Here is a 288,358-nt window from a genome sequence, read left to right as displayed (position 1 = left end):
GAGAGGAGAGTGTATTAATAGGGAGTGTAGAGACATGTATGATCTGAGAGAACCGGATGAAACACTGGCAATGTTGTGATTTTTAATACATGGATTGTGGTTTGAGAAAGGCTCCATAGAAAGCATGTTCCATAGATCTATGCCAGAAGAGGTCTTGGGTAATGCACATTTTAAAATCACCTGACATTTTAAATGCACATGACATTTTTAAACAATATGCTAACATGGATATACACAATACATACTGTAAAGAAATCTTCTTGTTCTTCCAGGCCTCTACATAAAATTGATTCTATATATATATAATGCTTATTACTCAGAGACACATTTTCAGAGACAAAAAAAACATTTACAAATTTGCACATATACATGCCTTTAAACTTGAATGTACAACAGAATATTTCCTTGCAGTTGTTTTACAATACAACTGCAATTACTTTAGAACTGACATATTTGTGGACAGTCATCAAAACCATATTTGCTGCCACAAGAAAAGAGATACGCTTGGCCGGGCCCAGATGTCTCATACTATATATATCTTCCCTTCTGCTGTCCACACCTTTTTGTTGCAAAAGACAAACATTTTTATGTTTCCTTTACTGTCCTTGTCTTTATCACAACTCTAAACACAACACACATCCCAGGTCACCTTCAGGCGCCAATCATTCCTATTGTTTTTGCTCAAGTTCTCAGAAAGGATAAAGTAAGTGCAATTACAGCCTAAACAATTCCAACAGCAATCCTCCACAAATCTCCATGGGCTCTCAGAGGAGCCAAGTGTTCTAAAATAACATGGAGAAATCTGCAGTGCATACACCTTAATAGCGGCTTTTGAATAGCTCGTTTTTACGTAATTCTGTGAAATTCTAAGCAGAACTCTGCAGTGAATAACTCTTACTTTCACCATTCTCTGAATGACTATTTCTCCCCTTTTTACAGGGGGAGTAGGTGGTAGGCATCCTGCTAGTGTTTCCATACAATTAACTACCAGTTTGGATTTCTAAGAGGCCCCACAAGCCTCCCAGAGTGGTAGGTTTATTCTTTATTTTCATACCCTTCATATGGCCCTTAAAACCATAATGAAAGCATGTTTTGAATTATCTACATGTTAGGCAAACCTACGTAGATTTGGCAGTTGTTGTAAAGCAAATATTATGTTAAAAAACAAATAGCACTTCAAGAATACAAAGATCCAACACGTATGTTGGAATATACTGCTGGGATATACTGTGTATAATATTACAATTTATTCCAAAAAATGCCTCAGAATCTTTGAAATCTAATGTTGAGGAAGACATTGCTAGTCAGATGTTCAATATATTTATGATAAATATGCCATGATTCATATAGCTATAAAACAATTGCAATATGCAGGTATATTTGTAAGGATATAGAACATCACACACAGCATCTGCTTAATAACTGCTACATCAGCCACAGTCATATAACAAACGTACTAAGATACTGAATACAAATAGTTCCTGTATTATGTTTTATACCTAAGAACATGAAAAATATTTTATCATGGTAAATTGTGGTTTTACCATTCATATGTGTGTCTGGAACATGCTGTTTTGTGATATTGTCATGCACACTGCATAAGATTGCAGTTATACTGTAAAGAAAAGAGAGAATGTATAAAAAATATATATTTCCTAGCCTACTGGCAAATAGTTTTTTCTTGTTTTAAGTATAAATCTAATAAAATCTAGTGAGGTTTAATTCTTAAAACATGAAAAAAAACTTGTCACAGGGGTAAGAACAATAAACTTATTTCAAGTTATTTTCTCTAAAAAGAAGTCTTAATATCTTACACAATTTTCATAATTTGAAAGAGGTTTAGATGTTTATTTACTGTAAATCCAGAAAACAATACTGACTAAGAAAGTTACTTCTTTCTTTTTGCAGTGAAAGCCTGTTTGTCTTGTGTTTGTGGAACAGGTATATAGTTTGTAATATATTGTTCAGGGATTCGGGCGGTAATTACAGCTCTGAATTCTGTTCAATAATGGAGAGCCAAGGCAATTTTCTCCTTAAGAGTCCAACACCACTATGTATTTAAATGCACAGACAGAAACTAAAAATAATCTGGGCCAGGAATAAATTTTTGTCAAATTCTGAACCTTCTTTGCTTTCCTCGCTTGGTATTAAATAACACATAGTTAGATCCATTTAAAAAATAAATAAAAGAGGGGAAAATTTTTCTCTTGTGTAAGATAAAGGAGAACAGTTCTTTGTTTTCCAGAATTCTGCAATTATGCTTTCTTCATGAATATAAATATATAATGTACAGCAAGATGAGAGATGGGTTTTATGACACTGTTCCCCTCTAAAGCATTATTGGTCTCCCTATGTGAACAAAGCCAGATCAGTATCATTGAATCTCATTTTTCAAAGACTGCATCTCTATGAATGATGAGATACATGGTGACCTGGACCATACACATGCCCGCTAAACCCCTCCCTGAGATATGCAGTAGCTTGCGAAATTTGACACTATTGTCTGAAAAACTTGGCAATTTTTTACATCTGAAAGTTAATATATAGCCACCTTCTGTGGCCTATAGAAGTTCACTCTGCCAAAGGTCAAGCCATGTACAAGAGACAAAGAAAAACTGCTGGCCAAATGGAAAATAATCTGCGACATATTTCTCATTGATATGTTTATGGTGCATCTGTTAAATTGGTTTAAGAAGTTTGAGAATTGTAGAGTGGCATACACAAACATATTTTCTGTATTATTATGCTGACCATAATTCATCTGCTGTGCTCTTTTAGTTAGAAACACTTAACTTTTAAAGCACCAACATAATGCAAGGTGTATAGTCAAATTGCATATGGTTTTGTTTTAATTTATTGTGTAATTACATTTTCAGTTTACTAGATAAGTTCTATTACTATTCGAGTTCTATTCAGAGAATGGCATTTATGTGTCCATGCGATATATGTTCTTGATAAGACTCTTCACATTGTAACTTACAAAACCATACTATATATAAAGTAGCTTGAGAAACAAAAATATATTAACCTGTACTGAGCAATTTTTGATCCTAACATTTTCCATTATATATTCAATTTTTACAGAGAAATAAATCAGTGTGCTAAATTCTGTGGCAGTTTTTTTCCCCAACTTTATTTAATGTAATGACTGGGTAAATTTTAATTTCACTTGCATAAAATTTCTTACCCCTCAGGCAAGCCGTTAATGAAAATGTATTGAGAAAATACCACCTGGTTATTCGAGAAAATTCTTATGTCTTTTCAAAGTAATCACAGAGAGATATATCACCTACCATAGTTACCATGACAACATATTACTTTTGTGTTTTGATTATTCAGGGCAACCAGTTCAAACACCAGATTTACAAACCATGAGCATGACACCCCACCATAACAACCTTTACAAATATCCTCATCCATTCACAAACATGTCATGCAGTCACTTGAATTTAAATGTAACTTGCAATGCAAAATAGTTTGATATTGGTAGTTTTTTCCTTGGAATATTTGTATTTCCTACACAGAGGGGTTCAACGTGCAGCCTAACAGGAATTAGAGATATGTGTGTACTGCTGAGCTTCAAAAGTGTTATTAGGTGTAATTGGAGATGCACATTTGCTTGAGGCCATGACCTTTGTTGTATAGTCGGTGAGGTATAAAATTACAATAGGTCCAAACAGTCTTTTCCTCGATCCATCATCCAATCAACATCGTCATAACAATACAACAAGGAGAATCTAAATCCTAAAATTGATGGATCTATGATAATCAAATAAGCCTACAGAGATTTCACTACTGCGTTTCATAGCAACAAGCTGACACTGAGCAGAATCTCTGTCCTTCAAAACAACAAGCCTTTAAAACTCCCCAGTAATTGAATGGTTCATTTTAAAGATGAGGTTTGATTCATGAACATGGAAACAAAGTGGTGGACAAAAACTATAATACATAGTTTCATGATTGAAATGTATTCATCTCACCATAATGGCATATTCTAACAGAGCTTCATGCCTCAACCTACAGTAAGAATAGAAGAATACACTGGCGATATATGAGTGACTGAAGACCCTTCACTCAAAAACTCATCAAATGGGTCTGAGCTATTCAAACATCAGTTAAATTAGCAGTTCTCGTTGACTGACTGCCAGCTCAAACATTCACAAATATGCAGCAAACAGAACATCGCCACATACATGAGTGCAAATGATGGATAAAACTGCATAGGTATTTTTGTGGTGTATTTGAGAAACAATGAATCATTTCATGAATTCCAATAAAACTCAATACTTCAAAATATGTACAGTATTAATAACCAATATATTAATAAAATATACTTAAACAGCTGAAGTCCAATTGTATGAGACTACCACTGACAATGTTTCTATTTGCCATTTTTCTCATTTAAAAAAAATACATAATTACAAATTACACTCACTGAGAACTTCATTAGAAACACTATGGTCCTAATCAAGGTTCGACGTGTTGTTCATTCTGAGATGCTATTCTGCTCATTACAATTTTACAGAGTGGATATCTGAGTTACCGTAGCCTTTCTGTCAGTTTGAACCAGTCTGACCATTCTCCGTTAACCTCTCTCATCAACAAGGCATTTATGTCCGCAGAACTGTCACTCACTGGATGTTTTTTGCTTTTGGCACCATTTCAAGTGAACTATAGAGACTGCTGTGCGTGAAAATCCCAGGAGATCAGCAGTTACAGAAATACTGAAACCAGCTTGTCACATTTTTCCCCCATTGAGATGTTTGATTTGAACATTAACTGAAGCTCCTGATCCATATCTGCATGATTTTATGCATTGCACTGCTGCCACGTGAAAGGCTGATTTGATATTCTCATGAATAAGAATGTGTGCAAGTGCTCCTAATAAAGTGGCCAGTGAGTGTATATTATCAACATAACAATTTGAGTGAAAAGTTGAATTGAAAAAAGTACAAATTTTTCTCAATTTCTGAGTATTTAGGATATGAGCTGGCATGGGCTGCACAAGTTTGTGTTAAACCTGATGATCCAAGTTATTCCAGTTATGATTTGGGTGTTAGGAGTTAACATAGTCAATCTCATACATTTGCTTATTTAAGTAGTAACCTAGAAATAGTAGAGAATCTGAATTTTTTGGTATTTATTTTACATCATTATATTTCTTTAATTCAAATTTTTCAAAATTCTTAAACTTTGTTTATTTCAGATTTCAATTAGATTTAAGTCCCATATTTTCAATGTGGTTTCAGACTTGCATCCCACTGTGTAGCCTGTTAGATGCATGTTTGGATGTACTGTATTTAACTTAAGTTGAATGAAATGTACATGGAAATCCATTAAACCAGCATTTCCACTTTGGTTCACTCATGAGTCATGTCTTACAAGCAATGCAAAAAAAACAAAAAAACAGCCAAAACCCACAGTTCCTGCATCCATTAAACCCATCTAACATCTGTAGATTATTATTTCTCAATGGCACAGCAAGTTTGAAGAAAGAAGTGGACATATCTAAAGGGCATTAAAACTGGAAGTCAAGAATGTCAAAGAAGCCCCAACAGTGAGTAAAAGGGAATCAGTGAGGAAGCGATTTGATGATAAAGTGAAAAGGTTTTTGAGTGAGAGAGTATTAAAGATATTGGAGTGCAGCGAGGCAGCTCTGCTCTCACCTCAGCTGTCATCAGCTGTCCCATCAGACGGGCCTAAGACCTCAACACCATTCGTATTCTAAATTACTCTTGCTCTCTCCTCCGGATCCCTCATTTCTCTTTCCGCCTGTCAATCAGCATGGGCCAGCTTACGTTCCTTACTGCCGTTCTAAAGCAAGAAAAGGTCTAGCAAGACACATAGGAAAAGTTCAATCAGAACATCCTCAGCTCTGTGCTCTGAGGGAATTAAGGGAGGTAAGTAACTTAAAGTTCAACTGTCTTCCTGACAACCCAGTGGCACATATGTCTGGGATTTTCTTTTTTTCTTCTTCTTAAAAATACACAAACACTGTGTACTAACCAGGCACAATGTGATAAGATTCCAGCGACAGGCAATTTGTCTGGTCTGCCAACAATGAACATGAAACTATACTGCAATAACACACAATCACACCCCATTAAAACATTGCTGCAAAATTACACACAATCACAGCCCAATCAGAATATATTTAATGTTACACAATGTGATAAAGCAACAAGCCATCTCTTTTGAACTACACTGAAAAAAGTGGTAACTGTGATTGTTACCTACTATCAGGGTGTAACCCGTACAAGAAGAGACAGTCACAATGTAAGTCAAAACTGCGTTTTATTGCAGGCAGGCAAAAGTACAGCAAGGAAAATCCAGATGAAGAATGGTCAGGGTGAGCGATAGGTCAAAAGCCGGGGAATCAAGATATAAACAAGGGGCAAATCCAATGAGAGAGGTCGAGGAAAGCGTGGGGTCAAAGCCGGGGTAATCAGAAAGAGAACAACGAGTAACACTAAACAGGGGAGCTAGGGGAACACAAGAGCTGGCAAGCTAAGGGGTAAACTAGAGGAGTTCAGAACTAGACGAGACTAGCGGGGGTCAAAGACACGGGAAACTAAATACAATAACCAACGGGTGTGAAACGAATGTGCTGTGATATAAATAGGGGAACTAACGAGTGGTGCAGGTGTAACGAATAAAGGGGTGATAAGACGAGTACAGGTGAAGCTAATGATCTAGTGATTGGGACGAGTGCGGGTGAAACTAATACTGGTGATAGGAGAGCGGGCATGCGAGCCCGAGGAGGGAGACCTGCTAACGAGCATGAGAGCTCGTAGGAGCAAAACGAGCGTGCGAGCTCGAGGGAGCAAAACGAGCGTGCGAGTTCGAGGGAGCAAAACGATCGTGCGAGCTCGAGGGAGCAAAACGAGCGTGCGAGCTCGAGGGGGCGGAACGAGCGTGCGAGCTCGAGGGGGCGGAACGAGGGAGCGGGGTTCGTGACACAGGGTTGGGGAGTAACGGAATATATGTAACAGCATTACATATTTAAAATACAAAATATAAGTAACTATTCCACCACAATTACAATTTAAACAATTGGTAATTAGAATATAGTTAGAGTCAAAAAGTATTTTGATTACTGAAGAGAATACTTTGCATTTTATTGTAATTTGTTTCATTTGATATTTAGTCCTTTCAGATGGAAAAATGTATACATATATATTATGCGATCCAAAGGGCATTTGAACAGCGGCAAAACACTTTGTTATGATGCGTTATGTTCATTCGAGCAGACAGAGAAGTAAGTTTGACATAAGTTTGAAGCAGATTAAATAAAAATAAACCTTGTGTAAATTGTCAGCTTTACGCTAAACTAAAATTGTATTTCTAGCCATTTTACATGAACATGTTACCAGGCATGATCATATTTGTTTATCAATAAAATTCACTTTGGATCATAACTTCTTTTTTCTAGTAAAACCTCTGATATTAGGGCAAAACTCATATTCTTGATAATAATTTTTGAATTGTTTTCCTGTTAAAAAATACTTAAAACAAGATCAGATTTATTTTGTGTTTACAACACTGCATAATACATTTTGATGAGAATGAGAATGTATTTTTAACATGTGTATTTTGTCTAACTGTACTAGCACAGTATTTATAGTCAAAACAAGTGAAAAAATCTCAAAGTAATCCAACATATTTAGAATACGTAACTGAATGAAAAACGGATTTACCTAATCTAATGGAATATGTTACAAATGACATTTTACTGCATGTATTCAGTAATCTGTAGTGGAATACATTTCAAAAGTAACCCTCGCATCCCTGCCTACAGGATCGTTTTCTACTTGATCTAACCAATACTGTATACATTATATTTGTTGGAGTAACCTAATTTGCCAGGTAAATTTAGTCAGATTAACAATTAATTTTATTTAATTTTGAATGACCACTGAATTGATTAAAAACCAGTAAATGTAGATGTTATCACATAATTGTATACATTTTAAAGCAAAATATCTTCTAAGCTTTATAAAAGCTATATCTTAATTTTTGTCCTATTCAGCAATGACAAAATGTTTTTTATTAATTGGTTTCTATATCTAAGGCATTCCACTGGTAGCCCCACCCATTTTAAAATCTCATTGGTCTAAAATGCTGCTCTTCGTTACTGAACAGTACTTTAAACATGAAATAAGATAGCAATAACGTTACAATTTTACATTCAGTGTGGACAAACAAAATGCTTGTTGCTGAAATCTTCTCTCTTCGTGACTGGTTAGGGCACTGTGTACACCAAGAGGTGAGTAATGTTTCTGTATTCAGTGCTAATTTTACCCCCCACCCAGCTCATCTAATGACTGGTGCAACCATTTATCTCAATATTCACATGGTGGCATGAGGGAAGACTGAAGGGGCTAGGCTTACAGGGTTCATTCATGTGTGACTGACATGCACAGCAGACCCCTGATCCCATTGTGGGCCAGGCTGCAGACGCCTGCAAAGTCCATTAGAGAAAGGGGTGTGCATTGAAATGCTGGGAGAGTATCACACAAGGATGAATGGACATGGTGGCCCTCTTGTTTTTGTTTCTGTAACTTCTACTGTGTATGCCACTCTGTATGGTTTAAGACAAAGAACACACTGTTTTGGTCTTCTTCCGTAACTGCTGAAAGACTTTGATTACTTCCATCCCCGTCCCAGATAACTCTGTTCACACTATACATTTCAGTGCATATGTTACTGTGTAATAACTTATTGGTAAGTACCAATAATAGTAATTAGGGGTGTCGATTTTAAGCATTAATTCAGTTAGATTAATTCTATAAAAAAATAACGCATTCAAATAATTAATGCAATTAATCATGTCCCCGGACCGCGCAATAAGGAATATTCCTTTCATATAAGCAATTCAAGATTGGAGTACCACTTGTTTTCTCCAGGGGGCAGTAAGCGAAACTCACTGTATAGGCAACTTGCAGCTCATACTGACAGAGAACAAACCACACTTACGGAGAGCAGACATCACAAGATAAGAACACGTTCTAGCTTTCAAACACAGCTCGATAGTGGGCAAATCCATATGTTGGTATCTTAAGACATGTTTTAACTTGACACAGCAAACTAATAACTGTATTTTTATGATGCAACGCAATGAGATGCTCAAAAAGCGTCCGTCTGATGCAGGTGTACATTGACGCGCGTGTGTCTACCCATTATTAACCTTTCTCCACACAACCCTTTTTGAGAGACATTTTTGTCAAGATTCCTCTTCTGGAGACCGGCATATGGCTGTACCATACTGGCTGTCTGTGATGTGCCCTGCTATTGAAACACTGGTTATTATTGCCTCCAGGGAGCTCTTAAAGTAGCAGCAGTAAACACATCTCCATGCTCTATTAATCTTCTGGTATGATTGCTTGTGTTTGTGCAAAACCTGAATGCACATGAACACAATATGTCCATGTAACTATAAAGATGTGCTGTTTTAACTATTTAGATAAAGTCTTGATAAGGGGAGCACAAACTTTTTATTTATTTATTTGGTAATTTTATTTTAATGACACAGTGTGATATATGCAGTCCTGGTGTTGTGCTGTAAGTTATGTTTAATTGAGGTACAGTATACAAGAAAGTCATATGCTCTGTTCAAAAATCCATTGCTAAAAGCTCAGTGAAAAATGGCGAGTCAAGATAAATATTAATTATAAATATGCTTATATTTATTTTTTGCATTAATACTGAAAAGTAGTGATACAAAATTTTGTAATTAGTTTAAACATTATAATAAAGGTGTTAAGATTAATTCATGCATAAGGTATCATGAATTAACATCGAACAATATATTTTTACAGCTTTTATTCATCTTTGTTAATGATAAAAAAAAAATATTGTTAGCTTATGTTATCTGTTACGGTACATAAGCAGGAAGAAGGACCCAAGTGCAGGAATGAGTGAAAAACAGAACCATGCGCTCAAACACAAAACAGACACAAACACGTTAACAGGCAACAGAAAGGAGAGTGTTGTCAGACAGAGGTCGTGACATTAACATATAGAACTTTAGATTTTTTAAATGTATTACTGTATGTTGAAATTAACATTAATAAAGATCTGTATTTCTGTAAAAGATTGTACAGTATGACAAATTGATAGGATATTGGTCATGGCGGAATAGATCTGCCACGTTGCTGCAACTGCTGCAGAGCAAGTGCTGAGACTTGCTATTGCTGTAAAATACGCAGACATACTGAGTTAAGCATGTGGACATCCTGTTGCTGTTGCACAATTAGACCAAACGCAATACATGCTGCATCGAATATGTCTATAATATATGAATGCGAATATATATGAATATCATATATTGGACATGCTGCTGCACAAATAGTGCTGACACACAAACAAACACCATATAGCATATCAAGACACGTTTAGCTGGGGTGGAGGTGGGTTTCAGAGAAAAACTTTTGCAATGTGCTGAAGTGAAACCTTCTTATCTGCAAAACTGAGCAATTTAAATGTTAGACAATGAGAGAGAAGTGTTGTTTGGCTACCCGATTACATTTCAAAGGGCTAATCAGCTTACACCAAGCGAGTGGATTGGTTTAACATGTCACATGTGTGTGAGCTAATTTGCTAACAGATAACAAGTTTAAAGAACCTATAAGCTTGCGCCACATAGAGTTTTATGGCTGATCTTTTTTCATTCATACAACATGGTTATACCTGAACTTGACATGATGCTACTGAATGTTATGGTACCCTGACATCGACCCCATTCTGAAGAGTTACTGACAAGCACCAACTACCATTGGACATCTTGGCATCAAACATGTCTACCTTTTCCTGTGATGCTACTGATAGTACAGTGCACAATAAATATCACAGGAAAAACACCAGTTCTGGCGCCATGGAAAAGCAGGACGAAATCACATTAATAATCAATGATGAGCACAAATCAGAGGCTGCATTTTTCCTCTAGGAATACATTTTTACTCCACTGACAGGTTTAGGGATTGGGTTATGGCTTATGGTTAATCAAATATGCATTCTTGTTCACTGTTTTAATTTATTTACAACTAAAAATGACTTGCTACTTTGTGGGTATTTCATCCGCAAGCGTTCAACAACACGTTCAACTTTAGTCACGGTGGGCTGTGATTCAAAGTTTAGTAAGCACAGACTGACTTCAGCTGAAGAACTTTCAACCAATGTTGGCACACATGCCCTGGGTTGCTGACCCCCAGGGGTGGACTAGCCATCGAGAGAACTGAGCCAAATGGGCCACGATAAGCTGAAATGGGCCACTGCGTTATGCAGAACGGGCCACAAAACGGCGCAGTGATATGCCAAAGGGGGCAGCGTATGCAGAAAAGGACAGCGACACCCCATCAGACACCAGGTCCTTAATTAACTGAAATGAAGAGACATGTAATATCTATTTATTTACTTTAAGACCTCATCCATATCAAGACTTTTGAAACTGTCTAATAGCTTATGTAGCAACTTGTTTCTAACATGATGTCTTGAGAGTGAAAATATGAGGGGACACTTGATAATTCTATGTGTTACTTACACAAAGAGTTGGCCCAATCTTACAGATCTATGGAATTAATTTGATTTAGTCTGTAAGCAGCTAGAGTATATGTAATTAGCATATGTTGACACATTCCTGACCCTGGAAGCATGTATGATCTTTTCCGAGACTTTCATGTCTATTCTGTGTGTAGAAAGGGATATTTGTTCAGAACATTACCCACATCATCTGTATTGCTATGGTACATTTAACTTTTAACTTTTAAGCATGAGTCACCTCAGGCATCTCTCTCTCTCTCTCTCTCCCTTGCTTTCTTTTTGTAATGAAAGTTTATTTTCACTCTTTCAATGAAGCTAAACACTTTTGCATTGTCATTGCAATCTTCATGTCTGGTCAAGTCTAACCATCAGATGAAGGATACCTTTTCATGTGTGATAGTATTACCTCACTGTTTGAAACTGCCAGAAGAAAGCTGAGGAGATTATGCTCTTTTTTTTTTTTTTGGTTGGGAAGAGAGCAAGCATGCAAATCATGCTAAACCCTATGTCTCCTCCAGTGCAGACAGTCTTCTCTGATTACTGTAGGACCCAGCTAGTGTCTAGTCATTTTGAACAGTTGAATGGTGGATGGTTAATAAAAAAGAAAGACCTTGAATGAGGCAACATGGAGACCTAGCACAAAGCAACAGAGCCTGGAACAAAAAAAAAAAAAAAGAAAAGAAAAGAAACATAAAAATAATCGATACGACTCGTACGCTATATTCCAAGTGTTCTGAAGCTATACCATAGCTTTGTGTGAGGAACATATCAAGATTTAGATATAATTCACTAATAATCTTCACCTCCAGTGAGTTGTTAACTTGAAAACCACTGTGGACTAGATCATTATATTTTATTCAATGTACTGGTTGATGTGGTTCACAAATTGAACTGAATGATTTGTTCATGTATAATGACTTTAGGGGATTAAGGGGAATTTAATGATACTTTTAGGGGAGTTGTTACGTTTTCTTTTTGGTTTATCATTTTTGGACCTTAAGCCTTGTTCACTATGAACTTATATTATATGAAAAGACTTAAGTAAGAATTACCTTATTCTCTAATTCTCCTAACCCTGTGCCACCGAAGAAAGAAAGTTGGGGGCTGGGGAAGCTCAGTGAGTAAAGACGCTGACTACCACCCCTAAAGACACACGTTCAAATCCAGGGCATGCTGAGTGACTCCAGCCAGGTCTCCTAAGCAACCAATTTGGCCCAGTTGCTAGGGAGGGTAGAGTCACATGGGGTAACCTCCCCGCTTTCGGTGGGACGCGTAGTGAATTGTGCGTGGATGCCGCGGAGAATAGCTTGAAGCCTCCACACACACTATGTCTCCGCGGTAACGCGCTCAACAAGCCACGTGATAAGATGCACGGATTGATGGTCTCAGACACGGAGGCAACTGAGATTTGTCCTCTGTCACCCGGAATGAGGCGAGTCACTGTGCCACCACCAGGACTTAGAGCTTATTGGGAATTTGGCATTCCAAAATGGGGAGAAAAACTATAAAAGAAAGAAAGAAAGAAAGAAAGAAAGAAAGAAAAGAAAGTAATTCTTTCAGGTCAGGAAGGTCATGAGGGTGAGTAATAATGACAGAATTTTCATTTTTGGGTACATTTTTTCTATAAATTTACCATATCAAATGATAGTTTATGTCAAAATGCTTAACCACTGTCCCATGGCTATGGAGCTCTGAGTGTGGCTGAGCATATGAGCCTGTTTTAGCAACAAAGCAGACTAAATAATGGCATCGGTTGTTGTGACGCATGAAAAGGAGCTGGAACTGATGCTCTTCGGCTGGCACTGGATCCTATGGCAGAATGTTTCACTCTCTCAGAAAAAAAGAAGAGGTCTTCAATAGAACCATGTTGTAAATAACACTCAAGTGAGTTTCAAAACTCACTTTCTTCAGATATCTTCGAATTTTGTAGAAAGGAAAACAACTTAATTAAGTGTGGGGGAGTCCACTGCTTTACCTGTCCTTTTTAAGAGCTATTTTGCCACTTGTCCAAGGAAACACAACAATGAAAAGTGCTGTGGAAGTTGTTTTCCCTCATCATTTTGTATTTAATTGGCTGCCAAGCATACTTGACTGTGGAAAGATGAAGCTGGCTCTCCATGGACACTGTGTTCAATTCAGGGGAGCTGGGGCCAAATGAGTTTTGTTTGTGCCAAAGCCCAGTGGGGCGCAGAAGGACAGCTTGGTGGTGTGTATTCAGTGCGTGTTCAGTGGTTGTAGATAGCCGTTAAGTGTCATACAAACTCAGCTCACAGCCCTCTTTAGATTTATTATAAGAGCCAAGATGGGCATGTCATCAAAGAAAGGACATTTCATTGTGGACATTCAGTCTAATATTTTATTAGGAGGCCAATAATGTTGTTCCAAGACCAAAAACAACACAAACCAAGTACACAATCTATTTGAGTTTTAGATTTTTTTGTTTTATGAAGTTTATTATATTTTTGAGCTTAAAGGATTGCCCCAAAAAAAATAAAAAAATAATCTCTCATTATTTACTTACCATCATGTCGTTTTAAACCTGTATTCCATTGAAGAAAGTAAGAATGGGTTTGAACTGACATGAGGTTGAGTATATGATGACATTTCATTTTTGGGTGACCTTTCTTTAACTTCTTACATTGTTTTGACATTTGGTCAAATTGCACTCTGTAGACTATGTCTGCCTTGATCCATGGTGTTTATCGGCTTTCTGGACTGCTGTCTGTATTACTGACATAAAGTACCATGCAAAAGTTTTAGGCACTTGAGAAAAAATGTAGCATAGTAAGGATGTCTTCAAAAACTAATGCCATAAATAGTTTTCATTTATCAATTAACATCATACAAAGTCCAGTAAACATAAAAAAAGCTAAATTAATATTTGATGTGACCAACTTTGCCTTCAAAACAGCACCAATTATCCTATGTACACCTCAGTGGGGATTTCTTTAAGACTGCAAGGGAAGCTCAGCTTCCCCTATAATGTCAAAAAAATAATGGTCAAATATGTACTATTGTGTAAACAATTTATTGACTAAAAATGCGTTAGAACACGTTCATCTCGAAGACGAGTTCGTTCAGAATCAGCTACATTACATATAACAGGTCGGCTGACTCGATTTACTTCTCATACATTCCCTTAGCGTCAGTGCATTTCCCTGTTGAAGCCGAGCGTCCATTGACTTCAATGGGGCTGCTCTGAACAGTTTTTTTCAGTGCTCCGATAATAGACGTCATTGGATAAATGCTGCGATTATGTCCCATTGATGTGTCCCATTATGTCCCGGACGCTCAGCGTCTCTGGGGGTGAATGAGGAGTGGGCTGGCCCGGACTCCGGGCTTCCGCGTGATGACTGGAGGATCTGTCGAAAGACTGCATCTCCTTTTGATTGACAGCGAATCTGTACTATAAGAAGTCACTGAAGCTATTTCAGCTCAGTCCCATCATGGATTTCTCAAGTGTAGTCGAAAGACAAACTGCTGCAACCTATTTCTTTATATTTGTTTGGCGAAATTGCTAGTCAATTTGCATAATACATTTCACACAATTATACACCACATTCCTTGTTTCAGTTTTACCAAGTTTAATATATTTTGTTTTAGAGCGTTCGTTCGTCCGTTCGTTCATTCATTCATTCATACAGTAGGCTAGGCTAGCGTCGTATGGGTGAAACTGCGCACGATGGCAGACGGTGCTAATATTGTCGACCTGATTTTGGCGAAGCCATTTGAAAGTCTTCCTTATGAGGAAAAAATTAGAATTAAACAGCAGGGCAGATCAACACCTAAGATTGATTTAGTGCAAAAAATAGGGTAAATAAGTTTTTAATGTAGGCCCGAAAATGAGCTTCCCCTCTTTGAAAGGCCAGCAGCCGCCACTGGTACACCTGGACATAGTTTTATTTGGTTGTTGGCAGATAGGATGTTCAAAGCTTATTAGAGGATTCACCACAGTTCTTCTATCTATTTAGGCTGTCTCAACTGCGTCCGTTTTTTCATAAAATCCCATACTGACTCGATGTTCAGTGGGGGGATCTGTGGGGGTCATGCCATTTGTTGCAGGACTCCCTGCTCTTCTATTCTATTCTATTTGCAAAATGAATGTTCAGGAGTCTAAAATGTATATTTCATAATGACACACTAAAGCTGAAGATATAAATAACTATTTTAAGACAAAATTCTTTTTAAATATCTTATGTGTCTAAGACTTTTGCACAGTACTGTATGTTGACTTAACAATGCTGCACTTGCGGTGGGCTACCTCATTACCTTATTTGCATCCATAAGTCATCTTCTGCTCAGGAGTCTCCTGTCACTTTTTGGCTTTTAAAGGCAATTATATTCTTGATCCTGCCAACTATGACTATCCCATTAGGATCAGCTTACAGAAAAAAGCACTTGGCACACCCAGGGAAAAGGTCTGGACATTTATTCTGTTTATTTAACAGAAACCATGGAGCCAAAACATCAATCCAATACACTACAGAAGTCTATCCTTAAATCAGAGGTTGCCATTAGGGCTGCTCAGATCATCTAGTGTTGTGCAAACAAATGCTAACTATTAAACATTTTATTTTGGCTAGTTATTTCTAGAACAAATTAATTTACCCAGATCACAGAACATTGTGATTTGTAAACTTTTAGAAGCCTAACAATATGCACAGAACTCCTCCACCATTTCACATTTCAAATGAGAGGTGACATACTACCATTCCCCTGTCTCAACAACTTAGTTACAAAACTATATGCTCCGCTGTGCCAATCATGCTTTTTCTGGTTCAGCGAAACCTATCATTATATGCTTGAATCACTGATTTCCATGGAAACTTCTGTCTAATGCATCACTTGACATGTGATAATACAGTATAATGGTAGTCATTTCTCATACACCCAATTTGTACTTTATATTGACATGATAGAAAGCATGTGTTAGATGAAAGGTGCAATATCCATTATTAGTAAGTTGATATGCTCTGTTATTATAAATTTATAAAGCCAGTTATTTATTTATTCATTCTTATAAGAAGTGTGTGCAAATTTGGGCAGGTGTATCGGGTTACAAGCTTTGCCGCAGGAACAATTAGGATGCATTATTTTCTTACAGTGCTCGTGGGGTTGATTGTATGCATTAGATGAACAGAATACCTTATAAAATCATTAAAAATACAACATGCATAAATACCAATGAGTACATAAAGATCAATGTGAATATATGCTCAGGAAAATGAAAAAGAAGAAATATAAAACCCATTAGCACAACAGTATAGGGCTTGCAAACACAATGAACACTGCAAACATGATAGCATAATTATACCCACTGCTCTCCTGGCATCAGTTCTTCTCCCCATCTGTGGAGTATAACCTGCATACTTGCCAAGGAAATTGAGGAGCAATACTGCTATCAAATACCTCAGAAAGCCTCTCTTGGCAAGCTACTCTCCTCAGCGTCTCTCTCTCTTTTTCTCTTAATGCATTGTTTTGCTTTGGACATCCATGATACTCATGGGTTTTCTTTGTGAATTTTAGCCAATATATGCATTTTGGTGGCTCGGGCATCTGAAATCAGAACAAATTTAAAATTGCTGGCTAATGCCAAACGTATATTTTCTAAAATTGTTATTCATACCAGCACTAACGCTGTTCAGCTTTGCCAGTCAGAGATCACTAGACATACTGTAATATTAAAGAGGTGTGTGAACTTGCAAAAACTATGTCAGATACTGTTATAAGCTCCGGCCCCCTCCCTGCTTTTTGTGGTGATGAGGTTTATAGTAGAACGTGTCACTGAATGGCTGGATGTCTGAGTGGGATCTGGAGAATAGCATAGGATTTATTGACAATTGGAGTTTTTTGGGTAGACCTGATCTGCTAAAGAGAGATGGACTACATCCCTCCAGGGAAGGTGTCGCTGTCCTCTCTTTGGCTCAATTTGGCTCAATAGTGATAGTATTTGACTAATTGGCGCTCAGGTCAGGAAGCAGAAAAACTGGCTATTCTGTACGTCTGCTAGCTGCCTTGAGACATCACACAGGTCACATAAACTACAACACATAGAGACTGTATCACCTAGATATCAGAGACAGTGTCTGATAAGACTTAAAAATAACAAGAAATATTATGATACACATCATCTAAAGGTAGGTATACTGTTCTCAATATAGTTTTAGTGTTTTGACAGTCAGATAAACTCCCTTCCCTCACACAACTCAGAAGACAAGAAGTTTGTGAATCAGGCTTAATGGTCTTGGGTATGGAGTGAAACTACAAATAAACAATGAACATATTTCAATAATAATGCTAATAATGTCCAGGAATGAACAACAATTACAGCATCCACATTAATTAGTTATTCTGATGTTGCTTGCAAATAAACATTACTCAATCTACAACATGCTATCGTTCAGGTACAATTATTCTTTCAACCACTAAAGATAGCTTCACTAATAATCTTCCAGATCTATCACATATTAGCTCTCAGTAAGCATCTCAGTAAGCCACAAAGTCCAGAAGAACTTGATGTAATAACAGAAGAATTTTATACAGTTTCTCTAGCACTCTTGATAGTATCACCCCCTCCAATTAAAGAAAAATAAAGAAAGAAGCCCCACACCATGGTACAATGATCACACTCATGCTCTCAAGAGAGCAGCATGGAAAATGGAGCACAATTGGAAGAATACAAAATTAGAGGTATTTTGTGCTGCATGGAAGGATAGTGTATGTAGCTACAAACAGGCACTAAAAGCTACCAGGTCAGCATATTTGAGCAAACTCATAGTAAATAAACACAACAATTAAGTGTTTATTTAGCTCTGTGGCTATATTGGTTATGAGTAAAGCCTCAACTGAACCAGATATTAAATTGCAGCATAATAGTAATGACTTAATGAATGTATTTACTGATAAAATTTAAATAATCAGAAATATAATTGGAATTATGCAATCATCTGTCACAGAACCTCCAAAAACTGTGTCTCATAATTTTCCTCACGAGCAGCTTAAATCCTTCGCTGTCATAGGTCATGAAGAGCTAGCAAAACTTATTGAAACATCAAAATCAACATTAATATTAGATCCAATACCAACCAAGCTCTTAAAAGAGGTATTCCCAGTAATCTCAGAATCTCTTCTTAATATTATTAACTCCTCGCTATCCTTAGGACATGTCCCAAGAAATTTTAAAATGGCAGTTATCAAACCATGTATTAAGAAGTCACAGCTTGATCCTGAAGAATTATAGGCCAATTTCAAATCTCCCATTTATGTCAAAAATACTAGAAATGTTAGTGTCCTCCCATCTATGTTCATTTCTACAGAGAAATAGTATATATGAACAATTTCAGTCAGGATTGAGGCCCCACCACAGTACAGAGACTGAATAACAGTAAATGGCTTGCTCCTATCATCTCATGGATGCATTTCTCTTCTAGAGCTTTTAGATCTTAGTGCTGCGTTCAGCACAATAGATCATGACATTCTCTTGAATAGGCTTGAGAATTATGTTGGCATTTGTGGACTTGCATTAGAATGGTTTAAGTCCTATTTAGCAGACTAGTACAAAATGTAAATGAGGAATTATCAAATCAAACAAAAGTTAAATATGGAGTGAAATAGGGATCAGATTTAGGGCCTCTGCTATTCTCCTTATATATGCTTCCCCTGGGAGATTATATCAGGAATCGTGGAATAATTTTCCACTGTTATGCCTACGATACCCAACTTTATATCTTTATGAAACGTGATGAAATTTTCAACCCCCAAACTGTGTGTTTCAATGAAATCAAAGATTGGATGGCCAGAAATTTCCTTCAACTCTATTCCGACAAAACAGAGGTACTAATTATTGGACCAAAAACCTCTAAAATCAAGCCGTTAAATATAATTTGACTCTTGATGGATGTACTGTTAATTAGGTGTTATATTTGATGCCAATCTGTCCTTTGAAAATCTAATTTCCAATGTTTGTAGAATAGCAAACATTGGAAATAGTTCTTCCACCTTAGAAATATTGCTATGTTATGACACATGCTGTTGCTGATGCTGAAAAACTAAGGAATGCGTTCATGATCTCAAGACTAGATTATTGTAATGCATTAATGGGAGGACGTCCAGCAAGTTCAATAAATAAACTTCAATTGGTTCAATATGCAGCAGCCAGATTGCTGACTAGAACCCAAAAAATATGATCATATTAGCCCCATTTTATCATTGTTACTTTGGCTACATATTCAATTTCGTATTGATTTTACAATTTTGTTAACCACGTACAAAGCCTTGTATGGTCTAGCTCTGCAGTACTTAAGTGACCTTCTACCACGCTATATTCAATCATGTTCATTACGATCGCAAAATTCTGGCCCGTTAATATTTCCTAGAATATCAAAATGTACAAAAGGAGGTAGATCCTTTTCCCAATTGGCTCCTAAACTATGGAACAGTCCCACTAACACTATTCGGGATGCAGACACACTCACTGAGTTTAAGTCTAGACTAAAGACTAATCTATTTAGCCAGGCATACACCTAGTTTATCCATCAACTCACAATTAGGCTGCTTTAGTTAAGTCTGCCGGAACCAGATACATTTATCTTGATCTATAACACTGCAAAAAATGTAATGGCATCTACGCTAATATTATTCTATTTGTATCCCTGTCTAATCCTCGGGATTCCTATGCCGAATCACCAGGACCAGCTAGATCCAGTTCTGTCGGACTCCATTGCCATGTGTCTCTGAGTGATGATGACTAAATGCAGCTGGTTCCAACCAGACATCACTTCAGTCTATTATGATGGACTTCAGAGGATGAACTGATGCCAACTCTAACCATAAGAAATGGTATAATTTATATGCCACTGCCTGAAACTTGGACATAGGATAGACCTCACCGAAATGGCCGATTAAACTGCGATACACCTCACTCATTTCTACCTGCATCACCTTGGTCTAATGATATACTACAATCCTGAAATCGAATACATAGATTATCAATTAATTACCAACAAAAGCCTTCATCAGCCAACTAACAAAGGACAATGCATCTATGTAAACTTCTACAGGTAATTCAGGATGGACTTCAAAGACAAAGTCATTAATCGTACAGTTCATTCAAAATCTTTATTTAAAACTCTGGCTCTAAACACTTACTTAGTTTACTCATTTTAAATCATGACTTTCACTGCAAATAAATAAGTAATATTGGCATTATATTCATGCTGTTAGCCAGAGGGGAACTGTCCTGACGTACACCAACCCCCCTTTCCCTGGGGGAGGGCGTGCTTTACGTCTAGTCTGCCGGCAGGTCATCCCCATCTACCTGGACAAGGGAGGGGACAAGGGGAGGGAAACAGAAATAATTAAAATGGGGGGGTACTTCCTGTCACAGTGTAGTACCCCCCAAAAAACACTGTAAAATGTAAAAGCGGGAAAAGGCCAACGCAGAGCGACAGTGCGGTTGGCTAGGAGCCCATTCTCCCCTCGCGGTCGGCGGCCATCGTCCTCTTTCAGGCGGCTGGGCTCCTCGTCCCCCGGCAGATGGCTGCGGCTGCTCCATTGGGGTGGACGGTAGTGGCGAGAACTCTACTACGGCGTATCCCTCCTCCTTCCCGGGTTTCGGCACCAGTGTAAAGTGATCAATGGAAAGGAGGAGGCGAGAACCGGCTTTTCAATATAAATAATAGTTTAATGATAAACTTAAAAGAACACACAAACACACACACACACGACGGACATGTCCGTTAAAGATCTCTCTCTCCCGCACGATCCCCTGCAGCTGACCTTTATCCCGGAGGCATAATTAGCCTAATACGGGACTGGGTGTGTAGGATCATGACTCGGCCCCGCCCTCCGCGGTAGTGGAACAATCTGGGTGAGATTTTACAGGGGCAGAAGAGGACCTCTTCGCCTCTATGAACAGCGCAATGTCTCCTCTACTTCTCCCTGAGTCACCCAGCCCCCCTTGGTCTGGACGCGATGGCACATACATGGCCCGGAATGCGTCTGTATGCGTTTCCCCCCGGTTTCTGTGCTCCTGGGAGTCTTGGCCAGAGTTTGTCAACAAGGGTCGCCTTGGGCGATTCCGAACATGCTCCCCTTGGTTCTCTCCGCCCATATTCATTAGATTTTAATAGTTTGGATGTTCTTGCCACTCCGGGCTCTTATGTCCTTGAGTCGACATCTCAAGCTCATGTCTGAGGCCTCTCACGCTCTTGTGAGCACACTACACAACCGTAGGGGGTCCGGACAGCCAAAGTGCGGCTGCGTGGGTACTCTCGTTCCCAAAGCGCTTCCAGCGCAGCATCAGAAGTGTAGCTTTTTGTAAAGGGAACGTCTCGGGTTACTTAAATGTAACCTTTGTTCCCTGATAAAAGCGGAATGAGATGCTGCGCTTCCCTGCCGCACTGGGATTACATTTAACCAGAGACGCTTTCCTTCCTTAACTTATAAAAGTTTACTTTTCAGAGGCTGTAAGAAGACACACTCATATGTATACTCCCTAATCATTTTATTAGGAACATCTGTACACCTACGTATTCATGTGATTATCTAATCAGCCAATCATGTGGCAGCAGTGTAATGCATAAAATCATGCAGATATGGGTCAGGAGCTTCAATTAATGAAAAAAAAATATTTCAGTGATTTCAACTTTGGCATGATTGTTGGTGCCAGACGGGCTGGTTTGAGTATTTCTGTAACTGCTGATCTCCTGGTATTTTCACACACAACAGTCTCTAGAGCAGGTATGGGCAGCTTTGAAAGGAGTGAGGGACAACGGATTACAAATCAGCATTCTAACAATGTTCACCCCTTTACTCACTTTCCTCAATATTGTGGGTAATCCATTCACAACTAATACAATGTTCTTTTAAAGATTTTGTTACCTATATTACATTTTTTAATTAACAATGTTTCTACAAATGAATAGAATTATTTTGTAACTTGTGTTTTTACTAAAACATGCTGTTCACATGTAAAAATGAATGTTCAATTGACAAGCAATATACTTCAGACTTACATTTCAAGAAATGTTATCTCATTTGCATTGTCTACATTTGCAACAGACAAACACTCAAATGAACAGACAACTTTTTCAACCCCACATCATAAAACGAAATATTATCATCAATAACAATACTGGACACAAGAACAGAACATTTCAGCGCATTAATACAAAACATTTGTTAATGCTTTAGAATACAACCCGCAATTTACAGCATAAGTACACCAAATTTACAGCGCACCTTTTTGTAATAATAGTGTACATATAAATGACTTACCTCTAGGTATAAGGGAACAATAAGTTTATGGAATAAAGGGGTAACAACCTGGAAAATTTAAAATAATTTATACTGTAAATATTTTATAACTAAGGGGTAACAATTCTAATATTACATGGTATGTATGACCTACTATGCTAAACAACAATCTTACGTTTGCGAGCAATTTATAAAGAACATACACTGCGTAATGTTTTGTAGTAATACATATACTGTATATAGGCCTCAGTATTTTTTTTTTAACAACAGGGTTAAAGTCTGGAAAAAAGTAGCCTGGTCTGATGAATCTCAATTTCAAAAGGCACACAGATGGTCAGAATTTGGCACCAACAGCATACATCCATGGACACAACCTGCCTTGTGTCAACAGTCAAGGCTGCTGGTGGTGGTGTAATTGTGTGGGGAATATTTTCTTGGCACACTTTGGGCCTTTTAACAACAATCAATCATCACGTTAATGCCACAGACCATTTGAGTATTGTTGCTGACCATGTGCATCCCTTCATGATCACAATTTACCCATCTTCTGTTGGCTACTTCCAGCACGATAATGCACCATGTCCCAAAGCAAAAGTCATCTCTAACTAATTTCATAAACATGACAATAAGATCAGTGTTATGGCGTTCTCAGTCACCAATTCTGAATCCAATAGAACACTTTTGGGATGTTGTGTCAACATGTACCAGAATCTCAAAGGAATGTTTCCAAAATCTTGTGGAATCCATGCCATGACAGCAAAGAGTATAGTGCTCCTAATATAGTGCTCAGTGTGTGTAGATTGTCAATTGTGACAGCTCAGAGGCTTGTTCAATATTTGCCAGGCTATTTGCAATTTGCTGTCTGTTAATCTTCAGATATATAGTTTATCATACCCTGTATATTACAGCTAAATCATTGCATATAGGCAACTTCCTAACTTTCGTTCCTATTAGCAACTGTGAAAGGGCTGCACTTTTCAAATAGCAAAGTAAATTTTATGGAGGATTTGTGATCTTAGGGTTTATGAATTTTGGTGAATCATACTTGTATTTACATATATTTGATTATTTGCTTTTTAACGGTGAGAAAAACACAAAGCAATAACCACAAAATTACTATTTTAGCAGATGCTTTTAAAAAACAATTATTTCTCAAAGGATGTACAGAAGATAATTAAGATCATTCCAACTTCATTTAATTACCAAGGTTTAAAAAAAGCTAATCTCTGATTACTTACAAAAAGAACTATGCCAGAAATCACTTCATATTCATAAAAAATAAATAAAAAAAATACATTTGGAAATAAATGTTTGGAAAAAAAATGTCCATTTAATCTAGTTATTATACATGTTTTTCTCTTACTTTAAAGCTACTGGAAGGTTGTACTCCCTCAAACTGATTAAAAAGTGCAGTTCTCTGATTTCTGCCATGCAAACTTCAGATTTGAAGAATGGCAAGTTATCTGCTTTTCCATGCTATTCCTGAACATCACCACATCCTGATCATCATGATGACATGCACAAATCACCAAAATGAACAAGCAATTATGCTGAACTTCAAAGAAAGTGTTTTCTAGTTTGTGGTTGAACGGATCTCCAATACATCGGAAAACATAATGAGATATATCAGGCCACACTATTTGGAGTTTTGAATGGACCCAACACAGAAAAAAAGCCACAAAATAATTCCTCTTGTTGGGTGGTTAGAATAGTGCAAGATGTATCCATTGCATCATACAGCAACACTCTATCCATAATTCTAGTGTAAAGACAACTTTGAGCCAGTAGACATTTGAACTGATTCAACAAGTAACCACACCACTAATATAGGGTTAGTAATCACAAGCAGCCCATTTTTACATGTAAAGTCCTTGAAGCTTTTGAGCTGTCTAAAAACCTTCATCTCCCTCCTCACCCCTTAATTCCATGTCCAGACAGACGTACAGATTTTAGCTCAGAGAATGACACTGCTCATCTTTGCCCATTTGAGTCCAGATAAAGTGTGCAGTGGGTATATCTAACCAATGAAAGTATCATTGATTTGTTTCGAAAAACTTTTGAGGAAAAGATATTTCCAGCTGACATTTATAGAATTTAGTCTTTTTAATCAGTGAAATGAAGGATGTTGGTGATGTACATTGGGTCCAACAGTCTTTTTGCTTTACAAGTTTTTGTAAAACCTGATCCATATAATCCCAGTATGAATGTTCAGAAAAGCATCTGGGGCCGGATTCACAAAACGTTCTTAAGAAGAAATTTCTAAGTTAAGAATATTTTGTATTCCTGAAAAAATCTTCTTAAGTTATCATTTTTAATTACATAGTTTTTAAAATTACACAGTTATGATTGTTTTACTACAAACTTTGAGACTTTATATTATATTTGACTCTCCAGTGCTGGAACAGGGCTAAGTGTGGATGTAGGTCTGACTATGCAAGACTGTAATTTGAAGTAATCACTTTTCTTTGCATGATACATTGACTGCATTTTTACAATAGCCTATGTTGGCGTTAGCTAGCTAGCCAGCTTTATCAATAGCTGTTAGGTAAATTTGGTGGATTATGACAGTTTATAAAATAGACTGTACATTATAAATATGTTGACACAATTCAGTATTGATGTGATTCCATCACAACTGTAATTTTGATATATCGATGCGCTAGTGTTTTATAATAATAGAATGTATATATTTTCGGAATAACCAAGTAACGTTACACTAACGTATGGGTCTTTTTGCATTATCTTGAACATTGTCTTCATTTCATGTGTTATTGTTGTGTAGCTAAAATTACACAGATTTATCCTTATGACACTATCTTTTACATGCTTTGCAGTTATGTAAAGTTACCTGTCCAATAATAAGAACGCCACTTCAGGGTCGGATTTGATCCCCAAAACCGAACAAAGGTCTCGTCAGGAATCAAATGCCCTGCCGATGTTCACTCTAGTTTTCTCTTGACCATGATCACGTTCCCACTTAGCCAGATGGGATTCAGTAGATACTCTGAGTTTGTGTGGGTGTCGGTGTTGTGCTGGGAGCCAGACGTTTGCTGGATTCCATCTCTAAGATAATTTTACCTAGTGTTGCAGACTGTCTGTTGACGCTGTTGAATAGCAAAAGCACTGAGGCAAGGCTGGCATAAATCTAACTTTTTGTAACATAAGTTAACAAGGTCAATAACACAAATTTGCTTATTTGATTAGTGGCCTAATAATAGTGCAAAAACTTAAAAACAATTTCTAGTTAATTTTTCAAGATACCATTTCATTGTGGTTGCAACAGCCCTCTGTTTCAGCACAGTTGAGCTTGATCAGCAGCAGAGTGAGGGAAAAGGGGGAGTAAACACAACAACTGTCTGATCCAGTCACTCGGCCTTATTTTAATAATGCTGTTAACAGCATCAAAGATTCTCACAATAGCTCAGAACAGAAAGCACGACTCGCGTCAAAAATACTATCAACTCTCTCAACTGACTGAAGGTGTTTGAGAGTTTGAAGCGCTGGTCACGTGCATGGCAATTACTTGCTTGTCAAAGAGTAAAGGCCATGCCATCTCATGAATAATATCGAGAACACCTATAGCATAGATTTGCTGAAATTCAATGGAAAGTCTAAATCATGTAGAGTACATCACAACCTGTGACGTTAATTCCATGTTCATCTCAAACCCGGAAGACGAAAAAAGTCTGAAAAATCCCTAAATGAACAATTTTCCTCTTGAAATAAAAAATAACAAATGCAGATATATTACCTGTAAACACCTAAAAAATATATGTTGTGTTTCATGACCCTTTAAGGTTACTCACATTTGAAAGAAATTCTGTTTATTTTCAAATTTAAATTAGATTTTGAATTCCAGATTGCCCCAGGCTATTGGACCCCACTTTGAGTAAACACCATGAAGTTTATATCAGTCTTTCTGTCATTTAAAGTCAGCATTATAAACAAAGCACAGTGAGAGCTTTCAAAATATTCCCTCTGAGATGTTGCATGCATTACTGATCTGATGGCTTTTTAATCTTATTTTCCAGGTCAAGAGGGGGGAGAAACAAGCAGATTCCTGGCCAAATCCAACAAGACACATCCATGAGGAAAGAGCAGTGGTTAATTTAAGATGGGTAGGGATCAAAACATCTTATTGACTTTTTATTTCAGCCTGGTTAAATTTCACCAAATTAATAAATAAATGAAATTAAAACTAAATAAGTATTTGATAAAGCCTCTTTTTACTTTGTAGAGAGAATTATATAAATATAGAGCATGACAATTGTACATAGTTAAGATGCAGTATTGTTCATCTATGGACCGAAAGAGAACTCCTAAAATTGACCCACACACTAAAAGACCACCCATAAAAGCACTAATTTCTGATTGTAACTCTCTAAAAAAGCATTTGCCATTCCCATCACCCACCCCCAAAATGCAATGCAGCAAGTATTCAAAACACCTTCACACAGAGTACAGTGATACAATTCACCTTTCAATGAATGAAGTTCATCAGTGCTCTTCTTCAATTGTCAGTATGTTGCTGCTGATCTGCTGGTGGTTCCCCTGAGAACTGAGACATATGTCAGTGGGGACACCTTCTTGAGTTAAAGCCCAGTCCCCTCAACAGCTTTAGGGCCACAGGATCAGATGCATGCCCCAAAATAGAGTTCAAACCCTCCACATTTTGCCAAATGCATTTGTGTGTTTTCTATTATATGTGAAATGTCATTATAGATCTCAATGGGAAAGGCATTGCCTTGTATCCTTACACTGAAACACAAGAGGTGTGACATAACCAATGAGAATAGCTATATTGAGGCAGGAATCAATCAGAATGGTTAATGCACAAAGATTAAGAATGCAGTAAATTGTGGTGAATTCCGCCTTAGTCTGGATGAGGAGTTTAAACAAATCCAAGGGACTTATGGTATCTTACCAATGGTTTATTTTAGGGGTTGTGGGGGGAGGATGCAGAGCCTTCATTCTCAAGACACCAAGCCATCTGTTTAGTCGTTTTTTGGTGGGTCCATATCTAGACCAAAGAGTTTGATTGACAGGTCTGTAACACAATCCCACTTGTTCAACTTGTGAGGCCCACATATCCACTTGTAAATTTCATCAAGATATAGTATCTCAGTCAGGCCTGGCTCAGCAAAGCAAGGGAAAATCATCAAGGGTATCTCTGAATTTTAACAATTTACGGAAATGAATGTCTGCAGAATTTAGGGCATATGGGTACAAGAATGTAAAGTGAATTAGTCTGCTCACATCAGATTTTTCTGGATATGCATTTCATTAATTTACTATTTCACATCATATCCTGTTAAGAGTTACATGGATAACCTGGATTTGGCCTATGTTTTATTCCCCAATTAGATTTTGGCAATGCAGTAGGGGCAATATTATATATACCATTCTCAGCAATTTACATGGAAATTATTTCTCAACTAGTGAACATCTAATAAAAGTTATCCTTTCCCACATTTCCTCAATGAACTCCATTAAGGTATGTGTTCTTTCTCTCTCACAATCAATTTCTTTCTCTTTTCCTGTCTGTTCAGGTCATCAACTCACAGATTGGTTGTGCTGTACTAAATGACAAATTATGGCCTGGTTAACCCCGCAAGTCAAAGGAACTAATGGAATTATCTTGTACAGAAAAAAAACATCTGGTTGATATAGTAGCAACTTGGCTCATCATAATCATAAGACTTACATTAAAGGAGTTTTAATAGACAATTTTATTAAAAAAAGATATACCTTTGTAAAAGTATTATCCATACAAAATGTCTGATATTTACAACAAGACGTTCTGTAGGAAAGTTTTTAAATACCAGTGTTTTGCTCTTTGGGTTTGTGTCCTGCTTTGGATTCAGATCAGGCCTATGTTATTTAGAGGGCAAACATTTTACAATTTGCCACAACAGATGGCTATTTGTAAAAATAAATAACCGGTTGCATTCCATACACATGTTCAGAGGCAGATCCAGGAGGAACTGGCCAAATTGTCTAGTCTTGTAGTCCTTTCCTGAAACTTCTGTTTGAGATCATCCAGAATAACATGATAGATAGTCTGCTCCCTTCATTACACATTACTCTCACATGGACTTCATTTCCCATATTGATTTGTACTTTGCAAAGCATCTTTTTAAAGACAAAGCGGGGCACATATTTTAAGTTTTTCAAAACATGCACTATGAATTATGGCAGATGGCAGGCTTTGGTTTACTCTTTGAGTAATTTTATTAGAAACCTTATATACAGAAACCTTTCTGAAACAAAAGGCTATCTGGAGATCAAAGCTTTTTGAAAGCATAAGGCAAAATGTTCACCATTTGTCAAATCACGGCAAGGCATTTTGTGCAGTTAAGGAAAAACACTTCTTACAATCAGGAACATCACAAAATATTCATTAGCACCCCTAAATAAATCAATATATCAGTCAATATATATTCTCTGTGATTTTAAATTTTTCGGCCAACCGTTCCATCACATCTTAAACTTCTTGCTGGGCCGGCATTAGGACCTGGGGGAGGCTGCTACTATAGAGGAATTGAGTTTGCAAGGAATGAATGTAATTTTCTTATAAAGGGTGCAGTGATTGCTATGGTGATGATGTGCAGGTGAGGCTGATCAAAACTCTGGTGATTGAGATCAAGGTGGTGCATGGGAATTTGTGTACAGGGTGGCCATATTTGAATGCTGCTGTGACTACTGGGAATCTGAGATCATGACAGGTGGAAGACGTGCAATGGGTTTAACTGGAAAATCTTAACTATTGATCACTTGGCTGATGTCAATTTTTGGAATTATTGAGTGATTTTTGCACCTGAGAAAACAACAAACAAATTAAAACTGATTGACCACTTATTAAGCCTTGAGTTATTGTAAATATGAGTTTAATAACAATACATGTGAAAACACAACAGACAAGAATGAGGGAAAGAAGCTGGAGGCTGACAGGGCTGAGGGAGCATGTCTGATGAAGTTTATTGATTTAAAAAAAAGGTGAGTAAATGTTTAAGCTTTCAGTTAAATTTATACAGCATATGACAGCATATGTCTTACTTTTGTTAGGCATAGATAAATGATGTTCATGATATCTTAAAGGGTCATGCAGAAAGAGAGGCTTCTGTGCAAGGCAGAGATCAACTTGCGAGCTGTGTGAGAGAGAGCAAGCATGCCCAGAGAAAGAGGGACAAGAAACAGATCCAGAGAGGGAGGGACAACAAATAGATCCAGAGAAAGAAATTAATCAAGCCGCTGCAGCAACTCCTTCCAGAAATGAGAGCGATTTAGGTGACAAAGACACTGGGCCCAGACATGTGAAGCTGAATAACTACCCACATGAAAGTTTTGGTACACAGAATACATTTTTTTATCTAATGGTATAATATGACCTGCATGTCTTCTCATTTCCCTAATTTCTCTCTCTCTTTCTCTCTCTCTCAATTAAATTTTTTTCAATTTAAAAGTACTTTATTGGCATGATTGTGTTTACATACAATATTGCCAAAGCATTGATACACAAAACAGATAATGACAAGACAAATAATAATAATAAAATAGTAACATATAAAAATAAAGATATAATTAAAATAACGTGCCGGGTAATGAATCAAATAAAATAAAAACTATAATAGCAATATACACAATACAATAAAATAAGCATTTAACAGGACATTATGAACATAAGAAAATAAAAGTACTGTGACTGAAGTACATTAAGGCAGTGACTGGTTTCTGAGGGTGTGCATCTCAAAAATGAATTTTGTTGCAACTGATGCATGATGCTCCTCCCCCAGTAACACCAGCATCTGATCTGTTTCTGCCAAACTGGAAAACTGTGGCATGAGGTTTGGGAGTTTGAGGAGGTATTTCTCTCTCACCTCTGTAAATTTCTCACAGTGAAGGAGAAAGTGTGTCTCTGTCTCAACCTCACCCGTGTCACAGTGAGCACAGACTCCTTCTTCCTTTGTAAGCCATGTTTGTCTGTGTCAGCCTTTTTCTATGGCCAGACTGTGATCACTGAGTCTGTTTTTGGTGAGGATCCATCTCTTTTTTGGATCTCTTACATTGTGGAGATATTCTGCCAGATGATATGTTCTGTTTAGGGCCCGATAACATTCCAATTTTATGATTTGGTTTAGTTCAGCAATGCTGGTCTGAAACTGGTGTTTGTTAGTGGGTTTGTGAGTTTCAGAGCCAGCTGACAAAGGCTTCTCTCTCTCTCGCTCAAAATAAAATCCAAAAATTATTTTGGCTACATAGTACAGCCATTTTTGTGCCTTTTGTTGGTGTTGGATGGATGGGGACATACTTGAATTTCTTTATTTGAATAGAATATAAGTCATATTAGATCAGTGTCTAACACAAACAATGAGACAGGTATACATTTAGCCAACCTTGACCAAAAATATTATTTCATTATTTAGATTTCATAACAGTTGTTACTCTAAAAATACATGATGAAAATAAATTTTTGGGGGATTTAAAAAAAAGCTATATGTCAGCCTTGGGCAAAGGTAACGTCACACTCTTCAATCTCTTATGCTTTTATTACCAGCAATTACATGTTGGTAATATTCCATTATTTACAGGTATTCATTTTCCAGCCCCCTCTATCAGCATTATAATCATGTCTATCTATTTACTCAAAGCTTTGCCAGCCTATCTCTACTCTGAGTAGTAACATGGAATTCTAATAAACTGCTATCACTGAACCACAGGGGAAGTATCTTATCTGAAGGGGCCCAGCTTGTATTACCATTAAGGGTTATTTCTTCCACCCTGTGAAAAAAGACCAGATTTCTCTTTCTGTTTACATGAGTCCATCTAAAACTCATAAAGCAATGTAAGCCATTTATCTCTTCCTTTCTGAGATTTTATATTTGGTTGCCAAGGGAACAGAGGACATATGCTCTAAGTCTAGAGGGATGAGATGTCTGTAGGATTCTGCTGAAGCTGGCAAACACACATGTGCACATAGTCCTTTGGTTTATTTATGTCAATAAGACCACATTTTGCACCTGTATAGAGGTGAGACCACCACAAACTGGTGATGAAATCAGGTCAAATTGTTTTGAATAGAAGCCTGTGTTCTATATTTTTGGACAGAGTGTCAGTGCAATATGGAAAAATCGGGAGTGACAGCTGCAATGAGCAAGGGCTATCTCGAAAACTCATGAAAATAAATGAGCAACTGAAATGTGTTTATCTGCAGACTAGGGCAAGACTAAACTGATTGAGGATCATTAAAACCTGAGAGCCAGAGAGAGACAGAGAGAGATTCGCACTGTCGTCCACTGGGAATCATAAATGACCTCTCTCGCCTTTGATTGTGCCATTGTCATCCCAAAATGAAGGGAAATTCAATCTTGTTCCATTTCAGCTTTTCATTGAGAAATTTTATGAAATTAATGTGGAACAGTGGGCCAGGTCTATTTCGAAATTAGCTGTAACATTTCCTGTCACTAAATAGTTTTTATTGTCTTGGATTTAGGCCACTCTTCAGAGCAAGATTTAGTTTCTGATTAATGCAGAGTAAAACATTGGCTGGATCTCATGCTAACAGTGCTTATTTAATAGAGGTTTATTATCAGAGTTCTATTGTTCATGCTGCTCACAGAGTTTTTAATCACTTTTCCAGCTGAGGCCATGTTTAATTTAGATCTCCGCTAATATATTTAGGGGAGAATGTTACTGAATACGACCTTCCCGCTAACACAGTTTTATAATCACTGGCTCATGGTATGAACAGGTTGTTGAACTTAAATAACATTGTCAAAATAAAGAACAAAACATGCAAGACACTCAATCTCTAATGGCATACAAAATTACTTTATTGTGCAACAAAAGACTAACCTTCATCAGGCTACTGGTGTGTGAAAAATATACACCAGTATCATTTGAGTGATCCCCAAATGGCAGAGCCAGTAAACTTCAATCATTAATTGCTGCATTTTGAATGTTTGTTGCCAAATAAATAATTTTGTATACCACTGGAGATTGAGAGTAGCCTCACTTGGCAATGGGCACCTCTCTTCTCTTGTGATAATCTTTTTGATTATTAATGAAATAATTTTCTAAGCCAAGGTAGCAGTCTTTCAATTGGCTTCTTATTTATTTATTTTTTATATTGTTTTAGAATAAATATACTTATTACATCCTTAAAATAGACCTGTTTTATTGGTGGTTTGGTTTCTAATACTAAGACTTTATAACTAAATCTGTATATGTTAACTAATTAATGCAAACTATAAACTAATGCATTATGCAATAAGACAGACTAATGGTGAACAATTGTATTTTCAGTAATTATCATTAACCAAGATAATAATATAAATCTGTGTCAAATATTTTGTTGATTGTTAGTTCATAATCATTTATCTAACAAATTTAAACAAATAGAACCTTGTTGTAAATTGTTACCCTATATTTGAATGTGTTATTTATACTGTAATTCTATGATAAGGTCGAAATGAGTATTTATATCTATGTATATGTGTATTTTATTGTTAAGGGATATTTTAATAGTAGAGTTCCAATGAAATGTTGAGGGAGTTTCTCACTGTTGCTTTGTTGCTATGACATCTGCTCTACAATAACAATTCCATCTGTGTATTTTCCTTCCCTTAATCTTTCACCAAGTAAAACACAGTAGCAACACAGAGACTTTCTGGAGCTTTGAGAACTGAAAGGATATGGGTAAAAAAAAAAAAAAAGAATCACAGAAATAGATGAATGAACCTTATGTGTATGACTATCAGATTCACATGGACAGCTGGACAAACTCAGTGGGTTGGAACATAAATGCTATTATTTTTACAAACAGTTCTTAACATGAGCATCTGTAAAACCTCAGGAAGCACATCAGCAAATATCATCATAATTCAAGGAGCACCATCTGTTATGTTGAGCAAAAAAAAAAAAAAAGAATGATCTTGCATACTTTGGCAGTACTAGTTATGTTGCCAAAAGTAGACTCCACAGAAATCTAATGGTTATACACTCATTTTTTGGTAACTTCTGTCCTAAAGCATGAAATACATGAAACACATAAAATTACATTACATTTACTACATGACATCACACACAGCCACTTAAACTTGAACTTGAACTCAGTTTGTTCATTTGCTCTTCAAATCACTGATATGCAAATGTATTTATGATTGTTAAGGATATCTATGAGATATTGAGTACATCTTATTTGATGATTCATTCTGGTTCCTTTTCTAGTGCTTGAGTGGCAGAAAAATTACTAGAGCATATCTCAGTTACTCTCAGATGAATTATAATTCAAGCAGTCAGGGCTGTACATTATGCCTGTATGTAGCTGACTGTACATTATCCAACTTATTACATGAGTGCATATCAAATAAATAATTAATGGACATGCAATATTGAAAAAAATATAATATGGATTGTATAAGCTACAATTATTTTAACCTTCTGAGACCCTGCGTCCACATAAATTGACATTACGATTTGCTTCGCTATAGGCTATGCAAAATGATATCTAATTTAAACTGACTGATCTCAGTTCAGGAGATTCTCTTCCTCCGGCGGGCCGATGAAGTGGTCCGCGTGGGTTCTTGGAAGGCGACTGGCGCGGGGGTTTGCTCGCTGACAGGTGGGGCTGGCATGGCAGGGAGCGCCAGGGACGACTGGAGAGTCTCCACTGTGGGTGGTGAGGTAGGGTCCTCCTTGGAAATGCCCACAGTAAACGGAGAGCCGCACAACAGTAGGGTCGCCTCCAGGGGCGCAACTACCCAGTGTTAGAGGGGTATGCAGCAACATTTATCGTACATGCTTCCTTATATTTTTCAGTTTTCAGCTCAGCAACCTCGGTTTTGCATATTCTAAGCTAGCTAGCTACATATTCTGGCTGCTACATTCCCAGTCTTAGCAAACGCTAGCTAGTCTGTTAACATGAATATTTGCGAGCTTCCAAGCACAGACGTCACACTTTAAATCCTACCTGTTGCCTTTCACCATCCACTTATTAAGCTGCTGTCGCATCCCTTCACATGCAATCTCCTTTTCCCTCTTTCGTTTTCTGTTTTTAGCCCCGACAGCTTTTTTGCTTTATCCATCTTTGAGTTTTAACGACAACTCACTCCTGCTGCTCACTCAGCGCTCGCGTCGTGATATTACCCTTCTGTCAAAATAAATTCTATGATAGAATCTTATGAGGTCGCCGGCCCCTACTCTAGCCTGTTAGTCCTCTAAAATTTATATAACTTTTATATACATTTTATATAAATTTATAAAACTTATATAAATTAGAATTTAATATAAATATAAATAGTCGCCTCCAGGAGGTCGCGGAGGGTCCAGGTTATCCCGGAAGAAAACCACCAAGGCAGAGTCCGGGAAGTCGGAGAGGCTTGCCAGAGCAAGGAAGTCTTGGATGTGGTCTTCTAGGGGACGGTCCCCCTGTCGCAAACAGAGCAGCCGGTAGTTTGCCCGCAAAACTGCTGGATCCATTGTGGGTCGTTCATTCTGTTATGATTTGAGTGAAGCAGGAGAAGGCAGACGGGTGTTTAGGATCCACACGCAGATTTATTTGGGACTACACAAGGTAAACAAACTCAGGAACAAAAGAAAGGGTCCACGATGGGAAAAAGAAACTAAAACATGAGGTGACATACAAGGGTGAACAGGGAGCGAACATCCATGAAGGGCGGGGATAACCTCGAACGAACAGACAACAGGCAAACATAAACAGCAGGGTTATCCCGAACGAACCAGGGTTATCCTCGAGTGGACCAGCGAACTGCAGGTAACAAGAACGGAGAACACATGAGAGCTTTAGTAAGGTAAGGACGAACATGCAACGTCAACGAACGACAAAGGAAAGGGGAAAACAAGCGGGTTTAAATAGACAGACATGGTGATAACAAAATAACAAACAGGTGCGGACAATAACACAGAGACGGTGGTGATGAGTGAAACAGAAAACACGGTACAGATGTAACCCTGTCAATTTTTGCCCCAACAAAGTCCTGAAATTACCTTTAATGCAAACACTTAAAACTAGAGTAAAGTGCAATATCTAGTTCGCCACTAGGTGGCAGTGCACAATGAAACGTTCTTCTTCGGCTGTTTTTTTGCATTCGCCTTGTCTAAATAAACCCTGGAAAAATGGGAGCAGAGCAGAAGTAAATATTAAGATTGAAATTGATTTAGAAAATGAAATATATCCTCGAGGTTGAACTACATTGAAAATTAGATGACACCTGTTGAAAAACAAAGTTATCTCGTGGATTACAGTGGCTTAAAAAACCAGTCTGGCTATGTACAATAGCAGTGGATGTTACCCCACAGCTGGATTCCTCTCTGTTCGCCCTGGTTCCTGGTTCCCCGGTCCACTGCCTCAACTAACAGCGCTGCAACGGTTCCATTGAGTTTGTTGATATGGACTCTAAGTATTGAAGGGGTGGTTGGACAGTTAAAATATTTGAGTGCACTCAAGGGTAACTAATTTTTCTTTGAAAGATTTTCCCTTTTGTTTTTGTTTCATGAGATCTCAAAAGTTGTGGCTGATTTGTTAGCGTCAATGGTACTAATGCTGTGTGAACTGAACTGAATATTGAATTTTTGAATAAGGAAATAAGAAAAATAATTTGAATAAGAACTACATTTAAACTCTGATCCATTGTTCTGTACTTCCTTTGGAGTGGAATCTATGAGTCTTTTGACCATATGATTAGTACATAACCAACCTCCTCATCGAATCTAGATTTAGATAACTCCGACAATAGGTTCTTAGCCTGCCTATAAACAGAACTACCAACGGAGTGTTACAGTCGTGGCGAGCCAGCCAGGAGGTTGGTACAGTGTGTAAAATAGACTCCACCCTAAGCTGAAGTACACTAACGCATTTACTGCAAAATGGATCTTTGCAATCAGTTTAATGTGCATGGGCCTAGTTGTCTATATGTCACAGGCATAGACGAAGCCTATTCTGATGATGACATTACAGGGTTCTTTAAAGTTAACGGGGACATTAAGAAAGTAGTCAGGATTCCCAATGACCCAGAACAACCCCGAGGCCGTGCACTCATTGAATACACAGCAGAGCGAACAATATCCAGACTCGACCCAGTACAACTAGGTAGCCTGCCCTGCCCCAATGATCCAGCAGTTACCTGGTGTGTCAAGACAGTCCGTGAGCTATGCCAGGAAGAACTAGGACGAGAACTCGCTCAGAAATGTTTAGCTGAGTTGAGCTCTCTTGCTGAAATTAGTAAAGCTGGCTTTTGGGAAGCACTTCAAAGTGAACTGCAGAGTGCCCAGCCCCAGATAGAATTCGCCCCTCCGCAAAGCCCAAATACTCAGCTACAGCCCTCTGAAAATCCTGTTGCTGTTTCCACAAATGGTAGCAGTGCAGATGGTGAAATGCAAATCAACAAGGATATTGCTAATCCATTTGATTCAGTCACCCGCAGCATCCCAACTACTGTTACAAGGAGTCCATTTCTTGATGAAGGCACAGTTAACCCACCTCATGTCCAAAAAGTTATTGTTGAACATTTAATTTGCAGTGACTCCACACCGTCTAGCTACAGTCAAAGCAGGATCCATACATTCTCGGGGCGGCTGCCAAAACCAAATGGAGAAGTTGATTATGATTCCTGGCGTACTCAGGTAGACCTACTTCTTAAGGACGTGTCTGTCTCTGATTCACAGAAAGTAAGGAGAATATTGGAAAGCCTCCTCAGCCCAGCAGCGGACATTGTTAAGCCACTAGGGACGAGTGCAACCCCTCAAGCTTACCTCACCCAGCTTGAGTCAGCATTTGGAGTGGTCGAAGATGGAGAGGAGCTATTTGCTACCTTCCTGGGCTCTAACCAAAACTCAGGTGAAAAACCCTCTGTCTATTTGGGCCGTCTCCAGACTCTCCTCACCAAAGCCGTGACCAGAGGGGGAGTTTCATCTGTAGAGTCTGACAAGTACTTACTCCGGCAGTTCTGTAGGGGATGCTGGGACCAGAGTCTGATCATTGGCCTGCAGCTCGAACACAGGAAACCCAATCCCCCCTCATTCCCAGAATTGTTGTTGCTTTTGAGAACGGAGGAGGATAGGAGAGCAGCAAAGATGGATCGCATGAGAAAGCACCTTGGAAGCACGAAAGCTGCTGTACATGTTCATTCAGTTATGAGCATGCCAGTATTCGAACCTGAAGCTGCCCCCATTACAACAAAGAAACACGAGACAGATTCTAAACTAGAAAAGGAAGTTGCAGAGTTGAGGATACAGGTTGCAAAGCTAATACAGCAAGGAAAGAAAGGAGAAAGGCATGAGGGAGTGCAGAGCCGTCCAGCCCAAATTGAACCGCCTGCTAAGACTGAAAGTTTACTCGCGCAAGTTTCCAATAGAGACTCAAACCCCCTATCTACGACACCACCTAAGCCCTGGTTCTGTTTTAAATGTGGGGCTGATGGCCACATCGCTGCAAAGTGCACTTTTGAACCCAATCCGGGCCTTGTCCGGAAAAAGAATGCAGAGCTCAAAGAAAAACGAAGCAAATTCTGGGCCAAGCAGGCAGCCAACAAAACATCTTTAAACTTCTAGAGGCTCCTGCCTTGGGGCGACCAGGAGCTGAGGATAAAGAATGTCCCATAGCAATGACCCACAATGAGTGCTCTTCTGAAAGCAGTAGTTCTTCTGGCTGCAAATTGCCGCCTGGACTTGTGGGACCTCGTTGCATTTCAAACATCTCTGTTGGAGACATGAAATGTGATGCCATTCTCGACACTGGATCCCAAGTAACAACAATTTCAGAGACTTTTCATTCTAAATACATGTCAAGCTTACCTGTTCAGTCGATACACAATCTTCTCGAGGTTGAAGGGGCTGGAGGTCAAGCAGTGCCTTACCTGGGGTACGTGGAAGTACACTTAACCTTCCCTGAGAATGTTACTGGAATAGAAGAGCACATGTCTGTTTTAGCACTCATTGTCCCTGAAAACCAGTTCAATAGCAAGGTTCCTGTCTTAATTGGCACAAATGTCTTGCTTGAGTTGTACCAACGTGGAATAAGCCATGACAAATCCAAGTTTCTCAGAAGATCAGACAGTTTTGCAGTACTACTCCAACATGTGGCCAGAGTACGCGAAAGTGAAGCTAAAGCTTGTCTAGTGAAATTGCATGGAGAAAAGCCCATTACTATTCCGGCAAGACACAAAATGTATCTTTTTGGGGATGTTAGAGTCGGGAAAGCTAATTCCAATATGACTTTTGTCGTTGAACCCCCTGAATCTTCCTTCCTGCCGGGTGGGTTGTTCATTCAGTGTGCACTAATAAACATAAACACAAGAGCTTCAAACAAGATCCCTGTAGTCCTCAGCAACACCACAGATCACACTGTCACCCTACCTCCAAAGTGTGTCATTGGTGAAGTGTCTGCAGTTCAAAGTGTAATGCCCATGACCTCCTCTGCACAAGTCGATTCACAAACATCAAATGGCAAACATTCATTCAATCTGGATGACTCCCCAATGCCAAAGGAGTGGAAAACACGCATTCGAGATAAACTAAACTCCATCCCTGAGGTTTTTGCGCTTGATGAGCTGTCATTTGGCCATACCATCGCCGTGAAACATACCATCCGTCTGCAGGACGAGACGCCCTTCAAAGAAAGATCCAGGCCGATACACCCCAACGATCGAGAAGCTGTCAGACAACACCTTAGAGAGCTTCTGGATGCTGGTATAATAAGGGAATCCGAGAGTCCCTTTGCATCCCCAGTGGTTGTCGTGAAAAAGAAAAACGGAAAGATCAGACTATGCATCGACTATAGGAAGCTTAACAGCCGCACTATTAAGGATGCTTATGCTCTTCCAAACATCGAGGAGACGTTTTCTGCCCTGAGTGGAGCAAGGTGGTTCTCGGTGATGGATTTAAAGTCTGGTTATTACCAGGTGGAAATGGTGGAAGAAGATAAACACAAAACTGCGTTCACATGTCCATTAGGTTTCTACGAATTCAATCGTATGCCACAAGGTGTCACCAACGCACCTAGCACCTTTCAACGCCTTATGGAAAAGTGTGTTGGTGATCTACATCTGAGCGAGGTTTTGGTGTTTTTAGACGACATCATTGTATTCTCCCAGACTCTAGAAGAGCACGAGGCAAGGCTCCTGAAGGTGCTTCATCGTCTCAAAAGCTATGGTCTAAAACTATCCCCAGAGAAGTGTCAGTTTTTCAAGTCCTCCGTGAAATACCTGGGCCATATTGTTGACGTTCAAGGAGTTCACACAGACCCAGATAAAGTGTCAGCTCTGAAAGATTGGCCCCGCCCTGGAAACAGAGAAGAACTGAAACGCTTCCTCGGATTTTCAGGGTATTATAGAAGATTTGTGGAGGGCTACTCAAAAATCGCCAGGCCTCTCAACGCTCTCACCGCTGGGTATTATACACCTAAAAAGAGGGGTAAAGTTTATAAAACACTGAGACCCAACACTGGTATAAGCCCCAGAGCACCCTTTGGTTCAGGATGGACGCCTGAGTGTGAGTCCTCTTTCAGAACACTGGTTGAAAAGTTGACATCGGCCCCTGTACTCGCTTTCGCAAATCCTAAGCTTCCGTATGTGCTACATACAGATGCTTGCTGTGAGGGGTTAGGAGCAGCTCTTTATCAAGCTCAAGATGGAAAGCTTAGAGTAATAGCCTATGCCAGCAGAGGCTTATCCAAGAGCGAGAAGAACTACCCTACTCACAAGCTAGAATTTCTAGCATTAAAGTGGGCAGTTTGTGAGAAATTCTGTGATTACCTGTATGGTACAGACTTTTCAGTCCTAACAGATAACAACCCACTTACCTATGTCCTTTCATCCGCAAAGCTCGACGCAGCCGGACACCGCTGGCTAGCGGCCCTATCAACCTTCAGATTCAACATCAAATATCGAGCTGGACGTGCTAATGGTGATGCGGACGGACTGTCAAGGAGACCTCAATCAGCTCCTCAAGAGGATCATGAGTATCTGCAGGAAAAAGAACGGATCAACTCAATGACAAAACGCCTTATAGAGGGGAGATTCCATCTCATGCAGTCTCAGCTGTATGTCAACGCCATTCAGTAACCATGCACTTACCTGTCCTTGCTGAGTCCCTTGTTGTTGACGCCTCCTCCTTACCTGATCTATTCACTGATACTGGACAAGACACTGTACCTGGCATGACAAAAGAAGACTGGCATGAAGCACAAAGAAATGATCCATCAATTGGGAAAGTCATCACCTTGGTCAAAAAAAGACAAAAGCCCCACTTCAAATCTGTAAAAGCTGAGTCACCTGAAGTCAAGTTGCTCCTTCGGGAGTGGGATAAGCTTGAGCTCATTGATGATGTCCTTTACAGGAAGTGTTTTGACAGAGGAAACAAAATTCATCAGCTCGTCTTACCCGAGGAATTCAGAGAAAGAGCTCTCAAAGGCTTTCATGATGAGGTTGGTCACCTAGGGCCAGAGCGTGTGTTCAATCTTGCTCGTGCCAGATGTTATTGGCCTAAAATGAAAGAATCAGTTGAGAGGAAGTGTCACACATGCGAACGTTGTTTCAGAAGAAAAACTCCGCCACAAATAGCAGCACCCATGGTGAATATTAAAACAACTTACCCGCTAGAGCTTGTTTGCATGGACTATTTGTCCCTTGAACCCGATAACCGTGACATCAGAAACATACTAGTCATCACTGACCATTTCACCCCTTCGCAGTAGCTGTGCCAACAAAAGACCAAAAGGCCAGAACTGTTGCTAAAGCTCTCTGGGAAAACTTCCTGGTCTACTATGGGTTCCCTAGTCGCCTTCATAGTGATCAGCGACGCGACTTTGAATCCCACACAATCAAGGAGCTGTGTTCACTGATAGGGGCCGAGAAAGTGCGCACCACCCCATACCATCCTCAGGGGAATCCTGTAGAGCGCTTTAACAGGACCCTTATCAGTATGCTCGGTACCATTGATGAGAAAGACAAACATCACTGGCGAGACTTTGTGAAGCCTGTCGTACATGCGTACAACTGTACCAGGAATGATGCAACAGGTTACTCACCGTATGAGCTGATGTTCGGCAGGCAGCCGACTCTGCCAGTTGACCTCATACTTGGCCTGAAACCCCCAACTGAGACTCATACAACTCACTCAGAATATGTCCAAAACTTGCGCCAGAGACTCAAGGAAAGCTATGCACTAGCTGCAGAGAACTCCAAAAAGTCTGGAGAAAGAAATAAGCACAGATTTGATGCCAAAGTGAAAACTGCTGAATTAGAAGAAGGGGACCGTGTCTTGGTGAAGAATGTCAACATCCGTGGCAAACACAAGTTAGCCGATAAATGGGAAAGGCCCATCCACATTGTTGTGAAACGGATTGACGGTGGTCCTGTGTATGTAGTCAAGCCAGAAACAGGAACCGGGCCTCGGTGTACACTTCACAGGGACTTACTTTTACCATGTGGATTTCTGCCAGTTGAGACTACTCCTGATTCAGTGCCACACCAAAGCAAACAAACTCAAATGCGCTTGAGGAGTAGACAAAACCAAGAGATGGAATGTGAATATTCGGACAGAGAAGAAGAGGATGATGGCTACTATGTGAATGAACCTCCACAGTTTACCACATGGGGACCCTATGTGCAAGAGTTCGAAGTTATCCCTGTCAGTAGCTCTCAGTCTTCTCTGAACCCCATGGCTCCTGAGTTCAAATCGCCAGAGCCCCCACCAATTCCTGATCACTCAGTTGCACCTCTTGACACAAATACCGCTGTCCATCAGTACCCAACCCAAAGTGACCATGTCATTATAGATATTCCAGGAAATGAAGTATTGCAAAGCACAGTGGTCACAGACCCAACACCAGCTCACGACACGGACAATGCTCAGAACAGGTTCCCTGTAACCCCTAAAAGGCACTTAGAAGTTACTTGTGGGGAAGAACAAGGTGAGCCCAGGCGTTCACACAGAGAAAGACATCCCCACCCAAGTTCACCTATGAAGAGCTAGGGAAACCCCTAATCCTTGCCCTTAGTCAGTTTTTTGGGAAACTCCAAAACATTATTCCTGACCGTCAGACACCTTGTCAGATTTAACACACATGCAGGGACTCATGTGTTTTAGAGGGGGAGGGTGTAACCCTGTCAATTTTTGCCCCAACAAAGTCCTGAAATTACCTTTAATGCAAACACTTAAAACTAGAGTAAAGTGCAATATCTAGTTCGCCACTAGGTGGCAGTGCACAATGAAACGTTCTTCTTCGGCTGTTTTTTTGCATTCGCCTTGTCTAAATAAACCCTGGAAAAATGGGAGCAGAGCAGAAGTAAATATTAAGATTGAAATTGATTTAGAAAATGAAATATATCCTCGAGGTTGAACTACATTGAAAATTAGATGACACCTGTTGAAAAACAAAGTTATCTCAGTGGATTACAGTGGCTTAAAAACCAGTCTGGCTATGTACAATAGCAGTGGATGTTACCCCACAGCTGGATTCCTCTCTGTTCAGCCCTGGTTCCTGGTTCCCCGGTCCACTGCCTCAACTAACAGCTGCAACGGTTCCATTGAGTTTGTTGATATGGACTCTAAGTATTGAAGGGGTGGTTGGACAGTTAAAATATTTGAGTGCACTCAAGGGTAACTAATTTTTCTTTGAAAGATTTTCCCTTTTGTTTTTGTTTCATGAGATCTCAAAAGTTGTGGCTGATTTGTTAGCGTCAATGGTACTAATGCTGTGTGAACTGAACTGAATATTGAATTTTTGAATAAGGAAATAAGAAAAATAATTTGAATAAGAACTACATTTAAACTCTGATCCATTGTTCTGTACTTCCTTTGGAGTGGAATCTATGAGTCTTTTGACCATATGATTAGTACATAACCAACCTCCTCATCGAATCTAGATTTAGATAACTCCGACAATAGGTTCTTAGCCTGCCTATAAACAGAACTACCAACGGAGTGTTACACAGACAACAAGGGATCGTGACACGGAACATGATAAGTGAAAACGGAAAACACGGGACGGACGACAAGGGATCGTAACACTAACACAACTATTTAGAAAATTGGTTGCAATGGACAATTGTCAAATATACAATTTACCCGGTCATTCTGCAAAAACTTCACAATTGGCCACATCAGAATCAAGTCTTCTACATAACCAAGTCTACGTAACCTGTATATTTGGGTATATCTGTTGAGTTTGATGGCTTTTTGACAAATGCTGCTGAATGACTAGGAAGATGTTTATACAGTTTAAGCAATGTGATTTCTTTCACTTAGAGCCGAAAGAGTATCTAGAAAGAAAGCTTAAATATTTCATTGCTATCTTATTGCATCCTTCTTAGACTTGGACTCCTGCTTTGAGGTCATCTGGTTGCCTCATTAGCAGCAGAACAGCTTACACTGCTGTAGAGAATACACTATGTACTTCATCCAATAAACTCGGAGCACAAGGCCTGGAGGAAGTACCCCTTCCCTGAGGAAACCCTTTCTAGAGATCATGCGGAACAAAATGCTCTCGCTCTCCAAAAATAAATGCCTAAAACATTTTCCATATATGCTTTGTGGATGCGTAGCCAATAAATAAATGGTCTGTCTAAGTAGAAAAACATTTAACACCATGGTTCCACATGGACTTCTATTTATTGGAGTGAAGCAACAAACAGATTTAAAATGTTGGGCAAATTTTACATATCTGTGTTAATGTTATCATGTAATTACTGAAGTCCTGAGTTACACTAACGATCAATATGTACTTTTATATAATTATTTTTTAGAGTATTTTGCAATTACATAGTGCTATTCTTGAGGGTATTTACTGTCGTAACCTCTGTTCCCAGATGGAGGGAACGAGACGTTGTGACGATGTAGTGACACTAGGGGTCTCTCTTGAGAGCTTTGGTTTCCCCTTATCTTTGAGAAAAGGCCAATGAGAATTGGTTAACAGAATTTGCATGCCCCTCCCCCAGACATATGGGTATAAAAGGAGGGAAGCGTGCATCTGTTCAGACAGGTTTTGTGCTGAGGAGCCAAGAGTAAGATCCCGGCCATTTCAGCGGCTTAGTACAGTTTTGTGGCAAGAGGGAAATGTCTCATTCACAGTAACACAGTAACCAAGACATTCTCTTCCTGTCACTCACTCGACGATGTGTGGATGTAGTGACACTAGGGGTCCCTATCTAAAAATGCCACACCATTGCATGTGTTACGTGGACTGCTGATACAGGTGCAAGCAAGCTGCTGCATGCGAAAATAGCAGGTGCATTAGACTACACGTAACCTTCCCCAACGCCCCAAGAGACATCATATAGTTCCCCACATCCCTGAGGGAGGGATGCGTCACATGCGCTTACCAGCCACACATGGAAGTGGCGCGGTGGTAGGTCCTGCCTCGATGGGAGGAGCTCTACAAACACAGCGACCTTGGGGCAGAGGGAGCTCTGCCAAAGGGAGATGCGAGTCCGCCGACTGGGGGACCGTATTGAGGAAAATACACCACAGGAGACATTGGAATAATCAGAAACTGCGGAACACCTACTGTATTCCAGTGCAGGCAAGTTGGTGCCAGCGGTGGGTCTGGCTGTGAACTTCCTCTGCTGAATTTGGAGCCAGAGGGCTAGGGAGGAAGGACATCCAGGTTCTGTGACTTGTGGACTCGACTGGGGGAGTAGAGCGCACATCTTGACTTCAGGGCAGGGGAAAGGTGCTATGCGTAAGCAATACACCCGGCCAGCTGATGTCACCATATTACCGAATTCTACGTTTTCGGACCTGTCAAAACACGAAACGAGACCGGTTCAACCTGGAGAATGTAAAATCTCACAATGGTATGGGTGTTGCCCAGCCCACCGGTCTGCAGATTACTTGTAGATAGGAGTTATTGGCCAGTTCACACGAGGATGCCACACTCCTTGTAGAGGGTGCTCAAACCCACAAGGGGACGGGTACAGCCTGGGTCTGGTAGGCCAATGCTATGGCGTCCATGATCCAGTGGGCAAGCCTCTGTTTGGAGACAGCGTTCCCTTTCCGCTGTCCACCAAAGCAGACAAAGAGCTGCTCAAAGTGTCTAAAGCTCTGCGTGTGATCCAAATAGGTGCGCAAAGCACGCAACAGACACAGCAACGCTAAGGCTGGGTCTGCCTCCTCCCAGGGCAGCGTTCACTACCTAATCCCTGACTGGGGTCGTAGGAACCTTGGGCACGTAGTTGGGCATGTCTGGGTCTCAGGATAACGTGAGTGACGGAGAGCGCTTGTAGGTCCCCAACCCTCTTGATGGAAGTGAGCACAATCAGGAGGGGCATCTTCAAGGAAAGGGCCTTTAGTTCAACTGACACTAGCAGCTCAAATGGGGCTCTCCGAAGGTCTGAGAGATCCCATGAGGGGAACAGGCATGGCCCAGGAGGGTTCAGCCTCTGGGTGCCTCTAAGGAACCTTATGATCAGGTTGTGCTTCCCTAATGACTTACCGTCCACTGCATTGTGGTGAGCCGCTATAGCAGCTACATAAACCTTCAAGGTGGAAGGGGTTAGCCGCTCCTGCTTGGTAGAGGGAGTTCTGGCTTGAGCAATCATGTCTATGACGGCTGGTGGTAGACCATTTATATCTTCCACATCCTGTCCTAGGGCCAGACTTTAATGTTCCAGAGGTCTGGGCGTGGATTCCAGAGTGTGCCCCGTCCCTGAGAAGTAGGGTCCTTCCTCAGGGGAATTTTCCAGGGAGGTGCTGTCACGAGGAGCGTTAGATCCGAGAGCCAAGTCCGAGTGGGCCAGTGGGAGCCATGAGAATGACTTGTTCCTCATACTCCCTGGCCTTGCACAGGACTTGTACAAGTAGGCTCACTGGGGGAAATTAGTATTTGTGCAGCCCCCGGGGCCAGCTGTGTGCAAGCGCGTCTGTGCAGACGGGGGCTTCTTTCAGAGATTACCAGAGCGGGCAGTGGGTGGAAACTTGATTGCAAACAGATCAACCTGTGCTCTGCCGAACCAAGTCCAAATCAGCTCCACTCTCCGTTGAGCATTATCTGACATGACAATGTGTCCGCTGTGGTGTTTAGGTTGCCTGGAATATGAGTGGCATGCAGCAAACCCAGCCACTGCTGACTCCAAAGAGATGGCGTGCGAGTTGCAACATGCGACGAGAGCGAACGCTACCCTGGCATTTTATATATGGTAGTGTTGCTGTCTTGTCTGAGCGAATCAACACGTGCTTGCCGTGGATCAACAGCAGAAATCTGCGCAGGGCAAGAAATACAGCCAGCAACTCTAGGCAGTTGATGTGCCAACCCAGCCGGGGCCCTATCCAGGAGCCAGCGGCTGCCCATTGCACACGGCTCCCCAGCCCGACTTGGAGACGTCCGTAGTAACTATGACGCTTCTGAACACGTGCTGTAGGGGGACTCCTGCCCGTATAAATCAGATGTCTGTCCAAGGGCTGAATAAGTGACAGCAGGAAGGGGTGAGGTTCACATGGTATGTGCTATGGTGCCGTGCCCATCTCAGGACTCGATGCTGAAGCAGTCTCATATGCATCGACCGTCGCTGAGGATGCTATATGCCCCAGGAGCCTCTGAAATTGTTTCAGTGGAACCGCTGTGCCCGGTCTGAATGAGCTCAGGCAGTTCAGCACCGACTTCTGAGGCGTGCTGTCATTGAAATTGTCTGAACCGGGGAGAACTTGCTCTTTTCCCAGTTATCCCGAAGCCCTAAACGGCTGAGGTGCGTGAGCACCAGGTCCCTGTGCACACAGAGCAACTGTCAAGAGTGCGCTAAGATTAGCTAGTTGTTGCGGTGGTTGAGAATGCGGATGCCCACTTCCCTTAACGGGGAAGATGGAGTGCAGAGACGTTTTCGCCCTGCACCGAGGTAATGCAGGTGCTGCTGAACCGGGGCGGGAGCCTGGTGAACTGAATCACGTAGCCGAGTCAGATAGTCCTGGCCAGCCACCATGATGGGCTGGAAAGCGTAAGCAATGCATCCAAAATCCGGGCGAGGGGCACTAAAGGGACGATCACATATGATGTACCCTGGAGGTGGGGCCTCGCGGCGGGGGGAGCAGGCGACATCATGTCTGAGGAGGAGGTTCTGTAGTGACAACTTCTAGACACGTGACCATCTGCCGGCCTGTGGCGCGAGTGTGGTGTAGTTTGGCATGCGAAGGCAGAGGGTTGGCGTTCATGGGAGCCCGACTGCAAGTGCTCATGAGAACGGCGGTTGTGGGCACCGGCAAAGTGACCCAGGGAGTGAGGAAACTGCTTCCTTTGTGACAACGTGGGTACCGCAGCCCGTTTCAGTGTGCAACCAATGGAAAGGAAAGGAAACAAAAGATTCTCTACCCGGCCCTCCACCGGGGAATGGAGTGGATCAGTTAGGCGTCGGCCTCAGACTGGGCTGGCACACCCGTAGTCACTAGCTCTGTCTAGACTTCAGCATCTGCCAAAATGCTCTGATGCAGCGCTGAAACTCACATCCAGCTCGGGGGCTCCGAAAGAGACATCAGACTGGCCGTAAGGCGAGCCGGTCTCATCTCGGAACCTGATGGGGACAAACGAGCATGTTGGGGAATGGGTGGTCCACGGGGATTTACCTGGTGAAACCGCACCCATTAAATTCCCAAAATCGCCTCCAGCGCCAGCCACTCTGGCTCTATACCTGCGGTTAGAAGGTGCGACGTGGTGGGCGGCTAGTGTAGCTTTCCCCCGGAAGGAGAGCCGTGACCGCAATGTTGCCATGGTCATGTTCTCGCATTAAGAACATGAGCCATCCACAAATGCTGCCTCTGTGTGATCTCTGCCCAGACACAAGAAGCAGTGCCCGTGGCCGTCAGAAGTGGAGAGGTAATGACCACATCCAGGAATGACACAAAGACGGCATCTTGAAAAAGACGCATCTTTAAAAAGACATTCAACGTCAATGTGTTTTTCTCTTTTAGATAAATATATACTATTTTAGAGGGCTAACGAAGTGCTCAGCGGCATAGTCTGCACTGGTGCGCAGAAGAAGCGAAAAGCCGCTGATATGTGCCATATACCCAACAGCGTATGCTCTTTAGAGGTGAGTGGAACACACCCGCTTGGCTCAGAAGAAAAAATCTGTATTAATAGGTGATGTCTAACATGGGCAGTGTAATGTGTTACTAAACTTTCATCATTGTCATAAGATATGTTTGGTCAATTTAACAGAACTACTCTGGTGACATACGTAGGTGCACTAAGAATGGACATCTGAGAAGGGTTTTGGAAAAATATGTACTGTGAAACTGCTAAATAACCTCTCAAGAGGGAGAGCTACAGACCTTTAAACCACTTTGTCTGAAGAATTTCTCTCAACGGGGCCTATAATTCCTATTTAAACATTTTAATACATTTCAGATCCAATAAATGTCCTACTACGTAACTTGAATGATAATTTTCTCTGATGCAAGCCAGTGAACGGAACACTTCAATCCATCTTGCTTTGTGTTTGCTGCCTAAGTGTGACAAGAGCTTGTGGTATGAAATGAATCAGGATAGTTGGGCACAATAGAGCCACTGTGCTCTCTCTAGTACTGTGTACATGTGGAAATTGGAGCTCCCAAGAGATCAGCCACTCTACTTTCAGCTCCTGATTGCCCTTTATGATCCTCCGGAGTGTGTGGCTAACCTCACGCTTCACAAAGATCTTATCGTCTTCTGACTCTGGCCCCTAGTTAGTCACCTTGGAGAGGTTGGGGCACTTCACAAATGGCTATCAATTACCACAAACACCCTCTACCTTCTGAACTTAGGTTATCTGTATGTCAACTATCATAATTAGTGTTTGGAAGTCTGACTCATTGTCAGGTATCTGTATTTCAGACATATGCTGTTTGTAAAAATCTGGAAATATCCATCGTCGTCGTCATCGTCGGCAACCGTCCGTCTCGGGAGACGATTTTTGTTAAAGGACTTGAGTTTTTTAGTGAAAATAATAAAAACAAAATTGTTACATTACTTAAGCTGTAAATTTGTCTAAATTGTCTTTTTTTGCAGTTGGTCAACTTTTAAAGGTGGGGGTACTTCTGGTTATGTTTTTTTAATGCAATTCTTCTGTGTGGTGTTTGCAAAACAGCAACAACAACAAAAAAGAAAGAAAAAAAAGAAGAAAAAAAAAGAAAAGAAAAAAGGGGGAGTGAAACAGAAATATCTACATGCCATTTATACATTTCCACAGATCTAAAAACGAAATGCTTTATAATGATTATAATGTTTTCAATCACATTATATTTAAAACAGAAAGTTTCAAGAGCCAAGGCTTTTTGACATACAATTTTTCATTATACAAAACATACAATGTCTTATCACCAACCTTTATCTTTTGATTACCAAACTTTTTTTTTATGTCTGGCTCTTCAGGACCAAGTTAATTTATGGTCAATTTGTCTTGAATTTGCAATAGAAACGACTCACTGTTTCACACGTTCATCGATAGTACCATGTTCACAATCTGTCACACTGCTGGCATGCACTTGTACTAAAGTTAGTTTTGGTTTGGCACCATGCTTATGGGCAGATTAATTTCTGCCCCAATGGGTCTCAAGGAGGACTCATTGCAGTACTATATTTGACCACAGATTACCATTGGAAAAATTAGGGTCGCTGTGGAGTTCGGGAGGGAAGCAGAGTCTCTGCCCCACATGCTTGAATGAATATCTATATCAAACACAGTGCAACAGAGCTTTCAACTCCTTTACTACATAAAAATAGGATAAAAATGTATAATAGGCCTGCTTTAAAATACATATGTCAGCATTTTTGGCAGTTTATAGTATGGATCTATGTTTTCAAGTGGATGAATATTTAGGTGGGGCTCAGCCCTACCTGCCCATATAGACGATTCAGCAATTCTGTCAGTCTCAAGCTCAACATGTGTAAGTGTTATGGTTGCATATTAAACAAATCATAAGTTTGACTTAATGCCTGAGAATTCATAACTCAAAAACTTGGCAGGAGAGGTCCCTTAATTATGTGAGGAAATTTCAAACTGCATTTTGAAAAGCTGTGTTGTTGTTTGATAAAAGTCCTCAATCAATGAAGCAAAAAATATGTGTATTCTGTGGAGTTTCATTTTGTGCAAGGTTTATAAATCTGCTGGGATTTTAAATGTAACTGTTTAGTGCAAGCTGTTAGTAGTGATATAGCTTATGACCTGCAGCCAGAGATAACATTGCACAAACAGAAATTAAAACAATTTACTTGGGTTTTGTTACACAGCAGGGGTTCTGGTTACATAAATTGTCAACAAAGATAATTACGCCTTGAACCACATCTGCTTCAGATAAATATTTGCAGCTTCTGCTATCACCAGGCTTACTGTGCTTGGAGGATATTTCTGATAAACGGGAGATGTTATGACTCTTGTACTGCCATGGTACTTGTTATAGATAATGGAAAAGGAAGTGAATTTAAGTGCTTAACTCCTCTAAGATGTTGGCCTTCAAAACAGATCAAACCAGATGGCGTTTCTTATACTTCCCAGGTGGAGGAATTATTGGTGCCTCTGTCTATGCATATGTACAAAGTACAATAATTTAGTCTACACTTCAAACCCAGAAACAACCAACTAAAGGAGTAGTTCACCTAAAAATTATAATTCTTTTATCATTTACTCACCATTATGCCATCTTAAAGTAAAGAATTTCTTTCTTCTGCGGAACACAAACAAAAATATTTGATGGAGATATAATGTGAAAATGTCCATACAATACGAGTCAATTAGGACCACAGGTTTGAGACATCAACAGTCTCCTTGGCGAGATCATGATTTGAAGATCAATTACACTTCCTCACGCTTGATGCATGCATGGAGCCTTGAACAGCATGTCTGAACTACATATCGGTTCATACTCTACTAGGACAAAAGTAGTGAACTTGAGGGGAATCTGACTTCATACATATACTTAAAGTGATCTTGAGATCAGTTTGTTAAAAGCAATCTCAAAAATGTTTAAGAAAAGTGAATTTTGTTCTTAAAAAATAAAGCTCTAGAATATTTGCTTGCAGATGCCACTACTTTGATATTTTGTTATCTAATGCAATGTCATTAATAAATTTTTGTGAGGCCAATATATATAAGATACTTTATATACAATTGTGTATGATTCCCTCCAAATAGTTACCAATACGGTGCTTTAGCTGCTTTAAAGGCACCATGTAAGGGCGGCATCCTAGAGTAATTTGTCTGAATTGTAATAACTGTGATGCGTGATCATCAAGTTTAAACTCTTTTCCCAGGCATTTGGTGTCTTGGTTGAGATAAGGAACTCCGGGAGCCTGTTCACATTAACGCACTGAAGTAAACGTCTATAATTAGGCAGAAATACTTGAAGTGAAAATCATCTCTAAACACACAGCTGGACCTCTCTGAAGTATTCTCACTCCAGGCGCGACTCCTGCGTGAGCGTGTTGCAGAGCCAGCAAGAATAGAGGCCGGATTGAGGCGTTTCTGCGTAATTATGTATTGAACCAGCCACGGGGAATGACCTAGTTTTATTGTAATTGCCAGCAACGCTGTGCGTGTCCATGGCTGACATCTCTTCCCTGTCATCCCACATCTCCAACAGCTCAACAAAGACTCTATATAATTGTTTGTTCTGGGTTGGAGGAGTTTCCAAATGTGGACACTCATGACGAATAAGTGACAAAGAACCAAATGATAAGTAAGCAAGCAGAGGTCAGACTAATGCACTGGTCGCGTGTCTGGATAGCTTCATGGCTAAGATCATAATTAAAGCTCTCCTCCAGCATCACTGAAGAGTTTGGACAAAAAATTAAATGCATGGATCGAGTATCCTGGATAGAGTGGGAGAGACCAAAGCCATTGATTGAGTGAACACTGATTTTTAATGAAAGTCATACAGACAGATGAATGATATCAGTGTGCAGAAGAGTCAATCAGAGACCACATACAGTGCACGGCATATGGCCAGATTCAGACTCAACATTCAGATTTAAGGATTGAATTCAAATAGTACTGGTAGAGCTAGAAGGGTAGTAAAACACCATGTGATGACCACAGTTCTGACCAAAATCAGAATCCATGATATATTTGCATACAAGTTTACCAATTCATTCATATTGGTAAGCAAATATGTCAGATCTATTAAATACAGTAGACTTTATGAAAAGTACATTTGTATGGTATATTAATATTATCATAATCAATATTAACAGCAATATTATTGCTGTTTTTCTTTGCCTGGAAAAACAGCAATCTTTGCCTGGAAAAACAGCAATCTTCAACCTCAAGACAATAATTTTTTCACAATCTGTTCATACACTCCTTCCTTCTATACAACAACATTGTACATAATCACTTTAGTGCTTAAAAGACTGTAAACTGTAAAAAATAAGAAAATACTGTATATGCCATTACATGCCTCAGAGTCGGAAATTAATACAAGATTATAATGACTGTCTTACATAGAATCCTATTAGACATGGGTCAATACACTGAAAAGTAGAGTCAGGTTTTCTTTCCTTCCTCTCCCCCTCTCTCTCTCTCTCTCTCACTCTCTCTTTCTCTGATATTAAACTGATGGGATTAACATATCACTGTCATTGTTCAGCAGATCATACCGCCCTGTGCTCTATCAGTCATGGCATTAAGCCTTTACAGTAATATGAGGAGGAACAGTATTCAGTATATAGAGACATTACCTCCCATTAAACAGTGACAGTAAAGAACATAAAATGTATACATTTCTTGCATTGAATAACTAGATAACAACTCAACAGGTTGCTACCGAATGTTCCAGTACCCTGAAATCAACCCTATTCTGCAGAGTATCTGACAAGCGCCATATCCCATCAGACATTATTGCATCAATTAAAATGTGTTTACCTTTTCCTGTGGTGCTACTGATAGTGTACTACTCAAGCAGTTTTAGAGATTAAGGTTCTGTTCCCATGGAAACCAGGAAGTATTTGCCTTAGCAAAGATGAACGTGATTTTCCCTATGAGACATTTTTACTACACTGACGATTAGGTTTAGGGTTATGGTTACGACATATGGTTACAAAATGTGCATTTCTGTTCACATGTGCCCATACGTTCAAAAAAACTTTCAGCTTCAGTCACTGGGGGCAGCGATTTAAATTTCAGCCTATTTTCGCCAACCTTCATTCGGTGAATTCAAGGTGAGTTCAGACTGACTGATGGACAGGTTTTGCAAAGATCATCTTTAGATTTTGCTTCTATCATTGACTTGAATTCATATTGAGATCCAGAATATTCTTCTACATCTTGCAAAGATGCTGAGGAGATTCTGTCATTGAACCTGAATGTGAGCTGTAAAACTGCGTTAGAGAATTAAAGGAATTTTCCTGGTTCAATACAAGTTAAGCTCAGTCAACAGCATTTGTGGCATAATGATGATAACCACAAAAAATTATTTTGACTCATTCATCCTTTTCTTTAAAAAAGCAAAAATCAAGGTTACAGTGAGGCACTTACAATGGAAGTGAATTGGGCCAGTTTTAGGAGGGTTTAACCCTTTCATATGGTTAATAACTAGGCCCTGCAGAGTAGCGTCTCACATATGTGTTCTGCAACAGCCAGTTACGTTACAAGCTGCCAGATTCAAATCGGCTTTCATGTCAGTTTGCACTCGTCAAGCATCTATTATTTATATTCGCTCAAACTGTTACACATGCAGTCTTTTAAACCACAGAATACGTTTAATTTATATACATACACTGATGGCAAAAAGTTTGGAATAATATACAGATTTTGCTGTTTTGGAATCCCGTGTTGGGAGGCAACGGTCGTAACCATGACGCACCTGAGGACCGGTACTAGGGGAACCTGGGTGGGTGTCTGGCGAACTGAATCACGTAGCCGAGTCGGATGGTCCGGGTCAGCCACCGCGACAGGTTGGAGAGCACAAGCCTCGCGTCCAAGCTCCGGGCAAGGGGGAACAAGGGGACAATCTCATCAGATGTACCAGCGAGTGGGGCCTCGCGGCGGGGCGGAGCCAGGGAGGCCACATTGACGGGCTTGAGCCCTGTATCGGTGCTGAATCGAGAGACATCGAAGCACTTACCTGACCCCTGATACTCACCAGTGGATTGGTTGAGGTGGGGGGAGGAGGTGTTTCATCCCCACGGTCCGTCAAAACTATCCGGGGTTGAGCGTGTTTGTGCCACAGCTTGGTGCACAGGGGCGGGGAAACCGCCGCCGGGGCACTGAACCTGCCAAAAAGGAATGGTGGACAGTGATTGTAATGACAGACGTACACACCGGTTATGTGACCCAGGGAATAAGGAAACCGCTCTTTTGTTAAAGTTTTGGGTACCACAGCTACTTGAGCGTGTGGTGAAGTTAAATGAGAAAGCCGGGGGATGGAGTGGTCTGTTCACCAGCTCCGGAACAGAGAGTCTCCAGGTCCCTGGTTCGGCCATCTCCGGGGTGCCGAGTGACGTCCGCTTCCTGCAGGGGGCTCGACGCCAGCGCAGGGCCATGGGGGCAGGCCACAGCAAATCTTGTGAAGCCTCCGCAGGGGGATGCCCTTGGCGATGAGCAGACGGGGTGTGGAGTCTTGAGCAGGATGGTCTCTGTCTGCTGCTTCACTGTCGAGGACTGCTGGGCAAAGTCCACGATGGTGTCGCCGAATAGGCCGGCCTGGGAAATGGGGTCATTAAGGAACCATGCCTCTTGGTTGAGCCAATGGCGGTGCTCCTGGACCAAAAAGGTGGACATCGCCTGTCAGAGAGACCGCGCCATGACTTTCGTCACCCGGAGGGCGGGGCAGCCGAAAGATCGGGACCGGGCAGTAAAAGGTGCCATCCACAATCTTGTCAAATCCTCATGCACATCCGGAAAGAAAGGAACTGGGGAGAGGCGTTGCTGTGAGTGGTGCCGTGAGCCCAGATACCAGTCATCGAGCCGCGAGGGTTCAGGGGAGAGCATAGGTTCCACTCTAGCCCAACGATCGCGGCTGCCCGGAAAAGCACGTCTGTCATTTCCGCATCAGCGCATGACTGGGTGACCACACCCGAATCGCCCACAGTGCTCGCCGCGCTGGCCTCATACTGTGGGCAGGAGGACAAAGCCAGGGAGCCGCTGGGGTGGCTCGCTTTCTTACGAAAGCGAGCCGCGACCGCAGTGTTGCCATGTTCATGTCCTCGCAATGAGGACATGACGCATCCACGAAAGATGTCTCGGCATGGGCAGTGCCCAGGCATGAAAGACATTGATCGTGGCCGTCTGAAAGTGAGAGATTTCAACCGCATCCAGGAATAACACACAATCGGAAGGGCATCTTTAAAAAGACGTTCCTTTTAGAATATACTCTTTTAGAAAGGAAAATACTCTTTTAGAATACACAATGATCTGCCGATGATCCACGCACCCATGCAGAGAGGGGAGAAAGCCGCTGTAATGCGTCGTAAGGATCCAGCAGAGGTGAATGGAAGCCTTGGGAATTCAGCTCACTTATTTCTCAATTAAATAGCGACCGCTCGGCTCTGAAAAGAAAATCTAAATGAGCGGTATGCATGCCCCATCCTTTATACCGTATGTCTGGGGGAGTGGAATGCAAATACCACTTGACAATAGTGTCATTACATCGACACAAATTCGAGTGACTGACAGCTATGGAACCCATTTGTTCACATGTTTACTATAACATACAGTATTTTTTCATGAAAAGAACTCACCAATAAAAATAAAATAATTAAAAAAATACTTGTCTACACTCTGCCTCCTCTACTGGCTGTGCAGTGTTACATGCTAAATTAACTCACTCCAGGGGGCACTGCAGAGGAATTTAGCCCCAACTCATAAAAAGGTTAAAGACTGAAATGTGAAGCTTATTATTTTATAAAAGCAATTATATTAATTCTTCTGTGTAAACTCATGCATCATTTGAGCTGCAATATTGTTTAAATTGTAATTTTTACAGTCATTTTAGGGTTTGGTGACATAACATCGTCATGGCAGTGAAGATATAAAATTGGCTATAACTTTACACAGAAAAGGTTAGTAAGTGATTTTATCACACTGAAGTCATGTTAACACACATATTGTTATGTCTTGTGGCTTTATTTTTGAAACAGTAAATATTCCAACATTTAAGGGTTTTTAAAGAAAAGGAGGGGCAAGTCAAATTAATTTTTTGTAATAATCAACATAATGTCGGAAATGCTGTTGATTGAGTTTAACTTGAATTGAACTCAGAATATTTCTTTAAGTATCTAAACTGTTACATAACTGGCCATGAGGGCAGACATTAAACGTTGATGCTTGAGTTGCAGACATGGTGCACGCACACATGAACAGGTGCGAATGAAGTAGAGAGTGTGGAGCCTTGTCATCTGAACTGCAGCAGGAGGCCAGTTGATTTATACTCAGCTAGTCTTTCTGTTCTAATCACAGGAGCATAGCACGAGTAGACTGCTTTCCCAATTACCAACAACAGAATACTGCAGGAAAGACCACGTCTGTCTCCTTCCTTTTTCTCAATCTAGCTGGCTTTTTCTGACTTGTGTTTCCCCTTACTCATGGTCTATGGAAATTGTCTATTCATTCATTTATTCATTCATAAGTCCCAATGTTAATAGAAAACAGCAAAAAAAAGAAAGTGTTTCCAGAAATGGAATCCACAACCTCAGGAAAAACTGACTCATTGAAACCACCAGCATGCATTACTGTCTAAATGAAATCATTGGATACTTTGGAGCCAAATCAGGTTTAAATAAAATGGCGGATGGACAATGGAACTCTGTTCCAGGCAGCTAGGCTCCCATCTGTAGCCTTTGTTTTGAGGTCAGGGCTTCCCCAATGACATCACTGCTCAGCTGATTTCAAGCACCAGTTCCTCATTATTTTAAGACAGACATAAAGGCCTCCTCACACTGGCTCTCTATTCACATTTGACAGACAGACTTGAGACTGAATTTCAGTTTGGGTCACAAAAGGACTAAAGCAAAGGGAAGTCTGTTTCCGAATTTGAATTATAAAAATGTTTCCGGTGTAACATTTTAATTGTGCATTTATTATATTAGAATGATAGTAACAGTTAGCCTCACTTCATTATTACCTCAATTGTGACCTTTTTTTTGAAAAAAATTAGAAAACATTGATTTATGAGGCCTTATTCAACCTAAATTGGAAATTATATTTCAGATCCTTAATAATATCCCAAGCCCATGCCAATGTCCTGTGTTCAGTGTGCCAGTCTAGTGTTAACATTTATGGGCAGTTTATGGGATTTTGGAACAATGGGAAGGGGAACAATAACGTAACCCAACTTGTGTGTTCACGCTCCAGATTTGAGAGCTTTTAAAAGCCCCAGCCCGGAGCCATGATGTGAACTCTAAAATAAAGAGACAGAAAGAGTGTAGACAGAGAGGAGAGAGAGAGAGAGAGAGAGAGAGAGAGAGAGAGAGAGAGAGAGAGAGAGAATAAAAGAAGAGTAAATGTTGTATGGGAATGTTTCGTTTTGTAGAGAAAGAACACTTTGAAAGATAATCAATACTAATGGTGTGGATTGCCGCTGACAACACAAACACATGGTAGACATATGATCTAATGATGTCTAAAGTAGATTCTCAGCACTGAACCAAAAGATTGCTCCACAGACCACAGACTTTGATTTTGTCCTCAAGTAACAAAGCGTTCGAAATGTTGAAATACTGAGATCACACAATCTAAAAGTTACTACTTGCTTTCTCTTCGTTGTGAGTGCACTTTTAAATAAAATGTTTGTTTCTGTCAGACTATATTTTGAATTTTTTTCAATAAATGTGTTATGAGTTAATTCTTGCTCATATTTGCTTTGAGATTTTCCAAAGATAACAAATACGTATTGTCACAATGCAACCAATATGCACTGAATCGGCTTTCTAAAGAAGAGAGAAAACATGTGATCCATCTTATTTAAGGGTGAATGTTGAAAATTACCTCTTAGATAATTCTTCTTCAAAAAGGCAATTGCTTCTGTATGATTGACAAAAATATTGGGCATTGTTAAACTTGAATGTGATTTGCATTATAGTTGCTGTAGCTCAGGGTGAGAACAGTAAACAGCATCTGGAAATGATCAGGTTTCAAGAAGATAAATGTCTGAGTAAATGGACAATATTTTCACAGGCTTAACTTTTAAAGCAACGGTATCCCGGACGCATGGCAGACAGATGGAAAATTGCGTAGAAACAGTATTTCTCATGTTATCAGACCCAACGAAAACTATGCAATAATGGTGTTGGGATTGGGTTTTATTGCAAACATATGATTTGGTCAATTCCGTCAGCATATATTGTGAATCTGTTTTTGGATTTTTAACCGGTACAATTCATTTGATATACAGTAAGCAGAGCAACCCAAAGCTGGACTATGACTGTATCATTCTAGTTAACTGAGAAGTTTAAACCAGATCAACTGATTCATTGACAAGATATGACTCATTGCAACATCTCTCATGAACATTCCTACAAAATGTATCCATGTTTGGAAGAAAAAAAAAGGTGAATTCTTTCCTCAACCTGTAGAAAATTGTCATTTTTATTTGTATAGTGCTTTTCACAACACATTTAATTTCAAAGCAGCTTTACAGGAAATCATGGTTTAACCAAAAAAATGTATTAATAAATAAAAAATGTAACTGTAATATCTATAAATATACTGTAATATCTATTGTCTTAGTGATCATTGTGTATTTTTATTAATATTTTATTAATACATTTTTATAATAATTGTATTTAGAACCCCTGTGAGAAAGCTGAAGGCAACTATGGCAAGAAGCACAAAACTCCATAAGATGTTGGTTAATGGAGAAAAATAACCTTGGGAGAAACCAGACTCACTGTGGAGACCAGTTCTCCTCTGGCTAAACAACATGAATATAATGGCAAGTTATTTGTTAGTTATTTGTGTGCAGTGCAGGTCATTGTTTAAAATTTGAAATTAAGTAAGCGTTAAGTTCCAGTGTTTAAAAAAAAAAAAAGAAACGTTTTTCATGAACTTTAATATTATTGACTAATGTCTTTGAAGTTCATCCTGTATAAACTGCAGAAATTCACATAGATGCATTGTCCTTTGTTAGTTGGCTGATAAAGGCTTTTTTTTTGGCAATTAAATGATAGTCTATGTTTTCCATTTCAAGAGTGTAGTCCATTAATAGACAAAGTTGATGCAGGCAGAGATCAACGAGGTGCATCGCAGTTAAACCGGCAGGTCATTTTGGAAGTATCCAATGTCTTACAGTTGGAGTTGGCATCAGTTCATCCTCTGAAGTCAAAAGACTGAAGTGAAGTCTGACTAGAACCAGCTGTAGTTTTTCATCATCACTCAGAGACACATAGCAGTGGAGTCCGACACCAGGAATAGAGCTGGATCTGGCCAGCTCTGGTTGAGACATGGAAACAAATAGAATAATATTAGCATAGATGCCATTAAATTTTATGCAGAGTTATAGATCATGATAGATGTTTCTGGTTACAGCAGACCAAACTAAAGCAGCCTAATTGTGAGTTGATTGATATGTTAGGTGTATGGCTGGCTAAATAGATGAATCTTTACTCTAGTGTCTGCATCTCGAACAGAGCGAGGAGTTAATAATATTAAGAAGAGATGTCTTTAGATTAAAGAAGAAGACAAAATACATCCCTATGCAGTTCTGTGGATTCCAGAAGACATTTGGGAATTGAACAGGAGAAATGGAGATCTATGACCCTGCACACTGTTTATCTTTCCACTCGGGGTCATTCTTACCTAAAACGGGGCACTTGCAACCACAGGTCAGTGCGCATGGCACCAATAAAAGTTCAACAAGGTGTCTACAGACATTAGGTTGGGGTTTGTGAACAAGTGAGCCAGACATGTCTGAGTTTTAAAACTGTGCAGAGACAAGAGAGAGGGACCTGAAGGAGTGAAGGACTTAATTAGCATAACCTCCAGTTTAATGTGGAAGTAGTGAAAAACTGAATATAAACATATTCTTTAATTGTAATTGTATTCAATAAAGAGGTCATTTCAGAGAGTGCATTCATAGAAACATTTAATCTTGTTTTCCCTCTGAGTTCATGACCTCCTGTGGCTTTCCAGAATGTCTGCAGACACTGCAAATATTAGGTAAATCCTTGCAACCATATGTATGTTTATACAAAGCAGTGTACCATATTACTGGGTTTTATTGAGACTTTTAGCCATACATCAACATCTCTCCTAACATACTCAAGTGTCATCTTGTCACCATTTAATTCATTATGTATTTGCTTTCAAAAACACATTCATAGTCATTTTGGATTTAAAGGGATAGTTCACCCAAAGATGAAAATCCTGTCATCCTTTACTCACCCTTGTGTCATTCCAATTCCTAACTGTATGACTTTTGATTTTGGTGGAACACAAAAAAAAGATATTTAGCCGAATGTCCCAAGCTGACAATTTGATGTGAAATGATGACATTTTGGTGAACTATCCCTTAACATTTGTTTTGTTTTATTTATCTATCACCTTGATTATAGCATCTCGTGGTTTCAGATTCAGGGTGAGGAAAAATATTGGAGGAAAACTGATTCACACAAAAACTGTTTCCTCACAAAAGTCCTGCAAGGCTTAAACATGGAGGGAAATTGATTTGAGCTCTCCACCATAAAAACTATTTCTCTTTAGTGTAACTGAAACACAATTTTGTGCCTGAGTCTTCACAGCTTTGGGCCCGTGAAATCCCCAATCTATTACTGCATTCAGCAATAGGGCAAAATTAGTTCACCATGTTGCAGAAGTGTCCAGTCCTCCACTCAACATCTCCCTCTCTCTCTTTCCTCAGAATCACAGAGGGACCACTTATGCTGTCCAGTCCTTTTCTCAACATCCTTTGTTATATAATGCAATGCTGCTATTTAAATGCCTCTACTGCAGCCTCATGGTAATCAAAGAGCTCACTATCTAAAGGGTTATCTATACTCAGAGGCTTATTCATATATTTGCTTTTAGCTTCTGGCTTTTGGAGATTTGTGGTCTTAAATCATACCATTCGCCTCATTAGCCAATGTCCCCATTCCTTCCTTATACCTCCTGAGGGCTGACAGACTCCATGAATCCTATACTTTGCTCTGTTTTTATATTCTTAAAGTCTCTCCATTTCTATAAGAAAGACATCCTTTATATTTTCAAATGACCCACTTTTGTGCACCTTGTGTTGTGTTTTTCGTGTCCCTCTCAATTTCCTCAGTAGCTGTTGGATCCATGGCACAGTGGGTGGTGTACAGGCCGTCAGCATGTAGAGGAGTGTTGCACTCACAGGGATTCAGGTTTGGGCCAGCCATTCCCTGATTCAACCTTTCTGTCTATTCCTCCTCACAATCATGTACATTCTGCAGCTGAACCAGCATGGTTTTTCCTACAGTAACCATATCCATATTAAAACTGTAATGTAGGATGTGGGAAGCAGGAAAAGGCAGACGAGTGGTTAGGATCCAAATGCGGTTTTAATGACAAGTGAAGAAATAAACAAACACAGGTACAAATAAAAAGTCCACGATGGGAAAATCAAACTAAACACTAAACAGGGTCCAGGAGTACAAAACATCAAGGGCAAACATGAATCAACAACAGGAACCATTTAAACAACATATAACCATACAACGAACGACAAAGGAAAAGGAAAACAACAGGGTTTAAATACACAGACACAATGAAGACTAAACGAGACACAGGTGAGAAAAATGATGAGTGCAGGAAGTAAGGGAGGCTGGGAATTGTGGGAATTGTAGTTTACTTAGACAAGGACTGGTGAAAACACGGGCCGGACCAAAAGGGAAGTGACATGGAGTGTGAAGTGCTGAGTGAAACAGAAAACACGGGGCAGACAACCAGGGATCGTGACAAAAACCATAGTAATAATACAGGAAATCAAATACTATGGTAAAAATCCTAATTTTGTGGTAATTTTGGTTTTATTACAAATACCATGGTAAAGCCATAGTAACCATGAGATTAGCCATTTCTTAGTTACTACAATATTATTATAGTAAAAACAGGATTTCCGCCAAAAACTGTGGTTACTACAGTCTACAAAAATCAAACCATGGAACAGTCAGTGTTACATATAGTAAAGTTATGGTTTTACTACAATAACCATAATTTACCTATGGTAGTTGTATAGTAAAACCATAATAACCACAAAATTGTGATTTATATTACCATAGTAAAAAATGGTAACCATAGTACTACCATTTTGTTTTCCTGCATTATCACTATGGTTTCACAGTGAATATCATGGTTAATATATGGTTACTGTAGTAAAACCAAGGTCAATTTATCGTGAAGTAACGCAAAACTATTGCGAGGGCACGTAAAACTATTGCGAAGGAATGCAAAACTTATTGTAAGGAAATGCAAACTATTGCAAGGGCAAGCAAAACTTATTGCGAAGGAACACAAACTATTGCGAGATCAAGCAAAACGTCTCGGGTTACATGTGTAACCCTTGTTCCCTGAAAAAAGCGGAACGAGATGCTATGGGGCACAATCCTAGTTGTGATCGAGCTGTGAATATGTGTGTGTAACACGTCAATGGACATTGATCGGAATTTATAGCCTCGGCTGATGTAATCATTAGATGCACCTGAGGCCAGGCTATAAATGGATGCGTCACCAGGTGTCGTCAGATACTTCTTTTGAAGAGCAGTCCTGGGACGTCCCAGTGCGTCAAAGAAGCGCAGCATCTCGTTCCGCTTTTTTCAGGGAACAAGGTTACACATGTAACCCGAGACGTTCCCTCTACAAAAAGCTTCACTATGATGCTGCGCTGCTAAGCGCTATGGGGAACGCAATACCCACGCCGCCACACTGGGGGCTGTCCAGACCCCTACGGTTGTGCAGTGTACTCACAAAAACGCGAAAGGTCTCAGACATGAGCTTGAGATGTCAACTCAAGGGCATAAAAGCCCGGAGTAGCATAAACATCTAAACCATTACATTTTGATAAATGTGTGCGGAGAGGACCAGCCTGCCGCATCACAAACTTGTTCAGACATGAGCTGAGATGTCGACTCAAGGGCATAAGAGCCTGGAGTGCAGAACATCCTAACTATAAAAGTCCAATGAATGTGTGCGATGAGAACCCTATCGCAACACAAACTTGTCATAAAAACTGATGAATGTGAGCGGAGAGGAGCAGCCAGCCGCATCACAAACTTGTTCAGACATGAGCTGAGATGTCGACTCAAGGGCATAAGAGCCCGGAGTGGCAGAACATCCAAACTATAAAAATCTAATGAATGTGTGCGGAGAGGACAACCTGCCGCATCACAAACTTGCTGCAGAGGGAGACCTCTAGCCAAGGTTTTAGAGGAGGAGAGCCCTCTAATAGAGTGCGCCCTAAAACCTACTGGCGAAGCTTGACCGCGCGCCTCGTAGGCCCGGGCAATAATGAGGATGCCTCTTAGAGGGCACCCCACCCACCAAGCCGTGGCAAACCTCAGTGGCCACATAGAACCTGGCAGTGGTGAGGCAAGTGCCCGCTGACAGTTCTTTCTACAGAAAATCCAGAACTGAAGCAAACTAGCAGTTAGCTGGTTCTGTAATATGAACTTTAGTAGAAGGAAATGCATGCAGGCGCATTTGTGCTATGTATGCATTAACACGATCAGCCCCTGGTGAACATTGCCAAGACTCTCGGGAGCAGAGAAACCGGGGAAAGAAACGCATAGAGACGCATTCTGGGTCATGTATGTGTCTTAACGTCCAGACACAAGGGGGCTGGGTGATTTCAGGGAGAAGTAGAGGAGACATTGCACTAGTCATAGAGGCGAAGAGGTCCTCTTCTGCCCTAAGATCTCACCCAAACTTGTTCCAAGTGGAAAAAGCCTGGCATTTAAAAAGGTCTCGATAACCTCAGGAGAAAGCCCTGTGTCCCTCAGTTGGTACCCTTAGGGGCCAAACATGAAAGATTCCACAATTCGGGGCAGGGATGAAATATTGCCCTGTGCCTGAGATAGAAGATCCTTCCTGTTCGGAATCGCCCAAGGCGAGCCGTCGAGGGAAGAAATTAGCTCCGAGAACCAAGCCCTATTCGGCCAGCGTGGTGCTATCAGTAAGAGGCAAAAGCCCTTGCTGGCGAACTCTGGGCAACTACTACCTTAGGGTGGAGTTCTTAACTCCCCCGTTGGTATTTTCTGTCTGGACAGTAAATCTGGTCCCACATACGGGCATCCAGGGATATAACTGACCTGAGTGACAGGAGCTTGCCCTGGGCCCTAAGGAGAATCCGATGCATCAGAAATAAAGCTGACAAGAACGTGGGTCTCCTTGATGATTTATGTAAGAGGCTACCGCTGTATTGTCCACCTGCACCAAGACATGGCAGTCTCAGGAGGAGGTATTTCAGGGCCAGAAATACAGCCATCAACCCGAGACAGTGACTGTGACAACCGAGCTGACGACCCTCCTATCCCCTTAAGCTGGACGACCACTTAAGGCTGCTACCCCGCCCGTCAGGGAGGCGTCTGTCGTTAGCAGACAACAAGACGTGACAACAAGACGCACCTAGAGTGGGACCCAAGGCAGAAAACCGAGGTCTGAACCACATAGAAAGGGAATGTAACCCTTATTAGCCTAGGGGTTTTGGCCCTTGGAAGAAATCCCCTGGCTTTGGGCCACAACAAAAACGGTCTCATGAGCAGGAGGTCCAGAGGGATCACCGAGGACGCGGTTGCCCTGAGACCTGGAAATCATTGATACTGATAACAGTGCAACCTTGACCTAGCCTGACTTTGCTCAGGGTGATCTTAATGGACTCAATCCTAGCGGGAGACAGTTGTGCCCGCATTGTGATTGAACTCAATACGATACCCCGATAGACAGTGTTCTGAGTGGGAGAGAGGACACTTTTCTTGGCGTTGAGCCTCAAACCCAGAGAAACAGATGAGCTAAGACGATGTCCCTGTGCTGAACTGCCAGTTCCTGGAACTGCGCTAGGATCAGCCAGTCGTCTACATAATTCAGAATGCAGATGCCCCGGAGTCGCAAGGAGCCAGCGCTACATCATGCATTTTGAATGTGTGGGTAAAAAGGGCTAGGCCGAGTGAAAGAACCTGACACTGGAAGACTTCGCCCCCGGAAGCGAACCTCAGGTTCCATGTTGTGGCAGAACTTCTAAATGAAGCCAAACGAGTTCTAGGGCTTGAGACACGACCGTCTTGATAGGCATCATCTAACCAGTTCAAGCTTTAAGATCTAAGCCAGACGCCACCCCTCACCCTCCATGGGAAACAGGAAGTATTTAGTGTGATAACCTAACTCTCTCTTTGGAAGGGGAAAACATACCATGGCCCCTTTAACCAGGAGATTTTTACATAAAAAAGAAATCCGGTTTACGGTAGTGAGAACACGCCGTTGAAACACGGAAAAGTGGCGAGTGAATTAAATCCTGACGCCCTTATAAGACCCACAGAAAAGAATATATCTGGCAGAAATTTCCATGCTGCCAGGATCTCTGAGATGGTATTAGATTTTAACACTTCCTGTTGAGGGGTTGTCGAGTGTTTCGCGTACTGAATAAAATGCAGGAACATTGAAAACACCCAATTTTGACGGAAGCCTCTGCCACCCGAAACACCAAGAGGTGGCGGGAATGGAGGGGCTTCGAAGGGGTACCGGGAGGGGTGAAGTGAAGCACGCGCCCCATCCCGAGGGGAGCTACCCCCTAATCTAGGCGCAAGACCATCAGGGTTTTCTCTTACTAGATATTATAGTCCTGAGGTCTTGCTTTGGGGGCTGGCGAGGGCGGCGAGACTGTCCCCAATCCCTGGGAGGAGGAGCACGACTCACCATGCTTTGCTTTTGAGCCTCCCTTCAAACAGGACCGAGGCGGGTCTGAGGCTTGCTCATCAAGCGCAGAACCCACACTCAGGTCATCCAGGAGGTCAGCCTGGTACGCCTGTAAAACAGCATAGTGTGCAGTTCAGCACCAGCCTGACCTGCTGCTTGACAAGCCCTTCCCACTAAAGTGGAGTAAAGGTTCACTGCACACTGCCTAAAAAATTCTAACTCCTAACAGAGGAAAGAAAGTTTTGACAGGGTTTGTGAGACACACAGCCACAGAATCGCTGTGAAAAAAGAGGATCTGATAACACCTGGTGACGCATCCATTTAAAGCCTGGCCTCAGGTGCATCTAATGATTACATCAGCCGAGGCTATAAATTCCGGTCAATGTTCATTGACGTGTTACACACACATATTCACAGCTCGGTCACAACTAGGATTGTTCCCCATAGCGCTTAGCAGCGCAGCATCATAGTGAAGCTTTTTGTAAAGGGAACTTATTGTGATTAAGGCACTTAAAATGGAAGTGAATGGGGCCAGACCATATACACTAAATAAAATACACCACTTTATACCAAGGGTACTCATTTAAAGTTTCAAGATGTCCGGTCTCTACATTTCCTTACAAGCAAAGTTCTGGATAATAATATGTTGCTTACATAGTGTCATATGGCTATGAAATTATATAATATATCTATTTTGAATAGTTTTTATAACTTGCCATATTGTTTGGGACATAGAATAGGAGGCCTTTTGATGGATAAAAAATAGTGGATGGGGGTTCAGGGGTGTCCCCTGAGAGAAAATGTATAAAAAAAATTAAGTTTGAATGGACCATTTTTATATCCTTAAAGTGAGAATCTTCAAACAAACAAACAATGTACATAACAACAATGAAGTATAAAATACTGTTAGCTTAATTGAAGGATAAATAGGCTTCCCTTGCCATGTTTAAATCTCTGAATACTTCAAATTGGAACGAATATCTGTCTGTTTATTATGAAAGGCTAAAATGCTGATTAATGAAGCTAAATTTACACAGAAAAAAACATTATAGTCAAAAGGTGGCACTTAACTTGTCCTGACACAACCCTGGCTAAGCTGAACTGTCTGAATCACACATCAGACAGTTGAAGATAGCTTCACTCCATTTTTGTTTTCTGCAGTGTGCTTAAGCGAAAGATGCCAGTATCTGTAGTGGTGTCAGTAGCGAAAGATGACAGTATCTGTAGCAGTGTCAGTAACGAAAGATGACAGTATCTGTAGCCGTGTCTCCGCCACTGTTGTTAAATAACCACGCCTTCAACTACCAACAGTTCAGGCTTTATGCGGCACCTCTATAGCGGGGCAACGTGTGCAGAACGGGAATAAGCATGTAATGCCACATGCGCATCATTCCCGCTCTGCACACCTATACACCTATGCTTACACAATCGTTTAGCAAGGTGTCAGATAACTAGCACAACAATCTTTATCTAAGTCTGGATTGAATTGTCCTTCAGTCCGGATCCGGACCGGAGTCCGCCTGTTGAGTACCCCTGCTTTATACATGTTAACATGATTTTAGTCTTACTAACATTATTTGTGTAAAGGTATACAACAACGAAATCCCAGTAGTAAATATAACTTTACACTAAAGACTAGTAGGGTGAAGATGGATGAAGACTAGTAAACCAGTTTAGGCTGATTTAATATCTATTTTTCAGAAGTGGAGGAAAGGCAAAATGGAGGAAAGGCAAAATGTCCTGCTGTTCTTTGACAAGAACAGCTAGACCTGCTGGAAATAAAACCCATCTTAAGCTCAGATTTGCCAAAGCTAGTCTTCAGCTGGTCTAGCTGTTTTCTACACTGACAGGCTGACAAATGTCCTAAAACCACTTAAAACCCTTGTTAAAACCAGAAAACCAGCTAAGACCATCAAAAATAAAATGGTGAAAACACCCCATTGAAAAAACTGTATAAACCAGTCTAAAAGCATCCTTACACAGCCGAGTAAAGACTACTCTGTGCCTGCTCAAAATTCTGTTTTAAGATGCAATACTGCATAAAAGCCAAAATATATGATGCCTACCTATCTGACCCACCACAGCCCCAGGTATCTAAGGCAGTTCTGATGGTGCTTTGGCTCTTTTTAAATTAAATGCAGCATCAGAGCAGCCTTAAACTTTGCTGTTGTTATGGTAGAGCTTTAATTAATATAATATATAGATTCATTTTTAAAAATGTAATTTAAATTTTCATTAATTTTCTATTTCTGCATTCATAATTTTATATTTTAAAAAAAATTCTCATATAATTATTTATGCAAATGTAATTGCTGTGTAAATGCCTGCATGCCACCTCTTAGCATCATTAAACAGTCTGTGAAAAAACACATTTTCTTGGTATATATGCCACTTCAGATAAAGCTTTGTGTCACTTTTTAAAGATGGCTTAATTTCGTTTGCTGGTCTTAGCTATTTTTAGATGGTCTAGCTGGTCTCCCAGGCTGATCAAACTGGTCTAGCCAATCCCCAACTGACCAGATGACAAATGCCTAAAACCCTTTTAAAACCACCAAAACCAGACCAGCCTGACTAGGTTGGGAGAACAGCTAACTAGTTTAGACTGGTTTATTTATTTTTTTAGTGGAGAAAAAAAAAGTCCTGTAAACCCTGCTGAAAACAAAACTTCTTAAACCAGTCTAAGCTGATTTAAGATGGTCTAGCTGGTCCCCCATGGTGGCTACAGTATGTTGGTCTTCAACTGGTTTAGTTGTTTTACAAACTGACCAGCTGGTAAGTGTCCCAAACCCCTTTAAACACATGCAAACCAGACCAGTCTGACCAGGCTAGGAGATGAGCTAAGACTAGACTTTAGGCTGGTTTAAGCTTCTTTTTTCCAGAAAGGAAGTCTATGGCAAAATGCCAATAAATACACTTTTATTATGTTCTGCAATAGCGGAGGTATGTGAGAAGTTCACTCTTCCACCAAGAAAAGCATGTTACATGATGTTTTGACTCATAGAACATGATGAACACTCTGCTAAATCACAGTCAACAGGCGGCGATATGCGACAAAGTGCTAACATCTGTGAGACCGTCTGCTCCAAGATGAACATAATGCAGACATACAATAAACCCCTGCTTATACACTTCATAATGAGAGCCATATTGAGTTACCACTTTTCGTATGATTTTCCCTTTTCAAATAGGCTTTTGCCGTTGTCAAGGGAAACTCTTAATTTAACACCAAGCCTCTCCACGTCAGCAATGCTCGATCAGCGAGAACGCAAGACTCTCTAACAAAAACAGTAGCCTTTGACAAGAAAAATACAGCCCTTTCAAGAGGCCCTCCTGTCTCACAGTAGCCGTGCTCATGAAAGGAAAATAATGTCTGGTGATCCAGGGGGATGTGAGACAGAGCCTCCTCTACATCTAACCACACAAACCTTTGGTTAAAAAAATTATGAGAATGGATTAATTGTTGAGTACAAGGGCATCTATCAGAGTTGATAGATGAGCCTGAAGAACTACTTAAAGGGCCAAGGACATCAAACTTTCAATCTTCATGCAAGTCTTTTTTTTTTTTTCTTCACTTACAATCACATTTAAGATTAAAATTGTAGTAAATGGCTATGGCAATAATCAAAATTACTTTTAAAATCCTTGGAGTATTGATGAGTCTGAAGTAAATTGTTTAAAGATAATGTGAGGTCTGCCCTACCGAATTTGCTTGAGGTTTCATAACATCAACAATACATCAGTTATCTTTGTCCATGATGAAACTAGTCTGGAGTTGTGCTTTGCTCTCTAAAATCAATGTTTTTATTAGTTTGTGACATTAACTAATACAAAATGGTCCAAGGTTCTGTTATGTATGATGTGTTCTCATCCTTAGACATTTTCAAGTATAACTAGATTTTGTTGGACAAATTCTTTATAAAACAACTATGGCTATGTTCCTACTGTGCATTCTGAGCACCTAGTGTTCCAGAACATTTCAGGTTCACTTCAATAAATCATTCTAAATGCCAAACATTTTCAGGTTTCAGTTGGCTTCAAACTTTTCAAAAAGTCATATTGAATGCGTACAATGTAGAGCAGCTTTGAAACAGCCTTTGTGTTTTACCAAAAGGTGTGCAATTCATAGTTTTAAATGAGAACCCCAATTTGCAAAATTGGCAATGGTAAAAGTCAGAGCCATTGTTAAAAAAAAATAGCATCTGGAAAAAGCATACAGTAAATGTATTGTACATGTTGTCTCAGGAACAAACAGATCTCAACAAAGACTTTTGTAAGACCACAGTGGAATAAAAATCAAGCATAACACTAAAGGAGAACCTGACCACCATCAGTAGACAATCAAAGCAATACTTTTTATTGAGATGAGTTTCAGTGAGCTTTGTGAGCAGCAAATACTGAAAGACAGCAAATTATATGTCTGATAGCCTCATAATTCACCCTTTCCTGCCACAAAAGTATGCTAGTTTTCTTGCCATGCTTTAACTCTTAAAATTGACAAATGGTTCCCTTCCTCTAAGGAATTTATTTTAATCTGCCTGAGTTTCTAGTGCCAATAGCACATTTAGCCACAAACAGATGGGGGTAAAAAGTACAAAATGAGTAGTCGCTCCCACATGTCACCATATATGGATATAAGGATCACCATAAATTATACAAATGTTATAGTTTGACAGCCTTCTGTTCACTCAAGGAACAACTGGTTTTACAGGATTCCTTCTACAGAAGATAAATTAAAGACTATCTTTAGAGCATGTTCAGTCTATGATCTGCACACATGCATTGAAAATGTTGATAAATCTCAATGAGGGGAAATGCTGCACTGCTCTGTTTGGATTTAAATGGCATCATTAGTGGCTTTTGAGAGTTATGTATATGCTGGAATATGTCATGGGAGAAAATATTCTGGAGGTTTTGCCATAAGTCTACTGTTTGATATCAGTGAATTGTTCAATGGAAACATTTTGCAACCAACCCGCAGCATGACGGTAAGTGTATTTGGTATAAAGCAAAAGGGACTCTTACTTCCAAAGGCCATTGGAACAGAAACTGGTCATCCTCACTGGCGCAGATGAAACCCACTCAATACCTCACAAACCCAAAGAGATCTATGATTGTGGTCTGTGATTGTCTTCAAATCACAATTAACTTTATTTCAGAATGCTAAATGTATTTACAGTATAGTGTTAATTTAAAACATGTTTGTTAACCAAGACAAAGCTTAGCCATAATGAAAGCATGCAAACTGCACTTGAAATCTGAATTAAATATTCAGAAGTAAAATATAATAATGTGAATCCACCAGAAACTCCAGCACTATTAGTAGATTTTTCGGTCTCACCGCTTGCTCTAATTTACTGTAGGCTTTACAATCCCCCACGCAAGCCTATTGCTCAGCTCCCACAGAAAATGTATTGTACTGTTGAACATTCTCAAAACCTTTTTAAAAAGTGGCATACTGTATTGTATCAAGAACTCTGATCTACTTCAATGAATATCATATTACTACTATGGTTCATGCATTGTCAAGACATATTCATGTCAGCTCAGTGAGTATTGACACTGACTACCACCCCAGGAGTCGCGAGTTGAAATCCAGCGTGTGCTGAGTGACTCCAGCCAGGTCTCCTAAGCAACCAAATTGGCCCGGTTGCTAAGGAGGGTTGAGTCAAAATGGGTAACCTCCTCATGATCGTGATGAGTGGTTCTCACTCTCAATTGGGCACGTGGTAAATTGTGCTTGATCGAGCCACATTATAAAATGTTCAGATTAACTGTCTCAGAAGCGGAGGCAACTGAGACTTGTCCTCCACCACCCGGATTGAGGTGAGAAACCGCACCACCACGATTGGGGAGAAAGGGGGAGGAGAAAAAAAGACGTGTTAACATCATGCTACTTTTTCTAGTAATGTTTTGATACTCTTTAAGGTGGAAATAAGCAGAACAGAACAGAGTTCTTCAAAAGCTGCAAATGTTGCTGTTGTTTTAAATAAAGCTGTTTCTGCTATTGGTGGCCTCTTTCTCTTTTCAACTTTTTTGTTGCCATATTTATGAGTTTTGGTTATGTAAGCTGACCAAAAAACAAACCAAAACCAAGTGTCAGGTCAAGAATTGAACCCCGGACTCCATTCACTTTAAACAAAAACACTGCCACTGTGTTCATTTGTGGAGACAAGAAGGAAATGGGACTTCACCACAAACAGGTAATCTTTTATTTCCTTTACTCAAAAACATTCATTTAAATGGAACACAGTCAGGGCATGTGTGTGCGAGTTCCCTCTCTCTCAGACTCTAGCATGGTTCCTCCTAATATCAATCTCCTCATTGCTCACTGCAGGTTTAAGACATATTGTGCTCAAGTGTGTGCACACTTACAGCTTATTTCTCTCCAGATGAATGCTCCAACAAGCCCCCCATCTCCACACACTGGTCTTTACAGTCAAAACTGGAACACTAGATCATTTTCTATTTATCACTTAATCAATTGTGTTGTCTATGTAGTATAATACTATGTAGTATTTTTTTAATTATTTCACCTTTCATGCATTTGTGCAGTCTTTGTTGCACTTTTTGCCTCTTGTCCAATTAGAATGTGGCAGAGGAAGAAGATAAATGACCTAGACAACCTTAGGGCCACTTTTTACAGACATGTCCAAATCCAGCATTCTGCTGAGCTGTCATAAGTTGCTCTCTCTCTCCTGGGAGCAACTGCAAGGTTCAAATCTTCAGAATTTCTTTTTTTTACCTTGAATCTGGGGTGTGTACCCTTAATGAGGCCCACTGCTGACCTCTGAGCTTTTATTTGTCATGCCGAGTTAACAAAGTTTTTTGGTGACAGTTTAAAAGCAAGACATTAAAACCAGGAGTTGGTTAGTCCTACTCATTATGGTTTGGGCAATTCATCAATATGTTTTTCTTGGGCTGTGAAACGTTCACATTTTTTTTACTAAATAATCACACTGTTTTCTATGATTAATGGTTAAAAAAAAAATTACAACATATATTTATTTATACTTTGAAAGAACTTTGCAAGAAATTGGTTAGTCATCATTTATTTGAATTATTTATACATAACAGTTAGTTCCGGTCCTAGAATTTCATTGGACAAGAGACGTTCCATGAGCACTGATGGTCTCACACCATCAGCACTCGGAGGCTTCACTGTGTGTATCACTCTGCTTATGTTTGTGCGGTTCTAAAGTATAAGAGCAGTGCATATGTGTTAAGAGCTACTGTGTGTATTTGTTTGTTTTACATTACATATGTTAGCCAGCAGGTGGTGGCAAAAGATCATTTTTGTGTGTATTATGAGCAGAGGTGTATAGTAACGAAGTACAAATACTTTGTTACTGTACTAAAGTACAGTTTAAAAAAATTTCTACTTTATTGAGTATAAACATTTCTTTGGACTTTTACTTTCACTTTACTACATTTTGAAGAGAAAATTTATACTTTTACTCTGAAAAATAGCAGCTGTATGTGTAAAAATGCATGCTGATCGGCGATAGTGAAGTGTGATTCGTTAAAAGAATCAAAAGAGTCTAATCTTTTAAATTTTATTCCTTTAAACTGAACAAAAAGATTCAAAAAGAGGTCTGAATGATTCGTTTTGCGAATCACGAAACTGAATCATAATCACAAGCGAAGCGCGCGCCAAATTTCATGTTCTGTCGTCTGTCTCCTCTGGGGAAGACAAGAAACTGATTATGTAAGTAAATAATTTTTTTAACTAATTAATTTGATAAGTTTAGGATTAAACATTATGAAAGATGTGAAATAATTAAGTTGTGTGAACAGTCTCCCACCTTTCCAGGAGACCTGTTCATATAAAAGTCAATCACATGTGTTTACATTTTACATTTAAATAAGGTATGATGTGTATGAATAATTACCAGCACTCATGAAAATGTCCAACAATATTTATTTTGATATTTGCTCATGAATATGTCTATAAATATTTATTTTGATATGTTTATGAAGATGTGTATGGTCTTTGCCTAAGCAAAACTAGTTTTCTGGTGGTTGCTAAAGTGTAAATTTGATTTGTATCACATTTATGCTACATTATATGGTTACTAGGGTTTTCTGCATGGTTGCTAGAGCATCCTATGCAGTTGTCAAGGTGATCTATGCTGTGTGTTTGGCACATTGCTACATTATGTGGTTGCCAGGTTGTTACTATGCTGTTGTAAAGTTGTTTTAACTGTGTTTCAGCACATTGCTCTGCAGTTTTCAGGGTGTTCTAGTTGGTTGTCAGGTTGTTTCTATGCTATTGTAAAGTTGTTTTAACTGTGTTTCAGCACATTGCTATGCAGTTGCTGGGGTGTTCTGGGTTGTTGCTTATTGGCCCAAATGAACAGAGCCCACCCCCACAAGTCTCTGTTCTGGTAACTAATATGACTCAACTCCTCCCCTCAATGTTTCAATTTTTATGGACTGTGGTGTTCATTTACACTCATCCCATAAATATTATCATTCAGATTTGACTTTAATGCACAATTATAGGGATAGTTCGTTAAACTTTCTTACCCTCATTCGATCCATTTGAATTTAATTTTGTTTATGCGGAACAAAAACAGAAGTGGGTGTGATGGAGTGATGGTGGCGTAGTGGGCTAAAGCACATAACTGCTAATCAGAAGGTCGTTGGTTCGATCCCCACTACCACCACCATTGTGTCCTTGAGAAAGGCACTTAACTCCAGGTTTCTCCGGGGGAATTGTCCCTGTAATAAGTGTCTGCCAAATGCATAAATGTAAATGTAAAAAAGATTTTCAGAAGAATATCACTGTTATGTAGGTTAATTCAATGTAAGTGAATGGTGGCCAGAACTTTGAAGCTCACAAAAGCACATAAATGCAGCATAAGAGTAATCCATAAGACTCCAGTGGTTTCGAACAAAGATCCAATTGGTTTTGGGTGAGATCAGATCAAAATATAACTCCTTTTTCGACTATAAATCTTTACATTAGCAGTCTCCTTGGCGATTAGGATTTCAAGCTTGATTACACTTCCTATAGCGTATATTCAGTGAAAATGAGTTACAATTTGTTCTTGTTTGTACAGTTTGTTCTCACACAAAATCAACTGAATCGCTTCAGATGACATGGATTTAACCAATGTAGCAGTATGGATAACTTTATGTTCCCTTAATGTGCTTTTAGTAGCTTGAAATGTCTGACCACCATTCACTTGCATTGAATTGACCTATAGAACTGAAATATTCTTCTAAAAGTCTTTGTATGTATTCTGCAGATGAAAGAAAGTCAAACACATTTGGGATGGCATGAGGGCGAGTAAATGATGAGCACCACCAATCGAATAAGTTGCTATGAGTTTAATGAAATGTTCTGTAATTTATGCAATTTACATGTACTTTTGATACTTTGTAAATTTGATATCAGTTACTTTAATACTTTTACTTGAGTTATTTTCTCATGAGCTATTTTTACTTTTACTCAAGTATGACAAATGGATACTTTATACAACACTGATTATGAGCCAGTTAGTTGATGTGAAGTGAATCCGCATCAGTCAGTGTTTACATACAACAGCACTCCGTGATCGCTTGTATTACTACTACACAACTAAAGCTAGGAAATAGCTTTAAATGGCTTTAAACGAACAACTTCAGCATTAAGGCTCATCACAGCTGAGAGACACAACAGAATGATCAATTACAAAAACTCAAGGCACATACCTCTTATTAGAGTTTCCACATTGGAGAGGAAGTGCTGTTTAAAATGGCGAAGGAGATGAAAGACTTTTGTGCATCGGCTACCGCGAGTAATATCCCCACTTGGATGGCTATTTTTCCACTGAGAAAGCTGATCTTCACAGAGCTGACAGTATATCTGCTTGGGAATGGCATCAAGTGATCACACAGCTCCATCTCTCTTTCTCTCTCTCTCTCTCTCACACACACACACATATCCATCCTTGTTTATCCAATAACTTGTTAGAAACATCACAAGCCCTGATACTTCTGAAGTGACATTTTTGAATTACAAACGAAGGCATGGACGCATCATTAGGTTTGAACCAGCAACGGCAGATTCTGATCCGTCGCATAAGAATGTAGTAACAGTGAGTGTGCGTTATCAGGCGATGCGAAGAGATACAGCAGCTTGATCTTATCTCTCCCATACCTGGCTCACTGCTTATTGGTGAAGTCTCTATTCTCCATACAGTAAATACACTCCTGTCTTTATTGTTGCCAGGACATGTGCCACACGTAACAAATAAGCACATACTGCTCCACAAAATCAGTTTCTGTGTTAGAATGTGCAGCACAGTCAAGTCTGTACCTCCTTGAAATGTATACATGCCCATTTTAGCCACAGAAAGTGAAGCTTCAGGAAGTGAAAAAAAAAAAACTTTTTATTTAAAACATTTTAAACAGTCAACTATTAATCACAGAAATTAATGCATTAAATTTCCCAGCCATGGTTTTAACACTATACTACAAATTATAGCTATGCAAATTAAAGTTTTCATAATCACTCATAATAGATTCATATTCATAATAATTGTCATGCCATGCACTTAATTTACATATCGTCCTCCTCATAGAATTTTAGCATAGGTGATTAATTACATTTATTATATTACATAACTGAAAAGACAAGTGAGCTGCCTATCAAGGCAGCATTTTGAGGCATCATAGTAGTACAACACAAAGACCAAAGGTAGCCTACAACATTATGTTCTGAAATACCTAGTTTTGGCAGTATCGCATGTATCCTTCACAGGTAAGGCAATCCCAGAATACGAGGAGCTCAGTGGAAGAATTCATGCAAAACGGTTGATAGAATCAAGAGAAATGTTGATTATAAATATTAATTTATTTCATTATATTGAATTCTATAATTTCATTAAAAATGTTAAACTTTGCACAATTTTTGTGTGTGATATTCTTTTATTTCATTGTATATTCTATAATTTCATTAAATATTTCATTAAAAATAAAAAATAAAACAATTGTGTGTGATGTGTTTTTATGCATAGAGTTGTGTGCTGTTAGCTTAGCAATAGGCTACATATTTATTTTTTTTAATAAATAGTGAGTCAAGGCTCTCCAGCACTTTGGGCACTGGATGCTATTTGTGTGGCGTGCATAGTTGCTGCCTGTATAGAGTGTCCCATATAAGCTACTTATGAGGTTTCACGACATTAAGGATTAAGGATGTAGCTTTAGAAACTAGTTCTCTATGTAGTTGACAGGAAGGCAACTCACTAAGTTCTGGAACAGGGCCATTGTCCTGTAGAGATCAAGTTTACTAATAATTTCTACACAAGTAATTTACCAAAATGGGCAAGGGACTGGAACAGCCAGAACAGCCAATACAGGTACAATTTGATTGGCCAACATAATAAGGCTGGTTCCACACAAGTGCAAAAACAGACTTCAAACTAAATGTTTTCATTCCAATGAAAACTGATGCATACAGGGAGGAATGGCCTTATACAGATTCATACTGGGCATATCAAGCAGGGTAATTAAGGAATTTTAAAGTCTTATCAAATCTTACTACAATCTACTATAAGGTAGAGCAGCAGACTTGAAGCAGACATGGAAGTGAAATCAGCCAAAAGGAATGCTTCAAATTTGGAGGTCTACCACATCAAAAGATCTCCCATGGTTTAGTGGAGAAACCACTGCTTTTCTTTAAAGACAGCCTCCTACATTTTTAGGATGCTGACGCAAAACTCACCATTAAACCATAATGTCTCCAGTTGAACAGGAACCCCTTTGACAATAATGTCTTCCCATTTTAAAATTTTGTCACCAAATAATACTTTCAAGTTCCAGGAATATTTGATTTAATATTATGGTTCTTGGTATCAATTAGTCGCATACTGTAACTGCACATATAACAACTCAAAACTTTTTGTCTGCCTTGAACATAATTATATATCTGACAGAGTGCTGTTGCCTATGCAGATGAATGACAAGAAAGTCCATGATTACAGAACACACATTTTCCATCTAATGTACAAAAGCTGCTGGTCACAGACATATTAAACCTCCATGAAGGAAAAGGCTTAAAAAACCTCTCACTCTCAGCATGACTCCTTCAGAACTGAGCCCATTCTCTCAGCAGGTAGATCCATTCAGTCCAGTCCCCTTCCCCAACACACAACTCAAACTTTCCCCAGTGTGAGCTGTAAACCAGTCATGCTTACCACCAAACTCCTGCCTCAGTGATGCAAGAGCACTGTATGCCTACGTCATCGTGGAGGCAGACAGAGGAGAGGTTCGAAATAAACTTTAGAACTGTTCTACTGCCTAGACAAATTGCATATTGACCTGATTCTCCAACTAGTAATCAAATCAAATGAGGGTTTTGTTGACAAGTAACTTTGTTGTAAGCCATTCTTTATTTCTTGTAATTACAATAAACAATATTAACAGGTTAGTTCACCAGATAAATCATTATCTATACAGTACCAGAGACAGGCCATTTGTAGATTTCAACCATCCCCATTCAAGTAGATAGTTGTTTACATAGAAAAATAGCTGCCCAAGAGCTTTTCAAACATGGCCGCCAGTGGACTGACTTGCTAGATAGACTTTGACACTACCCAGTTGTTCCACACCTGTAGCCTACTGCATGACTTTTTAAATTTGAAAGATTATGGAACCTATTACATGTCTGGGTTTGGAATGCGGAAGTTAATTATAGTTAGGTAAACCTCTAGTTTTCTACTGCAGTAAATGGGAGACCAAAGAATGTTTTTTGCATTTTTATTTGATCAAATATATTATTTTTCCACAACTTTCAAAAAATTTAGAAAACAAAATTGAAAACAGTGGACAGCATCAGTCAGAACAGAGAAAGATGCCACAGTTACTGTACTCCTCACAGTGTTGGGTTAATTACTCAAAAAGCAATCAACTACAAATTACTTATTACTTCACTAAAATTATTTAGTCATCACCAAAACGGCAACATATTTATATATTCTACATTCATATTATTTTGAAAACCTGTGTAACCCAAGTAATGTACTTAAAGTAATCTTAATTGAAAGTTGGTAACTGTAATCTGATTACAATAATTTTTAATTTAATATTTTACACTACTTTTAGACCTAAAAAGTAATTAGATTGCCGTAATTAATTACTTTGTAATTAGATTACACCCAAAACTGCTCCCTCAGCAGCTATTATTGAAACTCCAATACAGTAGTTTTGACTAGTTTTTAAAGCTGCACTTAATCTTACTTGTACTAAGTAAATAGGGCAAAAGAAGCATGGATACCTATATATCTTAATGCATAATATCCTAATGGGACTAATTTGGTTAAAAATCAGTTTGGGGGGCCTGGGTAGCTCAGAGGTAAAGACACTGGCTACCTGAGTTCGAATCCCAGGGCTTGATGAGTGACTCCAGACTGGTCTCCTAAACAACCAAATTGGCCTGGTTGCTAGGGAAGGTAGAGTCACACGGGTTAACCTCCACGTGATCGCTATAATGTGGTTCGCTCTCGGTGGGGCACATGAGTTGTGCGTAGATGCTGCAGTGGATGGCATGGGCTTCCACACGCGCTATGTCTCCGTGGTAATGCGCTCAAAGAGCCACTTGATAAGATGCGTGGATTGACTTCTCAGATGCGGAGGCATCCGAGATTCATCCTCCATCACCCGGATTGAGGCAAGTCACTATGCCATCATGAGGCCTTAGAGCAAAAATTGGGAATTGGACATTCCAAATTGGGAGAAAAAGAGGAGAACCCATAAACATATACAATATATAAAAATATATGTTTGGCATGTAATATGCTGAATCTACATATATCTCACTACAATAGAAATTACTAAACAGATTAAACACAGTGTACCTTGTGTCTGAGCTGAATTGTCCAATCCACAGCCCCTGACAAGCCAGCAATGTTGGACAGATTTGTGTCTTTCAGGGCCATAATTTTCTGTCTGCTGACTACACACAGAGAGGACTACACCCTCATAGAGTCTACATTTGCCCAGGGGAAAAGCCATAGACAAAAAGACAGCCTTACTCAAGACTGCCTGTGGGAAGGTCTCTGCCATTGCCCCTCAACCAACAAAAGCATACAATGACCAAGGGCTGTGAAGTTCCAAAAAGGAACCATGCAAGTAATCTATATGACTTGTGCACTATAATCCAAGTCTTCTAAAGTCATAATCTCTGTTGTGGTTCACAAAAGAAATGTTCAAATTGGACCACATGAAGGTGAGTATATAATGACACAATTTATTTACCTGAATGAACTACTTTTTTAAGATCACCTATGATTTTCTATTAGATTTTCAACTGGGTTCTAACTAACTGAATACATTTAAGTTTAATGGGGTCAGTCGTGGGTTGTAATGCCTGTGGCTATTTTTTTAAATCGGGAATTGGGAAATTGGGAAAATGGAGGTTGTCCAATTTACTAAATCATATTATTTGCGATCTACATAACAATTTTTTCTCTTCTAAACTTCAACTTCAATTAATATAATTCTCTAAAATTTGCACTCTACTACAGTAGATTCTATTATGTAGGGTGAATGTGAACCAATCAAGTAGCCTATGTTCAACAAAATGGGAAAGGGAGTTTGGGCAGGGAATTCGTAGTTCCAAGCACTTTTCATCGGATTTGATGCAGAGAGTACACATGTTAAAATTTATGTTAAAGTGTTATTTTATGGCTTTAAGTTTGGGTACACACCATAGGTGGAAATCGCGTGGGGGTCAGGACTTGTCCCCCCTAAAATATCATTAAAATATGTGTATTGTAAATAATATAATGATATATTCTTAAAATAATTGTTTAAGAAATAAAATAATACAAATGCAAACAGGGCAACAACAAAAAAAACCTTGGTGTCCCCTTCAAAAATTGCTCTTGAGAATTGATATGTTTAATGTCCCCCCAACATTTTGATGAAATTTTCACCCCTGGTACACACAACATGCTGTATGTTGTTTAATCAAGAAGCAATTACTACTTAGCATTAAGCATTCTAATGTATGCTTTTGCTATATAAACATTAGCTTACTAGCATAACTTTACAACAGAAATCAGCTATGTGACAAAAATATAATGTAAAAATAAGGAAATGAATTATCTTAGGGGCAGATATAAAATTATTTTGAGGTTACTTAGTTGGGTCATTTAAAAATAAATGTAATCCATTATGTTGAAATTACCTGAACAAATTGTTTAGCTCACTAATTCTTTGTCAGAATACACAAGTGGGAAAAATATGTTGATGTATTTTATTTATTAATTCATGTGGAATATATGTACATGATTAAATCATGTATATACTAAGCATTTTTTTTTCTTTTTTGTGTGTGTGTGTTTATTGATATTTTTCACTGCAAAATGTTCAAAGACTCCATTTTGTCACTGAACATCAAAAGCTTGACTACTTTTTCCAGAGATTATATGACCATGAGAATTTTCAGTTGAATACATTTAAACCAGATTAAATAAACCACTTTCAGATGTGCCTCCTCTTAACATCAAGTTATGTGGGATAAGACTGGCTAAAAGTGCCATTGCTCATACGTCATCCTCTCCACCTCTCAGTTCTCAGTCCAAGGGGGAAACCCTGACCTGAACAGACTGAACTCAGGAACCCTTCACTGGACTCTGTGAAAGCCATCAGCAGAGGAAGCCATTATACAGTTGAAGTCAGAAGTTTACATACGCTTAGGTTAAAGTAATTTTAAAAAAAATATTAACCAATCCACAGATTTCATATTAGCAAACTATAGTTTTGGCAAGTCGTTAAGGACATCTACTTTGTGCATGACACAAGTAATTATTCCAACAATTGATTACGGACAGATTTTTTCACTTTTAATTGACTATAGCACAATTCCAGTGGGTCAGAATACCAGGTTTACTTTACATATACCAAGTGCCTTTAAGCAGCTTGGAAAATTCCAGAAAATTATGTCAAGCCTTTAGGCAATTAGCTTCTGTTAGGCTAATTGGAGTCAATTAGAGGTGTTCCTGTGGATGTATTTTAAGGCCTACCTTCAAACTCAGTGCCTTTATGCTTGACATCATCGGAAAATCTAAATAAATCAATAAGACCTCAGAACAAATGTGTGGACCTCCATAGGTCCGGTTCATCCTTGGGAGCAATTTCCAAATGCCTTAAGGCATCAGGTTCATCTGTACAAACAATAGTACTCAAGTTTAAACACCATGGGACCATGCAGCCATCATACCGCTCAGGAAGGAGATGTATTCTGTCTCCTAGAGATGAATGTAGTTTGGTGCAAAAAGTGTAAATCAATCCCAGGACAACAGCAAAGGACCTTGTGAAGATGCTGGAGGAAGCAAGTAGACAAGAATCTATATCCACAGTAAAATGAGTCCTATATTTATATAATCTGAAAGGCTGCTCAGCAAGGAAGATGCCACTGCTCCAAAACTGCCATAAAAAAGTCAGACTACAGTTTGCAAGTGCACATGGGGACAAAGATCTTTCTTTTTGGAGAAATGTCCTCTGGTCTGATGAAACAAAAATTTTACTGTTTTGCCAAAATGACCATTGTTATGTTTGGAGGAAAAAGGGTGAGGCTTTCAAGCCGAAGAACACCATCCCAACCGTGAAGCATGGGGGTGGCAGCATCATGTTGTGGAGGTGCTTTGCTGTAGGAGGGACTGATGCACTTCACAAAATAGATGCAATAGAAGCATCATGAGGAAGGAAAATGATGTGGATATATTGAAGCAACATATCAAGACATCAGCCAGGAAGTTAAAGCTCAGTCACAAAAGCCTCTGCCAAATGGAAAATGACCTCAAGCTTACCTCCAAAAAAGATGGAAAAATGGCTTAAGGACAACAAGTCAAGGTATTTAAGTGACCATCACAAAGTCCTGATATCAATACAATAGACAATTTGTGGGCAGAACTGAAAAATTGTGAGCAAGAAGGCCTACAAACCTGACTCAGTTACACCAGTTCAGTCTGGAGGAAAGGGCCAAAATACCAGCAACTTATTGTGAGAAGCTTGTAGAAGGCTACACAAAATGTTGACCCAAGTTAAACAATTTAAAGGCAATGCTACCAAATACTAACAAAGTGTATGTAAATTTCTGGCCCACAGGGAATGTGATGAAAGAAATAAAAGCTTAGATAAATCATTCTCTACTATTATTATGACATTTCACATTCTTAAAATATAGTGATCCCAACTGACTGAAGACAGAGAATATTTTCTACGATTAAATGTCAGGAATTTTGAAAAACTGAGTTTAAATGTATTTGGCTAAGGTGTACGTAAACTTCTGAATTCAACTGTATTAAACCACCATAACCTGCTTGCAATTCCTGTAATAGAGAGCAAGAACAGCATATCAGAGGCTCTCTCTACACAAACCTTGTATTGACTCATTAGTCTGCACAAAGTAATGACATGTTTTAACAAGAAACAATTTTATGTTTAACATCTTTCTAATTTGGGTGATTAGCAAATTAAATATGTGTCTTCTACTTAGTACACCCCCATTAATTGCGCATTAGCACCTCCAAGTGGTTATTTGTGATATAGAGCAAATAATACATAATAAGAGAACAAAAAGACTTTTATTTCATTGAGGGTTAAATTGCAACACAGAATGAATTACACAGAGGTTCCTTCCTTGGCACATCTACTACCACAATTTGCAGAAGAAACCACAGTGCCATCACAATAACTCTTTCTCTCTGTAAAACAGAATCAGGAAGATCAGTAGCACTGACACCATGAGAAAACCATACAAAGTTGCATACAAATTTTGATTATTAAAGGAACTTCTATGAAAAGCAAACCCGGATATAAAAATTATACAAATATTAGTCAGCTGAAAAAGAAAAAAAAAAAAATCAACCCTAGCTTCTGTAAAGTATGCAACTGTATGCAAAAACGTAAAAAATATCACATTTATATTGTAGTGTGTGTTTATCCAAAGATACGACTATGGTAAGAGTGAAATAACTTATTACAAATAAAGGGGCTCTCACCCATATAAGATCAAGCATTTCCCTTTCACCTCATGAGCCCAGATAATAGTGAATGCAAAAAGTAGATTTCACACTCAAAAACAGGAAGGGCACTTGTATAATTGCACAAGCTAAAATGTGTGCACTACAACAATGTTACAATTACTCAAAAAATAAAATGTGATTAAAAAAAACTTCAAAGAATAATTTTTATATGATTTTCAATACAACACCCTTGTCACATGCAATGTTTAGCTAAAGCTATGTATAGAGAACATTTGTATAGAAGCAGTTATGCTACAGAGGCACGTCACATCTGTAGAACAATTCACAAATACGTTGAAATCTCTTTGGGGCAAAAAGCAAGCTGGGAAATCTTCAACGGAGAGATTTATTAATGTAGACAGGTTCTTGAGAGAGAGAAAAACCTGAAAGATCTTTCAAAATCTCATTCCTTCAGAAGATGCTGCCAAAGTGGAGAACTTACCAAAGCCCAAAATGAGCCCAAACACATTTTGAAACCATCCCATCAGGAAATAGTACGTATATTATCAATATAAATCTATTATATATACTTATGATTCATATGTATTATATTGACAGCTACACCAGTCATAAAAACTGTGTACACTGTTTAGGTTATCTATTTATACTTAAATAAACAATAGGCCTATACCACACTCACATTTATTACTGTCATATACTGCATCTCAATCAACAGATAAAAAAGGTAAAGCAAATGCAAATAAAATGTTGGTCTAAAAGGTAAACCAATAATTGACAATATGCTTTTTTCTTCTCTACCAAAACATCTCATGCACAGAGATGTTTTGATATCTGTGGGAACTGGTTTGAAAATAGGCTGGGTCCAGGTGCTTTGTTAGCATGAAGTCATCTTAAAAAGTGTCTCCGACTCCATTTCAGGAAATAATCAGACCGGAAAGCTCACATGGAAGACATACCATGTATAAGTATACTAAAAGCCCTTATGTAGAAGTTATGCATTGTATATGTTTAAGTAATGCCTTCTCTGGTTGCAAATAAACAAAATCTTCTCATTAAACAATCTTATGGACATTGATGTATCGAACTGTCTATTAAGGACTGAGGCTACTTTAAAATGGCATTGGCAATCACATTCCTCATTTTCTAGCACATTTACAGAATGGAAATCCCATGGTCTTTCTGGGATAAAGATGACAGGAATCACTGACTAGGCGTTCCCAAACACCTGTTTGGTTTATACTGATCAACACAATCCAAAGCAAGTCATATAGTTTAAATGGCATCCGTAACGTTTGCCCAAAGCAGCACAATATCAACAGAACACCCAAAACACAGGAAAACATCAAAATGCTAATCAACATCAGCTTTTCCACATCACAATAAAGCACACGGGGTTATCTGTCCTACTTACACTACCTTTATGCTAAAGGCTGCAACTTTTGTTTGTGTACTGTATAACCACATCGGCTGATGAGGCATTAGAGGTTTAAAAGAACTGGATGATTTTAACACCAGCATGATTTTGTTGTTTTCTTTGACAGCGATTTACAATGAAACTAGCATCCGCCCGCTTCTCAGGCTCAGTATATAAACCTGGTCTGTTGCTAACTTGAATGTATCTTCCACAGATCCAACATGCAAACTAATACATCAAAAAACACCAAAATGGAAATGAAGGCCAAAAACACGTCACCTTCACACAACTCCTGTACTCGCGAGCAGCTATCAAAACCAAAATTCTGCGCTTTGGACTTCAGGGAATTCAAGCAATGTCCACCACTACAGAGAACCAATGAGAACTGGACTTTTGAAACATTTGATTGCACACGATGCTAATAGGGAATGTCCGAAGACTATTGATGCGCATACTTAGATTATGAAAGAAGTTAACTATGTTGTTGTGTCAACATCATTCGTTAAGTGTGACTCCATGTTCGTCTATGCACAAAACATTCACTTACGAGTAGGTCTAACACTAAGAAAAGAAAAAGTACCCAAACAGTGACCGTAACACAAGCCCTGCGCTTGCAAATGGAATGGTGTCTGTCTTGTGAGGAAAGTCTTCCCAATCTCTTTAAAAGGCAAGGTGCCACATTAATGGCACAGGCAATTAGTTAAGTTACAATCACAGCTGACAGCTATCCCACTACGAGAGAGGGAGAGTTCCCAAAGGGCAACTATATTACAGTAGAACTGCACAAACTCTGGGAACACTTTTGGTACATAATGCAGAGTAGCATAAAGCCCATAGCAGTATTGCACTGGGTCCTGGAGTCTCTTTAGGCTCATACAAGCACAGAAAGGAGCTCGAACTGAAGGAACAGGGCTTAGGAAAAAGTACTGCATGGGAACCACTAAAGGCTGGAGAAAGGAGCATTGCAAAGCAGCGACATTGTACACCTTAAAGGCCTGTGAGGTCAACGATGGTCTTGATGAAGATAGTGTCATCTCGGATGTAGGAGTTTTTGGAGTCTAGTTTGGAAAGAGGGCAGAAGAGTGGGCAGCCACTGGCAATGTTCATGTCACTGACAGGCCTCTGGAAGGAGGAAGAGGAGATGTCCGGCCGGAAGGCATCAATAATGTGTTCTCTGTTGTTCTGATCAAGCAACATCAGAGTGACCTATGGACCAATAGAGGTTTTGGTTTAAATGGGTATGAATAGATCCCATAAAAGAAACCAATCATTCACGACTGCATAAAAAAATGTCACCACAAATTAGCAAGAATACATATTTCAATGAAATGTTGAGGCCTGTCAGAATTTCAGGGAAGAAAAAGGACCAGGTACAATAGAATAATAACGTTACAGATAAAGACATTCTCACCCATGTAAAATCATGCATTTCCAATTCAACTCTTGAGTGAATGAATATGAGCCCAGACAGATTGAATGTAAACAGTAGATTTCACACTCAAGAGAAGGACACGAGATTCATTGAAAAGTACATTTAGGAACCACACTAAAAAAAATAATAATTTAAATAGTAAGAACACAAAATTCAATGAAATGAAAAAGCCTGAAAGGATTTTGGGAAATAAAATAGCCAGATACACAAGGTTAAATGTCACTTGGATTTGTTGATCAGACTAACCTTCTGGTTAAAAGGCCACTTGATCAAGGCATCACTGTGTCCCCTCATCACCACGAAGAACAGAGACAAGTGAGTACCACGACCCGTCCCATCCCCATTCAGATAGATGCGCAAACACATCTTGTATCCATATTTGCTTGTGTAAAATGCTGTAAAACACAACATGGTGCATCAGAATGAGATGTCATACTTCATGATAGACATATCAAAGATTTTTAAGCAACATAAAAAGAAGCAATTCCTCAGAGTAGCTATTAATCGAATAAAAACTACAGCTGAGCGAAACACATACACTGCAATGCAAACACCAGCGGAGGACTTTGCACAGGTCAGCGCCATCTATACATGTCATTACATCTTCAAAGTGTGGGAGAAGTTGCCATACATTCTTACAGGTATGCATGTTTGCCTGTGTGTTTTGATGCAGTTTAAGAAAACGGAAATTTGAGATGGGAGACCAGTAGAGCACTGTTGCATAAAATATACTTCATGAGCATTAGGGCTGAGACAGTTGCCATGACAACCGCTCCAGTGTGGTGGTGGAGTGCCACCTGCGGTAGTGTGTACGTCACATGCCACATTAATGTTTCTGCTTGAGTGGACACTATGACAGGTATAAAGTACAACGTTTTATATACAAGTGTAATAATAATAACAGTTGCAACAGAAATTAGTATTTATATCATATAGCAGGATATTTTTTTCATTTATAAGATTTTGTTCATACACAAATTACGTAATCATAATCAAACTATGTACATGGTGTTGTCCTTTAGCTTGGCAGGTTTGAGCACAGCAAAATCCAGTTAATTCTGGGATTTTAATTAATTTTGGGTTCAGCGATGGATCTTGTAAGAAAACCAAATGTTATCAACGATGTGGGAACATTTGGGATTTGTGTTGAATGAGAGAGGTGAACCAATAAATCTGGACGAAGCCATATATCGGCTTTGTGAAGAAAAAAAAAAAGTGTTAAATGTTAAACACTTCAAATATCAAGAGCAATCTCCAGGCAAGTCACCCAGCCTGATGTCTTTAAGTGCCTGTGCATGCAAACGCCCAGCTGGTTGAGGTTGGTGTTGCAGAGGCCTTCTGCAAAATGGCCAAATAAGAAAGAGACAGCGATAAATGAAAGATGCTAATGAGAAATGTGCCAACATTTTTGGTGGTTGAGAATTCGCCACTCCGCACTGTGAGGAAACATGCCTTCACAAAAATACTCCACTCATTCGATAAACAGTATGAATTGCCAAGCAAAAAATATTTTTCAAACGCTGTCATTCTCCAGCTATTCAAGGAAACTAAGCAGATCATCATCACAGAACAGCACAACTGACATGTGTTCCAGCATTAACATGACTCCATAACATATGAGTCTGACCTAGCATTTCATAAATAAAGACTGGAAGCTGAAGAGCAGGTGCCTGGAGACTGTTTTTGCATTCGCCCACAGTTGGCAGAAAAATACAAACTTTGTGAAACAAGAGTTTGCAAGAGGCCCTAAACCTACCGACGCACAGTTTAATACTGGTGAGTTGAAAGAATTATGGGAAGCACGTTTCCATTGTCAATTCCATTTAGAGGTGGACGAAATAGGCAAAAATGTATATATCGGCCGAGTGATAATCTTGAATTTGACACAGGCCCCATAATGAGCATCATCCATAAATATTTTTTTAACCTAGGATTACAAACTTCTTTTTACATTTTCTTAGAACTGAATGCATTAATGCATTAAATAACATTTTGTGATTAATATTAATAATATTGCTTAAATATTTTATTCGATTCACAACCCTAATAAAAACACAATATGAAACTACACAAAATACCAACAAAGTACCAGAAGAAAACATTGCTGGCGCCCGTCCAGCTACAGCATCCTGTCTCTTTTTGGAGAAGTCGGAAATCTTCCAGACAAAGACACCATCGTAGGTGGCAGCAGACATCTCCCTCATCTTTGACTCCATCTCCACGATGGAGAGATCCCTTAGGCCTACTGTCCTCTCCAACTGCCGTACCTGCACAAGGATCCATGCACAGTAAGATCTAGTCCTGAAAGAAACTACATCAGTAGACTAAGACATACAGTTGAAGTCAGAAGTTTACACATCTTAGCCAAATACCTTTAAACTCAGTTTTTCACAATTCTGAAAATTAATAGTAGAAAACATACCCTGTCTTAAGTCAGTTATGATCACTACTTTATTTTAAGAACGTGAAATGTCAGAATAATAGTAGAGAATGATTTATTTCAGCTTTTATTTATTTTGTCACATTAGCAGTGGGTCAGAAGTTTGCATACCCTTTGTTAGTATTTAGAAGCATTGCCTTTAAATGTGTCAAACGTTTTGGGTAGCCTTCATCAAGCTTCTCACAATAATTTGCTGGAATTTTGCCACATTCTTCCAGACAGAACTGGTGTAACTGAGTCAGGATTGTAAGCCTCCTTGCCCACAAATTTTCTATCAGATTAAGGTCAGGGCTTTGTGATGGCCACTCCAATACCTTGACTTTGTTGTCCTTAAGCCATTTTGCCACAACTTTGGAGGTATGCTTGTGGTCATTGTCCATTTGGAAGACCCCTTTGTGACTGAGCTTTAATTCCTGGCTGATGTCTTGAGATGTTGCTTAAATATATCCACATAATTTCCCTTCCTCGTGATGCCATCTATTTTGTGAAGCGCACCAGTCCCTCCTGCAGCAAAGCACCCCCACAACATGACGGTTGAAATGGTGTTCTTCGGCTTGCAAACCTCACCCTTTTCCCTCCAAACATTACAATGGTCATTATGGCCAAAAGGTTAGACCAGAGGACATTTCTCCAAAAAGTAAAATATTTGTCCCCATGTGCACTTGCAAACTGTAGTCTGGCTTTTTTGAGGTGGTTCTGGAGCAGTGGTTCTTCCTTGCTGAGCAGCCTTTCCGGTTATGTCGATATAGGACTCATTTTACTGTGGATATAGATACTTGTCTACTTGTTTCTCCAGCATCTTCATAAGGTCCTTTGCTGTTGTTCTGGGATTGATTTGCACCTTCGCACCAAACTACATTCATCTCTAGGAGACAGAATGCATCTCCTTCCTGAGTGGTATGATGGCAGCGTTGTCCCATGGTGTTTATACTTGCATTCTATTGTTTGTACAGATGAGCGTGGTACCTTCATGCATTTGGAAATTGCTCCCAAGGATGAACCAGACTTGTGGAGGAGCACAATTTTTTTCTGAGGTCTTGGCTGATTTCTTTTGATTTTCCCATGATGTCAAGCAATGATGCACTGAGTTTGAAGATAGGCCTTAAAATACATCCACAGGTACACCTCTAATTGACTCCAATTAGCCTAACAGAAGCTAATTGCCTAAAGGCTTGACATCATTTTCAGGAATTTTCCAAGATGCTTAAAGGCACAGTTAACTTAGTATATATAATCTTCTGACCCACTGGAATTGTGAAACAATCTGTCTGTAAAACAATTGTTGGGAAAATTACTCATGTCATGCACAAAGTAGATGTCTTCAACGACTTGGCAAAACTATAGTTTGCAAACATGATCTGTGGAGTGGTTTAAAAAAAAAAAGAGTTTTAATGACTTCAACCAAAGTTTATGTGAACTTCTGACTTCAACTGTATTTGCCTGGCCTCACATTAAACACTTTACCTTGTTGTTTAGTATCTCAATCTTGTCCTGGTCAAGACGGTGCTGGCGGTTATAGGCCTCCATGGTGGTGGCAGAGCGCTCCATCTCACGGTTGAGCACGCAGACGATGTTCTCAAAGGTGCTTACCTTCAGCTCCAGCTCCTGACAGCGACGGCTGAGCTCCACCACTTTGGTCTTCTCGCTGTGTAGCTGCAGCTCCAAGGCTGCCCCAATGGCAGTAGGAAGGGGGGTGAAAGACGTACCAAGTGTTGGAGCTGGTGGTGGAGGCAACAGTGCGCAGGCCCCCTGCACAGAAGCCCCCGCTCCATTCAGCTGGCCCATCTTCAGCTCCAGCTCCTGCAGAGACTGATGCAATTCATGGATTTTGTGGCTAGCCAACTCCAGATTCTGAGGCTGTAGACTCTCCAAGTTCACCTTGATGCCCATGATGAAATGTAGTAGGAGGTTTAAGTGCTCGTAGGAACAGGCTTGCTCATGGTCATGGATCTTCTCCTTTTCCACCTACAGGTAATCAAGGGCCCTGATGCTTAAGATTTTTGTGGAACTCAAATTAGCAAAGATGGAGGCATAAAAGTGACTAAATACAAATCCATTTAAGGAGTTTACCCACCGTCATATCACAGCCTATAACATGAAATCTGCAGGGCGTTCTGAATTTGGAACATACTTTAATGTGATCCACATACTGTAGAAGAGGAAAGAAAAGACTTGAGCTTGAGAAAAAACATCAATTTAAAAATCTTCAACATAAAAACTTAAAACCCTACCCAGGATTCTACATGTAAACATATTGTGCATACAGTATGTAAATAGTTTATAGCGCTGGGTAAAAATATAGATTTTCTGCTGCATCTACATTTTCTCAATATTCTTCATTCTTAAATCCTATGGTTGACCTTTCACTCTATGTGGCAACTCTCTATAATGCAAGTAAATCACTTGCATGTGCAAGGAAATATCACACTGTGCAAGGAAATCTCACACTGTGCAAGGAAATCTCACACTGTGCAAGGAAATCTCACACTGTGCGACGAAAAACATCTATGTTTAGCCACTGGCTAGTAAATGTTCAGATTTCACACACCAGTAATTTAGTATAGTGGAGAAGTTATTAGCACTGAGGTCCTTTCACTGCATGTTGAGGGTAAAATAACTCGTTCTGTGTGCAAAAATGGATCCAAGGATCCATCCTTTATTAAATGTAATACCCTTTCTGTTTTTTACAGTTAAAAACAACAACAAAAGAAATGTTTCATTCTAATCACACAAGGATGTGCTAAAGAATTTGCGCACATCTTCTCTTGTTATGTGCGCTTACTGGCCGATGCCACTTACCATAAAGGGAGAGAACTGATTAAGCATGTGTTCGACATATCAATACAAATACTAGTAAAATAGTACAAATTATGCAAGCACCAATAAAAATTTAACAAAAAAATCAATACAGCATAATATGTAATTTTAAGACATTCATTGATGGAATAGACTGAATTAACTAATGATACATTATAAATTGAAAATTTTTTATTTTCGAATTGTACCTAGATGGGTTGCCTAGAATATTCCTTTATAATTAAGAGCATTAGCTGAGAGAGAATTTCTTTTATATGCAAGCAAAATGGACATTGTACCCATATTGATCAATATTGAGTCGAATCGAACCAAGATCGGAATCAAACTGAATCGAGAGCTTGTGAATTGGAATCAAATCAGGAAATCTGTATCAATACACAGCCTAATAGTTTAAATGATGTTTACTCACTTTCTCTCTGGGGATTTTTTTCTTGGCACAGCCTTCACAAATCATTGGATATTTAGGGCATATCTCATCATGGGCCTAAGAAAAACAAATGACAGTACATGGCTTTTAGTTGTCACTCCACATCATTATAAAGTTCCAATGGTTAGTGTTCTAATATTAATATAATTAATGGTTGGTGTTCTAATATAGAATATGAAATTGCAATATGACCTTGTGTGAATATTAAACCACAAAGGGCTGTGATTTAAGTAAATAAATAAATAGACTGCTTGTGCTGCTCCCTTCAGATTTAATGTGCGAAACTCTGTCCCGTCTGTATTGTGTTAGTGCATATTATAGTGATTTCACAATGGTCCTGTGCTCCACAATACTCAGAGTAACAAATGTGCTCAGAGTTCCAGATTCACTTTAATTTCTATTGCTTAATTTCAAATATTAATGTACAAGTGTATATAAAAATACAAATATCCACCTAAAGGAACTGGGTATTTGTGGACTGAGGAGGAGATGTCAAAATGAGGAGCATGTTATACAGCTTTTGTGAACTAAGAAACATACAGAAATCTTTTGCTGTTTTCCACCAAAATAAAAGTTTGACGGTTAGGACACTTTGGTTTAACTGAATCGCATAGCAATGCACTGTGCAGGTTAAGATTTTATTACAGAAATGTATTACTATCGTATAGAAATAATAATAACAATCAATTTAACATTATAATATTACAAATATATAATATTTAAGTTGACAGTGTTCCAAAAAATAATGATGATGAATAGTGGGCTGAGACCTTACCACAAAGTGGACAAATATGAAGAAGAATGTGTGTTTTATTTATTTATTTTTTTTTTTTTAAATTGTGGCTGAAGCGGAAAAAAGGTCTGAGTTTGGTTCTTTTTAAGAGGACTCAAGTGTGAAGCCTCAAAGAGTAGCCTTTGTCTTTTTATTCACAGCAGAGTGTGGGCAAAACATTACCTAATTTAAGTCAAAAGGAATCACTTACTAGTTTTTTGTTTACCATATAGCAACTGTAAACATTTTCAAAATGATTGCAATATGACTTTTTGTTTAAAACGTGCAGCATTAACAGTGTTTTCAAGTCATGTCGGAATTAACATATTTCTAAGTTGAACACAAATGAATGCCACTTCAAAGACGTAATTATAAGTGGGAAATTCTGGATTTAATTTTGAGTGGGAAATTCTGGATTTTCTTGGGATACTTTTTTTACAACCTTTGTATTTACGATCTCCGACCTCGTAAGTACAAACTTCCCAGGAGGACTTGAATGACCGACAATATAGAATAAAATATTGATTCCATACTTAATTATTTTAACTGCATAGCAGTTTAAGATTTAGGAACTCAGCAATTCATTGATTATTTAAAAAAATACAAAAAAAGTCTTACCTTAATATTTTTAAAATGAAAAGGCTCCTTGCAGTATTTACAATTCAGAGTCCTTTCTGGGCATTCTCTTTCATTGTGTCGCTCAAGTTCGTTGGCTCTCAGAAGCTCTTTACATGATGGGCAGGGAAGGATTCTAAAGTCACACTTTCCCTCATGGTTTGCCTTTAAGAAATGAACGCCAGGTCAGATGGTGCAAGATTACTTTACCAATCAGTATTTAAGACTTCTGATATGTAAAATGCTGAACACACAATACACACTACCTCATATTCTTTGATGGTGCCTGTCCAACTACATTCTTCATTGATGCAAACTGCTTCAAGAGCTTCAACTTCTCTTTTGGCAGCATTATCAGGAAAAGCCTAAGAGATTGCAGATAGTCAAAGTTGAGATCTCCTTTCATGCATCTCATTACTAGCAGTGACAAATGGGTTTGCAATCAACATATAAGGTAGCCTAAAATCTGGGAAGCCAAAATAAATATTTTAATTTATTATAAGAAACTTACACACTGCATGCTTTTGATTTGCTAAAATCAAACACACTCAAAAAGCTATAATACACATTTTGTGAACACTTGACCCTTACAAGAATTTACCAAGGAACCCATGGTTTCCACTAGAATAGTTAATTCTTTATTTCAGTATTAGCTACCACCATCATGAAAAATATCCGAAAGATTAAAAAAAAAATACTCTGCTTGAACGAGATCCCAGTTTAAAGGAATAGTTCACCTACAACTGTAAATTCTCTCATCATTTACTCAACCTCATGCCATCCCATTCTTCTGCAGAACACTAATGAAGATTTTTAGAAGAATATTTCAGCTCTGTTGGTCCATACACTGCAAGTGAATGGTGTTCAGAAATCTGAAGGTCGAAAAAGCAGCATAAAGGTAATCCATAAGACTCCAGTGGTTAAATCCATATCTTCAGAAGCAGAGAGAGGTGTGGTTGAGAAACAGATAAATAATTAAGTCCTTTTTTACTATAAATCACCACTTTCACTTTCAGTTGTGAAAGTGAAACTAAAAGGCACCACATGACTTCCAGATGTGAAAGTAGATATTTTAGTAAAAAATTGCATATCTTTTTCTAATCCACACCTATCATATCACTTCTGAAGATATTGATTCATCAACTGGAGTTTTATGGATTATTTTTATGCTGCTTTAATCAGCTTTTGGACCTTTTTAGCTTTCTGGCCACCATGCACTTGAATTGAAAGGAGCTGAGATATTCTTCTAAAAATCTTCAGTAGTGTTCTGCAGAAGAAAGATCTGGGATAGCATGAGGGTGAGTAAATGATTAGAGAATTTACATTTTTGGGTAAGCTATCCCTTCAAAATATTGTGGTTTACAGTATTAACTATAATTTCTGTTGCTCCTGGATTTTCGGCAGAAATTATGGATACCGTGGTGAATTGTGAAAGGGTAACCACTAGCAGTGAAACATTTTTAAGGCGGTTTTCCCAGAATTTAGATCTTACTGAATATTAGAAAACCACATAACTTACACAGCCCTGTTTCAAAATTGATGTTGGTTCTTCAAATATGTCCTCTTTTATACAGGCACTGCATTTCTGTGGTTCGGAGCTAAGATGGGAAAATGGAAAATGGTTTCGGACATTTCACAAAAGCACAAGACATTTCGCTGACAAAACAAAGGCAAACCACACATACAACAAGAGTTGATTTTAACAATAGCTGCAACCTGTCTGGCTACAGTGAAATGTACAGCTCGTTCAGCAAACCAAAAGAACCTGACAGCCTCTGTTTATTTATATTCCCTCTTATGGACCAACGCTTACTGCTCGTTTACTCATAAAATATCAAATATACCATAAAAATGGCACGGAAGGCCTGAAAGGTCGTATTCGTCTTTTGTAGTGTCGTATCAGGTGGGCCATCTGGACTGAATGTCGCTTACCTCACTGCTTTATTAAAACAATATGAACAGAAACGATGTCCGCACTGCGCCTGAAACGGTCTCCTAAGGATTTTCTGACAGATATTGCACAGATGCTTGTCCTCCAGCTTGTTGGCGAGTATTTTCTTGGGGAAGCCAGGTTTGTTGCCTTCTAATGAAGATGGTGGTGAGGGATCCTGTGCAGCCATTATTCCCGAGCGCGCATGTGACTGACCAGGCTCCAGACAAGAGACGGGGATCTTACTACACATTTCACTGAAAAGGTTGTAAACAGAGGATTACGATGTGACACTTAAAAGCGAGGATTAATTTAAGCTGTGTAATTTAATACATCTAAATTCACGAAAGGTTTCATATTCATGCAGACGTGACAACCACAAGCAAATACAACCTTCGTCGCAATAAAGTTTTACATTTAGTGTTATTGGTACGTAAAAACAAAAAATCCATAAAAATAATTCGTATTATATTTTTTAATTGACATATGTCCTACCATACTATGGTCCAACGAACATTATAAAAGCTGCTGTGCTGTAAATCATTGTATTAAATGTATTCAGCGTTATTGTCGTGCGTAGTCATAAGTGTAATAAACATATTTTATTTTTATTCATGGTATTGCTCAGAAATGTGAATAACGGCAGGCGTCGTGCTCCCCAACTGATCATGTATATAGTGGCGTCCACTAGGGGGCGAAAAATGATAAAATATTTGAAGCTAGAAACTGCACAGTACTGCAAAAGGATAGAATAAAAGTCATCTCGTTAAGTAAATCATACATATCAATACGTTTTCTTATGGTTTTTCCAATGTAAAAATAAGGCAAAATATCTCTTTTTTTTTTTTTTTTTTACTTTACAAATAGATTTGAATTTAAATTGTTGTTCAGTTGTTTCTTTTAAGGTTTATATAGTTAACAGTTCTCTAATACTGGGTAGAAAAATACACTGTCAACTTAATACAAAGTAAATAATTTCCAAATAAAATGTTAAGTGTTTATTTTGGCTTTAGTACATTATTTAACTGCCAATTAATATTTTTTTTCTTACTCTGTATATATATATATATATATATATATATATATATATATATATATGTATGAGTCTACGTGGAAAATAAACAGCTGCCTTCATATTTTAGGGGGTAGCAATGTGGTCCCTCGCAAGATTGGCATATTTGGGGGTCCTTGGCATCAAAGAATTGGAAAACTCCTGAGTTTCTCCACCTGACTTTGATTTGACGGAGAACTATCAAAATATATATGTTAATAATATTTCAAAACAAAATTGCTCCACGGCTTCTTATTTTCTTTTTCTTTTTTTAAGAAATAATAATAAATGTGTTTTTAATTATTTTGTCGAGTGTCTTTTATTTTGAAATTAATAGCAATGTTATCGCCATCACCATCTGTCAGTGATGCTGTTTTCACGAATACCAACGCTTGTTGACACTGTCACGAAACGAAATGAAATCTGAACTGATAATTGCGCTTGTTGAAACTAAACTATCTCAGGCTAGGAGTATTTTATTCGTTGTTTTTGTGTATGTGTGTGTGGATTTACAGAGGTTACTGACTCGAGTCTCATGACTCAATAGTGAGCTTTATAGCTGACCAGAAATGGAATTTACACTTGGCAGTGCATCCGGCAACTAGACATTTAAACCAAGCTAGGATAGCTTTTAAAAAAAATAAAAACAAATTCTGCCTATCCTCATAGTGTGTATCCAGAATAAGGTTTTATATCTTCATATCCTTAAATAATTCCGCGATATTTGCTGTTGGACCGATAACAAGGTCCTTGTGAATTGTTCAATTCTCTGCCGAAACTGCTTGCATCAAGTGGTCTCTAATGAGCTTCGGCTAAAATAAGGTAAGTGTGCAATGCTAGTTTCGTCTTCTTCCAGCAGTAACATGTAAGTTTTCGTTATCAAACGATATTTTAACGATCTTGAGCCAGGAAATGTTTAATTGAGCAAGTGATTATGCTGTACGTGTAGCTAATACGTTGTACTTAATGAGATTTTCTTTTGTTCAGAGTATGGCTGAGGAAAATACACAGTTCTGCAGTAATTGGTAAGTTAGTTAAAGTCCTAAGATAAGGTATGTGGTTTTGGCTAAATTGACAACAATTTGCTTTCGTTTAGGTGTGCTTTCTGTCCCTCCCATAAACTACTCTTCATGTAATTAAGTGTCCTCCCTTACTTCTTATCATAACTAATAATTGCTAATTTAAGCTGACGTTTTATCCAAAGCAGTTTCCAATTCATATATTTTGGAACCATGAATATATATTGGAAGCAACCGAGGGTGACTTTTCTTGCTCAACATTGAGGGATTCAAACCTATAACCTGTCAACCAACTAACCATGCTATCCTGTCTGTCTCTCCAGCAAGCATGACATTCCAGAGGCCAACTTTACAACACATGAGATTCACTGTCAGCGGAACATTGCTCTATGTGATGTGTGCCAGGAGCCCTTTCCACGCTCCGAACTTGTGCAGCACAATGAGCTGGATCATGCAGAGGTACGATCCAGCCATGATTTACTGTCCAATCAACGATGAATAGATGATAATATCCCTATTAATATCTTACTGTATATAAAGCAGAGCATTGCAGATATTTCAGAAAATCTCACTGGAGCAATTCTCATTCTCACCAGGTTGATAAAATTAGATAGTAAATAGATATATTTTTGTTTATAGGAACAATGCAAGTGTGGGTTAAAAATAGAGAAACGGTTCATGGACACTCACCAGGTACTATTGTGCAACACAAACAATTTTCAAATTGATGTTTTCATGTAATTGATTAGTTTTATTTATTTCTTTAGTGACTCTTGCTTCCAGTGGGTTAATTTGCTGCAAAATCCTAAAGTTTTCACAATGTGAAACCTTTTAAAGGAATATTCTGGGTTTAATACAAGATAAGATCAATCAACAGCATTTGTGGCATAATGTTGGTTGCCACAAAAAATGATTTCGACTTGTCCTTAAAAAAAAAAAACTGAAAACTGAAAGTGAGGCACTTACAATGGAAGTTAATGGGACCTATTTTTTGAGGGTTGAATATAATTTGTTAATAATTATAATTTTATAAAAGCATTTACATTATTCTGTTAAAACTCGTGTATTTGAGCTGTAAATTGTTTAAATTGTAATTTTTGTTGACAATACATAGTCATGGCAATGAAGTTGTAAAATTGTCTATAACTTTACACTGAAAAGGTTAATAAGGGTTTTTATGACACTAAAATCATGTTAACATGCATATTGTTTATACTGTGGTTAATAGTTTGAAATAGTGAGTATTTTAAAGTTTACTGATTGGCATTTACTTCCATTGTAAGAGTCACTGGAACCCAGATTTTTTTTTATTAAGAAAAAAATTAATATTTGTTGTAAGGAATATATCACCACAAATGCTGTCCATTTTTCTGAACTTTATTGAACCTGGAATATTCCTTTAATTGTTTTTATTACCATCTAATCCATATTCCTGTTACCCCTCTCAGAGGTCAGAGTGCAGTCACCGACTTGTCCCATGTAAATTCTGTGATCTGGAGCTGGCCTTCTGTCAAGCTAAAGAGCACGAGGAATACTGTGGGACCCGCACTGAGCCCTGCACGGTCTGCAAGTGTAACGTAATGCTGAGAGAGCAAAATGTCCATCCAGCCCTGTGCGGTAGCCTCATGCCCCCTCAAGAGAGGCACAGTGGTAGGGCAGTCTCACAGTCTCCTGGAGCTTGGTTTGAGACTCACTCCATTCATAACCTGTTGAGGGCCCAGGAGAGAAGCCAAAATAATAACAACATAGGGGCAGCAGACCGCAGGGGCCCACCACGACCCTTGGAGGACAGACTACATAATAGCACCAAAACAGTGAGGGCAGGAACCAGGACAAACACACAAACAAGGAACAATGAATTTGCATACTGTATGTATCAGTCTGAATGTTTAAGTACTTACTTTAGAAACAGTGCTGTTCAAATATGTTAACATTTTAAAACAAAGAAACATTCTGACATAAATTAATTCAAAATATTTAAGACACTGCTCAATTTCTAGATCACTAATCAAATAAGCAAATTTGACCACTTAAACTCCTTTGTGTAACAAAATAGATTTCCTTGCTTCCAATAAGGCACACAAGATGCTTTTTGGAATATTCTCAAATCAATGCTGGGATAACATGGAGCATCAGGTTTTGCATAAACTTGTGTTGTCCATGCCAGTTCAATTGAGTGCTATCAATAAAGCAAATGGGGGACATGCCAAATTCTGAAATTCATGTTGATTTTTCAATTTAAACTTTGAACTCATATTGTTATTCTGATTAATATAATTTTGTAATTAAATTAATATTCTGGGTTCAATACATGTTAAGCCCAGGGGCGGATTATGACAAGCAATGACCCCAGGCCAATTTTCTTTTGCCTTAAATTTCCCCCTTAAATTCATCAATTGAAGTCTCTTTTAATACTTGTTCTGTTATTTACAGTCAGATGAATTAAAACAGCACAGATGTGGTAAAGAAACCGCTCAACCAAAACTGGTTTACAGAACACCCACTGTTCTTAAAGAGACAGTACCATTTTAACGTTTGTTATACATAATGTAAACTCTATGTAAATACTTCGAATTATGCATATATTTAAAGGGGCCATACTAAATTATGAAATGTTTTAACTTCATCAAACACTTTTGAAATTTATGAATTTAACAAATACAGTACAACAAATACTCCTACAGTATCTATGCAAGTGTTTGGTGAAATTCAGCAAAGAGTTCAGGCAGTTCTGGCTTGCACTGTGATATATTTTCTAACTCATTATGCTACGGCATCATTTTAGCCTTTTTAAGTGTCAAATAATCCCATAGACTACATAACATTGACAGAATATTTAAAAGAGCTAATAGTCTGTTTTTAAATGTTCGTAATTTCAAACTTCAGTTGTTAAAACTTACACACAAGCCCTTTAAAGTTGCCGTAAGCGATCTTAAACTTTCATGTGACGGAGCCATTGAATTAGCCACGCCCTCTCATTCCAAACCCCGCCCTCCAAATATCATTTTGAGACCAAAACTGAACAAAATATTTTGTTCAAATAAAAGCATTGTTTGTTCCTTCCTGTGGCACAATAGCGCCCTCAACTGACAAACATTATGAATCATAGCATTAATGATCCACTTCAAATGAGAATGAGCAAAATGATTGACAGGTGAAAAGAATCAATTTCCACAGTATTTTGGCACATTCAGCACAACAAAAAAGTAACCTTCTACTCTACTTGTTTCCTCAGTGCTGGATCAGGAAGGAGAGCTGGGGAACTACAACAACAGCCTGCTGTGGTCTCTGGGCCAGCTGCCAGACGATGACTCCTCCAGTCTGGACTACATGCTGGCCCTCAGTCTGCAAAGTGAAGGTGACTTGGAGGACCAGGGGGGTCAGGAGGGTGTGTGGACTGATGTGTGGGACTATCACCCAGAAAGGATATCAGCCCATAGCAATCTTACTACCCAGCTGCCCAACAACACTAACATCAACTGCACTGCAGCTCCCCCTAAATACAATACAATCCCAGGCCACAGCCCATCATCAAATAGCATACTACCTTGCGAGTTCTGTGAAGAGCTCTTTCCAGAGGAAGACCTCATCTTACACCAGGTAAGTGCTGAGGCCTCAATTATCCCATCCTGTTACACTCCCTCTTGGCTTGATATTTAAGCCAGGTCCCTTGTGTTTAGATAACTCTAGTAAGTATGAAGTTGCATCAGCCTCTTAAGTTGCCTCTTTTGAGTTCTTTTGCATGTTTTTGTTGAACGAGTACAACATAAGTCAAGGCTGTTGTCATTTCAGCACGGATGTTTAATCTTTCACTCTTTTCCTTCTTGTTAGATCTCTATTGTTTCACTATCTGGTCTTTATTTTCCATGGGAACCTCCTCAAATTTCAGCCCTCTAGTTTCTCCCACAGGCTAAAGCCTGATTAGACTCTTCTCTTTCTTAGACCATAGAGAAGTATTTATTTATCTGGGTCAGTTGTTTTGAATTTTTTTGCCCTTATTGACCACCATAATGTAAATATTCTGTTTTCTGTATATCTTTTAGACCGGCTGCAGCCCGGCCTCTGCTATCGCTTCCTTCAGTAAACAGGCTCCCTCTTTTCACTATGAAGACATCATAGCACCAGTGGCTGATCATGTCATTCCTCCGCACACACACAGTCCACCCACCCTGCCCGACTCTCCACTCAGTTCATTATTCAGTCCTGTTGAAGTGCTCATTCCTTGTGAGTTTTGTGGCATTGCCTTGGAAGAAGATGTGCTCTTTCACCATCAGGTATTGAATGTCTATGAGGTGTAATGTTTTGAGATGATGATTCTAGTCATTATATTAAAAGAGTGGGTGATAAGTTGTGTGAAAACAATTTACATATTTTCATTGCTCTGTAAGGAGAATGTTTATATAAATGTTAGCTTATTTTAGATGCCCACGAACAAAAGGAACTCAAATATGTTGTCATATTATTATCATTAATTGTGATGTTCATAATCTCATTGGTTTTGAACTCATGTAGTTTTAGTGGATATCGCATTTTTCCATCGTTTTATCACACTGTTTTACAGGTAGAATGAATGAGAGATCAGGCACTGACAGAACAATCCTCCACAACATCTGACATGCCTCCAGAAATTTTACGCAACCAGCAGAGAACAGAAAGCTGCTGAGCAAATGCTGCGTTAACTTTCATTCACCAAAACTGCATCTTGTTTCATCTTGGCAAATTAATAAACGCATTTTACTCTCCGTTCCCGTCAGAGAGCATTCTCTCTTTCTTAGCAGTGTATAGTAAACTGACACGCAGATCTCGCATTCAGCATGGCTTATGAAACATTGCCTTTGGAAATAAACAAATAAAGGCATCATTGGAGGTTATGAAGGTGCATATAAATGGAGGTTTACATGTAGACAAGAAACACTGTGTCACGATCTTGTTAAAGTAAGAAGCAGATTTTATTACAGTCCCTTCAATACAACACACAGCAACAAGTGAATGATTCACTTACTCTTTTACTATAAATGCTGAAGTTAGAAAATTATCTGACATAAGGCCATCCTTTTGCTGTACATGTTGTGGTTGTGTGATAAACTTATATCACTAAATTCTGGTATTATTATCCTTCTATTTATTTACATTGCAGTCAATAACAGCAGAACTTTTACACGTTCACCTGAAATGCAGCCGCTGCTTATTTCTGCATTGCAAAAAAATATGGATAATCAGTCTTTACAGGCATCGGAAGGGAGAAACGTCAGTGTATGGAGGTTAATGGACCGATTCTTTCAATTAAAAGATAAAAAGACGATTAGTTCACAAACGAAACATCGCTAATCTGGGTTCTAGTGAGCCACTAACAATTGAAGTGAATGGGGCCAATCCATTAACATTAAAATATTCACTATTTCAAAAGTATAGCCACAAGACATAAACAATATGCATGTTTACATTATTTTAGTGTGATAACCTTTTCGGTTTAAAAGATATAGCCAATTTTACTACTTCATTGCTATGCAATGTCAACAAATCCTAAAATTATAATTTAAACAACTTTACTGCTCAAATAACACATAACTTTTAAAAGAAGAATTAATGTGTGCTTTCATAAAATTATAAGCTTATTATTTATGCCTTTTAAACCCTCCAAAAATTGGCCCCATTCACTTCCGTTGTAAGTGCCTCACTGTAACCTCAATTTTTGCTTTTTTAAAGGAAATTAAATCATCATGCAACAAATGCTGTCGATTGAGCGTCGCTTGTATTGAACCTGGAATATTCCTTGAATAATATTGTCCTACTGTATAGGATAAGTGTGCCCTCCACCCCCAGACAGCATATTCAATAGATGGAGTGTCTCCACGGAAACCAAACCACACAGCCAAAGAAGCACATGAGAGGAGCTCTCCTGAGAGACAGAGGAAGGTGAGACTTCAAGGTGAGATGCCAAAATAGATAAACACAATCTCAGTTACATTGTTAATCATCTTTGTAATCTGCTTATTCATTTGACTTCTTGTTGCCTTTAAAAAATGTATATGTGTTTAGCTTTTGTTGATTTAAGGGAAATAATTCACCTACAAATTAAAATTCTGTCATCATTTACTCCCCCTAATGTTGTTCCAAACCTGTTTGAAAGTAATACAGGTTTGGTACAACATTAGGGTGATGAAATTATTATAGAATTGTCATTTTGGGTAACAATCCCTTTAACTGTAACTACCCATACCTGTACATCTTTTTGCAGCTGACCCAGGTGAGGAGCTCCTGCAGCAGACAGCTCAGGGGTGGCGGAGAGGCACATCGGGTTTGGACCAATGGAAGCCCTCAATGTACGGATATACCAAGAATACTAATGCTGAGCAGCAGGTAAAGAGCAAGAACCAAAGGCACAGAGCAGTCGAGGTTAATACCTATCCAGCACCACTCAATGAAAGCCTCAAGCCCCTTTCTACAGCCACGTCAGGGTATGCTCAGAGCTCTATAGGGGTGATGAACAAAACTTATGATTACTTTTGTGTTTATTGAATAATTTACCCTTTTTTGGCTGCTTCAGATATGGTATGAAGCCTGTATATCTGACATAAACCCTTTTTGAAGATATCTTTCTGAAGTAATTACATGTAGTTACAGTTCAAGCCAGATGTTTACATACACCATAGCCAAATACATTTAAACTGACATTTAATCGTAGAAAGCATTCCCTTCATATCCACTCCAATACCTTGACTTTGTTGTCCTTAAGCCATTTTGCCAACTTTGGAGGTATGCTTGGCCATATGGTGGCCGACTTCCTGGCTGATGTCTTGAATGTTGCTTTAATATATCCACATCATTCCCCTTTTTCATGACGCCATCAATTTTATGAAGCACACCAGTCCCTCCTGCAGCAAAGCACCCCCACGCTCCATGGTTGGGATTGAGTTCAACTTGGTATATGTAAACTTCTGACCCACTGGAATTGTGATATAGTAAATTAAAAGTGAAACAATCTGTCTATAAACAATTTTTGGAAATTACTTTAACATAAGTGTATGTAAACTTCTGACTTCAGCTGTATATGGTAGCTATGGATCTAGTTACGCTCTGCTGTAAAATATTTAATTACCAAAGTACTATTCTTGGTTAGAGCTTGTGTGGTGTACAACTCTGATTTGTTAGCTGATCCTCTTTATGTATTCAAATTGATTCTTAAAAATCAGTTTTGATTGGAAAAGTCATGGAATTTCATTGGTTAAAAAGTGTGGGACCCTGAACATATTTGTTTCCCCCATGACAGACCTCCCTACAGTGGAATGCTAGAAGGTCAAGGGAGTGAGAAAAACACAGAGACACCAAAGGTATATACATACTTTATTAAAGGATCATGAATTTAATTAATTTAATGTTTTAAAATGTTTAGAAGATGTTGTGTAGCCTTAAAGGAATATTCTAGGTTAAATAAAAGCTAAGCTCAATCGACTGCATTTGTGGCATAATCAAGTCAAGTGGTTTTTATTGTCGTTCAACCATCTACAGTTAGTACAGTACACAGCGAAACGAGACAACGTTCCTCCAGAACCATGGTGCTACATAAAACAACATAGGACAAACACATGAGACTACACAGACTAAATAAAATTTCTACATAAATTGCACGTGCAAACGTGTGCAAACAGTACGGGACAGTACAATAAATTACTAAAAGGAACAGGACAATAGGCACAGAAAGAGACCAGTACACATTTGTAATCAGAGTTGTGCAAAAAGATGACACTTTCTAAAGTGCTAAATGTAAACATAATATGAAATAGTGTTCTATGGACATAGCAGTTATTGAGGTAGCAGCCAGGTATAAAGTGACAATGAATTAAAGTGCAACTGGACATGTGCAAAAGTTGGATGGTGTACACGTGTGTATGTATGTCAGTCCATTTTCTTGAGGAATCTGATGGCTTGGGGGAAGAAGCTGTTACACAGTCTAGCTGTGAGGACCCGAATTCTTCGGTACCTCTTGCCAGACGACAGGATTGTGAAGAGTTTGTGTGAGGGATGTGTAGGGTCATCCACAATGCTGGTTGGTTTGCGGATGCAGCGTTTTGTGTAAATGTCTTTGATGGTGGGAAGAGAGACCCCGATGATCTTTTCAGCTGTTCTCACTATCCTCTGTAGGGCTTTGCGGTCCGAAACGGTGCAAGTCCCAAACCAGGCAGTGATGCAGCTGCTCAGGATGCTCTCAATAGTCCCTCTATAGAATGTTGTGAGGGTGGGGGGTGGGAGATGTGCTTTTCTTAGCTTTTGAAGAAAGTAGAGACACTGCTGGGATTTCTTGGTGATAGAGCTGGTGCTGAGGGACCAGGTGAGGTTCTCCACCGTGAACACCAAGGAATTTTGTGCTTTTGACGATCTCCACAGAGGAGCCGTTGATTTTCAGCTGAGAGTGGTCACTCTGTGCTCTCCTAAAGTCAACAACATTCTCTTTTGTTTTGTCCACATTCAGTTTAGTCTCTACACCAGTCCTTTAGCCGCTGCACCTCCTCGCTGTATGCTGACTCGTCGTTCTTGCTGATGAGACCCACCACGGTTGTGTCATCGACGAAAAATAATGTTGATTACCACAGAGAAAAAATATTTCAACTTATCCTTTAAAATAAATAAATAAATATTAATAAAATAAAGGTTACAGTGAGGCACTTACAATGGAAGAGAATGGGGCCAATTATTTGAGGGTTTAAAGACAGAAATGTGAAGCTTAAGTTTTTATAAAAGTACTTACATTAATTCTAATGTTAACTTCTGTATTCAAAATGTCAGCTGTTAAGTTGTTAAACTTGTCATTTTTACAGTCAGTTTAGGGTTTGTTGCAATTACATTATCATGGCAACGAACTTGTAAAATTGGCTATAACTTTACACAGAAAATATTAGTAAGCGATTTTTACCAAACTAAAATCATGTTAACAGGCATTGTTTGCATCTTGCCTCTATACTTTTGAGACAGTGAGTATTTTAACAAACACAAATTGGCCCCATTCACTTCCATTGTAAATGCCTCATTGTAACCCAGGTTTTTTTTTTTTTTTTAAGAAAATGAGGGGCAGACAAAATGAATTTTTGTGGTAATCAATATAATGACACAAATGTTGTCGATTGAGCTTAACTTTTATTTTCCTTAAATATTCCTTAAAGTGAAACCTCCATAGTACATATTATATGATGTTACCAGATATTTTAATCCTTGTTTAAAAAATGTTAATCCTTTTTTTTTTTGCAGGTGCCTAAAAAACATAATGTTGAAAAAGAAGAGTAAAACAAATCAAAGAACTTTTGTTACTCAAACAAATGACCTGTTTATTACTATTGATGGGGCATTATGTTTGTGTCTGTTTTAAACATGTCTTTGTCCAGGTGAATTAAAAATGATTTGGCTTGTACATGTACAAGCTGATTGCACTAGTTTTTTTTATTTTTCTATTTTTTATGGTGTCTGTCTGTGATTGAAAATCTTTGTTTTAAGATACTTATTATTTCCTTCCATAGACATACTTGGAGAAATGTCTGAAAACTACACTTTGAAAAATGCTTGTATGAAAATTATAAATTCCTATTTGATCCTGATTGTGAAATAATTTTACAGTGCACAGTTACAAAACATATTGTAGTGCTAAAACAAGACATGCACGGTTCAAATTTGTGAATATTTGAGAAACATTTAACTGTATTATTGTAAGGCTGTCTCTAATGTGGTGCATTGTTGTCGCATAAATATATTCTTCAATCGGTTATTTTATGTAACAATCACATGTCTTTTCAATAAAAAAGATTTAACTGGGGCTGAAGGCTCTCTTAACCCAGCCTACACAATGATGCCTGTCCATTTCAACAATCAGTAGATCAATAAGAGTACATCTTTATCACTCCTTTGTTGACATGCAGCCTGTACTACTCAACACCAGAAAACAAGCCATGCAGGGGTTCTTAACCCAGTGGTGTCAACATCATTTCATGCAGGTCGTGAGTTACAAAAAAAAAACTTTTTTGCTTGTGTCTGTACAATTACATTGCAAAAGAGCTTCTATTAATTGTACTGAATTATGTCCATTAGTTAATATTTAAAGTATTTCCAGCAATTCAGCATAAAAGTTAATCAGTGTAAATATTATTTTCTGGTTTAAACTTAGGAAATTAGACTTGTAACAATTAAGTCCAGTTTGGGAAGAGATGGAGCAGCTGTCAATACCGATGATAAATTTGTGCATTCACATAAGGAATTCCATTGCGTAAAATGTTATAAATGCATACTGTTCATCTGTTAGCAGAACTTGGAGAATGGAAAATTGGATGCAGTAATAAGAAACAAGTTTTTATATTATTATTTGTCAATGATGCCTTAACTTGAATTTTGCTTCTCTGTGTGGTGTCATAATGTTGCCAAATAATGTTTTTTTTGTAATGTTTCCTCCGGGAACTTTAAAAGGGATAATGGAAATGAACATATGTGGATTTGTGCTTTGGTAATAGTTCACACAGTCATCAATGGAAATCAAGAAACTTCAACATAGTCTCCTGTCTGCGATAAACTCCCATCATTGTCAAGTATGAACAAAGATTTAGCTTTTTCCCTGTACAAGAGGCTTGCGGAAATGCCTGAGTATCAGTCCAAGAACATATTTTCTCTCTATTAAGTGTGTTCATGGCTCTCTCAGCGCTGTCTTTAGGAAAAGTAATTTAACCCAAGCAGGACCCATGAAGCTCAATTCCATTTGGATGAGACCACTGTTCCAGTACAAATGATGATGCATCAGTTAGATTACTCTGTCTTGACTACAATTACTTTTTCTCCATGTTCCTGGCTGTCCTAAACCATGGACCTAGAATTAAAGGAATGGTTCACCCAAAAATGAAAATTTGCTGATAATGTACTTACCATCAGGCCGTCCAAGGTGTATCCGAGTTTCTTTCTTCATCAAAACAGAATTTTAGATTTTTAGGATTTCATTTCAGGCCTTCTCTTTTAAACAATGCAAATTAATGTACTCCATTTTTTGACGGTCCACAATGCATATTTATGGTACATCAAAATAATCCACACAACCACACAAGTTCTTCTGAACCCAAACGATTGATTATTTTTAGAAACAAAACAATACTTATATACTTTTAAACTATAAATGTTCACTTCTCTACATCTCTGTGATGTGCACTCGTGAGAGGGATGACGTAAAATCGTTGGTAAAGTCACACGCCAAGCACAGTTCACAAACCAAAACAATGTAATAATAATTTCCAAATAATAATAATAAATTAAAAACATTACTGCAGTAAATAACCATCCTTTATTTCGGAGCAATGCCATTGCGTTATCTTGTGCTTTTACTTTAGCAGAAATATATAGGTGCCTGTCAGGAATTCAAGCCACACAAGTTGTAGTTAGTGAAACCAAGTGCGAGAGCAATTACGGAGATTCACAGGATTTACACAGTGAGATCAATGGTGCAGGTGATATCTCACAGAATAGAAGCTTCACAAACTAAAGAAGAGATATCTGGTGAAACAGCAGGTTAAGCACTAAACAGATATCGACAAAGATCAAGAGCAAATACAGACAGGTAAAAAAAAAAAAAACACTGCGAGTCCTTTGTGTGAGACGTGACAGAGAAATGGCATGAAGGTGAGTTATTTATACAGGCAGTGATAAGAGAGTCATTTGAGTGCAGGTGCAGTGAATTAGAAATATGAGGAGCGGATCGCCGAGAGAGGTGTAGCGCCCAAGGGAGGCGTGACAATGACAAATTTTTCACACATACCCGAGCTCGCTGGAAAAACAGCAGGCACAGCCAATAAATTCTGATAATGACCCTTTCTTTCTTTCGATGGTCTGAAATCCATTGAAAATGGGGTAAAATGTTCACTGCACACCTTCCAATATTAGAGAGAATGTAGGGGTGTACTGACATCCAGGTTCAGCACAAGCCAGAGCTTCAATCGCTCATGATCATGTTTAAGCAATCGATGAAAAGTTCATATTTTCCCAGCATGCATTTTCTTTGGGGTTTCTGAAGGTTGAAGCATCCAGGATACACACACCAAACGACCATTTTGAACAATACACTTATACAAATACAAATTTACAGCAAAGGCAATTCAACTTTTGTACAGCGCTGCAAACAATTTTGTAAACAATGACGAACTTCCTTCCTCCTCCTCCATGTTATGTGCGACATTTTCACCGAGCTTATGTCATCCCTCTCATGAGCATGCATCACAGAGATGTACAGAAGTGAATATTTGTAGTTTAAAAGTATATAAGTATTGTTTTGTTTCTAAAAATAATCAATCATTTGGGTTCAGAAGAACTTTATTTGTCGACTGGATTCATGTGAATTATTTTGATGTACCCTAAATATGCATTTTGGACCCTCAAAAAATGGAGTACATTCACTTACATTGTTTAAAAAGGATGAGGCTTGAAATGAAATTCAAAAAATTTTAAGTTCTGTTTTGATGAAGAAAGAAACTCATCTTGGATGGCCTGAGGGTGAGTAAATTATTAGTACATTTTCATTTTTGGGTGAACTATTCCTTTAACTATTCCCTCACTGAACATGGAAAAGTGGAGAGTATGGAGCTGTCAAGTAAATGTTAAAAACAAATGTTTATGTTTTTTTAACCACCACGCAATTGCGTTGAGCCCTGGACGTCGAAAGGGCCCCTACCCCGTGAAGATATCAACGCAAAAACCGCTTGAGGTGACATGTTGTTCTGTGTACACTGGCGAACATGCCATTGTCAGCGCTCTTAGAGTGGTGCACGTTAGAAGCTGCCGGGTTCAGGTCATATATTTTATTTATTTATAGATATAGATATAGATAGGCCTTCCGTGCTTGTCTCACTCACACGCACGATACGCGCGAACGTATGAATTAGGGGCCGTTCACAGCAAACGTGTTTTTGTGGTCTGCTTTTTCATTGTTTTCCTATGTAAACGCTCAGGACGAACGTCCTAGACTGCTGCACCTCGGTGTTTCTTCAGTATGTCACGCAGTGACCGGCACATTTTTAGACACTGTTTCAAGTTAATAAGAACTTCAGGTTTCTAAAACGTATGTCGAGACACCTGCGTTCTGTTTCATTCGTTGCGCTGCGTCAGAACTGTTCGCTTTAGTTCAGGCGTCACATAGATTTATCGTACTGAACCAGTTCAGGTTGCAATGAAGTAACTGTTACGATGCTTAACGGTATTCTAAATTGTTCTTCATCAAGCAAAGTTTCAGCGCTTGATAAGCGGCAATGTTTTTTCCCCTTCTGCTCTAGTCTGCTGAGGGGCCGCCGTGACTTGTGTGTTTCTGTTTACCCTGCTTGTTACTGTAATGAATGTTTACTACAATGCTTACATAAATTATTGCAACAAACCTTTGCAACATGGTGAACAATACACTGCAGCGTAAAGCAAGTAAAGAAAGTAAAGCAAATAAGACAGGATATTATTGTAATAATAATAATATCATACTGAATCATAGGCCTACATGTTATAGCCTAATGATAATCTGGACAACAATAAATAATTAATGGGTTATAATATTAATAAATACCAACTAAATTCCAAAATGTTACTGGGTGTAGGTTTTGCACATCCTGTTTTTTGCATTTCTTGCATTGTTTTGAACATGTTTAATGCACAACAATAACGCTTTGTCGGCATTAAGGGAAATTTAGTCCCTACATATAAACTGATTTTTTTATGTAATTGTTTCATGGGATCAAGGTGGATTCATGAGAGGCTCGAGGGGCGGAGCTGATGGGGCTGAGGACCAAGGTGGAGTTGTAGGGATTGAGGTTCCCTGTGGAGCAGAGAAGGGCCTGTACCGTGAGATTGATGTGAATCCCTCACACAATTGTTTGTTGTTTGTTCTTGATTATCGGTGCTTTGAGATCAATAATCCGTGTAACACAGAGGATAAAAACGGGAGCATGCTGAAAAATGCACACAGTTTAATCGCGATAAAAAAATAGAAAGCGGATGCACGTGGAAAATGCATGCAGTTGAATCGCGATAACAAAATAATGCGGTGTTTAAACCCGATGCGCGCTATAAAATGGCAGATGTTAAGGATTAAAGGCTGAAACAGATATACAAGCGATGCTAAAAATAACTAGCAGGCTACAAACACAGACTCGAGCGAAGTGCCAGCAGCAACAGGTAAAATGCACGCAGCTGAAACAGTAGAAAAGAGGAAAAAACCTGAAACATGCGGTAACATGTCAAAGGATAAAACAATGAACGTATGAAAATAAGAATAAGCAATGCTAAGAAGCCTACAAACACTAAGTTTTGACTGTTCTTTCATGGTCTTTATTATGGACCAAAAAATGGCTGAGTATAATTTATTTCAAGCATAATATCATATATGAAGTCATATTCAAAGACAGTGCATCTGGAAAGTATTCACAGCGCTTCACTTTTTACACATTTTGTTATGTTACAGCCTTATTCCAAAATTGATTAATTTCCTCAATTCTACAAACAATACCCCATAATGACAACGTGAAAGAAGTTTGTTTGAAATCTTTGCAAGTTTATTAAAAATAAAAAAGAAAGAAATCACAAGTACATAAGTATTTACAGCCTTTGCTCAATAGTTTGTTGAAGCACCTTTGGCACCAAGCTTGGTATGCCTATTTTTGGGCAGTTTCTCCCATTCTTCTTTGCAGGACCTCTCAAGCTCCATCAGGTTGGATGGAAGCGTCAGTGCACAGCCATTGTCAGATCTCGCCAGAGATGTTCAGTCGATTTCAAGTCTGGGCTCTGGCTGGGACGCTCAAGGACATTCATTAAGTTGTCCTGTAACCACTCATTTGTTATCTTTGCTGTGTGCTTAGGGTTGTTGTCCTGTTGGAAGATGAACCTTCGCCCCAGTCTGAGGTCCAGTGCGCTAGGGAGCAGGTTTTCATCAAGGATGTCTCTTTACATTGCTGCATTCATCTTTCCCTCAATCCTGACTAGTCTCCCAGTTCCTGCAGCTGAAAAACATACCCACAGCATGATTCTGCCACCACCATGCTTCACTGTAGGGATGGTATTGGCCAGGTGATGAGGTTTCCTCCAGAGAATTTTGTTTCTCATGGTCTGAGAGTCCTTCAGGTGCCTTTTGGAAAACTCCAGGCGTGCTGTCATTTGCCTTTTACTGAGGAGTGGCTTCCGTCTGGCCGCTCTACCATACAGGCCTGATTGGTGGAGTGTTGCAGAGATGGTTATTCTACGGCAGGGGTGCCCACACATTTTTGCATGATGATCTACTTTTAAATGGCCAACTCAATAAGATCTACCAACTAAAAAAAACACAGTTTCATTTTTTTTTTAAATGCTTGTTGGGACTACTGTATGTATCCCTACATGGAATTAATCTTGTAATTAATAAAAAAATATATATATGTAATAATGTTCAATGTTGATATCATTCAGTTTTAAAACTAAACCCAAAACACCTACAGCACAATATATTACAATAATCAGGGCATTTACCTTATTCTGATGATTTGCGCTGAATGGAATCAGACAGAATGGTGTCTGAAACACTGCTAGCTTCACAATTTCACGCTCTGTTCTCAGAAGCCCTTGGAAGGCCCGAACCTAGTTGTCATGGCAACTGAATAATCAAAAATCTCGCTTGGTCAAAATGTACTCGCTCAAGTGCAAGTCAGAAACTAAAAGAAGATATATATATATATATATATATATATATATATATATATATATATAATTTTTTTTTAATTAAAATTTAACGAAAGCATATTTAAATTTCTTGCGATCGACAGGTAGATCGCGATCGACGTATTGGGCACCCCTGTTCTATGGGAAGGTTCTCCACAGAGAAATGCTGGACCTCTGTCAGAGTGACTATCGGGTTCTTGGTCACCTCCCTGACTAAGGCCCTTCTCCCCCAATCGCTCAGTTTGGCCAGGCTGCCAACTCTGGGAAGAGTCCTGGTGGTTCCAAACTTCTTCCATTTATGGTTAATGGAGGCCACTGTGCTCATTGGGACCTTCAATGCTGCAGACATTTTTCTGTACCCTTCCCCAGTTCTAAGTTGGTACTCAAACAAAAAATTATTTACGATACCAGAATTTCTGGAGGTACCTGGGTACCGAGTACCGGGTCTACCTGGTACCCATGCAGAATCGGGAACTTTCGAACGCTCACAACAAGAAAAAAGATGACGACAAGCAAAGTAGCTGCTGCTGCGGAGTCTCAACTGAATCTTGTCGAAAAGAAAAGTGGAAAAAGCCAAGTTTGGAAATTCATAGGTTAGGGAAACATCATAGATCAGCAAAAACCTATTTGTAAACGCTGCTTTCGCAATTTTCTGCCGAAAGGAGGAAACGCATCAAACTTAATAAATCACATGAAAGATAGACACCCGGATTTATTCAAGCAACTAAAGCAGGTGAATTTAAAAGCATATTATCATTTGCATTAGGGCTGAAACGTTTAGTCGACATTATCGACACTGTCGAAAATACAAAATTGATGAGAAAAATGTTCGTTGTTGAATAGTCGTTTGATCTCATTTAACGTAACATGAAATCACAATAAACTGTAGCGATGACTCGTGAGAGCAGCACTGCAGTTCACACCTGACGGAGGAGAAGAATTACACAGATCGGTCCAGATGCACTCTAAACTTTCGCAGTTTATTTTATGTAGATCCCAAAGTATTAGGGAATTATAAAAAAAAAGTACATTCAGAAGCACTCTCGTTGTGGAATAAGGGGAGGTGGAGCTCTTTAAAGGAAACATCCCGGCGTTACATCTTAAATGCAGTTATATTTAATGTGTTATAGCTTTATTAAAGTTCAAATAATACAGAAGCAGCTCATGTTAATAACTATCTGTGCCTCTTCTATAAGTTGCGCGAATGTCCCGATCTAAGGTGGAGAGATTGAAACTGCACCCGGCTGAGAGAGACTCTGCCTCGGGGACGCTCATCCCTCGAGCACTGATGCTTAATGCAGCTAGATTAGAACTTATTCATAATATCTATATATATATATATATATATATATATATATATATATATATATATATATATATATATATATATATATATATATGTCCATGTGCATTTCTTATCATGAATACAAATAGTAAAATGCAGCTTTATTAATAAGAGAGCACTTTGCACATTAGTTTGGAAATTGTTTTTATTCATTCTATTGTATGCTTGTTTATTTATTTTTTTTTTTTAGTGCTTGGTAAAAATGTAAATTAAAAGTTGCAAAAGTTGAAGCAATATACTTATATAAGTGTTCAAAAATACTTCTAAGCATACAATGTTCAGTTTTGTTATAATTAAAAAATAATATATTTAAATGAAAGTGTTGCTCAATGGCATATTTTTGTTCTTAGTTCTGCTGCTAATGTTTTGTTAACTTTGTTATTAAAAGAGTGTTGTGTAGTAACCTGTTTTTGTGTTTTGCTTTGGTACCGAAAATGGTATCGAGTATCGTGAAATTTCACTGGTATTGGTAACGACTACTGAAATTTTGGTACCGTGACAACAGTACCTAGTGCTAGAATGAATTGAGGTTATGATAAAAACTGTTATGTCTTAAAAAAAATACTGCTTATGCAGTTTTAGGCCCTGAATGTCATCGATACCCAGGCTGAATGTGATGTTTTCTCTGTCAGAACAAAAATATTGAGATAAACCAAGCTTACACGCAGTCTATCTTAATCCTTTCCTATACTTAGTTCATTAGATGAGACAACATACTATATAGCAGGGGTCGGTAACCTTTTTGAAATGGAGTGCCAATTTTTAATTTCTAGGTCAATGGCTGTATAATAATAATAATAATAATAATATTATCTGTTTATTATGGGCAAAATAATTTTCAGCACCTGTCTAGATTCAAACTCCCTGTATATCAGATAGTAATAAAAAAATAGGTTTGGTGAATTAACACAGGCAACATTATGAGTCAAAAGAAGCATTTGACTCTTGACAAAAATAGCCTCAATATTCAGGGAGTAATAACTAGGCAGGATAATTTTAACCTACCTAATTTTAACTCCCTTGTTCTTCTGGCTGGATGCTCAAAAAGTAATAAAAATAGGATTGGTGCATTGATTAATGGAACACTAAATGTCCCATAAAGCATTTGTTTGTACTGAAACAGACAGTTTTATTATTCAGGGGGAGTCATTTTTACCCACCTGCCTGGATTCTGCCTCCCTCAATCTTCTGTCTGGATTGTCAGATTGTAATAAAAATAGGTTTGGTATATTAACGCAAGCAACGCTTCGTGTCCCATATTGTATTTTATTATTTTGACATAGTCTTATTATTCACGAGGGCAATAACTGGGCGGAGTCCTTTTGAACCACATGTATAGATTATACCTCCCTCAATCTTCTAGCTGGATGATCAGATAGTCATTAAAAATAGGTTTCCCTCATTCTTCTGTCTAGATGCTCAGAAGGTCATGAAAATAGGTTTGGTGGATTAATAAATGCAACAGTATATGTTCCATAAAGCATGTGTTTGTACTGAAATACTCTTATTTTTCAGGGAGCTAATAAATGGGCAGAGTCATTTTTAACCACCTGCCTGGATTCTACCTCCATTCTTCTGTATGGTCAGATTGTCATAAAAATAGGTTTGGTATATTAACTTAAGCAACGCTTCATGCCCCATACTGTATTTTATTATTTTTACTGGGCGCAGTTATATTTTCCCACCTGCCTGGATTCTACCTCCCTCATTCTTCTGTCTGGGTGCTTACATAGTTTTCAAAATAGGTTTGGTGGATTCAAAAATGCTACAATGTATGTCTTATAGAGTTTTTGACTCTTTTGACATTGTCTTATTATACAGGGGGGTAATAACTGGGAGAGGTCTTATTTGCTCACCTGCCAAGATTCAGTCTCCCTCCATGTTCTGTCTAGATGCTCAGAAAGTCATGAAAATAGGTTTGGTGGATTAATAAATGCAATGGTATAGGTTCCATAAAGCAGGTGTTTGTACTGAAATAGACAGTCTTATTTTTCAGGGAGCTAATAACTGGGAAAAGAGTCATTTTAACCCACCTGTCTGGATTCTACCTCCATCACTCTTCTGGCTGGATGCTCAAATAGTCATAAAAATAGGTTTGGTTTATTAATAAATGCAACAATGTCACATAAAGCACTTCATTGTACTGAAGTAGACAGTCTTGTTATTCAGGGGGGTAATACATGGACAGTCATTTTTAACCACCTGCCTGGAATCTACCTCCTTCATTCTTCTGTCTGGATGCTCAGATTGTTATAAAAATTGCTTTGATATATTAAAACAAGCAACACTACATGTCCCATACTGCATTTGATTATTTTTACTGGGCGGAGTTATATTTTCCCACATGCCTGGATTCTACCTCCCTCATTTTTCTGTCTGGTTGCTTACATAGTTTTCAAAATTAGTTAATTATCATTATCGTATTGCCAGGTTATAGTAACCAGTAGCCACAATTGTTTACATTATCATAAATATTTAACATGTATGTGAGTCTTCATAGACTGTAAGAGAGATAACACAATCTATGACTTTGTGTAGAGGAGGTTCTTTAGAGAGATCAAAGAGGTCGTAATAGTCCCTCTCAAAGAAGTGTTGTCTAGAACGTTTATCATGGTAAACACACTTAAATATATAATCGCAGATAGTTATTCTGAATAATGCTTTTTTTTTTTTGTATAAAAAACATGTCTCACCAGTGCAAACTCAACCAAACTAATCTACCAAAATCACACAATCACATTGTGACTCACAATTCATCATTTTCTCAAATACATATCCAGTATAAAAAAGGCACACAATTTTTCAACTATTAATATTTTTAATGATTAAAAAAATTAAAAGGTTTTGCTGACATCACTAAGGAGAATGTTTGCCAAATCTTTAACGATGCCAGGATGTAACAAGATAGTTGAAGTTGTAAATATATCAAATGTGATGTGTTGTAAATATATTTTTATGTGCTAAATCTATAATCTTTGCTTAATAAAATCAGTTATATTTCAATGTTACAATAAAGATGATTTTCATATGTTAAGAGCATTTTAGCGACACAAGGAATGCAATATGTCAAGGTGGTCAAGTGATTCACTGCCTTGCCCAAAACAACAAGATGGCACATCTAGCTGTGTCTTTGTATGGGAAACACAATTTAGAATAGTTGTGGTGTATATGGTCTGCTGATGTCTAATATACTGTATGTTTGGATTTCTCTATATGATCAAATTGCTTATTTTCTTCTTTTTTAGTTTGCTGAATCAGTACTCAGAGAGGAGCCAAGTGTTTTCTTAAATACGGCAAAGGGAGTGGAAGAATTAAGGAACAAAATAGCTGGAACTCTTCTCCATAACAGTGGTATGTTTAATGTAATTGCAAAGTCTTTTCAAAAACTTTGATTTTCCAGTATGTTTAGATTTGTTTAGCAGAACTTCACCTGTGCCATTTGGATTTAAAAGGGTGCACAATTTATTTTACAATGCATAGTGTACATTGATAGAATTAGTGCATTCATGTTATCCTTCTCACTTTAATTGATTCAGCCGTGCCATGGCTATAGGGAGGAAAGTGGTGATAATAACTGGCTAATAGGGGTGGGCAATATGACCACAATCTTATATCATGATATATATCACTGTATATTTTTCAAAAAAATTGATTTATATATTAAATAACCTTATTGTAATTATTGTTATTTAACTGCTGTCAGTTCTCACACACCTTACAGTCGAGCTGATCCCACAAAAGCTCAATGGGGTTAAGATCCATAACACTTGTTTACAATTTTTCGTTGTCCAATGTCTGTGTTTCTTTGCCCACTCTAACAATTTATTTTGGTTTTCTGTTTCAAAAGTGGCTTTTTCTTTGCTATTCTTCCCATAAGGCCTGCACCCCTGAGTCTTCTCTTTACTGTTGTACATGAAACTGGTGTTGAGCAGGTAGATTTCAATGAAGCTGTCAGCTGAGGACATGTGAGGCATCTATTTCTCAAACTAGAGACTCTGCTGTACTTATTCTCTTGTTTAGTTATACATCTGGCCTTCCACATCTCTTTCTGTCCTTGTTAGAGCCAGTTGTCCTTAGTCTTTGAAGACCATAGTGTACACTTTTGTATGAAATCTTCTGTTTTTTGTCAATTTCAAGCAATGTATAGCTGTCATTCCACAAAGCAATGATTGACTGGTGAGTGTCTAGAGACAGCAGTTTCTTTTTTTGCCATTTTTGACCTAATATTGATCATAAGACATGCCAGTCTATTGCACACTGTGACAACTCAAAAACAAACACAAAGACAATGTTAAGCTTCATTTAACTAACCAAATAGCTTTCAGCTGTGTTTGATATAATAGCAAGTGATTTTCAAGAACCAAATGAGCAATTTAGCATGATTACTCAAGGATAAGGTGTTGGAGTGATGGCTGCTGGAAATGGGGCCTGTCTAGATTTAATTACATTACATTTATTCCTTTGGCAGACGCTTTTATCCAAAGCGAATACAAAAAATACAAAAGAGGAATACATTATATCAAAATACATTTGATCAAAAATGACTTTTTTCAAATAGTGATGGTGCTGTTTTTTACATCACTAATGTCCTGACTTTACTGTGTGATCATTTAAATGCCCCTTTGGTTAATGTAAAGTACCAATTTCCTTCCGAAACAGCAAAATCTGTACATTATTCCAAACTTTTGGATACCAGTATATATGTTATCTTTGAAATACTTGTTGTTTGAAGCATTACACATTGAATATCATATGTATTTTAAAATTAAGGTCCTCCCTACTGATTTATTACACTTTTTAGTCTCTTTAACTTGAATTTCTTTCGTCACACCTAGACTAAAAATTTGAAAACGTCTCTGAAAACATTCCCCTTCTGTCACTCACTCGACGTTGTGTCGATTGTAGTGACACAAGTGGTCCCTATTCAATAGCGCCACCTACACTGAACCGTGTTACGTGATCTGCTGATGCTGGTGCAGCAAGCTATAGCATGCCAAGAAGCATGAGCATCAGACTGTATGTAATCCTCCCCAACACCCCACTAAGACATCATATAGTTTTTATTAGATTCCTGGCATCCGACCAAGGATTCTCTTGGGTAGTGGGAACAAGCGACCTGTCAAGCATGGGAGCAGGCCGTGCCAGCCGCAGCCTTTTCTCCCTCTATGTTTCCCCTCATATAGTGTTAGATGTTAGATTTACCGATATAACACGCATCGGGGAAGGCGTTCTTTTCCAACTCCTATTCTTTCAGGGGGAAAAGACCCCGCAGAGAACACATCCTGCCCAAACTGGGGGGGAGCTTAACTAATAAACTAACGTTTTTTTTTTGTTTTTGCATCAAGCTAAATGCATCCTTCCAGAATGAATACACCAAATTACATTGAAATAAAACAAGTGTTCAGCTGTTTCTATCTCTGACATTTGACAGAGATTTCAGTCCCCAACAATAAATGTTATTCTTAAAAATTATTTAGTTGGATAAATATGATTCATAAGTACACCTCTTTACATTAAGGGGCAACAGGAAATTAACAGAAATTGGTTCTAATTTCACTCACTTCTTTCTTCTCCAAATTATGAAAAATGTTAGATCTCTTTACAGGACCTGGAAAACATTGTTGTTGTAAACCATCTCTCAAAAATCTGTTAGAAAATGTATAAAGTTTACTTCCCCTTCTGTCGCTCTCTCCACGTTGTGTCGGAGAAGCGACACTAGGGGTCTCTCTTGAGCGCCGATATTCACCTCTGATCTATTGAAAAGGGCCAATGGGAGTTGGCAGTCAGTATTTGCATACCCCGCCCCCGGACATACGGGTATTTAAGCGGGGCAAATACGGGAGTTCATTCAGAAAATTTCTTCGGAGCCGATGGTCTGTCTGCAGTTGCTGCGAGTTTACACACCACTATAAAACATTCCTGTTTCCTCTGACGATCTGCATGCTGTTGGATCTTGACGGCGCACAACAGCGGCTTTCTCCTTCACTTTGCACGGCGTGCATTGTTGCCCCTGAGCGCTTCGACAGCACAGACACACATACACACTGTGTATATTAAAAGAGTTATTTTCCTTAAAAGAGTAAATTTCTCTAAAAAGAGCAAACACAGCGGCGTTGAACGTCCTTTTCAGGACGCGTCTTTCTGAAGATGCCTTTCTGCCCCTGTGTAGTTTTTGGAGGCGGTGATTTCTCCCCACCTCTGACGGTCATAAAAACCGCCTGGTGTACCTGGGTTGCGAAACACACAGGCAGCGTTTTTATGAATGGTCTATGTTTTCAGTACGAAAACATAGCCATGACAGCATTGCGGTCGTAGGCTTTCTCTTGTAGTGAGAGAGAGCAGCTTCAGCCGCCCAGCGCTCGCCTCCTTCCCACGGGATTGAGGCAGGCGCCGCTGGCGATGAAAACGATCTGGGGTCAATGACGGGCTGCATTTCGCCAGGTGAACCCCTTGAAACCCCCGCCTCCCGGCACGCTTGCTGTTTTCCGTCCGGGCTCGGGATGAGCATGCTCTCCAATGGGTTATGTTTTCAGCCTGAGAACATAGCTGCAGCAGCGTTGCGATCTCTGCTTTCTTGTGAGGAAGAAAGCCACTTCAGCCGCCCTCCGCTCCTCGCCTCCTTCCTACGGGATTGACGCAGGCGCCGCGAGCGATGAAGATGATCCCGGGATAATGGCGGGCTGCGTTTCACCGGTAAAAACCGCTTGAAACCCCCCCCCCCTGCACGCTTGCTTGCTCCCCTCACGAGCTCGGGATAAGCGCGGTCCGCCTAACGGCCGAATGGACTGGATCTGGTCATAGTACAAGAGGTAGACAAAGCACGCTTTCTCAAAACTCTCCAGTCTCCCAGATCCATTCGGCGACACCACCTGACGACTCCACCCAGCAGTCCTCAGTGGTGAAGAAACAGACGGAGGCCAGGTCACACGTCCTGCCCCGCCGCAAACCTGCTGCCAGGGGCCATGCCCTGTCTGCTCGCCGAGGGCGTCCTCCTGCGGCTTTCAAGGAAGAAAGGAAGTGGTGCTCCGCCTCAACGAACGAGAGCAGGCCTAGCTCTCAGCCCCGCGTTGAGCTCCCCGCAGAAAGGGGATGCCCCCTCGTCTCACGGACCCCCTCGAGGACCCGGAAGGCTCCCAGGCGCTCCTGAGACGACCGACCCAGAGCTCCGTTAGCTCCGGAGGTGGTAAGACCTCTCCGTTCCCCGGTGGAGGGCCGGGAGGAGAATCCTTTGTTTTTACATTTTCCACATTCTCAATAATAGAGCTATTTCCTTTGCCTCTGGGTCACCTGGCCCGCAAATGCCGTTCTCACGGCAATCTGCTTTCAGATTACGACAGTCCCGGTACACCGGACGCGGCGATCCCGCCTTCCGCCTGCCCAGGACTGTCCCCCAGCCGGCCGGTTCAGACAAGTCCAGAGGACGCCAGCATCAGACCTCCTCCTCAGTCACGAACCCGCCCCCTGCCGGGTGCGCGGAGCAAGGTAAGTGCTTTGAGTCTATTCTCAGCACCTCAGCCTCAGGCCGCAACGAAGCCGCCCGACGCTGCATTACCTGTTCCGCCCCGCTGCGAGGCCCCGCCGGGTACGTCCAAAATACTCGTCCCTTTGGTGCCCCTAGCGTAGAGCAGGGAAGCGTGGCTTTCGCTTCCCAACGCATCACGCTGGCTGCACCGGACCATTCGACTCGGTTACGCAATTCAGTTTGCTCGGCTCCCGCCCCCCTTCAGGGGCGTCCGCGGAAATCACGACCCTCTTAGCCAAGGGCGCGGTAGAGCCCGTCCCTCCAACCGAAATGAGGAAGGGTTTCTACAGCCCTTACTTCATTGTACCCAAGAAAGGCGGCGGCTTACGACCAATCCTGGACTTGCGAGTTTTCAATCGGGCCTTGTTAAAACTCCCGTTCAAAATGCTCACGCAGAGAAATATTCTGGCTGGCGTTCAGCATCTAGATTGGTTCGCAGCGGTAGACCTGAAGGACGCGTACTTCCATGTCTCAATTCTGCCACGACACCGACCCTTCTTACGGTTCGCGTTCGACGGCCAGGTGTTCCAGTACAAAGTCCTCCCCTTCAGCCTGTCTCTGTCCCCTCGCGTTTTTACGAAAGTCGCAGAGGCGGCCCTTGCCCCGCTAAGAGTAGCCGGCATTCGCATTTCTCAACTACCTCGACGACTGGATCATCCTAGCACACTCTCGAGAGTTACTATGCACACACAGAGAACAGGTGCTCTGGCACCTCAGCCGTTTGGGGCTTCAGGTCAACTGGGAAAAGAGCAAGCTCACTCCGGTTCAGAGCATCTCTTTTCTCGGGTTGGAGTTAGACTCAGTCTCAATGACAGCACGTCTCACGAGCGAGCGTGCTCAGTCGGTGCTGGACTGCCTCGCTTCCCTCAAGCCAGGCACAGTGGTCCCTCTAAAACTTTTCCAGAGGCTCCTGGGGCATATGGCGTCCTCCGCGGCGGTCGCGCCACTGGGGTTGATGCATGTGAGACCACTCCAGCACTGGCTCCAGACTCGAGTCCCGAGACAAGCATGGCACCACGGCACGCATCGGGTAAGGATCACCCCCGCCTGCCTCAAAACACTCCGACCCTGGACAGACCTCTGCTTTCTACGGGCAGGAGTGCCCCTGCAGCAGGTGTCCCGACGCGTCCTGGTCACAACCGACGCCTCCCGGTCCGGGCAGCGGGCACGCAGCAGCGGGCCGTTGGAAAGGGGCCCCGCTGCGTTGGCACATCAATTGCCTGGAGTTGTTGACCGTCCTTCTTTCTCTCAGGAAGTTCCTCCCGTTAGTTCGGGACAAACATGTCCTCGTGAGATCGGACAGCACCACAGTGCATAAATCGCCAAGGCGGCGTACGCGCCCACCACATGTCACAACTCGCCCGCCGTCTCCTCCTATGGAGCCAGCAGCGACTCAAGTCGCTGCGCGCCACTCACATCCCCTGCAAGCTCAACGTCGTAGCGGACGCGCTATCACGACAACGCCTGCCCGGCGGGGAGTGGAGGCTTCACCCCCAGTCGGTCCAGCTGATTTGGGAACGGTTCGGCAAGGCCCAGGTAGACCTGTTTGCCTCCCAGGAAACCTCCCACTGCCCGCTCTGGTACGCCCTAACAGAGGCTCCCTCGGGACAGACGTGCTGGCACGCAGCTGGCCCTCGGGGCTGCGCAAGTACGCATTTCCCCCAGTGAGCCTTCTTGCACCGGTGCTGTGCAAGGTCAGGGAGGACGAGGAGCAAGTCACGTTAGTGGCCCCCTACTGGCCCACTCGGACTTGGTTCTCGGAACTCAGGCTTCTCGCGACAGCTCCTCCCTGGCGAATTCCCCTGAGAAAGGACCTCCTCTCTCAGGGACGGGGCACGCTCTGGCACCCACGCCCAGACCTCTGGAACCTCCACGTCTGGTCCCTGGACGGGATGTGGAAGAGCTAGCCGGCTTACCGGCGACTGTTGTGAATACAATCAACCAAGCCAGTGCCCCTTCTACCAGGCACCTTCACACCCTAAAGTGGCGCTTGTTCGCAGATTGGTGTTCTTCCCAAACTGAAGACCTGCAGAGATGCGCTATCAAGTCAGTGCTCCTGTTCCTACAGGAGAGGCTGGACAGGAGGCTGTCCCCGTCCACCCTCAAGGTTTATGTTGCCGCCATTGCCGCCCACCACGATCCTGTAGACGGCAAGTCTTTGGGCAAGCACAACCTGATCCTCAGGTTCCTGAGAGGCGCCCGGAGGTTGAATCCCTCCCGGCCAGGCCTAGTTCCCTCCTGGGATCTCTCGGTAGTCTTGGGGACTCCAGAGACCTCCCTTCGAGCCGCTTGAATCAATTGGACTCAGGGCCCTCTCTCTAAGACGGCCCTGCTGATCGCTGCCGCCTCCATCAAGAGGGTCGGGGACCTGCAAGCATTCTCTGTCAGCGACACTTGCCTGGAGTTCGGTCCGGCAGATACGTCTGTGATCCTAAGACCGTGACCGGGCTATGTGCCCAAGGTTCCTACCACACCATTCTGAGATCAGGTAGTGAACCTGCAAGCGCTGCCCCAGGAGGAGGCAGACCCAGCCCTTTTGTTGCTGTGTCCAGTGCGCGCCCTGCGCATTTACCTGGACCGCACACAGAGCACCAGACGCTCTGAGCAGCTCTTTGTCTGCTTTGGGGGACGGCAGAAAGGGAATTCCGTCTCCAAACAGAGGCTCGCCCACTGGGATGTCGATGCCATCACACTGGCTTATCACACCCAGGCCGTGCCCCTACCCTTGCAGGTCCGAGCTCACTCAACAAGGGGTGTTGCGTCCTCGTGGGCACTGGCCAAGGGCACCTCCCTAGCAGACATCTGTAGAGCCGCGGGTTGGGAAACACCCAACACATTCGCAAGGTTTTACAACCTCCGCGTTGAGTCGGTTGTGTCTCATGTTTTCTCAGGTCCGAGCCCGTAGAACTCGGTAACACGTAGACCGACTGGCCGGGTGGATCGCTTGCTCCAGCGCCCTTTCCTGTCGTCGAGGTAAAGTAGTGCGCCTTCTTCCCAGGGCGCCCCACTCCGAGTCGGGACCCTGGTCGATTCCGCCCCAGCCCTCCGGGTCCACGGTTCAGCGGAGGAACTCGCCGACCCAAGCCACTGCGGGTACCCTGGTGGCCACCCTGTACTGGTATAGGGGCTCCACAGGTAAAATAAGAAGGCCTCCTGTTCGGACTCCCCCTGTGTGTAATTCCACGGTTCTGTCCCCTTATGAGCGGACCCCCGTGTCTCCCTTAGGCAGTTACAGCTGCCCCGGTCGCCGTGCTGTAGCAACTCCCCCCTTTCAAGGCTGGATCTACCACCGCGCCATACTTTCCACACGAGCCCTGGTTCGTTTGGTTACGTATGTAACCTCCGTTCCCAGAGGGAGGGAACGACACGTTGTGTCTTTCCTCTGCCATGTCGCTGAACCGAGCCACTGTTGTGGCCGGACCATTTCCGGCTCCTCAGAAAAATCCTGAATGAACTCCCGTATTTGCCCCGCTTAAATACCCGTATGTCCGGGGGCGGGGTATGCAAATACTGACTGCCAACTCCCATTGGCCCTTTTCAATAGATCAGAGGTGAATATCGGCGCTCAAGGGAGACCCCTAGTGTCGCTTCTCCGACACAACGTGTCGTTCCCTCCCTCGGGGAACGGAGGTTACATAACGTAACCAAACGATTTTCTATCATGAGATCAAAGTCCTGCGATGGACTGGCGACCTGTCCATGGTGTCCCCCGCCTTTCGCCCAATGTTAGCTGGGATAGGCTCCAGCCCCCCGCGACCCTGTACACAGGATAAGCGGTTGACGATGGATGGATGGATGGATGGAGATCAAAGTCACATTGTAACAGAAAACTTATGCCAACACATTTTATAAATACAGCTGAAGGAATCTCAAACCAGAATGAGGACTCAATATTAAAAAACTATTGCAACAATTTAAGCTTAATAGCCCCATTCATAATGTCAAAGTCAATCTTCTTAAGACCTCCGTCTTCATAATCTTTGATCATATCACTTTTACGTATATAATGACTTTTCCTTTTCCATATAAAATCAAAATTAAATGTATTTATTTCTTTTAGCTTTTTAGCAGAAGCTGCTATTGAGAAACACAGATAAATGAATCAAGAAAGACTCTACTTTCGTCAATAAAATTCTTCAGAATAGCGTTATGTCTCTCTGCAGCCAAGTATTCATAATTAATTTACATTTCTCTACAGTTTTATCAAAAAAAATTCTAAATTATCCACTGACTTAGAAATCCAGATACCTAAATATTTAACTTTGTGTCACTGTTTGAGCTAGCAAAAGCAGCAGATGAGATTAGATCGAGCGGGAGACTTTGGGGAATTGTCTTGCGCATGCTGTCAGGCACGTCCTCGCATGCAAGATCTTGTATTGCGCGCGGAGGAGATGTCATGCGCATGTGGGATCTTCCTGTTTCCTCGTGCGGCAATGATGTGAGGAGGGTTTAAAATGTGCGTGCGAGTTCTTCCTTTTCCTCGAGTGGCTTTAATCTATTGCGCGTGCGAGCATCAATTACGCGCACGGATTAATGGCGTTGAAATGCCTTCATACGGGGGGGATCACCAAACTAGATTGTGCAGCCTTAAAGCCCAGGGAACCCCCGGCCAGTCAAGGGCCCCCTGGTAGTCAAGGGCCCCTGGGCACTGGCCCCACTGGCCCGGTCGGTAATCCGTCCCTGCCTTTAACCATTACATTTTCTTTTCTAAATCCGCTGACACTTCATAACTTTCGTTTAAACTTTCATACCTGATCGATTGCCTAATGTAATTATAGAAACCATAACGTCATGTGTTACTTTTGTTTGTTTGTTACTTGCAATACAACTTTTACATTTTTTAAATTTCAGCCAATGATTGAAAATTAGATGTGACATAGACTCGCTGAAAACAAAGACACATTTCTTGTAATCTAAACATTTTCAAATGTATGTCCCATTCTACAATACCGGTAAGTCTAATCAGGTACTGTGTGTCCTGATTCTTAGGAATCTACTGAATTATCTAAAATGACAAAACAGCAGTGATATCTAAAGAGCAAAAGAAGCAGTTAGACTACTATGTAGGCCTGAGAGAACGTGGAGGCCCTGCATTACTTAAATATGAGGACTGGCATACAATTAAAGAACTGAACGTGGTACCACATGGCACAATGAAACATAGTTTGGCTTACATTCCAAATGCTGAAAAATGATAGGTACTGTACATAAAAATAAATCAAAATTAAAACGTGAACTGAAACAGGACACTCCTAATTTTATAGGATCTACCTTGTGCATACCATCCCATTGTTATGCTAGATATTTTGTTGAAGTCAGGAATTCTAGCCAAGATATAGCGAGAAGGGGGATGAAACACCCACAGTCCCGGGGATGAAAAGACAGGAAATTTGCACATCTACAGGGATTTTTTGTCCAGTAACTCAGCAAATATATCATTTTCAAATGCAAATCTTATTTTCGAGAAACATTTTTACATTTCTATTGTAAATTGTCTTCACCGTGTCTTGTCATGTGCTGTAACTGTCACTTATTTGCAATAAGGGTTTTGCTGATACTGAAAGTCAGTGGGTTGCTCTCTCTTAACCCACTCTACAGTACACAGGGATTTGTGTGCATTTAAAATGTTAGTGGATCAATATGAACCCATCTTTATCACTTGTTTGTTGACATGCTCCCAGTTTGTACTGTATTTTGCTTCTTGTATAATGATACAGGTCATGTACTGTAGGGCAGTGATTACATGTACACCCAAATGAGTACCCAATGTGTATAAATTGTTGTAGTTTAAAAGTGAATCATTGTAATAATGGCCACTTTAAAATTATTATTGACGATGCTGCTGAACGAAGTCCAGAATACTTGGGCTTTACCGTTGGGGCTGTGGGGGTAGAGAAGACAAAAAAAGGTTGGGAAACACTGATGTCTGTGTTCTAAACATTCTAAAGAAGAGAGCTTCTATTGATTGCACTGATTTTTGTCCATTGTTACTAGGTAATAATTATGTTTTTCTCCGCAAAGCAGCAGAAAAAGTTAAAACAGAGTGAAGGTTGTTTTCTGATCAAATTTAGCGACATAGACTTAACAGTTCAGTCAAGTTGAGAAAAAGTATCGACAGCTGTCTGGACAGGTGGGACATTTGTATGTTTATGTAGGGTATAATTTGATAAATGCATAAAGTTGAGGACAGTTCTGTACAAACATAGTATTAAAGAATAAATCATATATTGTTTTGGCACTGATAAACTGTTATAGCATTTGCCGCTTTTATGTTTATCACCAGAATGTTACAAATCTGTCTCTATGTTTGTTTCTTCAGGACCTGAGTTATCACATTAGCTCAATTGTGAAAGGGGATCATGGAAAGGAGAATTATATGTTTTGTGGATTTGTGCTTTGTATGTATGTGTAATAGTTCACTCAATCATCCATGGAAATTATGACAAGCATCCACAACCAACTTTTGACAATCTCACATTAATGTTATGGATGAACAATGATTTTGGTTTTCACCTAAAAGAGTACAAAATTCGACTTGCTTGAGAAAATGCGATGACCATTGACTTCCATTTGTGAAACTAGACCGGTATTATCCCTCTAAATAATTTTTATATTAAAGTGTTGCTTTTGGTAAGTGGTCACATCATCTATAAAATAAGGTTGCCATGTTAGTTCTTGGTATTTTAAACTGTGAAAAATTACTTGACTGATCCGTAACACAGTTGACATATAAAGCAGTTAAAATTTCAAATTTTTGAAAAAATATCTGAAACCAGGTTATCCTGAGTTTGCCTTAGCACCCTTTAAATTCAATATATTTGGTTTATGTAAGATCATGTTTGAGATTTAGTGGAAAATTCAACTTGTACCCCTAATTAGAAATGGACCTATATATGCTGATGTAAAAAGGACTGGTGTATACTGTCGATAGGCCTATTTACCTTATACTTAGATGGCCTTTGGAAAATTAACTAGACACATAAACAGATGCACACTTTATCTACCCTGTACAGTACGAAAATGACCATGGTTTTGCTACAGTAACCATAGATTTGCCATTGTATTAGTAGTAAAACCATAGTAACCACAAAATTAACAATGGTTACTACAATATTACTGTAGTAATACATTGTTTAATTTATTCACAAGTATGTCATGTTGTTGGTAACCTGTTAGATATTTTAGCTCTAATATTCTGCTCTTGTTTATTTTGTGTCCACACAAAATGTTTTGATTTCTGTTATGTTTAATATAAATAGACGGGACGTATTATTTGAGCTGATATAAATATTTATTTCATCCTCTTTATATATTCCATCTTTACATGCATGTCAGGCAATCTTAGTAGTTGAAAAAGGTTTGTGGGCTCTTTCACACCAGACCAGCATATACGCCAACATTTATTTTTAAAATTGAAGTTCATATAGAAGACTGTTAAAGTAATCGCCACAATGAATGTCTAAAAGAGCAGGCTGACTACAGCTGTAGGACGATGGGGTCATTGGCATGCTGAGGCACATTTATAATTTTCCGGTCTTCCCTCTGCATCAATGCCACATTGAGATACAGACAATACTGTCACAATGTTTAACTACTGTAGATGACTCAAAGGTACAAGATTCAGAGGAACCTGAAGGGGTCCCCATAATTAGAATGAATGCAGCACAGACACTGGCTACTGTTGGCAGATTTCTTGAGAAACAGCAGCAATGCACGCTCCAAAATCAAACAATACCATATCGCAATTGGTAAATCCTGGCCTGAGTCATCCACTATAACAGCTAAATATTGCAAATCAGGTACAGATGTTTTTTTTGTTTTGTTTGTTTGTTGCTGAGTTTGATAAAAAAATCACATATTACAGTTCATATGTGTTTTTGTTCCATAATTTGTGTGAACCACAAATGTACATGGACTCTCTTTATTAGCCTATACAGTTTCAAACCATGCATAGTACGGCCATTCTGATTATACAGAGGCTACATACATTCATTTAGGATTATTTGTGTGAGCACGATCATAAAAAAATATAAAAATCACCATTGGTATTTTACAAAATACAGTCACAGACAAATTTGGTAGAATTAAACATAAAATATGGTAATCATTAATGTTGCTTATGTAATGCAAATGGGCATCTGCATCTTCCACATCTGTTCTAAATATACAGTGTTTGCAGGCAAGATATCTCTACAGAGTTAATTCTATAAATAGGTTTCCTTTCCATTTCACAGTATTCACAATATAGTACAGATTAAGTCAGAATAAAACTGAGCAATGACCTGATATTAAATGAGCCTTGAGCTGGTATCAAGTGCACTGGCAGATCACTTATGTTCAAGCATTGTGAGTGTAAAGACACTGATGCATGTTTATAGCAGAAAGTACTATCAAACTGGATAAACCAGAAGGCTTAAAGGAATAGTTCACCCAAAAATGAAAATTTGCTGATGATTTACTCACCCTCAGGCCATCCAAGATGTATGAGTTTCTTTCTTCATCAAAACAGAATTTAAGATTTTTAGGATGAAGAAAGAAACTTGGATGGCCTGATGGTGAGTACATTATCAACAAATTTTCATTTATGGGTGAACTATTCCTTTAAGGAAACACAGGCAGACAAAGACTCTGCGAGGAAAAAACCTGCCCTCAAATGTCCATAAGAACCATGAAGACCATGATACGTGCAGAGTGTCTTCATGACCTTCACTGCATGGCTACCAATGCCTGAATGGATCAGATGGTGTAAGCACACCTTTGTAAATCTCAAGTGTTCATGCGTGTTTGTGTATGTGGTTATCTTGCTGAAATGATATGTCCTAACATTCAGTTGTAACTCCTCTGCAAGTGAAGATGAAAGGTGGAGTCATCAAACAGTGGATTCTTCACTTCCATCTCGCCAGTCTGCAAAAATAAAGAAACCTTCAAACACTACAGCACTACAGGAGACCTCATAGCACTGTGGGTGACATATAATACCATAGATTACAGCTGCAGGTGTCTTAATTTATAAGATCTGTACACACATGTACACAGACAGAAGTTGTCACACTCAGAATAATAAAGTTGTGCCCTTACTGGGGCGAGTCCAGGGCACTCATACACTGTGAAGTCTCCATCTTCATTTTCCTCATCTGAGGTGGCTCCTGACTCCAGAATTTTTGAGTCCTTTCTTTGCCTGAAAAAGGTACCACCAGCAAATGAGAGACACGCAGTATAAAACACACTAAAAATGACATAGAATGCTTTATAATCCAATGGGTAAATCACTCAAATACAGATTTGGTATATATTAGGTGTGACTATGAAGATATAATCTAACACAGTGGTTTTTAACTGGTTTTATTTCAGCGCCCAGATTTTACATTGATGACCCAACACAGTGCTGAAATATTTATCATAAAAAGTGAAGAAAAATGTCATTATGGTGGTGGGGGCATGGTTGAACGCCTGCTTGTGAATGGAGAGCGAGATTAGGAGATGAGAATGGTAAGGATCATCACATGGCATTGATTGTCTCTAACAGTTGTTTGTCATTGTAGTGAGAGTGGAGATGGGTTTTAAGAGTGAATCAGATGCTAGTGAAGGCAGAAAGAGCTACCCCCACACACACACACCCAGAGAGAGCGTGTATTGCCAGTCTGCTGACAGTGAGTTTTGTGTTGTAAAATAAATAAACTTTTGAGTTGCTCCTTGCTGTCTCCCGCTTCCTCCTCGCACCCAATCACGAAATTTGTTACAGTCATACATTCATTTTTTTTAATACTATCATGAACTGCAACAGGCACAACAACATGCTAATTTATTAACATGACATTGGTTGAATAGGAAAATCAACAAATTTGGTTTTTAATGTCTCTTGAATTTCAATGTTTAATATTCTCCGCAGCCAGTAATTCACCACACATAAAAAATTGCACAAACTATGTTAAACCTTACTGCAAGTGAACCCATATTTAATACAGACTGGGTCATATTTTCTAATGCTTCATTTTGTTCTTGGTTTTTTTGAGGATGAAGGAATGTCATGCAACCTGTATATGTTGTCATCTGCTAAATTTGGGTAGCTTTTACCGTGTGATTGATACAATTTTGCCAAAATACAGTAAAATGTTTTATTGATTTGATATCAATGACAAAACATAAGGTAAGCTTTATCCTCTCCCTTTTTTTCTTTTTTTTTTTTTTGCTATTCTAACTCTTCAAAATTATATGGTTAGTTGCATTTCATTATTTGCATTGCTTTTTTCCCCCCTCCCTTTTCTCCACAACCATATTAGAAAAGCCCTGTGAACCACCAGCAGAGAACCACTATTCTAATATACTCTAATAATTCCAGGCAGAAAGGTTGAGGATGGGTTATAAATCAGTTGTGATGATGAGAGTTGGATAGCTGGAGTTTATTAATGCTGTTTCGAGATTACTCACTTGAGTGACATCATTTGCTGCTTCTGAAGGTGAAAGTGGTACATCTGGGCACTCTGGGCAAGTGTCTTATCTCCAGGCTGGAAATTAATAATAGGAGAGTGTGTGATCCTATGAAAAATTGGTAGCTCGCTGGATGTTGTCTTGTCTTTGCGCATATAGGCTCTACTCACCATGGCAACATCATAAGAATGGGGACCTCTTAACCCAAACGCAGGATAATCAACCTTCTGGTACAGACGATTTCCTCTCTGCATTCTGAGGAGGAAGAATAAATGGAATCAGTATTTTTCATTCCTACTTATTCATGCATGTCTTTTGAGCACGTATGACTTTGACCACAAAAGGAGTTATTCATAGCAGACTGTCCAAACTGCTCTTTTCCATACAGTGAAAGTGAATGGTGCTTAACGTCTGTCAGGCAAGTATTTCCAGTAAATAATAAATTCCATTTCAACCTGTTTCTCAAACAAAACTATTTTATGTATTCAGAAGACTTGGAATATTGCAGAAGTCATAATATGATACTTTTAAGATGCTTTTTGGAGCTTGAAAGTCCCTGATCCACATCCACTATGCACTGAACAGCGCGGACATTCTGCTAAACAATTCTGGTGCTCCAGGGAAAACAGAAAGTCATTCATATTTGGAATACCATGAAGGAGAGTAAACAATGACAGAATTTGTACTTTCATTTTTGGGTGAACTATCCCTTTAAGTTGATCCATTACTGAGAGACAGTAAAAAATACATTCAAGTCTGGTCATCCTGCAAATAGATGAATGCTCACCTGACCCAATACAGTCCGGTCAAGACCATGGCCACAGAGCCTGCCATGATAAACACACCCAAATATACTACAGGAGAAAAAACAAGGAAGTGTTGACATGAAAAAGATACAGAAGGAATGTGCGGATTAGGCACAATAACAAACTAATATGTTTATTAACATCAACAAACAATATTGTCCATAACGCACTGATGAAGGAGTGGTCCTCAGAAGGGTACGGGACGATAAAGGGGTCGTTGTGCACAGCAGAGTTGATGGGAGTATGTGAGGCTGGGCTGATGGTAGAGAAGGAGGAGGTAGGCAGGGCACTTGTCAGAGGCTTTTCAGGTGTAGTAGAGGTAGGAGATGGCGCTGCTCTGAACCGACTGCTCTGTAAGGAATGGTCTTCCTCTGTGACTTTGGGAGCAGCTGGAGAGGGAGCTGAAGAACATAATGAAACACAAGAAAAGAGATTGTCACTTTGAATGGAAAATATTAACGGGCAAACCCACTGTGTAGTTGAGTACACTTTCAGCATTTTGAAGGGATAGTTCATCCAAAAATGAAAATTCTTTCATCATTTACTCACCCTCATTCCATCCCAGATGTGTATGAATTTCTTCATTCAGCAGAACACAAATAATTTTAGAAGAATATCTCAGCTCTGTAGGTCTTTACAATCAAGTGAATGGTGTCAAGACCTTTCTAGCACCAAAAATCACATAAAGGCAGCATAAAAGTAATCCATATGACTTCAGTGATTAAATCTATATCTTCAGAAGTGATATAATGGGTGAGGGTGAGAAATATAACAATATTCAAGGCCTTTTTTACTCTAAATCTCCACTTTCACTTTCAGATGTTTGTGTTCTGCTAAAGAAAGCAAGTCATACACATACACATGGTGAGTAAATGTTAAGAGAATTTTCATTTTTGAGTGAACTACAGTATGCCTTTAAAAAGTCGATTCAGGTGCCTGGATCACAATGGTGGAATGACACTGTACAGTCCCAGCTAATTATGCCAGATCGTGGTATTTTGCTGCTGCATCCTTCACAATAAAGCACTTAGAATGGGCATGCAAGATTGGGTAATTGTGGCTTGCAAAATGCATTCAGCACAGATTTATTTGGGCATGTTTGCGGCGTTTCGTGATTTGCATACATTCTTTTGTGAATTGGGTGCTAAAACAAAATAGGCAGCATGTGCAAATAAACCGCACTATCAGCACGTTATTTCAGGCCAGTTAATGTCTTAGTGAATGTGGTTAGCAGGGCGGGGCCGAGCACCATCTGGGCAGAGCAAGGCCGGGAAGATAAGTGGTGAATGAGTTCCATCTGTGTGCCACACCGGTCTCACGTTCCAGTGAGGCGCAGCAGGAGTGTTTAAAGAGAGGAGTTAAATTGTATAACAAATGTTTCCGTGTTTGTCAAGCCTGTCCCAGCTTCCTCCTTTCCCATCCTTAAATCAAACTGGGAAGGAGGAAGGAGGCGCTGTTTTGGAGTCCTCGCCACTGTTGTCTGCTGAGAAGCGGAGGAGCCGATGTCATCCGCCAGGAGAAGGAGGAGCCATTGCCATCCACCAGGGGATGGAGGACTCGCTGCCCACAGCCAAGGAATGGAGGAGCAGCTGTCGTCCGCCAGGGGGCGTAGGAGCGGATTAGGATCAGTCGATAGGGGTGTCCGGGGTCGGCGAGCCCGTCTCTCTCTGCACTCTCTGCTTTCTTCTCCCTCTATTCTACCCCCACTCGTCCTGTTCCCACTCCCAGGGACATGCTGGCTGGACCCGGAGACCAACATGATGCACTAACGCTCCCTTCCTAGAAATGGTGGGGAGGGGGATAGATCACAGCCTGGAGAATTCCCCGGCCTGATTTTGGTGATCGGGGTATGTGGCGAGCAGGGCAGGGCCAAGCAGTGTCTGCACAGAGCGTGTGCCACACCAGTCTCGTGTTCCAGTGAGGGGTGGCGGGAGTGTTTAAGGAGGAGACAGCGGCAGACGGGGAGAGAGAGATGCATGGGCGTGTGTTTTTGCAACTTGACTGCGTGGAAGCAGTGCGGTTTTTGTTTTTGTCTTTTAAGTTGTATAATAAAAGTTTACGTGTTTGTCAAGCCGGTCCCAGATTCCTCCTTCCCCATCCTTGAATCATTACAGTGAATTTCCTCCATTATTCTAAATTTGAACATATTTAATAAAGATGTGTGTATTGGGTGAAAAAGAGGGGAATGTAAAGGTTCCATGCTCTTACCCGAGTGCTTCATCTCTGATTCTTTGTGTTTGCTGCTGATGATGGCGGAGAGAACGTCTATCTCTTCATCTAGCTCTGGGAGATAATTCACCTTGGCTGCTGGACAGGAATAGTGACAGAGAAATAACATAAGAGAGTTAGATAGATAGAGAGGGGTTGGTGGAAGAGAGACAAAAAGAAAACTGTCAAGAATTCAACCCACTAAAATTAAAACATAAGTTTAATTTCAACATTAAAGTTTTGAGTAAAACCAAAGTGATGCCACTTTGGTATACATTTTTACATTTTGGTCAATTTTAATTTTCTGATAAACATGATGAGGAAAATCTAATTGAAACTCAACTGAAAACTTTTAACTTTGATAAAATGTAGTAAAAATGAAACAAACAGATCAAACAAATATGTTGTTATAACATCATCGTGAAAAAAAATGCAGGGCTCATTTATTTATAGAAAAGTCTCTTAAGTGAATACAACATTCTACGTTCACAGGGAATCGCGAAATGTTTTAATATTAGATAGAACATAACCTGTCAGAATTCAGCCATTTGTTGATAGTATTTTGTTGTCTCTGTGGCTGAGCTCTGACATTCTTGTTTAGTGTTTTGTCTAGTCTTTGTGAAAGTGCAAGGCTCGTCCTTTTGAAGCTGTCATGCATTCTCTTGTCTTTTTGGTTATTGGCAGGAGTGCATTGCTATGATGTTATTCTTGCAGCATGCACTCATATTTTTCGGTTTGTCTCTCACGACCTCAGGCACACTTCGTGTGGTTCTTGCCTTGTGCTGCATGTCTGGGTCACGATCCGTTGACACGTTGTGCTGGGTTTCGACCGCTTTGGTCTTGGTTGCCTTTTTATATGTGTCTGAAACCCCGCACAAATGTCCCGTCTTGTCTGTCGTTTGGCATGAGTACATGTTAAGGTTGTCTCTGGCGATATGCGCTCATGGCCTTTGTGTGTTTGTGTCTGTGAGAGCGCATGGCTTTGTTTTGTTTCCGTATTGCCACATGTCTCTCGGTCTTTCATCATGCCCCCCGCCTTATGTCTCTCTCTTTATTTTGTTTTGTAGGTGCTGCAGTGATCTCAGCGCTGGTTACTTCATTACCTTGTTAGCCAATCATCTCAGAGACCTGTTCTCCTTGTTTTTCCACCTGATTTCTCTCCCATATATTCTCCTTGTGTGCTCTGTCTGCAGTTCGTTACCTCTGTTAAATCGAACATGTCTTGTTTTTCTTCAGTCTAGTCTTTTCGGTCGTGTTTGTTATCTGTCTGTAGGTTTTGTTTTGTTTTTGTTTCTCTTTTGTGTGAGTTTTCATTTCTGATTCATGTTTTGTTTTGGTTTGTTATTGTATTGGTTTTATTTCCTTTCTTGTGTTCTGTTTAGTTTTTCTTTTTAATAAAAGCCCATCTTGTACTCTTGCGTTTAGGTCCTCCTCACTTCAGGCTTTCAGCGATCCGTGAAAATAAACAAAGAGTACTGCATCAAGTATCAGGTCAGTATCCCTGTAACTGACCGATAAAATTACAGCAGGCAAAATCCCCTTTTGGTACTTTATAAATATATTTCAAATATTAATAATGCACATTATGTTTTAATTGTTGTAATTATAATTGTGTAAAAGAGCAGAGATAAAATAACAATTAAACAATGGTTCTAAATGTCACTTTTTTAAATTAAACCAAAATCTGCATGATAAAAAAATAGACTCACTGAGCACTTTATTAGGAACACCTATACACCTATTTATTCATGCAATTATCTAATCAGTCAAATCTGTGGCAGCTGTGCAGTGCATAAAATTATGCAGAGACGGGTCAGGAGCTTCAGTTAATGTTCACATCAACCATCAGAATTGGTAAAAAATTGTATCTGAGTGATTTAGTCCGTGGCATGATTGTTGGTGCCAGACTGGCTGGTTTGAGTATTTCTGTAACTGCTGATCTTCTGGGATTTTCATGCACAACAGTCTCCAGAGTTTACTCAGAATGGTGCCAAAAAAAAAACTAAAAACATCCAGTTATTGGCAGTTATGTGCACAGAAATGCCTTGTTTATGAGAAAGCTCAATGAAGAATGACCAGACTGGTTCGAGCTGACAGAAAGGCTACAGTAACTCAGATAACCACTCTGTACAATTGTAGTGAGCAGAATAGCATCTCAGAACACACAACATGTCGAATCTTGAGGCGAATGGGCTACAACAGTAGAAGAACATGTCGGGTTCAACTTCTGTCAGCCAAGAAGAGAAAGCAAAGGCTGCAGTGGGCACAGGTTCACCAAAACTGGTTAGCTTAAGACTGGAAAAATGTAGCCTGGTCTGATAAATCTTGATTTGTGCAGAGGAACACAGATGGTAGGGCCAGAATTTGGCACCAACAGCATCAATCAATGGACCCAACCTGCCTTGTGTCAACATTCCAGTCTGGTGTTGGTGGTGTAATCATATGGGGAATGTTTTCTTGGCACACTTTGGGCCCGCTAATACCAATCAGTCATCGCTTAAATGCCACAGCCTATTTGAGTATTGTTGCTGACCATATTCATCCCTTCATGGCTACAAGTGAGGCTGGTTTGAGAATGAAGGGAGGCCGTACCCAGTATTAGTATAGTGTTCCTGATAAAGTGTTCTGTGAGTGTAAGTTGATCTCTACTGTGCACAAGTTCATCTCTGCAATATGAATAGCTGTGCTCAGTTATCAAGCACATTTTTTAAAGGCGTTGGCTCTCATTTACTCTCATTATAAACCAACAGCCATTCTATCTTTGTGGCTGTAGATCCTGTTTAAAACTCAGTTTGAATTTAACAGTACTTACCAGAGTGATTTCGTCTCCTGACCACACACTTCCCTCGTTTGTTCTCAACAAATGGGTCTAGGCATGGACCGCAGTGTGAAGAGCCGGGCTGACAGAAGTGCCGTCGCTCCCTGGCACAGTCCAGACTCCGAGGGCAATGTCCCACAACTAAGGCAAAGAAACAATTATGAATGAGTATCTATCCATCATCTCATCCAGGATCTCAAGACCTATCTCTAAACTCCAAAAGAATAAACAGAGTCCTTCATCAAGTTAGCATGATATGACTTATTATTATATATTATACATATTATTTCTATTATATAAGACATATTATATTTTATGAATTAACTGATGAATGTAAAATAGAAATGAGTAGAATGAGTGGTAGACCTAAACAAACGCAAGCTGTCCTTAATATAGCGTGCTTTCAAATTATACTATCTCTTATGAGACAGCAAAAACAGATATTTGACAGCTAAAGGTCACAACAATGTCTGCAAAAGCACCAGGGTAGGGTTGCACCAGCTGTGCGTAAGTTCTCACGTAAGTTAGGATGTAAAGTTCACATGAAGGGCTTAGTAACTACTAGTTAGTTTGTAACTACAGTGCTTAATTTGTTTGCACCACCTGTTCTTAAGGCAACACTTATCTATTAGGTCATAAGCTCTCTGTAAAGTAATGCCTAGTCACATAATATGACCTTATTTTACCTATTTACATTGATTTGTAAAACACATGCTAAAAATAGGCAGAACAATGGCAGTTATGTATAGATTGCTGTAAAAAGCAAATATTAATGAGAGACGACTCTAATGGCTTCTTTACCTCATCTGTGCTCTTTGTAATTGAAATGTAATGCTTATTTTTTATTTATTTTTTTTTATCAACAAATGACTGTAAAAAACAGAAAGAATATTAAGAGAGATTATTCTATGACAAATGATTGCATGGATCTTGTCTTTGGACACACATTACATGGAATGAGTCAAATCAACCTTCAACTCTCAACACACTGTAAGCTTTGGATAAAAGTGTGAGACAAATGCACAAATGTACATTTTCATCAGAACACCACATGCCAGGGCTAACATTAAATTTCATTCCAACAAACAGTTTTGATAAAGATACAGCTGAGCTGCTAAGCTTTTGATGGCATTTAAACAGCATGGGAAAACAAATAATCATCAACAAAGCAATTGAAATTAACAACTGAGTTCCACTTCTGGAAGACTCAGCCATTGAAACCTCTGCTCCAGTTTCCATAACAACTGCTATGGCAACTGGGTATGTGTGACAACATCAGGTGTGAGTCACTGCCAATGCAGTAGCTGAAAGGGGCAGGGGGTGAACTCTCCTGAACCAGAGCAAAAAAAAACAAAAAAAAACATGACCATTGAGAAGATGCTATGAAGATTTTATAATCTTTATAATGTATTTAGGGTAGAAGTAAATGGTGTCCAGTATGTCAAAATACCATCGTTATACACTGAAGTTAAAGAGTCTTGAGTCCATGTTGAACATCTGAAATTCAAAATCTAATTTAAAGCTGGAAATAATCCTTTATAATCCGTTTAGCCTTTAGAATTTTTTTGAAGTAAATTAATATGAATGATTCTGCACTATTTATAAGTCACTAAGCCACAAAGCAAATTTGTGAAATTGAACACCTAAGTTCAGATTTTTTTTTATTTTCTTTTTTCATTGGAGCACAAGCTTTTTGGAGTATTCTCAAATGATGCTGAGATATCATGGATCATCAGGTTTTGCCCCAAATAGTTCCTGCCAGTTCGAGTGCCTACTGTTATTAAAAAAATTACTATGTATTACATTTTGAAATTCATGTTAAATTATATCAGAAATTGTTTTGCAGAAAATATCATTTGTAATGAAAACATATTAAATCAGAAATATACTAAATAGAAGCATTTTAAAAATTGGACTCTTGTACCCCACTAGATTCTCCCCCAAAACTAATAATTAATAATGACAACGTCAATCAATTGACTGGATTATTAGTTGCCATCTTTTATAATAAAATATAAGAGCATCAAATTCAATAGTCTTTTGACCACAACATTAGACTAATTAAAATATCCATATCACCCTGTAAATAAAAATGGATTTCAATGCTCAAAACTAGAGTCATTGCCTGTAGGTCAGCTATTTACTTTTACTGGAACTGTCCATTAAGAGAGGAAGGCGTCATTAAACACAATAATTCAAAGATGCATCATCAGTAATGTTGGTTTTTACAAGAATCCCACAATCTCACTGTAAACAGTGGTGTGGAGATGGACAGACCTGCTCTCTGGTGACTCTGCTAGCTTATGATCTAAACAAATCGCATGATGAGAGAAACAGAACCGCTTTTTATTTGACAATCTTTCAATCACACATACATTCACTTACATGTACACAAGCACACTGGCATCAAACACACACACACACACACACACACACACACACACACACACACACACACACACACACACACACACACACACTCAAAATGAATTTCCTGCTCTTTATCAGTTGAACTCAAGGGAATCCATCTGTCTAACTGCCAATTTTTCCAGCTATCACTTTAACATACAGAAATAAGAAAAGATCACTTCCTCAGGTTACTCCTGACAAAAATGCATCTGCATTTCCTGTTGGTAATGGGATATCAGGTCCAGTCTGAAATACCTACTGTAGCTGTAACTGCAATCTTGTTTCAGTTATTCCAAGTCCAGGTTCTTTATTGCAGTTTTGTGTTTATAAAAAAGTCTGTGATTAACCTCATGCGACCCCATGTCCACATGCTTGGACATTGTATTTTGGCTACACTATATGCAACGCATAATTTAAATGAATAAAAACTGACTGGATATTGTTCACAAGACTCTAGACTGTCATTTAAGGGTTTAACGTCTGGCGCACCGAGTCAAGTGACACAACAACATGACGTTGATTTCCATGAAGCGCTTCTACGGATGCGGTGCCAACAAAAGTGCCTCTGGTAAGAAATCTCTACGTTTTTTAATTGAAACCTGTTTGTTGTAAAGAGCACAATGTCTAGTTTTGTTTGATATGCTGCTTATAAAAAAATACATACATTTTTCACACGTCCTGACCTTGATAAACATGATGTCCACATATGTGGAAACTTTCCTCAAAAATAGAAAAAACATGTTAGTTATTTTGAATAAATTGTTACACATCTGTGGATCATTTTGCTTAATTTTAATATACATTTTGTATAATTTTGTTATAACTGTGCAATACGATTCTATTCAATAACATTGATAAATTCCTTCATACATATTTACTGTGCATTTCCACACTGAGAATAAATGGGTTCATCCAAAAGCAGAACAATGTTGCTTTCAGAGGCTTTATATGGAGTTAGGATGAAAATAACTCCAAACTGTTATGAGACAAGTGTAGACAGACAGCACACTGGAGGTTAAGTCATTAACTAAATAAGGAGCAAGGGACCAAGGGAGCATCCAATAGCTTTCTAGTGCAAAATCCAACCAAAAGTTCAGTTTCAGGTTGCAGATGATGTTTGGACCACTCAACATGTTTTGCAGACATAGATAATAATAATGGGTAATCAGTACATAGATTCAGAATTATATAATGCTACATTTATGTTAACATGGTTGGCAGTGATACATTTATTTATTTTTTGCTTGTTTATTAGGTGCTACTAGTTACAAATCAAAAAGAAAAATTGAAAATGCACAAAGCAGTCACGTGGGAGTCTCAGGAGACTAATGGCACTTTTCCACTGCACATTACGGTTCGACTCGACTCTGCTCACTTTACATTGCTGAGCTTGCTTTTCCACTGCAGTTTAGTGCAGCCTCAACATGGGTGGGATTATAGGCTGATCGTCATAGTTGTGCCGCCTCTACTGCAGTGACATCATATTAAACGTGACACAAACACACAACAAAAGGAGCAATGAATGAATGGTGTTCATGATTCTCAGTTTTTCACAGCAAGACGACAAACTTTGTTTCAAAAGAGGCTGACGACAGCAAGACAAAATACCGCTATAAAAAGAGGAGAGTTTGCTAAATCATACACCAAAGCGCAGACGAGAACATCACTGTGTTAGCTCAAAGACGACGCACGAGGGTAAGCTAACCTGCCATCTAGCTTATAGCAATGACGCTGATAGTGGCGATTTTCTCCAACCAATCCATGATCTGCAGGGTTTTGATGTCACATTTAGTATTGGCTCAGCTCGCTTGGAACCTCAACTGAGGTGGTACTAAAAAAATACCAGGTGGCAGGTACTATCCACATTGGAAAACCCCCAAAAAGCGAGTAGAGTCGAGTCAAGTTGAGCCGTGCTGTGCAGTGGAAAAGCCCCATAAACGTAATGGGAATCAAATCATACAGTAACAGAGTAATCCAGGTAACCAAATTGTAAATGCTTCCAAAGCACTTGAAAGTACACAAACATGTGGGGCCTACCTCTTCCTTGTCCCTAGAAAAGTTTAGCTAATTCAGGACGTTCTTGAAAGGTAGGTTGTGTCAGAATTAGCTCACTTTTGGGCACAATCTTGTCCCTAACCTTTAGCTAAGTGCGTGCACACACACGCACACACACACACACACACACTAGAGCTGCTGTTTGTGGACTATATTCATCTCTCACTCTGCCCTGCTGAGGGGGGAAAGAGTCTGCATCTGGCCATGGTTCAAACATATGCCTCAAGGTGACCCAGTCATGCTGGTCTTTCTGTGCAGAGTAAAGATTAAATTTATCCAGGACAGTTTGAAACAGGCTACTGTTAGTAAAATCATCTTGGTCAGAAGTACAATATGGAGATTTAACTCAAAGTAGAGCTGGTTTTGGTGTACTTGTTTACCTTATTTTGCATTATGCAGGAAAAGCAGAGAATTGTACTGTATAAGACCAACAATGCAAATGGTACATCTGATTTGAGAACGAACTTGAAGTTCTGACTAAAAAAACAAAATGAAAGGATGCTAGCAGAGTGAGCCTATACATTTCTGTGATGTTGTGATATTTTGTGAAGAACTTTGTGTTATATGCGACATGACAGGTTGACTGAGAAGGGCACACACTTTTATAAACTAGACCGCTGTGGGTTCTTCCTGTCTTTTTGAGGTGTTGTTTGCCTCAGTTTGAATTCTCTCATCATTAAAATGAAAAAAAAAGAAGCTTATTATTTTTGAAATGTCAAATATAAGATGTAGTCAATAAACAGCACTCTCCCAATTTCAAATGTGTTGGAAAGATCTAAATAAAATGATTACAATCTTGTCACTTCTCATTATTCATTCCATCTCCTGTTGTTGTTTCATGCTGTCTGCAAGTTAATCCTTCCCTTGTAAACTGATAAAATAATCAGAGCACTCAAAGAAACCGATTGCAATTAAGTTTGGTCCTGGTAGTCGCTCAGAAATGTAATTCATGACAGATAATCTGTTTAAGCAGTCACCTCACAATCTTAGCATTTTCCTGAAACCTCTAAGTGGATAGAGAAACATGGCATCTGTTATATAAATAGATAAGAGTGTTGCCATTAACAACTCTGTTTATCTGACCAACTCGGACTACGTTAAAAAACTGCACATATAAATGTTTGTGTCCAGAAATAGTATTCCTATTTCTTTCATCAACTGTTGTCATGATGAATCATAAAAAATTACAACTCTTCCATATTTAGCTAGCCTACCTCATTTTCTTACATCATTGTCTGCTTCCTGACCTCCTGATTGATCATCATGTGTGAATACATTTGTCTTATTCAGGACAGACGTTAGGTTGCCAACCTTGTCTCTAAATTAGTAATGAGCTGTAATCTATTGCGTCACTTAGATGGGAAATGTAATGACCCAATTAATGAATAATGTGCAGTGAACGAAGCACACATTTGCATGAATTATCGACTCAATTGGGAAATAAAAGTGCCCCATGTTAGACAAAAGCTAAATGTGAATTTTAATAGAATCACTTGCCTTTGAAAGTTAAACAAAAAATCATGTTAATACAATGTGCATGCATACAGTATAATACAATACAGAATGGCTTCCTCTTTGACATACTGTGTCCTAGAGAATATGGTCAGTGTGAAATGTGGCATTTGAGAAAAATTACTTTAAATTAAGAACTAAAGGCAAAGGCGTTGGTTCAGATCAACTCATTCAGCACACCAGATTTTATCTTACAAAGGGACCCAGACAGATTTCACACATGCACTGTCTCAGTGTCAGGTTTAAGGTTAAATGTTTAAGATCATTTAAGGATGTTTGTGGGCTGGGTCTCATGTCACAGAGTTACTTAACATCTGACTTTAAACTGTTGTGTGTAATTTTTTCAAAGTTAAAATACAGTACTTTTGTCACAGCTTATATGCAGACAATTATATTAAGTCATTCTTAAGTCAAAGTGTAAACACTGTGGCTTTTTTGCACTTTCTACATTGCACTGTGTGATCTAACACAGAAACATTCAATTTACAAACAAACAATTCTGTTTGGTGCCGCTAGTGGTGCTAATAATGACACACTGCACCTTTAAGCACACAGAGAAAGTTGCTATTTTTCCTGACATTTCAAAAAGTTATTGAATTAATGCATGTTACATATATGGGAAAATGGAAAAACAAAACCTGAAGCAATTTGTGCCTTAAATGAATGAATGCATATAGTACCAGATTATGAATCAAGGGTTAATGTATCACTTCTGCATTGTGCTAAATAGAGAGAGAGCAGAGAAAAGGGTGGAAAAACAGATAGGTGAGAACAAGAGAGAAAATGTAAGGAAAGGAGGGAAAAAAGAGGGAATGGAGAAAGAATATTAGATAAGAGTGGAAAAAGAGCAAAAGAGGAGGCACCTTCAGAATATTCAAGATGCCTATTCATTTCTATGGAGTAACTCTTGAGTGGCAGCTGTAACCTTTTTGTTTGAATAATAATCTCCCAATTGTGTCCTTGTTTTACATCAGAGGTGCAAAACAGAACTGAGACAACAGACAGTGACAGACCAAAATGCATTTTACTTTCTACCAGACATCTCTCTATAACATCAAAATCTACAAAAAGTAAAAAATAATCTGTCAAGAGAGCACTGTAAATACATCTGTTAAATTTACTGTAAAAAACTATGGCTGTGAGAAATTCATCAGAAAGAAATCACATAGAAAAGTGAACATTTTTCAGGCATTACAGAATATATATATTTGGTGACTGTATATATTACAGTCCACTATCGTATAAATCATTAAACTACAAAAATCTGCTTTGCTCTTTTAAATGTATTGCTAACCACCAGGTAACACAGGTGGTAAAAAAGGCCACATGATGACTTAATTTCCATCAAGAGTTGCCCTTCCAGGAGCACTTACACAAACACAAAACACCCTGATCACATGTGGTCCACCCTAAATACAGGTCACATTTTGTGATTGGATCACTAAAACCACATACGAATGTGGTCAAAAACGCATGTGACCAGATCGCATTTGAGTTGTAAATAGGTGGATCAATCCTCAGAATCAGCTTTATTGCCAGGTATGCTGACACATATAAGGAATTTTTCATGGTGACAGGAGCTTCCAGTGCACAAAAATACAATATAGGAATAAGACAGATAATAATTAAAAATAATAAAAAAATAAATAAATAAAAAAATAGAAATAGAATAAGAATACAAATTGGATGGACAATAAGGTATATATAGAATACACAATAAGACAAAATATACATATATACATACATACATATATATATATATATATATATACATATATATATATATATATATATATATATATATATACACACACACACACACACACACACATATACATATATATATTGGTCTCAAGATGGCGCCGAGTATGGCTGCTGCGTTGCGAGCTCCGTTACAACACTGCGGTTTATTGTTTGTTTTGTTTACAGTTCTTTGTTTTTTTGGTCTTGGATGTTGTCTGCCTTATTGTTTACGACAGCCAAACACTTTTGGACATTGGTTCTACAATTTCACATCGAAAACCGGACTTCAAATTCCTTAATGCCGACCCGCTGTTTACAAACACGCCGACGGAGCCCTTTGTCTGGCTGCCCGTCCGCGGAAAAGCAGAAGGAAAAGAGGAAAACGAGCCGGTGTTCTCATCAGAGTAAGACGTCGTGCAAATCGACCCCCGCTACCCAGTATACTACTGGCAAATGTTCAGTCTCTGGACAACAAGCTCTGCGAGCTGAGGGCGCGGATCTCTTTCCAACGAGAGACGAGAGATTGCTGTGTTATCTGCCTTACAGAAACCTGGCTGGCTGCGGAGATTCCAGACTCGGCCATCGAAATCACGGGCTTTTCCGTGCACCGAGCAGACAGAGCGAAAGACCTCTCCGGTAAAAGCAACAAATCATGGTTTGATCAGAGGAACGTACATTTCATCAAGTCTTTCTGCTCTCCTGATCTAGAATATCTCATGCTTCTGTGTCGACCATTCTGGCTACCGAGGGAATTCACAGCGGTCATCATCACAGCTGTGTACATCCCCCCACAAGCCGACACAGACCGAGCACTCAGGGAACTGTATGGGAGTATAAGTGAGCAGGAAACCACGCACCCTGAGGCTGCGTTCATTGTTACCGGGGACTTTAATAAAGCCAACTTCAAAACAATCGCTCCAAAATACCACCAACACATAAAGTTTAACACTCAAGGGGATCGGGTTTTAGATCATTGTTACTCTCCTTTCCGGAATGGCTACAAATCCCTCCCCCGCCCCCCATTTGGCAAATCGGACCATTCTTCCATTCTGCTTTTGCCCGCTTACAAGCAGAAGCTGAAACGGGAAGCACCCACCCTCAGAACGATCCAGTGCTGGTCGGACCAATCAGACTCTGCGCTACAAGACTGTTTTGATCACGCGGACTGGGAGATGTTCCGGTCCGCCTCTGATGACGACATTGAGGTTTACGCTGACAGCGTAACGTGTTTCATCAGGAAGTGCGTAGAGGATGTTGTTCCGACCAAAACAATACGGATATACCCCAACCAGAAAACATGGGTTAACGGCGAGGTTCACGCGGCACTCAATGCGTGGTCCTCCGCTTTTAATTCTTCTAACACGGAGGAGCGTAAACAAGCCAGTTATGCCCTCCGTAACACCATCAGTGAAGCCAAACGCCAGTACAGGCACAAACTTGAAGGTCAGTTCAACACCACTGACTCTAGAAGTATGTGGCAGGGAATTAATACCATCATGGACTACAAACGGAATAAAGACTCCGCTGTGAACACCGCTGCATCTCTCCCGGACAAACTTAATACATTTTATGCTCGTTTCAAGGACAACACCACCGCCCTCACGGAGAGAGCATTCGCGGCTGACGCTACAGAGGTTGGTTCACTCTCCGTCTCTGTTGTGGATGTAACCCGATCCTTCCGATGGGTGAACATCCGTAAAGCCGCGGGTCCAGACGGCATTCCGGGCCGCGTCATCAGAGCATGCGCGAATCAACTGGCTGGTGTTTTTACGGACATTTTCAATCTGTCCCTCTCCCTGTCTGTAGTCCCCACATGCTTCAAAACATCAACCATTGTGCCCGTACCGAAGCAAGCTACAATCACTTGCTTAAATGACTGGCATCCTGTTGCTCTGACTCCCATCATCAGCAAACGCTTTGAGAGGTTAATCAGAGATTACATCTGCTCTGTTCTGCCCCCCTCTTTGGACCCATTGCAGTTTGCCTACCGCAACAACCGCTCCACTGATGATGCCATTGCATCTACACTACACACTGCTCTCTCCCATCTGGAAAAAAGGAACAAATATGTGAGAATGCTGTTTGTAGACTACAGCTCAGCATTCAACACCATAGTGCCCTCCAAGCTTGATGTGAAACTCCGGGCTCTGGGCTTAAACGGCTTGCTGTGCAGCTGGATCCTGGATTTCCTGTCAGGCAGACGTCAGGTGGTTAGAATGGGCAGCAACACCTCCTCATCACTGACCCTCAACACTGGAGCCCCACAGGGCTGTGTTCTCAGCCCACTCCTGTATTCACTGTACACACATGACTGTGTGGCAATACATAGCTCCAATGCCATCATTAAATTTGGTGACGATACGACGGTGGTAGGTCTGATCACTGACAATGATGAAAGAGCCTACAGAGAGGAGGTGCACACTCTGACACGCTGGTGTCAGGAGCACAACCTCTCCCTCAACATCAGTAAAACCAAGGAGCTTGTGGTGGATTTCAGGAGGAAAGACGGAGAACACAGCCCCATCACCATCAATGGAGCACCGGTAGAGAGAGTCAGCAGTTTCAAGTTCCTCGGTGTCCACATCACTGAAGAACTCACATGGTCCGTCCACACTGAGGCCGTTGTGAAGAAGGCTCACCAGCGCCTCTTCTTCCTGAGACGGCTGAGGAAGTTTGGAATGAACCAACACATCCTCACACAGTTCTACACCAGCACTGTAGAGAGCAACCTGACTGGCTGCATCACTGCCTGGTACGGCAATAGCACCGCCCACAACGGCAAAGCCCTGCAAAGGGTGGTGCGAACTGCCAGAAACATCATCGGAGGTGAGCTTCCCTCCCTCCAGGACATATACACTAGGCGGTGTGTGAAAAAAGCTCGGAGGATCATCAGAGACTCCTGCCACCCGAGTCATGGGCTGTTCTCGCTGCTACCATCAGGCAGGCGGTATCGCAGCATCAGTACCCGCACCAGCCGACTACATGACAGCTTCTTTCCCCAAGCAGTCAGACTGTTGAACACTTGATCTATCACGATCAATAATTAGCACTGCACTTTATTCATCTATAATTTCACACTGGACTGTCAACATATTCTCCTCAATATACTACTTCATATATATATATATATATATATATATATATATATATATATATATATATATATATTTCATATACTCCTACTTATTGTATTGTATATTGTGTGTATTGTATATTGTGTGTATTGTTTACTGTACATTGTATATAATTATTGTGTTGTGTAAGTATGTGTACATTTGATTTGTAAATTGTTTTGTGTAAGTATGTTGTTTATTTTAATTGGTATATGTCTCGTCACTGTCATGACTGCTATGTTGCTCGGAACTGCACACAAGAATTTCACCTACTGTTGCACTTGTGTACATGGTAGTGTGACAATAAAGTGATTTGATTTGATTTGATACACTCACCTAAAGGATTATTATGAACACCATACTAATACTGTGTTTGACCCCCTTTCGCCTTCAGAACATTGATTCAACAAGGTGCTGAAAGCATTCTTTAGAAATGTTGGCCCATATTGATAGGATAGCATCTTGCAGTTGATGGAGATTTGTGGGATGCACATCCAGGGCACGAAGCTCCCATTCCACCACATCCCAAAGATGCTCTATTGGGTTGAGATCTGGTGACTGTGGGGGCCATTTTAGTACAGTGAACTCATTGTCATGTTCAAGAAACCAATTTGAAATCATTCGAGCTTTGTGACATGGTGCATTACCCTGCTGGAAGTAGCCATCAGAGGATGGGTACATGGTGGCCATAAAGGGATGGACATGGTCAGAAACAATGCTCAGGTAGGCCGTGGCATTTAAACGATGCCCAATTGGCACTAAGGGGGCTAAAGTGTGCCAAGAAAACATCCCCACACCATTACACCACCACCACCAGCCTGCACAGTGGTAACAAGGCATGATGGATCCATGTTCTCATTCTGTTTACGCCAAATTCTGACATCTGAATGTCTCAACAGAAATCGAGACTCATCAGACCAGGCAACATTTTTCCAGTCTTCAACTGTCCAATTTTGGTGAGCTCTTGCAAATTGTAGCCTCTTTTTCCTATTTGTAGTGGAGATGAGTGGTACCGGTGGGGTCTTCTGCTGTTGTAGCCCATCCGCCTCAAGGTTGTGCGTGTTGTGGCTTCACAAATGCTTTGCTGCATACCTCGGTTGTAGCGAGTGGTTATTTCAGGCGAAGTTGCTCTTCTATCAGCTTGAATCAGTCGGCCCATTCTCCTCTGACCTCTAGCATCAACAAGGCATTTTCAGCCCACAGGACTGCCGCATACTGGATGTTTTTCCTTTTCACACCATTCTTTGTAAACCCTAGAAATGGTTGTGCGTGAAAATCCCAGTAACTGAGCAGATTGTGAAATACTCAGACTGGCCCGTCTGGCACCAGCAACCATGCCACGCTCAAAATTGCTTAAATCACCTTTCTTTCCCATTCTGACATTCAGTTTGGAGATCAGGAGATTGTCTTGACCAGGACCACACCCCTAAATGCATTGAAGCAACTGCCATGTGATTGGTTGATTAGATAATTGCATTAATGAGAAATTGAACAGGTGTTCCTAATAATCCTTTAGGTGAGTGTATATATATATATATATATATATATATATATATATATATATATATATATATATATATATATATATATTCGTGCTTTCTTTGTCTTTTCTGACTTTGTTGCACTTTAATATCATGCAGTAACACACTGACTTAGTGATTGATGTACAGTATGTCATCATGAAATGGAGACACTCTCCTCCAAATCAAACACAAGTGGTCACAGACGGTGCATTTTAGTGACCAGTTGTAAACAGCGATGTGTCTCTACTGACCACATGCGATTGGATCACCCAAGACGCATCATAATACCAGGTGAAAACGGGGTCTAAAATATTGCACTAAACATTAACTAAGCAACATAGGGACCTGGGTAGCTCAGCGAGTAAAGATGCTGACTACCACCCCTGGAGCTATCTCCTAAGCAACCAAATTGGCCCGGTTGCAAGGGAGGGTAGAGTCACATGGGGTAACCTCCATGTGGTCACTATAATGTTTGGCTCTTGCTCTCGGTGGATCATGTGGCGAGTTGTGTTTGGATGCCGCGAAGAATAGCATGAAGCCTCCACGTGCGCTATGTCTCCATGGTAATGCACTCAACAAGCCACGTGATAAGATGCGCGGATTGATGGTCTCAGACACGGAGGCAACTGAGATTTGTCCTCTGCCACCCAGATTAAAGCTAGTCACTACGCCACCACTAGGACCTAGAGCGCACTGGCAATTGGGCATTCCAAATCGGGGAGAAAAGGGGAGAAAATATAACAAAAACAAATCTAAACAACATAAAAAGTAACATAAAACACCCCAATCTACATTACTGATACAAAAACAAAAAAAAATAGGAAAAAAATGCTATTTTAATTGAATATTATCAAATGTGATGCCACATAGGGACTTCTGGGAATATCCAGTTATTGTTTTTGTTTACGTAATTTTAACAATAGTATACCGGAAAAATACATGTATTGTGTTATTAAACATACTGTCATATACCATTAACTATAAGTTAAATCATACTTTTTTCTTATAAAATGTTTTTACATATTAACTAAAGTAAAAGTACATGTATTGACTACAAGTTACCCAACTAACAGTTTTTATACTGCATTTTTACATAAAAATTACAAACAACTTCTGTGGTGCACATTAATACAATATTTTTTATTATAATTATTTATTTATTTTTTATTAATAAATGATTAAAATCATAATTGTAAAAAAGAGAAAAATTATTTGAGAGAAGCTCTTCTCGCTCTCACAGCAATGCAGTACCAATCTGAGATTTAGGCATATGCTTTGAAGTGAGATTAAATTGACAGAACAATCAAAGTCACACACACACACACACACACACACACACACACACACACACACACACACACACACACACACACACAAGGATTACCGTCTACGCAGCTTGCTGCTTAAAACATCTTGCCCTCTTTCACAGCGGCTTAGTTCTGACATGTAGTTTAGCCTCTCTCCTCAGTCAAACTAACATATACACTTGTCACGCAATAGCAGAACAGGAGCAAAAGCACACAGAAAGCAGTTTACACTGGAGACAAAGAAGTTAATAAAGAGACAGACAGCTGGAAACGTACTAGGCTTCCCAGATCTAGGCATTAAATCAGAAGTGTGTCAGCAAGAAGCATCAGAAACAGAGACTTAGATGGACATACCCATATTAAACATCAACACGAGCACAATTGTGAGTGATTAAGGCATAGTTCAACCAAAAATTATTATATTCTATACATTTCCTCACTCTCATGTTTTTTCAACCTGTATGACTCTATCTCTACAGTGGAGCACAAATATAATGCGAGTAAATGCATTTGTTAGGCTCCAAATTAAAAAGTGGTCCATTGGACTTGTATGCTATATACCAAGTATCCAGATGCCATATGACAGCTTTGTGTGAGGAAATACATTTTACAATATTTTTATTGTGATTTTTAGACATTTTGAAGCTTGACCTACCCAATCACTTTATTAGGTACACCTGTACATTTACATATTCATGTGATTATCTAATCAGCCAATTGTGTGGCAGCAGTGCAATGCATAAAATCATGCAGATATTGGTCAGCACCTTCATTTAGGTAATGTTCACATCAGCCATCAGAATGAGGAAAAACTTAAGCTGAGGCTGCAGTGGGCATAGGCTCCCCAAAACCGGACAGTTAAAGACTAGAAAAACATAGCCTGATCTGATGAATCAACTTCTGCTGAGGTACACTGATGGTAGGCACACTGCAGCCTCAGATTTCAGTTCTAGGCTTACAGAAGTAGAACCTGATGTCGACATGGTCTTTACTGTAGCCTCGAACCAGTCTGGCCTTTCTCCAATGACTTCTCTCATCAACAAGGCATTTCCGTCTGCACAACTGTCGCTCACTGGATGTTTTTTGTTTTTGATACAGTAAACTCTTGAGACTGTTGTGCATGAAAATCCCTGGAGATCAGCAGTTACAGAAATACTCAAACCTGCCCGTCTGGCACCAACAACCATGCCACAGTCGAAATCACTGAGATCACATTGTTTGGTAAATGTGAATATCAACTGAAGTTCCCGACCCATATATGCATGATTTTATGCATTGCATTGCTGCCACACAATTGGCTGATTCGATAATTGCATGAATAATTAGGTGTAAATGGTACCTAATAAAGTAGACATGAGTGTGTCTAAAGACAAGGTAAAAGATGGTATGGTATGGCATGGTAATACCACCACATCTGGAAACCCCTGTTTAAGAAGCTGTGTTTTTTAGAACAAGGGTAGCTGGTTTCTAGTTAGTCTCATCTGGTCTTTGTATGGTCATTTTTAGACCAGCCACCATGTTCCAGAAATCTGGTTTGTTGCGGGTAAATAAAGAAATATACCAGATTTGTCTTTGGATTGTATTTGTCTAATGTAAACTGTAAAAAATGTAATTGCATTTTATCCAGCTTATGGGGGGTTGAGTCCCAAAAACTCAAAATATAAATTACTTTGCATCTATATAAAAACACAAGTTAGACCAACAATAGTACCCCAAATGTTGTCCCAACTCAAACAGAGTTGTCTGAACGAACAATTTCACATTGAACAGTGTTGCTGATTTGTGAGTTACCAGCATGCATTGCAACATGAATAAATTATGTGTTATTGTTTTAGGCTTGTTCCTTTCCGTTTGTTGACTTTATTTATGCTTTTTGTTGTTGTTTTTTGGCACCGTTAGTTAATAGTTGTGTGGTGATGTTAGGAGCTCATCTTTTAACAATGAGGTTTGTTGATTGTCACCATTATTGAGGTTTGTGTGTAAAGACTTACATCTATTGTGTGTCTATATCAAACAATTGATCATGCTTTGCCTCGCAAGACATAGCTACCTCTCTCTTCAGAGGCAAAGATTGCTGGTAACATAATATAAAAGTACTTTAAATGATAACAAAATAACATTTATCCCATTGTGGATTGTCAGTTGTCTGAACCGGAAGTTAGAATTTTTGCATTTAGTGAACAAACACATTCACATTGATTAAATGAAGCAATATTACTGCGGACAATTATTCTAATGTAGTTGAGAGAACCCAAAAATCTTAATGCATTGAGTTGCGTTGAATGTTTAAGTGTGCTCAACTTTAATTTTTTTACAGTGGCTTAAGGGACTCTGGTTGGCGTCATGTTCACATAGTTTTTATTTATAGCACAGACTTGAGTGACAGAAGGAACGTTTCAGGGTCTGAGTTTTCCTCCTGACTATTTCCATTACACACTGACAAGAGGTTAAAGAATAGCCCCTGGAACGTGTGTATGAATGAATGTCATGAAGTTATCAGGACATTATCACAAACCCTAAGTGCACACAATCCCTGTTTCACTGGGGAGCAGACACAAGGCCAAAATGTTCACACACGTGGATTAGAGCGGTACATATTTCTTCTATCTGCGTCACAGAGCCAATCTGTTTTTTCTTGATCAACAATTGCCTCATGTTTAAACAGAAGCTTGTCACCCAATTCTGTGCCCTGTGTTTAACTGCCTAAAAAAACATTATATCTTCATATACAGTGTTTAAAATTAGCATAACATTTAAAAATATTAATATTAATAAATATATATATATATATATATATATATATATATATATATATATATATATATATATATATATACGTATATACATACACACACACATACATAATTATTACATTGTTATTAACAACAAAAAAATTATATTAGAACTATATTATAACCAGAGACAGAAATTGAAGCAATTTAAGTCAGAATTAATTTGGTCCATAGCAAAAATATTAATTTATTTGTATAGAGCTTTTCACAACACACATTGTTTCAAAGCTGTTTTACAGAAAATTATGCTCCAACAAAAAATAATGCTGTATTATGTCTGTAATATCTTCAATTTGTCCTCATTGAGCAGTTTTAATGAAAAATGTGATTGAAAAATGCTCATGCTTTAAAAATGGTTTATTTTTAGAGTGGCAAGGAACTTAAAACTCCATAAGAGTTAAGGGAGAAAAAAAAATCTTGGGAGAAAAGTTCCCATCTGGCAATACAGCATGATCATAATGCCAATATAATTTTTCTATGCGTTATAAAATTAATGTATTAATTGAGTAAACGGAGAAGTAGCTTAGGCTATATAATACAAAATACATATATTTAAAATAATCAGAATACTTGAATGGGCGACTTATGACTTTTAGAATATGATTGCAGCGCACATGTGGACAGAGAAACGAATATATTGAATATATCCTAATTATATTGTTGCACAACCTGTTTTGGGCTATGGTGATATGCATTGATACAGTTCATTTAACGTAATGACATGCCTTGACATTACAGCCAAGGCGTTCTTCTGAAATCACGCGTCTCCGTTATATTATCTCCATCAACTAAACTATTAAAATCCAATACTCTTACCTGCCATTGCAGCGCTGAGGGCGACTGTTGTGATGAAGAAAACCTCGGTGAATAGCGAGGCCCACTGTCGACTCAGTGATCGCATCCTGACGAACAGTACAACGGTCCGGGGAATCCGGGGTTTATCATTCCCCCGTCCCACTGGAAAAACCTTTGACAGTAATCTATTTGCAGTTACACTCAGGTACACGCAGTAAGATGTGTTAACGTTGCGGCAGGGTCATTCAGCGATGCGCATCCTCTACCCGGTGCTGATGCTGCTCTCAGTGCGTGCGCTGAGTGGGAGAAGACCACTCACTGAGTACGAGATGTGAGCAAGCAGTGGCTACGCACAACAATGTCGTCATTACGTCAGAATGTTATTAGTTCCCCACCAACATCATTATCACCATAAGGAGCAAATACATAAATTGCGCTAGAAAATGTTGCAAATTACTGTCATTGTCTATTTGTATCAGTCATATTTGTTTTCAATTCATAACTACTAGGGCTATATTCAGGGGAGTAGCTTTCATTATGCACAGTTCGGAATTGCATTCTACCCATACTACTCGTACTACTTCTGCCATATCGGTTATTAGGATAAATAGTAATAGCAGTATGGTAGTATGCAAAGCGCCAAATGGGGAATGGCTTAGACAGTTGGTGTGAATTGTACTGGTTTGAAATGCTGAAGGAAATGTGGTGGTGTAGTGGTCTAAAGCACATAACTGGTAAACTGGTAATCAGAAGGACGCTGGTTCGATCCTCACAGCCACCACCAGTTGTGTCCTTGAACAAGGCACTTAACTCCAAGTTGCTCAGGGGGGATTGTCCCTGTAATAAGGGCTCTGTAAGTCGCTTTGCATAAAAGCGTCTGCCAAATGCATAAATAAATATAAAATAACGGACCAATGCAAGCAAACCAAAAATGGCTAAACAGGGTTAAACTTGGCATTCCAGCCCAAGAAAGAACCAGAGTAAATCAAAGTATGAAACAAACCCAGAATCATAATAAAATTCAATATCTTCAATTTGAATTCAGACATGGAAAATACCACTAGCGATAAGCATTAGAGGCAAAATGCAGGGCACCATATGCTATCAACATGAGGTGTCACATGGCTGGTTTTCATGGTTTCAAAGGCATCCTGCTACTAGGTAGCTAGACACACAAAAACGGAAAAGTACTGGTGGATATCATATTTGTTATTGGAATGACATTTTGAACTAGGATACAATATGACTATCATCGAGCCCAGCTCTAACTCTAAGAGTGACAATAATTAAGTGCAAAAAAGATAAATATGTGACAAAAAGATTGCGTAAATGATTGGAGCATCGTTAAGAATAAGTTCACAAAAGTCTAGTAGTAAGACAAGTGTGTTTACATACAAAAACGCCACAAAACACTCCTGTCACTAAGTTTACTTAGAGCAGTGGGTTATATATTTACTCACTGTTTACAGGCACAAACACACATGCACAATAAATGAACAGAATTAAGAGACCCTAGTAAGTTTCACTAGTGATCCATGTGCACATTTTCTCCCTTTCCAGTGTCTTCTCCCGTTTCAAAGTCATTACACTCCTCCTTTGCCATTTGAAGCGCCTCCAGTGCTGCTTCATTAGTGGGAGACTGAAATCTGCTGTTGTCTTGCTGTGACGGAGATATGGAGTCAGTGCTTTGCTCTGAGTGGGAATCTTGATTGTTCTCTGAAATGTGACTTTTCTCCTGTTGGCCTGATGGTGTCACTGCCTCTACTTCCCTTGCTGGGGAATCTAAAGACATTTCTTTTGTGCCTGAAGGTGTATCTTTGTTTGTAACCAATGCAGGCATTTCCACTTGGTTTAGTTGTGTCCCATCTTCATAGTTTGGGGTAAATTCTACCTCCTTAGTTGCAATGTCCTCTTTTAAGAATGATGACTCTGCATCTTTCTGCATCCTGACCTCTCCACCCAGCTCATGTTCCTCTTCCTCTACTGTATTGTCTATTTCCTGTATGGCACTCTCCGAGGCTGAGTTGTTTTCTGTTTCCTGTAGTGGCATTTCTGCTGGAGTTTCTTCCTCTTGAAGTGTTGTTCTATTTGTTAAAGCAGGGGGTTTCTCCTCAAACTCATTTCTATTAACATCCTTTTTAGTTCCATTGGGAACTTTCTTCTCTGACTCCTGGGTTGATTTGGTGTCCGAGCCTCCCTCTGCCTCATCTTTAGGAATGTCATCTACGGCAGGCACTTCTAAGGTTGATTCATTGGGCAGCATATAGGCGGTGCCTTCCAGCTGGATCATGGAGACCACTTGCTTCATCCTGTGTCTCTTATGAGCTTCTGTATCTCCCACTTGTCCTTCATCATCTCCATCCACCTCCTCTTGGCCTCCTCCATACCCCCCAGCCCAGTCAATTGGAGGGTTCTCTCCCAGAAGGAGAAGATTCGGGTCACTGTTGTTAAGAATGATGCTGTCTCGGTACAGGTTGTGTCTCCGCTGGACAGCTGCTTCCTTCACAGCTGGAAACATAGAAAAATAAACATATTTCTTTCAGATGTGTTTAAAATTACAATGTAAAAAAGACATCTGTGTGAAAATGTAGGCAGGAGGTTAAACATTTTATTCTTCTTGGGTTTAACCCTTTAAAGTAAAGAAGGTGTTTTTTTTATAGATTTCTCGTGTCAGTGACATGTCCAAAATTAAAGGTTTATAAATAAAAAAACATAGAGGGTCAAATGTTTGGTATAATTTTAATTAAAACTTTTCAGAATTTTTAATGAAATAGATTATGATAAATTAGCCTAAGAAACAACTGAAAAATCAAACAAAAATTAACTTTTATTCTAATTTTTCTGATTTGACCTTTTATATCTCAGGGTGCAAATAAGAAAGCACAGAAAAACAGCTTTTATTTTGTTCCTAATAATGCAACAAAGTCAAATTTTGTGCTGATACAACAAAGCAATCAAAATTGTAGCGCTACAAAAATAATTTATCCAAGTGTCCAATAGCCTCTCCACACAAATAAAACAATAATTTTACATAAGGACTAATTACAAATGTAAATATAATAATGACTAAAGGTATGCTCTCTCTCCAAAGCATGCAGGCATGAGTAATGAGATCTCATTTAGTGTCATTTGAGCCATAATTGATTCAACTGTATTCTATGTACTTGGCACCATCTCCTGTTGGCCATATGTAATTAGAGTGAATGATCCTCTCTGCCCATATTTGGATGACTTCCACCACTGGTTGCAGCAATCTGAATCCTAATACGATTGGATTAGTGTTTCATGACACTGGACCACTTACTACATAATTTCCAATGAAATCATCTGATCCAGCAAAGCCAATGTGTTTTTAGCCAGATAGCACATTATGTGCTGTGCGCATATTATGCTTCATGTTATGCTTCGTGGATTATCTAATGATCCATGCATCCGATTACGTTGTATGTTTACATTATGCTTACATTAACGAGAATACCCTCCTCCATAACTTGGTATGTGCTATTTTATGTTCAGCTAATTTTTTGTGAAGTTATAACCAAAAATTTGGCATATAATCTGCACCTGTTTACATGTAACATGTATATCAAAGACATATACTTAACTACTACTAGCTATATTTTTGTCTGTGCGTGAAAACAGATAAGCTGGTCGTAGTCTACTCTTTGAGAGCTTTCCAATGACATATAACACATGGCTATTTTATCAGTTTGATTTTTTTAACCTATTACAATAATATCAACATTGCAAATTATTAATACATTATCAAAACAGAACACTTCTGATTTGTCAGCATATATCGAAGCACTTGTTCAGTTTTGGTCATAATGCCCACATGCATTGTAAAGTACAACTTCTAAGCTTTAAAACGAAGCCTATTTTTTGTGTTGGTCAAGATTCAGTTACTAATATTTTGATAATTATTTATTTCTCCATGGAACACAAAAGGAGGTGTTAGCCAGCATGTTAGTCTCAATCACCATTCACTTTCATTGCATCTATTTTCCATAAAATGAAAGTGAATAATGACTGAAGCAAACATTCTTCCTAACACTTCCTTTTGTGTTCCATGGAAGAAAAAAAATATTTTATTATTATAGATGTATTATTCCTTTAAGTTGTACTTCATTTTTTGAAAGCCATCTTACCCATCATTATGTCTTTCAGAACTGTGTGCAATACCACTTCCTCAAAGATATTCTCCACCAGAATGAAACGAGAGAAATCTTCAAAGATCAGCTCCTGGAAATGAGGGAGTTCCTGTAACACAACATAATGCTAATTATTTTATTGCCCATCCCAGCAAGCACACATAAATCCCAAGACATCTGTAAAAGACTATCATCTGAAAACATTACACTGCAATTATTGTACACAAACATCTGATAAACATCTTAGAAAATAGCAGATTCAAATATAGTACATTTCAAAGACATTTGCTGAATGTTGGTCTACCGTATGACAAAGAATATTGCATAGACATATAGCAAATGCTCAAAAATGGCATATTCCAGATGAAAACACATACATGGGTGTAACATTATTAGATTTTTTTTAAACACAATACTGCTATGAGAGGAAGTCTTACAGCAGAGCATGTTGGAGAGAGCTGTTTCAGCATGTAAGGGATGAATATCTGGAGAAGAGCCTCTCTGAAGAACTTCTTACGAACAGTGCTGCTATCATAGTCAAATTTCTAGAGATGACAAGAGGTGAAATCAGTACAAATTGACACAAAATAAGTAATCTAAAAAAATTCCCCAACTGGTACAATGATATCTGATAGGGCAGATGGACCCCTAAAAGTACTCTGTTTCACCTTGATGACACGATCCTGGCAGCGCTGGATGGTTTTGCAGAGGTCTTCTCCTTCTTGGCACTCCAGACTCTGGTGCAGGAGCTGCTCAAATGTGTACACTGCATCATCCATTTGCTGCGTAAAAAAAAAAAAATGGGTATATCTTTAGTAAAACTGGGAGAACTAATGCAAATCATTTTCATAAAAAGGTGACTGGATATACAAAAGGCCAAAAAAAAAAAACTTCATGATCAAATACATTTGTTTGCTTTTTAATTACCACACAGCTTTCACAAGTAACTACAATTTACTCCATGTTACTCCATATTGCCACAAGAGGGCATATTCTACCACACAGCAATGGCATTTGCCTTATTTCTCCACTCTCTAAGAGATGAATTTCTGATGAATCTGAGTCTGTACTAAAAGTTTATTTTAATGATTATAACAATCACTTTATGCCATTCTGGTGATTCAAAAAATATATACATATTTAACATTTGCATTTAAATGCTAGTGCATGATGGGATGGCTTTCTCTCTCATTTTGTGCTCTCAATCAACAAAAGCTGACAGCAGTAATGAGTCAGTGTTTAACAGTAAACTGCAGCTGTATAATTTAGTGACCAAAATGAGGTCATTTTATATACATATTCAAACAAACTGCAAATTAAGTAACCATCTTTATACATTTATCTTTGCATAAACTGTCAAGGTCCTGTCACTCTGTCAGTCTGTGGTTTTGTCTGACAGGATCGTGGCATCATCGCCCCATTTCTGTCTTGTGTTTTGGTGTCTGTCTTTGTGCGACCAATTCCCCGTTTAGTCCGGTCGGCCTGATTCCCCATTACCTCTTTGCCTCAGCCCTGGATTATATTTCCTTTGATTTTCCCCTTCGGGTAGTTTATGTTTATAATTTTGTTTTTGGAGTTTTATTTTGGATTTTTGTGTTTTATATTTGTATTAAATAAACTGCACACTGCTTTGGGTCCATAGCCTCTTATTCCTGACATAAACCTCATAAAAATAGCTTAAATTTGTGATAAATATGTGTACTTAATTTTTTAGTAGCACATTTTTACAGCCTGTTGTTTCTAATAGACATTATTTTGACTTTGTTTCTATTCGGCTTCAAAGATGACTGACCTCTCTAATTAAGATTTGGGCTCTCTGGACAAACACAGAGGGGCTGGAAACGTCAAACCGCTGCTGCAGTCCCTCTAAACTCAGTGTCTCCACTCTCTCATAGCAGATCTGCATCTTCACAGGATGGAAGGCTAGCATGGAGATCTTCTCCATGTGCTAGACAACAAAGACAAAAGAGTTGAAACACTGTACCTGGTGGCTGAGAGACAATCCAATGACCAGCAAGCTACCAAACTGGTCTCTAAGATGGATTTTCCAGCAGGATAATGCATCAAGCAGCCTATTAGCAACAGCAGTACAACCTGATATAATACACAGTAATATGTATATACAGTGTGAAAAAAGTTATATACAGAAATTCAGTGAAACTTTTCATATGTACAGGTTGTCTTACTTCTCCAAGCCTTTCCTTGTTGCCATCATTGAGAAGGTTCTTGCTCATATCCACCAACTCCCTGAAGAACAAGTCTCGCACCTCAAAGAAACCTCTGCTGGTGGGTTCCATCAAAGCTTCCAGGATAGAGCTGATATACGGTTGGATACTCACCTTCAGAAGCTTCTCTGCTTTGGGCAGAACAAGAGCTACAGACAAACACACAACAGTCTTTCTGATTGTGACACTTGTTTTAAATGTATAGTTTACCCAAAAATGAAAATTCTCTCATAATTCAATCATGCTCATGCCATCCAAGATGTGCATGAATTTTTTATTCTGAGAACACAAACAAACAGAATATCTCAGATATGAGATATCTATGACCAGACCTCTGAAGCTCCAAAAACCACATAAAGGCAGCATAAAAGTAATTCATACAACTCCAATGGTTTAATATAAGCAATGCAATCACTGTTTTACTATAAACTAATAGATTTATAGTAAAAAAAAGGAATTAAATATTGATCTGATTCTCACCCACACCTAACGTATTTCTTCTGAGGACCAAAAATCCATAAGACGAATTGCATTTATGCAGCCTTTATGTGATTTTTGGAGCTTGAAAGATCTTGTCACCGTTCACTTGCACTATATGGACCTACCAAGCTTAAATATTCTTCTACAAATCTTTGTTTGTGTACAGCAAAACAAAGTAAGTAATACACATCTGGGATGGCATGAGGGTGAGTAAATGAGAATTTTCATTTTTGGGTGAACAAATTAACCTTGCTAAACTGTGCTGCAAATTATGTCTACTTAGATCTGTTAGATTTGGCTTAAAAATGACCAGATTCAGAGAAAACGGAGTGATACTGTAATAATCTACATTTGGCTGGACAATCAAAAAATGTGATAAATTGTTTTCTCAGTTTCAGGTGGTGGCACTGTTACTGCGGTTTAGCTTTGATGGGCAATATAGATTTATAGATCTTAATCCCACAATTATTTTATGTACATATGAGAGCAGTCACCATAGAAGCAAACAGAGCTTTGTGAGTCTTTGATGGTGTTTTGTGTAGCATAAACATAACATGCTGTTGCAAAGTTTCCATAGTTTACTTGGATTGTGAGAAGGAAATAAATTGTTTCAGTGTATATATGACATCCTTACTCATTAATAACACTGGAGGTGAAAAATTATGTCATCCTTTCTTTTCAGAATTCCTAGAAAATGCTGTATACTTCATTGGAAGTGAATCACCAGAAAACTGATATGGCCTGACATAAGTACATATTCAGAGTTAAACTAAGGCATTTTTATTTCCTTGATAAGTAACAAATAGTTAAATTAAAGCTACCTCTGATTTTGCTGGTCACATGTTCTTTGGAAGAGATGATCTGGTCCATGTCTGTGCGGATAGTGTTTTCCAGTGGGGGGCTACCTGCTTCACAGCTCTGCACTATTGCTTCATACTGCGCTTGAGTCTGGCTCTGAACCAGCCCATACATTGCATCTGATATCTGATCACAAATAAGACAGAAGCATTTCAATACATCCAGGTCAGGTTGTAGAATATCTGGTAGAATTTGTTCAGGAGCTTAATGAATACATTCAGATAGTAATAACACCCTATTTTAGGATAGTTATACTAATTGGCTAAAAATATGTGTACATCCAAACACCACACCCATATGCACTTTATAAGCATTTAATTTCAATTCAGTTGGCCTCCCTAACAGCTTCTAATCTTATGGGAAGGCTTTCCACTACACATTTAAACATGACTGCAGGGATTTGCTCTCATTCAGACACAAGAGCATCAGCAAGGTAAAGCACTGATGTTGAGCGATGGGGCCTGGCTTGCAGTTGGTGTACCAATTCTTTAAAAAAGGTCTGGACTTCTGCACCAGACTCTGGAAAAAAATCTATATATGTATATGCTTTTTGCACAGGTTGGAACAGAAAAGGGCCTTCTTTCAACTCTCGAGATAGTCATGCCGTAGCATTAAAAAATATTTTTTTTTTACTGGGATAGGCGATCCCATTAATTAGAAGGGGGTGTCTACATATTTTTGGCTATGTTGTGTCTTGGTGGTATAGTAACCTGCTCACTTTGTTTCAAACTTTCAATTATGGGGAATTAAAATGAGCAGAAGAGCACACAACATTTCCCGTCTACCTTTTCAGCCATCTGGGTTTCCCAAGTATTTTCCCATAGACATTTCATAAAACCCTTCATAAGTGTTTAAGCCATGAACCAAACTATCCAGCTCAGAGGTAAATCACAACTTCACAAACATTGTTATGAGGCAATAAAATATTTGAAAATCAAACAAAAAGACAAAGGTACAAGACTGTGTACTAATATCTTTCATGAGGGCACAGACTTCAATCCCGTGAAGCATTGCGAATTGTCATTGAATGAATACAATGGGAATACTGTATGTAAAACTATTTGTTTTAAGTTGTTGATTATAGGTATATAAAAAGTATATTTTACGTTTAATGCTAAATATTCAGAAAAGTAAAAATAAGTAATTTAAGGGTGAAAAGACACAGAATCAATTTTGCCATTCACAATGCGTAATGGGAGTGGGTGCTCGCTGCGAGGCAAATTTAGCGGGCTTGGTTGAATGCAGTTATCAGATTAGTGAAGCTTTCTCTGCCGGACCATGGGTAATGTAGTTACTTACATTAATTCCACAATCAAACTCGATGTTTTAACAATGAAGTTGAAATAAAGCAGACTGATGGCTTCAACAGAAGCATATACCATTGATAAACAACCTCAGAGCTCAAGGTAAGTCTGATTTTAAAGGTTTATAAATTATTGAAAATCAATTAATCTATGGAAAAAATAAATGGGATTTTTTTTCTTCCGGAACCAGACTGTTGCTCTCTATAAAGGCTGTTAGAATTCTGCGGAAATGTGTAGAGCTTTTGTTAGAATTCTGGAACTAGTAAAGCTTAAATGCATGACATACCAGCATCCAATTCATCTGTCTCTCATGCATTTTGCCCTTCAGTTTGGGGGTGATGAGGTCTTTCAGCTCAGGGAGGAGGGTCTCCATCACTAAATTGGCAAGAATCTGTGAACACAATCAATTGAAGAGACATGAGGATTGCACAACCATAGCTTACCAGACTTCTTTTAAAAGCAACATGTCAGTCATTTTCTGAAAAATCAACAAAATACAAAGATATAAACAGTATGTTTGTGTGGGATTGTGTGTCAGAGCCAGTGTAATTCTAGAGAAAAAAGAAAAATCTCTTGAGTGCCAGAGATAACAAAGTAAACCCAGCCTGCCTGGTGCACATTACAACTTTACTAGTTCCATAACAGTCTGGATGTAGATCATATATCATTCAACCAGTTACTGTTTTATAATCAAAGCTAAGAAAAATACATCCTGATGTAATGTCTATTATTTAGCTAGGCATATTATGAACTTTGCTAATCCAAACCTTAAGAATCTGAGATGAGAGAAATAGTTAAAAAGAATTGTCAAAGTCACAAGACACTAAAGGAGGCACTCTTATGACTGTCACACAATGTCTCTTTCTATTTCTCTCTCTCTCTCTCTCTCTCTCTCTCTCTCTCTCTCTAGAAAACAACGCTGTTAAGGAACTCAGCCAAGGCTCCTGTGAAGCTGCCAACATCATCTGATCCCAAAATAACATTTCAAACTTGACATGTTTAAACACTGACATGCTACATTGTTAGCTTTATACTTCCAAGTTATTTCTTTCAGATATCTGATAAAAAGCCATTTAACCAACCACCAACCAACCAAAGCATGAAGAATAAATAATTCATAGCACAATGAAAAAAGATCAGACTCCCTGTATGCCAAAGTAGAGTTCCACTACTAATCTCTAATTCTTCAATGGTTAAATGTTAATGTTAGAATGAACATTACATAATGTAAAACATAATAGAAACCTACTCATCTCTTCCTCTGATGCCACAAACAAAATCAACTCCTCTACAGAGCCAGCAAGGTTTGAAATGTGTCACACTTCCTATGAAACAACATTTAGCTCTGGCCTTATCCTGTATGCTAATATAACCCCAACAATTACTGTGACCTCCATTCACCTCCCAATCCTAACTGGACATGAACATCAATAGTAAATGCATAGATAATAGATCCATTCCAAACCCACAGCCTACATAGGCAGCTACCTGATAAAGCAGCATGCACACTATAATGGAACCTCATAAGTTAGCATAATGGCACAATACTCTTGTAAGCGTAAAAATAGACTGCACAGAGCACACACAAATATATTGAGTTAAATAGTCCACTTTTAATTACACTGAATTATTTGTACACTAGGGTTGTGCCGATGGACGATATCATTGTCCATCGTGATGGCTGACCAACATCACGATGTAGAGCCACCATCGTGATGCCACGCCCCCTTTTGCAAGTCTTGCTAGTGTGACTCACTAATCCTAGTCTCTTCTATAGTTAACCTAAAAACTTTGCAGGGATTGCTCTGTAAATTAAATTGAGAATATAACTAATGCATATATGCTATTTTAAATACTGTAGTATATGCCAGAGACGTGACGTGTTAGTCTGTGAAAATACCGTGTCAGGCAGGCTACACAAATATTGATCTTGACATTTTTAGCTTCTTGTCTTTTTTTTTTACATGTCTTACACTGTACATTTAGATTAAAATATTTTATGTTGTAGGCTACAAGAAAATAGCCTTTATTAATTCATTATTAGTAGTTGTAGTGTCTCAGAAAATCTTGCTCATTGTCACATAGCTCTTGTATACACTGAAGCGGCAGTTTAAGATAAACCCAGACCAGTGAACGTCAAATAACTTTTGTCTGGTTAATACTTTTAAAGAAAAATTTCCTTGGCCATAAATCCATAATGTCAAATCAAATGAAAGAAACAAGGTGAATATGAATAACACTCATTTATTAAAACAGAAGAACAACAAATAAAGAACAAGAAAACGGGAACAACACTCAGACCGAAACTCGGCATTAACATTTCACTTATAATTAGCAGCACAATTAACTTCAGCACAGGCTACAAAATAAATTATGTTATTAAAATATTGTAAAGTGGTCATATGAACTACACAAATGAACGTTTAAAAAATAATATGCAAAATCGAATAGCTCGGCAACGGATGGCGAAAAATGCATAAAGAAGTCTAATATCTTTCACCATAGACCATGTTTAAATTTCGATGTTTCTGGCCAGAAATACCAACATATTCACTTTATCTGGTTTTAATAAGCTGCGGATTGGAGTAACTACACTACCCGCTGTGCTGAAGACCCGCTCTGATGGAGTACGACTCGGTTACTAACGTAACCTCGGTTCCCTGAGAGGAGGGAACGAGTATTGCGTAAGTAGCTTACGCTATGGGAAAACTCCGTTTCTCGAGAAATATTGAAGTCTTTATGTAAAACGCATTGCAGCTGCACAGCAGACAGCAATGAGCGAGGCAGCTCGTCATTGGCTGTGCTGCGGCAACTTGCTCGAACCAATGACGGGGCGACTCTGAACGCGCGACCAATGAGCGTGCTTCACGCCCGCGCGCTCAGAGCCCGCCAAGATTGCCGTGGCTAAGGCTATATATTAGGCGCCCCGTCATGAGAGTTCTTTAGGTTCAATCGACTGAAGTGACTGACCAAGCACAAGCACGGCAGCTTACGCAATACTCGTTCCCTCCTCTCAGGCAACCGAGGTTACGTTAGTAACCGAGTCGTTCCCTTTCGAGAGGTCTCTCCTATTGCGTAAGTAGCTTACGCTATGGGAACACCATGCAAAACGCCGTGAGTGCTGACTTCGCTCTATAAAGCCAGAGGCAGATGCCTGAGCCTTAAAGCAAAGTGATTATTCAACGAGCCAGCCAACGGCGAGCTATATAATGGGATAATACAGAGCGCCTTTGCCCCAAGGTGGCCCATGGTGGGGCGCTCATTGTAAAAACACACGCACATATCTTATGTACTGATTTTTCTATTTACTGATATGCATAAAAAACTCCCTAAGTCAGTCAGAGACGGACCTTATAAGGGAGGAGATAATGCTCAGCATATATGTACTCCAGTCCATATTACAGTCAGGCTAATAGAATGTTGGAATGCAATGAGGGGACCTGTAGGTTATTAAACCTGATAAATGTCGAAGGCGAGGCCCAGCCTGCCGCCGCACAAATATCCTCAATGGGTATCCCACTTGACCACGCCCACGAGGAGGCCATGCTCCTCGTAGAGTGAGCTCTGACGCCTAAGGGTCATTGAAGGCCCTTGGCTTCATAAGCCAGCGCTATAGCATCTACTATCCAGCGCGATATTCTTTGCTTTGAAACTGCGAGACCTTTAGTGCGGCCGCCAAAGCATACGAATAATTGTTCCGTCTGTCTGAACGGGGCAGAACGTTCCAAGTATACTCTGAGCGCCCTGACCGGGCAAAGTAAATTAGCGTCGCTTTCGTCTGCTGAAGACGATAGCGCTGCCAGAGATATCACCTGTATTCTGAAGGGTGTGGAGAGCATTTTAGGAATATACCCGTGCTGTGGCCTAAGGACAACTCTGAAGTCGTTAGGTCCAAATTCCAGGCAAGCAGCGCTTGATGACAGCGCGTGCAGTTCGCCCACTCTCTTGACTGAGGCGAGTGCCAGCAAGAGCGCAGTTTTGAGCGAGAGCTGTTTAAGGTGCACGGTTCGGAGAGGTTCGAACGGGGCACTCTTGAGTGCGTCCAGGACCGTGGCCAGGTCCCAGATCGGTACCGAGGGGGCGAGGAGGTTCATCCTCCTAAGCCTCTTAGGAAACGGATGATTAGGTCGTTTTTCCCTAATGAGCGTCCTTTATCAGGATTGTGTGACGCCGCTATGGCAGCCACATAGACTTTGAGCGTGGAGGGTATGCGGCCCGCCTCCAGCAGCTCTTGCAAAAAGGCGAGTACACTTGGTATCTCGCACGATTTGGGGTTCAAGCTCTTGGTATCACACCAGTCACTGAACACTTTCCAATTTTGGGCATATAAAGCCTCGTAGAGGCGCTCGCGCCTCAGTGATGGTTCTCAACACTCCGCTGGGGAGGTTCTCTGGAACCCGTTGAGGGGCCATGCATGAAGGGCCCACAGATCGGGGCGGGGATGAAGAATCATCCCGTTGGCCTGCCTGAGGAGGTCCAGCCTCAACGGAATCGGCCATGGGGCAGATTGCATCATCTGCATCAGTTCTGGAAACCACGTCTGGTTCTTCCAGAGTGGGGCTACCAGGAGCACTGCACATTTCACCGGGGGAAAAGCATACAAGGGGCGGCTCGGCCAGACTTGGGCGAGCGCGTCCGTGCTCTTTGAAAAGAAAAGAGGGCAGTGCGCATTTTCCCTGGAGGCGAAGAGGTCGACCTCTGCTTCGCCCAAGGTTTGCCATAACCACTGGACCGTCAGGGGGTGGAGAGACCATTCTCCTGGGAGAACCTTGTCTCTGGACAGCATGTCCGCTCCCTGGTTCAGGATGCCTGGCACATGCGCTGCTCTCAGCGAGCGCAGGTTGTGCTGTGACCATAAGATGAGCTCCCTGGCCATAGAGTGCAGGGAGCTCGACCTGAGTCCACCCTGGCGATTTATATACAACACTACCGTCATGTTGTCCGTTCGGACCAGGACGTGTTCGTTTTTCAGGTACGGAAGCAGGGCTCTGAGAACCAAGGCGACCACTTTCATTTCCAGACAGTTTATATGTAGGCGCTTTTCCGGGTTTGACCAAAAACCGGAGACAGGCCTGCCCTCGTAAAGGGCCCCCCATCCTATTTTGGAGACATCTGTCGTGATCATTTTTCTCCGCGTGTTCACGCCCAGACTCACGCCGGTTTGATACCAGTCGACGGCCTTCCAGGGCGTCAGGGCTTTTATACAGCCGTGATTCGCTCTGATTAAAAAGTGGCCCGAGTGCCACGCGTGAGTGGGGACACGGCTCTTGAGCCAGCGTTGGAGAGGACGCATGTGCAACAATCCTAGCTGGAGTACAGCTGATGCCGAGGCCATGAGACCGAGCATCCTTTGAAATCGTTTGACGGGGCGTGCGCCCGCTCTGAATGATGTTGCAAGGCGCCGAATAGCGAGCGCGCTCTGATGAGAGGCGCCATCATCTGCACTGAGTCTAGCACTATTCCCAGAAAAGAGATATTCTGGCTGGGGATAGCACGCTCTTTGCAAAATTGATTCTCAGACCCAGACATTCTAGATGACTGATAATCCAAGATCTGTGCGTCGTTAACTGACTCTCTGATTGTGCTAGGATTAGCCAATCGGCGAGGTAATTCAGTATTCGCACTCCCGCTGTCTCAGGGGAAAGTGCTGCGTCCATACATTTCGTGAATGTACGGGGGCCAATGATAGGCCGAATGGTAGTACTGTGTACTGGTATGACTGTCCCTCGAAAGCAAATCTCAGAAATGGCCTGTGATGAGGCGCTATCGAATGTGAAAGTAAGCGTCTTTCAAATCCACTGATAGAAACCAATCCCGGGCGAACTTGCGCGAGGATATGTTTGGTCGTTAACATTCTGAACGAGCCGAATCATTAAAGCTTTGTTCAGATGTCTGAGATCTAGGATGGGGCGGAGGCCACCGTCCTTTTCGGGACGAAAGTAGCGGCTGTAAAACCCGCCTCAGCTCATAGAGGGAGGAACAGTTTCTATAGGCTCTTCTCTATCAGTTTGAGCACCTCAGTGCATAGAACATGTGAAACATCTTTCCTCACTTTCGTCTCGACCACCGCTGAAAAGCGGGGTGGTCTCTGGCGAATTGAAGTGAGTAACCGTGTCTTATTATGTTCAAAACCCATTTCGGCATGTCGGGATTTTTCCCAGGCTTTTGCTCACACAGATATGGGCTGAATGCTGGCTGGTGGCGTGTCGCAGTGACGTATGGACCCTGCCGGCGAATTGCCTTGTGCTAACACTGAGCTTACAGCTCTCAGAGGCGCGAGGCCGCTGAGCAGCTTTGTTGAGTGCCGAGTGCAGGGGTGCGTGTGAGATTACAGGCACGCACGCTATCTCCGTAATGCTCGCGGCATGTGCTGGAGAAATGTTTGAAACTGTATAGACAGTGTTTACGGGTGGGGGTGCATACATTGTGATAGGCACGCGCCACTTTCATAAAGCTTCCCGTTCTTAGCGGGGAGTTTCTTGGCTCATGCGCCGCATCTGTGATGCTCGCGGCATGGGCCAGAGAACTGTTTGAAACTGTATGGGCAGCTTATGGGTGGGGGTGCATATACCATAGTAGGCACGCAGCCATTTTCATAAAGCCTCCGCTCATGGCGGAGGGTTTTGGGCATGCATACAGTGTTTGTGTGTAGGGGTGCATGCATGACAGCAGGCACGCGCGTTACCTTTATAGTATTTCCCACTTTTACTGGGGAAGTGTTTATAACTGTGGGAACAGTGCTTGTGTGTAGTGGTGCATACATGACAATAGGCACACGATCTACATTTATGGGGCGTCCAGCTTGAGGCGGGGAAGTATTCGGCACTGTTTGGACAGTATTGATATGTGGGAATGCGCACTTTAGTGTGGACACGTGATCCCTTAGTGACACAGGCAGAAAATGACTCTTTTTGTGATTTCTGCGTGTTGCCGTTAAAACGGCGTTTGATTGCAGGTGAGCGAGTTCTGTGACTGGCCCATTGACTGCTGTACAGACATTTCCAGCCGCTTGTAAGGGGACTGGGTAATGTTTTACACATTTTGGAGAGAGCGGTCCGGCTTTTGCGAGACACGCACTCTCTCTCTTTCTTCCTATGGCTAGGAAGGCTTACGAGGCTCCGGGTTCAGCACAATCTTGGGCCGAGGTCCCCGTCGCTCAGGCGGCTGCTTTCGGTTAGTGGAACGCGAGCGGCATCGAGCGTCCGTTTCAGGTCTGGGCTGGGAGACGGGAGGTGCCGCCCTGGCTCGCTGCTGCAGCTGAGGCGGTCTCTGGCGGCTCTGTGACGAGCTGGAGCGCTTAGGCAGGAAGTGACGCATAGCCTGCGAATTCTTCTGGGCTTCAGTGAAGCGTTCAGTGAACTCTTTTACCGCCGGTCCGAACAGGCCGCTTGGGGCGATAGGCGCGTCGAGGAATGGCGCCTTATCCGCGTCCTTCATTTCTGTTAGTGTCAGCCACAGATGGCGCTCAAGGACAGTCAGGTTAGCCATGGCCTGGCCGATGGATTGGGCGGTGGCCTTTGTGGCTTGCAGGGCTACATCAGTGGCGCTGCGCAGGTCCTTGAAAGCCTCAGGTTCAGGTCCAGATTCGTCCATGGTGCGGAGAAGTTTGGCCTGATAGACCTGCAGAACAGCCATGGAATGAAGCTGACGCAGCTTGGCGGCGGCGGCATATGCGCGACCGGTGAGAGCTGAGGTAGATCTGCAGGGCTTCGAGGGATGAGAAGCTTTGGCTTTCCATCCAGCGGTGGAGGGTGGGCACAGATGGTTGGCCATAGCCTCCTCGAGGGGCGGGGTTCCCTCGTAGCCTCTTTCTCTCGCGCTGTCCACCGCGGAGAGCGAGGAAGAGAAAGAAGGCTTCAGGCGAGCAGAGTGCAGGGCTTTTCACGACTTTGTGAGTTCGTCGTGAACTTCGGGGAAGAAAGGGGAGGGTCTCTGTCGAGGGGCCTGCCAGCGCCCTTGCAGGAACCACTCGTCCAGCCGGCTGCGGGCGGGTTCTTCCGGAGAAGACCAGTCGAGCCCGAGGTCTTCCACGGCTTTGGACAGTATGCGGACGATTTCTGAGTCCATGCTGGTGCCCCTGCCCGTGTCCGCTAGTGTCGACGGCGCAGGGTCGAAGGCCGAGCCCGGCCAGTCGTCGGATGCAGCGTCAATGGAAAGGCTGTCATCCTTTTCACCGTCGTCCCCTGACGCGCCGAACGAGACGAGACCCAGCGCTCCGGAGGGGTGCTGGTCTGCCTGCGTGAATAGAACTGGAGGCAGGGAGTCCTCGGGTGGTGGTGAAGCACGAGGGGACTGGCCCGGCGTGACGTCACTGAAGTCCGCGTGCTCTGGCGGCCTCCGTGAGCGGCGCTTTTTCTTGCGCGGCTCGAACAGAGGGGATGGCAGCACGGTGGTAAGCAGGCTCATTCGCGGCGAAGGCGGAAAAGCGAGCGTGCAGCTCGGTGAGGCCCAGGGAGTCACATTCGGGGCATCCGCCTCGAGTGAGAGCAGCTTCTGCGTGGTCAGGTCCCAGGCAGCGAGCGCAGATAATGTGACGGTCCCCGTCAGGAAGAGGGCCTCTGCACGAGGCGCAGGTCGAAGGCATTTTAAACAACGCCTCGAATTAGCTCTTTACTAAGGACAAAAAAGCGTCGCAGAGGCGAACACTTGAAAAGTTATTGCTTAGTAAAGGATATAAGATGATGCGCGCCGGATGGCGTAGCAGAAGGCTTTGAAGGCGGCTGAAGGCGCCGGCGTCCTAGTAGCAGTCCTGCTGTAGGCTTGTCGACGGCGGGCGAAAAGACTCCAATAATCCAGAGGATCCAGCGAAGAGAAGGTCTTTGCTGAAGGAGATTAAATCTAAAGAACTCTCATGACGGGGCGCCTAATATATAGCCTTAGCCACGCCAATCTTGGCGGGCTCTGAGCGTGCGGGCGTGAAGCGCGCTCATTGGTCGCGCATTCAGAGTCGCCCCGTCATTTGTTCGAACAAGTTGCCGCAGCACAGCCAATGACCGAGCTGCCTCGCTCATTGCTGTCTGCTGTGCAGCTGCAATGCGTTTTACATAAAGACTTCAATATTTCTCGAGAAACGGAGTTTTCCCATAGCGTAAGCTACTTACGCAATAGGAGAGACCTCTCGAAAGGGAACTGGTAGCACATATGCACAGATATTTCCGTGCTAATCTTGCCATGAACGGAAACCTTTTGTCGTTCGTTTTCCACCAAGTCAGCGGGTCCTCTTCCCAATCAATGGCCATTTCCTGCAGGTACATGGTCATTTCTGCCTCGACCTTTTGCTCATCAGTGAGTAAAATAACGAAATTATAGTTTTTAAGTGGAAAATATATTTACGTAAAGAGATATATTAAAATAAAAAGTGCACAACTCTTCTTAAGTGAAAGCTAAAAAAAAAATGCTTCACGTGTCGTGCAACCTACTGATAAAGCGCCGACGAGTCATTTAGTTGGGTTAGTAAAATAACGAAATTATAATTTTTCATATAATTTTTGAAAATTATATTAAATTATATAATCCCCCCCGCCCCACCGACGATATCATCGTCCATCGCGATGTTTTACTGTCAACATCGTCAACTGCCAATTTAGGGGACATCGCCCAACCCTATTGTACACTGAATATCATCTCAGATTTAATTAATATCAATATGTTTATTTAAAATCAACATTTCTCATGGCTGCCTTCTCTGTTAAGGATACATGGTGTTACCTCAGATATTTGGTCATAATTAAAATGCCTGTTTTGGAACACCCTTCATATTTGGAGTGCTTTTATGATGTCATAACATGATGCATTCATAAGAAGCTCATCAGATTTTTCAAACAGAACCAATGAGAGTGTGTGTGTGTGTGTGTGTGTGTGTGTGTGTGTGTGTGTGTGTGTGTGTGTGTGTGTGTGTGTGTGTGTGTGTGTGTGTGTGTGTGTGTTTCACCTGTTGAGGCATCCCGCACATCATATCCCAGGTTCCATAATGTCCATGTGCCTGTCGATAGAGTCGCACCGTGTCTGTGAATGCCGGGGTCTGAACTTTACATTCTTCAGACAATCCTGAACAAAAGAAGACAGCATTACCATCACCATTTTCTATTAACAACAAAGCCATACAAATAATCAAACTATGTGTTATCTTCAACACATTACCAAGAGACCAATACCATGGCTAGTCATTTCTAAACAAAACATCATTATAGCATTGTACAGTTCCTCTCTTTTTAGAGAAGTGAAAAGAACAGGTGACAAAAATAAAAGAAAGGTCATCATTATATGCATCAACACATTTTTACAATTAAACCAAAGAACACATAAAATCTGCTTTGGTCACACTCTCAACAGGAAGCATTGCATCATTAGTTACCATGGTAAACAATGCCGTAAACACTGCCATAGTCACCATAGAATACTAAAGTGTTATAAGGATTATGTAACTAAATATAAGTTTTAAATAGAAGAACAGAAAAACTATTCACTGCTGCTATTTTCCAAGCTCAGTGAGTGAAAATGCAAATTTACATATGGGTAAATGAATAAGGGTCCAAGAAAATGAAAAGTCATATAGTTTTATAAAAAACACTTTGATGAATTCTTCTAATAGACCTAGAGTATTATTTGAGCTGTAAAGTCGTTTAAATCATCGTTTCTCAATCGTTTTAGGCTCATATGTCGTCCTGTTAACAATGTTGTAAAATTGTATACAACTTTACATAGTAAAGGTTAGTAAGTGATTTTATCATGTTAGCACTCATACGGTTGACATCTTGTGGCTATACTTTTTAAAAAGTGAGCATTTAAATGTTTACGGATTGGCCCCATTCACTTCCATTGTAAGCGTTTCACTGTAACCCAGATTATTTTTTGTTTTGTTTTTTTAAATGAGGGGCAAGTCAAATTTAGTTTTTGTGATGACCAACATAATGCCACAGATGTGGTCGTTTAAGCTTAGCTTGTATTGAACCGGAAATATTCCATTAATAAAAACCTAAAGTCCCACATGAATGCCTGAAAAAATTCAGCCTCCTATACATGTGTCTATGAGAGAGCCTGAACTCTTACAGGAAGTTGGAGCAGGCAGCTGTGTGGGGGCTGGAGGAGCGCAGGCAGGAAGTCCAGCACTCCACATCAGCGCAGTATGAGTTTTTGCGAGTGCATGCACACATGGGCAAGTGCGTTTCTGAACATGTGGGGAGCACCAGAGAAGTTTTATGCAAATACAAGAATTATGGGTTTCTTATTCTGGTGCAAAACAACTCATCTCAAGTCAGTCCAGAAACACCAGAGGATCAAAGACCTTTTACTTTCCATTGAGAGAGAGATAGAAATTAGGGTGTTTTGTGAAATATTAATCGTGACCTAATGACACTATGACATAAATGAGCTGTTAAATACCTTGCACAACATGAGACCTAGTTTGGATAAAGCCAAACTGAGTTCAAACATTCATGATCAACATTTTTATCCCTTTCAGTCATCATGTCGTTGTGTAATGTTTAGTGTTGAGGAATTCAAATTATTCCAGTCATTTCCTTGTATTTTACCAGTTTCCATCAAGTTGTCCCTCAAAGCCCTTTACAATGCCATTCGATAGGCTATTAAAAAGTAACTCTGTGTCTAGAAACTGAAGAGGTTTTCAACCACCTGGACTTAATTCATTAACATGCTCGTAAACCTGTTCAGTTGCCCAATAAAACCTTTTTCCAAGACTGACATGTACCATATACTGTACATTTTAAGGCAGGGCTCGACGAAAATCTTTTTTTTTCTTCTTTCTTTCTGCTAGTCCAGTCGGGCCAGTTGTTCATAGTGACATAATTAAATCAACAGAATTTAAACAATGTTCAATACAATGCTCAAAACATCAAACAAAACCAAATGTTTAAGCCTGCAAGAACACATTATCAATGAATTTAAGATATAGTTAAAATCTCTGACAAGTGCCCCAAAACTCATTCATCCTTATTCTTATGCTGTGTAAAGCTGTCAAGTATAGCTAATTTGTGCACTCTGCCTCATGACTATAAATGAGATATCTTTCATCAAAGCTAAGCTTTGTTCCTTGCAAGATTTTCAACCTGACCAGGTGCCATTTTAATCACTCCCGTTTAGATCCCAGACATTGGATCTAAAAGGCCTCTCTCACCTAAGCCAAAATCACACAGGGTAAGATTAGAGGAACTTAAATTAATTGCAGTCACATACCAGACTTTACTGGGCCGCCTATCCAAATAGATTGCTCATGACAGAATGGTTCCACAGAAATCAGGCCCAACAGTCAACACAACAGGCCAATATACATACAGATGTGTGCAATATTTATGGTAAATAAGCATGGATTGTTCTGACAGCCATTGCATTAGGAGGCCTAAACTTTGCACATGTAAATTATGCACTTCCAAAAACATGTTGAGACTTGCCAGGGTCTAGCCCTAATCTAACTCTGTTCATGCATGCTTCGGTTTACTCCTCTGGGCCTCAAGTCACAGAATAATGTGATTCAATTGGAGCATGAACATGTTCCTGTACCCCAGAGTTCTGCCACTTTTAGGGACGTACAGTAGATGAGCTTTTACAGCGTTTAAAGCTCAATTCTTCTGTGTACTTAGCATATTAAATTACACATCACATTAGCTCTTTGAGGAGACCAGAATGAAAATACTGAACAGCCACAATACCAACACCATATCAGACACATGTGCCCGGCTTATGTTTTCAGTTTAGCTGCTTTAACTGCACTATTTGCCATAAAATATTTATTTTGGAGCCATCCAACATACATTTAGCTAATAAAGAGACAGAGATTAGTGTACCTAACATGTCTTATTGTTTTTAATTGTCTATTTTGATATGGACAGCAAGAAAATGTAAATAAATGGAAAACTGCAAAGTAGTTAGGATAGCAAAATGAATATAGAAGACTGGTAATATGGATAATAATAATAAAATAATTGGCACAGTGTTTGTTCCACGTGTTAGGCTCTTAAATCACTTCGGCTGTTTAAGCATTTACAAAATTGTCAATTCATCCTATGTCATGTTAATAATTTAGCATATCGTTGGGCCTATGAATATCACAGTTATTACAGGGTTCATACAAGCACCACTAGATAAAAATCCAGGACATCATACAAGTGAAGAAAAAAAAGGAAATTCAGAAACTAATACAGTAATTTCAACATTGCATGATGTATAAAATATGTAAACAGCCAGGAAAAGCAACATACTTAATATTTATAGTATGCGCAAGAGCCTATTTTATTTTATAATTTACCAAATATATTAATTCCACATTCTATCAATTAATATAATGCACTAAAATTACACTGTCTCTTTAAGAACACTGGCAGTTCAGCCAACCTGGTCTCATAGAATGAACATTAATATAACAAAATATTTGCAAACTGAGTTTTACGTGCTGCTTTCTACGTTTTTCTGCAGTTCAAATAATGAATCCTTAATCTCAGACACCAAGCCTCGAGCCCAGCCAAAGACGAGTGAAAATGAAGAAAAATGTCAAAATAACGTGATTGCTTCAGTAAATATGCTTTTGGTGTTGAATTTGCATTTAAAACAAGGATAATGTTTTAGGATTGGGAGGTACTTTTTACTCATTAAAACATCCATCTAATATTCACCTTAAAGAGATAGTTCACAGAACAATTTCAAGTCTCATAATTTAATCACCTTCATGCCATCCCAGATGTGTATGACTATCTTTTGCTAAAAAAAATTGATCTTTTGATTCAAATATTGATCTTTTTCTCACCCAAACATTTATCGCTTCTGAAGATATGGATTTAAACAATGGAGTCTTATGGATAACATTTATGTGGCCTTTATGTGATTTTTGGAGCTTTAAATGTTTGACCATCATTCACTTACATTGTAAGGACCAACAGAGTGGAGATATTCTTCTAAAAACCACGGTTTTTGTTCAGCAAATGAAAGAATGTCATACACATCTGGGATAGACATTTCACTCACTTTTGGTGCCCCCACTGGACATTTCACTGGGAAACTGCAGCCAAATGAAGCCTTTCATTTTGGTTTACAAAAATGTTGCCATTGTCAAGTTAATTTCACGAGCTTAGGCTGGGATTGAGCACACATTAACGAGAAAGGAGTCGCACAGTTTCTTTACTGCATGTGTGATTCGTTTTGCCTTTGATCAACAACTGACTGTAAAAAAAAAGTGTGTGGAACTTGGATGGACACACATTACAGGGAACGAGTGTTCATGCGACAAGCAGTGAAAGGTTCTCGAGGCTAAACTTCTCCTCCACTACTGCAACTTATGGGGGTCTATAAAATATTTCACTGGCAAGTTTTTTTTGGCAGTGACCATTTTTTAGTCAGCTAGCTTAAATTTGGTTGCATATGTGAGTGACTTAATCATATTGTAGAGGGTTTTAAAGATACATCGACAAAAACACAGAATTGCAGACCGTTAATAATAACAGGCCTCTTAAAGTCAAGTAAAAAAAGAGCTGTGGTTGGTCACTTTTCACTTCGGTCAGATGGCCCCTTCCAATCTTGGAGTGGTAAGCACAGAACTGGTAAGCAGAAGGGGGGGATTCTTGGTGGATTGTCCCTGTAATACATGCACTGTATGTTGCTTTGGATAAAAGCCTCTGCCACATACATAAAGGTAAATATAATCTTCGATGGTATCTGTGCACTGTGTGCTAAAGAGGGTCACAGTGAAAAAGATACATACAAAATAAAAATGTAAAAAAGACTAAATATGACAAAATGATTGATTTATATGAAAAAATAATTTTCGATCTTAATTCAATCAATCATGTAGCATTAATGGACATCATATAGATTGCTCAGATGTCTAATGGTATCAAAGCATTTTGGATGCTTTCTCTCATTATGTAGCCTATAGGCAAGATTCTGTTTTCACAACTGACAAGTCCATTTATGGCATTTTTTTCTGCATTAACGTGAGATTCAGACAATTTTTTTTTTTTTTTATAATTACAAGTTCTTAGAAGCACCAACCCTTCCAGGTAATATTATTTTTAGATTGTGCATTTGAATTCAAGAGATTTTACAAAGTGTGTTACTAATTTATTACACATAAACCATCTGTTTTTCTTACCGGTGTTTTCATGCTTCTTACCGATATGCAGATGGTTTTAATTTGGTCAATAATTGGCTGATAAATAGCCAATACATCGGTGCATCCCATTACTTCCATAATAAATGTGTGTCATTAAGGAGGTAAAAGGGATGGGTAGTTACATTAATAATCGGATTATGAATCACAGCCAATTGCGAATCACTCCCAAATCTAAACTGTTTCTGTAAGGTTTACCTTAAACACTGCCATGGTGACCAGGTACATATCCACTAAAACAACCATTTCTCAAACAATGAATCAGACCAAGGTCGCATAATACATAAAAGAGCAGTTGTTCTGCAGTAAAGATCAGTCAATTTAAACATACTGAACAGTACAACAACACAGCTTATGCTAGGGTGACTGTGAGGCATTTCACAACAATTTCACAACAATTTCAAAAGCGAATCACTAAAGTTGATTCTTCAGCCTTACAGTAGTCTAAGTCAAGAGACAAACCACTTATCCACTCCTATTAGCATCTGTTATAAACAGCGATAAAGATTCCTGCTTATTAAGTGATGTCCCCGGTGTCTCATATATTTAAAATATTTAAGGGAATGATGGCAAATCTCACAGAACCTCACTAGAACTGAACAGGTCCTTATTTGGGAAAAGAGGGTCTGCAGATGTTGCATACAGAACATACTACAAACAACAGGGATTTGGCTAAGGCAAGCACACACATTCAGTTGGCCACCTTAATCCCACATGGGACATTACTGCCTTTGCCGCAAGTGTGCATTCCCTCTCAGCAGTCACCCATCCGATCTGAAATATGGGTTGACAGCCCCAGCTGTGACCACTCTGGAATCTGTACTACAGCAGAGAGAACACTTACAGTAGGCACTTAAGCAGGTTCCAGGTGTGCATGGAAAGATCTTGATTTTGTTTGTTAATGCCTAAAACGGAGTTGTTACAAAAATAACGTTGTTACAAAATAAACACTAATTCTATATTTCTCAGTCTGCATCAGAAAAGCAAATACTACAAATCTGCAATAATAAAAAATCATATAAGATTATCCACATTTTGTGTCCATAATTAACAAAGCAGAATCACTGTATTAATGAAGATTTCAATACAATGAATAATAATGCTAAATGATACAGTATCCAGTATTATAAGAGTAAGGAAATAATACTGGTTTGGGAAAACTTCTCTACAGTACCATCAGTACAGTATTTTTTAACACAAGAGTGAATTTCACTAATGCAAAGGGCTCATGACTTAAACAAATGGCAAACACTGCTAAAAACAAGCCCTTTAACCGGAGGCCATGAGTGATTTTATTCCACCATGATGCTAAAGAGTCAAGCAAAACATGTTCTTTATGTCATAACTTGCTCACTGAAAAAAAAAAACACAATAATCAGGCAACACACCTAATGTGTAACCAAAGTAACCAATTCTTACTGTAAATAAAGTTCTCTCGACACGAGTAGTCTGCCAGTAAAATCACAGTTAGTTTGAAACCCTCATAGTTTGACCTGGTGGCCCTAGGCATGGTGTAACTACGTTTACACTAGAGCATATTCTTCTTGAGTACGTTTTTTAAATTAAAAAGGAGTTTATTTGGGAGTTCTTTGCAAAATCTCTCTCTAGTCTGAGAATTACCCTCAAACATTCAAGTACAGTTCAAATAGAATTGGAACTACAGTAGTTGTTCGTAAATCACAGAAAGCGAATTTGGTCATTCGACTGTGAAACACTATTATCTCAACTACTGATATAAAGTTACAGAAGTTCTATAGAATAAACAGCCATAGAGCTCAGGGAAGTAAGAATGACAGATAATGACATCACATCTCCAGTCTTCCCTATGATCTCATCTGACTCTTTTTACAGCCTTGAGCATTAAAATTCTTTCTATTATCAAAGAGGCCAAATGAATACCATCAACCTATCCAAACGTTCCACTCGAGTTTCCTCTTTGGTAAATGGATGTCTAAAAAAGGTGATTTAGAAAATAACATATCAGTTAATCAAACAAGTTAGACAGCGGCATATTCTGTTAACAGTACAATAACAATAACTGTAATGAAAACGGATGACCTTTTGTAATGAGTCATGTTTTAAATATGTGTCTGAGTGTTAAAGTAACAATCAGCAGAAGAGAGAGGCAGACAGTAGGATTGTAACACTCAACGTGGCAGCTGTAGAAATGGAAATGCTGCATTTCAGTTAAAAAAAACTAAAACATTTTGATGAGAGGCATCGCCTGTGTTTTTACTCTAGAGTGCGCATGCATGGACCAGCAGGAAAATACAGTTTTTAGTGCGATTTAAGATAGAGAAGCAAAATGTTTAAAGGAATAATTCACACAAAATTATAATCCTCTTATAATTTACTCACCGTCTCAAACTTGGTTGACTTTCTTCTGCGGAACAGAAACTACAATATGACGTGGTTATATCCATACAATGGAAGTCAAAGGGGACCAACACTTTCTATCACCAAAAAGGAAATAAAGGCAGCATAGATGTTACAATCTATTACACTTCCTCATGCTTGATGCATGTGCAAATTGCTGAACAGTCATTCTGCACATTCACATGCGAGGAAGTGGAATCGAGCTTCAAATTAGGGATGCACCGATACCATTTTTTCTCTTCCGATCTGATTCCAATATCGGAAGTCTCTGTATCGGCCGATATTGATCCCAATCCGATACCAGTATTGTTGTTTTTTGCATAATCAGTTTCGAATATCTTTACATTATTGTGTGGAACTAATTTGGAGTACTCTTTAATATGTAAAGAATCACAAAACTGTAACTACACATAATTTCAATACAAATGTATAGTTTATTAAGAAAAACTGTTTTGTTAACTAGTATGCTGGATAATGTAGCAGCAAAATGAACAGTAAATCCAGTATAAGTCATCACTAGAAAATGTTTTTCAAATTGAATCTGGACTTAAAAGGATTCAGATCTCTTTTTTGTTCAATTTAGTTGTAAGGCATCAGCTCACTTTTCATTCACAGTTATTTTTATTGGGACCCATTCAACTTAAATATTATTATCATTTGTAATATAATATAATAGTAATTTATCTCAATCATGTACCTTTAATTTTTAAACCCTCACACATTTATTTTGTAATTCTGAACTCTCCAGTAAGTCGGTTGTATGTGTCTGTTTGTAGGCAAGTTCAAAATAGTTTAATTAGCTTCTTATTCAAATTCTGGTTTAAAATTTTTTTTTTTTTAAAACCAAATAATGTCATTCTAAATACATATTATAAGTGAAACGAACTTTTGAGCATCTACATCTGAAAAATAGCCGCAAGTGTGTGTGTGTAAACAGAGCAACGCCATTCACAGGCATGCTGGAGCTGCGCGAGCATTTTATATGTTTACTTATTAAACACAACCTTTTGTGATTCAGAGAGCTATCGCACGTCTTCAAGTGGCTTTGCATAAAATGCAAGAGTCATATTAACTATTTTAATAGTGTTTTTATGGTTCTTTTATGTCATTTTTTTGAGCTTGACAGTAACAAACATGACTAACAGTACCGGATTTGGATTGGGCTCGTTGGACCGATACCCGATCCATTTAAAAACATCAGTATTGGAGCAGATACCGATCCAGGTATCAGATCGGTGCATCCCTACTTCAAATCATGATTGCGCCAAGGATATTGCAGATTTCAATGATAAAGAAGCTACATCTTCATCTGTTCACTTTCAAAACCAATCGGAGCTAGAAAGTGTTGGACCCCATTGACCCATTCATATCTCCATAAAAAAAATAAAAAATAATTTGTATTCCACAGAAGAAAGAAAGTTATACAAGATTGAGACTGCGTAAGTGTGAATAAATGATGAGATAACTTTCATTTTTGGGGAACTTACTGGTAAGACTCACCGTTGTTGGTGTGCCGGACACAATCCTGAAAGACAGCATTCCATTTCTGCTGCTCCTTCTCGGTCACCACACAGAAAACGTAGTGACGTGCATAAGGGTGCCAGAGTATAAGGGGAAACTGTGTCACACATTTTAGGAATGGAGAAGTGCCAACTTTAGCTTTTACACCTGGAAAACATACATACAACTGCATGACTGGATGATTCATTGTTCTGTTAAATATGGCTGAGGAAGAGGTCACCACAATCATCATAACCACAGCTGCACAACATACAAAGATACAGTCTATCCCTGTGCGGTCTCACTCTTTCTTTCTCTCCATACTTCATTACTTCTTATCTGAGATTCTAGACCAACCCATTTCTCCCTTTCTTAAAGAACTCCCTTTCCTCCTTGAGGACATCCTGGTATCCATACCTCCATCATTCCTTCTTTCAGACTGACCTGGGAGGCTGGTGTTAAGGAGCTCAAGATATTCCTCCATAGAAGTCAGGACCCTGTAGCCAGCACAATTAATAGTGCCTTTAGGATGCAGGCCTCTGTCATGGGCCTAATTTAAAAAAAAAAGATAAAGACATTCGAAAGAGAGAGAGAAACCATTAGTGAATGTAAATGTTAGTAGAACATGTCCATAGTTAATATGATGAACTACACCTATGGTTAACACCTGTGTCATGCAACCCATGAAAAATCACATAATTATAAAATTGCAAATGAATTTGAAATTGGTTCGGAGAAAGATCTAGCAAAAAAAAAAAATCGAGCATAATTTGTTTGCAAATATCCTGGTTTGATATTTTGTTTGGCTTAAATGGATAGTTCCCCAAAAATTAAAATGCATCACTGACTGAAAATGCATATCTTATCTCATCGCAGATGTGTTAATGTGACAAGGAGGAGGGTGGGGCCGGGCTGTGAGTGCACATGGCTGGCCCCCACAGGCAAATCAGCCAAGGAGAGAGATAAAGCAGAGCTGGATGTGGCAGAGAGAGAGCCACATGCAGCTGCCATGTGTGTGTTTGTGTTTTGTGTCTTTTTTCATTAAATATTACTTTGTTTAGCCGGTTCCTGCCTCCTCCTTGCCCATTTGAACCATGTTACAGTTTGACTTTCTTGCTTGTGCTGAACACAAACAAAGATTTGAGAAGAATATCTCATCTCTGTAGGTCAATGCAATGCAAGTGAATAGTGACAAAACGTGAAGGTCGAAAAAGCATATAAAGCAGCATATAATTAATCCATACTCCAGTGAATAAATCAATGTCTTCAGAAGTGATAAGATGTGTGGGTGAGAAAAGATCAATATTTAATCCTTTTTTACTATACATTCTCCTTCCTGCCCAGTAGGTAGCAGTATGCACAAAGAATGTGAACTGCCAAAAACAAAAGAAAAATGTGGAAGTGAAAGTGGAGATTTATAGTGATAAAAGGAATTTTATCACTATAAAGGATCTGTTTCCATATCACTCCATACTGGAGTCATATGTATTACTTTTATGTTGCCTTTATGTGTCTTTTAGACTTTTAAAGTTTCGGTCTCCATTCACTTGCATTATATGGACCAACAGAGCTGAGAAATTGTTCTAAAACTCATTTGTGTTCTGCAGAAGATTGTCAGACACATCTGGGATGGCATGAGGGTGAGTAAATGATAAGAGAATTTTCATTTTTGGGTGAACTCTGACTTTAAGTGACCTAATACTATTTGGGACCAATGTCTTCATAATACAGACATTATGAGAAGTAAAATTGTTGAGATCAAATACACCCAATAAAAACAAAATTTACTCTATATTTACTCAAAATTCACACAAAAACAACTTAAATTGTTAGGCTGATGGTAGATTTGGGGATTGGTACAAAGAACTACCACTTCTGTTAATTACCAGCATGCTTATTATTGTTGATGCGATAATCTCAAATAGGCCAAAAATTCTGAAAAGTGAATCCTGTTACCTGTTTGTTTTCATAATAGTTGATGTTGAAGGAGTCAGGTATAAAGAGAAAACCATTCCTCCATTTTTTATTTTCTTCTAGATATTGGAACAAAGCCCCTGAGAAGATGGACTTATTATTAAGAGGCACCTACAAAAGGAAAACAAAAATTAAAGTGTGGTCTAATTTACCAAAAGATCCAGCTTTAAACAGGATTTTGTGTTCCTTAAAATTTAATGAGGAGCTAGCCTCGAATGGAACTACTTAAACTGTGTTTATTTAAATCTTTGCCTTAGTGTACATCTTGAAGAGAGCCTGTCACGGTCCATTGTCAAATGCAGTCTACAGACTTTTATGATTTAGAGGGGCATACTGAGGTAATAATACATATTTCAAATAGACAAGGATTTTTCAAACAGATCCAAGGGCTCATCAGTCCACCGAATTACTTCACTCAAATGAGGTTCAAAATACTTCAGTCCCTATTCTGGCTCCTTAATAGTCTTGTGAAATGGCACATAGAGCTGAAAAAGAGGAATAGAAAAAAGCAGAGCTTTACCTTCCTGTGCAGGAGCTGGGGTTGAGGGCCTCCCCCACCCTCCATGTCATAGCGCATCTTGTTAAAGAGAGCGACTGCATACTGCTTTTCATATAGTCGACCAAACTCTCCCATCAGCACCCCTGTCCGTGCTGAGAGAGATAACACACAATTAATAAGCATAAAGAAACTTCATAGAATCAGCATAGCAATAATGAAGTAAGGCAGAGTAATAGCCAGGTATATTCTATGTTATAAGACAGTGTCTGTGGCATGCTGTCGTTTACCACAGACAATCATTTTGATCCATCCCTGAGTTAGCAAAAAATCAGAAATGTGAAAAATTGGTAGACAAGTGGACTGAACCGGGAATAATTGTTTAAAACGTGCAACTATCACATGAAAGTATTTCCATAACACTTATAAATTACACGTCTACATGTCTTACCAACCCTGTCTGTGAAAAGTTACATCCCAACTTATGAGACCATTAGCTAAAAAGAAACCTGGATATTTTCGTTTGGTATCTAGATCTACACAAGTTATTAACCATTTCTAGAAAAGTAGTTTCACCACAAAGGACAAACTTTACAACTGAGGTAAAAAAAAAAAATGTATGGAAGAGATTGTATAAGGGCTTTAAAATAAGAGCTTAACATTTCGGCTTTTAAAAGCACTTGGCCTGCAAGAAAAAAAAAGTTTCCCCGTTTACCATTTCAAACTGAGGGAACAGTATAAATTAAAGTCTGTACTCTGTAGTAATGAAAAAATTATTGTGGTAATTAAAACCATGCCACATACAGTATAGTAAGCTGTCCCTAGAGATTAAGATGAAAATGTTTTTTTTATTAATTAAAAATATGTAAATTACAGTAAATGCAGTAATTTAAACACTGCAATAAAATAAATGTACGGTTACATTAGCATTTCAATCCTTGTTGCAACTTCTTTGCTGCTCTACTACATTAGGTTGCTGTTCAAAGAATCGATGGGCATTAAACATTAACCGCAATTCACACTGTGCTCCATGTATCTGATCAGCAGAGGAGATTACAATGTTCAGGCTTCACTGCTTTGGCCTTCACATGCATGTGAAAGCACATGAACACTCCAGTTGGCATATGAACAAAGGAAATTCCTTATTGACTACTTTCAAATGGGATGTTTTCCAAATGACTCTGAAGGGCTTGTTTGTAAAACTAAGGGATCCAGAGGAAACTGAACAGAAAACAACAACAACTTTTCTATCCATTCACATAAAATGTAAAGATGCCATTCAAGTAGGGGGAAGTATGGCGAATGAAGCACATAGTGATGCTCAAAGTAAGGCCCGAAACGTCTTCGCAAGTATGTGAATCCAAAAGGTTTTAGTAATACAAGTTCAATTGTCAATTAGCATGTAATGAAATGTATCAGACCACAATTCAGAATGCAATGCAATTATGGTGAATTCTCAGCATTGTCACAAGGGGAGCTATAGCAGATACTAGCTTAAACGTAGAGAACGTGAATGTAACAAGGTTAAGATTAGGAAAGGACATAGTGGGAACCGGACTAACCATCAAAATAAAATAAATTAAAACATAAACACAAAAGATAAACACAAACAGACACACTGCAGCTGTATGTGGCTCTCTCTCCCAAACTGTTCCCTGTATCCCTCCAATTGGGGGCCGGGCGTAGGTAGTCACAGCCCCACCCTCCTCATCGTCACTGTCCTGCCTCCTTTGTCTCAGGCTGGGGAGCCCACAGTAGCTGCATGTGGCTCTCTCTCCTGAATTGCCGCATTCCGCAGCATTTATCCCTCTCCTCGGCTGATTAGCACAATTGGGGGCTGGGTGTGCGTCCTCGTCACAGTGAAACTAAGTTATCTAGGCCTAATTGACTTAGTATGATTACAGAAAGGTCAGTGAGATCACCGGCACATAAACAATACAACTATCATTAAACATAGAAATTGCTTTTAATTCTCATGAGTAGGCAGGGAGTCCAACAAATCAATGCTCAAGTTCAACAGGACTATTAACATCAAAGTTCCCATCAGAGCAAATTATAAACAGACCTCATGTTTAGCATTTACATAATTTAGTCTGCCAATCTCATGTGTGTACAGGAACACCTTAATGTTCCCTGTATTAAAGCCAGAATATGTAATTAAACGAACTGTTAAAGCCATTATACAAATTGTGCAGGCAGAACTTAAGAGGGGAATGTGAAAAAGGAGACAGGGAGTCTGAGCATAGGGGCCAGCAGCTGTACTGCCATACGCACCGTGCGTATCATGAGTGCTCCGACAGACCTGAGAAATACTCTCATAATATTTCATCAATCACGAAATGTGTCCCGTATTTCTGTTGGCTGTTTAAAAGAACTAGAAATACTCAATTTGTGAATGAGTAATTCTTTTGAGTCGGTTCTTTTCAGTGAATTGGCAACACAGGCTTGCAAAACTGTTTGAATCGATTCGTGATTCAGTACAATTCGTTCAGAGTGCTCTCTCTCACTGAATCATTTGGGGTGGTTTCTCACACAGTAAAACAGTATCGGGATATTTACGAATACAGCGCTGGATACAGTGAAAACAGTTTTCCATTTGCTAGATAGATGTCTTTTGACAACAAGTTAAAAAGTTAAAAATAACTTCTTCAACTGATAAACACATGTCTTGAGAAACCTGCGCTCTGCTCTTCGATTTTTAGCACGAAAATGCGTCTGTCTGAATGGTTACTGGAAGAAATGCTTTTGCTAATAGTTATATGAATGCTACTCATACTCAAGAAAATAAAACAAATGTGCATCTCAATATCACCAGAATTGAATGCGTTGATGTTGTTTTTTGCACACACAAAACTCTCACAGGGGAGAATGCCCCCAGACTATCCTAGATAAAAGGTTTATTAAGCAGATTTCTGTGCCTACCCTCAGATTAAATCCTGCAGGTGCCCCTGAGGCTGAGGTTCTCTCTGACCATCTGCGTTGTTTTAAAAAGTGTTTAACTGGGGTGATGGGCAATGTGTCAATCTTACAGTACATCACAAAAGGGTAGGGTCTAGGGTCACCAAATGAAATTTTAAAAGTAATGAATTTTCCAAACACTCCCCTGTTTGCTATTGGTTAGACAAAACAGATAGCCCTGCCCCAAAATTACAGCATTGGCTGAGTCAGTGAGTCAGTGCACGTTTTACACCGATTATGCCTAATAAGTCAACAATGCAATAAATGGTGTTCCTTTTAGAACAAACCGGTCGACACAGGTAGATTTTTGCCCGTTATACCTATTTCACGTGGCACGTAAACAACTTTACTGGTGTTCTCACCAGCTTATCCAATGTGCGCACATGTTGAGTGCATGCCTCTTCATGGTTTGACGTCAAAAGCAGATAAAAATGTGATTATTTCAAATCTCATGTAAACACGTTTTTCTTGCTTCTTCAGATTTTTTAAATAAGCTGATTTTTGGGAGTAATCAGGATATTGGTGTGCATGTAAATGTGCTCGGTGTTGCTGTGATGAACTGGTCGGGACACACAAACAACGACCTACGAATGGCTTGCTTACAGTTTCTCTACATACTAACCTTGGATAGGAGAAAAGTATTTTAAAATTGAAACATTTAACCTTTTGCCTATTTTGAATCAAACCTTTATATCAGGTGTTTGAAGTCTTTCTGTAGAGGCAATGTTGGTGGGAACAAGGCTGGGCATCTGTAACTGCATCATTGTTTGCACACTTATTAAGCATCAATCTTAGACAAACATCCTGAGGCAAATCCCACAGTTCTCCAATAACAAATCCTTCCATAGAGAGTCATACAAGATTTCACAATCCAAAAGTCTTGTCTCAAGTCCAACGAATGAAGATTTTTGCAGTAACTGATTTCAACACTAGAAAGACAAACAGAACTGTTTTGATGAAAATTTAAAGACCCCATGAAATCGCTTGACAAGCAATTGTCTTATTGAAACAGAAAATTTGGGCAGGACATATCACAGCACTTGTCCATTTTGTTTTAATAGCCAATAAGCTTTAGCAAAACTGCTTGAAGCAGGCAGAGGAGCAGGGCAGAGTGCATGAACTTAAAACAGTGCCACAGTTTTTAATATAGTAGAACAGGTTCTGGTGCATCACAGACTATTTATTTAATTAAATTTTTTTAATAAGAGGTCCTGGAGTGCTGTGCTGAGGTGCCGGAACACCATTTCGGATATTTCTGCCCCAATTTAACCCATGCTAAACATCCATGAAACATTTGCTACTTGCTAGCAGTTTCAGGTGGTACGTTCTCATTTCAGTGAGCATTTTATCAGACAAAAACGTATGTAGTGCAAAATAAGGCTGGGTGATATAACAATATATATTGTGGCGACAATGTAAATTATCAATCGATAGAGATTTTGCTGTATCACGTACATCGTGATATGTAAATATCTGTGCGCCTATCAGTGGGCAGGGCTTCATGTGAGACTGAGAGAACTGAAGAGGCATGGGCAGGGTTTTTCCGGCCTTTAAAATTTCTATGAAATTCAGCAAATTCCATGACATTCAACTTGCGTTCGGCACTTCATGAGCACTAAATATGCTTCTCATCTCATCTGCGTTTCATGCGAGTGTCGCTTGCTCCAGAGATAGCATTCTGAACTTTCTAATACTGTGCTCCAGAGACAGCAAAGTCCATACTTTCATACCTCAAATGTGAATTTTGAAGCTGCTATGTGTTTTAAAAGTAGTATGCAATTCAATACTTAAAAAGTCTTCAAAAATTCACATTTGAGGTACGAAAGGGTGTAATTTATATTGTAGAAAAATAGGTCTACACATCACCAAGTATTGTTGATAACAGACCTTATTTTACTCACAAGTTTAAAAACCCCATTATAAACACTCATGGGAAAATCCACAGGGAACCCATGGTGAATTCTATTCCAGTTTTTTGGACTACAACCTGTGCTGTTTCTGCCCTAAACAAAAAGTCACGGTGTGCTGTGTTAGAGCTTGTTGCTGTGATTCAGACTACAAAGTACTGCTGAAAATCATGACAAGTTTGTGTATAGTTAGCACTGAATTTCAAATGAAATGTCACATCACGAATGATCATTATCGATCATCGATTTACTTGTCCCCTTCATATATGCTATATGATGTTTGGAATGACTTTATACATTTATACAGTATATATGGAAAGGGTGCAAGCAGCAGACATTTATTTGAGAGGTTTGAGTTCACAAAGCCAAAGATCACCAAATATGGGGCATGTGTATGTTTAATACTTAAGACTGCAAGCTTTTGTGTGTGTCTGCTGTTGTTGTGTTTTTTATGAGTCACACACTGAATGAATTTCATGTGGTTCTTTGGAGACTTGGTGCCGTTCCTTATAATTTCATTACCAGTTGACAAGAAAATTATGTTAAAATCAAACTACAAATACTGCTGGCACTAATTCATTAGCAATGCCAAAATAAAGGTTGAAATATGGACTATATCAAAGAAGAACCCAACCATGCTAACATAGTCCAATCCGAAAAGGATTTACAGTGCATCCGGAAAGTATTCACAGCGCTTCACTTTTTCCACATTTTGTTACGTTACAGCCTTATTCCAAAATTGATTAAATTCATAATTTTCCTCAAAATTCTACAAACAATACCCCATAATGACAACATTAAAGAAGTTTGTTAGAAATCTTTGCAAATTTATTAAAAATAAAAAATAAAATAAAAACAAAATCACATGTGCATAAATATTCACAGCCTTTGCCATGACACTCAAAATTGAGCTCAGGTGCATCCTGTTTCCACTGATCATCCTTGAGATGTTTATACAACTTGATTGGAGTCCACCTGTGGTAAATTCAGTTGATTGGACATGATTTGGAAAGGCACACACCTGTCTATATAAGGTCCCACAGTTAACAACAGTGCATGTCAGAGCACAAACCAAGCCATGAAGTCCAAGGAATTGTCTGTAGACCTCCGGGACAGGATTGTATTGAGGCTCAGATCTGGGTAAGGCTACAGAAAACTTCTGCAGCATTGAAGGTCCCAATGAGCACAGTGGCCATCATCACTCATAAATGGAAAAAGTTTGGAACCACCAGGACTCTTACTAGAGCTGGCCGCCCAGCCAAACTGAGCGATAAGGGGAGAAGGGACTTAGTCAGGGAGGTGACCAAGAACCTGATGGCCACTCTGATAGAGCTCCAGCATTTCTCTGTGGAGAGAGGAGAAACTTCCAGAAGAATAACCACCTCTGCAGCACTCAACCAATCAGGCCTGTATGGTAGAGTGGCCAGACGGAAGCCACTCCTCAGCAAAAGGCACATGACAGCCCACCAGGGTCCAGGAGTTTGCCAAAAGGCACCTGAAGGACTCTCAGACCATGAGAAACAAAATTCTCTGGTCTGATGAAACAAATATTGAATTCTTTGGCCTGAATGGCAAGCACCATGTCTGGAGGAAACCAGGCAACGCTCATCACCTGGCCAATACCATCCCTACAGTGAAGCATGGTGGTGGCAGCCCTGGTAAAAAATAAAATATGCCAAGTACACTTGAAGCCAGACTTATTATCAGTATGCTTCAAGTGTGTTGATGATTAGTTAACTTGAAGTGTGTAATTTTGCCATGAATATTTTAGTTGTAATTACATTATAGTAAAGCATAGTTTTTTTAAGCAAGTGTTTTGAGTGTATTTTTGTGTGCTAAATTGCAACAACTTCAAGTATATGTTAAGTATATGCCTGTGTAGGGTAATTACATGATTGATTAGTGATATTAAAGTGTACTTTATTTGTGTTACAAGTACATTACAAATTAATTGCAAGTGTCTTCAAAACATACAAGAAATATACCATAAGTGTATTATATTTGAGTAAAAAGTATATGCTCAGTAACACCTTTTGGCTTATTCCAAATACTACAAATTGCACACCGTGTCATCAGTAACAAACTGTTAATACTTAGCTATACTTTGTACAATATACTTTAAACATTACATCGTCTTACACAAGACAGTATTTTAAATGTGTTACCTGCATACTGAAGGCTGAATTTCTTGGGACTTTTTTACCCAATGCTGAATGCACTTGTTTTCAAGGCCATTACAATAAATAACATATATCTTCAACAACAGACAGTGTTTATTTAAATCTCACATGGCTTTAATTTTGTAAAACATAACAAAATGTACCAACTGTAGCTACCTCCAATGACAGACATGAGGCACAGGGTCATGGTTAAAAGACTGGGTTTAATGCATCCAAAACAACACGCAAGAACTGGGTTAAAGGAAAAAAAAAACAAGGAATAAAATAAATAAAAGCATGTGTGAATGTCCTTTGTCTACATTTGAAGCCCCACATGGCAATAAAACAGTCAGAAAAAAACAGTATCAGGCAGCATAAACGTTTCACAATATAACTTGCATTTAAAGCACTAATTCAATTAGAAACAACATAGTATATAAAATTATTCACTTACAAAACATTTATGCACAAAAGATTCCATACACAGTGTGTAAAATTATTGCACTTCAACATGCCAAAAGAAATCACCACTGTGATATTAATCTAATTTACCATTGCAACCTTTACCAAATAAACTTCAATCAAAACATAGGCTGCCTGTCTCTTATGAGGGGCTAAATCTTTTATTTTCTCCTCATCTTCTTTCTTCTAGGTTTGTCTGCTTACATGTTTATTACTTTGTGTAGCTGTCGCTGATTTATTTTCTGGTGCTTTGCTCAACAGGTGTTTTCTTAGTTAAGGGTGCCGCAATTAATAGTTCCGCCTCCAAACTACTATTACTATAGGTACCAAAAAATAGCATGATAAACAGCTATAATTTAAACTGCCGATGGGAGGCAGTTACACCAACCATGCTTTTAAATTAAAAAAACGCTAAAAAAATTAAATACACTTTTAAAAAAAAAACAGAATTTTCACTTCAAGTATATTTTTAGATAATATACTAAAGTACAATTATATAAAAGTGTGTTAAATGTTGTATTGTGAAAATTGGTAAATGCATGATGCAAATATACTTTAAATATATTTAAAGATAGTAAAATTTTTGTTAGTATATTTGCAATATACAATTGAAAAAAGAATATATTTCAAATACAATAAAGTATCCTTTTTTTTCACTAGGGCTAGCATCATGCTGTGTGGACGTTTTTAGCGGCATGAACATGGAGACTAGTCAGGATCGAGAGAAAGATGAATGCAGCAATGTACAGAGACTTCCTTGATGAAATCCTACTCCAGAGCGCTCTGGACCTCAGATTGGAGCGAAGGTTCGTCATCCAACAGGACAACGACCCTAAGCACACAGCCAAGATAACAAAGGAGTGGCTACGGGACAACTCTGTGAATGTCCTTGAGTGTCCCAGCCAGAGCCCAGACTTGAACCCGATTGAACATCTCTGGAGAGATCTGAAAATGGCTGTGCACTGACGCTTCCCATCCAACCTGATCGACCTTGAGAGGTCCTGCAAAGAAGAATGGGAGAAGCTGCCCAAAAATGTATGTGCCAAGCTTGTAGCATCATACACAAAATGACTTGAGGCTGTAATTGGTGCCAAAGGTGCTTGTTTTTTTTGTTTTTTTATTTTTAATAAATTTGCAAAGATTTCTAACAAACTTCTTTCACGTTGTCATTATGGGGGTACTGTTTGTAGAATTTTGAGGAAAATTATGAATTTAATCAATTTTGGAATAAGGCTGTAACATAACAAATTGTGGAAAAAGTGAAGCGCTATGAATACTTTTCGGATGCACTGCAAGTTATATACTGGGTGTCGCAAGTCTACATTTTGGTTAACAGTTTAACAGTTTCAAATCAATTGATATAGCCTACATGCTCTCAAGAGGGAAGAAAAATTCAGGTATCTTAGAGTCTAATGCAGCATGGGTAGATGCTGCAAGACTCTTGGGCACAGAGGAAGAAAGAGGTTTGGCCAATCATACTGTACAATCTTAGCAAAACACTTCTGCTGGTTTCATTTACTGTACACATGTCTAGTTAATGCACAGACAAGCTCACAGCAGGAAAACCCATAACTCTTTGATCTTGGTCCTGTTTGGCTCTTTCAAGTGAAGCATGATCACTAATCATCCTGAATTATTCCACAGCATTGCTTAATTCTTTATTTTGATTGGTTGACATATTCTAAATGTGATGTTTAATTTTCTATAATTGTATAGCAATTAAGTAGATACAGGTTTATTGAATGCACACTGCAGTTGCATATCAATTTGCCATGTTCTTTCACAGACACTTTATACATGTAATATGGCTTGGGGTGTGTCTAACCAATATACTTCATTATCATAAGGAAGAGCTTTGTAGGAATGAAAACCACAAGGATAAGATCATGGACACGTGGTATCTGTGAAATAGCTGACTCATGACTGTTGAATAGTGGCAATTTAATGTTCACTTCACTTTGAGTCATGGCCACATTACCACCTCAGGTGTGCATAACATTTCCAATAATTCAATGGTCCATTATAATTTTTTTGATGATATCCTCTTCATTTAGATTGTAAAACATTATATTAGCACTTTCTGACAAAAACTGTTTAGATGATTATATATAGAAATGCACGATCGTCCGGCCAGGGACAGGAATTAGCCGATTTCCCGCATGCTCGGCCGGACCGGTGACCGGCCGGTCAGCCTCACGTCTTTCCGATTCCAAGCCGGGAATCGGAATGTTGCCAGCGGCGCAAGCAATAACGTCACAGCCGCATGTAAACATCTCATTGGCGTGGAAGATCATCAATGTGAAGAATACATAAAGTTCGAAATGTGTAATAATTGCAAGGCCAAAGTAAACCGTGGGGGAACCACCACAATAACTTTTGGATCAACAAACCTGATTAGACATTTAAAACACCATCACCCAGCTGAAAATGCCCATTTTAAAAAAGAAGCTAAAAAGGGAATACAAACAGGTTTGTAATCAGAGCTCAGAGCCAGTCACAAGTCAGCAGCCTCTCCTATCATTCTTTGGAATGAGCAGCGAAAAGACCAAAGCAATTACGAGGAAAATTATGGAATTCATGGCCCTGAATGACCAGCTGTTCTCCATAGTTGAGGACAGAGGGTTCAGAAATCTGATAGATTTCCTCGATACAGAGTAGGAGGTTATTTTCCGACGTCGCGTTGCCAGAATTGTTTAATCTCGTGTCATGTCACACACGCAGCCTGTTATCTGTCAACATTTGGGTACACAAATCTGGGAGAGGGGAAGTGGGGTGCTGGATGGCAGAGACAGGCTAAATACTATACAAATTGTGCCGTTGTGATTTAATGTGCTGAGTAATGTAATTTTTCCCACCGTGTCCGATATTAAAATCAGTGCGACACACATTGCAAAAGGCGTGGGCATTGTCAATATGGCTTCGGGATATGAAATTAAATTCTTCCATCCAGCAGTTGTTAAACTTACATGTATATTTTGTTTTTTTCACCAGAGCACCAGCTGATTCTTCTCCTCCCATCTACCAGTGATGCTTGATTTAACATCCAGCATCTACTACCTGCGCAGATATCAACAGCGCAAATGGGTTTTGGTTGCCAGGTTGAGGAGACAAATGATTTGCAATGTGTATGATGTGTCGATTATGTGAGTAGGATGCGTTTCATACAAGATCTGGCAACTGGACAACCTTGGAATAATATATTGATGTGATTATTCATATAACATGGTTTGGGCCATACAAATTACGGGAGTTTTTTTTTTGGGAGAAATAACAAAATGGAAGACTCCCGGAAAAACCGGGAGTGTTGACAGGTATGCCGTTCCCGAAGCAGCAACCAGTTTTACAACTGATATTTGGACATCTAACGTAAGTTGAGTGTATTGGACACTTCAGTTTTTCAGATCTTTGGAATTGTTTTGTTATATGAGTAATAAAGAGAAAAAGGTCCATTTATAAAAAATAGTGGAAAATGACATCTGTTATATAAAGCAACTCATTTGCAGTTAATTGTTATTTCTACCTCTTGTTTAAGTGAGAGAAGATCCTGTAACTTAGTGCAGTTTGGGGAAAATTTTAATGTTTAATAATTTATTTTATTATGAAAATAAAATGTTGCATTGAAGAAAGGTAGATTTTGTTTGTATATTCGGTCAATAATAGTTCTTAGAAAGAAAATCGGGGAAAAAAAAAAAAATCGGTATATCGGCAGGTCACACTTGCAAAAAATCGGAATCGGCCAAGAAAATTGCAATCGGTGCATTTCTAATTATATATAACTGGTGAAAAAGTTAGCTTTTTGCAGTCTTGAATTAATGAGAAAACTGGCAGGGATTAAATATAGCTGATACAAGTTTGACACACGGAAATTACGCAATTATTACGTGCCTTGTTGGAGCAAACAGAGAAGTCAGTAACAGTTCCTCTCTTCTACAAAAGAAAACGTAATTTCATTGCACAAGACACCTTGTCAGGATGATGGTTGCTAAGCCAAATCAAACTCCGATCAAACTCTAACTCATGTTTTTTGATGGTCTGCTGTTAAGTGAAGCATGTCTTGATGTGATTTATGAACATGCTGTGCTCTCAATTTGTTTTAATTGTCCTGAGAGCCTCAGTGGTGCCGAGTCCAACACTAAGCAAGTCCCACATTCATCATGGAAAGTTCCCATTTATACATACATTGGCCTATGAATGGAGCCACATACTGTATCCCATAAAACCTTACTTAACTAGCTGAATCACATGTCTTCAGCATACTCCTTAATTCCTTCTCAAAAGAGTCATAAATCTGCACTTCACAGAGACATTGGCATTCCAACTAGGCTAGATTATTTCTGTACACTAACTCTACAGGCACATCCATTTTGGTCTAAATTCCAGTCAGTTCTGTGGATGACTAAGAATTGTTCACTTGTGAACAGGATGTGTTAGCATTTGCAATATGTGAAGGGACACACACACACAAAGAAGTTAAAGTGGGATGGGTTAAGTTCACCCAAGTAACACAAGGCCCTCACAATAAAGCACTTTTAGTGTTCCACGGCCTGTTTAGAAGAGGATGACCTACAAGTATTCAACAATTTCCCCAGGCCAAACATTCTACTCAAGTATTTCCTGTATGAACCCCCTCTTCTCCAAGCTATTTATAACAGTGGGGTGGGGATGTCCTTTAACATCACCAAATTACTATACATACAATTTAATGTGCAAGCAAAAACATACTTTAAGCATTAAAGATGTAGTTCTCCCAAAAATTAAAGTTCTCTCATTATTTACCCTCATGCCATTCCAGATGTGTATGACTTTCTTTCTTCTGCTTAACACAAATGAAGATTTTTGGAAGAATATCTCAGCTCTGAAGGTCCATACAATGCAAATGAATGGTGGCCAGAACTTTGAAGGACCTTTTGAAGGTCATGGGTGATAAACAGATCAATATGAAAGTACATTTTTAGTATAAATCTCCACTTTCATCTTCTTTTGTTTTTGGCATTTCACATTCTTTATGCATATCACCACATACTGGGCAGGGAGTAGTTATGTTAAAAAATAACTTAAATATGTATCTGTTTCCTCACTCACACCTATCATATTGATTTAACCACTGGATTCTTATGAATTACTTTTATGCTGCCTTTATATACTTTTTGGGCCTTCAAAGTTGTATTAACCTAACAAGCGGAGATATTCTTCCAAAAAGCTTTGTTTGTGTTCAGCAGAAGAAAAAAAGCCATACATATCTGGGAGGGCATTAGGGTGAGTAAATGAGAGAATTTTCTTTTTTTTGTGAACTATCCCTTTAATACAATTATTCATAAAGTCCAGCTTGCAACACCTGCAGCTGTGCCAACTAATATAAAATAAAGATAAGCAGCTTGTTTAATTCTGTGACAGGAACTGTTAAGGTCATTCTATTCCCCACCCTCTATTTTGAGATGATTACCTCATTTTTTTTCTAGACTACACTAAGATAGAGGGGGTTTGATGTTTTGTCCTGGACACTTTTCAGATTGGGGGACTCCCTCTGTCTCTGAACCGTGCTCTTAACCCACAAGGTGTGGTCCAAAAGTCCAAGTGCCAACAGACAACAGTCTACTGTAGGCAAATCAAACTGTCTAAACAAAGTGACTGTGACTTCACATTTTTAAAAGCATCTGATAAATTTAGGGCACGTCACATTTAGTCAGTCATACCCTGTATTAATCACCTGATATACACTGCCCGATTATTGTGCTATAGAGCACAAATCTGCTCACAGAGTGAGCATGCATCACCTCCTGAAAGCCATTCAAATGTTATCCAAATGGTAGAGTATGACATATGGTCCAGTCAGCCTCCTAACTGCGGTTGAATTCTCTAAGCATTCTTGAGATTCCATATTTGATATGCGTTTCTCTTCAAATGTGCAAATGGCTGAAAGCTAGGTAGTTGTTCTCTCACTTCCAAATGGAATTTCATCAACTATTAAATATGAATATTTTTTCCAAACTGTCCTTGGTGGGTAATCTTCTCCCAGTAAACCATTTAACCACACCATACCTGACCTCAGCTGTGAAGTGCATGCCACCTGGGTCAAACAAACCCATTTAACCTCAACCACCAATAGTTGGTTTGTGGAAGTCAGGATCACACATTCATCTTTTAGATCTTCGGGGCATTGCATGATTTTACTCTTCCTCCGTTTTAATTGGCACACTTTGAGCAAATATGCTCATAAAGTGATTATTTATGCAGCGTCCATTCCAAAAGCAGTTCCAGAAAGCAATAACAGGAAATACTGCGCCACGTCGCTGCAAAGTTTACTCCAATGAGAGAACAGCACAAATTTATTATCCCACACCTTTTTCCTTTTGAGGTGGCATTCAAAACATTACACGCCATTCTCCATCACGCTACAGCTGAAAACAACAGCGGTCTAAGCATTTGCATTGCAACCCTATTCTTTCGCAACATCATCATTCTTCACATAACAACATTGGTTATTATCTATCACGTCGTGCTCTTAGTAATTCATCAGTGCAGGTCTATTAAATGCACTTACATGTAATAACCTCCCGTTTACTTTCATCAAGATGAGTTGAGATCAAATCCCCCATTGCGCCGCTGTTCCTTGGCAGAGTAGTTTAACTTCGTCTCCGAAAAGCAGCTGTGTAGTAAAAGGGGCGCTGGTTTCTTATATGATATAAACAAAAGTTGATTTGAGCGGCTCCACCCTTTTCTTCTCAAGTATCTTGAACGGAGAAAGCAATCTCGGAGAGTTTTCACATAAAGGCTGACAGGCACTCTATTGAAGTGTTGCTGGGGAATGGAAAGCTCAATCATCTATAACTTCACTTCATCCGTCTAAAGAACTTTTTTCTTTTTTCTTTTACAGAAGAGCATGCTATAGGCGTGGTTTCAAAAATCTGTGAATTTGACAATTCACTTCATAGGGGCCGTTCCCACCGAACACGTTTTTGTATCCGTTTAGTGTCCTACAACGGGGCTAAAGGCATACCTTAAAGAAAATATGCTTTTTTTCTGGTCACAAAGTGTATAAAAATACATTAATTATGTTTAATATTGATTGAGCAACATAATTTGTGTGAAAAGAAAAAAATAACGGAATGTTGCCTTTGATAATTTTTTAAAGGGGGGTTAAAGTGATATTGTGTAAATATAGGGGCAATAGGGCAACATTTGTCAATTTGAGACAGCGAGTTGCTTTTTGAGTAACAAATTAAAATAATAATTATTCAAAATAACCACTTTAGAAAAGATTTAAAATCAGTTTATGTTAATTTCAATCACATTTGGCATTTCATAACAGTTCAAGTATTCTATAAACAAATTAATCACCATTGTAACTGGATCAGTCAATGTGCCAACTTTGAACATTTAATCTGTTTTATTCTGTGCAACAGGTGGGCTTTTTTACCGCAAATACACTGCCTGGCCAAAAAAAAATTAATAATTTGCATACTCTAATATTTAATATTTAATTGGACCGCTTTTAATTTTGATTGTAGCACGCATTCCTCAATGGCATTGTTTCGAAAACCTTATGCAACTTCACAACATTCATTTCCATTCAGAGTTGCGTTAATGTTTGTTCAACAAACATCATTGATGATGGGAACTACTCCGTAAAGTCTTCTCCAGCACATCCCAAATTCTTTCAAGGGGGTTAAGATCAGGACTCTGTGGTGGCCAATTCATGTCTTTCACGATCTGAGCATGATTAATATTGGCCTTGTCGTCCTGGAATATGCCCATGTCGTCAGGGAAGAAAAAATCCATTGATGGAATAACCTGGTGATTCAGTACGTTCAGGTTGTCAGCTCACTTCATTTTATTGCCATATCCTTGCTGAGCCTTGACCTGACCAACTGAAACAACCCCAGATCATAACACTGCCCTCAGAGGCTTGTACAGTGGGCACTATGCATGATTTGTGCTTCATGCGCTTCCCTTCTTACTCTGATGCGGCCATCACTTTTGAATAGGTTAAATTTGGACTCATCAGACCACATGACCTTTTTGCATTGCTGCACAGTCCAATCGTTATGCTCCCTAGCAAACTGAAGCCATTTTTTCCTATTAGTCTCACCAACAAGTGTCTTTCTTGTGGCCACACAGCCGTTTAATCCCAATCCTGTAAATTCTCATTGCATTGTGCATGTGGAAATGTTCTTACTTTCAGTATTAAACATAAGCCGTGAGTTCTACTGTCGATTTCTTATTATGTGACTTCAAGCATTTTAGTGATCTCTGATAACGATCATTCAAGATTTTTTCCAACCACATTTCTTCCATGAAGAACTTGTTAGCTTCAGTCATGAAGCTAACAGTTCACCACTATCCTTCCAGGCTTCGATAATACATTGGACATTTCTTAACCCAATTCGAGTTATTTCAGCAATCTCCTTAGTTGTTTTCTTTGCTTGATGCAGGCCAATAATTTCCCTTCTGAAACACAGTCACATCTTTTCCACGACCACGGGATACATCTTCAGAAATGGTTGTTTAAGAGAGAAGCTACACACTACATCAGTTAGGGTTAAAATAATTGTTTCCAGCTGAAACTTATTAATCACTGCAATAATGATCCAACCATGGGATCTTATCTGCTTATTTAAATCCAGGCAGTGCGCTATCCTTTCACTTGTTGAACAGTTATTTTTTGGGGGGGGGAGAGATTTAGTCACCTTGAACAAAACTAAAAGTGATAAATGTGTACTATGTCTAAAAATACAGTTCATATGATAATTTCAGGGATTCAAATCAGCAACATAAATTTGCAACATTTAAAAATGATTGAATATGAGATCAAATTACCTCAAAATCAAACTTTAAACACTGCATGCAGTGATCTCATGGATCAGGAATTGTACCCTATACATTTAGATGTAGGTACCTGCTGACACAGAACAGATAAAACATGTTAAAATTGCCAACAAAACATACAAGGAAAACGTTTAAAAAATAGGCAAACTGTTTTTATTGGAAATGATCACTTTTGCTAAAACCTAGGAGAAATAAATGCAAATAAATTTAAATGATACTGTTTTAACAGGTTAAATCTCGATCACTGTTAATAACTATAATTGCAGGTTAATTGCTCCCACAGAAAATTTCCAAAAGGAAACTGAACTTTTTTAAAGACATGCAGGTTAACAACTTCATTCATAATTATTATCACAAGCATTACTATTGGGCTTTTATTGTTTTTAGACCTTTATCAAATTACACTATTTTCATATAATATAAGCACATTTTATGTTACAGTACCTTCTCTTCAGTCAGTATCAAAGAAGAATGAATTCAAAATTAGACATTTCAAAGACTACTATTTGTTAAAGGCTTATTTAAACCACCTGTTTTGAAGTGTCAGTTTTTGCAAAACTGGCCATGGACTATATAGAAGACTACAAATAGAAGACTAAGTATTTTGTTTCCTACTATGTATTCAACAAACATCAAAATTAAAAAACAGCAAATGTGAACAATCAGAAGACAAATATACATTTAACAATGGCAAACCTGACATTAGTTTTCAAGCATTGAAATACAATAAACACAAAGAAGTATAATAAGCATACAAGATGATAAACACCAATAAACAAATTATTTGTAACGATTGCAAACAGGAGAAAAAAACTGTAATAATAAAGAATAATAATATAAATTCTTGTTTGTGCATTCATGCACATAAGTGGCAGCATGCAGTAAGCAGAGCATGTGCCTTGCAAATGTTTGTTTTGCATTTTATGTGTACGCAATAGTGGTTATTATGTCCCTTGGGTGACATACCTGACACCTTTCCCTATTAGTGGGGGAAGCTGTTGTGAAAGGGCCTTCATTGTTCATCCCAGTCTGAAACAGAATGTTCTTGTGCTTTCCTCAACATACTGACAGAGGCTGGTGCTAATAAAATGTGCTGCTGTCTTTCCATGAGGGGAGACCCCAGACCTCTTCCAGAAAGAGCCTCTTTCTTTATATCCTCCCTCTGTTCCAGCCTGGATTTATTTCCATCCACGCAACAAAATAATTGTAGGCAGAGACATTCAAGCTGGTGAAGAAAATCACCATGGACCAGTGAGATCTTGGCTTTTTTAAGGTGTATGAACAAATAACCTAGAAAAAAAAAAAAAAACAGCCAATTTTACATTTAGATCATTTGTTGACCTCTGGTGCCATAAGTAACACCTGCCATTTCAATTTACTCCAAATGTGCCATTTGGCCTTGAAAGAAGTCAAATAATGCCTTGTCAAAACCGCCTTTGGTGTGGTTGTAACTTGTCAGCTAAGATTACATTGAGCTTCTTGTCCTCTATGCTGCTTATAGCGGCATCCTTGTGAAGTATGCTCATCAAAAACACTTTTTTTTCCTGGGACAATGGGACACTGTAAAAGCGAACACAGTGTCTGTGAAAGCAAAAATTGAGAATAACTGCTCTGCCTCTGGTTTTTAGCAGTGAAGGCTTGTTTTTTCTCATTATTCCAACCATGTTTCCTTCTGAAGCAGCATACGACGTGAAAAAATTGTCACAGGTAATGGTGTGTCCCTGGAGACCAGCTGTCATGTCAAGGACCACACACATTCACTGACTGATTTCTTTCTGGCCATCCACTAGCAGGTTTACCAGTTTCCAATCATAGATGGACCTGGAATCACATGTTTTTATTCCATACTTGGTCAATTTTCTTGGCATGTATTGTTTGAAGGAACAGGGACCTCTGAAACCAACCAGGCACTCGTCCACTGTGGCATCCAAGCCTGCATTGTACAAAAGTGGCAGATGGAGTGGTGGTGGTGTAGTGGGCTAAAGCACATAACTGTTAATCAGAAGGTCGCTGGTTCGAACCCCACAGCCACCACCATTGTGTCCTTGAGCAAGGCACTTAACTCCAGGTTGCTGCTCCAGGAGGATTGTCCCTGTAATAAGTGCACTGTAAGTTGCTTTGGATAAAAGCGTCTGCCAAATGCATACATGTAAATGTCCAAGGTTGGTGCCAGTTTGTCACATTGCTGTTTTGTGGCACATATTTTGTCCCTGTTGTCAAAGCGGATGACCCTTGTCAAATGACGTGGTAATTGCCCGTCATGACTCAGCATGTCATAAACTGGATGTGGCCTCATTGTGGGATCGATACACGCCTGCCAGAATCACCAGACTGATATAGACCTGTAAGTCTGTCCAGGCCACCTCCTTCAAACCATCACCATACACACTTTTCCCCTCTAAATTTGTAATTACAATCAATGCATTTTGAATTGCATTTGGAAAAATAATTAAAAAGCTGACTTTATGTCATCAACATGGGAACATTATCTTGTTGGTCCAGGGATCTTCTTGATGTCACTCCTAGCTGACCATCCAGTTGATGCTCTCCTTAGTCTCTAAAGAGGAAATGGAGACCACGGTATCCTATTTTTGGAATGGAAACTGACCTGCCCCTCACCACCAGGGCCCTCTTCCTCTGAGTCCTCTGCATCAGTTCCATGGTGGTCTCTGTCAAACTCTGTATTGTCCTCATTCAGACATTTGTTCCAAGGGATCCTCTGGTTCAGTATCTGCTGTGCCTTTTTCATCATCACTGGAGTCAAGTAAACAATCAGTGATCTTCTAAACATTCTGGGAACGCAGCTTATATACAGTATGCAGCTATTTCCAATAATGCAAATACAGCTCTTCTCTCCTTGAATGGGGAAATAAACGAAATATCAAAAACTGCTTGTCAAACTTAGTCTTCTTTTGCATTATGGGTGATGTACATGTGCTATCAGGGATACACCACTAGAGGGCGACCACGACGTGATATTCTGTATCTCCGTGTGGCAAAACCCTAATTTAAAGGGTAACTAAACCCTAAACCAACTTTTTTTAGTTAATGATCTGTAAGCATGGGGCTTTATTAGTACTGGTCATTGATTCAAGTAATTTTTTTGACATTTCTGTATAAAGTGTTTTAATTCTACAATATATGTTGTAAAAACGTCTGAGTGCTGCCCTCTTCAGGTTGAACGGTGGCTACTGCAGTTGAATTTTCCTATTGGCTGTTGCGGTACTTCGTGACGTAAGCGGTGACAGCTGACGTAAGCAGGTTCCAGCTCACCACGCCTGATTCATGTACATGTCGTCTTGCGACGGTGTGAGGAATAATAATAACATAGAGTCTGACAGCAGCTGTCAATTAATCCGTCACTACGAGTCTCAGGTGCCCACTTTTCCAGCATTTTCAAATATTTCTAGTGGGTGGAGTCAGACTCTGAGCAGGTGTTTAGTTACCCTAAAAAGGCAAATGCGACCCTCACGAGACTTTTGAGTCAGAGTTTATTTGAATGATCCTGCCCAATCTTCTCTGTGCAGAACCCTTGATATTTGAACCACATTCCAGCTATAAAAGAGACAGGAGCAGCATTTATTTATTAAAGAGACAAGAGCTCGTACTGCAAATTATGGCTCCAAAATCACAGAGATGGCCTCCTGTTCTTTCAAAGAGAGAGTGTGAGCGCAAGGAGAAGTTCAGAGAGAGGCTCGCAGGGGACATGGACAAGACAACCTTCCGAGTCTGCAGGGCAGAATCTCTTCTTCTAAAAGAAAAGAATAAATTCTGCAAACCTCACTGGCCTCCAGTGCTTTCCTCTGTGGAACTTGAGGTAAGGATACAGTTCCTGAAAAGCCTGGAGCAAAAGTCTTCTCCGCAAGCCACACCATCCACCAGTCGGCAGTGGCCTCCAGAGCTGAAGGGCGTGAAAGTGTCAGGTAAGATTTTTAAACTGAATGAATGAATGAATGTAGAATAATGAATTCATATGAAAAGCAATAAATGTCTATAATATATTTTCTGTCTTTTACAGTTCCTCCTTGTGCTTGGCTGTGCTTCCTCCTCCTCCTGCTGTGGTTGATGCAGCCCTTAAACGGGTGCCAAGGGCCACAGCCTGGAGAAGAAAGAAGAGGGCCGAAGAGGACAAGAAGGCCCTGATCCATGGCAAAGCCATTGCACGGCGAGCGGACCCAAAGGGATATCCCTGCAGACTGTGTGGACAGCCAAAGAGATTGGAGTTTGGACACAGTTTTTTCCAAGGGAAAAGTTTCTGTGCCACTTCTGCTGGAAAGACTGCTTCCCAATGGCTGTCTGAGCAGAAGAGGGTCGCAGCCGCAGACAATGTGAGAGATGTGCCTCGGACGACTGCCTGGAGGTGGAAGGAGAAAGCGGAGTCGGTTGCGCTTGGGCTGCCTCAAAAAAGGGCGAAGAAGGGCACACCGTTTACCTGCCGGCTGTGCCAGCAGCCCAAAACAAAGGATTATGGACACTCACGTTATGGTGGCAAATCCTTCTGCAGCGCTTATGAGGGCAAAACGGTTGAACTTTGGCTGGCAGAGCAACGGGCTCTTGCTTCCACCAAATAAATGGCTGTTTATCTTTGTTAATTTTGTACTGTGTGCTTTTAAATAGTTTCTGTTGTTTAAGTTTTCTGTTAAACAATTGTTTTTATCTTTTTATTAGTATTTTGTTAACATTAATATATTTTGTTTGTGGTGTGAACTACTTAATAAATAAAACTGAAAACGAACAGACTGTGTTTGACTTAAAGATATTTTAAGGGTAGAATTGCTATTAAATGAATCAAGGTTCCCAAAAATGTGTATAACAATTTAATTACATTATAATCCAAATTAATAAATAGGGGCAAAAATGAGCAATACAAATAAAATAAATGGGTAAGACAATTTACATGACCTTTATGAAGGCAGATAAACATTCTATAATAAACAACAATAATCTAGGACTGTTTCATTAAAAGGCAAATAATAAGTATATAGAAACAGAATATTTATATAAAAAACACTTTTTAGAGTGAAGGATTTAGTTCATTTATTCACACATTTACAAATAAATAACTATTACAGTGAATAAATATGCACACAATAACAAATAAATATCTACAGTGAAGGATTTCCTTCATTTATTCACACATTAAGAAATAAATAACTATTTACAGTGAATAGATATGCACACAATAACAAATAAATATCTACAGTGAAGGATTTCCTTCATTTATTCACACATTAAGAAATAATTAACTATTTACAGTGAATAGATATGCACACAATAACAAATAAATATCTACAGTGAAGGATTTCCTTCATTTATTCACACATTTACAAATAATTAACTATTTACAGTGAATAGATATGCTCACAATAACAAATAAATATCTACAGTGAAGGATTTCGCCAACGGCAGGCGAGGAGCTCTCTCGACCAATGGGAGAGTCGCTTGTCCTCTCGGGCAATGGGAGAGACCACTGATCTATATATATAACTGGATAGCTCATGACGTCACAACAGTGAAGCTACTGCGCCGCCATCTTGGTATTCCCTAACATTCTGTACTCCTATGTATCTCAATGGGAAATCGTCTGTTTTGGTGAGTAATTTGTACCCATCCAGTCACATTAAAACACATTTCTTATGTCTGCATACACTGTATCACAATGCAATCTTCCTAAATATGTAATTCATTATTTATTTTGACTTTAATTTTCCCCCTGCTTATTCTAAATGTGAGCGTGTTATGTTACTCTTTATTGCAGCAGCATTACGTTCAGCGGCATGACGTGCACACGTGTTTCAATAGAAACAAGTTTAAGAAACTGAGGTAAGATATCAGTAGACATTTTCAAACATATTTTTTGCAGGCTTTAAAGTTTTTATTCTGAATACATAATTATGTTTTGTAGCTTTTGTTTACGCTTGAACGTGCATTGTGGTTATTTTCTTAGGATAAATGAATATTAGCTATGCAGCTAACGTTAACTTAGTGAGTTATACTGTTATTAATTGTGGTTATTTTCCTAAGTCAGCTTTTTTGGTCAAGTTGAATATCTAATTGCAGATCAACACCGGTTACATATGATAAATATAATGTGGGCTTTCATTAATTCTCTGTGTGTGATTTGTACTTTTTGCAGTGCAGGCCTGAATACGGTCCAGCTCACGGGCATCATTTATAAAGTGATCAATTGGAATAGACGAGGAGCAGGGCAGGACTGGTAATCTGGACTACCGGACATTTTTCCGGTGGACCGACAAACTTTGGGGCCGATCAGGGTGGACTGGCCATCGGAGAACCGAGCGGGTCGCTGTGTCGGCCGCGATAATCTAAAACGAGCCGCCGCGTTAGCGTAACACTACCCCCCAACAACTTTTTGACAGTTATGTCAAATCCGGGCCGATTTCTCTTTCCAGTCCAGCCCTGAAAAGGTGCACATGGATATTGTTGAAGTTAAACAAGGTAAATTTGCCGTTTGGATTTCAATAAACATCGCACTGAATGCTAGATAAAACTGGAATTGGTTTGCAACAGGAGGAAAAGCTGTATGAGGAGTCAGCCTGGCTTCACTGAAGAGCTGTTTTAACAGAGTAAAAAATATTATACTGTCTGTTTTTATTTGCAATGAAGATACTTTTGCAACATGCAGTATAAGTCTCATAAAATTACTGTGTTTCAGATAGTTATAATGTATCGGTTACCTAACGTAACCTCGGTTCTCTCTAGATGAGGGAACGAGTATTGCGTAAGCTAGCTTACGCTACGGGAAAGATTCATCTTTTCTGAGATATTGAAGCCAAAAAATTATCCTTAATTTTTGTATCCATTGTCAACGCAGTGCGGCAGCTGCAGACCTTGAGCGAGCTAGCTAGCGAGCTCATAGGTTGCTCTGCGGCAACTGCTGCAGCCTATAGACGAGCTTGGGCGAACTCGCATCCAATGAGAGGCGTCCGCGCGCTCACTGCATCAAAGCCCGCCAAAATGGGCGTGACTAGAGTGCATATAAGCGTAGTTCGTAGGCTGGAACCCTGGTTTTCATTGACTGAAGCGAAAAGTCGCTCGTGGCGCGAAGCACGGCCGGCTACGCAATACTCGTTCCCTCATCTAGAGAGAACCGAGGTTACGTTAGGTAACCGATACGTTCTCTTACGAGAGGTTCTCTCGTATTGCGTAAGCTAGCTTACGCTACGGGAACCCATTGTCAACGCCGTGCGCGCCAAGCATCCACTGTATGAGCCCCAGGGAATTAAGGGGGACCCGGGGAGCCCTTATGAGTGGGGAAATAATATTTGGCCGGCAAGAATGCGGGTCATTGATTGTGTAATACATAAGCACATAGTAGGACGGGAACGACAGAGCGGCGGTGCCGGTCTGTGTGGAATGTGTCCCATCAGTGCAGCTCACCAGGGGAGCTGTAGCGTATTAAACCGCTAGTAGTTTTGCCTGCAGAGCGGGCACTTCCATATTGTAAAATCTGACAAAGGTGGAGGGGAAGTCCATCCCGCTGCCACACATATGTCGTGAATGGAAATTCCGCTGGACCATGCCCACGAGGATGCCATGCCTCTAGTGGAGTGAGCCCTAATGCCCAACGGGCATGGCAGGTCTTTTGACGCGTATGCAGCAGCAATAGCGTCCACTATCCATCTAGATAGTGTCTGTTTCGAGGCGGCGAGACCTTTGGTGCGCCCTCCGAACGAAACGAAAAGCTGCTCGGAGCGTCTGAAAGCAGCGGAGCGCGCAGTATACAATCTCAGTGCTCTGACCGGGCAAAGGAGATTGGCGTCGCGTTCGCTATCCGGTGCTGGCAGCGCCGATAGGGAAATGACCTGTGCTCTGAAAGGAGTACCGATCACCTTGGGAACATAGCCGTGTCTAGGCTTTAAAATGACCTTGGAGTCACTTGGTCCAAACTCAAGACACGCAGCGCTGACAGACAGCGCGTGAAGGTCTCCCACACGTTTGACTGATGACAGGGCAGTCAGAAAAACGGTTTTGAGTGAAAGGTATTTCAAATCCACGGATTGAAGTGGTTCGAAAGGGGGCTTTCATAGTTTCGAGAACTATAGAAAGATCCCAGATAGGAACCGATGGGGGCGCGGGGGTTCATCCTTCTAGCTCCCCTGAGGAAGCGGATGACCAGCTCGTTTTTACCCCATGACTGGCCGTGCAGGGGTTCAGCGAACGCCGCAACGGCCGCCACATACACTTTGAGCGTGGATGGGGATCTGCCCTTATCCAGCAGCTCTTGTAGAAATACGAGCAGCGACGACACCCCACATGTCCGTGGGTCCAGGTCTCTGTCGGTGCACCATTTTGAGAACACAGACCATTTTGACGCATAGAGTCTTCTCGTGGAAGGGGCTCTAGCGTGTATGATGGTGTTTATTACTCCTTCTGGCAGAGCGACGGGTAGTCGTTGATCACCCACGCATGCAGCGCCCAGCGCTCTGGGTGGGGATGCCAGATTGTGCCGCGAGCTTGAGAGAGGAGATCTGCTCTCACTGGGATGGGCCACGGCGCTGTCAGTGACAGCTGCGTAAGCTCCGGGAACCATGTCTGATTCTCCCAACGCGGGGCTATGAGGAGCACCGAGTGACGCGTTTCCCTGATCCTCTGCATTACCTGTGGCAATAACGAGACGGGAGGGAAGGCGTAAAGCGGGCGTCTGGGCCAGTCCTGGGCCAGCGCGTCCTCGCTTTTCGAGAAAAATATTGGGCAGTGAGAGTTCTCTTTGGACGCAAAGAGGTCTATCTCTGCTCTGCCGAATAGGCGCCATAACGTCTGGACTGTTTGAGCGTGCAGGGACCATTCCCCTGGGGGAATATTGTCTCTGGACAGTCTGTCCGGGCCGTCGTTCAGGTGGCCTGGCACGTGCGTCGCCCTCAGCGAGCGCAGGTGGCACTGGGACCAACTCAGTATGCGTTTTGTCAGATGGAAGAGGTTCCTGGATCTGACACCGCCCTGACGGTTTAGGTAGGATACCACAGATCTGTTGTCCGAACGGACCAGGACATGGTGACCCTGAATGACCGGGAGAAAGCGCACGAGCGCGTACTCGACCGCTATCATTTCCAGACAATTTATGTGAAGGAGCTTTTCCTGAACTGACCATAGGCCGAAAACCGGTGTTGGACGCGTCTGTCGAGATGACTTTTCGGCGAGATACAGCTCCCATTGTCACTCCCCGCTGATACCATTCGGCCACTGTCCAGGGCTGCAGAGCTGATATGCAGGTCTGAGTCACCTTGATGGGCTGGCGGCCTGTGGCCCAAGCCCGGCGAGACGCGCGGGTGTTTAGCCAATGCTGAAGCGGGCGCATGTGCAGTAAACCCAGCTGAAGTACTGCTGCGGCTGAGGCCATGTAACCTAGCACTCTCTGGAATTTCTTCAGAGGCGTGAGGCTGTTCATCTGAAAAGATGCGGCTAGTCGCTGAACACGGCGTGCGCGCTGTGTAGATAAGCGAGCCGTCATTGCCACGGAGTCTAGTTCTATTCCCAGGAAGGAAATGGTCTGACTGGGCTGTAGTGAGCTCTTGGTCCAATTGACTGCAAGACCCAAACTGTTCAGATGGCTGAGGAGAACTGCTCTGTGAGACAGAAGCTCCATATGTGACTGAGCCATAATCAGCCAGTCGTCCAAATAGTTCAGAATTCGCAAACCCTGACTCCGCAGGGGTGCGAGCGCCGCATCCATGCACTTCGTGAAAGTACGGGGTGATAAGGACAGGCCGAACGGAAGGACGGTGTATTGATAAACCTGGCCGTCGAAGGCGAATCTCAAGAATGGCCTGTGACGGGGATTTATCTGAATCTGAAAGTATGCATCTTTCAGATCGAGAGAAATAAACCAGTCCCCCTGGCGCACATGCGCGAGGAGTTTCCTGATTGTAAGCATTTTGAACGGTCTTTTTGCAAGCACCTTGTTCAAAACCCTGAGATCTAATATGGGTCTGAGGCCGCCGTCTTTCTTGGGAACAAGAAAATAACGGCTGTAAAGCCCCGACTCGCTCAGAGAGGGTGGCACTTTTTCTATGGCCCTTTTGCACAGAAGGCTTGCTATTTCTGAACGAAGCATGCACGCTGCTTCCGTGTTCACAGTGGTTTCGAGCCGCGCTCTGAAGCGAGGGGGGCGGCGATCGAACTGTAGCAAATAGCCCTGTTGTATTGTGCTTAACATCCACTTGGATATCCCTGGAATAGCTTCCCACGCTTTGAAGCGTAACGCTAGAGGGTGAATGGCCAATTCGCTCTGATTGCCGCACACAGAGCGCTGAACAAAATGTGTGAGCGCGTTTAGTGTGTTCATGCATGATTGCTCGCAGACAGCATGAACAGGCTGTTTTGTGAGTGACTTCCCGATTGGAATGAATGGGGAAAGAGTCACATCTGTTACGTGATGCGCAAGCATAGTCATGGGCACGGGACTTACACACAGAGGAATGGTTGCTGGCCGTGTAACAGAGCGGGCAGAGAATGGGCGCGCGCACGCATTTGTGGGCGCATTTATTGACTCTAGCGCTCGAGCGGTTCGTAACCGCTTTATGTGAGCGTGCTCTGGTGGGGACACGAGACATGCAGTGCTTGTGTGCAGAAGTGAACACTGGATTGTGGGCACATTTTCTACACATAGGGCTGGTCGTGTGACAGAGCGGGCAGAGAATGGGCGCGCGCACGCATTTGTGGGCGCCTTCATTGACTCTGACGCTCGAGCGGTTCGTAACCGCTTTATGAGAGCGTGCTCTGATAGGGGCACGGAATGTGTTATGCTTGTGTGTAGGGGCGAACACTGGGTTGTGGGCACTTTTTCTACACATAAGACATGTTTGCTCTTTACAAGATTTATTTGGGTCGCCGTGAAAACGGCGTTTGAGTGCAGGCAAGCGGGCAGTGTCACCGGCTTGTTGGCTGCTAAATTCACCACTGTAGTAGCCTGAGAGAAGGGGACTGACAGGGGGTAAAGCTTTGACAGTGGTCCGGCCGCGGCGGGACTGAGCCGTCGTTTGTTCAACACAGTTAGGAAGACTTCGGCTGCTCGGGTTTCAGCGTTACCTTAGATCGAGGCCCGCGGGGGGGCGGCGGTCTGCGGCGGCTGTCTGAGCGCGATCGAGGGCGGCCGCCCTGTCGACGCTGAGAAGTCTGAGATTGTTGAACTGGGCGCTGTGAAGAGGCTCGTGCAGGAGGCTGATCACGTGAGCGGCCTGCAGAGGAGCTAGCGCGACGCGGCAGGAAGAGGTTCATGGCTTGGGTGGCTTTCTGGACTTCTGAGAAGCGGTCAACAATGCCACTCACCGCGGAGCCGAAGAGACCGGTTGGAGAGAGCGGTGCGTTGAGGAACGTGGAGCGCTCTGCTTCTCCCATGTCGGCTAGTGTTAGCCATAAGTGTCTCTCGGTCACAGTCAGCGAGGCCATGCACTTCCCTAGAGCTTGGGCTGCAGCTTTGGTAGCGCGAAGGGCGAGGTCTGTCGCGCTTCGTAGATCAGTAACAGCCTCTGGGTGCCTGCCTTTCTCATCCCACTCCCGAAGAAGGTCTGCTTGTAGGATCTGTAAAACGGCCATTGAGTGCAGAGCAGATGCGGCTTGGCCGGCGGCGGAATAGGCGCGGCCAACATAGGCGGAAGTCGCTCTGCAGGCCTTAGACGGGAGCACAGGCTTGGAACGCCATCTCGCGGAGGGCGGACAAAGGTGTGCTGCTACCGAGTCCTCGACCGGGGGATGGAGGAGTAGCCTCTCTCAGTGGCGCCGTCCACCGACGCGAGAGAGGTGGAGACGTGTGAACGGGTCCTGGCTGAAAACGGAGCGTTCCACGACTTTGCAAGCTCCGTATGTAATTCCGGCAGGAAGGGAGCGGCCCGGGCCGCGGGTGTAGAGCGGCGATGGCTTTGAAGAAAGCAGCCGTCGAGTCTGTTGGGTGCCTGCTCAGGGGCGGTGACCACTCGAGCCCGAGGCGGTCGACGGCCTGTGTGAGGAGGCGTGTCAACTCCCCTTCGACTCCGGCGCGGGTCCTGCTGGATTCCTGGGCTGAGGAGGAGGCTTGGGAGCCTGTCCACTCCTCGCTGTCCGAAGCCATGATGGAACAGCGGCCCTTATCCTCCGCTTCGTCATCCGAGATGGCAGCAGTGCGGCCGCTCGGCGGCAACTGCGCGTCCCGGGGGCGGGGAGGGTGAAAGCGATGCTCGAGGGAGAGGCTCCGGCGAGGCAGTCGCTTCAACCACAGTTTCCGGCAGCCTTTGTGAGCGGCGCTTCTTCCTGCGCGGCTGAGGGTAAGGCGGCGCGGCGGTTTCTGCTTTGACCGCTTCGAGTCGAGCCCGCAGGGTCGACATCGGTAGCTCCTCGCAGAAATCGCATCCGCCCTCAGTGAGGGCGAGCTCTGCGTGCCCCAGTCCCAGGCAGAGAGCGCAGATGATGTGGCGGTCTCCTGTGCTGAGAAGGGCGCGACATGAGGCGCAAGTGGAGCGAGGCATCTTGAAAAAGACGCTCGTACTCTTTTGTGAATAGTTCGTGAGAACTAGCTTGCTTAATAAAAGGATACGTCGTCGGATGGCGTAGCTCGCAGGATGGCTGAAGGTGGCTGAGACGGCCGGCTTCTTCTAGCGCTGTCCACGCTTGCTAGATGCCCCTCAAACGGCGACGCGGCTTCCAGGTCAGCGATGCGGAGAGCTTCGCTGAAGAGATGAAAATCAGGGTTCCAGCCTACGAACTACGCTTATATGCACTCTAGTCACGCCCATTTTGGCGGGCTTTGATGCAGTGAGCGCGCGGACGCCTCTCATTGGATGCGAGTTCGCCCAAGCTCGTCTATAGGCTGCAGCAGTTGCCGCAGAGCAACCTATGAGCTCGCTAGCTAGCTCGCTCAAGGTCTGCAGCTGCCGCACTGCGTTGACAATGGATACAAAAATTAAGGATAATTTTTTGGCTTCAATATCTCAGAAAAGATGAATCTTTCCCGTAGCGTAAGCTAGCTTACGCAATACGAGAGAACCTCTCGTAAGAGAACATTTAATATTAATAGAAAAGTTGACCCAAATATGTAAATTCTGTCATCATATACTCAACCTCATGTCCTTCCAAATCCATGTGACTCTTTTGCAGAACCCCCAAAAATGTATTTTGTATTCCATATAATGAAAGTAAATGGTGAGCAAAATAGCTTGTTTTGGTCACCAATGGCTTTCATTATATGGACAAAAACATTTTTTTAAATGTCATCTTTTGTGTTCCACAGAAAAAGTCATACAGGTTTGGAAGGACATGAGGTTGAGTAAATAGCTGTGCGTAAGGTCTTAAGTTGGGGTATAAAGTTCAAGGCTTCAGTAACTACTAGTTAGTTTGCAACTAAGTTGGTGCTTAATTTGGTTGCTCCACCTGTTCTTTAAGTCAATTTTTTTTATGTACTTGGAAGCTTTTGTTATTGAACAAATAAATATGTATGATTTCCTTGAGTGTGCATATGTCAATAAACCTATTTCTGATTATGATTTAAAATATCAGGGGATTGTTGAAATAATTAAATGCTCACAAGCTGGTATGTACATGTTCCAGAAATGAATGCAAATGGATAATTCCATTAAGTAAAGGTAAATTAATGTGTGTGTGTGTGTGTGTGTGTGTGTGTGTGTGTGTGTGTGTGTGTGTGTGTGTGTGTGTATATATATATATATACACACACACACATACTACATATGAACTTGTGTGTGTATACTATGCTACATTTTTATATTTGGTTCTGGATTTATTCTAAGAGGTACTGTCTAGTTACAATATCAACACAAAGCTAGTCGTTTTTATTAACTTTAAAATTTGTTGATGTGCATGCACCCCCCCTAAATTAGTTCACATTTACTATATAATCTAGTCAAAATGGTTAATAATGTTGGCAAATTATGCAGATGTATAATTTGTCAACATTATGAACAATGAGCATCAACAGATTTAAACTATGAAGGCAGAGAAACATTGCATCCTGTAACAATCTGCAGATGGATAACTTTGCTTTAAAAAGGGGTATTAATACACTTTGGTGTTGTATTTTTACTGTTGATTATTAAAGATTATGATCGTTATGGACACTCTACATGGGGATAACGACTAATGTGTGCTTAATATGTACATAGTCATAAATTACAACCTGTGGGCACTTTAGCCGCATCCTTAAGTGAGTGTTGTTTCGCGGTTAAACGCTGCACATGCCGCGATGCCCTCTGTCGGTAGGGAATAGTAAGATGGCCGCCAGAGCACTTCCGGTAGCTTCACCTACTGCTGGCAGTTTAGAATTCTATGAGCTATCCAGTTATATATATAGATCAGTGGGTAGGACGCGTCCTTTGAAGGCTGCAGTATACCGAGCGTCCACCTGTTAAACAAGCTTCGTTTAAACGAGACGGCCTTCGTAGGACAAACGGAAACGGAATGTAACATGGTTGCTATGACAGCACGCCACTCTTTAACAAGCGCGAGCGCTTCGAGTGAGAAGGGAACAAAGTTCCTTTAGAAGGGAATGTATGAGGTACCTTTTAGGAGTTATAATGTTGTAAAGAGAAAAGAAAGTAGAATTTACAGGTGTACTTTTAGTCTTATACTTTATTTTAATTATTAATATAATTCTTATTAGAAACAAACCAGTGGTATACATAGTACACAATACTTCAGATATACTTTACAAGAGTGCAAATACATTATATTCACTACACAGTGCAATGGCTTTCAAAGCTTTGGAGTTCTTGGAGGTACAAAGAGTATTTCAATAATATACACAAAAAAGTGTAAATAAAGAGGCTTTACAGACAAATGTACACTTATGTATAAAAAACTTAGCAAGAAAAATAAACAGATTTATCAGAAAATACTGATAAATCAATCCTTATCAAAACGGTGGAAACCAAATAAAATGTCTTTATAAAGCAAAGAAAAACTAGTTAAAATAGAGGAGCGAACAAACAAACAACATTTTCTCCAAAACAATACAATGTGGACACATGCCCAAAAAAGGAGGGCAGATTAATCCACCGCTTTACAGAAGGAGCAAAGTGGTTCTTTTTCAAGGAACATGTTTCTTAAATAAAGATTGACTGGGTAAAAATGGTGTAACAGTTTAAAGTACACCTCCTTAACCTTGTTGGTAATTAAATATTTGTGAGGTAAAGACCATACGTTCTTCCAGGGAATGTCTTCATAATACCTACTCCAATAATAAACTAATGAGGGGACAGTATATCTTTCTGAAAAAGTTGTCAAATCGTTCTATTTCTGAGAGCTGGATTGGACAAAAAATAAATAAAATATTCACATGGTTTCACATGGAAGGGTTAAAGTAGTAAAACAAATGCAAAAGGCAAATGTCCACTCGAGCCTATTAAAAGTTCTTTAGCACCTCACGGAATAGCATCCATAGCGAAATCCCTGGAAGTGAACGGAATACAGTACTTTGCCAAAAACTCAGAATAAGAATGCAAAATACCATTTGTATTTATAAGTTGAGAAACCAAAACAATATTATTGAACCAATCAGGAAAAAATCCTTGCATTTGAACATAATTTATGGGCAAATTGGCATAATTTTTTAGACATTTCCATTGAAGCAAAGAATTATGGGTAGTGAGTGCCCACAAAGGATACACCTCATGCATCCTCCGAATTCCTGTGAAAGAAGGTTGCATTCGAAGTGTCCTACTCGCTTCTCTGAAACGAGACAGCCTCAATGACGTATGTGGTTGACAAATACGACCTCCGAAGGACACAGCCTTCCAAACGAGACACAGCCAGTGAGCAGATGCTCCTTGGTTTTTACTGTGCATTGTGGGATTGTTTTAGGGAGCAAAAGTTTCATCGTACTGTAAGGATTTTGCGATTGATACATAGGCTACCTAGAAATGGCCGACTCACTGATCAGTGCCCTGACTACTGAACTAGGGAGTTGATTGAGACACACCCACTGTACTAGAGGTCGACCGATTAATCGGCCGATTTTTAGCATTTTTTACATAATCGGCATCGGCCAATATCCAAGTATATCAAGCCGATTATTAGTCAGGCGCATCTGTGGGCAGCCTAGTGTTGTTGTGGAACACGTGTTCGACGCACGCTGCCCCTAGAGTCATTTTCCAGCAGAGTGAGCAGACCTCATCCAGTGCCTATAAGGAAGGAGCTAAGTTCCTTGGAGAAAACAGTAAGGATTAAATTTGTATAACTTCTTTATATTTAATTAAAAACTTTTGATATTTTACTGCCAACTTCGAGAAAAAACGCGACATGACATTCGGCTACTTTGGATATTGATAGCGTAGTTGAAGTTGCATTATCACAGCAGAAGGGTTGCTATCATGTCACAATACGCAAGCAAGAATTTTGCAATTACAGACAGTGAATCTGAAACTTTTATTTGTTCTGTTTGTGTGTCTTATATTTGAGAGGGTTGTCACTCAATGCAGAGAAATATGTAATAAAAAAAGATATCAACGCGCTATATGCTAGTGAAGGACTGGCTTCGGTAAGCTCGGACGTTATCGCTTCTGCTGTCGGTACTGGAGAAATTAAGAAAATACATTTATTATTGCTATAATGAGAAAGTTATTTTATCTCGCCAGCCATTTCTATGTATAATAATTCTAAGAAACCATTTGTCTGTGATGCAATTTAGCTATTCGCAGTCAGAGAGAGAGAGAGATCTCGCGCACAGCGAGCACAACACAGCCCTGCTAAATGAGTGACAGAACTAAACATTCAAACGTAGCCTGGTTTAGATCTGTGATATTAGTCTGATTTTATTTTATATTTCGCCTTCAAAAGATTATAAAAATAATATTTATACATAAGCCGCATTCTGTCTAGCACAACTTCCTTCCCTTCACAGCAGTGCACTGACATTTCTCCCTAAAACTCAAACTTAACGTCAGAATCAGCACGATCGGTGATTGTTGTAAAATGCAGTCTAGCTACTGTTGCTAAATTGCGGGACGCATTTAATAATAAAAAGAGCGCAAGAGATACCGTTCCCAAGGCGGCGCGCGCTCCGAAACACACCGCAACGAGACAAGCAAAGTATAGGCTATTTTGGGTTTCATGTGCGCGTCTAAACGATCAACTATACACAAAAACATGTCTAAACGACCGGCTTGGAGAATTCCCTTAAACACAGTTTATGTCTTAAATGGACGTAGTTACGGAAATAGTTGGGAGAAAATATGCTGCATCAGGAGCCTATTAGATCTGAACTCGGTCTTAAAGGGGAAGCATCCTAATAAACATGCTGATGATTGAGCCATTACTGCGAATCAAACAACAAAAGGCAAAGAGAAAATCAGTTACAGCTCTTGAATGAATAACTTCTGCATTAATAAGCATTAATCTATCTATGATAAACTATGCAGTGTTATTTTACAATTGATTACTAGATTATTAGATTTCTTTTTAGACCACACCTGAACAGTAATGTTAGTAGACCTTCCTGAAATTAAATCACTGTGCCTATATAACGTTTATCTTTGTTTAATATATATATATTAATGCTGATTGTATGCTGATTGTTGATATCTTGCATGCTTGATTGACAACTCATGATAAAAAGTTAATGAGCGATAAAACCCTCCATATTATATCCTATCTTTGCAAACATCCCTTCCTCATTGTTAATTTAACATTATACTATTTCTTTACTTTCAAATGCATGACATGGTGTAGTTTATACCTCATGGGTCGACATAAAGTCTACCACTAAATTGACTATTTTCTACATACATTACAGGTCAACAGATTATGTTCTTAAACACAGTTGCACCAACTGGAAGAAAGTTCATTATAAATAAATAAGAGAAAGTCCCATCCAAAGGGAACACTAAACACCATTGGTGACTTCAAACGAAACACTATTTTCCCATAATGCAGTGCGATATTCAAATTTCTTTTTTCACATTATGGAAATGTGAAAAAATAATTTTTCACATTATGGTCATCTAGGAAAAGCAATCCTTTTCCTAGATGACATTTCAAGATTGGAACTCTAAGCCACATCCACTCTAATACGTTTTCGGTTGAAAACTCCACTTTCAGTTTCTCAATGTCATCATTGGCAAGGTATGTATTACTACTGTAGAGAGCATTTTTGAAAGACTTAATTTTCGGTGGAGGGAAATGCAGTTCCAGTGTGATGAGAGGCATAAGCATGGCAAAATTAATGTGTTTTCAACCGAAAATGTGATTGTGGCCTAAGATTGTAACTTTTAAATATATATACACTCACCTAAAGGATTATTAGGAACACCATACTAATACTGTGTTTGACCCCCTTTCGCCTTCAGAACTGCCTTAATTCTACATGGCATTGATTCAACAAGGTGCTGAAAGCATTCTTTAGAAATGTTGGCCCATATTGATAGGATAGCATCTTGCAGTTGATGGAGATTTGTGGGATGCACATCCAGGGCACGAAGCTCCCTTTCCACCACATCCCAAAGATGCTCTATTGGGTTGAGATCTGGTGACTGTGTGGGCCATTTTAGTACAGTGAACTCATTGTCATGTTCAAGAAACCAATTTGAAATCATTCGAGCTTTGTGACGTGGTGCATTATCCTGCTGGAAGTAGCCATCAGAGGATGGGTACATGGTGGCCATAAAGGGATGGACATGGTCAGAAACAATGCTCAGGTAGGCCGTGGCATTTAAACGATGCCCAATTGGCACTAAGGGGCCTAAAGTGTGCCAAGAAAACATCCCCCACACCATTACACCACCACCAACAGCCTGCACAGTGGTAACAAAGCATGATGGATCCATGTTCTCTTTATGTTTACGCCAAATTCTGACTCTACCATCTGAATGTCTCAACAGAAATCGAGACTCATCAGACCAGGCAACATTTTTCCAGTCTTCAACTGTCCAATTTTGGTGAGCTCTTGCATATTGTAGCCTCTTTTTCCTATTTGTAGTGGAGATGAGTGGTACCCGGTGGGGTCTTCTGCTGTTGTAGCCCATCCGCCTCAAGGTTGTGTGTGTTGTGGCTTCACAAATGCTTTGCTGCATACCTCGGTTGTAATGAGTGGTTATTTCAGGCAAGGTTGCTCTTCTATCAGCTTGAATCAGTCGGCCCATTCTCCTCTGACCTCTAGCATCAACAAGGCATTTTCGCCCACAGGACTGCCGCGATACTGGATGTTTTTCCTTTTCACACCATTCTTTGTAAACCCTAGAAATGGTTGTGCATGAAAATCCCAGTAACTGAGCAGATTGTGAAATACTCAGACCGGCCCGTCTGGCACCAACAACCATGCCACGCTCAAAATTGCTTAAATCACCTTTCTTTCCCATTCTGACATTCAGTTTGGAGTTCAGGAGATTGTCTTGACCAGGACCACACCCCTAAATGCATTGAAGCAACTGCCATGTGATTAGTTGATTAGATAATTGCATTAATGAGAAATTGAACAGGTGTTCCTAATAATCCTTTAGGTGAGTGTATATAGATTTTTATTTGCATTATTTATTAATCGATTGTCAAAATTGAGAATGTTCCCAAATGGAGATTGTAACGGGTTCAATGAAATGAGGAAGCGAGAGACAGCGTTTCCAACTCAGAAATGTCACTGTTTATTCAATATAAAATAAAAACACGTTCGCATTAAGTCCGATGCAACCATCTGCAAAACAAGGGAGAGAGAAGTCAGGGGAATGCTGAAGCGGCCCGCCGCAGAGTGCGGCTTTTACCTGCATGAATGCTTGTTGGCACGGCTCTGCCCACTGGACTGGGTCTGGAGCTCCCTTTCTAGTGAGATAAGTCAGTGGGTTCTTCCGCCCATCCTAGTGCCCCCAGATGCTGCATGCACTGCTGTTAATCAGTACTGTAAATAATTATGTCAACTAAGTAGGCAGCAGCATACGCAGCGTGTGGTCTGAGGACCGTCCATAAGATCCTGAAATGTAGCCGTTACCCCTGTCACAAATGGTGTGTATAAGGCCACTTTTCACAGGACATTGTGGGTAATTGGTAGGGACGACTACGTACCACTACAAACATCTATTTGATATGTGTGTGTGTTTACATAAAAAAAAAATATGCTCTATAATTTCTGAAAAAAAAAACAAGTTTCTGTGCGTACCTCGAGATGAAATATTGCTGGCAAATTTAAGCAGAAATGCTTTCTGGACTTAGAGTGAATGAAATATAGTAGTGCGATTTAGGAAATTATTAACAAATGGAATTGAAATGTTTATATTCAATTTCTGCATAAACATTGTAATATTTAAAACATTATTGTTTAGTTTTTGGCCCATTTTAATTATAGTACAGTAATACTATATTTTGTACTTGAATGTAATATAATAGTATACAGAAGCTTATAGTATGTATTGCCTTGCTAAGCCACCTAGGCACTTTAAACCTTTAATTCGAGTTTTTCACTGACATTGTGTTAACGCTGACATGTCGTAATTGTAATACCAATTTGTTCACTTATCCTAGGACATAATTTTTATTCTGAACTGGTTATATTGTTTAACACAAGTTAAGCAAATAATAAAATAGTTTTATTTTATATATGCACCTAGAGTCAATAATGCTTTAATATATACATTTAATACATTCATAAAAAACTCTTGTCTTTGACTCAGCCTTTACTGGTCTCGGTTTTGACTCGGACTTCTCCGGTCTTGGTCTTGACTTGAACTCAACATACTTTGGTCTCGGACTGGACTTGGACTCAGATGAGCTGGTCTCAACTACAACACTGACACCATCTACTGTCAGAGTGAGTCCTCATCAGATGGCATAATGATTGTCTATGTGTTGGTGTATTTTTCAGAGAATACAAAGACAATGCCGTCCTGGCCCAAATGCTTCAAGACAAACTGGATGGTTATAAAGCGGATGACCCCACTCTGGGAGAGGTGAGTCTGACCGCTTGTAGCACAATATTTTGTCTCAGGTGGTAAAAATAACTCTTCCTGTCTGGCACCAGTGACCTTTATTTCTCACTGTCTAATTTTAATTCCTTGCTCCACTATTTTGTGCTCCATCTCTCTCTCTGTCTCTCCCTCTCTTTCATAGAGACCTGATAAGGCACGTTCCCAGATATTGATTCTGGATCGAGGCTTTGACCCTGTCGTACCTCTTCTACACAAACTTACATTTCAGGCCATGGCCTATGACCTGCTGCCCATTGAGAATAATGTCTACAAGTAATAACTAATCTCCAGCAGTTTGTGATATCATGAAATCAGTTTTCTATTTCCTGGTCCAAGGTCATTCAGATAATTTGAATTGACCCATGGTCAAGTGTTTCACCTTTTATGATTGTAGTATCTCTACCCATCACACTGGTTAGTGTCCCTGATGATGTATGTGTGTGTGTGTCTATCAGGTATGAGCCCAGTGGAATGGATGACATTCATATGAAAGAGGTACTGCTAGATGAAGATGATGACCACTGGATGACTCTGAGACACAAACACATAGCAGAAGTGTCCACTTAAGTCTCGCACTGGTTCAGAGCATTCAGTTCCCCTTCTGTCACTCACTCGACATTGTGTTGAATGAAGTGACACAAGGGGTCTTCCTGGGACGCCAAACATACCTCTGAACCTGAGAAAAGGCCAATGTCAAGTTGGCAGACAGAATTTGCATGCCCCGCCCCGGACATACGGGTATAAAGGGAAGTGGGGCAGCGAGTGCCAGTCAGAATTGTTCTTCGGAGCCGAATGGTTGTGCAAAAGCAAGCTGAGTTCACCACTGTTTCACTCACCTCTAAGTGATAAGCACTGCTTTTGGATCTATGGCGCATTTCAAGCTGGCATTCTCTCTCTGCACATTGTTCAGTTTACGCCCCTGGGTGCTTCAACAGCACTTTCATTGCCTGAAAGAGTGCTTCGCCTCCTAAAAAGAGTTTATTTCCTCACTCAAAGAATTTGAGTTCCCACTCATAAAAGAGCAATACATGGTCGATTTCTCTCCACTTTAGACGGTCATAAAAGCTGCCTCGCGTACCTGGGCTGCGATCACACGCAGGCAGCGTTTTTATGAATGGTTCATGTTCTCAGTGCGAGAACATAGCCATGGCAACATTGCGGTCGCGGCTTTCTTTTCTCACGAGAGAAAGCCACTTGAGCCGCACCCCGTGTCATTCCTTTTTCCCACGGGATTGAAGACGACCCGGCTGGCGATGAAGGCGACTTGGGGATGACGACGGGCTCGGTTTTCCCGTTCTTCCCAGAAGTGCATGATGAGCTGACGCAGTCGTGAAGGGCCCCTTTTACTGTCCGGAACTGGCTCGTCTGCTCTCACTACCCTGGATGGCGGAGCGGCCCACGGGTACATGGAGGACCCCCAGGTGGACAGAGTGGTTGCGATCCACTTGTGTTCCGAGAATGCCACCACCTGGCGGGACCGCCCGGTACTCCCCTCCAGAGCCTGTAAAATGACGTCATCACTGACCTCGAAAGTCTACAGCGCCACCGGACAGGCCGCCTCCACCCTACATGCCATGGCTCTCCTGCAAGTTCACCAAGCCAAGGCACTCAAAGATCTGCACCTGGGTAGTTCCGACCCCGACGTGCTGCAGGAACTGCGCTCTGCCAAGGACCTCGCTCTCAGAGCCACGAAGGTCACAGCGCAGGCTCTCCGGTGGGCGATGGCCACCCTCGTGGTCCAGGAGTGTCACCTCTGGCTGAACATGGTTGAGATGCTTGATGTTGACAAGGCACGCTTTCTGAACACCCCAAAACTCTACAGTCCTGGCTCCCAGGATGCAGTTCCCTCGCCTCCGGCCCCATGACTGCGTAAGGCCTTACACAGACTCCCGTTCAAAATGCTCATGCAGAAACAGATTCTTACCTCCATTCGACAGCTAGATTGGTTTTCGGTGGTAGACATGAAGGATGCATACTTCCATGTCTACATTCTGCCTCGACACCGACCCTTCTTACGGTTCATGTTCAGCAGCCAGGCGTATCAGTACAAGGTCCTCCCCTTTGGCCTGTCCCTGTCCCCTCGCGTCTTCACGAAGATCGCAGAGGCAGCTCTTGCCTCGCGAAGGGAAGTGGGTATCCGCATACTCAACTACCTCGACGACTGGCTCATCCTGGCTCACTCTTGAGAGTCTTGAGGGGAGGCTGTCCCCCTCCACCTTGAAGGTGTATGTAGCTGCTATCGCAGCCCACCACGACACAGTACATGGTAAGTCCCTAGGTAAGCATGACTTGATTATCAGGTTCCTGAAAGGCGCCCGGAGACTGAACCCTCCTCGGCCTCGTGGGCACTGGCCCATGGCACCTCCTTAGCAGACATCTGCAGAGCAGAGGGCTGGGCAACACCCAATACCTTTGTCAGATTTTACAATCTCAGGGTTGAGTCGGTCTTGTCTCGTGTTTTGTCAGGTCCGAGCCGGTAGAACTCAACAACCAACCAGGTGTTCCGCTTGTACACAGCGCCCTTCACCAAGGTGATCCAGTGCGCCTTCTATTCCAGGTTAGCCACTAAGCATCGCTCCCTGGATGTTCTCCTCCCTAGCCTTCTGGTTGGCGAATTCAGCGTAGCAGCGTAGCACCGGTCACCGTGCTTGTAGAGTCCTCCCTCATTAGGCTGGACCTACCACCAAGCTGTAGCACGGTCAGTGCGTGGCGTTTTTATATGGGACCCCTTGTGTCACTTCATTCGACACAATGTTGAGTGAGTGACAGAAGGGGAACATCATGGTTACTGTTGTAACCTCGGTTCCCCGAGGGAAGGAATGAGACGTTGTGTCCCTCCTGCCACAGCACTAGACCTACCACTGTTAATGGCCGTACCTTATTTCAGCAAAATCCTTACTGGCACTCGCTGCCCCGCTTCCCTTTATACCTGTATGTCCAGGGCGGGGCATGCAAATTCTGTCTGCCAACTTGACATTGGCTTTTTCTCAGGTTCAGAGGTACGTTTGGCATCCCAGGAAGACACTTGTGTCACTTTATATTCATATTTAAGTCTCTGTTGAAATTCTGAGCTCACAGGCTATGACGTGCAAATATTAGTCTTGTGCACTGGTAGTTAAATAAACTTGCTCAGGTTAAACATCTGATTATGACATTAGAGAGTTTTAATGCCATATAATCACACATGGATACATTGATGCAAAAAAGTACAAAATAACTGCCTAAATTCAGTATGCAAATTTTACAATGACATCATCATTGTAGGATAGAGTGTAAATGCAGAACATTCTATTAAAGGGTTAGTTCAACAATACAAAGTTTCTCATAATTTACACACCCTCTTGATTTCAAGCTCGATTGTACTTCCTATTGTGCCATCTAGTGCTCTGCGCATGCGTAAAGCACTAGAAAGTGAGCTTGAAATTATGTTGCTTAGAGACTGCATTGACAAGATGTTCATTGACAGAGTTATATTTTGCTCTGTTCTCACCCAAAACAAACTGGATCGTTTCAGAAGACATTGAGCCATATGGATTACTTTTATGCTGACTTTATCTCCTTTTTGGGGCTTCAAAATCCTGATCACCATTCACTTGCATTGTATGGACCTACACAGGCTGAGATATTCTTCTAAAAATCTTTGTTTGTGTTCAGCAAAAGAAAGAAAGTCATACACATATTAGATGGCATTAGGGTGAGTAAATGATGAGATAATTAAAAAATGTGGGTAAACTAGCTCTTTAAGGTATTTTTTTTTTTATAAATATCTAAATAAAAGAATTAAGTTCTTTACTACAAATAATTGGGCTGAAGTTTGAAATGAGTCTGTATGTTGAATGGTTGGAGCTGAATTCATTGCAGAAAATGTAATGAAATAAAGTATATAAGCAATTTAAATACAGTTCTACTTTATAAGAACTATATGGAGAAATTAATGAATTACCTGTGATTAAGCCAAACAATCCCATGTCCCTCAATTGAACGCACGAGGGCGCCAAAACACTTTTCCAGAGACCAGAGACTGGTGACCTTAAATATATCAATTCCTTTTTGAGTGAATGAATATTAGTTGATTTGACAAAGTAAAATATATGAACACATTTTCAGGCATGTATATTCAGTTTTTTTATATTTATTTCATATATATTATTCATAGGCTCCAGCCCCCCGCGACCCTGTACACAGGATAAGCGGTTGACGATGGATGGATGGATGGATGGATGGATATATATTATTCACCTTTTCATCTAGGCATAAATCATAAATATTTCAGGCAAAAAATATCGATACCCTCTTACTGTGCACTGTATATACAACTGCTCCGTAATTATCCTACAATATTACAGTTCCCGTAAGAGTCATTAATATGTATTTCACATTGCAAAGTACTTGTTATCTGTATAAACTTAATGACAGTCTATCTGTATGATGGTTTGTGGTGTATGGATTAAATATCTGAAGGGAAAAGATAGAACATTATTTCTTTTGGGTTGTAAAGCTGTAGGCATCCATGTTTCTAGTCTATGGGTGATGTTTTGGTTATATATTTGAGGGTTTTGATATAGTAATTTAAAACATATCAACAGTATGTGCAAAAAACATATATTACATAAATAAAATATATACAGCTTTACATAATTTTTCCTGTATACATGAATTTCCTGTATGTTGCATAATCAGGAGCCGTGAATTTACAGTGAGGGAATATTCCTCATTGTACAGCTGATCTCTTCCAAAAAATACTGCTATACACATCTTCAATACTTCTCCGAAACCTGTCTATGACGTATGCAGACTAACATAAGACAAACGGAAAAAAGAGTGTGCATTGTGTGTGTGTGTGAGCTAGACAGTAGGAGAGAGAAAGAAAGTTAAAGAAACATTGAGAGAGAAAACAAGGATGAAAAAGAGCTTTGAGATAGCTGAGGCATTCTCCTCTCTCTGTCTGTCCAGGAATAATTCTCTGCCTCCATTCAGTTTTAAAGTAGTAGTGTATGAAACAGTAACAAAAACAATGACTGTATCATTTGATAATATGATAACCGCTATGGGGTTTTCAATGGCAATTGCATCCTTTGTCTTGATTTGATTTAATATTCTTCATTAGATAGACAGTTTGCGTCTGTTTGAAGCCTCAATTCTTCGTCATTGTTTAAGGGTGATATTCCATTTACCGATAATGATGTCAGTCTCACACTGTGAGGTATAAATGCTGTCCATTTGCTCTTCATCTGTGAATGGTGAGATGTCCTTGAAGCGAGAGGATACCACAGATGAATGCTTTGGCTTTAGAGAGATCATATATGTGGGAAGATATAATAGGCTTAAATAAAACCTAAAACTCTGATCTTGTCCGATCAAACTGATCTACATTACATCCTTGGCATTCATTCAGTGCCTGCAGTTCAAACACTGGGACATACTGAGATCATACAATGTAAGTGTGTGGTGGATGTCTTTAACCAGGCATGACAGTCTGAGTGCTTGCTGTTGTAGCGAGAACAGAGATGCAAGGTGGGTGTATGGTGGCTCTTGAACTGCAAGCTAATTGAGACTCAGATATGACAAGTATGACTCATTCCATCCTTCTGTAGGGATAGTGTTGTAAAGTGCATGGTCTTTGCAGTGTCGTCTGGTATGCAAAGTCTTTCAAGGGATGACGTCTACAGAGTGAAATTGAACTCTGCGATCAAGAAGTCAACATGGTCCTTGTCTATGGTCTTGAAAGCCTCTGCAATGACCCGAGTCGCGTCCCTGTGCTCCATGCCTTTAAGTGACACACCGTTCACCTCAAGAATCACCTGACCCACATGTAACTGCCCGCAGATGTCTGCAGAGCCCCCCTTCTGAGAGACAGACAGAAAGAGAGAGAGAGAAATAATAAGCTAAGAAAGTAGACTAGAACTAGAAAATTGTTCAGAAAATAAGTAATGAAGGCACAATATTGAAAAATAGGTTTTATCAATCATTATACAATTTTTGCCACTGAACTATTAAGATCATAGTAATTTTATTATAACTGCTGTGCTGAGCAGGATATTTGACCCGGGAAATTTGTTTTTATGGGCATTTATAGCGTTTCACCCATAAATTTTATATCAAGCACTTCGATTGAATCAATTAATTGAAATGGTCACTATGATGTCTAAACCCATAAATAGATAGGCCTACAGTAGAATAATACTAAATAATATCATAATTTGCTAATTAAACTGCATAATAATAAGACTTGCTGATAACATTTCAGAGGAATTGACTCAGGGGGCAACATTTAAAAAAATCTGGGGCAAGTACGATCGCATGGCAAGGACAGGACACAGAGCATTCAGCCTCTGATCCTCCGCTAAGGAAAAAGGAGGAGGGTGAAAAGCAGAAAACTCCATTACCTCACATGAGAACGCTGGGAAGCATTTAGGCATAAAGGTCGGATTGGGCCTAAGGAAAACCTTATCTCCACCTAAGAGAGAATTTAGTGCACGAGGAATGAACAGAGAGTGCATGCAAGTCACTGACACATTTAGCTGAAGCTAAGGCCAGGAGCAAAGCTGTCTTGAAAGACAGCAATTTTAGGGAAATGCTTCCCAGGGTCTCAAAAGTCTGCTGAGATAAAGCCTCCAGCACCCACTCAGAGAGGTCCCACTCAGGAGCAGTTCTCCTAGTAACTGGGATAGAATGGCGGGCACATTCATAAATCTATGAATGAGGGGGTGCAGCCCTACCGTTGAACCCAAAATGACAAGCAGAAATAGCCGCCAGGTATACCTTAATAGTGGAAAAAGACCTGCCCTTATCCATAAGGTCTTGTAAAAAACACAAAATATCAGAGACTGAACACTGATATGGTGTGGAACCGCGCCCATCACACCACCCTTCAAAATGATTCAGAGCATTCCATACAGTCATGAGCTCCAAATAATTTATGTGAGCTGAACGAAGTTCGCTCGGCCACGAACCGTCCTGCCCTCCAGAGTGGCTCCCCACCCTGTTAAAGATGCATCTGTCGTTACCGCTTTTCGCAACATAACAGGCCAGAGAGGGTTATTATTTTATTTGTATTAGTATTATTTAATTAATTTAATTTAAAACCCCACTGGGTTTGTGTCGAGGAGGAGGGCATGTGTCCTCACAGCCTGGCCGGTGCTGAATCAGGTTTTCAGCGGGAGAGCAAGATATAGGGGAGCTGGAGATGCCAGTTAGAGAGAGAAAGAGAGAGAGAGGGAGACGTGCACGTGGCCATGCTGCATGTGTGTCTTTGCTTGTTTATGTTGTTCATTTATATCATTAAACATTTATGTTGACATAGAGGGTTCCTGCCTACTCCTTGCCCATCCTTGAACTGTTCAGGGTTTAAATATGCAAGTAAACCAGTTTCTGTGCAAAGCCACTTTGCGCTATTTCTCACCTTGATCTTAAGTGAACACAAGTCTGATAACAGCATACACTTACACACTGAAATACACACAGATAATTAAAAGAGGCTGAGCCTCAGTGCTGAAAATGTTAATGTTAACAGATGCTGGAATAAAGGTCATAACAGAAATAAGGGGAAAACAATGTGTCTCCATATTTAAAACTTCACACAAAGTTATGACTAAATACTTATACCTCCAGTAGCTGGGGGTCTATGTAATGTCACGAGTCATTTCCAATAAGAAAAGTGGGCTTGTTTTTCATACAGAGTTGTAATTGTAGTTATATGCTTGAGAGGCAGTTTTTACTGACCTGAGCACTCATGTGTGAGCCGAGTTCCTGGGATCTCCTGGGGTAAAAGCACATGATATTACCTCAGCGGAGGGAAAGGGCGCTAGGGGCAAGCGGTCCACCCGGTCAGTTAGTCAGCGTGTACCGATTTCTACCGGCTCAGACCTGAGAAAACACGGGACGAAACCGACTCAACCCTGAGATTGTAAAATCTCGCAAAGGTATTGGGTGTTGCCCAACCCGCTGCTCTGAATATGTCTGCTAGGGAGGTGCCCCTGGCCAGTGCCCATGTGGACGCAACACTTCTTGTTGAGTGTGCTCGGACCCGCAAGGGGGAGGGGGAGGGGGGGGGACGGCTTGGGTGTGACAGGCGAACGTAATGTGAGCATTTTGAACGGGAGTTTGTGCAAAGCCCGGTTGAAAACTCGCAAGTCCAAGATCGGTCGTAAGCCGCTGCCTTTCTTGGGTACGATGAAGTAAGGGCTGTAGAAACCCTTCTTCATCTCGGTTCATCTTGGAGGGACAGGCTCTATCGCGTCTTTGAGTAGGAAAGTGGCGATTTCCGCGCGCAGGGATTTGGCATCTTTGCCATGTACTGCGGTAAAGTGGACGCCCCCGTAGGGCTGGCAAACTGAATTGCATAAACGAGTCGAATGGTCCTGGTGCTAGGGGCACTAAGGGGATGATTACCCGGCAGGGGCTTCGCAGCAGGGCGGAGTAGGTAATGCGGCGTCGGGAGGCAAAAACGTGTCCCGAGGCTCTGGTGCTGAGAAAAGACTCGAAGCACTTACCTTGCGGGTTAGTAACTGAGGAGGAGGTCCCGCGGAGGTCAGACAACAGTCGTGGGGCTGGAGGCAAGAAGTCTGCGTCCAATGTGCCGGGACTGTTGAGGTGTGGCGGCAGAGTGCCGTGAAAACGGCATTTGCGGGCCAGGTGACCCAGAGACAAAGGGAATTGCTCTTTTATTGAGAATGTGGGTACCGCAGCCCGAAGGGGGTGCGGCAAATAAATTAACTTAACAGAAAATTCTCCTCCCAGCCCTCCACTGGGGGACGGAGTGGTCTGCTTACCAGCTCCGGAGCAAACGTCTTGGTCCCTGGATCATCTGTCTCAGGAAAGCTTGGGAGCCTTCCGGGTCCTCGAAGGGGTTCGTGAGACGGGGGGCGTGCGCCTCCTGTGGGGTGCTTGACGCTGGGGCTGAGAGCTGGGCCCGGGTTGAGGCGGAAATGTATGTTTCTTAGGTGCCGCAGGAGGACACGGGGCACTGCCCACGCTGGAGGTGCGACGGGGCATGATGTGAGATATGGCCTCCGTCTGCTTTTTCACTGCTGAGAACTGCTGGACAAAGTCCTCGATGGTGTCGCCGAAAAGGCCGAACTGGGAGACAGGTGCGTCGAAGAAGCGTGTTTTGTCCATTTAACGCATCTCAACCATGTTCAGCCACAGATGATGTTCCTGAACCACGAGAGTGGCCATCGCCTGCCCGAGTGACCCTGAGGGTGAGGTCGGTCGCTGAGTGCAGTTCCTGCAGCACGTCGGGATCAGGACTACCCAAGTGCAGATTTTTAAGAGCCTTGGCCTGGTGGACTTGCAGGGGCCATGGCATGCAGGGCAGAAGCGGCCTGTCCGGTAGCGCTGTAGGCTTTGGAGGTCAGTGAAGACGTCATCCTACAGGCCTTGGAGGGGAGCACAGGGCGACCCTGCCAGTTGGCAGCATTCTCGGGGCACAGGTGGATCACAACAGCTCTGTCCACCTGGGGGATCACCGTGTACCCGTGGGCAGCTCTGCCGTCGAGAGTAGTGAGAGTGGATGAGCGAGAGGCACGGTGACGGGTGGAGATGGGTGTCCTCCACAATCAGCTCATCATGCACTTGCGGGAAGAAAGGAACTGGGGGGGTTGGGGTCACAGACCCAAGGAACCAATCATCTATATTGCTCTTTTAGAGAAAATAATACTTTTAGAGAAATAACTCTTTTACTATGCTGTCGAAGCACCCAGGGGGAAAAGCCGCTGATATGCGCCGTAGATCCAACAGCAATCGTACTCCGAGATGGGAGGAACAGTGTGTGACTCGCAGCTCGCTGCATACACAACCAGTCGGCTCCGAAGAAAATTTCTGAATGAAACAGATGCATTTCCCTCCCTTTATACCGGTATGACTGGGGGCGGGACATGCAAATTCTGTCTACCAATTTCTCATTGGCATTTTCTCATAGATCAGAGATGCGAAAGGCTCTCAAGCAAGACCCCTAGTGTCGCTTCCTCGACACAACGTCGAAGTGAGCGACAGAAAGGGAACACCCACATTTCAAGTAAAATAGTCAATTTGGTGAATTGGACTATTTTGACTAAATATGCAGTTTAGTTAAACAGCTTTAAACTTCCAATGTTCAGCACAGTCATGACATTCAGCATAGCCATGAATTGCTAATGCTATGACCCACCTGTATGGTCACAATGCGTGGCAGAGGCTGTCTGGTGTTGGCACCCCCTTCGACAGCAATACCCAGTGTACTGGCACATTTGCGTACCCGTACAAGTGTAGGCTCTATTATTCCCATCTAAAATAAAAAGAAAGAGATGTTACATTAAATATCACATTTTAAGGGATAGTTCACACAAAAATGAAAATTCTCTCATTATTTACTTAACCTCGTGCCATACCAGATATGTATGACTTTCTTTTGCTGAACACAAACAAAAACTTTTAGAAGAATTTTAAGCTATGTAGGTCCTCACAATGCAAGTGAATGGGAACCAAAATTTTGAAGATGCAAAAGTACATAAAGGCAGCATAAAAGTAATCCATACGACTCCAGTGTTTAATTCCATATCTTCAGAAGCTAAATGATGAGAATGGTGTGGGTGAGAAACAGATCAATCTTTAAGTCCTTTGTACTATCAACCTCCAATTTCACATTCTTCACTTGTTTTTTGGTAATTTGCATTCTTTGTGCATATCACCACCTACTGGGCAGAGAGGAGAATGTATGGTAAAAAACAGACTTAAATATTGACATTTTCTTACCCACACCTATCATTTAGCTTTTGAAGATATTAATTTGACCACTGGAGTCTTATGGATTACTTATATGTTGCCTAAATGTGCATTTTGGAGCTTCCAAATTTTGCTCCCCATTCGCATGCTTTGTGAGGACCTAAAGAGCTGAAATATTCTTCTAAAAATCTATGTTTGTGTTTAGAAGAAAAAAAGTCTGGGATGGCATGAGAGTTAGTAAATGATGAGACAATTTTCATTTTGGGTGAACTATCGTATTAAGAAGACCAATCGTAAAATAGAGCTTACATGAGGAGACATACCAAACCCCTCTTTAAACTCAAACATTAACATTATATTATATATAAAACTCTCTTTCTTTCAAAGATTTAAATGAATGATTTATTTAAACAACAAAACATCACTTGTGGCCACTATCTTACCTGTTTTGCAGCCTGTGCAAGTCCTTCCAGTCTGTGCGAGTCCCCTATGACCTGCAGGAAGGGAGGTTTACCAGGCCGCGGACTGCTGTCCTTACTCAATCCTCCAGCCTCTGCGATGTCCACACCACTGTCCTCGCTCAGAGTCTGCCCACTGTCTGACAGCTGGGACAGCGTGGCTCCTGGGAATACAGACAAATGAGCACACAAATCCATAAATAACCATACAATTTAGCTTTAGAGATCAAAATCTGCATTCAGACACCGAAAAAAAATTATGTAGACATCATACATAAGCTGGATATGAATAAGAGATATGTTATATGGTGGGTAGAATTCCCTAAGTGTTGTACCACATCACAGTTTAGATATACATACACTTCCCACGCAAAGGCATGCTCTGATTCAAACAGATAAACACACACCCACAAAGACAAAGGTCCTCTTAAAAACAATCCAACTTAATGCTATCTTTAGATATACAGTGGGGTTAAAAAAAAAGTCTTCAAGAATGCCTCTATTAGGCATTTTTCTAATTTAACAGTTTTTCCCCCATAACTTTAACTATCAGCATAACAAATTTTTGTTAAAGTTTTAACTCAAAAGTTAACATGAATATGACAAAGTATTAGGTATGTCCCCAGTTTGCTTTTATGACAGCATGCACTTCAGCTGGCATACACACAATTGTGTGCTAAACCTGATAACCCATGTAATCCCAACATACTATGAAAATGTTCCAAAAAACATCTCGGGTAACTTAACTATAACACCTGTTCCCTGATAAAAGTGGAACGAGATGCTGCACTGAGTTAGCGCTTTGGGAACAACTTTAGGTGTGACCAGCTGTGAATATGTGTGCAACACGTTTTTTGACCCGGATTTATAGCCTCTGCCAGTGACATCATTGGATGCACCTGTAGTAGGGCTATAAATAGATGCATCACAAGTGCATCATCAGGTATTTTGTCTGAAGAGCAGTCATGGGGCATCCCAGTGCAGCAATGAATCGCAGCATCTCGTTCCGCTTTTATCAGGGAACAGGGGTTACAGTTAAGTAATCCAAGATCTTTCCTGTCAAAAAGCTAAATTTTTTAATGATGCTGAGCTGAGTTAGCGCTTTGGGAACGAGAATACCCACACCGCCGCACTGTGAATATCCAGACCACTTACCGTTGTGTAGTGTGCTCACAAGAGCGCAAAATGTCTCAGACATGAGCTTGTGATGTTGGCTCAAGGACATAAGAGCCTGTAGTGACATGAACATCCAAACTATAAAATCTTTTGAATGTGCGGAGAGGACCAGCCTGCCGCATCACAAACATGCTGCAGAGGGACACCTCTAGCCAAGGCTTTAGAGGAGGCGACCCCTCTGGTAGAGTGAGATACCTACTGGCGAAGCTTGACCGTGCGCCTTGTAGGCCATCACCCAATGCGACATAGTCTGTTTGGTGGCAGCCGCCCGCCTGTTGCGGCCCCCATGGCAAACAAATAGTTGCCCTGACTTACGCCACTGGCTAGTGCGGTGGACATAAGTCTGAAGGGCAAGAACTGGACAAAGTCTGTGAAGACTTTCCTGCTCTGGCGTTGTAAACGGCGGGGAGCAGAAGGCTTCAATTGTGACCGGATGTAAAGTCGAGAAAGGAATTTTAGGCAGGTAGTCAGGGTGAGGGTGTAAAACTGCTTTAGCTATTCCTGGGGCAAAATCTAAGCAGGCTGGCAAGACAGACAATGTAGATCCCCAATTCTTTTTAGAGAGGTGATTGCCATAAGAAAAACCATCTTGAAAGTCAGAAGTTTATAAGACGCTGACTCTATAGGTTCGAAGGGGGTCTCAACCAGACCCTCAAGGACTATTGCTAAGTCCCATGAAGGGGTCCTGGTCCTAGCAGGAGGCCTCAGTCGCATAGCTCCACTAATGAAGCGAGTGAGTAGACGATGTCTACCCAATGGCACCCTGTCAATCAAGGTGTGGCAAGCCAAAATGGCGGCCACGTAGACCCTGAGAGTGGCGGGGCATGTGCCTGCTGTCCAGTCCAGAACTGAAGCAATCTGGCAGTTAACTGGATCTGCATTATGTGCAATGGACCATCTTTCAAAGACACCCCATTTATTGGCGTAACATCTTCTAGTAGAGGGAGCCCTAGCACTTAGAATGGTCTCGATAACTTAAGGTGAAAACCCAGTGTCCCTCAGTTGGTACCCTTCAGTGGCCAAACATGAAGGTTCCACAGCTCGGGCCAGGGCTGAAATATTGTCCCCTGCACCTGAGACAGAAGGTCCCTCCTGTCCGGAATCGCCCAAGGCGAGCTGTCGAGGAGAGACATTATCTCCGAGAAACATACCCTGTTTGGCCAGCGCGGCACCCTTGCTGGCGAACTCTGGCCAAGACTCCCGGGAGCAGAGAAACCGGCATACAGGTGCATCCTGGGCCATGTATGCGCCATCGCGTCCAGACCCAGGGGGACTGGGTGACTCAGAGAGAAATAGAGGGGACATTGCGCTGTCTGTTGAGAGGTGAAGAGGTCCACTTCTGCCCTGTAAAATCTCACCCAGATTTGTTCCACTACCTCGGGGTGGAGTTTCCACTCCCCCGTCAGTATTTTCTGTCTGGACAAAAAATCTGCTCCCACATTCAGACATCCAGGGATATAAACTGCCCTGAGTGACAGGAGCTTGCCCTGGGCCCAAAGGAGAATCTGACATGCCAGAGTATTCAGCTGACGTGAACGTAGAACTCCTTGATGATTTATGTAAGAGACTGCTGCTGTGTTGTCCAACCGCACCAGGACATGGCAGCCTCTCAAATGCTGGAGGAAATACTCAAATGCTTTCAGAGCCAGAAATACTGCCATCAACTCGAGGCAGTTGATGTGCCAATCGAGCTGATGACTCTCCCATTCCCCTTGAGCTGGACGACCACTTAAGACTTCTCCCCAGCCCGTCAGGGAGGCATCTGTCATTAGCAACCTGCGACAACAAGACGCACCTAGAATGGGACCCAGAGTAAGAAACCAGGGTCTGAACCACATAGAAAGGGAACGAAGCGCACGGCACGTAACCTTATTAGCCTTAGGGGACTGGCCCTTGGATGAAATCCCCTGGCTTTTAGCCACAACTGAAATGGTCTCATGTGCAGAAGGCCTAAAGGGATCACCGAGGATGCAGACGCCATGAGACCTAGTATTCGTTGATACTGACGAACAGTGCAAACTTGGCCTAGCCTGACTTTGCTCAGGGTGTTCTGAATGGAAATGATTCGAGCGGGAGACAATTGTGCCTGCATTTTGATCGAATTCCATATAACTCCCAGATAGGTAATTCCCTGAGTGGGAGAGAGAACGCTCTTTTTGACGTTGAGTCTCAGACCCAGAGAAACCAGATGAGCTAAGACAATATCCCTGTACTGAACTGCCAGTTCTTGAGACTGTGCTAGTATCAGTCAGTCGTCTATGTAATTCAGAATGTGGATTCCCCAGAGTCGCAAAGGAGCCAGTGCTGCATCCATGCATTTCGTGAATGTGCGGGGTGCTAGGGCTAGGCCGAATGGAAGAACCCGATATTGGAAGGCTTCGCCCCCGAAAGCGAACCTCAGGAACTTCCTGTGCTGTGGCAAAATTTCTATATGAAAGTATGTGTCCATGAGATCGATCATGACCAGCCAATCGTGATGTTGGATTTGTGACACGACCGTCTTAATAGTTAGTATCTTGAACTTGAACGCCCTGACTGAGCGATTCAAGCCTTGAAGATCTAAGATCGGACGCAACCCCCCACCCCTCTTGGGAACCAGGAAGTATTTGCTGTAATAACCTGACTCTTTCTCTGGAAGGGGAACATGTTCTATGGCCCCTTTGACCAAGAGATTTTGCAGTTCTTTCCACAGTAGACATGCCTACTCCGGTTTCATGGTAGTGGAAACCACACAGTTGAAACACGGAGGGCAGCGAGCGAATTTAATTCTGTAGACTTTTTCTACTGTTCTTAGGACCCACATAGAAATACCTGGCAGAAGTTTCCACACTGCATGGTCCTGAAGGGGGCTACCCCCACAAGGCTGGGCGCAAGAACGTCAGGGTTTTTTCCTCTTAGAAATTACTCCCCTGAGGTCTTGCTTTTAGGGCAACGAGCCTGTCCCCAGTCTTTACGAGGGGGAGCATGACTCGCCAAGCTTTGTTTCTGAGCCTCCCTTCTAGAAGGACCGGGGCTGGTCTGGGTGGCCGACGGCCCCTACCCCCTGAGAGCAGCGAGGAAGGAACTGCCTGAATGCCGCCTCATGATTTTTCGCCTCCTGGAACCTGGTGATAACTATATTCATAGCATCACCAAATAAGCCAGAAGGCGAAACCGGGCATCAAGAAGGAAAAATGTGTCCTTATCTCTGATGCCCAACAGGTTGAGCCATAAGTGTCTCTCCATGCTGACTAAAGCAGACATAGACCAGCCAATGGCATGGATAGATCCGGAGAAAGCCTCCTCGTTGAGCGTGGTGCCCGCACTCAGGTCCTCCAGCAGATAAGCCTGGTATGACTGTAACACTGCCATAGTGTGCAGGGCAGCACCAGCCTGACCCGCTGCCTGATAAGCCTTCCCTACTAGTGTGAAGGTAGTCCTACACGGCTTTGTGGGGAGAGAGGGTCTTTATAACGATGATGCCGAACCCGGCGAGAGATAACCCGCAAGTGTCTCTTCAACTGGCACAATCACCGAATATATCGCCGTCGAGGGCACGTAGACACGGGAAGTATAGGGTTTCTGTCCTCCAACTTGGAGCGTTTGGGAGTCTCTTGTTCACATGGCCAGTCTTATTGAAGCCTGGCCACCGCACGAGTAATCACCTCGAGTAATTCCTCCGATGATTTATTATCATGCCCGGAATGCTCGGAGGTGGGTAACTCAAAGTCGCAGATGCAAGAGATTCAAGGTCCCCCTCATGAACCGAATAGGCACCGTAGCGCGCTTCAGGATCACGCTGGATCTGGGGAGAGAGCGAGCCATAGGGACGGACCCGTCTCGCGCTCCTCAGCCAGATCCATACGAGAGTCCCACGATTGAAGTGTGGGTGCTGACTCTCGGAATTAAGCAAGACGAGTACGAAGCATTTTGACTGAGAGCAGATTGCAACGCTCGCAACCGCCCCGCCCCAACGCGAGAACAGCATGCTCTTCCCCCAAACATACAAAGCAAAACTGATGTGTGTTCCTCTCAGCCATAGAGCGTAGACAAGGGAACACACACCGCTTGCTCTGTCTGTCTGTCAGTCATTTCTTTTTCTTTTTTTAGAGAAAGAAGAGAAAGGTATCTGTGCACTGCCTAAGAAAATCTAACTCCTAGCAGAGGAAAGTAGAACGTTTCTGACAGGCTCATGAAGCACACACACGCAGAGTAATCTGAAGACAAAAGATCTGACGATGCACCTGTGACGCATCTATTTATAGCCCTGCTACAGGGGCATCCAATGATGTCACCGGCAGAGGCTATAAATCCTGGTCAATTTTCATTGACATGTTGCACACATATTCACAGCTGGTCACATCTAAAGTTGCTCCCAAAGCGCTAACTCAGCGCAGCATCATAAGTGTAGCTTTTTGACAAGGAACATCATGGGTTCTTCAATGGAAGCAAAGAAATCTGACCTTTTGTCCAAATGAGTCAGAGGTATAGTTCACACAAAAATTAAGATTCTGATTTATTCAAACCCATATGACTTTTTCTTCCATGTTACATAAAAGGAGATGTCTGGCAGAATGCATCTTTTTTCATTACAGAATGCATGTAATGAAATTGAATAATGACCAAAACAAACAGTTTTGCCTAACATCTTCTTTAGTGTTCCACAGAAGAAAGTCAAAGGGGGTTGGAACAACATGAAGGACAGTAAATAAAGAGAAAATATTTTTTACGTTTCAACATTTTCAAGAGAACTATCCCTTTGACATGGTCACTGTCACCAATGTGCATATATGATTAGTGACTGAGAAACATTGCAGTGTATTTTACATATAGCATGTTTAAAATTTTCCAAAATCTCCAAATGTATTTCCAGATTTAATTCAGATATTCAATGTGAACTTTTAAACCCCACTGTAATTGCAGAGTGGCTTCACCTCGTAGCTGTGGTCTCTCCTCTGCCATCTCAAGCTCAGCATGTAGTGGGCTGCTTTTGGCTGCACCACAGACGTTTGTAGAGGGGGAGCCTTCAGGTTTCTCAGGGCTACAGGGGGGTGGCGCAGGCATTAGTAGCGATGGCGAAAGAGATGGTGAGGAGCGGGGAGAGATCATGGGGGTCGGGGTGCCTTCCCGAGAACGATTAGGAGACTCTGGATGTGGGGAGAGCACTGCTGCCTGCCTGCTCATCAAAAACTGAACCAGATCTCTTGCCGGCGGTTCAGAGGAAGGATTTTTATGATAAGAGGACCGTGGAGAGTTGTGATGAAGAGAACAAGGCAGAGGAGAGTGATGGATGGAGCAGGTGGAAGAGGTGTGGTGGATGGTACATGGCGAGGTGTGGGTGGAGCAAGGCGGGAGTGAGTGAGGGTAATTGTGGGCCTGGTTTTCCTGGTGCCGCCTACAGGGGGCGGTAAAAAGCAGTTTGGACTGGGACAGCTTGGACAAAGGTCGTTTGGTCTGACCTTTAGGACTTCCATGTCTAACATTGCCTTGAGCAGGTGGAAGGGGAGGCTTGAAAGGGGGCGGTGACTCGGGTGAGGACTGAACCTTGTCCTGCAATAAAACACAAATGTACTGTCGTTTTAGAAGGCAAGCATTTAAAAGATGTATTATCATTGAGATATGTTAATAATAACACTAGAAAAAAAACTCCTGACATTTGAAAGCTTTTAAGGTTGACATTTCCTTCTAAAATGTCAGCACATTATGAAAATGAACAGATGACAGAGTTGATGGCATGCATATCATTGTAGCGCATGGATATGAGAAGAGGGTTGATTACTGATTAATCCAAGATAATGGTTTATGATTACAATAGTTAATGTTAGGCTACTGATGCTTAATTAAATGAGAACAAGAAAGGGCTAAAGTAAAGACCTACTGAACTCGACAAATACATTATTCAGTATCATGCAAATTGACTGTATCTAGCAAACCTAAGATAAATGGTAAATCTGTCACATGGGCAATTTTCTGAATTAACAGTTTGACATAACTATTTATTTTTTGTCACTTGCATTTTTCTGTGGATTCAAAGTAAATAGCATAATTAGGTTAAACTTTCAGTACAAACATCCACAGTTACTGATATTACCAACAATTACTGAGATCACAAATATAGAGGTATATCCTACAAACAATAGCTGTGCTAGTTTTATGTCTTTATCACTCACCTCTCTCTTCTTAGATAATAAAAGAATTCCAACTCAAATCTTTATTTCTTGTCCTTTTCTTTATAGTATTTATTTGGTAAGTAGCCATGTAATAAGTGGGATAATGTGTGGTCAGGCCGTCATTATTGCAAAATAAAACCCCTTTAGGTTGATACTAGACCCTTCCACTTTCCTTCCTGGGATTTCAAGGTTAAATATTTTTTTGTAGCCCATAACCCTGAACCTTTGTTTTTTCACTATTACGTTTTTTTACAGCTTTTCATTGACAACAAAAACATTTCAATTTTGGATACTTGTACTCTGCAAAACATTTATTTTATTCAGTCTATCGCTGTTTAGACACACAGCAAAAAATTTAAACAATATCAGTGATACTCACCAGAGTGATGTCAGGAAAAGAATTCAGACTCTCAAGAGGCATCGAACCTCCATCCAAGATGTACTCGTTCTATAAAGCAAAGACATAAACAATCACAAAAATGAAAAAATCTGTATACAGAAACAAAAACTCCAGATCATGTATAATCAAAAAGCCGTGTTTGGATTTAAAAAGTCTATGCTGCACTAGAGAGAAAGCCAGTTATTTATCAGAATTTCTCATAAATTCAGCTCAATTACCAGCTTACACAGGGTGCGATTTTACAACTCACAGTAATGAGTGTCAAACCAAGATGACAAAAGTGTGCTAGAACAGGGTTATTAATGTGGTCTACATGGAACATGAGCTAGAAGTCTTCTGAAGCCATACGATAGCTGTGCCATTGGTCCATTTGTCACACCAAGCTTTTGAATGGGCCACTTTTAGGGTACTTTTTGAAAAATACACTTGTTTCTGTTTTAATTGGTCCTTTTACTTTTTAAATGAGAACAAGAAATCTGTTTCTATGTACAATTCTTCTTCATCTTCTTCTTCTTCTTTTGGCTGCTCCCGTTAGGGGTCACCACAGCAAACCATCCGTGATCCGCATATTTGATTTGGCACAGGTTTTACGCCGGAGGGATTCGTTCTTATGTACAATTATTATGTATATTTAGTTTGGACACTCTGAGATGCTTTTGTACACTAGGATAATTTTTTTTTATTGATGCTAAAACTTTTGATTGCTTTGTTGTTTCAACACAACATTTTACATGTTACATGTGACATGATTAACAAAATAAAAGCAGTTCCCCTTCTGTCACTCACTTGACGTTGTGTTGATTGAAGTGACAATAGGGGTCTTTCTTGAAGGCCTCGGTTACCTCTGAACTTGAGAAAAGGCCAATGAGAAATTGGCAGACAGAATTTACATGTCCCTCCCCCGGACATACGGGTATAAAAGGAGGGAATCGTGCATCTGTCCATTCAGATATGTTCTTCGGAGCCGAGCGGTTGTGTGTTCAGCAAGCTGGGGTTCCACTACTGTTCAACTCGCCTCTAAGAGCGGAAGATCCAAGTGGCCTACCACCTACTGTCATAGACCAAGTTAGAGCACCCTCTACCAGGCAGCTTTACGCCCCAAAATGGCACTTGTTTGTGAATTGGTGTTCTTCCCGATCTGAAGACCCGCAGAGAAGCGCAGTCGGGTCAGTGCTCTCATGTATGCAGGAGAGACTGGAGGGGAGGCTGTCTCCCTCCACCTTGAAGTGCCATGATCAATGATCAATGCCATGGCTGGCCTATCAGACCCAGGGCGCTGGCCAACAGAACCTCCCTAGCAGACATCTGCAGAGCGGCGCGGTGGGCAACACCCAATACCTTTATGATATTCTACAATCTCAGGGTTGAGTCGGTCACGTCCCGCATTTTCTCAGGTCCAAGCACGTAGAACTCGGCAATGCGGCTGACCGGGTGTTCCACTTGCACATACACCCTTCCCCTCCACTGAGGCGATCACGTGTGCTCTTTCTCCATTCACTACATTTAACCTCCCCCCAGCCTGGGCAGGATGTGGTCTCTGTGGGGTCTTTTCCACCTGAAAGAATAGGAGTTGGAAAAGAACACCTTCCCCGATGCATGTTATAGCGTTAAATGGCCCCAGCCGCTTTGAATGGACAGACACACGATTCCCTCCTTTTATACCCGTATTTCTGGGGGAGAGACATTTCTGTCTGCCAATTTCTCATTGGCCTTTTCTCAAGTTCAGAGGCAACCGAGGCCTTCAAGAAAGACCCCTAGTGTCGTTTCAATCAACACACCATCTTGTTCCCTCCATCAGGGAATGGGGGCTACAATAGTAACCCAGATGTTTTCCACCCTGAGATATATAATGTTGAATCAGAAAAATAACTTTGAATATATATATTTACATTTATGCATTTGGCAGACGCTTTTATCCAAAGCGACTTACAGTGCACTTATTACAGGGACAATCCCCCCGGAGCAACCTGGAGTTAAGGGCCTTGCTCAAGGGCCCAACAGTGGCATCTTGGTGGTGCTGGGGCTTGAACCCCTGAGCTTCTGGTCAGTAACCCTGAGCCTCAACCACTGAGCCACCACAGCCACCATATGCTTTAAATAAGTGATGCAGTGGGTCTCTGAGAATTAAAACACAATCAAACAAGCACATATCATACTGGTATATATTACCACCACATTACACATGCCTTGTTGAAGCCAAGGGTCATCTGGCAGGCAGAGGGAACCTGTCCCTCCGGATGCGGAATGCAGATAGAGTCGGGGTGCAGCAGGCCCAGGCCTCCATGCCGGGCTCTCCACGCCTCCATCTCGCGGTGTAACACCTGCCTGTCGAAGCGCTCCAGATCCTGTGGAGAAATCAGAGTCCGCACCTCGGCCAGCAAGGACAGCTGGGGGAAAGGAATGGCCAAAGTATCAGATCAATATATCTGATATAAATTAATTCCTAATGTTAGAAATCAGCCATTTAAATACAATGCAGAAAAAATACAGAAAGAAACACCACAAACAATCAAACTAAGAGTTTTTTAAATTGCATTACAGATATACTACATTGCTGAAACCTGAACGCCACACTTTTTGAACATTATTGGTTTGAACATTGCTTGTTGAACACTGAATTAAAATTCATGTAGTTTGTCCTCCCTAACAGCTTCCAATCTTCTGGAAAGGCTTATGTAGATGTTGGATGGGTACCAGATGTTGGAACATGACTGTGAGAATTTGCTTCCATTACAACACAAGACCATCACTAAGGTCAGGAACTGTCAGCAGTCAAATTCCTCACAAATTGATGTGAGGCAGATCTGGGAATTGTGCAGACCAGTCAAGTTCTTTCACACCAGACTCAGTGGGCCTTATTTTAAGAGTACTATGTCTTAAAGGAATATTCCGGTTTAAATACAAGTTAAGCTCGATCGACAGCATTTGGCATAACATTGATTACCACAAAATTTATTTTGACTTGCCCCTCCTTTTCTTAAAAAAAATAAATAAATCTGGGTTACATTGAGGCACTTACAATGGAAGTGAATGGGGCTAATTCGTAAACATTAAAATACTCACTATTTCAAAAGTATGGCCACAAGACATAAATAATGCAAATTAACATGATTTTAGTGAGGTAAAATACTGTACTAACCTTTTCTGTGTAAAGTTATAACCAATTTTACAACTTTGTTGCTATGACAATGTAATGTCAACAAAACCTAAAACCCTTAAATGACTGTAAAAAAAATATGATTTAAACAACATTACAGCTCTAATAATACATTAATTTTAACACAAGAATTAAATGGATAGTTTACCCAAAAATTCTCTCATCATTAACTCACCCTCATGCTATCCCAGATGGGTATGACTTTCTTTATTTTGCTGAACACAAACAAAGATGTTTAGAAAATAACTCAGTTCTGTAGGCTCACACAATGCAAGTCAACAAGGACTGAATCTTTGAAGCTCAAATAGCATATAAAGGCAGCATAAAAGTAATCCATATGACTCCAGTGCTTAAATCCATGTCTTCAAAAGTTAAATTAGTGTGGGTGAGAAACAGATCAAGATTTAAGTTATCTTTTTACTATAAATCTCCAGTTTCACTTTCACTTTCAAAATGTGAAAATGTGAAAGTGAAAGTGGAGATTTATAGTAAAACTGACTTAAATATTGATCTGTTTCTCACACACTAATCACATTGCATCTGAATACATGCATTTAACAACTGAAGTCTTATGGATTACTTTTATGTGGCCTTTATGTGAGCTTTAAAGTGCTGATCACCATTCACTTCCATTGGAACCACTAACAGAGCTGAGAAATTATTCTAAAAATAATTGTTTGTGTTCAGCAGAAGGATGAATGTGGGTGAGTAAATGACGAGAGAATTTATTTTTTTTGGATGAAGTATCCCTTTAATGTAAGTGCTTTTATGCAATAATAAGCTTCATCTGGGATGGCATGAGGGTGAGTAAATGATGAGAGAATTTTTTTTTTGGATGAACTATCCCTTTAATGTAAGTGCTTTTATGAAATAAAAAGCTTCACATTTCTTCCTTTAAACCCTCTAAAAATGTGACTATTTCACTTCCATTGTAAAAGTGAAGTAAGTCCTTCAATGTAACCTCAATTTTTGCCCGTAAACTCTCTCTCTCTGTCGCACCACCATCCACAGTCATTCTTTATCCCTCTCGGAGGCTTGATTAGCCTGACAAGGGGCCGGGTGTGTAGAATCACGACCCAGCCCAGCCCTCCGCCCTGTCACGGAGTCAAAATAATTTTTTGTCGTAATCAACATTATGCCACAAATGCTGTCGATTGAGCTTAACTTGTATTGAACCCGGAGTATTCCTTTAAGAGCAGCACTATACAATACAACTCATGGCCATGCCCAAAGTCAGTGGGCATGGCCATGAGTTTTCATATTTAGTTTTTCCATCATGTCATCATACTTCTTCTTGAAGCACTTTGCCAAATTACATTCTTCAAGGAGCGAAAAGAAACCAGGTCAGATGTCCAAATGCTCAAAGTTGTAATGGTCATGTTGAAAATAACTCATTAGTGCTAGCGGGTTTCTTTTTAAATTACTTTGCATAGCACTAGTTTTTCTGTTAAATTTGAAGTCCACTTTTCTTATATTGGAGGTCACTTTAGCATCTGTGCCATCTTTATCAAAGTACATTTGAGCCACTTCGCTCTTTCAGTGGTTAAATCCATGGATTAAACCACTGAAGTGGTATGGATGACATTTATGCCGCCTTTATTTGCTATTTGAGCTTTCAGTGCAGAGCCATTGGCCTCCAGAAATGTAGGATGACAGAGGAAGAGTCATTTCTAGAAGAGTAAAGCGATAACTGATTGGACGATTCAATAATATTCATCAGGAAAATGCTACCTGATTAGTCAGAGAAATTATAACCCAACCTCTAAACCCTAACAAATCAGGAATAGCTTCCCACATTAATATGAATGAGCCTTCCCTTTCCATCCTATGTTTCAGAAATCAGCCACCTGTTTTATTTCCTACAGACGCATTTTGTAAATCACATAGAAAGCGACTAGTCGACTTCAGGCTGACAGTGTCGACTAGGTTAGTTATAGTCGACTATGAAACCCCTAACACAATACACCCACAGATTGCATGCATATGCCCACTGATAGCGCAAGCACTCCCAGTTCTCACCAACGCCCACTTGCGTGATCCATTGGCACTAATTAGTGCTTTCGCAAAAATTGGATAAGACACATTTGATGCTTTGTTACACACCTTCTTCTTTAAATGTTTTCTAAGAAATGTCATGGCTTTATGCTTGACATTAGACACCTGTTAGTAATGGATGAAAGTAGTAGGTATTATACACTGAACTAAAAATGGTGATTTATGACCTAACAGGTGTATTCTCACATTTGACCTGTGCTTCCTCTTCCTCCCTCCGTCTGTTGTACAGGATATGGTATGATGTGTTTGGTCAGCTGTTATGATATTCCCATGTTGTAGCCGACACCACCCCTCTGTACCATCTGCGTAAAAGAGTAACAATTATACATCTTTAATAGTGTGCAATGCTTAGTGGAAAACGAATCGGTTACCTTACGTAACCTCGGTTCTCTCTAGAAGAGGGAACGAGTATTGCGTAAGCTAGCTTACGCTACGGGAAAGATTCATCTTTTCTGAGATATTGAAGCCAAAAATTATCCTTAATTTTGTATCCATTGTCAACGCAGTGCAGCAACTGCATACCTTGAGCGGGCTAGCTAGCGAGCTCATAGGTTGCTCTGCGGCAACTGCTGCAGCCTATAGACGAACTTGAGTGAACTTGCGTCCAATGACAGGCGCCCGTGCCGTCACTGTATCAAAGCCCGCCAAAATGGGCGTGGCTAGAGTGCATATAAGCGTAAGTTCGTAGGCTGGAACCCTGGTTTTCATTGAATGAAGCGAAAATCGCTCGTGGCGCGAGCACGGCCGGCTACGCAATACTCGTTCCTCTTCTAGAGAGAACCGAGGTTACGTAAGGTAACCGATTCGTTCTCTTACGAGAGGTTCTCTCGTATTGCATAAGCTAGCTTACGCTACGGGAACCCATTGTCAACGCCGTGCGCGCCAAGCATCCACTGCATGAGCCCCGGGGGGGGGGACCCGGGGAGCCCTTGTGAGTGGGGGAATAATATTTGGCCGGCAAGAGTGCGGGCCAGTGTGTGTGTAATACATAAGCACATAGTGGGAAGGAAAAGACAGAGCAGCGGTGCCGGTCTGTGTGAAATGTGTCCCATCAGTGCAGCTCACCAGGGGAGCTGTAGCGTATTAAACCGCTAGTAGTTTCGCCTGCAGGGCGAGCACTTCCAGATTGTAAAATCTGACAAAGGTGGAGGGGGAAGCCCAGCCCGCTGCCACACATATGTCATGAATGGAAATCCCGCTGGACCATGCCCAAGAGGAGGCCATGCCTCTAGTGGAGTGAGCCCTAATGCCTAACGGGCATGGTAGGTCTTTTGACGCGTACTCTGAAAGAGGCGGAGCGCGCAGTATACAATCTCAGTGCTCTGACTGGGCAAAGGAGATTGGCGTCGCGTTCGCTATCGGATGCTGGCAGCGCCGATAGGGAAATGATTTGTGCTCTGAAAGGAGTACCGATCACCTTGGGGACATAGCCGTGTCTAGGCTTTAAAATGACCCTGGAGTCACTTGTCCAAACTCAAGACACGCAGCGCTGACAGACAGCACGTGAAGGTCTCCCACACGTTTAACTGATGACAGGGCAGTCAGAAAAACGGTTTTGAGTGAAAGGTATTTCAAATCCACGGTTCGAAAGGGGGGGCTTTCATAGCTTCGAGAACTACGGAAAGATCCCAGATAGGAACCGATGGGGGGCGCGGGGGGTTCATCCTTCTAGCTCCCCTGAGGAAGCGGATGACCAGCTCGTTTTTCCCAGTGACTGGCCGTGCAGGGTTCAGCGAACGCCGCGACGGCCGCCACGCACACTTTGAGCGTGGATGGGGATCTGCCCTTATCCAGCAGCTCTTGTAAAAACACGAGCAGCGACGACACCCCACATGTCCGTGGGTCCAGGTCTCTGTCGGTGCACCATTTTGAAAACACAGACCATTTGGACGCATAGAGTCTTCTCGTGGAAGGGGCTCTAGCGTGTATGATAGTGTTTATTACTCCTTCTGGCAAAGCGACGGGTAGTCGTTGATCACCCACGTGCAGCGCCCAGCGCTCTGGGTGGGGATGCCAGATCGTGCCGCGAGCTTGAGAGAGGAGATCTGCTCTCACTGGAATGGGCCACGGGGCTGTCAGTGACAGCTGCGTAAGCTCTGGGAACCATGTCTGATTCTCCCAGCGCGGGGCTATGAGGAGCACCGAGTGACGCGTTTCCCTGATCCTCTGCATTACCTGTGGCAATAGCGAGACGGGAGGGAAGGCGTAAAGCGGGCAGTTGGGCAGGTCCTGGGCCAACGCATCCTCGCTTTTCGAGAAAAATACTGGGCAGTGAGAGTTCTCTTCTGACGCAAAGAGGTCTATCTCTGCTCTGCCGAATATGCTCCATAACTTCTGGACTGTTTGAGCGTGCAGGGACCATTCCCCTGGGGAAATATTGTCTCTGGACAGTCTGTCTGGGCCGTCGTTCAGGTGGCCTGGCATGTGCGTCGCCCTCAGCGAGCGCAGGTGGCACTGGGACCAACTCAGTATGCGTTTTGTCAGATGGAAGAGGATCCTGGATCTGACACCGCCCTGACGGTTTAGATAGGATACCACAGATCTGTTGTCCGAACGGACCAGGACATGGTGACCCTGAATGACCGGGAGGAAGCGCACGAGCGCGTACTCGACCGCTATCATTTCCAGACAATTTATGTGAAGGAGCTTTTCCTGAACTGGCCATAGGCCAAAAACCGGAGAGCCCTCGCAGACTCGCGTCTGTCGAGATGACTTTTCGGCGAGATACAGCTCCCATCGTCACTCCCCGCTGATACCATTCGGCCACTGCCCAGGGCTGCACAGCTGAGATACAGGTCTGAGTCACTCTGATTGGCTGGCGGCCCGTGGCCCAAGCCCGGCAGAACGCGCGGGTGTTTAGCCAATGCTGAAGCGGGCGCATGCACAGTAAACCCAGCTGAAGTACTGCTGCGGCTGAGGCCATGTAACCTAGCATTCTCTGAAATTTTTTCAGAGGCGTGAGGCTGTTCATCTGAAAGGACGCGGTTAGTCGCTGAACACGGCGCGCGCGCTGTGTAGACAAGCGAGCTGTCATCGCCATGGAGTCTAGTTCTATTCCAAGGAAGGAAATTGCCTGACTGGGCTGTAGTGAGCTCTTGGTCCAATTGACTGCAAGACCCAAACTGTTCAGATGACTGAGGAGAACTGTCCTGTGAGACAGAAGCTCCGTATGTGACTGTGCCAAAATCAGCCAATCGTCCAAATAGTTCAGAATTCGCAAGCCCTGACTCCGCAGGGGTGCGAGCACCGCATCCATGCACTTCGTGAAAGTACGGGTGCTAAAGACAGGCCGAACGGAAGGACGGTGTATTGATAAACCTGGCCGTCAAAGGCGAATCTCAAGAATGGCCTGTGACGGGATTTATCTGAATCTGAAAGTAGGCATCTTTCAGATCGAGAGAAATAAACCAGTCCCCTGGCGCACATGCGCGAGGAGTTTCCTGATTGTAAGCATTTTGAACGGTCTTTTTGCGAGCACCTTGTTCAAAACCCTAAGATCTAATATTGGTCTGAGGCCGCCGTCTTTCTTGGGGACAAGAAAATAACGGCTGTAAAACCCCGACTCGCTCAGAGAAGGTGGCACTCTCTCTATGGCCCTTTTGCACAGAAGGTTTGCTATTTCTGAACGAAGCATGCAGGCTGCTTCCGTGTTCGGAGGGCGGCGATCGAACTGTAGCAAATAGCCCTGTTTTATTGTGCTTAACACCCATTTGCATATCCCTGGGATAGCTTTCCACGCTTTGAAGCGTAACGCTAGAGGGTGAATGGCCAAGTCGCCCTGATTGCTGCACACAGCGAGCTGAACAGAATGTGTGAGCGCGCTTACTGTGCTTATGCATGACTGCTCGCAGACAACAGGGACAGGCTGTTCTGTGAGTGACTTCCCGATTGAAGTGAATGGGGAAAGAGTCACATCTGTGAAGTGATGCGCGAGCATAGTGAAAACGGCATTTGAGTGCAGGCAAGCGGGCAGTATCACCGGCTTGTTGGCTGCTGAATCCACCACTGCAGTAGCCTGAGAGAAGGGGACTGACAGGGGGCGAAGCTTTGACGGTGGTCCGGCCGCGGCGGGACTGAGCCGTCGTTTCCTTAACAAAGCTAGGAGGACTTCGGTTGCTCAGGTTTCAGCGCAATCTTAGGCCGAGGCCCGCGGGGGGCGGCGGTCTGCGGCGGCTGTCTGAGCGCGTTCTAGGGCGGCCGCCCTGTCGACGCTGAGAAGTCTGGCTTTGCTGAGCTGGGCGCTGTGAAGAGGCTCGTGCAGGAGGCTGGTCACGTGGGCGGCCTGCAGAGGAGCTAGCGCGACGAGGCAGGAAGAGATTCATGGCTTGGGTGGCTTTCTGGACTTCTGAGAAACGGTCAACAATGCCACTCACCGCGGAACCGAAGAGACCGGACGGAGAGAGCGGCACGTTGAGGAACGTGGAGCGCTCAGCTTCTCCCATATCGGCTAGCATTAGCCATAGGTGTCTCTCGGTCACAGTCAGCGCGGCCATGCACTTCCCTAGGGCTTGAGCTGCAGCTTTGGTGGCGCGAAGGGCGAGATCTGTCGCGCTCCTTAGATCTGAAACAGCCTCTGGGTGCCTGCCTTTCTCATCCCATTCTCAGAGAAGGTCCGCTTGGAGGATCTGTAAAACGGCCATGGAATGCAGAGCAGATGCGGCTTGGCCGGCGGCGGCATAGGCGCGGCCAACACAGGCAGAAGTAGTTCTGCAGGCCTTAAACAGGAGCACTGGCTTAGACCGCCATCTCGAGGAAGGCAGGCAAAGGTGTGCTGCTACCGAATCCTCAACCAGTGGGATGGAAGAGTAGCCCCTCTCGGTGGCGCCGTCCACCGAAGCAAGAGAGGTGGAGACATGGGATCGGTTCCTGGCCGAGAGAGGCGCGTTCCACGATTTAGAGAGCTCGGCATGGAGTTCCGGCAGGAAGGGAGCGGCCCGGGCCGCGGGCGCCACGCGGCGACGGCTCTGAAGAAAGCAGCCGTCGAGTCTGTTGGGAGCCTGCTCAGAGGGCGGTGACCACTCGAGCCCGAGGCGGCCGACGGCCTGTGTGAGGAGGCGCGTTAGTTCTTCCTCGACTCCAGCGCGGGTCCTGCTGGATTCCTGGGCCGAGGAGGAGCCTTGGGAGCCTGACCACTCCTCGCTGTCCGAAGCCATGATGGAACAGCAGCCCTTATCCTCCGCCTCGTCATCCGAGATGGCAACAGTGCGGCCGCTCGGCGGCAACTGCGCGTCCGGGGGGGCAGGGAGGGTGAAAGCGAGGCTCGAGGGAGAGGCTCCAGCGAGGTAGTCGCTTCTAACACCGGTTCCGGCAGCCTTTGGGAGCGGCGCTTCTTTCTGCGCGGCGAAACGAAAGGCGGCGCGGCGGCTTTGGTTTTGAGTGCTTCGAGTCGAGCCCGCAGGGTCGACATCGGAAGCTCCTCGCAGAGGTCGCATCCGCCATCAGCGAGGGCGAGCTCTGCATGTTCCAGTCCCAGGCAGAGAGCACAGATGAGGTGGCGGTCTCCGGCGCTGAGAGGGGCGCGGCATGAGGCGCAGGTGGTGCGAGGCATCTTTAAAAAGACGCTCGTTGTTCTTTTTGTGAAGTTCGCTGAGGAACTAGCTTGCTCTAAAAAGGATACGTCGCCGGATGGCGTAGCTCGCAGGACGGCTGAAGGTGGCGAAGACGGCCGGCTTCTTCGAGCGCTGTCCAAGCTTGCTAGATGCCCCTCGAACGGCGACGCGGCTTCTGCAGTTCAGAGATGAGAAGAGCTTCGCTGAATAGATGAAAATCAGGGTTCCAGCCTATGAACTTACGCTTATATGCACTCTAGCCACGCCCATTTTGGCGGGCTTTGATACAGTGACGGCGCGGGCGCCTGTCATTGGACGCAAGTTCACTCAAGTTCGTCTATAGGCTGCAGCAGTTGCCGCAGAGCAACCTATGAGCTCGCTAGCTAGCCCGCTCCAGGTATGCAGTTGCTGCACTTCGTTGACAATGGATACAAAATTAAGGATAATTTTTTGGCTTCAATATCTCAGAAAAGATTAATCTTTCCCGTAGCGTAAGCTAGCTTACGCAATACGAGAGAACCTCTCGTAAGAGAACTGAGGTGACAAAATAATGCATGGTATAAGACTTTTTTTCTCTCATCTCAAACTCAAAAATTGTGATTGATTAAATAATACAATGTTATAATCACCATGATGTTTTAAACACATGATAAAGTAATGTGTGTGGGGGCATATTATTATTGTAAAACATTAAAAGTAGTATTACATTTAAAATGTGCTTATAATATGTATATTTAATGGTGATTAGAATAGTTGATCAAAGTTTTTAAAACACACACTTCCTAAACACAGCAAAGCATTTTCCCATGGGAATGCATACACCCCCCTGTTTACACTTAAGAAATCGTTCCAGAATATCGCCAGGGTGGGAGAGTCTAACATAAATCCACACAATTCCCCTAAAGTGTTAGTTACCACTATCACTGTTTGACACGCAAATTGTAAGGAATCCTCTGGTCTGCATTTACAATTTTTTTCCAGATATTTCCTGATCTTAAGGCCAGGATAAACATCTCCATGAATTCGAACACACCACAGCTCCTTATCATGGTAATACTAAATTTTATTATTACATTAATAATGATACTAGTATTTACCCCATATTACGTCGTCATTGTTGAAAACATCTTGGTGATTACCAATTTTTTATTTATTTTTTGAGTTGAGAGAAAAAAAAGTCTCATATCATGCATTATTTTGTCACCTCAGTTTTTTCCACTAAGCATTATACACTATTAAAGATACATACCTTAAACACATATTAAATGTAATACTACTTTTTATGTTTTACAATAATAATAAAGATAATATGCCCCCCCACACATTACTTTATCATGTGTTGAAAACATCTTGGTGATTACAACATTGTATTATTTAATCAATCACAATTTTTGAGTTTGATTTGAAAGAAAAAAGTCTCATACCATGCATTATTTTGTCACCTCAGTTTTACACTAAGCATTGTACACTATTAAAGATGTATCATTTTTACACTTTTAATTACACAGATGGTACAGAGGGGTGGTGTTGGCTACAGAATGGGAATATCATAACAGCTGACCAAACACATCATACCATATCCTGTACAAAAGCCGAGAGAGGAAGAGGAAACAAATGTGAGAATACACCTGTTAGGTCATAAATCATAGGGTCATAAATCATATTTTGTCATTCGGTGTATAATACCTACTACTGATGTAGCTGAAATAGTCAAAACAATTCATTAGAAGAGGGTGTACTGTCCACGTACTTTTGGCCATGTCGTGTTTGCTGGCACAGACAATGCTGTTATAAGTTGTTAGGAATTATTCTGAGGTTCTATGTTGTCAGTCTCACCTTGGCATGAGTGTTGAAGAGTTCAAACAGGGCCATCGCCAGAGGCTCTACTCCAATATGGCCGCGTTGGTACTCTTGAATGTAATAGCTCATGGTCTGTCTCTCTGTCTCTGTTAAAAGCATGACTGCCTGTTCCTCCAGTGAGCTGCACACTCCGGCACGCACTGCTCCAACAGTAGGCACAATACCTTTACGGCAGACTGACTGCAAGAGAGAGAAGTTACAGTGCAACATTAGATAGCATGCCCAAATGAGCTGTAATGGTGATCAGGTGTGTAAATGTGAATTATGTATTGACTAAAGGTAAAAAAAATCAAAAGTCTCTTATATTTCAGCTTTTTCTTCTTCTGTACACGCTTGGTATTTTCTCAACCTTCTTCATGAATTATTCAGCTGGGATCCTTTTTAAACAGTATTGAAAGAGCTCTGCTGTCTGCAAGGCACTTGTTAGCTTGTTTTTATTTTATTCACTATGAATTTATTCATACATTCAAACAAATATATACTATGTTTAGTTTCATAAAGAAATTCATACACATTCAACATTTGAGCATAAGCCTTTAGATCAAAAGATTTTTAAGATCATGAGAAACTCAGTCAAGTGTCCAAACGTTTAACTGGTTCCAGATTCCATAATTGTGCTACATTAGTGCTACAGTGCTATAAAACAGTTGAGCAATCATAAGTCATGAATTTGATATGATATGATGTAATATGCATGTTGTGGTCAGTATGTGGGCAGTTGGCACTCATGGGGAACAGAGATTAGCAGCTGCAGGACAGTTTCTGTGAGACCTCACCAGTCAGCCATGTCTAATATGTAATACTACACACCCTGGGGTAACAAACTCTATCTCTCTCACTGGCTTATTTATGCACCTTCTTCTGAAAACATGCCCCTCCTCAGCTTTCTACTTTTAGATTTTCTCCTTAATCAGGCCTACATCACATAAAATGTCAATCTCTATCTAAAAGCTTCCACTCTCTCTCTCTCTATCTTCCTCCCTTCCTCTCCACATCTCTCAGTGCTACTATTACAAAAAAAAAAAAAAAAACAACACTGAAAACACCATGCATTACATATCTAAGCACTCATATGCCCCCAAGTATCTAGCTCAGTGTTTCTTGTAGGATTTTATTTTTGGACCAACCCCAACCCTGCTAAACTAGGCCTAAAAACTTGCTAGACAATAACATATCATAAATTAAAATTCCCTTTATTCCAACAAAACTCTCAAACTGACAATGCAATATAAACAGTCAGTAATTAGTCATAAGTTAAGATTTAAGTTTCACTAACCTTACAAATCTGCATTTTTAACATTGCTCTCGATACAGATTACACAGTAAGAGGAATAACTTGTGGTTCAGTGACCTTGTGAGTTGTCTGACCGATTCAGTCCATGATTCATCAATCAATTGATTAATTGAAAAGAACTGCACCAATCAAACAATTTCTTACTGAATTGGACAGCATGTTGTGCTGTTTGTGTGTGTGTGTTTTTGTGGTTTACAAGGAAATTGTTTTAGGTTACAAACTAGTAATTACAAGGGTATTATGCTATAAATGTAGTTTATGAGGACATTTCTAGTGTCCCCATAATTAAAATAGCTTAAAAAACATATTAAACAATGTTTTATTGAAAATGTAAAAATAGAAAGTGTTTTGTGAGGGTTAGGTCTAGGGGATGTGTTAGGTTAAGGGGGTAGAATCTATAGTTTGTACAGTATAAAAATAATTATGTCTACGGAAATCCTCATAATGATAGGTAGACCAACGTGTGCGTGTGTGTGTGTGTGTGTGTGTGTGCGTGTCAACCAACAAGTACAACACAATATCCATTCAACTCAACTCGGAAAAGAAATTGCATAATATACGTATTTATTTATTTTTTATTGTTTTTGTGGCACTGCAGATTAGGTATTTCTGACTATCGGTGAAGGAAACACTGATGTAGCTAACAACTTACTGAAAAAACCTTGTAACAATCAAGCTTTGATATCAAATAATATCAATGTTTTGTGTGAGAGAAAATAGACCTGTTCTGCATACCATAGTTGTTACATGGTATTTGAGAGTGAAATTCTGTCTAGAGCACATGATACTGAATAATCACATAAATATGTGCTACTGATTGATTGTGATTGAAACAGATTAAAGGTGGAATGAAAGAGGAAGAGATGGCAAGAGGGAAATCAGATATATAAAAGACAAAGAGCAAGAATGAGATAGACAGAAGAAAAAGAACCAGAGGAGAGGGAAGTTTGCTCTGACAAAAGCCATGGTTTGCTTGCAAAATCAATAGGCCTACTTTTCTTAAAAGTCTGTCGTTTGCATCTGTACTTGAGTGCTTCCATTTCAAGAAAAACAGGGGTGTCTTTTCCCATATCACGGATTTCCTATTCTCTTCCTGTACTCACAAACGGTGAATGGTACAAACTTCTTTAAACCAATTCAAGATCAGCCACAAAATGATCAATATGACTTGAAATTTGTATGACTGTAACAGAGGCAGTCTCATTATAATCGATTTGTTGTACCTTTATAGTTACTATTCAGTCTTCCAGATAAATTCTCCAATTCACATCTTGTTGCACTTTGTGCTTCTTTTCAGTGTTCTAGAAAGCGCAACACGATCTTTTCAGCCAACCGTCGTCAGAAAGTACATCTCCTCCTCTCTCACATCCGGTCATGGACAACCCCATGTAGTAGTCTTTCAAATCAATACGGGTGACACACAGATAACAGATCATAGGTTTTCTTTTAGGTATTGTCTGGAGGCTATGGTGTTAGACACAGATGCTAGGGTGTTTATGCTAATGGTTTATTATACTCAGGGGTTAAATTGGGGCAGAACATCCGAAATGCGTTACGACACTCCTGATAAAAAAAAAAAAGATATTGCCAGTTTGTTCGTCACTTCATTTTATTTCCTGCAGGCAGACAGGCTCCAGTTCAGTTTTTTTCTTAAGCATTCCATTTTCATTTAGCGAGTGAGCTCCAGGTTGTCCAGGTTGCTTATTCTGGGCCATCACGCTATCAAATGCCATTGAGATCAATGAGAATGCTAATCGAAATCTCTCTCTAGGTTTGTTACAACTCCTTGGAATTGTGCCCAGTGAGAACAATATAACTTCCAATTAAAACTTATTAGCTTGTACAAATAGATTCAGCTATACCAGATTCTAAATCATATCAACAAAAAAATAATTTCATACATAAAGGACAGTGGTAGGTTTCATTTGGAAAGCTGGCATGCACTTTATCTCAGAGGGCCTAAATTGTTGATTCCAGGAGTCAAGAAAGAAACATCCATCCCTCATTACTGCCCTCATATCTGGATAATGCTGATCCACAGCCCCTGATCCCTAAAACTCTCCTTGGTGTTTCACTCTGCCAGCCTTAATCAATTCCTCAGTATGAGGGAGCCTCTGCCAATTTAACTCTCAAGTTTAAACTCACATACACAACCACACGGATGACAGACTGTTCCTCCAAAACAGGCATGTATTGCTACTCTCAGTTACTCTGTGGTTTATGGATAGATTGAGACATTGTAGTTTAAAGTAGAAAAGTCATTGTGATCTACAGGATGTGTATTGCGCTGGAATAACAATTACTACGGATGCTGATGTCAGCATGTCTGACTTTGTTGAAATTAGTTATTACTCAGAACAGGATGAAGGACTAAGAGCATTACGTCAACAACAGGAGGATGAGACAGACCTTCTGTGTCACGACAATGTATTGATGTATGATGTTAGAGCATTTAAACAATCTAAACAAACCGTGGGTGTGACACAGACAAATAAAGAAATGCTGTTCACTGTAAAACACAATTGTTGCTTAAAGGGATATTTCACCCAAAAATGACAATTCTTTCATAATTTATTAATAATCAAATAATTCCTAACCTATATGACTTTCTTTCTTCCGTGGAACAGAAAAGGAGAAATTTTTAAAGAGTGTCAGGGACTGACAGCCTCAGTTCCATTTCACTTTCATTGAATGGATGTGATGAAATTAAAGTTAATGGTGATGTCACGGTTACTGTTGTAACCTCCATTCCCTGAGGGAGGGAACGAGACTTTGTGGCGAATGAAGTGACACAAGGGGTCTTCCTTGGGAGTATGTGCCGCACCGAACTCTAGGCAAGTGTCGCTGAAAGAGAACGCTTTCAGGTCCCCAACCCTCTTGATGGAAGCTTGCGCTATAAGGAGGACCGTCTTCAAGGAGAGGGCCTTTAGCTCAACTAAGTCAAGCAGCTCGAAGTGGGGTCTCTGAAGGCCCGAGAGGACCACTGAGAGATCCCAGGAGAGGAACAGGCTTGGCCGGGGAGGATTCAGCTTCCGGCACCTCTAGTGAACCTGATAATCAAGTCGTGCTCACCCAAGAACTTGCTGTCCACTGCGTTGTGGTGGGCCGTGATAGCAGCTACATACACCTGGTTGATCGGCTTGGTTGATCGTGTATATGACTGCAAGTGGTAGGTCACTCAGATCTTCCACATCCCGTCCAGGGGCCAGACGTGGAGGTTCCAGAAGTCTGGGCGCGGATGCCAGAGGGTGCCCCGTCCCTGAGAAAGGAGGTGTTGTCACAAGGAGTGTTAGATCCAAGAACCAAGTCTGAGTGGGCCAGCATGGAGCCATTAAGGTGACTTGTTCCACATCTTCCCTGATCTTGCACGGCACCAGTGCAAGAGGGCTCACTATGGGAAGTGCGTACTTGCATAGCTCCTGGGGCCAGCTGTGTGCCAACGTGCCTGTCCCGAGAGGGGCTTCTGTCAGGGAGTACCAGAGTGTGAAGTGAGTGTTGTCTTGGGAGGCAAAGAGATCTACCTGTGCCATGCCGAAACAGCCCCAAATCTGCTGGCCACCTGGGGCTGGAGTCTCCACTCTTCGCTTGGCGAAACCTGTCACGGCAGCGCATCTGCTGTCATTTTGCGGTTGCCCGGCCTGACTCCATAGGAGGAGATGGCGGGCGGGTTGTGACATATGACGAGAGTGCACGCCGCCTTGACGATTTATGTACGCTACCATCGTGGTGCTGTCTGAATGGATCAAGATGTGCTTGCTCTGATTCAGCGGGAGAAACCTCCGCAGGGCAAGGAATACAGCCAGCAACTCCAGGCAGTTGATGTCCCAACGCAGCCGGGGCCCTATCGAGGAGCCAGTTGCCAGTTGCACACGGTGCCCCAACCCAGTTGAGAGGTGTCTGTGGTGACCAAGACACGTCTGGACACCTGCTGTAGGGGGACTCCGGCCCGCAGAAAACAGAGGTCTGTGCAAGGGTTGAAAGTCTGATGGCAGAAAGGGGTGATTAACACACGGTATGTGCCGCGGCATGCCCATCTCGGGACTCAAGTCTGAAGCCAGTGCTGAAGCGGTCTCATATGCATCAACCCGAGCGGTGCGACCGTGGCTGAGGATGTCATATGCACCAGGAGCCTCTGGTATTGTTTTAGAGGAACCGCTGTGCCGTGCTCGAAGAGAGCGAGGCACCTGAGCACTGACTGCGTGCGTTCATTCGTGAGGCGAGCTCTCATTGAGACTGGGTCTAACTCCATGCCGAGAAAAGAAATGCTCTGAACCGGGGCGAGTTTGCTCTTTTCCCAGTTGACCTGAAGCCCTAGATGGCTGAGGTGCCTGAGCACCTGGTCCCTGTGAGCGCATAGTAACTCTCGAGAATGAGCTAGAATGAGCCAGTCATCGATGTAATTGAGTATGTGGATGCCCACTTCCCAAAGTGGGGCCAGGGCTGCCTCTGTGACCTTGGTGAATACGCCAGGGGACAGGGACAGGCCGAGGGGGGGGGGCGTTGTACTAAAATGCCTGGCCGTGGAACGCGAACCGTAGGGAGGGTCGTTGTCGAGGCAGAATGGAGATATGGAAGTACGCGTCCTTCAGGTCTACTGCTACGAACCAAACTGATGCCGAACGCAGGTTAAAATCTGTTTCTGTGTGAGCATTTTGGACCGGAGTTTTTGTAAAGTCCGGTTGAGAACTTGCAAGTCCAAGATTGGCTGCAACCCACCGCCTTTCTTAAGTAAGATGAAGTAAGGGCTGTGGAAACCCTTCTTCATCTCAGCTGGAGGGACAGGCTCTATCATGTCCTTGAGTAGCACAGTTGTAATCTTTGCCCATAAGGTGCTGGCATTTTTGCCATGCATCGAAGTGGAGCCGCTGAAACTAGGCGGGAGCCTGGCGAATTTAATCTCGTAGTCTAGTCAAATGGTCCTGATCAACCAGCGCGATGGGTTGGACAGCGAAACCGAGCCCGCTGTACAAATCGCCTTCATCACTGGCTGTGCAGGCCCCAATCTCATGGAAGGAGGTGCGAGGGGTGGCTGAAGTGGCTTTCTCTAATGAGGAAAAAAAGCCGTGACTGCAACGTTGCCATGGCTATGTTCTCAAAGCAGGTTTCCGAAAACTCACCTAATTTATCGTTAGTTAGAAAAACAAATAGTCCCGCCCCAACTCACGCCATTGGTTGAGCCAATGTTTCTGTCTGGCTGGTCAGGATGCTCAAACAGAGCTATGTTTTGAAAGCACAGCAGAGACAGTGTTTACACTTTTCAGAGACATCAACCTAAAATAGTTTCATTATAATGGTCTCTGCATATTAATCTTGGATTTGAGAAAATATTTGAAGTTGCCATTTGTTGTTGTTGTTGTTTTTTTTTTTTTTATTATACACTTTAGCTTTAATTGACAATAATTTATTTACTTTTGTATCTAATACAGCACATTTTTGCTCTGAGTTAACTCTATTATATCAAGTTAACTATTTCGTAACATAAATACATAACATAAATACAGAAGATAACATACTACATTATTATAAAATCACTTCCTCATTCGCTGACAGAGAGAGAAGAATGGCACTCAGGCACACAATTGTATTCAACTAGGTGCATTTTGAATGACCTACATAAGACCCATTCAAGTGGTTTGCTCAGGCTTTGATTTTTTAGGCTACACATGATGGACAGCTTGTATTGTATCTGTTCTGTGAAGCCTTTTAGAATGCCACGGCCCTCTTGCAATCATTCAATGGTGGAAGGCTCAGGATAATTCCAATAAAATAAAAGTATGTCATGCCTGAATCTCAGAGGACAGGAGGCAGCCCAGCCTAAAGCACTGTGTTTGGGACACATAAGAGGGGATAAATATAGATATTTATGCACCACCAAGCAAGCTAACCAAACTCCTTAAGGATACTCTGACAAAAGATAATTTGACTCCAGCTACCACTGAAACGTCTGGTGGTTTCTGAACCAATAACAACTCCTCCTTTCTTTTTCCTCTACCCTCCTATTTTTCCTCCTATAAAGAGTTCACATCATGCATTTTATTTTTACATGTAATTTTTTTTATAAGGTCCACTTATGATCCATCCATCCATCGATCGTCAACCGCTTATCCTGTGTACAGGGTCGCGGGGGGCTGGAGCCTATCCCAGCTAACATTGGGCGAAAGGCGGGGGACACCCTGGACAGGTCACCAGTCCATCGCAGGGCCACACATGGACAGACATACACTCACACTCACCTCCACATCCACATCCACATCCACACCTAGGGCAATTTTTTTTGGAGACACCAATTAACCTAGCCTGCATGTCTTTTGGATGGTGGGAGGAAGCCGGAGTACCCGGAGAGAACCCACGCAGACACGGGGAGAACATGCAAACTCCACACAGAAAGGCCAGGGCAACCAGGGTTTGAACCCACAACCTTCTTGCTGTGAGGCGACAGTGCTAACCGCTGCACCACCGTGCAGAATGAGCTGTTTGTAAGATTAACAAAAATGTGCTTTCTGGTGATATGATCCCTTTAGGTTAAGCTTTAATGTTCAATAAAATTATATCACTCCCATGATCCTCACTTTAAGGCTGATGAAATAATCATCTATACTGTACTAAAGGGCCAAATATACTTCATATGACATAATTTAGAACAAAATCTGGCCAAAAAGATGTTAATTTTGGTGGTTTGTAACAGCTTGCCTGGACGAACTTTTAGGAAAACTTCTAACGACTGCCTAACACCTTACTGCCATTGGTTGGTAGGTGTGACCTGGAGCTGCACCTTCCTTCCACTGACAGCTCATTCTGTTTATGTTCTAGTTAAAATCAGTCAACATGTATGCAAATGTACCTACATCTTAAAATCAAATCAAATCACACGACCATATACACAAGTGCAACATCTTTACAATCGTTCATGTAGAGACATTTTCCAAGACCATGTCATGCGATTTTTGTTTTGTTTAATTAGTCTACAAAAGGAATCAAATCTACACAAATGCTCTCAAGAGCCCATTCACTCATTTGCCCTAAGTAAGCCTATTCCCATTCTTCTATCATTATTCTGCACATTAACACTTTTATACACAGATCTTTGAAACAGTATCATCAGTGTCATCATAAATTACAATAACAGAGTATCACCGGCACATTTTATGGCCATGTGTAGCACATTAGCACCATGAATTTAAAATGTAAACAAGACAAATTAAACATTTTCTACTGCATATACAGTATATTACTTTAAATCATCATTGAGTGGTTAAAACAGCTTTTACTGACCTCATTTGAATTCACACATTTATATGTGATTGATTGAAGTACATTTTAATGTCACATTTTTTGATGTTTTACTGAGTATCCTCATATTTAAATGTACTTATAAACACATCCCACAGCGGTGTGGCGGGTGTCTGAATGTTCGGTAACATTATTCTGTTGCTCGGCTGTTTCGAACTTGTTTTTACCTCTGAACGAAGAATGAATCAGAACTTCCACGGAAGTACACCGATCAGCCGCAACATTCTAACCTCCTGCCTAATATTTTGCAGGTCCCTCTTGTGCTGCCAAAACAGAGCCAATCTGCATCTCAGAATAGCATTCTGAGATACTATTCTTCTCACCACAATTGTACAGAGCAGTTAACTGAGTTACCATAGACTTTGTCAGTTCGAACCAGTCTGGCCATTCTCTGTTGACCTCTCTCATCAACAAGGCATTTCCGTCAACAGAACTGCCCTTCACTGGATGCACTGGTCACCCCTAGTGTGTGTGTGTGTGTGTGTGTGTGTGTGTGTGTGTGTGTGTGTGGAGCCCAGCTCCAAATCAGAGTAGAGAGGCTGTAGCAGCATGATTATAAATTACACAAAACGTTAAAAATAACCGTGATGTCGGAGCTTATCAATACTACGGCCTTTAATAATTTAGCACCGGGGCCCATTTAATACCGGGTTTTGGTACACATCCCTACTTATTAGGGCATTTATATCTATCTATTATATTGATATCTTATCTAGTTAAGTGAATGTACTAACGTTATTGTAACACAGTTAACGATGGGCAAGGAAGAGGCGAGAACCGGCTTGTCAACATAAATGATAATTTAATGAAAACTGAACTCAAACCAAAAGCACAAACATAAACACACATGACGGACATGTCCGTAATTCTCTCTCTCTCGAACCATCGTCACCGGCCGCCTTTATCCCTCGCGCGCCTCATCAGGCCGATTGGGGACCGGGCGCGCGATATTCCGACCCGGCCCCGCCCCCCTCCGCTCCACACACCTCCCGGCGTTATCTCAGGCCGGGGTGCCACAGGCATGACGTACCCCCATCCCTGGGGCGGGATGTATCTTGCGTCCCGCGTGGTCATCCCCGCCTTCCTCGCCCTGGGAGGAGACAGGAGGGGAAGACAACAACAACAAAAAAATAGGCGAGGGAAAAGGCCAACATGGTGCGAAGAGAGAGAGAGAGGAGAGAGAGAAAAAGCTCACTCACCGGTTCTCTGATGTACCGTCGCGTGGTCCTCGAACACTCCTCCACACTCAGGCAGACGACAGCCGCTCCGACCCCGGTGAACCGGAGTCAAACCTTCGACCCCCAGTGGGCAGAACACCCCTCCGCTTTTCTGGCAGCAAATGGGGACACTCCTCCGCCCCTGGCAGCGGCCCTACCGCTCCGGGCGGTCGGAGAGTTTCTTCCCTCCTCCCCTCGCTGACGGCGGTCTCCCTCGACCCCTCCGCGTCTCTGGGGACGGCAGGGCACTCCTCCGCCCCCGGCAGCGGCTCCCTCACTCCAGGCGGTCGGGGTATCCAGTCCCCACTTGCCCCGTGGACGGCGGCCGTTCGCCTCATCCGGGCAGTCGGCTACTCCGTCACCCGGCAGATGGCAGCGGCACTCCCCTGGGTGGACGGCAGTGTCGAGGACTCTGCAACGGGCATCCCTCCTCCTTCCCGGGTTTCGGCACCAATGTAACACAGTTAACGATGGGCAAGGAGGAGACGAGAACCGGCTTGTCAACATAAATGATAACTTAATGAAACCTGAACTCAAACCAAAAGCACAAACATAAGCACACATGACGGACATGCCCATAATTCTCTCTCTCTCGAACCATCGTCACCGGCCGCCTTTATCCCTCGCGCGCCTCATCAGGCTGATTGGGGACCGGGCGTGCGATATTTCGACCCGACCCTAGCTAGCTGCACATTTATATGCTCTACACTACACTACACTAGTCTACACTAGCTCCTCGCTTTTGCCACATACAGCTTCGCCTGTCATACCTAGTGCTTCACGCTTGGGAAGAAATTTGGCCATTGCCTCTCTACTTCTTTCATTCACTTTTGCTCTTGTTTGCTCTCTTTTCTTTTTTGTGCCCCTGATTTTAGCCTTTGGTGAGGCATTTTGACTCAAGCCAGTCCCCGCTTTGCACAATGCACATTGTGTGTGTTCCACACATCTGATTGGCTAGGTGTTTCGACCGAACCATTTTCACAATAACAGCAGGGGGATGGGGTATCAGAATCAGATGTCAAGTCGAAATGTGTTTTAATGATAAAAATTAATGCATTTCTCATGTGAATACATATGCATTCTATTTTCTGTGATTTAAGTCAGTAAGTAAATCGTTGTACTTGATCCCATTAAGGGTCAACTATAGACCTTTGCATGGGCCCCCCGGGTCATCTGCCGACGGCGGGCCTGGTGCTCAATACAGTTGTACAGAGTGGTTATCTGAGTTACCGTAGCATTTCTATCAGCTTGAACGATTCTGGCGTTTACCTCTCTCATCAACAAGACATTTACGTCCGCAGAACTGCCACTTCTATCGGGAAGACACGCAGGCTTGAGTGAGGTTTAAAATGCCATTTATTTGATAAATGTAAAACAAAGTAATGTCTCTCTCTTTGGCGTAGGCCCCGTCTGGCGGTCCGAGGGAGTTGTGACCGGAACCGTCATATCCTGCCGGAGATAGGAGGCAGGGGCGAGGAGCCTACCCCCGTGCGGGACAGGGCTCAGCTGGTGGTGGTGGGGTGGCGGAGGTTGCCTGTGTTTTAGCGCACTGAAACAGCAATGTGATAGATTGTGAGCAGACTTATAAAGCAATGGCTTACATGCGATTGGCTAGGAATTACCCCGCTAATGAAGTGATGATGTACAGCTGCTAGTCTTCCCGCTAGAACTACACTGCACTACGTTGCACTTCCATTTACTGAATCTTTTTTGTTTTGGGCAGCATTCTGTGTAAACTCTAGAGACTGTTGTGTGTGAAAATCCCAGGAGATCAGCAGTTACAGAAATACTCAAACCAGCCTGTCTGGCACCAAAAATCATGCCACGGTCGAAATAACTGAGATCAAATATTTTCCCCATTCTGATGGTTGATCAGTTAAACATTAGAACTGCTGCCACATGATTGGCTGATTAGATAATCGCACTGATAAGTAGGTGTACAGCTGTGTGGCAGCGGTTGGCGTGGTCAAGCGCCGTCTGGAAGAGAAAGCGGTAAGGGCGCTTGCACCTGAGCTAAATTATGTCTAACACCTGTCTCTAATTTCAGTGAGCATGGGGAGAGCAGCATAAATTTGGCCTCAGAGACAGAGATCTGTTGTTGAGCTGGAAAAATGATTGTGTTGTTGAAGCTGTAAAGTGCTGGAGATTATTAATTAAAAGCTGTACCTGTGAGACGAAGAAACCAGTTTCCTGTGTTCTCCTTTCCCTCCGGGCCTGAAGTTTGTTACAAGCTGTTCCTAATAAGCTGTTCAGTGAGTGTATGTGGTTACGTAAACACATAAGTGATGTTCTTATGGGTTTTTGAAGACTGCACATGACACCAGATAACTACAATAACCTTGCCGGATGTAATGCTACATCAAGTCATCATGGCGGCAATAATTTCTGGGAAGTACAGTGGGAAAACAAATTGCACACAAACACTATTAACTAAAATTCAATATTTTTAAACTTTCTATCATATCTGCATATGTGCTTAGGTACACCAGGGGTGTGACATAAGAAGGCAACTCCAGCAGACGTTTGGAAGACTGTGATGCCATCTGGAAATATTATAAAACATTATTGAGTGTAAAAATCAGCTAATACAGTGCATGTACTGTAAATGCAAACACTGTCCCGTGTTTTCAGTGGCTTTCATGCAATAAATTACTTTATGGTGTCCATGTAAATTAGCTCAATGTGGAGGAATGTATTTATACAACACTACAAACCTGCATACATAAAGTACATGCTTTATTAATTATCTAGAAGACCTTCAATAAATTCAATACATACTCGGAAAGTATGGCAATTTGGATGCTGTGCTGGAGGTAGACCACAGAAGCTCCTGCCTTCAAACTTCATAATCCTATCCTGTAAATGAATGTATCTCATTCTCATCTGCAGGTTTTCTCAAACCATGCTTTACTCTCCACGGATAAAATATAAATCCAACCATGTGGATAAACATCATGTGTGTTCCACTGCTTAGGGCCACTCAAACTCTGTGAGAGCTTTGATTTGCCCAGCAGAACTCAGGTCCTCCTCCCAGTCTTCAGCAGATAAGACAGGCTCTTTTACACAGTCAGAGTCGTTTGATGTTTCCAAGCTCAGAACTGTCCTTTGCACTCAAAAATAGTTTGATGTGTGTGAATTAGACAGAGATCACAGCCTTACAGCTGTGCAAAGACAGCCATTTAAAAACCATCATATATAATCTCCAAAGACAATAGACCATACCATTTGTGGTGATGAGTATGCACACCATAAATAGGAATAGACAAAAATAGCCACTCTCTTTTTGCTATTACAATGTGTTTGCTCGAGATAGCAGTTTTTATTTAATTTGTACACTCAAAAAAGCTTGATTCTTTTGATCTCCATGCAAATTGCAAAGTAACGTGACATCTAGAGCCAATAAATTCACACTGGACTTACTATCAGCTTTTGGTTTCTTAGACTCAATACTTAAAAAGAAAACCATAAAATGGGATTTGGTTTCACATATTAAAGTGGCCTTAATTCCAGGACCCTCTAAGGAAATGCAAACAGGTTAAAGTTCAAAAATGTTTGTACATGTAAATGATTGTGCATTTTGTCCCTTACCTTTCCTGAACTTGTTCCAACATCAACAGATAGACCACTGTGAGAAAAGAGAGAAAGAGAGAGAGAGAGAGAGAGAGAGAGAGAGAGAGAGAGAGAGAGAGAGAGAGGAGATTTTGTTGAGAGATTATACCTAACAAATGATATTAGGCAAATTGACAGCCTCTGTCACCATTCACTTTCATTGCATCTTTATTCTATACAATAAAGTGAATAGTGACTGAGACTTTCATTCTGCCTAACATGTCCTTTAGAGTTCTATGGAGGAAAGAAAGAGTTCTAATGAGGATGAGTAAATGATAACAGAATTTTTATTTTTGGATGGACTATCCTTTAAGTATGCAGAGAAAAATTACCCGGACAGTAATCAGAAGTTTGCAGTTTGCTTCAGATGTTGGATGACAGGAATAATGAAGTGTGGAACAAAAAGGCACCTTGCCATATTTTCAAGGGGAGCACTATAGAAATTATCCCCCAGAGATCCCAATAAACTAATTTCCATTTTGGCCATTGTATGAGAAAGAGAGACAAGACCCCTGCTGTGAGTCATCCCACTACTATGTCATAAATACATTTCAACCATCCTTGCTAATGGCAAGCAATCTAACAATAGCATTTACGTCTAGCTTTAAAATCATCACAATGCTATTTTTAGAGAACATCTTTCAAATCCACCTTCAGTATGACTGGACTCACTGACCTGATTGTAATGTAATTTAGTGAAAGGAATGAGACCATGACCGAAATTCAGAGGAATCCTGAAATATCATATATAGTGGGGCTATTACAGTAATGGAATAAAATTAATTCATTTCCACTTAATTGCCTATATTACAACAGGTAAATGATCATTAAATGGTGTTAGCTCAATATATTTTATTCAAAAGTGACATATTGTACAGAATGACCCTTAAAGGACTCTCATATTTCAGCATACAGTGAGAAATAGTCCCATTGACCTTTATTTCACCTCCAAATATGCAATCACCAGGCAAGTAAAAATCACTAGAGTGGTTCATTAAATTTCTAACTTCCTTTGCTGAATTCGGAGCCAGAGGGCTAGGGAGAAAGGATATCCAGGGTCCATGACTTGTGGACTTGACTGGGGGAGTAGTGCGCACATCTTTGCCTCAGGAGAGGTGAACGGCGCTATGCGCAAGGGATACACACAGCCAGCTGTTCATTATTAACTAATTCTATGTGCTAGGACCTGTCAAAACACGGGACGAGACCGCTCAACCCGGAGATTGTAAAATCTCACAAAGGTATTGGGTGTTGCCCAGCTGCCACTCTGCAGATGTCTATTAGAGAGGTGCCATTGGCCAGTGCCCACAAGGTTGCCACACTCCTCGACTGACTCTAGCAGCTCAAATGGGGCTCTCCGAAGGCCCAAGACGACCACGGAGAGATCCGTGGCATGGCCTAGGAGGGTTCAGCCTCCGGGCGCCTCTAAGGAACCTGATGATCAGGTCATGCTTCCCTAACGACTTTCCGTCCTCTGTGTCGTGGTGAGCTGCTATGGTGGCTACATAAACCTTCAAGGTGGAGGGGGACAGCCACCCCTCCAGCCTCTCCTACAGGAATGAGAACACTGACCTGACTGTGCACCTCTGTGGGTCTTCAGATCAGGAAGAATAGCTGCCTGGTAGAGGGAGTTCTGGCTTGAGTGATTGTGTCTACGACAGCTGGTGGTAGACTGCTTAGATCTTCCGCATCCCGTCCAAGGGCCAAACATGGAGGTTCCAGAGGCCCCGTCCCTGAGAAAGAAGGTCCTTCCTCAGGGGAATTCACCAGGGAGGTGCTGTTGCGAGGAGCGTGAGATCTGAGAACTACGCCTGATTGGGACAGTAGGAGGCCACGAGAGTGACTTGTTCCTCGTCCTCCCTGACCTAGCACAGGACTTGTGCAAGTAGGCTCACTGAGGGAAATCCGTACTTGTGCAGCCCCTGGGGCCAGCTGTGTGACAGAGTACCAGTAGTGGTAGTGGGTGGATTCTCAGGAGGCAAACGGATCTACCTGTTCTCTTCCGAACTGACCCCAAATCAGCTGGACCACCTGAGGGTGGAGTCTATACTCTCCACTGAGCGTTACCTGCCATGTCAGCGTGCAGCGACCTCAGCCGTTACTGACTCGAAAGGAGGAGATGGCGGGCGTGTTGCGACATGCGACGAGAGCGAACGCCACCTTGGTGACTTATATACGCTACTGTCGCTGTGTTGTCTGAGCAGATCAACTAGTGCTTGCTGCGGATCAGTGGCAGAAATCTGTGCAGGTACAGCCAGCAACTCCAGGCAGTTGATGTGCCAACCCAGCCGCGGCCTTATCCAGGAGCCAGTGGCTGCATGCCCGTTGCACACGGTGCCCCAGCCTGATGGAAGGCGTCTGTAGCGCCGCCCACTGCCGCCTTTCTTGGGTATGATGAAGTAGGGGCTGTAGAACCCCTTCTCCATCTCGGCTGGAGGGACAGACTCTATTGCGTCCTTGTGCAGAAGGGTTGCAGTCTCTGCACACAGGGTGGAGGCAATTTCACCCTACGCCAAGGTGAAGCGGATGCCGCTGAAGCGGGCCGGGCACCTGGCGAACTGAATTGCGTAGCCGGCCAGCCACCACGATGGGTTGGAATGTGCAAGCTATGCATCCAAGCTCCGGGCGAGGGGCACTAAGGGGATGATCACGTGTGACATACCTGGAGATGAGGCCTCGAGGCAGGGGGGAGCAGGTGACGTCCCGTCGGGGAGGTGTCTGTGGTGCAGTGTGGCACGTGAAGGCGGGAGGTCCGTGTTCATGGGGGCACGACTGCCAGTGCTCTGTGTCTGATCACCGTGAGAACGGCGGTTGTGGGCACCGGTTAAGTGACCCAGGGAGTGAGGAAACTGCTCTTTTTTTAACAATGTGGGTACCACAGCCCGTTGGGGGTGCGGCAAACAAAGAAAAGGAAACAAAAGATTCCCCACCCAGCCCTCCACCAGGGATGGACTGGTCTGAAAATCAGCTCTGTGGCAGACATCTCTCTCCTTGTGTTGCCCGTGTCAGGAGCACTTGGGAGACTTCCGGATCCGGGAGGTGGTCCGTGAGATGGAGGGCATCCGTCTTCTCTGGTGAGCGCTACGCTGGGGCTGAGAGCTGGGCTGGGGTTGAGCTGCCTGGGGTTTCACCGGGCAAAGGTGACACCCTAGGCAAGCAGACAGAATGCGGGATATTGAGCCACGGCAGGGCAAGATGTGTTGAATGGTCTCCGTCTGTTTCTTCAATGCGGAGAACTGCTCTTCAACGTGTCGGCGAATATGCCTATCTGGGAGATAGGGCGTTGAGGAAGGGAGCCTTCTCGAAGTATTGCATCTCGAACAGATTCAGCCACAGGTGGTGTTCCTGGACCACGAGTGTGGCCATCGCCTGTCCGAGTGCGTGTGCTGTGACCTTCGTGGCCCGGATGGAGAGGTCAGTCGTCGAGTGCAGTTTCTGCAGCACATCAGGAACAGGACTACCCAGGTGCATATCTTTTAATGCCTTGGCCTGGTGGACTTTCAGGAGGGCCATGGCGTGCAGGGCGGAGGCAGCCTGTCCCGTGGTGCTGTAGGCATTCGTCGCCAGAGACGACGTTAACCTAAAGGCCTTGGAGGGGAGTCCTGGTTGATCATGCCAGGTGGCTGCGTTTTGCGGGCACAGGTGCACCACAAACGCCATATCCACCTGGGGGGGCTCTGTGTACCCGTGGACCACCCCGCTTTCAAGAGTAGTGAGAGCGAGGAAGTCAGTTTCGAGCAGTGAAAGGTGCCCTCCATGACTTCATAAGCTCTTCATGCTCCTCCAGGAAGAAAGGAACCGGGGGGGGAAGGCTTTGATGTGAGCAGCACCCCGAACCCAGGAACCAATCATCTAGCCATGAGGGCTGAGGGAAGGACACAGGATTCCAGTGCAGCCCCACATTCACGGCGGCCCGGCCAAGCATAGCGTACAGCTCGCCGACGGCCTCAGACTGGGCAAGCACAACCGAAGGCGCTAGCCCAGTGCAGTCCTCAGCGCCGGAGTCCGCCAAGATGCTCTCCGATGCAGGGGCAAAACTCTCATCCAGCTCGTGGGCTCTGAAAGAGACCTCAGACTGGTCATAAGGCAAGTCGGTCTCATCTCGGGACCGGACTGGGGCAGACTAGCGTGCTGGGGAACGGGTGAGCCACTGGAATTTACCCAGTGAAACCGCACGTTAAATTCAGAAAATCGTTTCCAGCGCCAGCCACGCCAGCCCTATACCCATGGGTAGAAGGTGCGACGCAGGGGGAGGCTAGACTGGTAAGCTGGTCTTTTTAGAAGGGTTCTGAAGCATTTAAGGACAAAAATGAAAGACAAAGTTGATATTAAATTAATCAAAAGTGAAAACTCTATTTAGTCTCCTGAACTCTGAAAGAGCATCCTTGAAGCAATACATTGTTCTTCTATGAGTCTCTGAATAAAGAACACTAATTAATCCTCACCTCTGGGCATTGCTATTGGATGAGCTCTCAGCAATCTGTGAGCTAGGGATCCACTTGGTCTCATCCACCACAGTGCGTGCATGAGGCAGCCGCCCCACATCCTTTATGGTCATCAACATGTGGCAGGAATACTTTAAGATTTGCACAGCCTCGTCATGAGGAATACTTCGGAAACTACAGCCATTGACATCCAGTATCTGATCCCCTACCTACAAAGAGAGAGAGAGAGAGAGAGAGAGAGAGAGAGAGAGACCTCAGAGACCTGAGAATACTAAATAAGAGAAAATGAAAAACACAATGATGCCTGGTACAATGGCACATAGCCCACGCACCACAGGAACGTGTTTGAAAGAGCTGAGATCTGATAGAGATTTCAATTATGCAACGTTCTGTAGTGATAAACAAGCCATCCTTCCATCAAATAAAAATTATGATCTGTATATGAACAGTTTAAATTTGCATCACCAGAATGATCATTGCAGTAAAATGTTGCAGATTCAGAACGTTGTAGACTCTGTTATGTGTATTATCTGTCTCATTGTCAAATTCCCTCAGTAACAGACTGAGAGAAGAGGGAGGGAGTAGAAAATAAAGAAAAAGATAAAAAGAGAGGAAGAACAGATATTGCATTCACCAGAAATTATCTGGTTACAAGCCACAGAAAAAGAGACCAATCTACTTTCAAGAGACCAATCTACTTTCATTAAAACAACTCGGCCAAAACAGAATATCAGTGATGTGCTGTAAATCAATGCAATGAAAATAATTTATAAAAACTTTCTGTGTGCAGTTCAGCATGGAGGTACTACAGTCTATGTAAATGTATATAGTTTGTGCTAAAAAACAAACACCACACAATTAGCAGCTGTTTTAACACACAATATATTACTCCAGTTCAGTTTTTATGCACTTATTAGAGTATCGCGCCGTTGGCTTAGCAACATGCTAATGTCAACACACGTCTCTTGTAAAGAGCGCTATTTGTGTGGCATGCTAAGTTGCAGACATTTATGAGGTTCCCTGAGGGTAAGGATGCTCCCTTAGAATGCAGCTACTTGTGTAAGCAATAAGAAGCAAGGCTCTTAAGTAGGTTTTGAAACAGAGCTATGGTTTGCTTCCATTCAAAGAAAAAACAGCAGCCATTGCAGGGTTTATTGCATTTGTTTTGTAGATTATTGTTTAAATGTTTATTTTGTGTATTTTGAGGCTGTGAAGATTTAAAACTCACCCAGAACCCTGAAGTATTACTTTTTTCATGAAGCCTATAAAATAAAAACCCTGCCAACTTTTGTCTGGGAAAGACAAGTTCTAAATGAAGGCTGGAGGAGCCCTGTGATATGAAAGTGAGAGAGTGAAAGAAGATTAACCTAGCCTTCCTTTGTTCTGCAATAAAGAGAGATTAGTTATCGATGTGTGTCTGTTTTGTCTGTGAAAAAGTTCTTCATGCAGTGGGGTCAGCAGACGTAGTGCATCATAACTCACTGGAGCCCGGTACAAAGAGGACAGAGAGAGGGATAGTGAGAGAGAGAGAAAGAGAGAAAGAGAGAGAGAGGGTGGGTGTGGCTGATTTATAAGCTGCAGGAACTCAAGGATCATTCATTTACTCACAGAAGGGAAACCACTGACATTCTTCTACCAAGCTCTCTCTGCCCCTTCATCACACTGTCCAATGCTCTGCTATGCATTCCCCTATTCTTTCCTGACTACTCCTCCACACTCTGCACCATTACTCCACTTTCTCCTCCACTCTGGCAACCGCTCCATCCCTCCATCCCACTCACCTCTAATAGCCCTATTTTGTTCCACATAAGTAGACACTTTATTAATCCTCGGGGGACAGGCAGCAGAAACATTAAACGTACAGTGCATACATGCTCAAAAACATATTCTTAAATAGTTGAAGGTGCTATAATGTTAGAATAACGCAATGGAACATTCCTGTTTATATTTGCATTACTGTAATGTAGCTAGATGGTTAACATGACAAGAGTGCCATTAAAACATTAACTAAACAGATTGGAAAGTAAAATTTGGACCAGAAAGAAAGAAGTTTCGGTTACTGTCGTAACCTCCGTTCCCGCCCTATACCTGTGGGTAGAAGGTGTGACACAGGGGGCAGGAAGAAGGAAAGCCGCAACCGCAACGTTGCCGTGGTCATGTTCTCACAGTGAGAACATGAGCCATCCACAAATGCTGCCTCTTTGTGATCTCTGCCCAGACACGAGAGGCAGCGCCCATGGCTGCCAGAAGCGGAGAGGTAACAACCGCATCCAGGAATGACACAAAGACGGAATGGCATCTTAAAAAAGACGCGTCTTTATAAAGACGTTCAACTTCAATGTGTTTACTCTTTTAGATAAATATATATATACTCTTTTAGAGGGCTGTCGAAGCGCTCAAGGGCGTATTCAGCACTGGCATGTAGAAGAAGAGAAAAGCCGCTGAAATGTGCCATATTTCCAACAGCGTATGCTCTTTTGAGGTGAGTGGAACAGCCGTGGGTTTTACTCAGCTCGCTGAAACACAACCACTTGGCTCCGAAGAAAAAATCTGTCTGAACAGACGCACACTTCCCTCCTTTTATACCCGTATGTCTGGGGAAGGGGCATGCAAATTCTGTTCGCCAATTCTCATTGGCTTTTCCTCAAAGATAAGAGGCTCTCAAGCTTTTTCTCAAAGATCCGAGGCTCTCAAGAGAGACCCCTAGTGTCACTACATCGACACAACGTCTAGTGAGTGACAGAAGGGGAAGCTGGCATAATCATGCTCCATTACTCATTGGCCACATACACACTGCTAAGTTTTGGGATAACAAATGCATTTAAATGTGGTTGTGATACCCCTAAATAATAGTTCTCTGTGAGTACACAATGCAGCAGTCACTCTCAAAATTGCAACCTGGTCTCATAGTTGTTACTGTACCTACATTTTTGCAAAAGGATTTTTACATGGATCTGTGTAGTATGTATCATGGCAGTTTCCTGGTGAAACAAACACAAGAGGCTCAACAACAATTTATTTTATTCACTTTCACAAAAATAACAAATAGAATGGCAGATTATAGGTTCATTAACACATACTTCTCACCCTGTTCCTCACAATATGCTATCTAATGACATCAACACATAAAAACATGTTTTTGTGTGAACAAATTGTTCAGTAGCTTAACTAACAGAACGTTGCACTTGCAATGCAAAAGCCTGGGGAACAAGTCCTGAATAGCACATGATTTGACACATTAGCCAAAAGTGTCACAGAAGCACCACAAAATTACTTTTAGGTAGGTAGGTTTTTGTTGACTTAAAACACAATAGAGCATTAACCTTAAAATCCTCATCAGTTTGGGAGAATAATTAACTCACTTTTAGCACCACACAGTTGATATTTTATCTCGGAACTGCCTCAATATATGTAATGAACCATGTAATAACATTGTGCAAAAATCTCACCACAGACCATATTTTTTGATTACCATTTTGATTCTTAAAAAAAAAAAAAAACTCTGGTTTCCAGTGAGGCACTTAAAATGGAAGTGAATGGGGCCAATCTGTAAATGTTAAAATACTAACTATTTTAAAATTATAGCCACTAGACATAAGCAATATGCATGCTAACATGATTTTAGTGTGACAAAATCACTCACTAACCTTTTCTGTGTAAAGGTATAGCCAATGTTACAACTTCGCTGCATGATGTATATGTCAACAAACCCTTAAAGCCTAAACTGACTGTAAAAATTACGATTTTAATAACTTTATAGCTCAAATATTACATGATTTTTAACAGAAAAATGAATTTAGTGCTTTTATAAAATTATAAACTGCACATTTCAAATTTCCATTGTAAAGTGCCTCACTGTAACCTCGATTTTTGCATATTTTAAAGAAAAGTATGGGTGAGTCGTAATTATTTTTTTGTGTTAATCAACATTATGCCACAAATGCTGTCAGTTGAGCTTAAATTGTCCTGAACCAGAATATTCCTTTAACATTTTGTCTACAAAAAAAGATTTAGAAAATTTCCACAATTATTGCCTTTTATTGTGTCAATTATAGATACAAAGATGCAACACTGGCCTTTTGTGATAACATGCCCCAATATGGGGGTATCCTGTAACACTATGGGAACTTGCATGATAAGAAATAACATCACACCACAGACACATCATTTTCATGAGATTGCAAAGGTTGACATACTCAAAACCTTTGCTTTTAAACATCAGCATCAAAATTAGAGAGTCCTAAAGAGAGTGGCGTCAATCAGAGGCAGAGCCAGAGGGGTGTTTTTTTTTTTTTTGCTACTGGCAGCAGCTGATGCTGATTGACATCTCATTTAACCTCTTGTCAAAAGAAGAGTTTTTTTTTATTTATTTTTTACATTCCCCAGGGTCGCGCACAGTTTTCAAACGGACGACGAGCCGAGAACGAGAGAATATAGTTGCAAGATACAGAAGAATAAGAAAACGTCATATTTGAAGTAAGTTAAGGTTTAGCATCATGTTTGTTTGCTGAATACATTTTATGAGACGCTGTGTGAGTTAATAAGGCTCCAATAGGCTACAGGTTAATCAGATTAGAGAGATCGTTTAGCAATTTAGCATAACAATCCTTACAATTACATCTGCGCTAGTAATACATTCAGTATGCAGTATGGAAGTTACAGTATACAAATATTTAGCTAATGTGGGGAAGTAGGATACAGCTTCAGCGAGTAAACATTTAGCAGTTTGAAATAGATTAGCTAGTTCAGTTACTTCAGTTCAGAGGAGGGCTAGCAAAGATCAAACTTGTAACTTAGACTAGTAGTTGATTTTAATGTACAGTTATGAAAATGAGTATTTGTAATTAAGATAAAAATTTTGGTAATTGGATGATTAGATGTAACCATAGGCTGTCATATTTTTGCACAGGATCAATTAAACATGAAAAGAAAGGGAGAGATATATTTTTAAAGGGAGAATTATTTTTAATGAAGCACAAACAAGCAGATCAGGTACAAACAGACCCCAGCCCTTGCATCACCACTGGACCCCAGAGCAGCTCCCTAACTGAGGCTAGTCAGAGTCAGTGTGGTCAGACTTCAGGACCACCAACAGGTCAGAGCAGACACAGGCAGTCAGTCACATGCCAAGTTCAGGAATTTACATTGAGATGATTTTGTCAGATTAAAAGGATAGTTCACCCAAAAATAAAATAATAATAATTTACTCACCCTCATGCCATTCCAAACCTGTATGATCTTCTTCTGCAGAACACAAAAGAAGATATTTTAAAGCATGTTGGTAACCAATTAGTTTTGGGTTCCCGTCGACTTCCATTGTATTTGTTTTTTCTATACTATGGAAGTGATTGGGAACCAAAACTGTGTTCAGTTTTTAATATTTGTGTTCAGCAGAAGAAAGACAGTCATACAGGTTTGGATGTTTAAAATGTTGGTTCATGTGTGTTCTTGTTGTTGATGGCTGTGGCATTTATATTGTGATTATACACAAATTGTTCTTGTGTTATAAAATGATGTATCAAGGGATGACACAGAGACCTCTTGTTCTGAGAAAGACAGTGAGCCAGAGCTGCCAGAAGATGTTCAACCCTTATAAACACTTGTAAATTATTTTCTCTCTGTAAGTACTGTGTGAAATTCTTTAATGTATTTTTTGTAAATGTGAGGTTTTTGTGAACTAAACTCAGCATTTAATGTAACAGACACATGGTACTGTATCTTGTCTCCTTGGTACTTAAGCTTTATTTTCTGAAAATATTTAGGATGTTCAACACTTGTAGACAAAAACAGAGTGACCCAATACTTTCCTCTATGTGAGTACTGTGTGAGTGTGTGTGTGTGTGTGTGTGTGTGTGTGTGTGTGTGTGTGTGTGTGTGTGTGTGTGTGTGTGTGTTATTACTATCAATACCAGAAAAACAGCTTGTAAATAATACATACCACATTTTTTTACATTTATATATTTAAGTGATGGATAGGTTTAGGGGATAGAAAATACAGTTTGTACAGTATTATTCATTATGGAAATTCCCCATAAAACATGGAAAACCAACATTGTGTGTGTGTGTGTGTGTGGACCCCCGAAAGTAACAGTGGCCACCCCAAATATAAAACTCTAGTTCCGCCACTGGCGTCAATGTGTTAGCAGCTAGTTATCCAGTATGATGCTGTACACACACAGATGTAATGCAGTTGTCATTATCTGAATATATTGGGAGTTAGTTGAAGAATGCAGTGGTCATTTCTGTAAATTAGCTAACTCTGTGTTTACAGAACATGATATACAGTAGCAGTCAAAAGATGAGTGACAACCGTAGTTATCCGCAGTGTGTGCATGGCCATTATGCTGCAAAGCAAGTGCCTCTACAGCAAAAGGGATTTTCACATGTTACTTGTACTGTACTTCTTATTATAGCTTCGACCAGCCCCAAATAAAAGCTAAAACACTTAAAGGAACAATAGCATTTTAAAAATGCTAAAATAAAAGAATGACCCATTTTAGTTCTTGTGAGGCATCTGCCCAGGCCGTTATGTAGGTCTATTTCACCCTCAGATGCCTTTGGCTTTGTTCTTTGTGGTCTTCAGGTGGGACTAAATGAAAAAACTATAAAAGACCTAGATAAAGATGCTAAATTGCAGAAAGGCTATCCTCCCTTTTCCCTTATAAAAACACGCCGCATGGCCCTCACACATCCATCTGTCGGCTACAGTTGCACCGGACACTGCCAGCGGTAAGGGACAGATAAATGTGTCTGATGGATGTCCGCCACAGATCCAGATGAGCCCTGCTCATCTCTGAGGGGAACAGACCTTAATTGTGCCTTGTGTTGAGCTACGCAAATGGGACAGATGCCAAGCCTTCAGTCAGTTCTACATCCAGCACTGCTGAAGTTTCATCTACATAGCTCTTCGTTAGGCAGACAGAGGAAAGGCTTTTGGGAGAGGGTGGTGGTGGATGCTTGAGTTTTGCCAAAAACCCTATCTGCAAAAAGAGCTGTTAGTAGGATCCAGCACTTTGCAGTATCTACAGAGCCACATGTTTCATGAAAAGGTGGTTTACACTAAGGCAGACTGCTATGTTCTGCACTGTTTTAGTGATAGACTTGTTTAATAGACATAAACATTATGCATGTTTACTTGATTTAGTTTAAAAAACAATTATGCTCACTAACCTTTTCTGTGTAAAGGTATAGCCAATTTTACAACTTCGCTGTGATGATGATGTAATGTCAACAAACCCTTAAAGCCTAAAATGACTGTAAAAATAAAATTATATGGTGCACATTTCTGACTTTAAAAGTCAAAAATTGGCCCACATTCACGTCCATTGTAAATGCCTTACTGTAACCTCGATTTTTGAATTTTTTAAAGAAAAGGGTGAGTCGTAATTATTTTTTGTGTTAATCAACATTATGCCACAAATGCTTACTTGTATTGAAACCAGAATATTCCTTTAACATTTTGTTAACAAAAAAAGGTTTGGAAAAATGTCCACAATAATTGCCTTTTATTGTGTCAATTATAGACACAAAGATACAATGCTGGTCTTTTGTGATAAAATGCCCCAATATGGGGTTATACTGTAACACTATGGGAATTTGCGTGATAAGTATTAAGTTCTGATAAGTTGTCAATATGGGAACCTTCCATTAAATGGCCAAATAAAATCTATTTCATGACTTTTTAGCAAACATTTATGCATTTATTTATGATGCAAAAAATTATTAATGAAACAGCCAAAATATTAAAAGTTACATACCAAAATATGAAACCACTGTTTTGGCAAAGTTAAACTGTAATTAATCAACTGCATGAAATTACAATATTTAAGCCACATGTGAAAACTTCACCCAATTTGACATACATGAAAAATAACCTTATAATAAGAATACAGTTCAACCTTTCTATTAAAATGTGTAATATAGTTAACCTTAATTAATATTATTTTGCTCACTTGTTCACCAAATAGCTATTACAAAAGTATATTTTATTTATTAAAAATGATTTAAATTGCAATATACTGTATTCATTTAAATTGCAATCTCTTTTGTTCCACTCTAGACACTAATTGTATTTGGTTTGGATGTTGTGTCATAATGTATTGCATAATTTTGTACAGTATATTGCATTATGTTTTATCCTACAGTATATTGTTTAATATTCACACAGTATTGTACATCAGTGAATGGTAATGTAGGTCAATGCAACACCCACAAATTCCTCATAATTGCAAAATTACTTGCCAATAAACCCACTGATTAAAAGAGAAAAACACAGTTATCTCTGATTTTCACCACTTTTTAAACTTCATTCAAGTGCTTCATTCAAGGTGAGTGTGTCTACAAGTCTTTAATCTATGGTGTTATGTAGTTCTGCTTTTAGTCGATGTGAGAAAGGGAGTTTTTCAGTGATCTAGACATATAGATAAGGAGACTGAGGTTTAAAGAGGCTCAGTATCTAGTGGTAACTCCAGTCCACTGATGGGAAGGCCAAATGAAGCAGCAACCTGTCACTGAAACCCAAACAATTACAGTGAGGGCAAAAAGAAAAGAATCTTCCAAAAAGCAATCAATCTTTCATCTCCTCATTGCAACCACCACACTCCATTACAGCAGTATGTCAACAGCTGTGCGCCTAACAAAACGCACTGTTGAGCCCAGTGGGAGATTTATGTGTTCTCGTAATAGAGCAGGGTTCAAATGCATCGCCAAGAAAGACTCATAATTATTGGGGTCGATAATTGCATTATACAATTAAAAGAAAGTGAGACCTTCTCCCAGTTCCTGCTGGGAAAATAGCAGTATAGAGTTAAAAATTTCCGAGTGGCATTCATAGATGGGGTATTATTAAGCGAAGTGAATACATAAGTGAATTAAATAGTTGTTCTATATCTAGATTATGCAAGAGCAACTTTAGCATAACACACATTTTTTCCTTAAGTAAGTCAAAATACAAGCAGAATAGTGATTTTTGACTTTGGCTTTTCAAAAGCTTTATAATAGTCCAAAACATCCTGGTTACTTTCATAAACTCCATTCCCTGATGAAAGGAACGAGACATTGTGTCAACATAGATGACACTAGGGGTCACCCTTGGGAGCCAAATACCTCTGATCTTTGAAATAATGCCAATGGAAATTGGCGAGTGAAATTTGCAGACAACCAGTGAATGTGGAACACCTACCCCAGTGCAGAGCCTAATAGCGCACATACTGGGCTGGCATCAAGTTTCTCCTTGAACTCGCCTGCCACAGGGCTTAGGAGGAAGGACATGCAGGGTCCACAAACTCGTGAACATGGCTTGGGGTAAAAAGTGCACGTCTCCCCCTCCAGGAGGGGAAAGGCACTGTATGCAAGCGGTACACCCAGCTAGTTGTCCCGCAAACGTACCTGTTTGTAACAACACAAGGGACGAAACCAGCTCAACCCAGAGATTGTAGTACCTCGCAAAGGTATTGGGTGTTGCCCAGCCTGCTGCTCTCCAGATGTCTGCTAAAGAGGTGCCATTGGTCAGAGCACAGGAGGCCACCACACTCCTGGTAGAGTGTGCTCATAGCCCCAAGGGGCTGGAGGGACAGGCTCTATAACGTCCTTCCTCAGAAGGGTCCCGATCTCCGCACGCAGTGTGGCGGATTTCTCACCCTTCACTAGTAAAACGGACACCGCTGAACCCAGGCGGATGCCTGGTGAACTGAAAGGCATAGCCGAGTCAGACGGTCCTGGTCAGCCATCGAGACGGGTTGTGGAGTGCAAGCCATGCCTCCAAGCTCCAGGTGAGGAGGACCAAGGGGACAATCACGTCAGACGTAACAGCTAGTGGGGCCTCGCCGTGGGCCGGAACCACGTTTAGGGGGTTCGACCCCCGAGCTTGTGGCCTTGCTGATTCAGGAGACATCGAAGCACTTAGCTCCCTCCGGGTACCCACCATAGGACCGGTCAATGACAGGGGAGGGGGGAACCGCCCTTGTAATCCATCACAACCGCTTGGGCGTGGGTGTGTTTGCAGCTTCGTGCCTGCCGTAAATGTGCGGTGTCCAGCAATCATGATAATGACGGCAGGGGGACGCCCTTTTTTATGCTGAATAGCCTCATCTGCTTCTTAACCATTGAAAACTGCTGGGCAAAGTCCTCGATGGTGTTACCAAATAGGAAAACCTGGGAGACGGGGGTGTCAAGGAACCGTACCTTCTCAGCCTCCCTCATCTCGACCAAGTTGAGCCATAGGTGGTGCTCCTGAAACACCAGGGTGGACATCACCTTTCCAAGAGCCCGCGTCTTGACCTTTATCGCTCAGAGGGTGAGATCGGTCACTGAGTGTAGCTCCTGCATCAATCCCAGGTCAGAACTACCCTCATGCAGTTCTCTTAGCGTCTTGGCTTGGTGCACCTGCAGGAGAGCCATGGCGTGCAGGGCGGAGGCGACCTGTCCAGCAGCACTGTAAGCCTTAGTCACCAGTGACGATGTAAACCTACAGGCCCACGACGGGAGTCTTGGACGGTTCCACCAGGTGGCGCCGTTTTGCAGGCACAGGTGCACCGCAACCGCCTCATCCACCTGGGGAATCGCCAAGTACCCCCTGGTAGCCCCACCATCAAGGGTAGTGAGAGCCGAGGAGCTCAGAGATCGGGCCCAGGCAGTAAAAGGTGCCTCCCACGACCTCATGAGCTCGTTATGCTCCTCCGGAAAGAAAGGGACCGAGGCGGTGTGCGGTCGTGAACGGCACTCTGAGCCCAGGAACTAATCCTCAAGACATGAGGGTTCAGGGCATAGTGGAGGGGTCCACCCCACCCGAAGGTGTGGTCCCAGTCAAGTCCGCATCAGACTGGACCAGCTCACTCTTCGATGCTGCAATCGAGAGCTCATCCACTTCGTGAGCCCCGAATGAGATTGCGTGGGCAGCGCCCAAGCACATGATCATGGCAGTCCAAAGTGGAGAGGTAGTGAACGCAACCTGGAATTACATACAGACAGAAAGGCATCTTTAAAAAGATGCTCTCTGTCAGTGCCACTCTTTTAGATAAAATACACTCTTTTATTTGCAAGAACATATACTCTTTTAGGCTGTCAAAGCAACCAGGGGCATTCTCTGCACTCAACCAGTGCACAAGGGGGAGAAACCACTGCATCGTAAATCCAACAGCATGTAGAGGTGAATGGACCAGCAGAGGACACAACTCGGCTCAGAAGAAAAAATCTGCTCCATGTTCAGCTCCTTTTATCCAGGGGAGTGGCATGCAAATTCCACTTGCCAATTCCCACTGGCCTTTTCTCAAAGATCAGAGGTGTTTGGGGCTCCCAAGGGCAACCCCTAGTGTCACTACATCGACACAACTTCGAATGAGTGACAGATAGGGAACCCAAATGTTCTCTTACTACAGTTTCTTAATGCCTGCAAGATGGATCTCTTGGAAACATTAGAAGCATATGTCTGAGCTTTGGTCCCATTACCTTAGCATCAATCTCTACAATTTTGTTAATTAAAGGAATATTCCATGTTCAATACAGTCGATCGCATTTGTGGCATAATGTTGATTACCACAAAAAATTATTTCAAATCATCCCTCCTTTTCTTTAAAAAAAGGAAAAATCAAGATTACAGTGAGGTACTTAAAATGGACGTGAATAGGGACAATTTTTAGAGGGTTTAAAGGCTTAAATGTAAAGCTTATAATTTTATAAAAGCCCTTGCATTAATTTGTATGTTAAAACTCATGAGAAACTCATTTGAGCTGTAAAGTTGTGTAAATTGTAATATTTATAGCAATTATAGGGATTTAGGGTTTCTTGACAATACATTGTCATGGCATTGGATCTGTAAAATTGTTTAGGTCCTGTAGCTTTACTTTTGAAACAATGAGTATTTTAGCGTTCATTTACATTTTAAGTGCCTCAATGAAACCCAGTTTTTTTTAAAGAAAAGGAGGAGCACGTCAAAATTAACTTTTGTGGTTATCAATATTATGCCACAAATGCTGTCGACTGAACTTAACTTGTATTGGACCCAGAATATTCCTTTAAAGGCAAACCCCCTCCAACCCCAAAAGTAGGAAATCTAATTGCTCCCTCTTAAATATACAGTATCTTACAACAAGTGGCTTCATCAGTTTTTGGGTCGTGGAGATTCCCTGTCATAAGCACATTATCACAGTATCTGTAATTACAATAGCATCATAAGAAGTTGATGTGACAGTTGACTCTCTGAAGGCAGGGATACTGTAGATTTGCTATAGGGAGCACTTTTGGGAATGGGCTGGTCTACTTCTGGATGTCGAAAACCTTTTTTTTATTATTTTTAAATTAAAGTGAGCTGCCTTTGTAACATAAAATGGCAAATTCAAACGTATTAAAATAACAGTGAAAATCTATATATCAATATATATATAACAGAAAAGATAATACAGCAGGCGATAGGCCAGCATAGGTCTCCGGCTGTTTTTTATTCCCAGTCCATCCCTGTCAGGTGTAAACAGTGTTTCCTGTGTGAATTAGGACAAATTGCCAGGTTAAAGATGTAAAAATGCCATTTTTACAAGTTGTGTGTCTACAGGCTGATTTAGTTTTACCTAGATGGTCTCTTTCACTCATCTGTTGAACCATCTGTCATCCCTGTCCAAAAGGTACACAGCAGACACCTGCCCAAATGGGTTATCTCTCACATCACCACAATTCTACTGATCCAGAATACATTCTACAAGACACTCGCAATGTTCTTGTTGTCTCAGTATTTTGAAACCGAGTTTTGCCAAATTATGAAAAGAAATGCCTGATTTTATCATCAACAAAAGGTTGATTTGATAATTACAAATCAACCCTTTTGTTAATATTTTTACCATTGGACAAAGCAAAGAGAATACAAATGAATGTTTGTGGACATGCAGAGGCACAGAGCTGCATTATCAAAAAGGTGGCGTGAGATATTTATCTGCCTCTGGTGGAGCTGTTGAAGCATATAACTAAAGCAAATAACTAAAGCAAATGAGGTTATGTAGAGGGAGATAGATAGAGAGGTCTGGTTTACACAGAATACAACACAATGGGAACATTTTTAGGATCAAAACAGATCAGCTTAATTTCAACAGGTAAAAGGCCAAAGCTATGATGAAGAACCATGCCTGTGATATTCTGTGGCCAGTCCAAAAGCCTGCCTGGCCCATTTTCCAGTCAAGCGGAAAAACATATTTCATATTTCTGTCCACTGCCAAAATGTTAAAAGCTCACTCAATCTTTTATGCGTTCAGCCTTGGATTTAGTGCCGCTATGTTTCTACATCTTCCCGTATGCCAGGGGCCACCTCACACAATATACTCACACAAGAAATTTCATTAGACATTCTAAAAGCAGTCATGCCAAGCCCCAGCATCATCCTTGGCCAATAGTGGAAACAAACAAACTGCTTCCAATAATATCAGATAAAAAAAAAATTAAAGGGCCTCACTGTAACCTTGAATTTTGCCTCTATTTTTTTATTTTTTGTGGTAATCAACATTATGCCACAACTGCTATCAATTGATCTTAACTTATATTGAACCCAGAATATTTATTTAAGCTGTTTTTTTATTTTAGTTTTTTTGCAGCAGGATATTCTTATGCTACATCCACATTAAGCCGGATATATTTGAAAAAGACGTTTTCATTTTCGAAACGCTCTCCAGCTACACTGTCATTTTCAAATGTTTCCAAAAGATTCTCATCCACACTGAAATGTAAGAAAACTCTTAAATTTCCTTACTGGGCATGTGAAAAATCGCAGTGTACAGTCTGATAGAGTTGGGGTACTTGAGTTCGGACTCGATAGTCCAGTTTTAATGGACTTGGACTTGTCATATACTTGGGTGCATTTTTACTTGGACTTGAGCCTTTCGGACTCGAGAGTCTACACCTGGACAAAGCTAGATGACTGAAAAGTGTGAAGTGTAGAACTGTAGTATACAAATATATATATTTGTTAGTGGTATCGATCTCTTCTGTTTTAATTTTTTTTTTAATTTAATTTTATGAGCATTATTAAATGTTTTAATATTATAATTTATTAAATGTATTAAACACATTACATTTATTTAATTCATTTTAATGTATTTAATCATAATTTTCGATAAAACTAAACTAAATTGAATGGCCAAATTGAAAATGAAGAAGAAATAAAACTCAATTAAAATTACAAATAATAATAACTCTGGTTGTAATGACTAATACAGCTTTCACTTTCTTTGGTGTATGTTTGAGTGAAGGGGAAAAGCAACAAATAATTGAAATGTCAACAGAACGCAATATGAAGTTTGTCTTCATACACCTAAAATATCTGCTTTCATTCAGAAACCCCTTTGAAATTTGTTCAGCAGGAAATAATAATAAATAATAAATAATAATTATTTTTTGCATTTATTTTGAAATAGTTTTTCTTAGTTGTGAAGGTTAAAATAAGCTCAAAATATTGAATATTTTATTGATTAATTTGAATCCAGATTCTTGAACAGATTCATTCAGACTCGACTTGGACTCGGCCTGTTATTGAGTCCGACTCTGCTCCTTTAGGACTTGGACTCGACTTGATTGTTTAAAGACTCAGACTTGACTCGGACTCGACTGAAGTGAACTCGAACCCAACTTTACAGCCTGAAATGCAGTTGTCCTTGTGTTTCGCCGTCAGACAGCAATTTGAGTAAACTTTCTATCGCCTTTAAAGGAATGCAATTTTAAGGTTGTACAAACATTTATCTTTAACAAAACCTATCAAATTGGATAGCAGGTTAGGTACTACATGGGCCCCCATCTTGATTGTTTTTGGCTGAATGGATCAC

The 288,358-nt window shown here is 40.9% G+C and overlaps 5 protein-coding genes across 8 annotated transcripts in view; 1 reads left to right on the top strand and 4 right to left on the bottom strand.

Moving 5' to 3' along the window:
• Positions 1 to 59,511: 59,511 nt before the first annotated feature.
• Positions 59,512 to 97,051, bottom strand: LOC127623628 (TNF receptor-associated factor 2-like). 2 transcript variants are annotated; one of them, XM_052098054.1, is made up of 11 exons: positions 96,397 to 97,051; positions 95,984 to 96,062; positions 94,731 to 94,829; positions 94,468 to 94,629; positions 93,060 to 93,134; positions 91,908 to 91,982; positions 91,298 to 91,798; positions 89,483 to 89,660; positions 87,640 to 87,788; positions 86,948 to 87,167; positions 59,512 to 60,137 (listed from the first exon to the last, which is right to left on the bottom strand). In XM_052098054.1, exons 1-10 carry the CDS (start codon positions 96,645 to 96,647, stop codon positions 86,949 to 86,951), a joined length of 1,788 nt encoding a protein of 595 aa, XP_051954014.1. In that variant the 5' UTR covers positions 96,648 to 97,051; the 3' UTR covers positions 59,512 to 60,137; position 86,948. The 2 variants fall into 2 exon arrangements, with proteins under 2 accessions (XP_051954014.1, XP_051954006.1); XM_052098046.1 differs by lacking the exon at positions 59,512 to 60,137 and having other exon boundaries at positions 84,146 to 87,167; positions 96,397 to 96,651; positions 96,890 to 97,051.
• On the top strand, positions 96,551 to 108,287 carry LOC127623645 (TRAF-type zinc finger domain-containing protein 1-like). Of its 2 annotated transcripts, none has more exons than XM_052098064.1 (11): positions 96,551 to 96,659; positions 98,433 to 98,470; positions 98,788 to 98,923; positions 99,104 to 99,157; positions 99,913 to 100,333; positions 101,700 to 102,064; positions 102,508 to 102,738; positions 104,264 to 104,393; positions 104,703 to 104,922; positions 105,735 to 105,795; positions 107,708 to 108,287. In XM_052098064.1, exons 2-11 carry the CDS (start codon positions 98,436 to 98,438, stop codon positions 107,741 to 107,743), a joined length of 1,689 nt encoding a protein of 562 aa, XP_051954024.1. In that variant the 5' UTR covers positions 96,551 to 96,659; positions 98,433 to 98,435; the 3' UTR covers positions 107,744 to 108,287. The 2 variants fall into 2 exon arrangements, with proteins under 2 accessions (XP_051954024.1, XP_051954022.1); XM_052098062.1 differs by lacking the exon at positions 96,551 to 96,659 and adding an exon at positions 97,796 to 98,267.
• A 22,006-nt stretch (positions 108,288 to 130,293) lies between these two features.
• Positions 130,294 to 158,016, bottom strand: LOC127624146 (neural proliferation differentiation and control protein 1-like). Of its 2 annotated transcripts, none has more exons than XM_052098831.1 (9): positions 156,543 to 158,016; positions 139,267 to 139,413; positions 136,455 to 136,553; positions 134,417 to 134,647; positions 134,228 to 134,294; positions 133,611 to 133,695; positions 133,441 to 133,517; positions 132,091 to 132,190; positions 130,294 to 131,916 (listed from the first exon to the last, which is right to left on the bottom strand). In XM_052098831.1, the coding sequence occupies exons 1-9, from the start codon at positions 156,625 to 156,627 to the stop codon at positions 131,839 to 131,841; spliced, it is 969 nt and encodes a 322-aa protein (XP_051954791.1). In that variant the 5' UTR covers positions 156,628 to 158,016; the 3' UTR covers positions 130,294 to 131,838. The 2 variants fall into 2 exon arrangements, with proteins under 2 accessions (XP_051954791.1, XP_051954799.1); XM_052098839.1 differs by having other exon boundaries at positions 136,455 to 136,550.
• Positions 158,017 to 158,040: 24 nt separating this feature from the next.
• niban2b (niban apoptosis regulator 2b) lies at positions 158,041 to 201,345 on the bottom strand. The gene is made up of 14 exons (XM_052098821.1): positions 201,028 to 201,345; positions 187,025 to 187,155; positions 186,487 to 186,615; positions 184,975 to 185,080; positions 184,531 to 184,698; positions 175,471 to 175,586; positions 165,826 to 165,930; positions 164,199 to 164,361; positions 162,859 to 163,046; positions 162,465 to 162,620; positions 161,341 to 161,454; positions 161,110 to 161,217; positions 160,670 to 160,781; positions 158,041 to 159,029 (listed from the first exon to the last, which is right to left on the bottom strand). Exons 1-14 carry the CDS (start codon positions 201,080 to 201,082, stop codon positions 158,047 to 158,049), a joined length of 2,634 nt encoding a protein of 877 aa, XP_051954781.1. The 5' UTR covers positions 201,083 to 201,345; the 3' UTR covers positions 158,041 to 158,046.
• A 27,021-nt stretch (positions 201,346 to 228,366) lies between these two features.
• Positions 228,367 to 288,358, bottom strand: part of LOC127619996 (whirlin-like) — a 129,607-nt gene continuing 69,615 nt past the window's right edge. The window contains exons 4-12 of the mRNA XM_052093048.1: positions 273,564 to 273,772; positions 269,098 to 269,134; positions 255,685 to 255,888; positions 245,274 to 245,474; positions 243,067 to 243,135; positions 241,452 to 242,067; positions 235,348 to 235,526; positions 234,351 to 234,467; positions 228,367 to 230,049 (exon numbers count right to left, since the gene is read on the bottom strand). Coding sequence (XP_051949008.1) covers positions 229,867 to 230,049; positions 234,351 to 234,467; positions 235,348 to 235,526; positions 241,452 to 242,067; positions 243,067 to 243,135; positions 245,274 to 245,474; positions 255,685 to 255,888; positions 269,098 to 269,134; positions 273,564 to 273,772 — 1,815 coding nt within the window. The 3' untranslated portion in view covers positions 228,367 to 229,866. The remainder of the gene's footprint in view (positions 230,050 to 234,350; positions 234,468 to 235,347; positions 235,527 to 241,451; positions 242,068 to 243,066; positions 243,136 to 245,273; positions 245,475 to 255,684; positions 255,889 to 269,097; positions 269,135 to 273,563; positions 273,773 to 288,358) is intronic.

Source organism: Xyrauchen texanus, chromosome 3 (genome assembly GCF_025860055.1).
Source record: "Xyrauchen texanus isolate HMW12.3.18 chromosome 3, RBS_HiC_50CHRs, whole genome shotgun sequence".
Lineage (NCBI taxonomy): Eukaryota > Metazoa > Chordata > Actinopteri > Cypriniformes > Catostomidae > Xyrauchen > Xyrauchen texanus.
This window is presented reverse-complemented; position numbering and strand designations above follow the sequence as displayed.

Coding starts and splice junctions, on each gene's coding strand:
- LOC127623628 (XM_052098054.1), bottom strand. CDS start 96,647: ATGTGTAGTAAGATCCCCGTCTCTTGTCTGGAGCCTGGTCAGTCACAT. Junction 96,063..96,396: donor TGTTTTAATAAAGCAGTGAG/GTAAGCGACATT, acceptor TTCCCATCTTAG/CTCCGAACCACAGAAATGCA. Junction 93,135..94,467: donor TTCATTTTAAAAATATTAAG/GTAAGACTTTTT, acceptor TGTTTTTCTTAG/GCCCATGATGAGATATGCCC.
- LOC127623645 (XM_052098064.1), top strand. CDS start 98,436: ATGGCTGAGGAAAATACACAGTTCTGCAGTAATTG. Junction 102,739..104,263: donor ATGTGCTCTTTCACCATCAG/GTATTGAATGTC, acceptor CCTACTGTATAG/GATAAGTGTGCCCTCCACCC. Junction 104,394..104,702: donor GAGGAAGGTGAGACTTCAAG/GTGAGATGCCAA, acceptor ATCTTTTTGCAG/CTGACCCAGGTGAGGAGCTC.
- LOC127624146 (XM_052098831.1), bottom strand. CDS start 156,627: ATGCGATCACTGAGTCGACAGTGGGCCTCGCTATTCACCGAGGTTTTC. Junction 139,414..156,542: donor CCTCAGCGCTGCAATGGCAG/GTAAGAGTATTG, acceptor TCTTTGCCTTAG/TTGTGGGACATTGCCCTCGG. Junction 134,648..136,454: donor ATCAGAGATGAAGCACTCGG/GTAAGAGCATGG, acceptor TATGTTCTTCAG/CTCCCTCTCCAGCTGCTCCC.
- niban2b (XM_052098821.1), bottom strand. CDS start 201,082: ATGGGGGATTTGATCTCAACTCATCTTGATGAAAGTAAACGGGAGGTT. Junction 187,156..201,027: donor TAAACGGGAGGTTATTACAT/GTAAGTGCATTT, acceptor TATCTCTCTCAG/CACGGACAGGGGTGCTGATG. Junction 185,081..186,486: donor ACTATTATGAAAACAAACAG/GTAACAGGATTC, acceptor TTTTTAAATTAG/GCCCATGACAGAGGCCTGCA.